At 43.0% G+C, this 274,232-nt stretch overlaps 1 protein-coding gene and 1 pseudogene across 3 annotated transcripts; one reads left to right on the plus strand and one right to left on the minus strand.

Annotated features, from left to right (window-relative positions):
- Positions 1-413: 413 nt before the first annotated feature.
- On the minus strand, positions 414-154,027 carry cnksr3 (cnksr family member 3). Of its 3 annotated transcripts, none has more exons than XM_080200342.1 (14): positions 153,836-154,027; positions 107,531-107,694; positions 61,897-62,099; positions 60,494-60,581; positions 48,407-48,448; positions 46,913-47,032; positions 34,912-34,971; positions 19,580-19,648; positions 16,265-16,411; positions 15,384-15,508; positions 10,700-10,905; positions 6,975-7,064; positions 4,056-4,291; positions 414-1,148 (listed from the first exon to the last, which is right to left on the minus strand). In XM_080200342.1, the coding sequence occupies exons 1-14, from the start codon at positions 153,885-153,887 to the stop codon at positions 1,083-1,085; spliced, it is 1,668 nt and encodes a 555-aa protein (XP_080056468.1). In that variant the 5' UTR covers positions 153,888-154,027; the 3' UTR covers positions 414-1,082. The 3 variants fall into 3 exon arrangements, with proteins under 3 accessions (XP_080056468.1, XP_080056470.1, XP_080056469.1); XM_080200343.1 differs by lacking the exon at positions 414-1,148 and adding an exon at positions 1,261-2,376 and having other exon boundaries at positions 153,836-154,025; XM_080200344.1 differs by lacking the exons at positions 107,531-107,694; positions 153,836-154,027 and adding an exon at positions 85,737-85,845.
- A 6,248-nt stretch (positions 154,028-160,275) lies between these two features.
- Positions 160,276-160,440, plus strand: LOC145350577 (COP9 signalosome complex subunit 9 pseudogene; annotated as a pseudogene).
- Positions 160,441-274,232: the final 113,792 nt, after the last annotated feature.

The following is a 274,232-nucleotide window of genomic DNA, read 5'->3' on the forward strand; positions in this document are numbered from 1 at the left end:
TTACCCGCCAAGGACTTCTCATGACCCCTTCTGGCTCTCCTAATTTCCCTTTTAAGTTCCCTCCTACAGTCCTTATACTCCTCAAGATCTTTAACATCTCCTAATTCCCTGAACCTCTTGTACACCTTCCTTTTCTTCCTGACTAGGTTCAACACATCCTTTGTGCACCACGGTTCCCTCGACCCACCAAAACCCCCTCGTCTCATCGGAACGTTGTCATTCAGAGCTCCAGACACACATTCCTTGAATATCTGCCACCTTCCTTTGGTACTTTTCCCTAAGAACGCCTCCTTCCAGTTTATTTGTCCAAGTAACTTCCTGACTTCTTCGTATCTCCCCTTACCCCAGACAAACACCTTCCTAGCCTGCCTGATCCTATCTCGTTCCAACGCAATTGTGAAGGAGATAGAATGAAAGGTAAATAAACATGTAAAATATATATTTTATAAAAGTTTAGGTTTTATTTATTCTAATTATCAAAGTGATCAATTATGAATGAAAAATTGTGTTGTGACTGTGAATTCTTATGGTTCATTTTTAATTATGGTGATCCATTATACTTTTTGGATTCCACATGGCCCAAATCAAGCTCATGTCATATCCTTGAAAACATTACCCGTGTGAATGCCATGACCTGTGACCCAAAAATATGACTTTTACACAAGTATACATATTACATTTTAAAATATTTCAGCATTTGCAGCTTTTCCCCCATTTAATCTAATCTCCATGATTGTATGCATTATATAGATTAGATTAGGCGCAGTGACCATGTTAAATGCTCCCTCAGTGTCCCTGAATGGGCGCAAATGTAGCGACTAAGGGATTTTCACTGTAACTTCATTGCAGTGTTAATGTAAACCTACTTGTGATTAATAAATAAACTAACTTTATATAGAACAAACCATTTAGTACTGAAACCTGTTTTTTAAAAAAATACATTAGGCTAATTTTTGAAGTACATGAACTGTTGGCAGCATGAATTACAAACTCATGGGCAGTTCACATTCTTTTTGCTGTTAATTGGCAAGGTTTTGCACCAACAAGGCCATTTAGAAAGTGACTTGTCACCCATCCGGTTCTCATTCAATCTGCCTCCACTCATCATTGTTTGCAGTTATTTCAGTCATGCAGTGGAATACCTGAACCTATAATAAAAATAAATTTGATTAGGTATCACAAATCTAACCTAGGGATTTTACAATACTGAAACAACTCTTCACAGGTTAGAACATCCTCACAACTTTAGCATGCAATAAATGAAGAATTACACGGTTTTTGAAAAAAACTGCACCTTTAATCGGTAATTCTGTAAGTTTTAACAATCAGTTTTAAACAAAAGCAGTCATGTTACAGTTATTTACATTTTGAAGTATGATAATCTTTCAAAACGATATTTTAAACACTGAAGTACATTTCAACTCAGTAAATATTTCAGTATTTTAAACGCAGAAATGCAAATAGACAGTGGCTCCCTGAAACAGCTACAATAAACATGTCCCCTCCCCTAGAAATCTTAAAACTGAATTTGTTGGGGAGAAGTGGAAAAAATTATAGACTGTCAGAAACTCTGCGTATAAATACTGGTATGCCTTTCTTGTGCAAATGGTGCCAATTTAAGCAATTGGAGATGTCATTGTACTCAGTGTTTCTATCAATACAGAATAGTTTATACACTGATAGCCATGGTAGATCTTTTGAATATTTGTACATTAATAAAAGTTAAAACAAAACTGTAAAGCATATTTTTATAATATATATATAAATACTCTATTAACATCCAAATAGTTGTAAATCTACATAATCCAGTCTCCAGATGCACAATTGTCTATTTGGCAAGTAAATTGCATATGCAGGTTTATGTCTCATTTCTTAGCCGCACTTCCAGACTTTAAGCTTGTAACTCTTATAGTCACCATTATATAGGCCCACATCATCTTTACTAACCAGAATTATACAGTGGCTTTGTTTCATTATGATATATTTTTCCATTCACATCATTGGAGATGCCTGTACAAAGCTAAGCGAGTGCTCGATATGGAGAGGAACTCATTGGCTTAATAAGTCAAGCGAGAGGCCGCTAAACTTTGGTTGTGATCATTCTGTTTTATAAAATTTCTCCACACATTTGAACAGTCCAATTACTTCACTGCTGAAGTGGCTGTATGTTAAGTAATGGAAAGGAATGAGAGTTTTTTTAAAAGAAAATTATGTCATGGAGTGCATCATACTCTTCCAGAGCAACTTTTTGATTGTGGTCTTTTAGAGCTGAGAATGAGCAGACATTAGTCACAACTTAGGATAATCAATGACCTTCTGAGGAACTGAAATTTGAATATCGAATTTCCATGATCACAGTTCTTCAGGTACCTTTGGCTAAAGAAAACAAAAACACATGGTCCATCAAATAACTTCAATGCCTTTGATTCATAGATCCAGAAACATCAGCCCCTTATAAAACCATGACGGCTGACTTGGACTTGAGTCAACTACAGGTGAAATGGTGAAGTTGCTCCATTATGGCCCAAACATGCAAAATGGAGATAACCACAACCATGAATTCCACTTGTAAATGATTGCTTTTCCAAATAAAGATAATTCTAATTCACGTTATTTGAAGAATGGTTTCAGCGAGGCTGTGCCAAATATACCACGAAGGAGAAATCCAAGGGCAAGTAATACCCATCTATCAGAATTAGCCTCAGATTACAAACTTCAATGAAGCAGTTGAGGGGGCAACATATTGCAATAAAAAGTAAGGGAACTTGGAACATGCAGAGCGATAGAATGAAAGTTGCTCTGTCAGCAGGACCTCTGAAAGGCTGCTTCTTGAGTGGTTCAGAACTAGGCGCCGTGCTTTTTATGGTATATATCAATGATTTGCAAAGTATGAGAGGTATAATTAAGATGTTTACAGACATAGATTTGGAATCAAGAGGTAGGACATTGCAAGGAATTTGAGGGGAAATACTTCCACCCAGAAGTTGGTGGAAATCTGGAATTCATTGACTGAAAGGATGGCAAGAGCCAGAAACCCTCAAAATATTTAAAAAGTACTTGGATATGCACTTGATGTGCTGTAACCTATAACAGTGGGTCTAGAGCTAGAAAGCAGGATTAGGCCAGATGGTTACATAATCAGCAAGCATGAACTCCATGGGCCAAGTAGCCACTTTCTGTACTGTAAAGTTCTACAATTTCTTTCTCAAGGGATAACATAGATGTCAATGATTACTTGTTAAGTGAAGAAACACTACAAATGCATGGATCTTAATACCCAATCCAGACTTGCTTTGTGGTACCAGTTAGTTAAACCCTTAAGTGTCGAAAACACATTTCATTAAAGGTTTGGCTAAATTTTGCAACTATTCAGCAATACATGGGATCAGATATTGTAAAAGATTCTACAGATTCCAAATCATAGGTGCATGGATGAGACATCTTGTCCCAAGTACAATGAGCTTCTTGGTGAATTAAGCATTACTGCAACATTTTCTATATACATTTCCACATATCAAAAGAATAGTATTTGTAACACAATGTACACTGTTGCCCTGTTTTCAGTAACTTTAGTGATATGAACAACATATGCATTCACTATTCAAGGAGGATGTGCACCTATTAACTTAGCCTGGAGCTCAATTTAGAAAGATGAGCAGACTCCTTTTATATTGTTCAGCTCATACACTTAATATTCTGAGTAACTTAAAGTCTTTGCTCAGGATCTCCAGAGAAACAAAGTGTTTGCACAACGACACTACACATATTAAAAGGTAATCATAAAGTCAAATCAAATGGAGAAAATTACATTGCATTTGCAACCATTTTAGTCACAGCGTAAGGCACCATTTAACAGGAATCTCCTGGGACATAGATTTAAATTTGACTTGGGTAAAAACACACAAGTCACGCGACCTGTATTTTTCTCAGTTGTAGCATCACAAGATGATAAAACATGTAGCTTAGTGCACTGATCTTGGACATAAGTATGAAATGATTGGCAAAAAATATAAAATTCAGTGAGTTAATAGCTTAAATCTTGTAATCCAACTAACCGGTGATGAATGTGCCAGTGAGTTTTTTTCTGGTGAATTTGAACTTTTTTTGGGTCCATCTTGATGACTGGGGAATGTCATTCTGTTGTGTAGTTCAGGGCTGACAGAATATCTCCCAGTTACAGCCCTGCCAGAGTGTCTACCAACTGCTGGTCTAGAAATGTGTGTTGCAACACAATCTTCGTTGATTGGTGGAATTCTTTCATTGCTGAAGTACCGATAGAGGTAGTCCTCTCCTGAAAGAGATGGTTTTGACTCTTTTAGAACTGAGAAGTTAAGGAATCTGAATAACCTGAATAAACAGGTTACTGAATAGTCATTTGGGACTACAGAACCTGAGTATTGCTGAAAGCTACTTATATTAGTACCCAGGGCCTTGTTCTTTGCAGACAGAGAATATGTACACATATTGTTCCTTTTTCAGCTTAAAAAAGTGATAGCCATTCACTGGTTCATTCCTCAGGGCAATGCCTTGACCAGAATTAAGCTGTCTAGGTTAATTTTCAAACAATGTTTAGCAGTTAACAGTTAATCACCACTAACTGATGCATTTTCCTCGGCAACATCTCTGCCTTTTCCACTTGCCAACTAATCAGCACTCTCTGCTCAAACAGTAAAGTCCTGGTTTCCCTTGACATTGGTATTCGTGCGATTGTCCTGATGAGTGCAAGATGAAAAGCTTGAACAAAATGTCTTTTTCCAGCAATACTCAAGTTACACAATATAAAAGTCTTGGATTCATACATGTTCCTTTAGATCATTTGTATTCCTCTGACAGTTCATGTTGCATGCTTTTAAAATCAACATTTGGGTAGGTTGGAAGGATCCTTGCATATGCTGTGACCCAAGCACAGAGTTCCTGACTTTAAGTCTGTCAGTTTAATGATGACAGCAACCAACTGTGAACCACTCCCCCCTCCCTGTCAAACATCCCCTTACCACAACATCCGAGCCCTCATTCACCTGTGGCTTAAGAACCAACAACGATTCTAGATCTTATAGGTGTCACCATGGCAGCAGCCACCACCTCCCTGTGGACGCTGCTGTCGAATAGAGTTGTTCGGCCAGCAGCTTTCAGAGGGGAGGACTTCTGCCCTACAGTCCTTGCTCCGAGGAAGCCCGAGTACCATTTGATGTGGTGGGCCATTCCCTGGAAAGAGGCGATGCATGGTTTTCACCAGCCCTCTAGTCAGAGGCCGAGATCCCTACCATTTCCATAAGATTCTGGCTTAGGGCTAACTTATAGGCATAGCATGCACATCAAATGTGATTGGGGAACTGTGAGATGTTTGCAGAAAGGCCCCTTTTAAGTTATTTACTGTCTCCAAAAGGTTGACTAGATACTACTTCTATTGAAAAACAAGGCAACTTCATGAAATGTTCCTTTATACAGGTTGAAAGTTGCCATGGAATTAATGGCCAGGGAAATATCATTCCCCCTTATTTACATGGAAGTCAGACAGCATTAGGAAGTTGCTATCCCAGATGCCAAGAAAGTTAGCATTGAAATACATGGAACAGCATAAAATTATTGTACTTGCCTGAAATGTATGAACTAAACTTCTCAAAGAATTATAGCCCTCCCTTTCTTGTTGGCACTGAAAATTAAACTTTTTTTTACAAGTGTAGAGTTTCATTTCTTCAGGTGTGAATTACTGCTGAAGACTGCTGTTTTTAAAAAATCAACATTTATCTTTTATCTCTACTCTTTTTCTCCCTCCCCATTTTACTTTATCTGCTCGATTTGACATTGAACATAAAATTCTGACTGAAGTCACACAGCAAGTCTGGAACCAAGTATGGAGAAAGACACAGAGTTAACATTTCAGATCTATGGCATGCTGAGAATTCCCAGAATTTTCGATTTTGGTTTCAGATTATTAGCATCCACAGTATTTTAGGTTTGTTATAGATGAAATTTCCTGGTTCACATACTGTGCTGCTCTTCAACCTGATTGGTTAAGGAGATGCATAGTTGCTTGCCCTGTTCACATCGGTCTCAGATTTTGTATAGAGGCTTTTTTGATGGTTGGCTCACAAAACTTGAGTTCAAAAGCTCAGGCTCTATGGGCAAATGCAAACATACTGAATGTTGCTTCACCATGGACAGACAAATACATTCCTAATATTGACTGAATTGCTCAGATGAGAGATGCAGGAAATATATCCATTTCCTAAGGCCCACCATCATACCAAAATAAATACTGGGAAGCAAATATTAAATGAAAAGTTCTACACAGTGTGTAGTTTGTCCCTGTGGTGAGCTAAACAAAAACAATTTGAAATAGAGTCAGAGGTTTACAGCATGGAATCAGGTCCTTTGGCACAACTTGTTCATACCACCCAGTTTTTAACCCCAAGCTCGTCCCAATTTCCCGTGTTTGGCCCATATCCCTCTATACCCATCTTGCTTATGTAACTGTCCAAGTGCTTTTTAAAAGACAAAATTGTACCCACCTCGACTACTGCCTCTGGTAGCTCGCTACAGACATTCACTACCCTCAGTGAAAAAAATTGTCCTCCTGGATCCTTTTGTACCTCTCTCCCCCTCACCTTAAGCCTTCGCCCTCAAGATTTAGACTCCTTTATCTTTGGGAAAAGTTGTTGTCTACCTACTTTATCTATGTCCCCTATTATTTTACACACAAGATCCCCCCCCAAGCCTCCTACGCTCCATGGAAAAAAGCCCCAGTCTATCCAGCCTCTCCTTATAACTAAAACCATCAAGTCCCAATAGCATTCGTGTAAATCTTTTCTGCACCCTTTCTAGTTTAACAACTTCCTTTCGATAAAGGATGACCAGAACTGTACACAGTTGACTAGAACTATACACAAAATCATGATAATACCTGAATACTCCTTAAACATCATAAGCAAATTAAGTAAACAGATCAAAGATAACCATAGTTTTTGACAAACCTTTCCTGCCTTCCATTCTGGGCCTTGAACAAGCTTCAACTGCACCCATCCAGCTGCCACTCACTGGCATTGACAGAGGTCGTGGTCTTCCTATTAATAACATAACATGTTACATTTTTGAGTATACTACTTCCTGAAAGAGTCAAACATTCTCAAGTTCAAGATGAGGTTTGAAGTCCAGTTTCAAAAATTCAGCTAGTAAATTTTAGACTTTTAAGAAATAAATCTGCAATAAAATTATATGAAATAATCTCAGGAGTAACTTAAAAAGCTCGCCTTGGGAGTACGTTTTGGATAACATAAGCCAAGTGTAAGGTCCAAGTTCAAGCTGCCTGATAAAAATCTTTAGATTTCAGTGTAACCTTGAAACTGACTCCCAAACATGGCACACAGTTTTGTTACAGTTTCTACATTCCATTTTGGCAAATGTCCAGTTGCTGATGTAGACCAAATATTGTTAGATTCAAAGTTTAGAAAATGCAATTTTAAAGAAAGCCTTAAATTAATACAACACCTTTCACAACTTCAGGAGGTTCCAAAGTGCTTTATAGCCAACGTTTGGAATGCAGGCAGTATAATGCAGCAGTCAATACAGCACTGCAAAGACCTGCAGATACTAACTGGACAATACCAAAGGTAATCTATTTTAGTGATGTTCGTCAAGGTTTTGAGGGATAAATCTTGGCTACAACTTTGGGAGAGCTCTGCTACACCAAAATGGTGCTGTGATTTAATTTATCTCCATCTGAAAGGATAGGTGGGTCCTTTCTTTAATTTCTTACAAGTAAACTTGCATTTATATAATGTGTTCATGACCATGGTGTCTCAAAGTGCTTTACAGCTAGTTAAGCACTTTTGATGTGTAGTTGACGTTGTAATGTAGGAAACACAGCAGCCAATTTACACACGGCAAGTTCCCATAACAGCAATATGTTTATGATCAGATAATGCTAGTTTAGTGATGCTAATTTTGGGGGGGGGGCGGGGGGGTGGATGGAAATCAGTACTTGCGAGGATAACGCTGCACTATTTTGAAGAGCAGCAGCAATGGCATCTTGCACATTGACCAGAAACATCCTTGGTTTAACACCTCAGTCAAAAGATGAGACTTAGATCAATGCAACATTTTAGTGTCATATCGGAGTGCCAGTTTAGATATTGTGGTCAGGGTCTATGGTGAGATTTGAACCCATAACCATCTGACTCAAAGGTGTGAACATCATGAACTGACTTATGACTGATGCGATCAAAAGATAAAATGATGAATCAAGAGATTATGAGCTCTTGTTGCAGCCATAAGTTTGTGTGGCAACAGGGTGGCACGGTAGCACAGTGGTTAGCACTGCTGCTTCACAGCTCCAGGGACCTAGGTTCGATTCCTGGCTTGGGTCACTGTCTGTGTGGAGTTTGCACATTCTCCTCGTGTCTGCGTGGGTTTCCTCCAGGTACTCTGGTTTCCTTCCACAGTCCAAAGATGTGTGGGTTAGGTTGATGGGCCATGCTAAGAAATTGCCCCTTAGTGTCCAGGGATGCATAGGTTAGAGGGATTAGTGGTATAATATGTAGGGATATGGGGGTAGGGCCTGGATGGAATTATGTTCGGTGCAGACTTGATGAGCCAAAGGGCCTCGTTCTGCACTGTAGGGATCTACGATCTATGAACATCTTGCAAGGCTGGTACACAATTATAGCATGAGTCATCTCCCAAAATAAAATGTTGAACAATGTACTCATTGGAAAATTGATCTTTCCTCAAATTTTTTCTTACTTGCATGAGTGCAAGATTATTTGATTGGCAATATGGTTGGCGTATGCCAGTCATATTGTTAATAGGAGCAAAAAAAACCCAGAGAATCTGTCCTATTGCATGTCCAATTTAAGCTGAAATTCCAAGTGCTCCAAATTTGGAAAATTTGGCTTGATCATCATGGTAGAGTGAGGGGTATGCCGGGCCATGAGGTTACAAATTGTAGTTAAATTCTGCTGCTCAGTTTTGAACTGTAGGGTCTTTCTCAATGTATCCCAGTTAGCACAGTGGCAGTGCCACATATCACATTAGATGTTATATGTTCAGTGTTTAGATGCAACTTAGTCTTCATGAGGACTGTGAGATGGTCACTCCTATCAAGATGGTCATTGACAGATGCATTTGTAATAGGTAGATTATTGAGAATAAGGTCTACTTGGTTTCTTGCTCTGATTTACATAATTGTGCTTCATAAATCGGATCCCTCATCATTTTGGTTGCTTTTTTCTATGTTGTTTCAATAGCTACTATATCTTTTTTGTACTGCAGTAACTGAAATAGGGCAGTTATAGAATCCCCAAGCAGACTTTTTTTATGGGGAACTGTTTCAGGATAAGCACTGTCAGGGTTGTCAGTAGAAGTGGTACAAGGTCATCTTTTAAAAAAAAGAGTCCTACAAACTTCTGCATTGCCGACTACCTTCCCTGGAAAACATGCAACCAACTGACCCACGTGGCAGTAAGCACTGAAATTTGCTCAGCATGTTTTAAATAGCATCTACACCAATTTTGCAATGTCCAATGTGTCAGTAAGGCAGCCAGAAGTGGAGCAGCTGCAGAGTTTTCCCCAAGTACCAACATCATGAACTGCCAGTTCTACGGTCGATCCTGTATCAGAAAAGGACCCACAGAGATGAAGAATTTAATTACTGCTGGGACATATCTCAACAATGAGCAGACTCCAACAAGTTGCAGGTTACTTTGTAAACAAAGTATGGTTGAACCTGTGATTTACAAAGTGGCACAATTCCTTCAGTATTTTGGCTCAATTTTGATCTTTTCATACATTGTTTAAACATTTTTTTAAACTCATTACCACCAAGGATTGTTGCAACAACTTCAATGTATTGTTAATCAGCACCACACAGATCTCTTCTTTGTATGCAAATTAGTTTTGCCCAATCAATCAAGTCTCTTGGATTTTCTGTCTGCATGTGACTTGCTTTCTATTTCTCTACACAATTTCATCTGCTACCCGTCTAATTGCCAAACAGATTGAAGTTTTCCTGTTCTATCCAGCTTTGGTGTCATCAATCTTTATTTGCTTTGTAATATGCAGATCAAGACATTCTGCTCGAGATTCAGAGTTCCAGTTTAGTTGCAAAAATTTTAAACAAAAGAAGTCCCAAAACAAAGATCCTAATGGTAACATTCTTCCAACTCAGGAACAATCCCAATGCTACAACTCTTCATTAGTCAATATACATTTCAAAATATTTCCACAAATACTTGCTTCATTTTTCAGATCAGTCTTTCTAGAGAAAGAATATCAAAGACCTTCAGGAAATCCAAGTACAATACCACTGCCATACCTCCAAGCTTCTTCGTCACATCCAGTCTTTAAGACTTGCTGTTTTTAAACTTAAGGGCTAGAATTTTACCAACCTGCCCACCACAGGAATCTATGTAGGCAAGGGGCAGACCGTGGAAAGGTCCGTTGACCTCAGGCAGAATTTTATGGTTTCAGGATGAGCGAGGCCATAGAATCTTGCCCAAGGTATTACCTAAATCTTACGTTCAAGATTCTGTTGGATACAATCTGTGCAGACCTCAACCTTTAGTAACACTGCTGAACACTCCAATGACTTGGCAGTATCTAATTCCAACATGTTGGAATTTGGGAAACTCTAACAAGAGGGCGGAGAAGAAAACAAAAAAGTTAACCACTTAAATTTCAGAAAGCACAATAGTGAACACACCATATAACTGTGTCTTGTCCCTCATTCTGGTGGGTTTAGGCACCTCAAATGCATATGGGGGCAACTGATCATATTCTGCAATAGTAAACCGCCGTCTCTGATATTCTTGATCAAGGAAAGAATTGGGCGACTCCGAACCCTTTGGTACAGGCCTGAGTGGTCCTTGCTTGCTCACCGCCTCATAATCCAGGTCACCTTGGTCATTCCTGAGTGTTAAGAGAAAGCATTATTGGATTGATGGCCCAGAAACAAATGCTTAAAAAAAAAGCTTCAATTATTGAAATACCATGAGTTACACTGAGCAATAAAATCAAGTGAAAAGAAAGAATTTGCATTTCTAACTGTACTGTATTGTATCTCAGAAATCATAAGTGTTTTATACACAAGTAATTACACTTTGTAATTACCTGGGTGCAGGTAAATACAGCAGCCATTGTGGTTGAACCCACAAAGTTCTGACTAGAATTCAAGTATAACAGCCAAGCTTAACAATCAAGACACAAGTTAGTTTTCTGGTTCTGCCCTCCAGAGGGATTGTCACAGGCGGGACGGAAAATTTGATGGACCATTTAAAGGTCTTTTGACTTCAGGCAGGAATTTCTAGTCTCAGGGCAGCAGCAACCATGAAACCCCACCCATTGGTTTATAAACTGTGCAAGATCACCAAATGTCTGCTTGCTGAGAACTAGTATGATTTGGCACAAACACTGTCCCAAGAACATCATATTCTTGAATAACAATTGGCCAAATGCCATTTTAGAAATCTATACTACAGTAGTATAGTTTTCCTGCCATTTTTGAGAAGTTATGGCAGGGGAATCCCCAGACTGTGTCAATAGTTGTAGGAAGTTATTTGCACAGCGAAGTTTGAAAACCATTGAAACTAAGCTAATGGGAAAGTCCCTGTACTCAAAAGACATGAAAATCTGTGTAGTGACAGATACACTGACAGTTTCAAATGGATTGAGTTTAATTACTTATGTTGGGGGTTTTGGGATGAGGGGTGGAGAGGAGGTGGAAAGCAGGATTAGATCAACATGCCACATTGAATTTATAAGATTAAAATGAAAGGTTACCTGCCAAGCAACAATTATGACTTTTTATAAACCTGTACAGCTGGTATATATTTTACTAAAGCAAGGTCTTTGCTAGTCAAAATTAGAAGCATAGAAATTACAGAAGAGGTACAAATTACAATTTACAATGCTGAGTGTTTAAACTTCCAATTTTGCACTGACTAGAACAGATTTGTTCAACATTATTTCAAGAAAATAGCTATTACCCTGAAAGCAGAGATGATGATCTTGGAATTAGTTAGAGAAAACTTACTATACAGAAAGAAATATCCAACTTTACTGTTCTAGTTGTTACATTTTTGTTGGATAATATTCCTACAGCAATATAATTGGACGTTCCTATTAAAAAGGATAACTACCTGGCTTTTAGCAGCACAAGTGCCGAAAGATCACATGATTTTATTTTTTGTTCCAACCTATTGAACTGGAATCTGTCTCATTCTTGGTTTACACCTCTAGAAAACAAATCTATATCCACAAAACCAGACAGAAATCTCATCTTGGGGAGTCAGATAACTGAAGGTTGACACAGGTAAATGCACAGAGTATCACCTTGCTCGCTGGCCTTAGGCTTTATTATAAGATATGTAACTCAATACATCTTTCCCATAGTAACTTGCCTATGGAAGGAATTGACAAACTATATTCTCTGCTGGAGACACAAGAGTGAATCTGGCATGTTAGTACCAGAGCTGCCCTAAAGTTAAATTGTTTCAGACAGAAAATTCACCTGTTAGAATCAGAATGCTGTGAATTTCAAATTCATCCCAAATTAATAATTCTCTGGGGGTCCTCTTGAGAAGAGCCTGCACAGATAGAAAATTGGCTCCCAAAAATTGAACATGTGCTTTTAGACTGGCAAATATATTGTTTCATATATCAACAATTTCCACCCTGTCCATCCAACTCCCACTACCACCCAACAGGAACAGCTATGGCAAATCGCTTTTTCCCCCACCCTGCTGCTGTCCCCACACAATGGTTTTTTCAATATGCTTGGCAAGGTTTGAAACAATGGTGTAGGGTTTCATAGCCATGTTTACCTAGTTTTCATTTCACAACTTCAGCAAAGGCCATTGGTGGGGGGAGGTGGAGGAAAAGAAAAAAACTAGCCTTTGGGAAGGTTTTGTTCATACTTCTGACAGAGGTTGCCAATACCAACATTGCACTTCATTGCCAGAAAAGGTGAAGACAGCATAGGCAAAAAGTAAACAGAAGTGTGACTTTTTCTGTTCATCTAACTTGGCTCACACATCATACAGCAATTTCCAGTTCGCAATGATACTTAGTGTTACAAGCACGGGCCACAGAGGCCATCATGCCTCTGCCAGTTCTTGGATAAAATAATCCAATTATTACCAGCTTCCAACTCATTCCCCAAAAGAATTTATACAATCCTTCTCGTTTTTGAATTTCATTTTTGTTCTTCTGTCCAAGACATTTGTATGCATTGGAAAGAACAGTGGTTCCAATGCTGACCCCTGGGAACATGGCTTTACACTTCCTTCCAGTTAATAAACAATCATTTAACATTGCCTTTTCCTTTGTCACTTAACTACTGTCTCTTAGCTCTCGTGAGCTTTAATTTTACTAGCAAGTCTCATGTGGAATTTTGTTGAAGTATATTTTGAAGCCCAACATCAACTCTTGATTACTTCAAAGAACTCGATCAAGTCAGTCCAGCATAGAACCCTACAGTACAGAAAGAGGCCCTTCAGCCCATCGAGTCTGCACCGAACACAATCCCACCCAGGTCCTAGTCCATATCCCTACATATTATACCCACTAATCCCTCTAACCTACACATCTCTGGACACTAAGGGGCAATTTCTTAGCACGGCTAATCAACCTAACCCGCACATTTTTGGACTGTGGGAGGAAACCAGAGTACCCGGAGGAGACCCAAGCAGACACGAGGAGAACTTGATTGAGACTATCACAACTTTGTGCAGATTTTCATTTATTAGCCATTATTTTTCCAAGTGCCAATCAATATTGTTTGCCTCTCTAAATATTTCTCTGGTTAACTGGCCTGTAACTGAGTTTTATCGCCTTCTTTTTTTGTGAAATCCACCTGGGCGAGATCCCTTTTCAAGTCTCTGAAATTAATCCCCTTCCATATAAGTATTTTTATGTCTGATTCTTGTTCCTTTCTATAATTATTCTAAACCTGATATTAGGATCACTGCTCACTGACTGCTCCCCCTATGAAGCATGCTCCAATTCATCTTCCAAGATTGGATTCATAACAGACTCCTTCTACATCAGCCGGAAACAGTGATAAAGAAAGTCCTCTTATATAAATTTGCTCCTCTATCTTCTTTCCACTATTTGATGAACTATAGTATATACCCAATTGTGTAACAACCCTATCTTTAACTAAATAGGCTGTCTATGGTCCTTCAAATACACCATTATTCTTACATGTTGAACTCCCAGCACAACGAGCTCCCCTTCTTTCGTGAATACCTTGGGGCTCAGAACATTAAGTTCAGAAATCTCCCCTTGAGTCATTTCTCTTATGAGCACCATATCATAATCTCACATTGTGACCTCTGCCTGCAGTCATCAGCCTTATTTTTATGCAATAATGCAAAGGAACATCAAACCCATCTTAGGATGCCTCTTATTTACCTTCCTTACCCCATCTGTTCTCCCACTCCTCCAGTCCTCTATTCTAGTGCAATTTACCTCACTCAGTCCACCTGCAGCTTGCTTGGCCTCTCCAATGTTTCGTTCCGGCTCCTCACCCCCTGCCAAACTACTTTAAACAACCCTCAACAGCATAATTGGCCCACGAAGCCAATGGTTTCAGCTTATTCATTCTGAGCAGGTCTCTATGTCAGCTCAAAGCAAATTACCACAGCTAATGGTCAAACTCTAACAGGGCCCAAGCTGCACATTGGACATTAGAGTGCAAACCTGGTTTTCTGTAGATGGCGTCCCAAAGAATGACGTTTAGAGGAGTAACAAGAAATTGACACTATTCACTATAGCTATTCCCAGGTTATAATTTTTGGGTTAAAAAATGAATGGACGAGCTACAGAGTTACAAAGTTAATCTTAAAGAAGCCAGATCACGTTATGGAGTTAAAAAAAAAAACAATGAGTTCCATCAATGAAATATGCACATGAATTAGTTATCACATTGTGTAACCTTTGCCCACAATACTTGTCCTTTTTTAAATTATCTAGCATCTCTTTCACACAGTGTGAAGGGGACCATTTCCAAATCGTGGCATTGTGTTCTATCACTGCACCATCAGGCCAGGATTACAGAACAAATTTTGTCTAGTTTTTCATTCTTGTTTACAGGCTGCAGCAAATGGAAAGGATCAAATTCAAATCCAGATCAAGCTCTCTCTCTGATCAAGTCAGCACCATCTTTTAACCATGATAAAGTAAAAGGCTAAATATCCAAATGGTTAATTGGTAGCAGCTGATTTTCACATTGTAGTTAGCAAATTTTCTCATGGCTATTCGAAATTCATCACTAACGCTCAGCTTCTAATGTGAAATATATATTGTGTATGGATCCATTACAGTTGTGTGTCAGCTTTAATGACACAAAAAGCCTTTTGTTCTGAGATTTCATGGGTTTTTCATACCGCGGAGTATATGGAACAGCTGGTGGTGGTGGGATGTACAAATCCTTAATAGCAGGTTTTTCTTTCTTTTGCGTCATCTCCATCGTGCTGGCTGTTGATGGAGTTGCAGTTTGTGGAGGGCTGGTCTGGATAGAAAAACAAAGCAGTGAGAAACTCTTTAAAGGCAAGACCTTGTTTTATGTGCAACAAGGAGGAGAAAGTGGGATGTATGGGAGTTTGGTTAAAGGAGATCAATAGCATGGGTTTGTTCTATGTCAGTTCCTGATTGGATGCCAGCCAAGAACAGGAAGCATTTCACAACTTTCTCTACATCTGTGGGACAGCTTTTAACATTCTCTTTCTCTTCAGAATAATACAAACTTTCTAAAAGTTGCTTTTGTTGATTATAATTTGACATTCAATTAATTTTAACCATAAAATGTTTCTCTATACTGCACCCTTGGTTCTTTGTGAAGCAAAAACTTTTGATACACTGAGCCTGGGGAAGATGCTCTTTCGGAGAGTCAGTGCAGATTTGATAGGCCGAATGGCCCCTTCTGCAATACTGGACTAAAAATGAATCTGCAATTCCCTATAAGATCAGTTAATTAGAAATAAACCATTTGAAGCTCAAGTAAAGAGCAAACTTGAATTTATGCAGTGTTTTTCATGACTTTATGATATCCTGAAGCACTCCGCTGCCAATGAACTGATTTGAAACACAATCACCGTGGTAATATAGGAAATGCAGCAACTGATTTGGACATAGCATATCCCACAAACAGTGCTATAATATAGATGACTAGACTAGCATTTAGCACAATATTAAGCCCAAACATTGGCACTTGCAAATACTACCATTCAGAATGGATCTGTAAACACTCTAGTCAAATATTTATTACCTGCACAGCTGCTGGTTTCCAGCGCATGTTCTTCAGAGGAGCAGGGGTAAAATTGCATGTGTTCGCTGGCCGTTTTTTCAACAAAAGCACCACACCTGCAGGATCTTCACGAAGTTTTGCAACAAGATTTTTCAGCTGCCACCCGACCTTGTAACACAGAAGATGTAGCTTACTATACAATGTAAGTTACTTTAAATTGATTCAATATCCATAATGTTTTCATAAGAAACATTAAACATTTCATTCTCTTCTACAAAATCAAAGATGTTACTCTCTGGATGGAACAGTTTTTCCAAAATTGATGTGAGAATTACTCAAAATTTATTAGCCTTCTTTACTCTTTCAATACATTTCTTGTATTATTTCATGTGACAAATTCATGTTAGGTTCAGTTGTCATCATGCAAGCTCAGACTGCTGCCACCCAAGGCTACAGATACCAGTGCTCAAATGGGGCCTGCCACTCTTGACAGTGCCCCTGTTGCTGCTAGTCGGCCGGACCAACCAGGCCTTCTAGGGTGCCAGGCATAAAACAATTACTTGTATAGCATTCTGTAGTAGCACCAGGACACAGTTAAAAAGCTCAAAAAATGCACAAAGCTGATTAAAGACAAGATCATTGTTGCACATGAGCTGGATGCGGAGGGAGTGAACCCCTTTTGATTTCAGTGCATCTCAAGAGTTAACATGTGACACCAGCGAAGTGATGTGTATGTAAATTAAGGCCATTCACCACCATGGAAAACTGGAATTCTCAGGAAGATACATTCTCACTCTGCATACTTCTCTTGCAAGATAGCAATGAAACATTCTGCTTTCTTGGAACACAGACCCTCAGTAACCTCCTTTCTGCAACGATGGATAGCAAACTATGAGATGTTACAAATAATTGCCAGCTTCCACCTGGAAGGAGGCAAAAGCATAAGAGGTCAGGAATATATCACTGGCAATGCTATCCCAACCATGGTCTGAGCTTTCCATCATGGCTGTATCAGGCAGCAGACTTCAGTAAGGGGGTAAGATATTCTTTTGGAGAGTCAATGCAGATTCAATGGGCCGATTGGCCTCCTTCCCCTTGCAGGGATTCTTCAATAGATCAAACAGGTTACTTTGTCCTGGATATCATCAAGCTTCCTGAATGTTGTTGGAGCTGCACTCATTATGCAGGGCATTCTATTATATCTGACTTACGCCTTGCAGATGGTGGACAGACCTTAGGGACTCAAAGGTGAGTTAGCTAACGCAGAATTCCCTGTCTCTGACCTGCTCTTGTAGCCAGAGTATTTAGTTCAGTTTCTGGTCAATGAATCTCCAGGATGTTGACAGTGGGGAATTCAGTGATGACAATATTATTCAATGTTAAGAGGAGATGGTTAGATTCTCTCTTCTTGGTGATGGTCACTTACCAGTCCAAGCCTAAATGTTGTTCTGGTCTTGCTCCATATGGACAGTTACTACTCAAATGGTACTAAATGCAATGCAGTCATCAGCAAACATTCTCCACTTCTGATCTTATGACAGAAGGAAGACCACCGATGAAGCAGCTAAAGAGGATTGAACCAAGGACTACCCCGAGGAACACCTGTACCAGAGCCTAGGGACTGAGATGATTGGCCTTCAACTACCATAATTATTGTCTTTTGTACTTGGTACGATTCAGTGGAGTATAAAAAGCAGAGAAGGATATCCCCAATTCCCTCTGACTTCAAACTTTGTATGGTTCAGTGTGCCACACTTGGCCAAATGTTGTCTTGATTTCAAGGGCAGTTACTCCCACCATATCTTTGTCACTGAGGTTCAAGTAGAAAATTGTTCCCTGAGCATTCTGGGCAAACGTGGATTTCTACCAAGAGCCCATCTTTCCCTCATGCACACATCCTCTTTGATCTTCAAGCAACCCGATCTGCTTTTTCTCCTCTGTGCATTCTCTGTCATGCTGCAGTCTGAAGGGCTTCATATTACTGCACCCATGTCTGCAAGCAAGTGGTCATGTAGAATCCTTGCAGTCAGGCTAAAACCATTCAGCACATGCCATACCCCACCTTATAGACTTCAGCAACTAAAAACAATTCCAAAAACCATCAAACAGCCAACGGAAAACAATCAGGGACAAGGTGATTTCTCACATTGCAATGTTGGCGTGGTGGGACTGGTCTTAGCTATTGCACGCAGTGGGCTGAATTGCTTCCTTCTGCGCTGTAGGAATTCTATGGGGAGTCTGTGTACACACAGTAGAGTGTCTGAGACAAAAATGTTTCTCAGTGCTGAAAAACCAAGTACAGCAGAACCAAACTTTCTGGCTTACAAATTCATGTCGCAACACCATGTTCATATGTAACTCTCCCAAGTCAAACTTCACTTGCACCGCACAAGTCATTTGGGTGGTTCACTTTGCAAAAGGAACAGCATAAACCCAAAGGAAAACACTAACTTCTGCAGTGGATTAGGACAGCCAAGCAAACATTATAAAGCTCAGCTCAGAATGAAGGTTAAACTAAGTTGTGTGCATGAGTTCCAGGTGTCCGCTTCCCACTTTGCTATGTGAGTGAGAGAGCACTACAGGTAACAGAGGTTAATGCAGAGGGCACTCTACCTTTATGCTACTTAAATTTCTTACAAATCATTATCCTTAAACAAAACAATAAAGATCGCTTACAAGCAAGTCAGAAGGAAAATTCAAGGCTCTCAACTTTCCTTCACCTCTTTCCTCAGCCCCAACCCTTTCTCTCAGTGAAGGGATGGTTAGCTGTAGCAGCTGAATTGTTGCCTGACGATCAGTTATTTCAGTTCAGGTCAGGAACCCAACCGTGAACTATCCTGGTCTGAGGCTAAACAAAACACTGAGCAACCAAATGTCTCAGTGTGGGATAGGCAGGTCATCAGCAGCCTGGTCTCAACCTGTATTTGTTGTGCCTCCCTCTGCAACTTGGCAAAAAGTGTTTTCAGTTGTTCTGGTCTTGCTCCATGCTGTGCTTGTGTTTTCTGTAAAACCTGTAGAACAGAAACAAACCTGTAGGATGGCATAGGGTTTATTAATAGGTTACATGAGGTCGCCCGTCGTACAAAAGATATGGTGACAGTGGAATTTCTGAAATCAAAAGGAGACCTGTGCTTCAGACTTTATCCACTGTACCTTCATGCCATCAAGATAGAAACACTGAAACCTTTAGAAGAATGAATTATTCAGGCACCACGGCACCCTTCAGATCAAATGATAAACTATAGATGCAAGAATAAGCTTAAATGTGGAGCCATTCATTCGTTATCTGTTACAGTGGATCTAAATAAAGTGTTTCATTTACCTATTTGTACTTACCACAGTCTGCTGATTGACCTGAATAACCTCATCACCGGCGTGAATCTTGTGTGATTGATCTGCAGGTGACTGAAAAGCAGAGAAGGAAAAACATTAGAAATAATCCCCCACAGTGACTGACAACTTGATGCAGCCACAAAAATTACAAATACTGTTGACATGCCAGAATTCTCAAGTCCCATTTCTATGCTTAACTTGACTGGTTTTCAGTTCATTTTTTCCACAACGATGAGCTTTGAAAACAATTGGCTGCTAACCAGATCACAGCAATTCAGACTTTATCCTATTAACGTCAATTTGTCAAACTGCTGGTTTCCTTCCAGACACTGGCGGCTCAACTTCAACCTGGAGAGAAAAGTTTAAGTCGTGTTTTTCTGGAGTTGTGGATAACCAAATAATCTTTACAAAAATTTCAGATTTGAAAACATGCTATTCCTCCAATATTGGAATAAAATGCAAGAATTCAAAGGTGCCAAATAAGCTTGAATTCCTCCAGCGAGCTTCATTGATATTTTGATGTCAAAGTCAGCTGATTGCTTAAAAGCTGCTGTTTAATTGCAATAGTAAAAATTGACAGATTAACCAATAGCTGCATTTTATTTTTAAAAAGTGTTACTTTTTGTGATAGGTTGAGAGCAGTGTCTGCATCCCTCACACTACCTCACTTAGCAAAAGGGTTTAAACTATCTGCATGGAAAAAAGGAACAAAAGATAAAGGCAGCTTACATTAAGGCCTAACACCTACATGCATGGAAAAGTGGATCTGAAATACATTGACTAAATGTTCAATCCTGTTTCAATCAGTAGGGGTGCTACAATTGGACCAAGTGCCCAATGCTATGAGGGATTGTGTTGGGATTTTGTGCTCATGATCACAATTTAAGCCCCCTGCATTGGAAATACACTTCTAGATATTATCCTCAGGGTTGGAAAGAAAAAGGGAAATACCCCAAAACTGAACTAGAAGAACTCTTCTCCATTTTGTAGGAAACAAAGACATTCTCAAATCATTTCCTTTTCAGCCAGAAACCCGAAAAGCTCAGACAAAACAAATATTAAAAAAATTAATAGTCTTTGTTAACAAAAACTTTATTTAAAAATAAAAAGTGGAAAACAAAAGAGGACTGGTGCTATATATCCACAGAATCAGAAAACCTGGAGATCGCCAAGTACATTCAACTCAGAAAAGGTATTGTTTTCAACAAATTGCAGTCACGGCTACAATGTGAAGCTTTAAAAGAAGTTAGTTTTTGCGTCAATGTTACTGGATTACAGTCTTCCTCCTGGCCAAGAAACAACTAAGGGGATCAATTACAACAAAACCTGCACAGCGTTTCAGATTCCGCAGTTTAAGAGCAGAAAAGAATTCCTGGCTCAGCAAGAACATCTGGGTCAGGATCATGAGCACAAAAGATGCAAGTTGTAGAAATAACAGACAAAGACAGAAGTACCGCCGTATGTTTGTAAAAGCTCCTCCAGCCACAAGAATATGCTTCACCAGCACTTATAATAATTCAACATGGTTTCAGCTGGGGAACCCACCCTAAAGAAATACCTTCATGTCAACCAGGCAGATTAAATGCTATTGGACCAAGTAGAATACCTAATTTTGGAATAATTGGTGCTGATATTGGGCACCCAAAAAAGAGTCATAACCACACCAATTGCACTTGAACAGCAAACAAACCATTCTTCTTTGCTAACTTAAAGCAAAGACTGCATTTAAAGACTACAGAGATGTAGTGTCAGTACGTGTGAATGCTGAAAATGAAGGATACTTCTAAATTCAATTCTGCTTTCTGTTGCTGAAGCATGCATTTCTCTAAGTTACTGTCTTATAACTTTCCCCTTTATAATTATGATAAGCCTCACTGTGATAATTATGATAAGCCATGGGCAGCATGGTAGCAGCGGTTAGCACTGCTGCTTCACAGCTCCAGGGGCCTGGGTTCGATTCCCGGTTTGGGTCACCCTCTGTATGAAGTTTGCATGTTCTCCTCGTGTCTGCGTGGGTTTCCTCCAGGTACTCCAGTTTCCTCCCACAGTCCAAAGATGTGCAGGTTAGGTTGAATTTTAGCCAAGCTAAAATTGCCCCTTAATGTCCTGAGATGCGTAGGTTAGAGGGATTAATGGGTAAAATATGTAGGCATATGGGGGTAGAGCCTGGGTGGGATTGTGGTTGGTGCAGACTCGATAGGCTGAATGGCCTCTTTCTGCACTGTAGGGTTCTATGATTCTATGATGATTGGTTTATTAAAGGAGAGGAAATTCCATCGTGACTGTGATTCTCCCATCCCATTGCACTGATATTTTAGTGCAGTGGGCCGGGAGATTCTCGTATCAGCTGATTCACGGGGTTCACGCAAGCATTTGTGCCCTGTTTGCATCTCCTAGTGCCAGATTTCTCTGCCAGTCCGCTCTGCACTGGAAATCAGTGGGAAGAGGCAATCACTATTTACATAGTCATTGTAATATAATTCAAATATGGTTAGTGGACCCTGGACTTGCTAGCATCTTCCCCACCCCGCCAGAATATTTCACTCTAGCGGGGATTACAGTAGCTCCCCATTTTCAGGAGCTAATGGCCCGACTCCACTGGAGTGGAAGGGGTGGGAGGGGAGAGATAATTGGGGTGCCCCAGTGGGTTGTGTAATGGTAAGGGGTACCCCCTGGGCATTGCCAGCCTGTGCCCATAACAATTCCCAGGGGGCACATTGGCATTGCCCACTGGACATAGTGCTGCCCTTTTGGCACTGCCCTTCGGGGCAATTGTTGGGGGTGGGGTTCCTGCTGCCACTCTGCAGAGATCAGTGGGGGGAAGGAAGGAGGCCAGCGATCAGGGCAGTCAGCCCGCTTGGAGGAGGAGGGGAGGTCCGCAGATAGTGGCAGGCCATGAGGAGGGAGAGCTGCCGTTACAGGGGTCACGGGGGCTGGCCAGCAAACAGGAGGCCATCAGTGCAGGGCCACTGTGCATGCGCTGGACTCAGCACTGACAGATCGATGCATTCTCAGTGGCCCACTCAGCATGCTGATTTCAGCCTTTCCAGCAGCGATAGACCGCTCTCCCTGAAACTTAATCATATTCATGCTGGTGGCCTCTATCGTGCACAGAGTGTGGGAGATTCTTCTCTGAACTCCCACTGAGAAAAACCAGAAGAAACTCCTCCTTAACTCAGTTGTAAATCTGTTTCCTCTTATTTTGAGCTATGGCCTCTAGTTCTAGTTTCGTCCGCCAGTGGAAACAACTTCCCTGCTTCTATCTTATCTATTCCCTTCATAATCTTATATGTTTCTACAAGATCTCCCTTCATTCTTCTGAATTCCAACGAGTATAGTCCCAGTGTACTCAGTCTCTCCTCATAAGCCAACCTTCTCAACTCCGGAATCAACCTAGTGAATCTCCTCTGCACCCCCTCCAGTGCCAGTACATCATTTCTCAAGTCAGGAGACCAAAATTATACATTGTACTCCAGGTGTGGCCTCACCAGCACCTTATGCAGGTGCAACATAATCTTGCTGTTTTTAAACTCCATCCCTTTAGTAATGAAGGTCAAAATTCCACTTCCCTTCTTAATTAGGTGCTGCACCTGCAAACCAACTTTTTGTGATTCATATACAAGGACACCCAGTCTCTCTGCACAGCAGCATGCTGTAATTTCTTACCATTTAAATAATAGTCCATTTTGCTGTTATTCCTACCAAAATGGATGACTTCACATTTACCAACATTGTTCTCCATCTGCCAGACTCTTGCTCACTCACTTAGACTATCTATATCCCTTTGCAGACTTTCAGCATCTTCTGTACACTTTGCTCTACCACTCATTTTAATGTCATCTATGAATTTTGACATACTATACTTGGTCCCCAACACCAAAGCATATATGTAAATTGTGAACAATTGCAGGTGCCAACGCCGATACTCGAGGCACACCACTAATCACGAAGTGCCAACCAGAAAAACACCCATTTACCCCCACTCATTGCTTTCTGTTAGTTAACCAATCCTCTATCCATGCTAATACATTCCCCGTAACACCTTGCACCTTTATCTTCTACAGCAGCCTTTGAAGCGGCACCTGGTCAAATGCCTTCTGGAAATCCAGATACAACACATCTACTCATTCCCCATTGTCCACTGCACACAACGTTCTCAAAAAATTCCACCAAATTAGTCAAACATGACTTGCCCTTTATGAACCCATGCTGTGTCTTCCCAATGGGACAATTTATATCCAGATGTTTCATCTTCTCTTCCTTGATGATAGATTGAAGCATTTTACTTATTACAGAAGTTAAGCTAACCAGCCTATCTTTTGTCCAACCTTTTTTTAAAGCCATGGCATCACATTTGCTGTTTTCCAATCTCCGGGGACCACCCCAGAGCCCAGCAAATTTTGGTAAATTACCACAAGTGCATTTGCTATTTCACCCACCATCTCTTTTTGTACCCTGGGATGCATTCCCTCAGGGCCATGAGACTTGTCTAGCTTTAGCCCCATTAGCTTGCCTAACATGACCTCTTTTGTGATAATGATAGTTTCTAGATCCCCACCTGCCATAGCCTTGTCATCAACTTTCATCTGGCCACCATTCTACCAACTTGTCTATGTCCTTTTGGCACTGTCGAGTACCTTTTGGAAGTCCCATTCAACAGTATTGCCCATATTCATGTTACCTCAGCAAAAAACACAAGCAAAGTTTAACACACAATTTGGCCTTTTGCTGGCTACCTTTATTTAACCGAAAGGTGCCTAAGTGATCTTAATTCTGTCCCGAATTAACATTTATGCTTCCCCATAATCAAGATCAAGTTGACTGGTCAATAGTTGCTGGGCTTATCTTTACATCCTTTCTTAAACAGGGGCGTAACATCAACAATTCTCCACTCCTCTAGGACATCCAAGCCTAAGGAGGATTGGAAAATTATGATTAGTACCTTCACAGTTTCTCCATGGACATTTTGGTCAATATCATGGGCTGCATCTCATCTGGTCCTTGTACCTTATCAACTGTTAACTATAGTCAGCCTATCCAATATCTTTTTATCAATTTCAAACCTGTCAAGTGTCTGAACTACTTCACTTTCACTATGATCTGGGCAGCATCTTCCTTACTAAAGGCAGATATAGAGTATCCATTTTGTATATCAGCTTTGCTCCCCCAAGTTCCATGTGTAAATCCCCTTTGAGTCCCAAAATGGCCCTCCTACACCTTTCAGAAGTAGAAAAACTACAGCACAAACAAGCCCTTCGGCTCCCAAGTTGTGCCAAATGTGTCCCTACCTACTCAGCTTACCTATAACCCTCTATTTTACTAAGTTCCATGAACTTATCCAAAAGTCTCTTAGAAGAGCTATCAAGTGTTTAGGAAGGATAGGCAGGAGGAAAGAGGGGGTGGCGTAGCTCTGCTGATTAAGGATAGTATCAAGGTGGTAGCAAGGGATGATATCGGAGCCAAAGAGCAGAACGTGGAATCGTTGTGGGTGGAGATTAGGAACAGCAAAGGGAGGAAGATGCTGGTGGGTGTCGTCTATAGGCCCCCGAATAATGATCTGGAGGTGGGGCGGGCTGTTAACACGCAAATAAGTGCGGCGTGCAGGAATGGGACGGCAGTAGTTATGGGAGATTTCAATCTGCATATTGATTGGTCGACCCATGTTGGACGAGGTGGGCTCGAGGAGGAGTTCTTGGAATGCTGCCGGGATAATTTCCTTGAACAGTGTGTGTTGGAGCCGACGAGGGAGCGAGCTATCTTGGATCTGGTGCTATGTAATGAGGCGGGTAGAATTAGGGACCTTGCGGTGAAGGATCCTCTTGGAGAGAGTGATCATTGTATGGTGGAGTTTCTGGTGCAGATGGAGGAGGAGAAAGTGGGTTCCCGGACACGCGTCCTTTGTTTGAATAGAGGGGAGTATGGTAGGATGAGAGAAGAATTGGCGAATGTGGACTGGGGGAGTGCGTTGGAAGGTAGGTCTGCTGAGGAGCAGTGGAGGATCTTTAAGGAGATCTTTCTTGGTGCTCAGCAGAAATTTATTCCGATGGTTAAAAAGGACAGTAGGAAGAGAGGTAATAAGCCGTGGATAACGAAGGAGGTGAAGGAAAGTGTTAAATTAAAAGCGGAGGAATTTAGAGTAGCTAAGAGTAGTGGGCGAGAAGAGGATTGGGAAAGGTTTAAATGTCAACAAAGATTGACAAAGAAGTTGATAAAGGAGGGTAGGAGAAGCTATGAGGCTGGGCTAGCACTTAATATAAAAAAGGATAGCAAGAGTTTTTATAAATATATAAAAAGGAAGAGGCTGGCTAGGGTGAACGTTGGTCCTTTAGAGGATGAGAAAGGGGAGCTAGTGGTAGGGGATGGGGATATGGCTAAGGTCTTGAATAACTTTTTTGTTTCTGTCTTCACGGAGGAGGACGTGAATAATTTGCCGGGTGTTAGCGATGGAAAGGTGGTAGGAATGGAGGGTCTTAATGACATTACTGTTACTAGAGAGGTGGTGCTCGACAGACTGGAGGGGCTGATTGTGGACAAGTCCCCAGGACCGGATGGAATGCATCCGAGGGTTCTGAAAGAAATGGCGGAGGTGATAGTGGATGCCTTGGTGGTTATTTTCCAGACGTCGCTGGATTCCGGGGAAGTGCCGGAAGATTGGAAAACGGCTAATGTTACGCCGTTGTTTAAGAAGGGTGCCAGGCAAAAGGCGGGGAATTATAGGCCGGTTAGTTTAACGTCTGTGGTAGGTAAAATGTTAGAATCCGTCATTAAGGAGGAAATTGCGAGGCATCTTGAAGGGAATTGCTTGATAGGGCGGACGCAACACGGTTTCATTAAAGGGAAGTCGTGTCTGACAAATTTACTGGAGTTCTATGAGGATGTGTCTAGGGCAGTGGATAGAGGAGAGCCGGTGGATGTGGTCTTTCTGGATTTTCAGAAGGCGTTTGACAAGGTACCTCACAAGAGGTTATTGCAGAAGGTCAGGGGACATGGAGTTGGGGGTAGGGTGTTAGCGTGGATAGAGGATTGGTTGTCAAATAGGAGGCAGAGAATGGGGGTCAATGGGTGCTATTCGGATTGGCGGTTGGTGACTAGTGGGGTGCCCCAGGGGTCGGTGCTGGGGCCTCAGCTATTTACCATTTATATAGATGATCTGGAGGAGGGAACCGAGTGCAGGGTGTCGAAATTTGCTGATGACACCAAGATTGGGGGAAAGGCAAATTGTGCGGAGGGTGTGGAGAGTCTGCAGAAGGATCTAGATAGGCTGGGCGAATGGGCCAGGAAATGGCAAATGGAATTTAATGTTGGCAAGTGTGAGGTGGTCCACTTTGGTAGGAAGAATGGTAGGAAGGACTATTACTTACGTGGCGAAAAACTGCAGCAGGCGACGGTGCAGAGGGACCTCGGGGTCCTTGTGCATGAGTCGCAAAAACCCAGCTTGCAGGTGCAGCAGGTGGTCAGGAAGGCGAATGGGATGCTGGCCTTCATAGCGAGGGGGATTGAATATAAAAGTAGGGAGGTCTTGCTGCAGCTGTATAGGGCATTGGTGAGGCCGCAGCTGGAGTACTGTGTGCAGTTTTGGGCGCCGCACCTGCGCAAGGATATTTTGGCCCTGGAGGGAGTGCAGAGGAGGTTTACTAGGCTGATACCGGAGTTGAGGGGATTGAGCTATGAGGAGAAGCTGAATAAACTAGGCTTGTACTCGTTAGAGTTTAGAAGAATGAGGGGAGATCTCATTGAGACGTATAAGATGATGAATGGGATGGATAGGATAGAGGTGGAGAGACTCTTCCCGCTCAAAAAAGACAGTAGGACTAGGGGGCACAGCCTCAAGATAAAGGGGAGGCGGTTTAGAACGGAGTTGAGGAGGAACTTCTTCACTCAAAGGGTGGTGAATCTCTGGAATTCTCTGCCCGTTGAAGTGGTGGAGGCTGCCTCGCTAAATATTTTTAAGAAGCGGGTTGATGGGTTCTTGATAAGAGAGGGGATTAAGGGTTATGGGGAGAGGGCGGGAAAGTGGAACTGAGCCACAACAGATCAGCCATGATCTTATTGAATGGCGGGGCAGGCTCGAAGGGCTAGATGGCCTACTCCTGCTCCTATTTCTTATGTTCTTATGTTCTTAAGACCCTATTGAATCCGCCTCCACCACCACTACCGGCAGCCGAATCCACGCACCCATCACCCTCTGAGTGAAAAACTTACCCCGACATCTCCTCTGTACCTACTCCCAAGCACCCTAAACTGTGTCCTCTTGTGGCAACCATTTCAGCCGTGGGAAAAAGCCTCTGAGAATCCACTCGATCAATACCTCTCAACATTTTATACACCTCTATCAGGTCACCTCTCATCCTTCATCTCTCCAAGGAGAAAAGACCGAGCTCTCTCAACCTATCCTCATAAGGCATGCCACCCAATCCAGGCAACATTCTTGTAAATCTCCTCTGCACCCTATGGCTTCCACATTTTTTCTGTAATGAGGTGACCAGAACTGAGCGCAGTACTCCAAGTGGGGTCTGACCAGGGTCTTATACAGTTGCAGCACTATCTCCCGACTCCTAAACTCAATTCCTCGATTGATGAAGGCCAGAACACCATATGCTTTAACCACAGCCTCAACCTGCGAAGCTGCTTTGAGCGTCCTATGAACCCGGACCCCAAGATCCTTCTGATCTTCCACACTGCCAAGTGTCTTACCCTTAATATTATATTCTGTCATCCTATTTGACCTGCCAAAATGAATCACCACATACTTATCTGGGTTGAAGTCCACCTGCCACTTCTCCGCCCAGTCTTGCATTCTATCTATATCTCGTTGAAATTTCTGACACCCCTCCACACTACCCACAACACCTCCAACCTTTGTGTCATCAGCAAACTTACCAAACCATCCCTCCACTTCCTCATCCAGGTCATTTATAAAAATCACAGAGCAAGGGTCCCAGAACAGATCCCAGGGGCACTCCACTGGTGACCAACCTCCGTGCAGAAAATGACCCATCCACAACCACTGACTTCTGTGGGCAACACCAGGTTTTAGTCCAACCTATTTAAATAGGTTGGACTAAAACCTGGTGTTGTCAGACTTTTTACTGTGTTTACGCCAGTCCAACGCCGGCATACCCACATCATTCTGTGGGCAAGCCAGTTCTGAATCCATAAAGCAGTGTCCCCTTGGATCCCATGCTCCCTCACTTTCTCAATAAGCCTTGCATGGGGCACCTTATCAAAATGTCTTGCTGAAGTCCATATAAACTACATCTACTGCTCTTCATTCGTCAATGTGTTTAGTCACATTCTCAAAAATGTCTAAGCTTATAGAAAATTTTTGGATTCCCTTAGCTGCCAGTATTGTCACATACACTCACTTTGCTTATTCAATTTCCCTCCAAACCCTTTATATTCAGCCTGATTCTCAACTGAATAGGCGTACTTTCTGGCTTATCATCTTAATCTCACATCTTTCCCCTCCTCATGCAGGGAACCTGTTTGTAGGAATCTAACTTGACTATGTCAGAGGTCTTCTTCAGTTACTTTTGCCTAATTTTTGTTTCCAGTTGATCTGGGCAAGATCCATTCTTATCTCAAAGGTAGATTGCTTGACATCCCCCTCCCCTACCCCAGATTGCTCCTGGTCCTTTTCTATAGCCAATATAAACTTTCATGATACAATGGTCACTATTTCCTCTATGTTCCCTTACTGATACTTAATCTACTTGGCCCACCTCATTCCCAAGTGCCTCCTTCCCCAATGGACTGGAAACATATCGTACAAAAATTTCCTCAGCACATTCTAGGAACTCTTTCTCTCTGCTCCTTACACTACTAATATCCAGTTTATACCTAGATAATTAAAGTTCCCCATTATGACTATTCTATAATTCTTGCTTTTCTCTGTAACTTCCTTGCAAAGTTCCTCTATATCCTTCCCTCCATATGGTGACTTATAGACTATCAAGTTTTTTTGTTTCTCAACTCTAGCCAAATAGATTCTGTCTTTGACCCTGTCTAGGACACCCTCCTCTTCAGCAATGTAATGTTTCCTCAAATAAATCCTGCCATCCCTCTCTCTTTCCTGCCTTCTCTATCCTTCCTGAATATCTGTATGCAGAAACATTTAATACCCAGTCCCATCCTCCTTTAAACCATATTTCTATTATAGTCACATCATATTTTCACATGGTTATCTGTTCTTACTGTTCACCAATCATACTTACCACACCCCACCCGTTCACATTCATGCATGGTAATCTTAATTTTGACTTTATTATATCCCCTCTTATTCTAACCTCCCGTAATAGCTCACTCTTTTTTTAAACTCCAGTATTCTCATTATTCGGCACACTGTGGCATTTCTCTGTAGTATTAACTCCTGGTTTCCATCAAGTTAGTTTAAACCCTCCCCAGTAACCAGTAAATTGTAAAAGCTTTAGATTAGATTGCTGCATGCTGTTCTCCATTTCTAACCTAGGACTAACAGATTGGAAGAGAACAAACTTCAATTCGATGAGAAGGGATCTAGCCAGAGTGAAAGGAAAGTAAACACTAACAGGAAGAACTATAACAAAATAATGGTTGATCTTTAAGGAAGAAATGCTTCAAGTACAGGCTAGAAATATTCCCCACAAAGAGAAGGTAGAAGAACCAAAATCCAGGTTCCTTGGAAGACAAGTAATCGAATGGGAAACAAATAAAAGAGAATATAAAATGCATGATTCCTTTGACCCAGAATCAAACCAAATACATTAACAGAGCAAGTGAAAAGGAAAATAAAACTGGCAAAGAGGAATACTGAGAGAGTAGGAGGGACCCCAAACGGGGAGTTAGGAGAGCAAAGAGGGGGCATGAGATGGCTTTGGCAGGTAGGGTTAAGGAGAATCCAAAGGCGTTTTACTCCTATCTTAAGAACAAAAGGGTGGCTAGGGGTAAAATCGGTCCTCTCAGGGACAGACGTGGGGAATTGTGCTTAGAGGCAGAGGGAATGGGGGAGATCCTGAATGAATACTTTGCGTCGGTATTCACGAAGCAGAGGGGCTTGATGTCTAGTACGGTCACTGAGGGAGCGGTAGACCAATTGAAAGATCTATCGATTACGAGGGAAGAAGTGTTAGGGCTTTTAGATGGCATTAAAACCGATAAATCTCCGGGGCCCGATTGCATTTATCCTAGGCTGCTTAGAGAGGTGAGGGATGAGATTGCTGGGCCTCTGACGCGAATCTTTGTTTCTTCTTTGGACACAGGTGAGGTCCCAGAGGACTGGAGGATAGCAAACGTGGTACTGTTGTTTAAAAAGGGTAGAAGGGATAGCCCGGGTAACTATAGGCCGGTGAGCTTAACGTCAGTGGGAGGTAAGTTGATGGAGAGGATTCTTAGGGATAGGATGTATGCGCACTTAGAGCGTTGCAATCTGATTAAGGATACGCAGCATGGCTTTGTCAAGGGGAAGTCTTGCCTTACAAATCTGGTAGAATTCTTTGAGGAGGTGACAAAAACGGTCGAAGGACGAGCCGTTGATGTCATCTATATGGATTTCAGTAAGGCGTTTGACAAAGTCCCTCATGGTAGGTTGGTACAGAAGATTAAAGCTCATGGGATATGTGGTCAGGTATCTAGATGGGTAGAGAACTGGCTTGCAAAGAGGAGTCAGAGTAGCAGTGGAGGGGTCTTTTTCTAGCTGGAGGTCTGTCACTAGTGGGGTGCCGCAGGGCTCAGTACTGGGACCTCTTCTCTTTGTAGTGTATATAAATGATTTGGATGAGGGAGTAGGTGGTGTGATCAGCAAATTTGCTGATGACACCAAGATGGCTGGATTGGCAGGCAGCGAGGAGCAGTGTCTGGCAATACAGCGGGATATTGATAGGCTGGTTGATTGGGCAGATACATGGCAAATGGAGTTTAATCCGGATAAATGTGAGGTGATGCATTTTGGCCGGAATAATGTAGGGGGGAGTTATATGGTAAAGGGTAAGCCCGTAAGGAGTATAGAATCGCAGCGAGACCTGGGGGTGCAAGTGCACAAGTCTTTGAAGGTGGCAGTGCAAGTGGAGAGTGTGGTGAAGAAAGCCTATGGTATGTTAGCCTTTAGAGGAAGGGGTACAGAATATAAGAGCTGGAGTCTAATGTTGCAGTTGTACAGAACGTTGGTTCGGCCGCATTTGGAGTACTGCGTCCAGTTCTGGTCGCCTTACTACTGGAAGGACGTGGAGACTCTGGAGAGAGTGCAGAGGAGGTTTACCAGGATGTTGCCTGATATGGAAGGACTGGGGTATGATGAAAGATTGAAGAAATTGGGGCTCTTTTCCCTTGAAAGACACCGACTGAGGGGGGATCTAATAGAGGTATATAAGATTATGAAGGGTATAGATAGAGTAAACAGAGGTAAGCTATTTCCTATGATAGAGACACGTAGGACAAGGGGCCATGGACTTAAGGTGAGGGGGGAGAGGTACAACACAAATATTAGAGGGAGGTTTTTCACACAGAGGGTAGTGGGGGTATGGAACGCTCTGCCAAGTAAGGTGGTGGAGGCAAACACGCTAGAGTCATTTAAGAATAACTTAGACAGGCACATGACTGGGTTGGAGATGGGTGGATATAGGAGATTGTTTTAAATATGGTTCGTTAGCATTGGGACGTCCCTGGTAATGTAAATGGGTATGGTATGATAATAATGTTTTTCTCTTTTCATTCACAGGTTTTAAGTCGGTCCACCTCGTGTCCAACGAGGAAAATACACTCGATGGGTCGTACTGGGGCCGCTCTTGGTTGTTCAGGATTGGCCTAGTGCTTCATGTCGTTAGTGTGTGCCTAAACTGGACCAGATGCTGGGCAAGACGACAGCTCAGTGACTATCGCTGATTGCTGTGCAGACACATGGATTTGGGCCGGTGTCTGTGGGAGTTTGCGCATTCTCCCCGTGCTTGCGTGGGTTTTCTCTGGATGCTCCAGTTTCCTCCCACACCCCAAAGATGTGCTGTTAGGCTGATTGGCAGGAATAAATTGTCCCTAAATCAGTTTCCCTCAATCTGGATGGCCATAAAACATTAGACAGAGGTCGTGGGAGGAGAGGGGGACTGGTGGTGTTGAGATGGCGGCGCGGGCTCGTTGGGCCGAAGGGCCTGTTTCCCAGGCTGATTTTGTTCTTTATATGAAGTTCTTTATATGAAAATAAAGTGGCTGTTAATACAAAGGAACACAAAATCCATCAAATTCCAAGTGGGTAGTAGAGGTGGGCTGGGGCCTATTAAGACAAAGAAAGTGACGCATGCTTTCAGGTGCAAGATAAAGCTAGAATATTTAATGAGTACCTTCTTGCTTTTTGGCCATCTGCCATTGTACATCTTTAATCTGCTTGGTGTCATATTTTGCTGTATAATGCCCCTGCAAAGCGCCTTGTTAGAGCACTACATAAATATACAGTGAGGTAGATCCATCATTGCTGTGGTAATACTGACAATCGGATAATACACAGCTCACAAATTTCCCAACTACACAGATCTCAGCTTAATGCAGATGAATTTATCTTCATGTGTGTATAGTGCACATTTTTACATTTACACAATTGCTTCAATGACCTTTACTACCAGACCAAAATATCAGTGTTCTGGTGAGTGTGGATGTGCACAAGATGACTTCAGTATCAATGGCATTCAAATTTTCAAAAGGAGGAAGAAAGCATTAATCGGAGTAATTAAAGCTTAACATCTCTAGTAGGGAAATTTCAGAATCTCCAATTAAGGGTGAAGTTATTATGTACAGAAACATACAAAATGTACGCACAGAAAGATGTTATTGAGTCACTTTGATGTTTAAATATATCCATAATTTTTGAGTTTAATCTCAATGACCGCCTATGGCTGGATCTCACCACCTCCCCTCCCAACCAGGACTAGTGCCCCACACAACTCTCATTAGTCTCTTGTGCACATCTCTTTCCACTCTTTCCCTGTTTTCAGCACCCAAATTAAGTCTATAAATGACTGCAGCCCCCCCCACCACGCCACCGCCAACCCCCCTCTTCTCCTTAAAGGGCCCATCTTCAGCCAACCTCTGATCAGGTTTTGGGTATTATTCCTTGTCCTGTGTACTTTGGTTCAGTTCTCAATTTTCGTCACACTTCATCATTTTCTATGTAGAAAGTTTCGTGTAATACAAGTTAATCTCAGCACTTGCTTGAATAATGTTTATTTCATTTTTGTTATAAGGTAATGTTTAGCCATAAGGCAAGATGACACAGTGTAGGCAAGCTTGCATCTACACTAAGTTAATTTACGGGATTTTTTGCAAGTAGAAGTATTCAGTAAACAAATTTACATATGTGGCTACAAAGTAATATTGTCCTGAAAGTACTAACTTTCTGAAATATGCAAGCTGGATTTTTATTTATGCATGCACAGTTCAAAGGATTATTAGTGCTTTTGCTTTTACCCCAGACACAGTCAAACTATTACAAAAGCTAAAATGCCTAATCACTAGGCACATTAGAATCATCACAGAATCCCTACAGTGCAGAAGAGGCATTTAGTCCATCAAATCTGCATCTACTCTGACAGAGGATCTTACCCACGCTCTCTCCCCTGCCCTATCCCTGTAATCCCACACATTTACCACGGCTAGAGGAGATTTACAAGGATGTTGCCTGAATTGGGAGGCATGCCTTATGAAGATAGGTTGAGGGAGCGAGGTCTCTTCTCCCTGGAGAGATGAAGGTTGAGAGGCGACCTGATAGAGGTTTATAAAATGTTGAGAGGTATAGATAGGGTGGATTCTCGGAGGCTATTTCCCAGGGCTGAAACAGTCGCTACGAGAGGATACAGGTTTAAGGTACTGGGGAGCAGATACAGAGGGGATGTTAGGTGTAAGTTTTTCACTCAGAGGGTGGTGAGTGAGTGGAATTGGCTGCCGACGGTGGAGGAGGAGACAGACTCGCTGGGGTCTTTTAAGAGACTTCTGGATGAGTATATGGGATTTAATGGGGTTGGGAGTTACAGATAGTTCTATGGCCTGGTAGGTATGGATATGATTGACGCAAATTGTGGGCCGAAAGGCCTGTTTGTGCTGTAGTGTTCTGTGTTATCTCGGGACACTAAGGGGCAATTTATCATGACCAATCCACCTAACCTGCATGTCTTTGGAAATCGGAGCACCCGGAAACCCATGCAAACACGTGGAGAATGTGCAACTCCATACATACAATCACCCAAGGCTCAGGTCCCTGGAGTTGAGTGACAGCATTGCCAACCGTTGTGCCACCCTAATGCATGCAGGTTCCTGGTTGAATACCCAGAATCACAGATTTACCATTTAAAGCTCAAATTATAAACAAATTTCTTACTCACATTTTCTGTTGTACCAGTCACAACATGTAATCCATCATAGGTTGATTTAATATACATGCCCTAGAAAACAAAAACTATAATCCATTAGAAAGGATTATAAAAAACAGTAATGCCATTCAAATACAATTACCCCCCCTTTACTGACTCAGTGATGCAGTTCCAAAATATTGTTTCCACTTTCAGAATGTGTTCAGGCTTTGAAGGGGGAGATGGTTCAGTCCAATTCAGTTTCTCATCAATGGTAACCCCCCAGGATGTTGATAGCAGAGAATTCAGTGATGGTAATTCCAATGAATGTCTTCTCTTTTGTTTGACCCCCTCTTCTCCCCTTTCAACAAAAGAAAACCCTACACATTTCTACCCTCTTCAGTTCAAAAGAGTCATATTGGACTTGAGATGTTAACTTCCTTTCTCGCTGTACAGATTATGCCAGATCTACTGAGTTTATCCAGCATTTTCTGTTCTATTCAAGAACAATAGCACCACCACATAATAGAAAATTACCTCTTAAAATAAACAGGATATGGCAAAAATTCATTCGCAGAATTCCACTGCTTTAAAAAAGCTAAATTTAAGGTTCAATTGAGTGTCTTCCAATTAAATTGCTACATTTATTATTTTACATGAATTTAGCAGCAAAAAAAATCATTTTTGTTGCTGTGACAACATGGAGTTGTTGAATGTTCTGTTGGTGATGACACCAGCAAAAAATTTCTCCTGTTAAATTGGAACAAGCAGACCAGAGAATGATTTGCGACCTGCAAGCATAACTAAGCATTACACTCAAACTTGAATTTTGCTTATCTTTATACCATTCTCATGGAGAAGATTGTAAAGTTGTGGAAAGATTGACAGAGTGATTAAAAGCCCAAATGCTCCTTCCAATGCTATCATCATTTTTAATACTAAACTATGGGCTGGTTAATCCCTTCCAGCTGGATGATTTTTTGCAAGTCTCACAACTCACATTCATGACACCATCTTCCAATAGCTGCATCTATCCCAATGAAAGTCAATGCAGAATTCAGAGCCAGAGCTTTAGTTTCCAACACTGGAACTGTGTGGAGTGGGTTTTAAATCTCTGAAGGTGAGAATGTTAGCAGCAAAGAGATCAAAAGGGAGCATGGGCTGCTTTGTGATTTCACCATGAAGGTGGAGTTCTAATTTTGACATTATGCACCCCTCCCCCAACTCCAGTTCTGGACTTCCCCCACCAGACGAAATGGATCCTCCCTTTTCACTGCATCAATCCACATCTGAACGTCTTATTTAGATCAACCTGTTTGTCTTCCATGCCCAAGATAACACAAGCTTAAGTTTATGCAATCTCGGCCCCAAGCATTTTAGCTGTCTTATGTGGCATCTCATACATGCAGGCATACTGGAACATCTCCTTCGTGGTCCAATCTTCCACCCATATATGTTTACTTTCCCAAACAGCTTATCCTTATCTAAATTAGCCCAATGTTCAGATAATAACCTGAACATTAATGCCTCACGGTCCTGGTTTATAAATTTAGTACCTAGGTTCCCTACCTGCATCATTTGATGTGTTGTGGCTGGAGTAAACAACAATCTCTCTCTTCATTTTCTTACATGTCAGAACGTCAGCAATTAACACTCCAGCTCAATAACAGAGCTAGAAATGATTCAGAACACATGTCCCATGGGTGCCATCATCTGGAACGGGCAGTGTCCACAAATTCTTAAATTCTGCACTGCTGCCGTCATCTTCTTTGCATTTAATTATTTTACAACAGCTATTTATTGATTTTTGATGCTGACACTATTTGCCTTTGATACTAAACCACGATCAAATGGATTTCATTTGGTTTTCACCTGTCCCTGCTATTCTTCAGTTTATACATCTAACTTCTGACATTTATTTACTCGTTCATTTTTTTGCCTTGGTCTTTTATGTAATAATTGTTCCACAGTTTAGTAGTTCCTTAAATATATCAGAAAACATTCAAGCATGAATACATAATTGAACGTTTAGCATTGGAACCTAGGAATAAATGCTTATTCACTTGTGTTAGCTTGGACACGAGATTCCGTTTTTTTCGGCCACATTACCGTTCTGATTAGCCCACACACAAAATCCTTTGACCCAATTTTTCCCAGTCTGTCCCTCACTCCATGCAGGTGTTCCAATCCCTGCTTAACTAATGTATTTTGAAATTTATGACAGCTATATAGCCTCAGGCCCAGCAAGGATACATCACGCTGAAGTTGCAATTTACTGAAAACAGTTGCACTGAATTTCCTCATACTTTGTATTCAATTGTTCACAACTGAGCTCTTGTTTGCAAAAAAATCATTTATCTAGCACTTTTCAACACATTAAAACATCCTAACACTTCACAACTGCTTTTTCTATATCCAGGTCTGGATGAGCAGAAATTTCCTCCAATTAAATATTGGAAAGACTGCAGCCATAGTCTTGGTTTCTACTACAAATTCTGTTCCCTCAAGTTGTTCCATGTGACACGGTGGCACAGTGGTTAGTACTGCTGCCTCACAGTACCAGAGACCCGGGTTCAATTCTGTCTTGGGTAATTGCGGAGTCTACACATTCTTTCTCTGTCTACGTGGGTTTCCTCTGGGTGCTCTGGTTTGTTCCCACAGTCTGAAAGAAGTGCTGGTTAGGTGCATTGGCCAAGCTAAATTTTCCCTCAGGTGTATCCAAACAAGTGCCAGAGTGCGGCAGCTAGGGGATTTTCACAGAAGTTTCAATGCAGTGTTGATGTAAGGCTACTTGTGACAGAAATAAAAGAGATAAATCATTTTGGAAAAATTGATGGGATCGAAGGTGGATAAAACTCCATGTCCTGATATTCTTCATCCCAGAATAGTTAAGGAAGTGGACCTGGAAATAGTAGATCCAATGATGGTTTTTCTTCCAAAATTCTTTGGACTGGTTCCTACAGATTGGAGGGTAGCCAATCTAAGCCCGCTTTCAAAAAGAGAGGTAGAGAGAAAACAGGGAACCGTAGACCAGAGAACTGAACATCAGTACTGGGGAAGTTGCTGGAGTCTATTATCAAGGATTTCATAATTCAGCATTTGGGAGGCAGTGGTATAAATCAGACAAAGTCAGCATGGATTTACAAAAGGGAAATCATGCTGGATGAAGCTATTGAAATTCTGTGAGGATTTAACCAGTAGAGTTGACCAAAGAGCACCAGTGGACGTGGTTTATTTAGCCTTTCAGAAGCCTTATGACAAGGTCTCACATAATAGACTACTACGTAAAGTTAAAGCACATGGGATCCCAGGTAATGTCTTGAGAGGGATAGAAAGCTGGTCAGCAGATAGGAAACAAAGTTGGCATAAGTGGGTCTTTTCATTATTGGCTGTCAGTGATTAGTAGGGTTCCAAAGGGATCTGTGCTAGGACCCCAGCTGTTCACATTATGTATTAATGATTTAGAAGAGGGAATGTATTATCTCAAATTTGCACATGATACAAAGTTAGGTGGGAGGGTGAGCTGTGAGGAGGATGCAGAGATGCTTCACCATGATTTGGACAGGCTGAGTGAGTGGGCATGGCAGATACAATATAATGTGGATAAATGTGAGGTTATCCACTTTGGTAGCAATAATAGAGGACAGATTATTACTTGAATGGGTGTAAATTCAAAGGAGTGGATATTCAGTAAGATCTTGGTGTCCTCATGCAGAGATAAGAAAGCACACAGGTACTGCAAGCAGTAAAGGCAGCAAATAGTATGTTGGCCTTCATAGTGAAATGACTTGTGTTTAGGGGTGGGGATGTTTGGCAGCAATTGTATACATTGTTGGAGAGGCCACATCTGGAGTATTGAGTTTTGGTGTCCTTCCTTATCTGAAGGAGGATATCCTTGCAATAGAGGGAGTACAGAGAAGGTTTACCAGGCTGTTTCCTGGGATGGCAGGTCTGTCATATGAGGAGAGACTAAGTCAGTTAGGATTATATTCACTGAAGGTCTGGCAGCAGTCAGGAGAGAAAAGAGCTGATGTTGAATCCAAATGATCCTTTGTCAAAGCTCAACCAGGGCTCTGACAAAGGGTCATCTGGACTTGAAACATCAGTTCTCTTCTCTCCTTACTGATGCTGCCAGACCTGTTGAGATTTTCCAGCATTTTCTCTTTTGGTTTTATATTCACTGAAGTTCAGGAGGGAGAGGGGGGATCTCAGAACAGGGGAGATTCAGAAAGAACGTTCCTAATGGTGCGCGAGTCTCGAACTCCGGGTCATAGTTTGAGGATAGTGGGTAAAGCTTTTTGAACTGAGGTGAGGAGAAATTTCTTTATCCAGAGGGTGGTGATTATGTGGAATTCACTACTCCAGAAAGTATTTGAGGCCAAAATGTTGTCTGATTTCAAGAAAAAAAACTAGATATAGCTCTTGAGGCTAAAGGGATCAAGAGATATGGCGGTGACAGGGATCAGGATATTGGAATTCAATGATGAGCCATGATCAAAATGAATGGCAGAGTACACTTTAAGAGCTGAAAGGCCTACTCCTGCTTCTAGTTTCTGACTACAATTAGATAAATATGGAATAAATAAGGATGGAACCCAGCTGTCTCACTTTGGTGGGCAATGATGCAGAGTAGTCATGAGAAACATTTTGAGAAGGAAGAGCAGGGATAGTGTACCTTTGTTACAGTCACATCAGAACTAATTTATGACTCAGAAGAGCCGTTTTGATACTGTGGCAGGGACGATATCCAATTCCAGCACAGAGATCGAGGCAGTGTGGGTATGGATTTGGGAGGTAGTGATGATCAAGATTTTGGAGAAGCAAAAGAGGCTCGAAATGGGACATGAGTTTGCAAGGTACAGTGGATTTTTTTTTGAGGAATGGCAAAGAGAACAGATTTGAAGGGAAGAGAGAGAAGACAGGGCAGCCAACAACATTACACAACATGGCAGCTGGAGAGGAAAATTGGGCGTCAGTAGTTTTGTGGGAATATGGCCAAGACAGCAAGAAGTGAGTACTAGCAAAGACAACGAGAGAGGATAGGAGAAAAATATGAGAAGGAAAGAAGTTCAGGGAATTGGTCTGAAGGGCCATGGAAAGACAGGCAATTCATCAGATAATATCAGTCTTGCTGACAAAAGAATTTCATGAGCTCTCACACTGGTTTTTAAGGAGTGCCTTTGTGTTTAGGTTAAGGTGGAGAAGACAAAGTAGATGGGTTTAAGAATATGCTTTCAATTAAGAAGTCAGGGGATTTGCTTTGAATTCCAGGGTAATCCTGGAATAGTGAGCACTTTTCACAGATGAGAAAGGGATCTTTTTGTGTTTAAATGGTCTGGCCAGATCTGGCAGTGGACAGCTAAACCAGTTGGCCCACCACTTCAGTTATTGCTCTTGGACTTAAGGGAGTTAAGGTGAGAGCCATGCTGGTGTAACGACCATGGTGAGAGAGTAATGGTTTTAATCAGGACTTAGGCATCAAAAATGGAGTTGAAGATGTAGATGATGGGTTGATAGCTACAGAAGTGTGATATAATGAAGGCCAAAGGCTGAACAATTGGGAATAAAAGTTCAGATTCAAGTAATTTCTAAGCAAACATTTACAAGTTACTCCTCAAATACAAGATAAACTACTTCCATGAATTCTTTCCCTCTATAATTGGCAAGTCTAGACAGATTCTTCATAATAAACATGCATGCCTGGGGATTAAGTATTAATCTACCTTATTTCAGGTTATTGGCACTCTTTAATTCCCATGGCTACAGTCTACAAGAAGATCAATGTGTCCAATGATTATTCCAGCTGTTTTAAAAGTTGAGTTCCAGAAATCAGGCCAAGAACATTAGCCTTCTGTTCCACTAGATTTTCTATTTGAACTTGAGGCACACAGCGCTGAACCAATATCAAGCTTGTTAACCCCTAATAGTGGGTGTCAACTCTTTACAGCCCAAAATTGATCTGTACAACTTTCAAAACATACATGAGCAGAGCTTAAATTTGATACTCAACTTGACACATGCTCGGCTAAAGATGATCGATCTCCTCTCCCTGAGGAAACATATCTTCATCAGATAGATGAAAGGCTTTGTGTGCTATTAAAGAAAATTGGCAGCACCCATGGAGAGAAATTGAGTTAAAGCTGCAGGTCTCTGACTATTCATCAGAACTGTGAAACATTCTAAAAGTAATAGGTTCTGAGCATGTGAAAGTGGGGTGGGGGTGGGGGTAAGAATAACAAATGGGAAACCAGTGACTGTGTGTCGGGCAGGAGGGATTAAATGACAAGGTTTCCTGGTGCAGAGTTAACTGTAATGGTAATAGGACAAGAAGAGGTTTGTTATGAAATCCATTCATTGTGTACGTCATATAAACTTGTCTGTAGGGACTGTAACACTAAGATACAGGATGTATAAGATACAGACTCATTTGTCACTGCCAAGTAAGAAGGGTGGGACCTCTTGGAGTGCTTTGATAGGTCACCAGGTCAGTTCAAGAGTCAGTTTGAGTCTGTGAACCAACAAGTGCAGCACGATGGCCCAGTGGTTAGCACAGGTTCCTCATAGCTCCAGGGACATCAGTTCAATTCCAGCTTTGGGTGGCTGTCTGTGCGGAGTTTGCACATTCTCCCTGTGTCTGCATGGGTTTCCTCCCACACTCCAAAGATATGCAGCTTAGGTGGATCGGCAATGCTAAATTGCCACTTACTGTCCCAAGATGTGTAGGTTAGATGGATTAGCTATAGAACGGGGGAGGGGACCTGGGTAAGATACTCTATCAGAGAGCTGGTGCAAACTCAATAGACCGAATTGCCTCTTCTGCATTGTAGGGATTCTACGATTCTAAGTGTCCCAGGTGAGGACCAAAGACAAGGGACAGTAAGAGGTCCCAATGTAAAAAAAGAATCACAGAAACAGGCTCCAACATAAGAACACAGTTGTGAAGAGCAGACTTTAAGAGGCTATTGGACATAGGTATCCCTTTGGAGCAACAGTGCTCTGTTTGGCATGGATGAAGATTTGAAATTATGCTCGAGTTGATTCTTGAGTGCACTCAAACCCTGGAGAACAACCTTTATAGGCGAGATTGAAACCCTGTAAAATGGACCATTGCTGAAGATATCCAAGTTACAGCAACCTTTGAAGAGAATTCCAAGACAATATCTTTGAAGATGAAGATTAGAAAGCCTCACGAGAGAGAATGAGACTAGTTGACTCAACGTAAGTAAACTCCAGGTAAGCTGTTGAGAAATCCATGAGATCTGCTTTGGTTGCATGTGGCATTTATTCTACTGTGTGGTGTGTTTATGTATCTGATGGGTTCAAGTATTAGATATTTTAAGTATTTTATTTTTCTGCACTTGAATACTAAAGTTTTACCTTTGCTTTTTAAAAACTCCAGGAATCTTGTGCCTTAAATCTCAAAATTGGTCTATTTTAAAAAACATTATTAGTCCTTCACCAGACCTCCCCCACAACATGGGATCTGGTCAAGGAACGGAACTGTTCAAGAACAGGGTAAAGATACTAACAAAGAAACAAGAGAAAGAAAAATCAACCAACAAGGAAAACAAAATGGGGGCAGAGGTTATGATTTAAAATCAGTGAGCTCAATGTTGAGCCCAGAAGGCTGTAAACTGTCAAACCAAAAAATAAGGCAGCGTATTGGGTTTCAATAGAACACTAAGGCAGGCCATGGATAGAAAGATCAGGGTGGAAGCAAAGTGGAGAATTAAAATGACAGGTAACTGGTAGCTCAGGGTCATACTTGCAGACTGAAGGGAGGTGTTCTGTAAAGCAGTTAACTGGACTGCCTTTGGTCTCTCCAACGTAGAGCAGACCATAACTGGAATTCTACCACCCTGCCCACCACAGAATCGGAGCAGGTGAGGGGTGGACAACAGCAGAGTCCATTGACCTCGGATGGGAATTTCTGGTTTCACTCAAGTGAGACTGTAAAATCCTGTTCCATATGTTGAACAGCGAATAAATAATCTAAATTGAAAGTACAGTCATTCACTGTTGCCAAAGAACCGTTTCTTGCTCCATAAATCCTGCTATAGACCTGAGTATTTCTAAATTTTTCAGTTTTATTTCTGATTTCTAGCATCCACAGTATTTGACTCATTTCAATCTGTTCGGTCTTACTAAATTCAATGAGCACACTGTTTTAGACCGAGTAAACACCTGAAGACATTTTCTCAAGGACGAGGTCTTTAAATGAACAATCCCTTTTTGGATATTTGCTGACATTGTTGCCACAACACAGTCAAGGTGGGAGTTGCCTGTTTTTGAGCCAGCAACAATAAAAGGATCAATCATATATTTCCAAGTTATAATGGTGAGATACTGGACACAATTCCAATTCACAAGACAGTAGTCAGTGGGAGATTGAGAAATGTTGTTGAAAACGAGTGGGAATTGATTATAATCTCTGTCTCATTAGAGATTATTGCTTAACACAAGGTACAAATGTTGTGACCCCCGAATGTGATTTGTCACTTATCAGCCCATCCTTGGATGCCGCAGGTCTTTGTGCATTCAAGCACAGATTGCTTAAATACTGGCACAAATGCAAGAGGCTAATCACTACAATAATCAGTCAACAGCCCCACATCTGACTTGGAGCAGCTGAAGGTAGTTTATTACATTATCCAACAACTGCACTTAACTCCCTTCATTCTACTTCATAACACTGCCGACAACTGTGGACAGAACACACCTGGACAATTTTGCATTTTGTTGATTAAAGCCCACAGTTGCATTTGTATTCAAACAATTTCATTAAAGGGCATAAGAACATAAGAAATAGGAGCAGGAGTAGGCCATCTAGCCCTTCGAGCCTGCCCCGCCATTCAATAAGATCATGGCTGATCTGTCGTGGCTCAGTTCCACATTCCCGCCCTCTCCCCATAACCCTTAATCCCCTCTCTTATCAAAAACCCATCAACCCGCGTCTTAAAAATATTTAGCGAGGTAGCCTCCACCACTTCAACGGGCAGAGAATTCCAGAGATTCACCACCCTTTGAGTGAAGAAGTTCACTCATAATATTTCACGCATAATATTTAAGTTCTAGAGCATAGATCTTGAGCACTACAACTTGGATATTTCTTAGTTTTTTGAATCTGGGCACTCAATAGTTTCCCAATGTGCTGTGCAGCAACTCTAACTGGGTGAAAATACTGATATTTGTTACATGTACCAGGGACCTCAGTGAGGCTAAACAAGGTCACCAATTCAATTATGACTTCAATGGGACGCTCATGGAATTTCCACCACCCATTTATTGCTTAATTGCTTAGATGTGATAAGACTGGAGATGTTTTAATTGATTCATTGGCTCTGGGACACTTTAGCCATTTATAATATTATTCTTTAGCAGTTTACTGTGCATGTAATCCTGTGTTATAGTTTTTCCAGGTTGGTGTCCCATTTTTAAGTACTCTGGTGATGCTCCTGGCACCTTGTTTCACACTCTTCATTGAGCAAGGCTGGTCATCTGGCTTGACCAAAGAGAAGGATATAGTAGGCCGTAAGTTTACATATTTTCATGATGTACTAAGCTGCAGCATAAAAATCCATAGTACCTCAAAAGGTAGCCAACTATTCTGTCTAGTATAATCCATCCAATTTAGCATGGCAATATTATTAAACCATGTCCAAACCAAGACAGTGTGTCATGTTCAGAGGCGAGGGGGGAGGAAGGAATGGGGTGCCAGGAGTTGGATGGAACAGATAGGTCATTGACTAGATGGCTAGGGTGTATCAGATTAATGCCAACAGTGTGCATCAACCCCTGTTCTGGCTGAGATGCATTCAGGGACTATCTCCTCACCCTACCCCTAATGGTGTAGCTATTCATCATAGTGATTCTATCACCACTTGGTGCCAACCCAGTTTGGCAGCAGGGTCATTCAGAACTCTACCAGCTAGGTCAGCGGTGGTATTAGTGACCCACTCTTGTTGATAGGCTGCAGAACGCCCACCAAATGCCAGTCCTCTTTTACTTTGAGTTTATAACAGGAGTACCCGCTTTACCTTTGCTCTGTTTCTCTTTCAGCTGTGCTATCTGTTCAATCGTGAAATCACATACAGCTAACACTTGTGTGTAGTGAAGCTCAGCATGGAATTCAGTTTGTCAATTTAAACTGCTGACTTGGACCAAAACACAGGAAAATTCCTCCCAACTTTCCAGACTTCTCTCACTTTAATGAGTGCTCTCAAAATAAAAACTGTGGTCATATTACTAAAATCCTTTCCCAGCAAAACTCACTAACCGAATTCCCATCAAAAATAATGGAAACAGCACTGTATAGATTCCTGAAATTCTTTAAGTCTACAATGCTGTAATCCCAGATGGATATGATTTGGATCTTTACCAAATACTTCCACACTGAGTGTATCTTGACTGTAAGTACAGCTGTTAACTTCTCTCACACTGAGTCCACCAGGCAAAAGCAGAAGATCAGTACTTGACGCACAAACAAATAATCGAAGTCACACTTGCAATTCTGCAAATCAGAATTTTCAACTCAATGTGCAAACATTGCAAAAAAATTGATTATTATACAGGGAGAGGATAGTCTCTTATTTAGAAATCCCAAGTTTCATCCAGTTCAATTTCTACTGTCCTGTCAGTTTCATGATGCAATTACAGAGCTAATTGTAACAATTCATCGTTGTTAATCAGTCTGCAACGTTCCTAGAAAAAAACACAAGGAAATCTCCACTGGTAGATAGCTTTAGAAATGGTAGGTCCCTAGCCACCTTTTTACTGCCAACTATTCTGTGTGTATCCTTAAGTGTTCTGTTATATATTTTTCCACAATATGTCTGGTCCTTTCATTAAATTTGTAAACAAAATGTAAATAGCTTTAAGAAATCTTTCCACCAATAACTCAAACACTATGTGATCTTTCTCCTCTGCTGTCATATGCACCTGATCACAAGTTATAAACTATAAGCAAAATTTAAAGTGGTTTCAGAATTGACAACAGCCTGTATCTTTCTGGCTCCCGAGGATCGGATTTGGGGACACCCCAGATGTGTTGGGAAATCCCTCTCGGATGTTCCAAGGTTAGGGTTTACCCAGCAATTGTCCAAAGTGCTAACTTCCCCTGGGTAACTGCACTGGGAATTGTGATTGGAACCATCAATAAAGCAACTTAAATCACTAACTTTTAATGGTTCTGCTGGCACTAATAGTTACTCTGCAAAGGTTAGAAGAAATAAGGGCACCTCTAACCCAAGCATTGAAGATTCCTCACCTTGTGACTCGACCTGGATGCATCACCTTTTATCTCAATCCTTACGGAGCTGAACACCACCCTGACACTTGGATCTAACTTGAGCAAACCCACCACACCCCCCCCAAATATCCAACCCTCCCATTACTCCCAAACCCAACCTGAGCCCTGGTCCTGACCCAGAATGTTGTCCAATTCCCCCCCCAGAAGTGGGTATGCTAATGGCCACTCTTACTAAGTTATGGCCTGAAAATTCATTTTACTTTAAATAAGCAGCTCCCACTTAAGAATTGATGCAGAAAGCAAACTATCTGGAGTGTCTATTTAGTGGAGCCAAGGGAGTGTCTTAATGGAGGCCACTTCTGAGGTTTGGCAAAGATAGATGTTGCATTGCAGTTTGGTAGTGTGCAGGAGCGATGAAAAATAGGCACTGTTTAAATGAAACACACAACTGAAGCATGGGATGAAGTAAACTCCTTAAAAATGTAGAGGCTTGAGCAAGTTAAGGCAACTATAGTAGCATGCTACAAATGGAATTGCTTTGGAGTTCTCTCCACGCCTCAAGACCCAACATTGAAAAGCTCTTGTTTTGAGACCAGATAGAAGGATTACAGCAGCTAATAACTCAACTTTTTATTCTGCAATGCAACTGAACAGATATTTTGCAGAATGTGATTGAGAAAAATTTTATGGAACATGAAATATAAATTATCAGTTAGAAAGAAATAAAATGCCACAGTCATGACATGAATGACAAGAAAGAAAAATTTTTAAAAAGTAACATCTTACCAATCCTTCACCTGGCTTGATGTTTATTAGCTGAACTTCTTCTAGACAAGCACTCTGGCTTAACAAAGGATCAGAAGCAGACCTAATCGTCTGGTCGCAGATACCATTAAGAACTTTACACTGGGGAGGGGAAAAGAAAAGATATAAATTAAACAATGGGGCGTAAACACTACAAGAACAGGCATCATTTATATATCTTTACTGAAAAATACTCCAATGACACTTCAGATCATGATAGATGTTTTTAATAAACCTTTGCATGTCATATTTGCATTACATTTTTCACCAAAGTATAAATGCATGCATCATCTTTTATGAATTTCTAACTTCTACTTATTTGCAGATCCAATATATTAAAAAACATTTTTTAAAATTAATGAAGTGTAAGACAAAGAAGTTAAATCAAATCTCAACTGTTGCAATTGGTAGAACGATCTGGGTCAGTGCAGCCAAGTTGCCATTCTCTCAGCCTTATGCTACAAAAAGATCTCCAAACTGCTGAAGTTTTAATTCCACTTTAAATGGTTAATAAGTAAAGCAAGTAGACAAATATGACTGTGGCATAAGTACAGATTTTACATTTAAAAATGCTTTACTTTTTAAAAAGTACTTTTCTGTGAGAAGTGCTGAAACTGAGTTGAGAAAGGTACAAATTTATAGTTTAGTATCCAATTATATATTACATAATGCCCATTATTAAAAGGAACAGTTCCAGATAATCCCTCATTATGTAATTTCATTGACTGACTAAACCATTGGTACTTCAAAATGCTAGTTCACGGGAATGTGAATTACACAAGTACAAAAACATCAGAACATATTTAAGATCTCCTTAAATCCTCAGAGTCTGATTCAGTTTTAGGGCATTGGCTCAAAGAAACGAGACAGATTTTCTCATGCTTCATTTTAGCTCAGATATCATTTGCAGAGGTTCTGTCCATTGGTATTGTGAATGAATAGACTTCAGTGAAGTGTTACACTAAGTTGTGAAAGTCACAAGATTGACGCGCCAATCCATGTTGTATTAATTCATTCTATATGGAGATGTGTTAGAAATGTAATGGACTTCGATGAATCTGTGCTCGGGGTGAGGAAGAATAAACTTGAGTTATCCTACCAAAATTTTAGTGTGTGGACAAATGCCACTCAATTGGAATACCCTGCCCCCTCCAGCCAAAGTTGAAGACCTACCCACATATATTTAAAATTCAGATAAGGCCACACAATTTATTTTGTATGTTTTAAATTCTAAACTGGTAATTTGTATATTTTTTATATTAGGCAACATTAGTTTTAACTTATGAAGGGTGAGGGTGGAGAGGAGAAAATGAGAAAGATAATTGGCAGTTAGCATGTTTATACTTCCCCTACCAATAATTAGATCACATGTTGAGATGCACCACTTCCCTTTCTGTCTCTATTGCTTCAACATGCAGGCTTGGGTTATGTGAGGATTTGACTTATTGAAAATATGAAAGTAAGGTTGGCACTTACAACATTAATAACACCATCTTCCATTTCAAACACAGTGGAGTCCTGTCAATAAAGACCAAAGCAAAACAAAAATCAGTGTGAGAATTCTGAATTATAACAAGTCACATTTCAGACTGCCAATAATTGGAAAGAGGAAATGTAACAATGACCAACTTCACCACAGGTATGAAAGAAACCATAACAGTGCTTTGCTGTAAGCTATAACTAGAGGTATACATCTTTTTTCACTGATTTGCTTATTCCATTTAGTTCTTAACGCATTTCTTTTTCCTTGAATCAATATTGCTCTTCTGATATCTTTCATTCTCTCCCACCCTCAACCTCATCCCAAACCTTCTCCTATGTTCTTTCTCATCTTCCTGCCTTTCAACAGTAAGCACATCACATTTCTACCTTCCTTCAGTTCTGAACAGTTTCTTCAGATCCTGCCAAACCCCAGTAGTCTGTTTCTCCAGTCTAATTCTGCTTCGTACTCTCATCATGATCATTCTCAGAATTTGCTTTGTGACTCATGAGGTTTATTCTCTGAAGTTCACATTCAGTTGTACTGGTCTTTTAGGCAGTTCTATCAACACTGACTTACAAAAGATCTTCTGGAATTAAATCAGGGTTGCACACTTTGTTGCAGAATGATGTCATCGTAGATCGTGATAGAATCCCTACAGTGCAGAAGGTGGCCATCAAGCCTGCACCAACCACAATCTCATCCAAGCCTACTCCCACGGCCCCACATATTTACTCTGCCAATCCGCCTGACACTAGGGTCAATTTAGCATGGCCAATCACTCTAACCTGCACATCTGAACTGTGGAAGGAAATCGGAATACTTGGAGGAAACCCATGCAGACACGGGGAGAATATGCAAACTCTGACCTGAGGCTGGAATTGAACCTGGGTTCCTGCTGCTGTGAGGCAGCAGTACTAACCACTGTACCATCTCATCTCATATCTAAATTCTTTTAATGCCAATTTCCTAACATATGTTACCTGGTGCCATATGTTACTCTGTTTGCTTGATGGCTTGCATTGTATCTTGCCCATCTGCATAGATGACATTTTTCTTCAGTATTATTGCGCCAATTCTTGCTTCAATGCAGTTACTTCTACTACAGTAACTTTGCATTGACAGCCTCTTTAACATTGTTGTATGTCTTGAATCCCTCTTTCTTCTAGCACTTCCCAATTTTATTATTGCTCATTTTTCTCATTTATCTTTTGCTACATCACATGCTTTTGCATCTGTTTCATCAAGATCATATTTTTTGCTACCTTTATTCTTGTATCACCTGCATTCCACAATCACATGGTATACATCTTTTTGGACTAAAGGTATTTTATAGATTATACCAAAGCATTTAATAGATTGAGGCATAAGGCAGGGTGGGGGAGAGAAGATTTATGCAGTATTTGAAACAACAATATCCAAGTTAAGACTGCTTCAGAACTTATACTGGAACCATACAGCAGCCGCCAGACTAGACAGAATGAATACATTGAATGGATAACTATAAGAGGATTGAGACAAGGTTACATTCTGTCTCTCGATCTTTACAGAGTGGTTTAAGACATCTAGCAGAAATTTCAGCAGATGGACAGGATGTAAATGATCTGAGATATATGGATGACATTAATTATGGGAGATAGAGGAAAATCTGCAAAGACTTGGTCACAATTTAACACCAAGAGATATGGACTGTTGTTAAACTGCAGCAGAACAATGTGCATTGTAATATCAAAGAAAACGATTACACCTAGGTGCAACATAACAATGGAACTGAAAGAGTCAAGTAGAATTAGATAGCCTAATGACATCTGATGCAAAAAGTGATCAAGTTTATCAAGGAAGCACATAACACTTGCAAAGCAAACCTTCACCAAAAACACCAGACCTCTTTAGAAATAGAAGCACCTCTATGGAAAGCAGAATGAGATTTCTAAAATGCTACATCTCGTTAACATTTCTATGTGAAAGTTGGAATACAAGAAAGATAAAATATATGGTTTTCAGAGGCATATGAGAATTAGTTGGACAACAAGACTAATGGGGACATTTTGAGGAAAGCAGGCACAAAAGAACCCAGATCACCAAGAGGTGACGACAACTCTTTGGGTATATATGAAACAGGGACAAACTGGAATATCTGGTACTGATTGATAATATTGAGAGTATCAGAGACAAGGTGGAGACAAGAAATATTGACTGCTTGAGAAACAGGACAGTTACAAGACTTGAGAACAATGCTAAGGTTTTAGCTGCTATCATGGACTGTGAAAGTTGGAGAGTCAAGATTGCCAATAGAAAACATGACAACAAAAGATGACCATTATGCCCATCTGACACTGGAGCAGTTATTTTCCAACAAAACAAAAATGAAACAAACATTTAACAGATTCATGCTATCAGACGGATAGAAAGTTTGTACTTTTGTATACATCACTCAGTACAAGTGACAGGGTTAAATTGTCATTTCTTTGTTTGTGGGATGTAGATTCACTGGCTGTGCCTGCATTTAATGCCAATCGCTAATTGCCCTTGAACTGAGTGGCTTGCTAGACTATTGAGGGCAGTTAAGAGTCAACCACATTACTGTAGATCTGGAGGTCAGATCAGTTAAGGACAACAGATGTCCTTTCCTAAAGGACGTTAGTGAACTAGATGGGCATTTATGACATCATAATGGTTTCATAGTCATCATTAGACTTTTAATTCCTGATTTTTATTGAATTCACATTTAACATCTGCCACTGTGGGATTTGAATACTGGTCTCTGGATTACTAATCCAGTGACTATACTACCACACCATTGTCTCCCCATCTAGTCAAACCAGCTGTGTTGATGTTTATCCTCCATATCAGGAGTATCATAATACAATATTTTGACTTTGTACCCTTTTCCTTCAATCATTTATTTAACGTAGAGAGTGATTTCCACCACAGTGGAGATATGATGACTGTAACAAACATGAAGATTGCATTGCAGTTAATAAATCCATCATTTAAGAAACAAACTATTACCACTGTTCTGAATTGTGGGAGAGGACTGATTTGGTAATTTTTTGATGGAGGGGTGGTGGTGGTGCAGTTATGGGGCAAAAGGGAAAAATGAAAGTTATTCCCTTTGGAAGTTTTGCAACCTCTTCTGCCACTAGCTAAATTCTTGTTCAAATTATTGGAAGCTACAATATATCATATCTATAAATAATACAGATCAGAAGGTATGTTTTATACCAGCATTACTCCAGATACATAGCAAAAACCCTCTTAGTTCAAAGGCCAAATCTTGATGAATGGAGATTACTAGGCAACAGGTGGTTAAAAGGTTGTGCCAATTGTGAGTAGTATCACTCATTTCATGCGCTGTTCAGCCCTTGTGCTTCCATTTCTGGACAGGGGTCCAGACCTAAACAAACTAAACTGCCAGCTTAAATCATTTGGTCTGTCTGAAAGTGACTTCAATTCTTAGCATTAAGCAAATTAAAAATTTGCTAAAAACATGGAAATACATTAGCTTTCTTCATCTGTCAATTCTTTGTTTAACTGATTATACAATGTAATGGGTCATGAGTTACCACTGCATTTTTGTTGTTAATACATGATATTTTATAATAGTTAGCGATCAATGAAAAAAAAAACAGTAGCAGGGCAGAAAGTTCAACTAAAATTTATTGAAAAGACATGCACACATATATTCAAGGTGACTGGTACGACATTTTGTGCTCAAGGAACCACATCCAAGACCACCATTCATGGCCTTCTTAATTTGGGGCTTAAAGAAAATTAAGGTACACTGGCTTGGTGACTGAGTTATTCCTCTTTACACATTGGTTCTGCTTGTTCCCCATGAATGCTGGAACTAACTCTGGAGTCATTATTTATTGGATGCTTTTAATATCCACTTCACATGTACTTTAAAGGGAAAGCTGCAAGTTAGAAACTTCTAACTGGATTGAACTGAAGGTGCTCCAATAAAAAAATTAGTCGGATTAATTTCCAAAGACATAATTAATACAAATCAATGGCAACACTAATACAGGTGCTTGCCAACGAAAGGAATATCTATAGGCTAATTCTTCACTTCTCTCTCACCCCCTCACTTGCAAATCATCGCTGTAGGAAGTACACATTAACAGGGGTGGCACGGTGGCAGAGTGTTTAGCGCTGCTACCTCACAGCTCCAGGGACCTGTATTCGATTCCCAACTTGGGTCAGTGTCTGAGGAGTTTACATGTTCTCCCCATGTTTGCATGAGTTTCTTCTGAGTGCTCCGGTTTCCTCCCGCAGTCCAAAGATGTGTGGGTTAGGTGCATTAGCCGTGCTAAATTGCCCCTTAATGTCCCGGGATGCATAGGTTAGAGGGATTAGCAGGGAAAATATGTGGAGTTATGGGGATAGGACCTGCGTGGGATTGTTGTCTGCACAGTTTCAATGGGCTGAATGATCTCCTTCTGCACTGCAGGGATTCTATAACTCTAATATTGTAAGAGCAAATTAAAATAGCTACAGGCAACTTCATCTTCCAAACAAGAAACTCATCTATTAGCAAAAAGTTCTCATTAATCATCAAGGAGTTCAAGCTACCAGGGTGTATATCATTTAGGAATCAGTGGTCTTTTTATGGACTGTTTATTTACAGCACTTCAAACAGACTTCAGATCAGTTTCTCAGTTTAGTAACCCCTGTAGTTCTGTTGCTTACAGCTCAAGACAGCTAATAAATCGAGTAACACACTAAATTACCTTCTTCTTCAAACAACTTCAAAGGGATTTTCAAGTCTACTTTTAGGGAAAGGGTCACCTCATTATTTCTGCTCAATGAAGTTTGGCTGATTATTACTAGTTCAACTACATCCACAGAAATCTCCATGCAAAACAGCTTGTGAACACGAGACAGTACTCTCATTATGTGGGGCATAAGTCTTCCTAAAAAGATCCCATGGATCAAATGTCAGTTGCTTCTGTGAACAGACCTCTCTTAGTTGTAGTGAGCTAAAATATCAATAACAACTGTGGCACACATCATTAACATGCAACAGGATTCGTACAACTTAATTGCCATCTTTCAATTTGTCTCTCCAGCTGCTTTAATGACCTTACCTCCAACACAAAGTCAGAAGTGGGGCTGTCTGCTGATGGTGGCAATGTTTGAAGAGTTAGCACCATTTTAAGGCAAAAAAAGGTTGATCTGGCACACTCTTTTTCCCTAATTTTATTTAATATAGGACATGAAGTAAAAGATACCCTCTTCCCACACAAATTTTCCACATAGTTCAAGAAACAGAGTCAGAGGTTTACAGCATGGAAACAGGCCCTTCAGCCCAACTTGTCCATGCCGCCCATATTTACCCCTAAGCTAATCCTAATTGCCCACATTTGGCCCATATCCCTCCATACCCATCATACCCATGTAACTATCCAAATGCTTTTTAAAAGATGAAATTGTATCTGTCTCTACTACTACCTCTGGCAGACTGTTCCAGACACTCACCACCCTCTGTGAAAAAATTGCCCCTCTGGACACTTTTGTATCTCTCCCCTCTCACCTTAAACTGCCCTCTAGTTTTAGACTCCCCTACCTTTGAGAAAAGATATTGACTATCTACCTAGTCTATGACCCTCATTATTTTATAGACCTCTATAAGGTCACCCCTTAGCCTCCTACGCTTCAGAGAAAAAAGTCCCAGTCTATTCAGCGTCTCCTTATAACTCAATCCATCAAGTCCCGGTAGCATCCTAGTAAATCTTTTCTGCACTCTTGCGAGTTTAATAATATCCTTTCTACAACAGGGTGACAAGAATTGAACACAGTACTCCAAGTGTGGCCTTACCAATGTCTTCAACAAAACATCCCAACTCCTATACTCAATGTTCTGACCGATGAAACCAAGCATGCCGAATGTCTTCTTTGCCACTCTGTCCACCTGTGACTCCACTTTCAAGGAGCTATGAACACGTACCCCTAGATCTCTTTGTGCTTATCTCTTCCCAACACCTTACCATTAACTGAGTAAGTCCTGCCCTGGTTCAATCTACCAAAATGCATTACTTCACATTTATCTAAATTAAACTCCATCTGCCATTCGTCAGCCCACTGGCCCAAACTGATCAAGATCCCGTTGCAATTGGAGATAATCTTCCTCACTGTCCACCATGCCACCAATCCTGGTGTCATCTGCAATCTTACGAACCATGCCCCCTATATTCTCATCCAAATCATTACCATAAATGACAAATAACAGTGGGCCCAGCACTGATCCCTGAGGCACACCATTGGTCACAGACATCCAGTTTGAAAAACAACTCTCTACAACCATCTGTTAAGAAGCCAATTTTGTATCCATTTAGATAACTCACCCTGGATTCGGTGAGATTTAACTTTATGCAACAACCTACCATGAGGTACCTCGTCAAAGGCCTTGCTAAAGTTCATGTAAACATCAACTGCACTGCCCTCACCTACTTCTTTGTTACCCCTTTAAAAAAACTCAAATTTGAGAGACATGATTTTCCACTCACAAAGCCATGCTGACTGTCCCTGATCAGTCCTTGCATCTCTAAATGCCTGTAGATCCTGTCTCTCAAAATACCTTCCAACAATTTACCCACCACAGACGTGAGGCTAACTGGCCTCTAATTCCCAGGCTTTTCCCTGCAGTCCTTTTTAAACAAAGGCACAACATTTGACACTTTCCAATCTTTTTTTGGGGGGGGCACCTCACCTGTGACTATCAAATATCTCGGCTCGGGCACCCGCAATTTCCTCCCAAGCCTCCCATAACTTCCTGGGATAAACCTCATGAGATCCCGCAGATTTATCTACCTTGATGTGCTTCAAGACTTCCAGCACCTCATTCTCTGGAATATGTACACTCCTCAAGACATCACTATTTAATTCCCCAAGTTGCCTAGCATCCATGCTTTTCTCAACAGATACGGAAATAATTTTGATTTATTTATGCAACCTAGATTCAGACTTCGACATTCACTTTAATTTCACCCATGAATTGAACTTGGGACATTGTAAATCTGATTTGAATACTTTTTTTGGATACACATAATTTGGCCATTTGGCCCCTCTATTCTACTCTGTTATTCACCATGATGATGGCTGATCCTCAACCTCAATGCCCTACACCTGCTCTCTCCTCATACCCATTGATGTTTTTAGAGTCTAGAAATCTATTTCCTTGTTAAATATATTCAGTGACTTTGTCTCCACAGCCTTCTGTGGTACAGAATACCACAACTTTCCAAGTGAAGAAATTTTTCCTCATCTCAGTCCTAAAATGACATACCCCATACCTGAGATCGTGTTGAATCCATGCCACTGCTGATCCCAAAAAAGCCTGATCTTAAAGTGAAATCCTGGAGCAATCATTGCTTTGTGAACTTTTAGATTCTGTTAAAATTATACATTTGACTGTTTAAGTTTGGAAATGTCTGATCAGCGTGAATTGCCTCATTGATTTACTTGATACTGCAGCTTTTGGCAGACCATTAGATCATGAATTTGCTATATGATATTCAGAAATTATATTTTACTTGCAGTCTAACCTTTGAGATCAATGTTATACCCATCCCTACAATCATCCCATCTTCGTCCCTTCAATGAAAGCACATCAACATCAAGTGCACAAGGCAGAGCTTGTCCCAAATGATGGATTGTGACCCCCAATTGGATCATGGGATGACAGTTGCAACATACGAAACCATAATGGCAGCCATGAAGAGAGGACGCACCAACCTGGACCAACTGATTCTCAAGTCCCATGATGCACTTTTCCCTGCCTCACAGCCACTATAGGAATCCTGATTGGAGGTAATTGGACAGTTGTGCCAGCATGTAGCCTCTCTGCGTCCACACCTTTCTAACTCCTCACTGGCTTAGTGGTCAGAGCTTCTAATCTGTAGCTGAACAGTTTGAGAGCAATATGATACAAGCAAGTCCCAGTTTTCAGTTGCTTCATTCAGTACTGTTTCACTTCAGCATGTGGATAGAGGGTTAGGAGAGGAACTAGTCTTTGGGCATTCGGGTTCCTCTCCTTTCAGCAACATTTTGCACTGGGACATATGGGACCCAATTCATGTCATTTTGGAGCTACTTCTCCAGCTCCCAAACATTCTCTCCTGTTCTTCACTTCCCTGCTTGACCATTCTATTGCACATCGTGACACAGTGCTGAAGATGATAATGTTGCTGTTTTGTGGTCTTCTGACATGCAATGGTTAAGGCTATGTGGTTTTGTTTTATTTTGATACTGATACAACATTGTAGGCTTTATATTCTGCTGCCGTGCTTTATTTTGACACTATAACAATACAATAATGATGGGTAGTTTCCAGCTGTTTTCTCTTATTTTGACATTGTCACTCTATCCCCTCCATTCAAACCGAATCCCCAATTCAACAACTCTGGGCTAACACCAAGTCTGCGACAATAAAATGGAGTCACGCTGGGAAGTAGTTTGGGAAGCACTGGCTTAAGGCTTCACAAATCCTTGCATGTTTTAAATATCTGATCCCATTACTCTATACAGCAGTTTGTCTTGATCGCCATTTTTAACTGTGGTTTAGGAATACAACATTTGTCATGCAGATCACCAACTGACAGTCTTTGAAGCTGGAACTGGAGAGTCAGAATGGGCTTGGAGTGAAGGCAAGCCAGTTATCTAGAGATAAAAATCACCTTATCCATTCCCTGTCTCAGTCAAAATATATCCACAAGAAGCCAAAGCAAATAGTGTGTTGTCATCTACTTCCGCTGGGAGCCTGGGTCTCTTGCCTCTCCCTTGAATATTTTCCTTTATTTAATGCAATTTTCAAATGAATATCAGAGGGCCCATAAGATCATCTCAAAACATTCTTAGGGATTTATTGCTCTGCTTACAGCAACATCAACATTGTTTAATCCAAATGTCCCCACTTCTCATACTCTTCACCAAATGCTTGTGTTGGGAACACAATGCACTGCCCAAAAGAGACAATGGCAATGCTAAGAGGGGACTGCCAGCAGTCTCCCATACTGCTGCCCTCAAAATGCAGGTCAAATGATATCCTGGGGAGAAGCAGGACAAAATAGTGGATAATCCAATAAAATGTGGGACAATACTATAAAACATAAAATTCTACTTGGTGATGGCTGTTAGGTGGTGGAATTCAATTCTATGTAAAAAAAAATCTGGAATTATGGGTTTTGAGCTAACAACCAATCATATACTAAGAAGAATGTAAGTTTGATGTCAACAGGGAAGAAAGCAGGAGATTTGGTGGCATGTATTTTTTTGCTAAATGAGATATACTCAGACAGATCTAGCAATTCAAGACTGGGTATCCATGAGGCATTGAGGGCCGTAAGCAGCAGAATTATACTCATCCACAATGTGTAACCTCATGGCCCAGCATATTCCCCACTCTACCACCAAGCCAGGACATCACCCTAGGTTCAATGAAGAATCCAGAAGGACATGCCTGGAGCAGCACCAGCCATGACTAAAAAATGAGGTCAATTTGAAGTTACAACACAGGACTGCTTGCTTGCCAAGCACTAGAAGCAACAAGTGATAGTCAGGGCTTAGGTGATCCATAACCAACAGGTCAGATCAAAGCTCTGCAGTCCTGCCATATCCACTTGTGAATGGCGATGGACTATTAAACAACTCACTGGAGGAGGCAGCTCCACAAACATGCCCCTCCTCAGTGATGGGGGAAGCCCAGCAAATCAGTGCAAAAAACCCGAACACTTCCAACAACATTCAACCAAAAGTACCCAGTGTTTGATCTATTTTAACCGCCTCCTGAAGTCCCCAACATTACAGATATCAGTCTTCAACCAAACTGATTCACTCCACGTAATAAAGAAATGGCTGAAAGCATTGGATGTTGCCAAGAACATGGGCTCTGCAATGTTCTGACAGTAGTAAAAAAGGATTTGTGATCCAGAACCGTTACATCCTGAGCCAAGATGCTCCAGTCCAGCAACACTGGCATCTTCCCAGCATTGTGGAAAATTGCTCAGCTATGTCCTGTTCACAAAAGCAGGATAAATCCAAACTGGCCAATTACTACCCATCTACTCTCGAACACCCGTATAGCAATGGAAGGGGTCATTAACAGCACTATCAAGTGGCACTTATTCAGCAGCAACCTGCTCAAAGGCTCAGTTAGGGATCTACCAGGGTCACTCATTCAGCCCTTGAGCTCATTACAGCCTTAGTCCAAAAGTGAACAAAAGAGCTGAATTCCAGAGGTGGAGTGAGAGTGACTGTCCTGGACATCAAGGCAGCATTTCAGCAGATATCAAGCAGCCCTAGGAAAACCCTTCACCCATTGGATGGTGACAACGATGGTTGGAGGTCAATCATCTCAGCTCCAGGATATTGCTTCAGCAATGGACCTTTTTTTCCAGCATAAGGTCAGAAGTGGGGATGTTTGCCTATGTTTATGTAATGTTCAGCACCAACGTGACCCCACAGATACTGAAGCAGTCTGTGTCCATATTCAACAATATTCAAGCTTGAGTTAAGTGGCAATATAACATTCATGCCACACAAATGCAGCAAATACCTTTTGGGGAGCCATATGCACCAAATCCACAGCATTGCCTTTACACATGATCTTTACCGACCTCACACACGCCTATGATTCAAAGACTTATGGAATAAGTCAAATTTCCCCGTTTGTCACTACAGTCCACCTACTCCAAGATGACATACAAGCCATGATCCTCACCCATGGTGCCACCACAGATCCAGTCTCAGTGAAGACAGGAGCAAACAAGGTTCTGTCACTGCACAACCCTCTTCATTTTTTTTGTTACAATACTGTACCACAACTCCAACAAATGACCCACTGGCATGGAGATAATCTACAGAACAGATGAGAAATACTGCTTCAGTTCAAAACCAAATTCATCCCAACAACAGTCTCAGCTTCAGTACGCAGGTCACATTACGTATGCACTCACTCAAACTGAGCTCCAAGCCACTGCTGACTCCTTCTCCAAATCATGAGAAAACGGACTTTTCACTAAACACCCAGAAACTAAGGTACTCTGAACCAGCTCCCATAGCTCAACACCTTTCCACGTCAGCAAAGATCAATGTAAAGACCCTGGAAAACACAGACCATTTTCAGTTTCTTGGAAACTCCCTCTTGATTAATTCTTCATCCCTTCCAATGTGCCAGTACAGTCTTTAGTTGACTGGGGAGAAGAGTATTTAAGGACCAGGTTCTCAAACTCAAGACTAAGGTCGTGGTTTACGAGGCTGCAGCAGCCTCCATGCTTTGGGGACTTTTACGAATTACAACTGTGCTGACATAGTTATATGATTTGAACCTTGGCTGTTACAAAGCTTAATCTTACAGAGGAAGATCAATATTACCTGCTGATTTACAAAAAAAGACATTCTTGGAAGGTTATGGTAATAACACAGATAAGGAAACAAAGTTCCCTTCACTTTCAGCCAATTTGAAATCATGTAAAAAAATTAGAAATTGATCCTGTAACATAAAGAATTGCTTGAAGAAATCATCAAAATATTTTTTAAAAGATCACCAACATTCTTATTCATCAACCTTGGGCAAAACAGGTACAAGGTGATATAAAGATACTAAGATGCTACAATAGACGATGCTCAACAATGCATTCAAAAATCACATTCAACCAATGATGTATCAGGAGCCAAATGCAATCGAGAAATAGTTTGTGACAGAAACATCTTTATTTCCTGTTTCTTATAGTTTATTTATTAGTCACAAGTAAGACTTTCATTAATGCTGCAGTGAAGTTACTGTGAAATTCTCCTTGTTGCCATACTCTGTCGCCTGTTTGGGTCAATGCACGTAACCAGCACGCCTTTCAGACTACGGAAGGAAACTGGAGCATCCAGAGGAAACCTACGCAGACATGGGGAAAACGTGCAAACTCCACACAGACAGGTGACCCATGCGGGGAACTGAATCCGGGTCCCTGGTGTTATGAGGCAGCAGTCCTAACCACTGTGCCACCAAGTTTCTTCCATTGCTCACCTGAAGTATCACAGGCCCCCAGGAGAATTGAAATTAAAAACTATTAAAACATTTACAAACAGACCTGTTGCACAGTTGTTGTCAAATTCAAGCACAGCTGTATAATCTTGTTTTTCATCACTGAATAATCACTGATCCCTGTAAATGGTGACCTGTAATAAAATAAATATTTCACAATAGTACGTATACAGATTTTAAATGTGCAACTACTTGGAGCACACACACACACAATTATAATTACTTAGCAAGCACACACGCCAGTCCAAAAGAAAGAATCCAGTGCAGTATTTAACATGTCAAATAAATTAATCTATGTCCAATGTTGTACATTCACTGAGTTTCTAAATAGGAGCACCATAAACTTTACAAGGCAAGTTCAGAAAATCCTTCACTCAGTCCTTCATGATTCAACACGACCCAGAACACTGAAAATGTGCTTTCCATTTCTGGGGCAGAATTTGCCAACCCCGACTCAGCAGTCTCAGGCAAGTTCTTAGCAGTCACAATAACTCTAAATTGGAGCGTAGTTGATATAATAAATGAAAAATACACAGTAATGTGGTAGCTGCTCTTCTGAAAGAAGTGACCAATCAGCATGGAAGAAGCCTATTAAATTTCACTAGAAGAGCTCAACATGTGCAATATCAACAATGAAAGCATGCAGTTTATTTACTTTAGTTCATCATACAGGTATACAAGCAAATAAAAAGTGGGCAACCAACAGTTCATGAGGACTTGAGGAAAATCAGATCACACTGACTTCCAATCCAAATTGCCTTGCATTGTTCTGTACCTTCAGTTCTGATTTCCAATTAAAATACAAAGGCACAGAAATTAAATTTGATTCTTGTACAAAGTGCAATTTCTTCAGCACATTATTCTCAAACTATTTCTTCAGTATTTCTTTTCCTCACATCCTCATGCTTCCCCCTTTCTAATGGCATTTACTCACTGAGGCAAATGCACTCTACTAAAATTAGACAACTTAATGTAAGAAGTAGGCTAGATAAAGGGAAAGCCCCAGTAGTTGTATGGCTAGCCGCACAGTGTTGTTACTACAAATAAACAGTGATACAGAAAACACATGGATTTTATTGATCACAGAAACAAACATCATATAGAATCTGACATTCATAGCAAGTGCATGCATGAGAAATTTACCCAAGAACCCACCCAATTGAAAGGAACAGCAATAAACATTTGGAGCCAGCATTAATTTGTATGCTCAAATATCACTGTTTTTTTTAATAAATGCAATATTGGTCTTTCCTACCTACAGGTTCATTTTGCCTGCCCCCAGCCCACCTCAGAGCTCATTTCGTTTGGGAAAATAGCAAGAACGTTTTACTTGTCACAATTTTCTTTGCAATGAAAAGCACCCAGCCACAGGGCCAGCTATTAAAACAGATAAAACATTACTGACTCGGCACAATGAAAATTTATGATTACTTTACATTGATTCTTTACCTGTCCAGCCATGCCAACAAGGCTTTAGCTGCTGCAATGAGGTCCACAACTGAGGTAAGGAAATCATTTGGAGGTTTGCGAGAAGTTCTGCCATCGTAAGCAGGGCCTTTTCGTCGAGTGCTGATAAAATTTTGGAGGCTATCGGTGGAAGACCGTAGTTTAAGAGCCAACTTCTTCATGCTTTCTGTTTCCAATCCATAATTCTGCAATTAAAAGTAAATCATCAGAATTGAACTCAAAAGACTGATCTTGGATATCTCAGGCATGAGTGTAGTACCGGAAATTCATAAATGTTGGACTGCCTGTTTCAAAATGGAGAATAATCTTGATAGCAACAGTGCAACATCAACGGTGAATGGGGAACCTTTTAGAGAAAATAATCCAATGAATTACAGTGAATAATGGAGGGGCATGTGATGTGTGGTTTCTGTATGATGTGGGAACTGGCGGACCCCAGGGTCCTTCCCAGTGACCATGTCTGCAGTAAGTGCAGGTTGCTGGAGGAGCTCCAGCTCAAGGTGGATGAGCTGGCCTCTGAGCTACAGACACTGAGGCTCATCAGGGGGAGAGAGGGTGCCCCTAGACTGGCTAAATCTAAGGGTCAGGGACAAAAGGGGGCTGCTGGGAGGAGGAAGGGGGGTGAGGAGCGGAGGCCTCAGCCTCTTAATCTGCATAACAGGTTTGAGGTTCTTGCTTCCAGTCTGGAAGAGGACGAGGCAGGTGAGGTTGGTGAGCAAACTGCACACGGTACAGTGATGCAGCAGGACATAGGCAAAGAGAAGGGGAAAAGGAACGTAGTAGTGATTGGAGATAGTGGGGTGAAGAGTATTGACACTGTCCTTTGTCACAATGACAAAGTGCACAGAAGGGTGTGTTGTCTGCCTGGTGCTCGGGTACAGGATGTCACAGCTGGGCTGCAGAGGAACCTGGAGTGGGAGGGTGAGAACCCGGTCGTTGTAGTACATGTGGGTGCCGGCGATGTAGGCAAAGTGCGGACTGAGGATCTGGGGAGGGAGTATGAGAAGCTGGGAATGGAATTAAAAAGTAGAACCGACAAGGTGGTCTTCTCTGGGCTACTGCCTGAACTGAGTGCAGACGGGCGTAGGGTTGACAGGATAAAGGAAGTGAATGGGTGGCTCAGGGATTGGTGTGGGAGGAATGGGTTCGAATTTATGGGGCATTGGCACCAGTATTGGGGTAGGTGGGACTTGTTCGGGCGGGATGGGGTTGGTCTGAATCGTGCTGGGACCAGAGTGTTGGCGAATCGAGTAAAGAGGACTGTAGACAGGGCTTTAAACTAATTAGGGGGGTGGGGGGGTGCGAGGGTAGGTGACGCTACGAGGTCTAAAGTTAAGGATAGGGTACAGGTAAGGGAAGAGGCCAAGGATGTCCCAATTGGTGGCGTTACGGCAAATAGGGTCCAGGTGAAGGCTGGGATGAAAGCGCTTTATCTGAATGCACAAAGCATTCGGAATAAAGTGGATGAGCTGGTGGCGCAGATCGACACAAATGGATACGATCTGGTGGCCATTACAGAGACGTGGCTGCAAGGTGACAGGGACTGGGAGATGAATGTACAGGGCTATCAAGTGTTTAGGAAGGATAGGCAGGAGGAAAGAGGGGGTGGCGTAGCTCTGCTGATTAAGGATAGTATCAAGGTGGTAGCAAGGGATGATATCGGAGCCAAAGAGCAGAACGTGGAATCGTTGTGGGTGGAGATTAGGAACAGCAAAGGGAGGAACACGCTGGTGGGTGTCGTCTATAGGCCCCCGAATAATGATCTGGAGGTGGGGCGGGCTGTTAACACGCAAATAAGTGCGGCGTGCAGGAATGGGACGGCAGTAGTTATGGGAGATTTCAATCTGCATATTGATTGGTCAACCCATGTTGGACGAGGTGGGCTCGAGGAGGAGTTCTTGGAATGCTGCCGGGATAATTTCCTTGAAGAGTGTGTGTTAGAGCCGACGAGGGAGCGAGCTATCTTGGATCTGGTGCTATGTAATGAGGCGGGTAGAATTAGGGACCTTGCGGTGAAGGATCCTCTTGGAGAGAGTGATCATTGTATGGTGGAGTTTCTGGTGCAGATGGAGGAGGAGAAAGTGGGTTCCCGGACACGCGTCCTCTGTTTGAATAGAGGGGAGTATGGTAGGATGAGAGAAGAATTGGCGAATGTGGACTGGGGGAGTGCGTTGGAAGGTAGGTCTGCTGAGGAGCAGTGGAGGATCTTTAAGGAGATCTTTCTTGGTGCTCAGCAGAAATTTATTCCGATGGTTAAAAAGGACAGTAGGAAGAGAGGTAATAAGCCGTGGATAACGAAGGAGGTGAAGGAAAGTGTTAAATTAAAAGCGGAGGAATTTAGAGTAGCTAAGAGTAGTGGGCGAGAAGAGGATTGGGAAAGGTTTAAATGTCAACAAAGATTGACAAAGAAGTTGATAAAGGAGGGTAGGAGAAGCTATGAGGCTGGGCTAGCACTTAATATAAAAAAGGATAGCAAGAGTTTTTATAAATATATAAAAAGGAAGAGGCTGGCTAGGGTGAACGTTGGTCCTTTAGAGGATGAGAAAGGGGAGCTAGTGGTAGGGGATGGGGATATGGCGAAGGTCTTGAATAACTTTTTTGTTTCTGTCTTCACGGAGGAGGACGTGAATAATTTGCCGGGTGTTAGCGATGGAAAGGTGGTAGGAATGGAGGGTCTTAATGACATTACTGTTACTAGAGAGGTGGTGCTCGACAGACTGGAGGGGCTGATTGTGGACAAGTCCCCAGGACCGGATGGAATGCATCCGAGGGTTCTGAAAGAAATGGCGGAGGTGATAGTGGATGCCTTGGTGGTTATTTTCCAGACGTCGCTGGATTCCGGGGAAGTGCCGGAAGATTGGAAAACGGCTAATGTTACGCCGTTGTTTAAGAAGGGTGCCAGGCAAAAGGCGGGGAATTATAGGCCGGTTAGTTTAACGTCTGTGGTAGGTAAAATGTTAGAATCCGTCATTAAGGAGGAAATTGCGAGGCATCTTGAAGGGAATTGCTTGATAGGGCGGACGCAACACGGTTTCATTAAAGGGAAGTCGTGTCTGACAAATTTACTGGAGTTCTATGAGGATGTGTCTAGGGCAGTGGATAGAGGGGAGCCGGTGGATGTGGTCTTTCTGGATTTTCAGAAGGCGTTTGACAAGGTACCTCACAAGAGGTTATTGCAGAAGGTCAGGGGACATGGAGTTGGGGGTAGGGTGTTAGCATGGATAGGGGATTGGTTGTCAAATAGGAGGCAGAGAGTGGGGGTCAATGGGTGCTATTCGGATTGGCGGTTGGTGACTAGTGGGGTGCCCCAGGGGTCGGTGCTGGGGCCTCAGCTATTTACCATTTATATAGATGATCTGGAGGAGGGAACCGAGTGTAGGGTGTCGAAATTTGCTGATGACACCAAGACTGGGGGAAAGGCAAATTGTGCGGAGGGTGTGGAGAGTCTGCAGAAGGATCTAGATAGGCTGGGCGAATGGGCCAGGAAATGGCAAATGGAATTTAATGTTGGCAAGTGTGAGGTGGTCCACTTTGGTAGGAAGAATGGTAGGAAGGACTATTACTTACGTGGCGAAAAACTGCAGCAGGCGACGGTGCAGAGGGACCTCGGGGTCCTTGTGCATGAGTCGCAAAAACCCAGCTTGCAGGTGCAGCAGGTGGTCAGGAAGGCGAATGGGATGCTGGCCTTCATAGCGAGGGGGATTGAATATAAAAGTAGGGAGGTCTTGCTGCAGCTGTATAGGGCATTGGTGAGGCCGCAGCTGGAGTACTGTGTGCAGTTTTGGGCGCCGTACCTGCGCAAGGATATTTTGGCCCTGGAGGGAGTGCAGAGGAGGTTTACTAGGCTGATACCGGAGTTGAGGGGGTTGAGCTATGAGGAGAGGCTGAATAAACTAGGCTTGTACTCGCTAGAGTTTAGAAGAATGAGGGGAGATCTCATTGAGACGTATAAGATGATGAATGGGATGGATAGGATAGGGGTGGACTCTTCCCGCTCAAAAAAGACAGTAGGACTAGGGGGCACAGCCTCAAGATAAAGGGGAGGCGGTTTAGAACGGAGTTGAGGAGGAACTTCTTCACTCAAAGGGTGGTGAATCTCTGGAATTCTCTGCCCGTTGAAGTGGTGGAGGCTGCCTCGCTAAATATTTTTAAGAAGCGGGTTGATGGGTTTTTGATAAGAGAGGGGATTAAGGGTTATGGGGAGAGGGCGGGAAAGTGGAACTGAGCCACAACAGATCAGCCATGATCTTTTTGAATGGCGGGGCAGGCTCGAAGGGCTAGATGGCCTACTCCTGCTCCTATTTCTTATGTTCTTATGAATTAACTGGAACTTGGAAATACCAGGTAATAAATGGAAATTAACATGGATTTGTTAAAGATAAACTGTGTTTGATTAACTTGAGTTCTTAAATCAAATAATGGAGAAGATTAATGAAAGGTGTGCAGTATTGCGCAATTTGACTTCCAAAAGGTGTTGAGGACCATTTGTTAGCAAAATCTAATCCCATTAGAATTTCAGGTCATGAATCCCAGAAATATCATAAACAAAGAAGAGAATAGAATATAAGAAGTAGGAGCTGTGGTAGGTCATTTCTTGCTTTGTCATTCAACAAGGCCATTGCTGATCCTTTCCCACAACCCCACCTTCCGCAGTGTCTGCATATCTTTAGAAACCAATAATTATCAACCTCTGTTTTAAATATACTGAACAACTGAGCATTCACCACACTCCGCAGTAGATAATTTCATGTTTTACAACCTTTTGAGTGAACACATTTCTCATCTCAACCCTAATGAGCTGACCATTTATTTTGACACAATGGGCCAGATTTTGTTTGGTGACGAGCTGTTGATACAGGGAGGGTCTTTTACATTTTGGTACAAATTTCAGTCTTGCAGTGCCTTCGCACACTATTTGTGTGTGGCCTTTTTCACAGGTCAGGAAGGCCTCAATTGTGATCTCACATTCACTTCTTATGACAGGTTGCCATTTGTAAGTACTCAAGGAAATTTGAATTTCTTTCCCTCTAGTATTTTCATGTGCTGGTGCAGGTTTTGGAAGCTCTGAAAAAAAAAACCCATCTTGTTGGGGAGTTCATGACCACTGTTGAGGAGTCAGGAACATTCTGAAAATGCTAAATGTTTTTACAATTTCAAGCATCATTATTAAGTGCTGTATTATAATGTAGAGGTGTTTAAACTAAGTGATTCATCATAGGACTATCTTGAAAGGTGAGCTGATCGTTATATTGACTAGCATAAGTATTGAAATGCATCAGAGCACTTTTCCCATTGTGAAAGGCACTCTCATGCTTGCAAAACTCAAGAAAACCGATGTAATGATCTTAATTTAAATGTTCAGAGCCATTTAAAACTCAAAAATCTTGAACAGTTTTCACTTAGATAGAAAAGCAACCTACTCCTAGATTGCTTTGATTGGCAGGATATCTATTGTAGCTTTAAAAATGGCCATCTGTTTGTTTTAATCTTAACCAGGCTCAGTAGTTTACTTTTCCAAGATATTATTACAGTTGAGTCAATTGAGAGTTCCTGGCTGAGTTTCAAATGCTTATCAACTATTTCTCTGGAGAGATGTGTTCGCTTTTTGATTTCATATTTTAGGTGGTTATTGAAGGGTTATCTGACTGTCATCTGTAAAATGTCTGCTGGTTTTTGCAACACATTGATCAGTTTATTTGAATGGCTTTCTAAATGAGTCTTTTTTTCCAGTATTGTGTGTTTGAATATGAGTGCAATTGGATTGTTAGAGTTGTTTGAAAAAAAAGTCCACGTCAAAGGCATTTTCAAATCTGTCCAAGATGAACAACTATGGAAAGGGCATGAGGGTGCTATGAGGCAGCATGATGGAGGAGTGCAGGTGGCAAGTTTTAGGGATCATAAGAATGATATTGAGAGCTGGATTGCCGTCTGAGAATTAAGGTGGTCATTCTAACCAGCTCACCTCTGTAACCACACTTCTCTCACACTGCATCATGGTTCACAAAACCCAACCACCTCTCAAAAAGATAAAAATATATGGCAGGAATAGACTGGAGGAAGACTCATGTTTCAGATGGAATGAGAAGAGAATGGCTTGCATTTCCTGAATCCAAGCTGAAATTCCCGGGATATAACAATGTCTAAGACAATCCAGATAGGGTAGGGAAAACCTTTCTTCAGCATGTACCCTGAGAATTTCATATGTTTCAAACAGATCACACCTTATCTTTCTAAACTCTAGTCAATCTCTCCTCCTAGAGCAATCCCCTCATTCCAGTTTAACAAATCTTTGTTGCAGTAACTCGAGCACAGATTCTTCAAGGCAAACATTTCTCAGATTTTCACTCGAGCTTTTTTGAATGAAATTTTTTTTCTCTACCAAGTAGATATCATGATATTTTGCCCCACTGTATTTCTTGGAGACTTCAGGGGTACACATGGCAGATTAAATTTAACAAGGAAGAAAGAATGAGGCGCAATTTGGAGAAAAGACACCATTTTAAACAAAGTGCACACCCCGCACACCACACATACAATCCTTGCCTTTATTAATACAGTACAAAAGCACAAACCTGGTGTTCAATTATCTGGGAGAATGAAGTACAAGGCAGCTCATATCCACATATGAAGAGTGGCACTTAAACATGGTGTGCAGGGGGGCGTGGCAACACCAAATATAACCTCAATAATCCAAGTACAAAACCCCAATCCCTCTTGCTGGAATACACTTCTCTTCACCATCTTGCCCAAGTGCATGTTATTTCTTTTAACCCTTGAAAGGTAGTACCAGCTAGCAATTGAACTGATGAGAACACTATTCACAACTAACATTCACTGATATCACAGTTTCACAATAGTTACAGTGCAGGAGGCGGCCACTTGGCCCATCATGATTGCACCAGCTCTCCAAATGAGCATCATAACTTCATGCTATTCCTCTGCCTTTTCTTGGCTTCCTGCACATCATTTGAATAGAAATAATCAATTCCTTCTTGAATGCCTCGATTGAGCCTGCCTTCACCACACTTCCAGGCAGTGGGAAAAGCACAGTTGCTCAAAACCTTTGTCATAATAGCGACCTGCTTCTTCCATCCCAATATGGATCTCTTCTCAGTAAATTATGAGTTGTAAGACATCCAAAGTCCCTCAACATTAAGTTGTAAGATTCAAACAGTATGCTCCATTGCCAAAAAGAGGGCTGTTCATAGGGTGAGACTGGAAATTTTTGGAGGCTAAGATTGCACAAGGAGCTCTTTCGGAATCCTTGAATTTTTTTCTTGGAAATTCTGTCTGTTGATAGGGATTAATACTTTGCATTGGGGCACCTGGGTATCTGTGGCAGCATAATGTGAATTTCGATCCATTGTACGCCACCCACCCATCCAGCAACTCTCTTTTGGGGAATGTAACTAACATTGTTCCTGCAGCTGATGAAAGGGTTAGTCTTACTCAGTGCAGTACACAATAAAAGGTGATAGAAAATCAAATGGAATTTCCTTTCACTTTTCACTTAAAGATATTAAAAGCTCAAGAACATTGCATCATACTTTTTGAACACCTAGAGGTTTGAGGAACTTTAAGCAGTTTGAAAATTTGCTCATAGTGTGTGCACATCATGTTTGGGTACACAGCGAATCAGCAAAAATGGCACTTTAAGGCATATTTGTAGACAATGGGACATTTCAAGATAAACTAAATGTTTTCCTCACCATCACAGGGCAGATGTTTTTGTGGTGGATTCTAACCAATGTTGTCTGCTAGACACGAGTGATTTTAAAAGATTCTGGGCTCTTATGACCCAATTGAAAGATACACTGCAGCCACTTACCAAAGCTCCTTCAACAGCACCTTCCAAAGCCAAAACCTCTACCACATGACAAGATAAAGGCAGAAGATGCAAGGGACCATTACCATCATCTGCAAATTCCCCTCCTTCATCCTGCCTTGGAACCATACCACTGTCACTGGGAGAAACTCTTTCTGAAAAGCAGCTAATAGGACTGAACGTATGGCTACACTAACGGTCTGCCTTGGTTCAAGAGTATGGCTCACCATCTCAAGAACAATTAGTGATGGGCAATGAATTCTGACCAAGCCAATGATGCCCATGTCCCATGAAAGAATAAAGCAAAGGACCTGTCTATCTTCTCAGGATGGACTATTTTCAAATACCTGTCCAATGCTTATTCATCAACCAACATCAACTACAGATAATTGGGTCATTGTCACTTCATTGCTTCCAAAACTTATAAGCTGGTTTATTTTTTACATTACAATCGTGAGCCCAGACCAAACATACTTCATTGGCTGTAAAGTGCTTCAGGATGTCCTGAAGTCATAAAGTGCCATTTAAAGTCTCATCTTTCGTTGTTAATATAAACAAGGCAGTGAACTGGAGGACCAAGATAAATCATTCTCATATCCATTCAACTTAGATATTATTTCAAGTTGGTCTCAGCTTGAGATTTACCTGGACATGAACTCACTTATAAAAAGAACCCAATAAATCATTTGCACCCTAACTGGAGTATAGATTTTAGTGCAATGCAAAATATACAAAACACAAATATCCACTTTGTGGCTAGTACAAAATATGTTACTAACTTTCAATCTGCACAAGGTACCCCAGAGTGTAATGTATTACAGTTTAAAGCCTACAAATTAATCAGTTGCTGCATGCAGAGTTCAGTCTGTTGCTGTAAGATACTGTAAGTAGAATTTCCTGGCAGCAAAATCCAGATTCCTTAATCTTCTCATTGGCCTTCAGCTGTCTGTCACATTGAAGGGGGTGAGATGGTTCAATGTCACAGAGATCATGACAATGTAGCTGCTAGGAGACAATCTCCCAGCAGCAGGGGAGAGGGGGGCAGGGGGTGGGGGTGGTGGCGTGTGGATGGATTTGGGAGATGGTGCAACAGAAAGGTTTAGTGGCCTGCCATACCTGCCTGGCTTCAGCAGCAGCTGTGGGACATCCTGTGGGGACAGACTCCACCCTTGTATTGGCAATCACGTTGAATCTATATTTTACTTGAACTGTCCAAAAAAAATTGGATAGAGCATACCTCTGTTTTGGTGGGTTCTTCCTCTCCCCTTGTCACGGCATCCTGTTGTTGCTTCCAAATTAGAGGGTCCCTGATTTGCTTTTCAATTTTGAGAGCTCACCACCATGCTTGGATGTTGAGCCCACAAGTCGATGGCTTTCCTCCACTGTGAAGTTAAGGAACCGGCAGGAAAATCCCTGCCCGTGGTATTGACATTTATTTGTATCTACATTGTTTACCTAAAAGTGTACTTGTGTCTTGGAACACATTAACGTTTATATCTTGTCCACCACCTGTTTGACTCCAATTATTGGTGTACTGGGCAATTTCTAGAATTTGAAGGCAGACAAATGAGATAGAAAACAAATTACTTATTTATTTTGGTTTTCTAGTTCTCTTTCATGTTCACCTGAACGAAAAAATGTTTACATTGAGAGAAAGGATAAGCTATCTGAAGTATTGCTGCAGTTAATGAGTGTATGTTTATTGCAAGGCAAGGAGGAAAAGTAAACTATAAATAGGCCATTAACCTGTTCAATTCTGATCTTTAAAAGCTGAGTAATCTTGATCCAAGTATAATCCAAAGAGTGTTTATACTTGTGAAACATGTGCTATTGAATGCGTGAACTTGTAAGTTACAAGACTGTTCATTGAAAAAAGCTAAAACCTTGAAGTCCCAAAACAACTAATTTATATTAAATTGGCTTTGAGGTAGCATTTATTGAATCTCAGCAATTATTTCCTGTCCAGATAGATGCAGCATAAACTTAAAAATGAATAATGTGTTTGTATAATCCTTTATGTTAGTGATCCCAATATTTTTGTACCGTGTCAATTTTTAACATTTGCTGATGCATAAACTTCAGGTTGAAAAATGTGACTTCAGAATCCCCAAGTGTAAATGTTCTTTGAACGTCCAAAGCTCAGTATCTGAATTTGGATAAATTCTTATTTCACAAATAAAAAAATTGATTGATTTAGTTGAAATTTATGAAGTGACTTGGCTTCCTGCGCTGAGACCTTAGAGTGGAATAATCCTGTATTGAATTGCATTGTAAGAAGTTTCACAACACCAGGTTAAAGTCTAACAGGTTTATTTGATAGTAAACACCACTAGCTTTCAGAGCGCTGTTCCTTCACCAGGTGAATGGAGAGTTCTGCTCACAAACAGGGCATATAAAGGCGCACACAGTTTACAGAATACTGATTAGAATGCGAGTCTCTACAGCTAATCTGCAATTCAAGTCTTAAAGGTGCAGACAATGTGAGTGGAGATAGCATTAGGCATCGGTTAAAGAGATGTGTATTGTCTCCAGACAGGACAGCAGTGAGATGTTGCAAGTTCAGGCAAGTCATGGGGGTTACAGATAGTGTGACATGAAACCAAGATCCCAGTTGAGGCTGTCCTCATGTGTGCGGAAGTTGGCTATCAGTTTCTGCTCAGCAACTCTGCGCTGTCGTATGTCGTGAAGGCCGCCTTGGAGAATGTTTACCCAAAGATCAGAGGCTGAATGCCCGTGACTGCTGAAGTGCTCACCAACAGGAAGGGAACAATCTTGGCTGGTAATTGTCGAGCGGTGTTCATTCATCTGTTATTGTAGCGTCTGCATGGTGTCCCCAACGTACCATGCCTCAGGACGTCTTTTCCTGCAGCGTATCAGGTAGACAACTGATCTTCGGGTAAACGTTCTCCAAGGCAGCCTTCACGATATAACGACAACGCAGAGTTGCTGAGCAGAAATGATAGCCAAGTTCTGCACATGAAGATGGCCTCAACCAGGATCTTGGGTTCATGTCACACTATCTATAACCCCTATGACTTGCCTGAACTTGCAACATCTTTCTTACTGTCCTATCTGAAGACAATACACTCTCTTTAACCTATGCTTAATGCTATCTCCACTCTCATTGTCTGCACCTTTAAGACCTGAATAGCAGATTAGCTGCAAAGATTCTAATCAATATTCTGTAAACTGTGTGTGCCTTTATACGTCCTGTTTGCGATCAGAACTCTCCATTCACCTGACGAAGGAACAGCGTTCCTAAAGCTAGTGTGGCATTTACTACCAAATAAGCCTATTGGACTTTAACCTGGTGTTGTGGCACTTCTTACTGTGTTTACCCCAGTCCAACGCCAGCATCTTGAATTGCATATGCAGAGGTCTTCATCTGGTGGAGTTTAATCAAACTGTTTTGATTCCGCAGTGATAAAAGCTCAGAATTTGATCTGAGAATTTTTTACTTTGTTCACATATTACCATGTTAACAAATTTCCAGGTTGTGTTTTGTTCTAAAGTGCCTTTCACAGAGCCCAGTGATGCTCTGCAATGACCACTTTTATTTTGAAAGAAAGACTTGCACTTACCTAGTGGTTTTCACCGTTCTGGAACATCTCAAATTGTTTTACAGCCAATTTTGAAGAGCAGTTACTGTTGCAATGCAGAAACCAATTTGAATTTACTTCTTTCCAGCTACATTTTCCAATTTTCTTACTAAATTGTCAACAGATTCATCTCATTCTTGGCTCGGGCTTTGAAATTCATATTGGGAATTTGTTGGTTTGAATTTGGCTGAAGATGCATGCGGAATCTTTCGAATTATTTATTTGGGTTTCTGCTATTGCCTTTACTCAAAGCTAGTAAACAAACTTAACCATTTCTCTCCTACCCACAGAAGAGTGTAGTTGACACTTCCTCTTAAATAGTGCCTTTTAGAAAGCTACTGAATATCAATCTACAACTTTGCAAAAATTCATATTTCCTAGGATGTTATCAGCCTCCCATTTCATCATGTCTAAGAGTTGTGTTTTGATTGCTGCATGACAATTTCTTTTTCATGCAATTTACTGTTTCTCTACATGGCACTATCTTGGGTTGGATTTTTAATCTGATTCAGAATTAAAATGTTCCGGTTCTGCTCACAGACAACCCGCTGCCATCATGTAATGTTCTTTGATTCCCACTAGTTGGAAATAATCACACTTGTTATACTCAAAATGCTGAAGCTTCCATCAAGCGTATTTCTTGCTGCCCTCCATGTGGCTGCCAGACTGATAGAATGATAATTTGTTGATTGGCAAATGACCTGGGTTTGACTCTGGTCTTGATTATCTGTGTGGATTTTGTATGTTCTCCCCATGTCTGTGTGCATTTCCTCCCACAGCTGAATGATGTGCAGATTAGATGTATTGGCCATGCTAAATTACTGCTCAGTATCCCAAGGTGTGTAAGTTAGGTGGAATGGCCATAGTAAATGTGTGTGGATAGGACAGGGATTGGGGATTGCCAATGTGTTTCTGCTATTAAAGAAGAATTGTACAGACAAGCCAAGGAACAAGTGAGTCTCACGTCAGTGGTAGGAAAACTATTGAAGAAAATTCTGAAAGAGAGATTCTATCTCCACTTGGAGAGGCAAGGTTTGATCGGGGACAGTCACCATGGCTTTGTCAGATGATGGTCATACCCAAAATTGATCCAATATTTTGAGGCATTGACCAGGTTTGTAGATGAGGGTAATTAGTTGATGTAGTCTACATGGTTTCAGTAAAGTCTTTGACAAATTCCAACATGGGAGACTTATAAAGAAAACAAATGCACATGGGATACAGGTAGATTCAAAATTGGTTCAGTTGAAAATATCTAAATACCTAAAGATATCAAAATATATTGATGATTCTGTTGAGGGGTGGGGGCAGGTGATGGTAGGATTAGTATGTTTGTGGATGACACAGATTGGTAGGGTGGTTAACAGTGAGACCGAGTGTCTTGGGCTACAAGAAAACAGGTTGGTCAAATGGGCAGATAAGTGGCAGATGGAATTTAACCCTGAACAGTGTGAGGTGATGTGGGGTTATAGGGTCAGATCTGGATTGCGTCTGGGCCTGGGTGGGATTGTGGCCAGTGCAGGCTTGAAGAACCGAATGGAGTAATAATCCAAAAGGGGTAATTTGAGAGAGAACTACGTACTTTGGAAGGAGTAATTTGGCAAGAAGCTATTCAAAGAATGGTACGACACTAGGAACTTCTGAGGAACAACGGGACCTTGATGTGTTTGTCCACTGATCACTGAAGACAGAAGGGCATCTTAGTAGGGTGGTGAAAATATGGGACATTTCCTTTTATCGATCAGGACATAGATTACAAAAGCAGGGAGGTCATGTTGGATTATATAGAACTTTGATGAGGCCACAGTTAAAGTACTATGTGCAGTTCTGAATGCCACATTTGTAGGATGTGATTCCACTGGTAGACATGCAGAGATGCACCAGGATGTTACCTGGGATGGAACATTTATGAAGAACAGTTGGCGAAACCTGGATTGTACTCACTTGAACAGAGAAGACTGAGGGCCAACTTGATTGAAGTGTACAAGATGATGAGGGGCGTGGACAGGGTGTATCGAGAGAAACTGCCCACCCACCCCTGTAGTTGAAGTGTCAGTCACAAGGGGACTTGAGCTCAAAGTGAGGAAAAGGAGGACGTGAGGAACATCAATTTTACCCAAAGCATGTAATGTGCTATCTCAGAGGGTGGTGGAGGCACATGTTGGTCACCCTGTTATAGTAAAGACATTGATAAACTGGAAAGAGTGCCAAGATGATTTACGAGGATGTTGTCAGTACTAATGGGCCTGAGTTTATAGGCAGCAGTTGGCCAGGTCATGACTTCATTCCTTGAAACAGAGAATGAGATGACCTTACTGAGGTGTATAAAATCATGAGGGGCATTGATGAAACAGTCTTTTTTTCAGCATTGGTGATTTGAAAACTAGAGGGTAGAGGTTTAAGTTGAGAAGGGAAAGATTAAAAAAAAAGGGACCTGAGGGGCAACTTCTTCAGGCAGAGGATGGTGCATATATGGAATGAGCAGCCACAAAAAATGGTTGAGGCAGATTCAATAGCAACATTTAAAAAACATTTGGATAAGTACATGGATGGGAAACAATTAAAGGAGTATGACCAAATGCAGGCAACTGGGAGTGGCTGGGAGGACATGATGGTCAGCAAAAATCAGTTGGGCTGAAGGGCCTGTATCCATGCTGCATTGCTCTATGACTCTATCCTTTAAAACGTATCTGGATGAATACTTCGACACATTATAACATTTAAGGCCAAGTGCTGGTGAATGGGATTAGGTGGGAGGGCAAGTATTTCTTATTTGTCTCGATGGGCTGAAGGGCCTCTTCTGCACTGTGAGATTCTGTGATGCCTCAGAACTGACTCCAGTGCAACTGCAACATGTGGCCTCTTGGGATATGTTCACATAAGTAAGTTCCTAGCTCCTTACGAATCATGCAATATAACACAGCGCTTTCTCTATTCTCCTTTTCCTCTCCAAAGCAGGTCAATTCAAAGGTAGTAATTTGTCTTCTAACATATGTGACTACCTTCAAATTCTAGAAATTGCCCAGTACGCCAATAATTGAAGCCAAAACAGGTGGTAGACAATGTAGGTGCTAATGTGTTCCAAGACAGAAATACACTTTTAGATAAGCAATGTAGATGCAAATAAATACCATCACTATGTTTGTGAACACCAATGTGTAGAAAAGCCATCGACCTGTGGGTCAATTAGAACATAAGAACATAAGAAATAGGAGCAGGAGTAGGCCATCTAGCCCTTCGAGCCTGCCCCGCCATTCAATAAGATCATGGCTGATCTGTTGTGGCTCAGTTCCACTTTCCCGCCCTCTCCCCATAACCCTTAATCCCCTCTCTTATCAAGAACCCATCAACCCGCTTCTTAAAAATATTTAGCGAGGCAGCCTCCACCACTTCAACGGGCAGAGAATTCCAGAGATTCACCACCCTTTGAGTGAAGAAGTTCCTCCTCAACTCCGTTCTAAACCGCCTCCCCTTTATCTTGAGGCTGTGCCCCCTAGTCCTACTGTCTTTTTTGAGCGGGAAGAGTCTCTCCATCTCTATCCTATCCATCCCATTCATCATCTTATACGTCTCAATGAGATCTCCCCTCATTCTTCTAAACTCTAACGAGTACAAGCCTAGTTTATTCAGCCTCTCCTCATAGCTCAATCCCCTCAACTCCGGTATCAGCCTAGTAAACCTCCTCTGCACTCCCTCCAGGGCCAAAATATCTTTGCGCAGGTGCGGCGCCCAAAACTGCACACAGTACTCCAGCTGCGGCCTCACCAATGCCCTATACAGCTGCAGCAAGACCTCCCTACTTTTATATTCAAATGTCCAGAGAATGGGCTCAATGTCCAAATATGGCAATGAATGCAAAGCTGAAAAGCAAATCAGGGGCTCTCTAGTTTGAGAGCAGTAGCAGGATGCCATGGTAAGGAAAGGGAGAAGAGAGGAAAAACCTGCAAAATGGAGGCATGCTCTATCCAATTTTTTTTTGGGACAGTTCAATAAAATAGATTCAACGTGATTACCAAGGCAAGGGTGAAGTCTTTCCCCACAGGATGTCTTACAGCTATGACTGAAGTCGGGCAGATATAGCAGGTCACTAGGAGCACCACCTCCCAAACCCATCTTCCCCCTTGCCACTACGAGGCCGACTCCCAGCAGCTACATTGTCACGGTTGCTGTGGTACTGAAAAGGGTGAGATGGTTCAAGTCCAATGTGACAGGTAGCTGAAGGCCAGTGGGAAAATTCCAGCTGGCCTACATTAAACTCTGTCCTTGTCAGTTGGATTATTCTCAAGAAGTATTCTTAATTGACTACTTGCTGCTTGCAGGTGCGTAGCTCTGCCACTCCCCAGTCCTGTCAAAAGAAAAGTTTGCGAGCAGGATGGAGCTGCTTGCTGCTAGGCCACGACTATAAATCATAAGAACATAAGAAATAGGAGCAGGAGTAGGCCATCTAGCCCTTTGAGCCTGCCCCGCCATTCAATAAGATCATGGCTGATCTGTCGTGGCTCAGTTCCACATTCCCGCCCTCTCCCCATAACCCTTAATTCCCTCTCTAATCAAAAACCCATCAACCCGCGTCTTAAAAATATTTAGCGAGGTAGCCTCCACCACTTCAACGGGCAGAGAGTTCCAGAGATTCACCACCCTTTGAGTGAAGAAGTTCTTCCTCAACTCCGTTCTAAACCGCCCCCCCTTTATCTTGAGGCTGTGCCCCCTAGTCCTACTGTCCTTTCTGAGCGGGAAGAGTCTCTCCACCTCTATCCTATCCATCCTATTCATCATCTTATACGTCTCAATGAGATCTCCCCTCATTCTTCTAAACTCTAACGAGTACAAGCCTAGTTTATTCAGCCTCTCCTCATAGCTCAAGCCCCTCAACTCCAGCATCAGCCTAGTAAACCTCCTCTGCACTCCCTCCAAGGCCAAAATATCCTTGCGTAAGTACGGCGCCCAAAGCTGCACACAGTACTCCCGTCCCATATTTATAATGCAGCAAAACTGTTGGAACTAACGGCACCATGAAAAGTACTTCAATAGGGCAGATTTATCACACTGATGGGTACCAAGAGAAACACTGAGTGCTGCACACACTACTTTTGTCACCACTATCCACCTACACAGATCAATTCACAAACCTATCTCAACAACATCCGGAAAGCAAAAGGCACTGGAATGGCTCTAAATTCTATTCTGCAGACACTGCTAATGTACCTTATACCACACAATTCTTACCTTGGAAACTTCTGTACCTGCAGAAAAATAAAGGCTGCAAAATATACTCTTGATTCAAATATCACTGATAACCAATTTAGTACTTTTTCCTCACTGGAGATTTCTTTTTAACTGTGTCAGAGGTTGCACAATTAGGTAACAGTAAAAAAATGCACTTTATGCTGAGTGGCAATTGGTTTAAGAAGCAACACTGAAATTTTCTTCTGTTATCTACAAAAGAACATGTGGTAAATTAATCCATGATACACTGCATTGAGACAAACTGGCAAAGGGGGAAACACTTTGCCTTAAAAAGCCATTAGAGGCTTGCTGTCGTGCACTATGAAGACCCACTAAAATACACATACAACAAGGAGGTGCACATTACACATACGTCTTTTATAAGGAACTGTGTCTGTAGGTCAGGATTGATACAACTTACATTTGTTTAAAAAAGTGGTGAATCACTGTTCGAGCATTCCTTCAGAATTTTCTTTCAAAAACAAGAGATTAATCCCAGGCTTTTGTACAAGCTGTTTGGCAGATTAGTGAGTTTTAAGCAATTCTCACCAAAGTTACCAATTGAGATGCATATTAAAACATGCCTTACAAAAGGTAATGACAGATGAAAGTGAGCCAATTTCTTGAGGCTATAAAACTAGTATGCAACTCCAGCATGTCAGAGCATAATTCTTTCATCATTACAGGTTCAAGTCTCGAGGTAGCAAACATTATCTCAACATTAATTAGGTTAACAGTAACTTATTAGATTTGCTGTAGGTAGTCGTACAGAAAAACACAAAGAACAAAGTGCAAATTCTTCACCAGATCAACAGATTAAATACGGAATTCCTGAGAAGTCATGTGTTTTTTATAAGGGTGCCGAGCTCATCTCGCATGTCCATTCAAACAATGGTTAAGTACTGAAGTAGAATACTAAATATACAGCCTGATATTGTTGTAAGCTACATCAATTAGGGACTGCTACTTTGCATATCTCAATTGGCAGAGGTAAGCTTTTAACCAAGTCAAAAGGAGCTGGCTTAAATCACACTCCAGAGAGCATGCACATACGAGTGACACTTCAGTGCAGATTTTAACCAGAGGCAATCTACCCTTTCAGGTGAAAAACAAAACATGCCTGTGTAACTATTTGAATAGTAGGGGAGTTTGCAGAAGTATCCTGGTCAACTCTTATTTATCAAACAATGCCATTAAAACAGAATAGTCTGGTAACAGAAATCCCTCATTCAGCATTCTTAATCTACTCCCGAAAACAGTGCGCTAAACAAAAATTACTTTTCCATAACAAAGAATGGGTGGCGAACGGTTGCAGACTAGTACTTTTTTTAAAAAAATGAAACCTACTGTTTGCCTCAAATGTAACTAGCTTAGAACACCTCTTATTAACTTACAGCACTGACAGTAGTACAGTATTAAGACTTGTCTCCTGAATTTTTAGTTGTACCATCTCTCTCTCTCTCTCTCTGAAGCTGCTGTTTTCCCGAGTGCTGCATTTATCTAATTGTGGAATTTTGCTGCACACAAATAAGGTCTTGTATTTCCTTATATTACACTAGTGACTGACAAAGATGATTTTAATCAAGTATTTTAAAAAAGGAAAAGAGCAACTGAAATAAGCACTTCTCCCTTAAAGGGCGAGACTGAGGAATTAATAAATGGGCAACAATGAAGCGACAGAAGCAGAGAGCAGGGTCTTTAGCATGCTTTCACTGCAGGAGAAAAATATCCCAATAATTCCTGAAAACAAAAAAAGGTGAAAGGAAGGGTGTGGTATTTTTAAAGGATAGGCTTGCAGACTACAAAAGTGCCAACAAACAAGAGTTTAATTGGAAAACTGTTTACTGTACAAGCTGTTAGGATTGACTGCCTGTTTGCCTGCACAAATGGATGATGACATCATCAATACAGCATACAATCAATACATGATTGGACCCTTAAAGTGACCTTGTTCCAACTAGGAACAAACATGAATACATAACAAGAGTGAGGAACTTAAAACAAACATTAGGGAAAAATTACTGGGAAAACTATTAGAACAACTAAAGGCTGATAAAACCCACGGACCTGTTGGCTGCATCCTTGGGTCTTAATAGAAGTGGCTGCACATACAGTACTTGGCTATGACCTTCTTAAAATTCCCTGGATTCTGCAAAGATCCTGGCATGTGTAACACCTCTATTCAAGCAGAGGCCAGGCAGACATTGGGAAACTATAGGCCAATTAACCTAACATCTGTCACTGGGAAGATGCTGTAAACCACCAAGGAGGTTATAGTCGGACGTTTAAAATTTTCACTGCAATCAGGCAGGCTTGGCATGGTTTTGTAAAAGGGAAATAATGTTTATCTAATTTGTAAGAGTTCTTTGAGAAAGTGCCGAGCAAGGTGGGTAAAGGGGAACCTGCAGATATGACATATTCAGATTTCCAAAAAGCATAAGGTGCCACATCAAAGATGACTATACATGATAATTCAGGGGTAATGTTTATCACACAGAGAGCTGATTGGCTAAAAAGAAGCAGAGTAAAATTAATAAGTCATTTGCAGGATGGCAAAGTGCCACAGGGATCAGTGCTGGGGCCTTAACTATTTACATTTTCTATTAATGAGTTGTATGAAGGGACCAAATGTACAGTATCCAAATTTGTTGAAGACAGAAAGTAGGAAAGTAAGTTGTGGATAGAGGCTACAAACAGATTTAAGTAGGTTTAGTGAGTGGGCAGAATTGTGCAGATGGTGTACAATGTGGAAAAGTATGAATGAGAGGCGACCTTCGTGAATCATCCAATTCAGTGGAGATTTAACTGGGTGGATGCTGAGAGTGAGTCAAGAGTTTAAAGTTAAGAATCTTGTATTTAAGACTGAGATAAAGTGCTTACTTTTCTCTCAGTTGTTCGTTATGAATTTGCTTACCTCGAAGGCAGTTGAGCCAGAGTGATTAAAGATAGTCAAGGCTAAATTAGATAGATTTTTGGATTAATAAAGGGAATTAAGGGTTATGGGAGGAAGGTAGGAAAGCGGAGTTGAGGCCACAATCAGATTAGCAATGATCTTCAAATGGCAAACTATACTCTAGGGCCAAATGGCCTACTCCTGCTCATCTTTCTTGTACTTGTACTCTAGGGAGCAGGAGCAGGAGCATGGGGGGGTGGGAGGGGAGCCCTCTGCCAAGGGGGGAGGCAGAGCACACTCAGAGGAGGGCAGTGGGACTGTATCTTACTCCGTGTCACTCCACAACACATATTACAGACCTGCTCAGTGGGTGAGGATGAGCACTGAGGCCGAGTATAAGCTGGACACACACTGACCCTCTCACCTAGTCATTTTTATTGAGGATTCCTTTTTAAAAATGATCAAAACAATGTTCTGATTTTGCTTTACAATTGCTCAGAAAATTGTTACGTTTAATATTTCACTTTTTTTAAAGATATCTAATTTACTGCGCCAAATGTTAGCTTTCCAAATTTCTCACAACCCCTTCAAGGGGCAAGTCCCCAGCTGAGTGGGTGGGAGAGTGACCAAGCGAGCGAATGCAAATCTGCCTTGTGCCCAGTCTCAGCTTTCTCTCTCAATCTCAGTCACACACTCTGACTGTCCAACATTCTTCTAAGTTTATTACTTATTCTTTTCTAACTCAACAATTTAATCACTGCAACATTTCTTACATTTGTTTAGCGATTGTTTCATTCACTCAAACGTCAGCTTTTTCTCAAATTCAGTTTATTGTTTTCATAGAATCTCCACAGTGCAGAAGGAAGCTATTTGGCCCATTGAGTCTACATGGACTCTCTGGCAGAGAATTTTATCCATCTCTCCACCCCATGCTTGTAACACCACATTTATCCCACTAATCCCCCAATCTACACATCTTTGGACACTAAGGGGTTATTTATCATGACCAATTCACCTAACGCGCACATCTTTGGATGGTGGGAGGAAACCAGGGCACTAGAGTAAACTCTCACAAACATGGCAGGAATGTGCAAACTCTACACAGACAGACGAGCAGCAAAAGGCTGGAATCAAAGCCGGGTTTCTGGTTCTGTGGGGAAACAGTGCTAATTGCTGTGCAGCCCATTTGCCAGGTCTTTCCTAAGTTTGCTTGTCAGCCCTCAAGAAAGAAAAATATGCAAACATGGCCATTACAGCAGAAGGAGTAGGTGAGCCCGACTTAAAAGGTCTCATTCAAACTTCCACCAGCGCAACACCCCTTGACGCCACACTCCTTTGGCACCACACTGAGTGTCAGCCTCATTTCTGTGCTCCAGTCCTGGAATGAAACACGAAGAACTTGGAACTGTGACACCATTCATTCACTATCACTAGGCCAGGGTCCCAGAACTCCTTTCGGCTCAGCAGAGTCCTAGCAACTGAGCCAAGGCTGACACACAAAGCTAATCTTTCTGACTTGAAGCCCAGATTATTCTTGTAATATGTACACATCATTATCAGGAGGTATTTAAATCTCAGCCATGTCCAACATGCATCTGTCACACAGCACAAGCAGTTCATTTGATATAAAACAAAAGTAAATCAATGACCTCCTGCCCACAGTTTGCAACAATTTCAAGTACCAAAACCAGATGAGGATTTCCTCCTGTTCAAGCACTTCATATGAACTGTACTTCAGTGCTTTAAAAAAGGTCTAGGGCAGACTAACAGCTGATGACATTGTTATTTAGACATTAGTGTATGATACCTCCAAATATTCACGTGGAACAGACAAATATTTAGAATCTTTGCAGCATTCAGGATGCTTAAAAAGCTTTCATTGCTTAAACTTTGGATGTATGGCACTAAGACAAAAAGGGACATTATTGCAGCACAATAAAGCTTTAGGCAAAAGACCCAGTTTCTTTATGTGGTGCATGATAATGACAAATGCAATCAGATGCATGCCACACAAATGCCAGGCCATGATTAGTTCCAATGGGTATCTAACCATTCCCCTTTGATATTCAATAGCACGACTGTCACTGTATCTCCCACCAATACCCTGTGGTTACCATTGACTAGAACTTAACAGCACCAGCCAAATTAGGAGGAGACGACCATTCAGCCCCCAAGACTCATTTGTCAATCAATTAAATCACAGCTGATCTGATTGTGGCTTCAATTTCACTTTCCCTTCTGCCTCTTATACACTGACTCCTTCGTTAATCAAGGAACTGTTTAACTCGGGCATTAAAATATATTCAACGATACCACTTACACAGCTACAGACTCAACTCTCTGGAAAAGAAGAGTCGTCTCATCTCCGTCATAGGACAACCCTGTTAACCCAGGAATGAATTAAAATGAACCTTCTCTGAACTGTTCCTAATGCAATCATGTCATTCCTCAAATAAGGAGACCAAAATAGCACACAGTACTCTAAATGTTGTCTCATCAGCCGCAGCAAAGCATCACTATTTGCACTCCAATAAATGACAACATCTCATTTGCTTTCCTAATTACTTGCTGCATCTGCAAACCAACTTTTTGTGATTATGTACCAGGACACTCAGATCCCTCTGTATCTCATGTTTTAAGATCTCTCCCCATTTAAGTAATATGCTGTTTTATTCTTCCTTCCAAAAGGGGACAAGTTCATGTTTTCCCACATTTGGTTCAGTCATCCAAGATTGTAAATAGTTGAGGCTCCAGTACTGATCCATGTGGCATCCACTAGTTACATCTTGCCAATCTGAAAATGACCCACTTATCTCTTCTCCGTTTCACATTCCCTTTCACAAAACCATGCTGACCCTGCCTGATTGCATTGAGATTTTCTAAGTGCCCTGCCACAACCTCCTCAAATAATAGGTTCGAGCATTTTCCTCAAGACTGATACTAAGCTATCTTCAGTCTCTCCTTTCTTCAATAGAGGATTCAAATTCACTATTTTTCAATCAGAACCTTTCAGAATCTGGGGGATTTCAGAAAATTAAACCAATGTGTTGTAATTTCTCTCACTACTTTCTTAATCACTCTCTTTTTTAATGTTGTCTCGAGTATTCTAACATGCCACTAATCTTGGGAGATTTTTGTACTTGTTCAATTTGATGATACCTTTAACTCCCATTGTTAACCAATGATGGTACATCCTTTCCTTAGTTTTTATTTCTCATTGTAGCTCTCTGCAAAGAGACCAAAATATCTCCTTAAATGTCTGCCACTGCATCCCTGCTGACTTATCATTTAACCTAATTCCCCAGTTTACTTAGGATAGCTTGATCTTCATACTTCAATTAGCCTCAAACTCAAAGCACTTACCTCTGACTCACTTCACTGTTTCAAACTAAATGCAAAATTCAATCACATTCTGATTACTACGACCTCAAGGTACCTTTACGAGATCATTAATTAATCCTGTCTCAGTGCACATTTACCAGATCATGCAGCTCTAAGTAACTGCTCTAAAAACACGATGAACTCCTCTCCCAACCTACCTTTGTCAATCTGCATCACTCAAGATATATACAGATTAAAATCACCCATGACTATTGCTGCATCTTTCTCACAGACCCCCATTACTTCTTCCTGTGCCCTTCACCCTATAGTGTGCTTACTGTTAGGGGGCCTTTAAACTATGCCCACAAGTCACTTCCTACCTTTACTATTTGACATCTTGATCTTAAGAACGAATAGTTACAATACCAGGTCAAAGGCTGGGAATTCTATGGAGATTAACTCACCTGCTGACTCCCCAAAGCCTTTCCACCATCTACATGACACATCAGGGTTGTGTTGGGACTTCTGCCATGTGCCTGGATGAACGCAGCCTCAACAATGTTCAAGAAGCTCGACACCACCTAAGGCAAACCAGCCTGCTTTTTTATCACAATTTCCATGGCCTTAAATATTCATCCCTTCCACCACAAGTGCACAATGGTAATAATGTGTACCACTTACAAGTGGCACTTGAGGCAAATCAAGCTCTTTGGACAGGATCTACCAAACTTGCAGCCTTCACCATTCCAAACAAACAAGGGCTGAAGGTATATGGGAACATCACCTCTTGTAAGCTTCCCTCCAAGTCACACACAATCCTAACTTTGAAATACACCACCACTCCATCACTGTTCCTGGGTCAAAATCATGAAATTTTCTTTCAAATAATACTATGACCAAGAATCTCCCCCAAAAAAATTCGAAGTGCTGAATTTGCGTAAAAACTGGAGTAACTTACGCTGGTTTCTCAAAACGAATTTCCCCATTCTGCGCGCTGCAGAATGCCTCGAAGATTCTTGCTGAAAGTTTGGAGAGTGGGGCCTATTCCTGCTGGAGAGGCTGGCAGCAGAGCACTGAGCGAGCCACTGTGCATGTGTCAGTCTGTCAGAGTGGAAATCGGTGCATGAGCAGTAGTCCCAAACTGCTGGTCAGACCAGTGACCCCACATCACTGGCCATATAACCCTCCCAAACACTGCACCCCTCCCTCCAAAAATTGCTGGCTCCCCCAAGGCAGCCCCGATGCCCCTCCCCCACATAATCCCAACTGCCTCGCTTCCCCTGACCCCCAGCAATGGGGAGCTGTTGTAAACCCCGCCGGAATAAACCATTCCTGGCCCCCAGGGAGGGGTAGGTCACCCAGAGGAAAACCATGCAGACACAGGGAAAATGTGCAAACTCCACACAGACAGTGACTCAAGCCAGAAGTCAAACCTGCGTCACTGAAGCTGAGAGGCAACAGTGCTATCCACCTGTGCCACCATAAGAACATAAATAGGAGCAGGAGTAGGCCATCTAGCCCTTCGAGCCTGCCCCGCCGTTCAATAAGATCGTGGCTGATCTGTCATGCCTCAGTTCCACATTCCCGCCCTCTCCCCATAACCCTTAATCCCTTTGCCTATCAAAAACCTATCAACCCGCGTCTTAAACCATGCTATTGCAAATAAAAGGTATAATTTATAATTCACATGATGGGCTCAAGAAGAACAGTTGCCAAGGGCCAAAGAAAGGAATCTTTTTCCACTCTTGAATTCTAGTCAAGATGGGTTCAAATAACTCAAGTCAAACCTCCAGACTGTTGCAGAATTCCCTTGAAGGTACAAGTGTTTAATGGGTCACGAAGCTGTGGTTTTCATATCAGGATGTCAAATTTCTTTACAGATAGATAATTTTGCAATCAGGTGGGGAGAGACTTTTAAGATGTATAACCTCCATGTTTTAACAGCAAGGATGATGCAGCTGGTTACTGCTACCGTTGTCTCTTTTGGTGTTTTTTTTAAACTGCCCAGGTCTTTCTGGGTCTTCATATCAAAATTCATCATCTGGTTTCAGTCACAAGACCAATACTTGTATTATCCACCCTTCGCCAAAAACCTGTCGTTATACAGCAAAGATCACAGAAGAATTTGTGACACTCAGGATGGATTGTTTTTGAGCCTCTGGCCAGTTTTCATTGTTGGAGTTGCAATTCGGAGACAAACAGAAACAAGTGAATTCCCAAACAATAGCAAGTGTAAATTCCACAGATGGAATTAATTCCGAAAGGATACAAGGTGATCCAACTCGAAACTTTCTGGAAGCTTCAAATAGCCTGTGTTGAGGTTGCACAGGTTCTGACCCTGGGTGGCCAACTTAAAAAAGTGCCCATTTTAGTAAAAGACAATTCCAGAAATTTCTTTACAAACACGAGTTGATGTTTAAAGTTATAAATATGACACCTTCACTGGGCATAATAACACCTACACCAAGGCAGTCCATCACCCCCTTCTCAAGGGCAATGAATAAAGAAATACTGCACCAATATCCACTGATGGTTTTCACTAAATTTTCACAATAAAAAGTTTGGCAAGTTTAACAGTTTATACTGCATTCATTTTTTGATTAAGAAAATTCAAATCATGCCAATCATGGTGGGGGGAGAGGGGTTGGTGCTGCAGAAGAGAAGGAAAATGAGGGCGAGAATGTGGATGATACTGTAATGGGAATAGCAGGTTTCAAATGGACAGCTCACTTTCTATTGTGACTGATCCAGGGGCTATTTTTAGAACGACTGTTTTTGTTTTAGCTCAAAGCCATATGAGTAGAAAGAAATGCCTTGATTTACAACCCAAACTTCAGCTCTCCTGCATGAAAAAATTACTAAAATCATTCCAGCCAGAGCAATCCATTTGATACAACAGGCACTATGTGGCAGAACACTGGTTACAGAGACAGCAGCACCTTCTCCCATAATGGGCATTCATTCTATCATCAGTAACTCAATGAAATACAAAACGCTGTTCCTTACAGATCAAACTTTGACCTATATGAACTACAATGACAGTAACTTTATAGAATTTGAAAAGTCAATTAAAGCCAATTTTATGCTGACTGATTTCTAATCAAGTTTTAAGGATGTTGGAAAATCCCATCCAAACTTATTCCTTTTTACACATCTTTTACTTTGGATGTGCTGAAATATAAAAATTAAGGTATTCTACAATATGCATTCCACAATCCAGTCAGTAATAATCACTGAAGGATACACAAATGAAAATCAGAACTAATATTCCCAGGCAAATTCTGAGTGACAACTCGTCATGTAACGGTATTGTCCACTGGATAGTTAAGTGAGAAATTTGGGTTCGAATCCCACCTTGGTAGATTATGCAATATGACTTCAATAAAAATCATGCAGTTTCCACTCAAATGAAGTCAAATTGGGTCAAAAATCTTTTCTGGAATATTAAATATTACTATATTTTGGAAACTGTTTCTTTAATAATTTAAAATTAAACATTTGAAAATTGTTACTTATTGGTAAAGCATAAAAATCACCCCCAGTTAGTAATTCAATGCACAACAGAGCATGCAATTTCCAATGTGAAAATTGGATTTTGTTCAAAGTCTGAGCTGATTGTAAAATGAAGCATCAACCAAATTTCCTTTTGTTAACACAGGAAGCTGGAAGCAACTTCTCTCCACAAAAGCACCAAGTAATCGAGGTCACAAAATGAAAGTTAAGATTCCTAACATGTTGAATCACCTAATTTTAGCTGGGATGCTACAATAGCTAGGGAACTCCTACTCTTCATCAAGGTAGTGTACATTACTTCAAAATGCATGGATTAGAGTCAACAAAAACAGCATATAGCTACAATCTGATACCTAGCAACATGAACAGCCAAATGCTCGACTTATCTGTGGGCAAACATAATGTTTTGAATCATACCTTGACTCTAAAAAGAGGCTGTCTGTAATGTAAAGATCAGATTATGATTTCAAATCTTAAAAAAACTTTTGATGACCTTTGACCCACAGCTGTAAAAAGGAAAATGTTTGACAAGACTAGAGCTTGCCTCAGTTTTACAGGGATTAACAAGTCACTAGATAGTAAGAAACACTAGTCCACATGGTCTTGCGACCCTTGACCTGGAAGCAGTACCAATTGGAAGGAAGGATGTTAAGACAGAAACCATGTTGCCGGACATAAAGCAGGGAGACAACAAAGTTGTTTGTTTAAAAAAATGCTACAGCAAATGGGAGAACAGAGAAGGCACATTTAAAATAAACTTTTGATATAATATAGTTAAAGAGGATCAAAAACTGAAGACTGGGTCAGAGTGGAGATTGCAAGTTGGACAACTCTAAACCTGTGCTTCAGCTTTGTCAAAGTAACTGAAGCTACAGAATATCGCACAGCTACATGATGGATGTGCTCTCCAAAATGGGCTTTGGGGAGGGAATACGCAATTGGATCCGGCTGCTCTACACAGACATCAGTAGCGTAGTCTCAGTCAACGGGTGGGAAACAGATAGCTTCCAAATCAGGTCTGGAGTCAGACAGGGCTGCCCTCTCTCCTCCGTCCTTTTTGTGTGTTGCATTGAACCCCTTGCCGAGGCCCTCAGAAGCGACCCAGGCATCAAAGGGGTGACAATCCCAGGCAGCGGAGGCACGCAGGTCAAAGCCTCCCTGTACATGGATGACGTGGCTGTCTTCTGCTCGGACCCCTCGTCTGTTCGCAGGCTCCTCCAGGTCTGCGAGCAGTTCGAGCTGGCCTCGGGAGCCAAAGTCAACCAGGGAAAGAGCGAGGCCATGTTCTTTGGGAACTGGGCCGACAAATCCTTTGTCCCCTTCACCGTCAGGGCAGAGTACCTGAAGGTGCTGGGGATATGGTTCGGAGCGGAAGGGGCATGCATCAAAAACTGGGAGGAGCGCATCGTGAAAGCCAGGCAGAAACTCGGCTTGTGGGAGCAACGCTCGCTCTCCATGACGGGGAAAAACCTGGTGATCCGGTGCGAGTTGCTGTCTGTGTTGTTATACGTGGCGCAGGTGTGGCCTATCCCCAAATCCTGCGCTGCAGCAGTGACGCAGGCCATCTTCAAGTTTATCTGGAGATCAAAGATGGATCGCGTCCGGAGGGAGGCGATGCACAAATCTCCAGAGAACGGAGGGAAAGACGTTCCCAACGCCGCCCTCATCCTGATGGCCACCTTTGTGAGCGGCTGCATCAAGCTGTGCGTAGATCCTCGGTACACCAACAGCAAGTGCCACTACTTTTTGAGGTTCTACCTGTCCCGAGTGTTGCGAAGGATGGGTCTGGCCACACTGCCGCGGAACGCTCCGAGTAGTTGGACCGTACCGCAGCACCTGTCCTTCGTGGAGAAATTTTTCCGCAAACACACCTTTGACCACATGGCGATTAAGCAGTGGTCAGCGCGTAACGTCCTTGGGGCCCTGAGAGAAAAGGAGATGGCAGATCCTGTCGGATGGTTCCCTGAGCAGACTGTCAGTGTCATCTGGCAGAATGCCTCATCACCAGAACTGACAAACAAGCACCAAGACCTGGCTTGGCTGGTGGTGAGAAGGGCACTCCCCGTCAGATCCTTTATGCACGCTCGAGGTCTCAACATCACCGCACGCTGCCCTCGAAGCGGCTGCGGGGCTGACGAGACGGTCGCACACCTCCTTGTGGAATGTGCCTTTGCAAAGAAGGTCTGGAGCGAGATGCAGTGGTATTTGTCAAGGTTCGTCCCGAGCAGCTCGGTGACGCAGGACTCTGTGCTCTACGGGCTGTTTCCAGGGACGCACACCGAGACAATTATCAACTGCTGCTGGAAGGTCATCAACTCGGTGAAGGGCGCACTTTGGTCCGCCCGAAACTTGCTGATCTTCCAGCTGAAAGAACTGTCCTCGACCAAGTGTTGCAGACTGGCACATTCCAAGGTCCAGGACTACGTGCTAAGGGATGGGCTGAAGCTTGGGGCAGCCGCCGCAAAGGCACAATGGGGAAAGGCCACACTGTAAGGCCTTTTAACAGAGGCAGACCGAGGGCCCAGGAACTGCAGAATACCCTCGACCTGCGTAACTGTGTGCCAATCTGAGCACTAACGGCACACAGTAATTTATTGAGGCATGTATACAGTTTTAAGTATTGAAATGTAATCATTGTAATTAGTACAAGTCTGTAAATATTGAGACATGGATATAGTTTTTTAAGTATTGAAATGTAGACACTTTAATTTGGACAGATCTGTAAAAATGTTTTGATTCCACATTGTTTTGCTATTCGAAGCCCTGTACATTTGTAATAGATTACTTGAGATTTTTATGAATAAAGTATATTTTTGAAAAAAAAACTGAAGCTAAGGAGGTTTAGTAACTGAATCAGATAAAGAACTCTCTTGTTAATCTATGCATAGCAAAGGAGGTTTTGCAAGCATATTCTGTTTGGGTGAGGATTGTCTCCATGAATCTCAGGTGGAATATGGCTTCCTGTCAACATGACCTTAGGGCTAAAGCCATTGAGTGGGTAAATGAGAAATCCTATGTAGCAGAGGCCAAATTAGGAAACCTTAGAAATGCATGTATTGCCACATCTGTAGGGAGTGATGTGGCTGCTTGTTGTTTGTAAGTCTCTATGTTGTATTCCCTATTTAGTGAAATTGACCTTTTTATTTGAAGCATCATTTGTCTGGTAATGGTTTAATTCATCTTGGTTCTGATAACTGCTTAAATTACAAAAAAATTAAATTTTGTTGTTAATTTCTTAATTTGGGGGTCATTTTGTAAATCTATTTATTTTGTTATCATCTTCTCCCAGGGGGATTATAACCATTTATATTGTCAATGTTCTATCAACCATCACACAGTCATTCACGTTTTTTCAAATTAAAATTATGATTTAACAATTGACCATTAGATAGCTCAACTAAATTAGGGACTGTTTAGGAAGCAACTTAAAATAAATTTCTACTGCGTTTAAATTTTATTTTTAAGTGAGCCTCTACCTCACCACAACAATGCATAATTATTTCCCCTTCCTGCACAAATATGTGATCTTAAATCTGTCATACATATTAGCTGCCCTTAAAAGTTATCCTTTCTGTACAGTGCAGGTTCTAATTGGACCTTCAAGGATTTGATACAAGTATTGTACATGTTCCAAGAGTCAGCAGTCAGCTTTGTACCAACCAAATAACTGTTTAATAGATATGAAAGATGTTTGCATGTTTAGCAAAACCACATTTGCCCTTTTTTCTCCCTTCCTGAAGTCTTGACCCTGCACATTAGCCCAAACTGATTTAGACCAGCATAATTTATTTGTATTAAATTAGATTGATTTAGCTACATAAAGAGTAATGCTTTGTAAACAAAATCTTGTCTAATTGAACTGTTTTTATTAATGGCCTACGGTCTGCCTTTGGTATGCAATTTCATGATATTGAGTGAGTGACCAGACTTTCTGATAACGTTAGAGGGGCAATGCAAATTTTAAATTCCAGCTCTAAGCTGCAGCTTGAATAAGTTTTAGGTAACAGAATAACCTCCATGCATTCCGCATTAGCGTTATGTTGCTGCAAATCATCAGTTCCCAATGCTGCCTTTTACAGTAGAACATTATATTCCCAGCAGTATTCCTCCTCCAACTTGCAGGACATGTTCTTTGTCAGAGACTCATGTATATAGTTACTAAGAGTTACTTAAGGGAGTACATTTCTTCTTTGAATCCCTCCAACGTAATTGGGAAAAAACAAAAAGCATTTACAAGTCTGAATGGGCAGTTAGACTTTGTGATGATGGGATATTGTACATGTGCTGTGTCGGAAACTTAAAATGTAGAACCTTGTGGCAGAGGACACCTCTGGACTTGAAAATAAACAGCCTGGTGTCCTTACTAAAGGATATTAGTAAACAAGGTGGGTTTTTTAACCACAATTGATGGTGGTTGCATTGTCAGCATTACTGAGACTAACTTTTAATTCCAGATTTATTAATGGAATTCAAATTCTACCAGCGATGGTAACGGAACCTGTGACTCCAGAGCATGAGCTGGGATTACTAGTCCAGTGACATTCCCACAATGGCATCATCTTGTCCTGATATTATGGATACAATATAACAAATATGACATAGATTAGATTGTAACAAACAGTTTCAGAGGCTTACCAATGATTTAAGTTGCCAAAGTGTTAACAGTTTACTGCTGATCAAAGGCATTTGTGTCAGAAAATTTAAATGATCCAATTATTTGAAGTAAACCATTTTGAATTTGCATCTTCTGTAATTCGTTTTCATGGAAAACACATTGCAAAAATCACAAAGTTTGATATCAGATCTTATATTTGCAAGCTTTCTTTTTGTTTGTAGAATATGCTAAGCCAGCCAAGGCCAATTCAATTTCCAAGTTAATAAATCAATTTATTATACACATAATTGAGATTCAATTGTGAAATGAATTTTGAACAAGCATCAAATTAAAATGCAGCAGATTGGATTTTCAAATGCAAATACGACTTCCCATTAACTGAAATAATAAGCACCAGTCTGATTTCCTCTTTTGGCACAATAAAAACACACAATCAATCCCATTGACAGTATTTACCACACCCATTAAAAGAAAAATATGGGAGAAAACCACTGAGCTACAAAAGTATATGCAGACACTGAAGTTCTAAAAAGACTAAAAACACATACTTGTTTCTGCACACTAAAGGAGATCCATTTCGTGAGGCTATCCACAGACATCAGCATACAGGTGCCCAGTTTTTCAGACCGTTTTAGGCTGATGACAGATCTACAGAATCATTTGCTGACTTTTCCTCAAAGACACGTGGAGATGCTGGCGTTGGACTGGGGTAAACACAGTAAGAAGTCTTACAGCACCAGGTTAAAGTCCAACTGGTTTATTTGATAGTAAACCCACAAGCTTTTGGAAATGCTGTTCCTTCCTTCCACACACCTGATGAAGGAACAGCGTTTCCGAAAGCTTGCGGGTTTACTATCAAATAAACTGGTTGGACTTGAACCTGGTGTTGTGAGACTTCTGTGTTTTCCTCTACAGACAGATGCAAAGTAACAGATCTCCATGAGGTTCAAAAATGATCAAATTGGAGATTTCCACTGAATCTGCACTGACTCCAATCTAAGCTCTGTTGGAGAAGGAGACCAAATTTGTGGTAACTTAAAACAAGACTGGAAAATGTTCCTAGCTTTAAGTGGAGGGGGAGAGGGTGCCAATTGATGATGCAGGTGGCACCTTGGTTTAATGTCTCATTCAAAAGATGGCAGCTCAGACAATGCAGCTCTCCTTCAGCAAGGCAATGAACTTGTTGGAAATTCACGAAATGGCTGAACAGAAGAGCTCAGGCACAATGACTAAACTGCAGACTTCAGTGTTCTTGAACTAAATTAGTGGCAGTTTCAAACTTTTGGGCAATCCCTGGTTAAAGGTTGCATACACCAATATAAAGTCAATCATTTGAATCTCTCAAATATCATGTCTGCACTTACTCATGCAGAGGGGACAGCGACTTACAATGATCTAAAGTCAATAATTTAACCACTTGAACTCAGAACTATAATTAACTTGGTCCAAAATAACTGGTTTACAAGGGTGTATGTCATTTTGTTAAATGAAAGCACACACAATACCATTACAGTTCAGCTTGACAAAAGGAAAATGGTTGAGTACAAAAGACAAGTGGGATATTTTTAAATAAGAGATGGGAACAGTACAAAATATATGACTACAAAGCAAAAAGGATTGCATCACTGAACAGATAAATAAGAACAAGCAATAATGAGAAACTTCTATGAAATATTGGTTAAGCAATAGTTTAAAAAATAGACGCTGAGGGGAGGACAAGCAAGGCGTGGTCTTGCCCTGCTGCAGCAGTAGAGGGCAAAAAGAAAAAGAATTGTTTGGTAAGTAGAAAGATCAGGTAAGTATGTAATAACTTTATCACTTGTAGCCTCAGCAGTAATTTCTGTGGCTTATAGTTTTTACAAATTATATTTTGTGGTAACACAGAGCAGGAAAGAAGAGCCTCAGAGAATTGGATATAATCCTTCAAAAGTTTAATTTAAAGGAGCAAAACATGACAGGAGAGTTCCAAGCCATGGTCTGCTCCTCGTACTCCATGTGGGAGGCCAGGAACGTTTCCAGTGCCCAGGGCCAGCAAGTGTGCAGGAAGTGTCTCCAGCTATAGCTCCTGGAACCCCATGTTTCAGAGCTGGAGGCTGAGGACATTGTGAGCATCCACAAAGTGGAGAGAATATTGTGGATAGCACATAGAGGGGTGGTTGCACCACAGGCTCATATTTCACAGGCAGATAGGGAATGGGTGACCACCATGCAGAGCAAGACAGCTAGGCAGACAGTGCAGGAAGCTCCTGTGGCTATTCCCTTGCCAAACAGATATACCATTTTGGATACTGTTGAAGAAAATGGCCTTTCAGGGGAAAACAGCAACAGCCAAATCCATTGCACCACAGTTGGTTCTGCTGCAGATGGGAGCAATAAAAAAAATGTGGGAATGCAATCGTTATAGGGATTCAGTTGTAGGGGGAATAGATGCACGTTTCTGTGGCCACAAATGAGACTCCAGGATAATATGTTGCCTCTCTGGTGCTGACATCAAGGATGTCTAGGAGCAGCTGCAGGATATTCTGAAGGGGGAGGGTGAACAACCAGTGATCATAGTACATTTGTACAAACAACATAGGTTAAAAAAAGGATGAGGTCCTGAAAGCAGAATACAGAGAGCTAGGAAGTAAGCTGAAAAGTAGGACCTCACAGGGTAGTGAGTGATCTCAGGATTACTACCCATGTCACATGCTAGTCAGAGTAGAAGGAGGACAAAGGATTAATACGTGGGCGAAAAGACAGTTTCGGGGAGCGGGTTTCAGGTTCCAAGGGCACTGGGATAGGTTTGGGGGGGGGGGGGGGGGGGTGGAAATCAATACAACTTGGACAGGTTACACCTGGGCAGAAATGGGACTGATGTCCTTGGGAGGTACTTGTTACAATGGTTGGAGGGTTTAAAATAATATGGTAGGGGATGGGAAACTTTGCAAGGATTCACAGCAGGGGGAAAGACAGGATGTAGAATAAGAAGTGAAGGACAGAGAAATTAATGAGTCAGAGTAAGATAAGGACTGAGTTTAAAAAATAGCAAAAAGGGGAAAGAAAGTTAAAAATGCACACCTTAAGATTTTGTACCTGAATGCTCAGAGCATTCAAAACAAAATGGGTGAATTAGTTGCACAGATAGATGTAAAACAGTATGATATATTAGGCATTATGGAGATGTGGCTCCAAGATGACCAAGGATGGGAACTAAACATCGAGGGCTATTCAAGGATTAGAAGGACAGATGGAAAGGAAAAGGTGGTGGGGTAGCATTGTTGAAGAATGATGATATTGATATGATATGAGGAAAGACATTAGCATAGATGATGCGGCCTCAGTACGGGTCAAGTTAAGCAGCAACAAGGGGTAAAAAAAACATTGGTGGGGGTGGTACACAGACCAAACTAGTGGTAATGTTAGGAATGGCATCAGACAGAAAATCAGAGATGCAGGTGTTAAAGGTACATCTGTGATTATGGGTGACTTTAATCTGCATATAGATCAGGAGAGTCAAATTAGTCATAGTACAATAGAAGAGGAATTCCTGGAGTGCATATGGGATGGTTTTCTGGAGCAATATGTTGAGGAACCAACAAGAGAGCAGGCCATCTTGGACTGGGTGCTGTGCAATGAGAAGGGATTAGTTGGCAATCTAGTTGTGACAGAACCTTGGGATGAATGACCATAATAATGGTAGAATTCTTTATCAAGGTGGATAGTGATGTAGTTGATTCTGAGACCAGGGTCCTGAATCTCAATAAAGGTAACTATGATGGCATGAGGCATGAATTGGCCATGATGGACTGGGAAACATTACTGAAAAGAAAGACAATGGATAGTCAACGGCAGACATTTAAAGAACGAATAGGTGAACTTCCTGTTTAGCACAAGAGTGGTAAGGGAATTGTGGCCAAACCATGGTTTACAAAAGGAAATTAGAGATAGAATCAGATTCAAGGAAGTAAAAGCACACAAACTGGCAAGAAAAAACAAATTGGCCTGAGAATTGGGAGCACTTTAAAATTCAGCAAAGGAGGACAAAGAGATTGATGAAGAAGGGAACAATAAAGTAAGCTAGCAGGGAACATAAAAACTGATTCTAAAAGTTTCTATAGATACGTAAAGAGAAAAAGATTGACAGAACTGAATGTAGACCTTTACAGTCAGAAATGTGAGAATTCACAATGGGGAACAAAGAAATGGCTGGGGAATTAAATTTGTATTTGCTTTAGTCTTCCCCAAGGAAGACATGAACAATGTACCAGAAGTGCTGAGAGAAACATGTTTCAATGAGGAGCTGAAGGAAGCATTAGTAGAGAAATGGTTTTGGGGAAATTGATGAGATTGAAGGTGGATAAATCTCCAGGTTCTGATAACCTTCATCCCAGGGTATTTAAGGTAGTGGCTCTGGAAATAGTAGATCCATTGGTCGTTATTTTCCAAAATTCTTTGGACACTGGGTTGGTTCCTACAGATTGGAGGGTAGCTAAAGTCCGTTATTCAAAAAAGGAGGTAGAGAGAAAATAGAGAACTATAGACCAGTCAGCCTGACGTCAGTCCATTATCAAGGATTTCATAACTTGGCATTTGGAAGGCAGTGGTATAATCAGAAAGTCAGCATGGATTTACAGAAGGAAAATCATGCTTGACGAGTTTATTGGAATTTGTTTTGAGGATGTAACTAGTAGAGTTGACCGAGGAGAACCATTGGCTGTGGTTTCTTGAGACTTCCAGAGGCTTTTGACAAAATCTCACCTCACATTATGTAAAGTTAAAGCACATGGGATTGCAGGTAATGTCTTGAGATGGAGAAAGCTGGTTAGCAGACAGGAAGCTAAGAGTTGGCGTAAATAGCCTTTCTCTTTGATTGGGAGTCAGTGACTAGTGGGGTTCCAAAGGGATCTATGCTAGGATTCCAACTGTTCACATTATTCATTGATGATTTAGAAGAGGAAATGAATGTATTATCTCCAAATATACAGATGATACAAAGTTGAGTGGGATGGTGAGCTGTGAGGATGCAGAGATGCTTCGGTGTGATTTGGACAGGCTGAGTGTGTGGCCACCTGCATGATAGTATAATGCAGTATAAATTGGATAAATAAGGTTATCCAATTTGTTGGCAATAATAGGAAGGTAGATGATTACTTGAATGAGTGTAAATTGAGAGAGGTGGACACTCAGTGAGAGTTTGGTCTACTTGTGCATCAAATTGCTGAAAGTGCACAGATACAGGAGGTGATAAAGGCGGCAAATGATATGTTAGCCTTCATTGTGAGAGAATCTGAATATAGGAATAGGGATGTTTTGCTGCAATCATATAGGGTGTTCGTGAGATGACATCTGAAGTCAGAGGTTTACAGCATGGAAACAAGCCCTTCAGCCTAAAACGTCCATGCTGCCCCTTTTTTTTAAAACCTGAAACTAATCCCAATTGCCCACATTTGGCCCATATCCCTCTATACCCATCATACCCATGTAACTATTTAAATGCTTAAGAAATATAATTGTGCCTGCCTCTCCTACTACCTTTGGCAGCTTGTTCCAGACACTCACCATCCTCTGTGTGAAAAAATTGCCCTTTTGTATCTCTCCCCTCTCACCTTAAACCTATGCCCTCTAGTTTTAGACTCCCCTACCTTTGGGAAAAGATATTGACTATTACCTTGTCCACACCCCTCATTATTTTATAGGCCTCTAAGATCACCCCTCAGCCTCCAATGCGCTAGAGAAAAAAGTTGCAGTCTATTCAATCCATCAAGTCCCAGTAGCATCCTGGTAAGCCTTTTCTGCACTCTTCCCAGTTTAATAATATCCTTTCTATAATAGGGTGACAAGAATTGCACGCAGTATTCCAAGTGTGGCCTTAGCAATGTCTTGTACAACTTCAACAAGACGTCCCAACTCCTGTGTTCAATGTTCTGACCCATGAAACCAAGCATGCCCACTGCCTTCTTCACCACTGTCCACCTGTGACTTCACTTTCAAGGAGCTATGAACATGCACCCTTAGATCTCTTTGTTCTGTAACTCTCCCCAACGCCCTACTATTAACTGAGTAAGTCCTGCCCTGGTTCAATCTACCAAAATGCATTACCTCGCATTTATCTAAATTAAACTCCATCTGCCATTCGTCAGCCCACTGACCCAATTGATCAAGATCCCATTGCAATTGGAAATAACCTTCCTTACTGTCCACCATGCCATCAATCTTGATGTCATCTGCAAACTTACTAACCATGCCCACTATATTCTCATCCAAATCATATCTGGAATATTGTGTGTAGTTTTGGTATCCTTATCTGAGGGAGCACAGTGAAGGTTTACCAAGCTGATTCCTGGGACGGCAGGTCTGTCAGATGAGGAGACACTAAGTCGGTTACGATTACATTCACTGGTGTTTAGAAGAGCGAGAGAGGATCTCAAAGCTTATAAAGTTCTAACAGGGTTAGATAGGGTTGATTTAGAAAGAATGTTCCCAATGGTGGGGAAGTCCAGAACTAGGAGTTATAGTTTGAAGGTAAGGGGTAAACTTTTTAGAACTGAGGTGAGGAGAAATTTCTTCACCCAGAAGATGGTGAATGTGTGGAATTCACTACCACAGGATGTAGTTGAGGCCAAAACTTTGTGTGAGTTCAAGAAAAAAATTAGGTATAGCTCAAGGTGCTAAGGGGGAGAGTGGGAAAAAAAAAATCAGGAAATTGAATTTGATGATCAGCCATGATCAAAATGAATGGCAGAAAGGCTTGAATGACCAATGGCCTACTCCTTCTTCTAGATTCTATGTACGGTGTGCAATTCTGAGAAAGAACTTGAAAGCCAACAAGGATGACACCTAGGTAGGGTAACCCAAGTTTGAGCAGACTCGAGATGCGGGGAGTCACTCCATTGGAGTTAGGAAGAGATTCAAGAGCTATTATTTGAAAAAAAAAAGTGTCCTACATGTCACGGACGTGTGTGAGAGAAGGATTATTTCTTCAGACTGGGGATTCAGTGCTGACTGACTGATAATTGAAAAATTAGAAATAGAGATGTCAGGAGAACTTTTTTTTTTAAATAGCTGGAGCGCATGATAGTGCCACACAGCATCATTCGGGCAGACATAACTATATCTTTCAAAGGCAAAGCTGGATAAACAGGGTAAGATACAAGTTTAAGGGGAGCACAGAAAATAGTGGGGTTAGTTTTAGACAAGCTTTGCTGTGAGATGTCACATGCATAATAGACAGAATGACCTATGTTATAAACTTCTACAGTTCCACATGCAACCAAAAAGTTTCACTTTGGATGCAAGGAGCTCATTCACCTAAAAAATAATGCCTGGGAAGATCCTGAAACCAGCAAGAAACCATGGGATTTGGCAGGGAAACGAATAAAGGCAATTAAAAAAGCAATTAAGAGCTTCTTTAATCCAACATTCTGGCTTTCCCAGTGAGTGCATGGCTTCCCTGCTATTTATGCATCTTGACAAGCAGAAGCCAGTGCTCAGTACAAAGTCATTGCTTGATTGAAACTGACCTGAACAGTATAGAAGTCGAAATTGACAACCATTATGAAAGGCTAACACAGACTCACATCATTCTTTCAACCTAAATGAATTGATTTCTTTGGGCAGCTTTTCCTGTACGAGAAAGTGTCTTGGAATCCACTCATCCCAATTTCAACTTCATGCCTGATCAGCCATACATCTTTCTTAACTCATGAAATCATAGAATCCCTACAGTGCAGAAGGAGACCATTCAGCCTATTGAACCTGTACTGACAACAATCCCACCTTGCTCCTATCCTTGTAACACCACCCCCTCTAATCCCCCTGATATGAAGGATCAATTTTGCACGGTCAATCAACAAAATCCCTACATCTTTGGACTGTGGGAGGAAACCAGAGCACCCGGAGGAAACCCATGCAGATACAGGGCAAACTCCACAGACAGTCACCTGGTGCCAGAATCGAACTCAGGTCCCTGGCACTGAGGTAGCAGTGCTAACCACTGTGCCATCACGCCGCCCAAAGGCTTCCACTTTTCTTGGGTAGTCCATGACCATTACAAGATCATACATGTGTTTACAACAAGTAACCAGGGAGCTAATGTGACTGTTGTGTCCTTCAGCAGTCACTATACGTGCTTTTTCCACCACTTATTCATTGGTTCCTGGGTGACAAAGGGTAGCCAGTAAGAACTAGGCTCCTCGCCCCAATGAGGAATCCTTGAACATAAGTTCAGAAGGAGGTACAAAAGAGTCGTCACCCAAACATGAACTACAGATCATGCCACTGGCCAGCTCAAGCTGAGGTGCCACAGTCTTGACAGATGTGGAGATACCTTTCCACATGCCCCAGGAAGGGTCTCTAATGCCCCATCACAATATGACAATGCAGAGAGGATTGGTGCAAAAGGAAGATGAAGGGTACCTACATCCTCTATCCAGGAGGAGCAGCCCAATGAGCCATCAGTCCTGCAGCCACAGATCTGGCTGCCAGAGAAGCCTGCGACAGACACTTCCAAGCCACACTTCATTTGAAGTTTGCTTGCAGTAATGCAAGCTTTCTACGAAGATTCCAGTGTACCCCTCACAGCCCAAATAAACCTCCTTTCCACAGGCACCCAAGCACTGACCAGTTGCATCCTTTTCTCAAGAAAGCTGATCATTCTATTCACCAGAATGAAACTGAACAGGTTGAATGGGGGAATGACTTTCATTCAAACAAAGAGCATTAATGAAACAGTAACACACCAGGTAAATTCTTCTGCGCAACTGTCACTTTCCTGAAGGACTTCCCCAATTCACCAGAAAAATCTCAAGGTTATAGTCCCTTCGCCCTTCCTCTTCCTGTCCCCCAAAGTCCATCACAAATGCTGATGTTTTAACACAAGTGAAACGAGAATTGCTTATAATTCTGAGCTTGGGCATGTTCTGAGGTTCACAAGTGTAGGATATTACAGCACCAAACTTGGTCATTCATCAGCAAAAATAGTCTTGATGCTTCACACGTCCTTCCTTCCACATTACTTATCTCACCCTAACTTAATTTCCTATTATTTTTTCCCCTCATCTAGTCTATAGCAAAATCCATAGAATCCCTACAATGCAGGATGAAGCCATCTGGTCCATGGAATCTTCCTGACTCTCTGAAAGGGCCACCACCTAGACCATCCCCTCTGTCCTATCCCTGTAGCCCTGCACATTTACCATAGCTAATCCATCTAACCTACACATCTTTAGACTGTGGGAGGAAACTTGGGCACCCAGAGGAAACCCACACAGACACTAGGAGAATGCGCAAACTCCACACAGACAATCACCCAAAGCTAGAATTGAAACCAAATCCCCAGTGCTGTAAGACAGCAGTCCTAACCACTGTGCCAACATGCTGCCCATTCGGGCAAATGTTATTCATCTCAACTGCTCCCTATGGCAGCAAATTCCACATTCTCACTACTCTTTCTCCTGAATTCCTTCTTTAGATGTCTAAATGCCTATTTTATAGTCACTGCTGCTAGTTTTAGGACCCCTGGAAGCTTACTTACATTAAAAATTGAATTCAAGGAACTGAAATGGCTATGCTGTATACTCCAATGTCAGCATTTCCCCAAAAAAATGAACAAATTTCAAAACTCCAAAGAAATTTGTGGTCTAATTAGGACTTCTTGAACCAGCTTGTGAATTTTATGGGTAGAAGATGGAAGGTTGTTAAAATTCACCAGGAGAAATTTGTCACTCAAATTGAACGTTGCTCAATTGTTCATTGTTTTAGAATTGTTTCAGTAGCTCTCTAAACTGCTTCAAAATTTAAAGACTTCTCTCAGGTTTCGCCACAGCCCTTTCTTATGTAAAGGACACTTTTTGTCCAGTCTTTCCAGCATGCAACAGTTCCTCTGGAGAAGTTATTACAGCAAAGTTTTCCCAGCCTGATCATCCAACATGGGTCTAATAAGAACATAAGAAATAGGAGCAGGAGTAGGCCATCCAGCCCTTCGAGCCTGCCCCGCCATTCAATAAGATCATGGCTGATCTGTCGCTGCTCAGTTCCACTTTCCCGCCCTCTCCCCATAACCCTTAATCCCCTCTCCTATCAAAAAACCATCAACCCGCGTCTTAAAAATATTTAGCGAGGCAGCCTCCACCACTTCAACGGGCAGAGAATTCCAGAGATTCACTACCCTTTGAGTGAAGAAGTTCCTCCTCAACTCCGTTCTAAACCGCCCCCCTTTTATCTTCAGGCTGTGCCCCCTAGTCCTATTGTCTTTTTTGAGCGGGAAGAGTCTTTCCACCTCTATCCTATCCATCCCATTTATCATCTTATACGTCTCAATGAGATCTCCTCTCATTCTTCTAAACTCTAACGAGTATAAGCCTAGTTTATTCAGCCTCTCCTCATAGCTCAATCCCCTCAACTCCGGTATCAGCCTAGTAAACCTCCTCTGCACTCCCTCCAAGGCCAAAATATCTTTGCGCAGGTGCGGCGCCCAAAAATGCACACAGTACTCCAGTTGCGGCCTCACCAATGCCCTATACAGCTGCAGCAAGACCTCCCTACTTTTATATTCAATCCCCTTCCCTATGAAGGCCAGCATCCCATTCGCCTTCCTGACCACCTGCTGCACCTGCAAGCTGGGTTTTTGCTACTCATGCACAAGGACCCCAAGGTCCCTCTGCACCGTCGCCTGCTGCAGTTTCTCGCCCCGTAAGTAATAGTCCTTCCTACCATTCTTCCTACCAAAGTGGACCACCTCACACTTGCCATCATTAAATTCCATTTGCCAGTTCCTGGCCCATTCGCCCAGCCTATCTAGATCCTTCTGCAGACTCTCCACACCCTCCGCACAATTTGCCGTTCCCCCAATCTTGGTGTCATCAGCAAATTTCGACACTCTACACTCGGTTCCCTCCTCCAGATCATCTATATAAATGGTAAAAAGCTGAGGCCCCAGCACCGACCCCTGGGGCACTCCACTAGTCACCATCCGCCAATCCGAATAGCACCCGTTGACCCCCACTCTCTGCCTCCTATTTGACAACCAATCCTCTATCCACGCTAATACCCTACCCCCAAACTCCATGACACTCGACCTTCTGCAATAACCTCTTGTGAGGCACTTTGTCAAACGCCTTCTGAAAATCTAGAAAGACCACATCCACCGGCTCTCCTCTATCCACCGCCCTAGACACATCCTCATAGAACTCCAGTAAATTTGTCAGACATGACTTCCCTTTAATGAAACCGTGCTGCGTCTGCTCTATCAAGCAATTCCCTTCAAGATGCCTCGCAATTTCCTCCTTAATGACAGATTCTAACATTTTACCTACCACAGACATTAAACTAACCGGCCTATAATTCCCCGCCTTTTGCCTGGCACCCTTCTTAAACAACGGCGTAACATTAGCCGTTTTCCAATCATCTGGCACTTCCCCAGAATCCAGCGACGTTTGGAAAATAACCACCAAGGCATCCACTATCACCTCCGCCATTTCTTTCAGAACCCTCGGATGCATTCCATCCGGTCCTGGGGACTTGTCCACAATCAGCCCCTCCAGTCTGTCGAGCACCGCCTTTCTAGTAATAGTAATGTCATTAAGACCCTCCAGTCCTACCACCTTTCTATCGCTAACACCCGGCAAATTATTCACGTCCTCCTCCGTGAAGACAGAAACAAAAAAAAGTTATTCAATATCTTAGCCATATCCCCATCCCCTACCACTAGGTCCCCTTTCTCATCCTCTAAAGGACCAACATTCACCCTAGCCAGCCTCTTCCTTTTTATATATTTATAAAAACTCTTGCTATCCTTTTTTATATTAAGCGCTAGCCCAGCTTTAGTTTCTCCTACCCTTCCTTATCAACTTCTTTGTCAATCTTTGTTGACATTTAAACCTCTCCCAATCCTCTTCTCGCCCACTACTCTTAGCTACTTTAAATTCCTCCACTTTTAATTTAACACTTTCCTTCACCTCCTTCGTTATCCACGGCTTATTACCTCTCCTCCCACTATCCTTTTTGACCATCGGAATAAATTTCTGTTGAGCACCAAGAAAGATCTCCTTAAAGATCCTCCACTGCTCCTCAACAGATCCTCCCTTCAACGCGCTCTCCCAGTCCACATTCGCCAATTCTTCTCTCATCCTACCATATTCCCCTCTATTCAAACAAAGGACGCGTGTCCAGGAACCCACTTTCTCCTCCTCCATCTGCACCAGAAACTCCACCATACAATGATCACTCTCCCCAATAGGATCCTTCACCACAAGGTCCCTAATTCTACCCGCTTCATTACATAGTACCAGATCCAAGATAGCTCGCTCCCTCGTCAGCTCCAACACACACTGTTCGAGGAAACTATCCCGGCAGCATTCCAAGAACTCTTCCTCGAGCCCCCCACATCCAACATGGGTCGACCAATCAATATGCAGATTGAAATCCCCCATAACTACGGCCGTCCCATTCCTGCACGCCGCACTTATTTGCGCGTTAACAGCCCACCCCATCTCCAGATCATTATTCGGGGGCCTATAGACGACACCCACCAGCGTCTTCCTCCCTTTGCTGTTCCTAATCTCCACCCACAACGATTCCACCCTCTGCTCCTTGGCTCCAATATCATCCCTTGCTACCACCGTGATGCTATCCTTACTCAGCAGAGCTACGCCCCCCCCTTTTCCCTCCTGCCTATCCTTCCTAAACACTTGATAGCCCTGTACATTCAGCTCCCAGTCCCTGTCATCCCGCAGCCACGTCTCTGTAATGGCCACCAGATCGTATCCATTTGTGTTGATCTGCGCCATCAGCTCATCCACTTTATTCCGAATGCTTCGTGCATTCAGATAAAGTGCTTTCATCCCAGCCTTCACCTGGATCCTATTTGCCGCAACGCCACCAACTATACTCACGCCCCCTACTCCCTCTATTATTGGGACATCCTCGACCTCTTCCCTTACATGTACACTCTCCTTAACTTTAGACCTCGTAAGGTCACCTACCCTCGCACCCTCCCCCCCGCTAATTAGTTTAAAGCCCTGTCTACAGTCCTCTTTACTTGATTCGCCAGCACTCTGGTCCCAGCACGGTTCAGACCAACCCCATCCCGCCCGAACAGGTCCCACCTACCCCAATACTGGTGCCAATGCCCCATAAATTCAAACCCATTCCTCCCACACCAATCCCTGAGCCACCCATTCACTTCCTTAATCCTGTCAACCCTACGCCCATCTGCACACGGTTCAGGCAGTAGCCCAGAGATAACCACCTTGTCGGTTCTACTTTTTAATTCCATTCCCAGCTTTTCATACTCCCTCCCCAGATCCTCAGTTCGCATTTTGCCTACGTCGTTGGCACCCACATGTACCACAACGATCGGATTCTCACCCTCCCACTCCAGGTTCCTCTGCAGCCCAGATGCGACATCCTGGACCCGAGTACCAGGCAGACAACACACCCTTCTGTGCACTTTGTCATTGTGACAAAGGACAGTGTCAATACCCTTCACCCCACTATCCCCAATCACTACTACGTTCCTTTTCCCTTTCTCTGTGCCTATGTCCTGCTGCAGCACTGTACCGTCTCCACAAACAGAAGAAAAAACCAACAACCTTACATCATTGAAGTCATGGATTTTTAATCAAATATATGGAAAAACCAATAAGACTAAAAAGATGACACGGTTCATTTCAAGAGCAAAATAGATCATTTTTTAAACAAAGCAGTTAACTCATTTAACTGCCTTCGGTTCACATTACAAGATGAATATTTTTGTAGTCTCTCTTTAATGACTGATAAACAATGCAGGAGGAATGGTGACAGAGTGAAGTACAGTGGTAACAATTGAGATTGGAAATAAATATCCTTTCCTTCTGCCACGTTCTCTTCAATCTACAAGGGCAGACTCCAAACAAAGAAAGTTTAGGAATAGCAGTAAACGTTTCAAAATGATATTAAAGAATAACTGGGACTTTCTTCAGGATCATGCTGCTCCAGTCTGGAAATTGAAATGAGAAATTTATTTTATGTTCACTTAGCCAAATCTTTATTGGACAGACTTCAATATTTTTCATTCAGATCTCTGAACCCCTACATTGCAGAAGGAGGCTATTCGGCCCATCAAATCTGCACGACTCTCCTGCAGAACATTTTATCCAGGTCTACTCCATTCCCATAACCCCGCGTATTTATCCCACTAATTCCCCAAACTATCTTTGGACACTTGGGCACAATTCAGCATCGCCAATTCACCTAACTTGTACAGCTTTTGACTGTGGGACGAAACCGGAGCACCCAAAAGGAAACCCACACAGACACAGGGACAACATGCAAACTGCACACAGTCATCCAGGGTCAGAATTAAACCCATGACCCTGGTACTATGAGGCAGCAGTGCTAACCACAATGCCACCCAAATCTACTGAAACAATTTTTAAAACAATGAACAATTGAGCAACGTTCAATTTGAGTGACAAGTTTTTCCTGGTAAATTTTAACTTGCCGTCTTCTACCTATAAAATTCACAAGAAGTCCTAACTAGGCCACAAATTCCTTTGGAGTTTTGAATTTTGTTCATTTTTTGGGAAATGTTAACATTGGAACATACAGCATAGCCATTTTAGTTCCTTGAATTCAATTTTCTTAATTGTTTAAAAAAAACTTACCAAAGCACAAAGCAGATCTACAGCCTCGAGGATTAGCTCTTGGTGACCAATACGATTTACTCCTAATTCTTCAAGATCCTGATGTGTAATCTGTAGAAGCTGCTCACCATTTATCTTCTCTCGCTCAAAGTTGTGAACATAGCATTGCAAGCAATCATCCAGCCCTACACAAAAAAGACAGGATATTAAAAAATTACATTCATAAAATTCATTTATATGATTTGGAAACTAAGCACTAGATCCAGCATAGGCCATGTAATCTCTATGACTTGGTTTCCAAATAGTAGTTAAATAACATGGGCAGGAAGAAACAAACTAGGAATAAGCAACAACTTTAATTGAATTAGCAACCTTAACGTAGTGATACACCCCAAGTTGTTACAAAAAGGAGCAAACAACATTTGACACTAAACCATACAGCAAAATATTTTAATTTGATTTACTGCCACATGTATTTAGTATAGAGTGAAAATAATGTATTTTTTTGTGTGCTATGCAGACAAAGCTTACCACCCAGAAGGAAAGAGAAGTGCAAAATGTAGTGTTACAGTCATAGCTAGGGTGAAGAAAAATTAACAATGCAAGGCATGTCCATTCAAGAGTCTGATAGCAGCAGAGAAGCTTTTCTTGAGTCTGCTGGCACATGTCCTCAGACTTTGCTATCTTTTTCCTGATAGAAGGAGGTGGAAGAGAGAATGTCCGGGGTGCATGGGGTCCTCAATTATGCTGGCTGCTTTTCAGGGGCAGCAGAAAATGTCGACAGAGTCAGTGGATGGGAGGCTGGTTTGAGTGATGGACTCTGTTTCATTCACAACCTTTTGTAGTTTCTTGCAGTCTTGGGCACAGCAGGAGATCCAAGCTCTGACACAACCAGAAAGAATGCTTTCTATGGTGCATCTGTAAAAGTCGCAGAATGTCAAATTTCCTTAGCCTCCTGAGAAAGTTCTTAGCCTCTGATCGGTGCAACTAGTGGGCCGAAGGGCCTATTTGTGCTGTAGTGTTCTATGTTCTAAAGTCAGAGCTTTTAACTAGTGTCGGCATGTGGGCAGCAGGGGGAAGGAGAGCGTGGTTTGGTGACGTGGACACCTAAAATTTTGAAGCTCTTGAGCATTTCTACTCATCCCTATTGGTCTACACAGAAGCATGTCCTCCAATACGCTTCTTGAAGTCGATAACTATCTTCTTCATTTTGTTGACAGTGAGGGAGAGATTATTGCTGCCACACCAGTTAACCAGATTCTCTCTCATTCCTGTACTCCATCTCATCATTGTTTGAGATCTGACCCACAATGGAGGTGTCATCAGCAAACATGAAAATCAAATTGGAGGGGAGTTTAGCCACACACAGTCATAGGTGTATAAGGGATGTAGTAGGGGCCTCAGGACACAACTTTGTGGGACACCAATGTTGAGGATGATCAGGGAGATGGTGCTGTTGTCTACCCTTACCAATGATAAGTAGTGTTGCTGCAATAGTAATCCTGTTCAGTATGAGAGCAACCGCAGGTTCAGACATTTGGCGCATATGCTTGGCTGAGAGCCAATAGTGCAAAGCTACCATCTGTGGGATGTTGACTGAATGCCTAAGTGGATTCAGAAGTTCAGGACCCAGTCTCAGAAGGAGCAGAGCCCCAGGCCATGGACTTGAGATGGGTTTCGTAGCAATAACAGTTTTAAAGGCAGAGCTGTAAATCAACAAATAGGAATCTGTCATAGGTTCTCTGTTATCTAGCTGTTCCAGGGTTGAGTGCAATGCCAGGGAGATGGCATCTACTGTGGATGTTTTGCAGCAGTAGGCAATCTGATTCGTGCCATGACTAACCTTGCAAAGCACTTCATAAGAGCATAAGAACTAGGAGCAGGAGTAGGCCATCTTGCCCCTGAGCCTGCTCCGCCATTCAATAAGATCATGGCTGATCTTTGTGGACTCAGCTCCACTTACCCACCTGCTCACAATAACCCTTAATTCCTTTACTGTTCAAAAATTCATCTATCCTTGCCTTAAAAACATTCAATGAAGTAGCCTCAACTGCTTCACTGGGCAGGAAATTACACAGATTCACAACCCTTTTGAGGAAGAATTTCTTCCTCAACTCAGTCCCAAATCTCCTTCCCGTCATTTTGAGGCCATACTCTCTAGTTATAGTTTCACCTCCTTGCTTCTATCTTATCTATTCCCTTCATGGTATGTTTCTATAAGATCTCCCCTCATTCTTCTGAATTCCAATGAGCATAGCCCCAGTTTACTCAGTCTCTCCTCATAAGCCAACCCTCTCAACTCCGGAATCAACCTAGGTGAATCTCCTCTGCACCCCCTCCAGTGCCAGTACATAAGAACATAAGAAATAGGAGCAGGAGTAGGCCATCCAGCCCTTCAAGCCTGCCCCGCCATTCAATAAGATCATGGAGGATCTGTCGTGGCTCAGTTCCACATTCCCGCCCTCTCCCCATAACCCTTAATCCCCTCTCTTATCAAAAACCCATCAACCCGCGTCTTAAAAATATTTAGCGAGGCAGCCTCCACCACTTCAACGGGCAGAGAATTCCAGAGATTCACCACCCTTTGAGTGAAGAAGTTCCTCCTCAACTCCGTTCTAAACCGCCCCCCCTTTATCTTGAGGCTGTGCCCCCTAGTCCTACTATCCTTTGAGCGGGAAGAGTCTCTCCACCTCTATCCTATCCATCCCATTCATCATCTTATACGTCTCAATGCATCCTTTCTCAAGTAAGGAGACCAAAACTGTACACTACCCCAGGTGTGGCCTCACCAGCACCTCATACAGCTACAGCATTATCTCGCTGTTTTTAAATTCCATCCCTCCAGCAACAAAGGACAAAATTCCACTTGCCTTCTCAATTACCTGCTGCATCTGCAAACCAACTCCTTAAGATTCCTGCACAAGGACATCTAAGCCCCTCTACACAGCAGCATGCTGCAATTTTTTACCATTTAAATCATAGTTCATTTTGCTGTTATTTCTATCAAAATGGATGACCTCACATTTACCAACATTGTACTCCATCTGCCAGACCCTCACCCGCTCATTTAGATTATCTATATCCCTTTACAGACTTTCAGCATCCTCTGTACATTTTGCTGTTCTACCCATCTTAGTGACATCTGCGAATTTTGACATACTACACTTGGTCCCCAACTCCAAAGCATGTATGCAAATTGTGAACAATTGCGGTCCCAACACTGATTCCTGAGGCACACTACTAGTCACTGATCACCAACCATTTATCCCCACTCTGTTAGTTCACCAATTCTCCATCCATGCTAATAGATTACCCGTAATACTGACATAATGATGGATGTCAGAGCCACCAGATGAGTCATGAAGACATGCTGCCTCGCTTTTGTTTGGTACTGGGTTGATGGTAGTCTTCTTGAAGCAGGTAGATCTCAGATTGTTGTAAAGCGACGTTGAAGATGTTTGCAAATATCCCCACCAGCTGGTCCGTGCAGGATCCGACTGCATAACTGGGTACCCATCCGGGCCAGTCGCTTTCCATTGGTTGACCTTCGAGAAGGCTGCCCTGACGTCTGGAGTGGTGACCTCGAACGCAAGTTCGTCTGAGGCTACTGGGGTGGAGGGTGTGCTCTTGTTGACCTCTTGCTCAAAATGGGCATAGAATGCTTTGAGCTCATCGGGGAGGGGTGAAGTGCTGCCAGCAAATTACCTGCCTTCATCTTGTAGCCTGTTATGCCTTGCAGGCCTTGCCATAGTCAGCAGGGATGGTGTGGCTAACCTGGGAATCTCGCTTGGTCCGGTACTGACTTTCAACATCTTTGATGGATCTCTTTAGATAAGATGACTTTCTTGTACAGATCAGGGTCGCTTGACTTGAATGGGCTGGACCTGGGCTTCAGCAAACAGTGGATACCCTTGTTCATCCATGGTTTCTGGTTGTGAAACATGCACATTTGCTTCTTTAGCAGTCTTTTACACACTTACAAATGAAGTCAGTTACTATAGTGGTGTACTCGTTCAGGCCAGTCACAGAGTTTTTAAATACTGACCAGGCTACTGACTCTAAGCAGTCCCGTAAGAGATCATCTGATTCCTCAGACCAACATTACATGACTCTTTGACAGATTTTCCTCGTTTCAGCTTTTGCTTGCAAGCTGGGAGCAACAGCACAAACTTGTGGTTTGATTTGCCAAAGTGTGGATGGGTGATAGAACGTTCAGCATGTTTGATATTTGTATAACACTGGTCTAGGATGTTTGGGCCTCTGGTCGAACAGGAGACATGTTGGTGGTATTTTGGTAAGACGCTCTTCAGCCATTAAGACAAATAATCAAAAGTTATACAAACAGGTAGATTTTGTGGTCTTAGACGATGAGAAAGATCCAGTGTTTGGGGTCTGAGCAGTTTAAGACATAGCCAGCAAATCTAGAGTTGAAGGAGTTTAGAGATCCTAAGTTTAGCGGAACCAAGGGAAACTAGAGAGACAGGAAGGGGCAAGGCCTTGGAGTGAATTAAGAACAAGGATAAGAGTCTTAAATCTGAGACATTGCCAGGCCAAGAACCAATGGATGTCAATGACCACAGGGCAATGGGTGAACTGAACATGGAACAAATTAAATATGGCAGCAGCATTTTGGATGAGTTCAAGTTTATGTAGAGTCGGAATCAGGAGATCTGCCAGGTGAGCATCAGAGTAATTAAGCCAAGAGACAAAGGCAAGGGGAGAACATCAGCAACAAACAACCTGAGGAAAGGTAAAAGATGGGCAACTTACAGGTAGCAATATGCAAATCATTCGTCACGGAGCAGATGCAACAATAAATTAAACCTGGGAGTCAAATACAGCATAAAAAGGTTGCAATTGATCTGCTTCAGTTGCCAGAGATAAACGGAGTTGGTGCCTACAGAACACAGCAATGGAATTTTTGCTCTCACGTTGGGAGAATTCCTAGCTCTGCAAACTTGATCCCCTGACTCCAATGTTAGCCCAGTTGTTCTGGGGTGGGGGGCGATTCATGTCATTGAATCATAATCATTGATGTTTACAGCACGAAAACAGGCCTTTCAGCCCAATTTGTCCACACAGCCCTTATTTTTTTTTTTTAAAAGCCCCTAAACTAATCCCAATTGCCCACATTTGGCCCATATCCCTCTATACCCATCATACCCATGTAACAAACTATCTAAATGCTTTTTAAAAGATAAAATTGTACCCGCCTCTACTACTACCTCTGGCAGCTTGTTCCAGACACTCACCATCCTCTGTGAAAAAAATAATATCCTTTCTATAATAGGGTGACCAGAATTGCACACAGTATTCCAAGTACAGCCTTAGCAATATCATGTACAACTTCAACAAGACGTCCCAACTCCTGTATGCAACGTTCTGACCGATGAAACCAAGCATGCTGAATGCGTTCTTTGTTACTCTGTCTACCTACGATACCTACCTACCTATTATGTCTACTATTTCCTTACCTTGGTCAAATCACTTATCAGTTTTCAAGGAGTGATGCTGCTCCTGACTGCACTCCTTCTGCATTTGTAGAGCTTTTGATTTGATCCTGATATTCCTTGCTTTATAGCTCTCCTTTACCTATTTATCACTTTGTGCTGTTCTTTGTATCTCATGATTGGTTTGTTGCATTATTTGTCCGTAGCTGTTGTTTTTAGCTAATATAGAGCACTTATCCCTTGAGATAAATTGGATCTGTATCTGTCAGTTACCCCCAAACAAATTTGTCCAGTTTACTGCAAGCAATATCTGTTTCATCCCATTGAAGATAATCTGAAGAATCTTGCAGATGTTGTGCTTCTGCCTTTCAGACAGTATACTAAACATAATCAGACTATGACGCCTATCAGATAAATGTTCATGTACCATCAGGCTAACTAAATCTGACTTATTATAATGTATCTAATATGGCATGCTCCCTTGTTGGCTCCAGGACATATTGCTACAGAAAACTCTCCCAGACACATTCGAGAAATTCACCACCTTTCTAACACGTCAGGTTGTTTATCCCATTCCAGATGAGTGTTAAAATCCCTCATTAAAACCACATTGAAGTTGTGTATAGGCCTCCTGGCATGTAACAAAGGCAACTACAGTCATAAATACTATTCAAGTCAAAGGCTGGGATTTTCTGTTCTCCTTTACATTGGGCAGGTTTGGCGATGGGGTGTGAAAACACCAGGACAACAGGAGTCACGTTTTGCATCGGTGCAAAAGCATGATGCAATTTTTCCCTCTCCTGGTCAGTGACGGGCTGCATTTTCCAACATTCAGCAACCTCATTTGAATACATTTACATGTCATTATCAGGCCCATACTCCAGAATTACCACCTCAAAAATTCCAAGCATGATGGCATGACAGCCGAATGATAGGAAGCCAGACTAGTCTCTACCTGGCGAGTAGACTCCCTGGAGAGCTCATGTAAGCACAGCACTCAGAGGGGAAAGCAGATCTTGCCCTGGCAATGCCAGGGGGACATCTGAGTGAACTGGTTTGCTTGCTGAGCACTGGGAAGACCTTTTAAAAAAAAATGGTGCCCCTGATCCTCAAATTTCTAAGTTGCTGGCAGGGCGAGCAAATCAGAGGCTGCTCCACCAGCTATACATTGTGGGACCTGTCACTTAATATTTTTTCTAAGACCCAGACTACAAGGCAGAAAAAAAATTGCTATTGATGTTGGCAGCTTCAATGCCATCTTTCTTGCCTGATATCAGCCATTGTGATATCTGGTAAAGTCCTGGCCAAATTCTCCAGCACCTGCTCACCCTTTATTATATCCTCTCTTTTCAATAAAGTGATTTCATTCCTAATCATTAAGGCTACTTCTTTCCTTCCACTACATCCTAACCTTTCCTGTAGACCTATAACCTGGTATTTTAGTTCAGTCCTGACCATTTTGCAGCCATTTCTTGAGAATGGCTACCATGTCATACCGTCACGTTGAACTTCATTGAACCCATACTGAACAAGAGGCCATTCGGTCCATCAGATCTGCACCATCTCTTTGACAGAGCATCGTACACAGGCGCACCACCTGCCCTTTCTCCATAACCTCTCACATTTACGCCATTAATCCCCCTAACCTACGCAGCATGGGATGCTAAGGGGCAACTTGGTACTGCCAATCCACCTAACCTGCACATCTTTGGATCATGGGAGGACACCACAGCGCCCACAGGAAACCCATGGGGAGAACGTGCAAACTCCACAGTGACTGTCACCCAAGGCTGGGATCAAACCCAGGTTCCCTGGAGTTGAGGGGCAACAGTGTTAACCACTTGGAATTCATTGAATTTGTTCCTGATAGTCAGTGGTGTAAAGGACGTTTTTTGGGCAACTTACCGAATGGTTTACTCACGTTTATTTCTCTCTCCTGACTTAATTACTTTCCACCTGTTAGTATTCCTATCACCAATTTTACCTTAAGCACAATTTCTGACGATTATTTCACTCTCTTCTCTTTTGTTTACGAACTGTTAGCCAGGCTACTTTTTCCACCCAAGTACTCTTCTCCACCATTTATCCTACATGGACCCTGGTGGAACTCCTGTCCCTAATCTGGTATCTGCGTCCTAGAGGAAACAACTCTCCCTACACCATTCCCTTCACCTCACTCATCTGCTGATCCCCATGCTAATCTGCTCATAGCTCAGGTAATAATCCAGAGGTCACATCCCCAAGGCCTCGTTCTTCAATTTAACTCTGAACTGCTGATATTACTTCCTTTTGCGAGGCAGCTCTTCCCTACCCTTCTTTACGTTGCTGGTTTAACAGATGTGTTGCCCCAACATTTTTTAAATAGTTTCACGTTGTCCATCATCCTGGCACCAGGAAGACAACACATTCTTTAAATTCTCAATTTTACTTGGTCAGGAGAACTAAGAATTGCAATTTTAATTTACAACTATTAAGGGTGGCCACTGTTTGGAATGTCAAGTTGCAATCTGGATAGACTACTGCGGAGAACAATTTACACAACTCTACACAAGTAATCCTTTCAGAGCTGGAGTTTGCTCAGTTAATTCATCAAATACTTACTGAGCAAAGTCAATCAAGGTTCTAATAATCAATATTGTCCATTTTTCAGAAAAACATCTTGTTCACTCATGTCCTTTAGGGAAGAAAATCTGCCATCCTCACCTACGTGCGATTCCAGAACCACAGCAATGTGGTTGACTCTCAACTGCCCGCCAAGGACAAATCAGAGATGGGCAATAAATGCTGGCCAGCCAGCAACGCCCATGTCCCACAAATGAATAAAAAATTATCCTGGATTCAACTGTCAGCTTAGGCTGAGTTAACAGGTCTCACCTAAACTGTGCCAGAAATGATGTAACTGACTTCAGTTCTTGGATTGGAGAGATGAGATTGATGAAGAGTAACTGTGAATATACAGTTGATTTTGAATCCATTCCACCATGTGGCAGAATGCAATAAAGTCAGCATCAATGGATGGAGTTCCAAAATAGTGAAGAACAGGATGTAGCTGTGTAGCTAGTGCATGGTTATCATACAAAGAATGAAAGTACTTTCGCTCTGAAAACTATTCATGCTTCGACACAATCTGCCAGATACTTGCATGTTATAGGTAGATATATAAATTATTTACAGAATGAGCATTGTTCCTTGCTCAAACCTTACATACAATACTGCCTGCTGCCCAGTTAGTATCCAACCCAAGAGGGGCAAGAACACTGCAACGTAATCTGTACCCAACCATCCATTTGGTTATTTGTTGCTTGGTCATTTAAATGTTTGTCTACATATAAAAGATGTTACACAAATGCAAGTAGGTAGTTTGCTTTAGATTTTAGTATCCAAAGAAGAGCTGTTGAAGTTTCCTATATCACCTGGCTGTAGATACATAACATGGATTATGACATGACATGATTATTCAGGACGACATTAACAAATTTATATTTGCCCACGTTAAGGGAAATCATGTTTAACTGACATGCCAGAAGTTTTTTGATGAGACAACAGAACAAAACGCTTTTGATGTTGTGTACGTGGACTTCTAAAATGCATATGATAAAGGGTCACTCAAACAGACTTGTGAGCAAAGTTGGCTTGAGGGTTAGGAAACGAGGAGGGAGTGGCTAATGGATGTTTTGCAAGCTATAGGAAGGTTTGCAATGGAGTTCCTCAGGAGTTGGTTTTAGGAGCCTTGCTCTTCCCGATATACGTTAACGCATGGAGCTGTGCGTAGGGCACAATTTCAAAATAACAGCAATACAAAACTTGGAAGCTTAACTGTATGGATAGTGTAGCATACTTAAATAAAATCTAAATATATACAATTAAAACTTAGACTTCCTAAATGAAGGATCAAAGAAATAGCTGTGATGACTTGTCAACATGAGAAATTAGAAACACTGAACTAAATAATTGATCAAAGTCTAACTGAAAATAAAACATTTCTTAACCAAAATTAGGGCATTAAGTAGTTGAAAACCCCCTATCACATGGGCAGTAGGAAATCCAAATAAGCTGAAATTCACAATAATTTATCCAAGTATGCAGGTGGATTAACAGGTTGTCAGTACTTAGAACACTTGCCAATGAAGCATATCATTAAATGTGGACTCAGTTGTGCTTTTGTATTGGTAGGAGTCAAGTTGCTACAATAAATCCATGTAAATACCCATTTCAAATTCCAAATCAGGGAAGAGACTTGCATGGTTAATGTTTCAAGTTGCTATCTTGAAATAACAATCTACAAGCTGTCATTTAATGATCTACCTCATTGCTGCACAAAATCAACTATTACCCTCATGGAATTTTACATTCCTAGCATTATAGTAAAGTTAAAAATCTACAGAGCAATGAAATATGAGGTTAGAAAAGGAGCAAAGTAAGCTCAGTTCAACATCACTAGTGAGCAGCAGTAGAGAAAGACTTGCATTTTTGAGTTGGGTTTCACAACCACCAGACACCCAAAAGCACATTACAACCAACCAATGAAGGACTTCTGAAGCATCAGTACTGTTGTTTTGTCAGAGAGCAACAGTCAATTTGTGCTCACACAAACTAGAATGCAATAATGACCAGAAAATCGGTTGTGTGTGATGCTGATTGGGGCGCAAATATCAGCCAGGACACCAAGGAAAACAGCCCTGAGCTTCTGACATTGACACTGGGATCTCTCAATATTGTACAAATGTCGGTGTGGAGTTTCGTGCTCAAGTCCTGGAGCAAGACATGAATCCTTTTTTGACTCAAACGAGAATACCGCCAACCAAGCCGAGGCTGACACCCAGTTAAGAGATTTACAGGAAGATCCAAGGGTTCAACATTGCCTCCTTCAGAATGCTGACAAACAGCACCTTTTCTCAAAAACTTGAAACGTGAGCTGCTCAGCTAACCGACTGGCTGAGATTTTCCAGCAATGGTTTTTACTTCAATCTCCACCATCTGTAGTTTTTGCTGTTTGGCACTGCTGTTAATAGCTCCCATTCACAGTGTCTATAGTTCTTGGAATCATTTAGGCCCTGGTCTTCAGGTAGCAAATGACCACAGGTGGTGTAATAAAGAGCTATGTCAGATCTGATCTGTCCCAGTGTTTAACAAAGTTGCTGGGAAGGTCATTGCCTGCTGCTAACTGCTGTCCAATCTGAATAATTCATCTCCCTATCCAGTCACTGTTGACTAAATTGATGAAAGCTAGGACAGACTTTACAAACATTTGAACTCTGATCAAGGATCTTTTCACATTACACAGTACTGGTATGTGAATTTAGAGATGAACCATCTTCAAATAAACTCAGTTTGTTTACTCTATATAGAAATGATAGCACAGAAGCAAATGTGTTACATTACTGAAGAAAAAATTATGCATGCTTTCTTTTTCAAATGTGCATATAGAATTTTAATATAGAACAACTGATTGCCTAAGGAGCGAATTAAATAATCTGCTCTCCATTAGAAATGTGGCTTTATGATAAAAGTTTGGACAATTTAAAAATGCATATTTTCATCTAAAATGGAGAAACTTTCATAGCATATTCTGTTAACAGATTGCAGGTCTTTAGTTTAGACTAAATAATTTGCACCAAATGCACTCAAAACTTGCAGATAAAGTTCAGTGGTGTACAAAGTTAGTGTTCCGTATAATAGCAATTTACATTTTGATTGAGATGCAGTAAACAAGCAACCTACAATCCACAAGTGCTGGTCACTGCTCAATAATAGCACTTGAATTCTCAAATGTGATCCAAACTCAAGAGACTTGAGCACCAAATGTGGATAATTACTCCAGTCCAACACAAAGCATGCCTTATTTCAGATATTTGCACTCTCAGGTAGATGCAAGGCACTACTTTGAGCAGCAGCGGGTTTCAATCAATATTTATCCCTCAACCAAATTAAACAGGTTTCCCGGGGTTGCAGCAGCTTGCTGTGCACAAACGGATTTGCTGCATTTGTTACAAGCCAACATTGGCTGTCGAGAGTTTTGAAAATGTGCTGAGGCAGTGAAAGGTCTTATATGCTCCAAACTATTTGCAATGTCTCCGAAGTATTTCCAAGGAAGGTCCTCCAATTCGGCATTTACAGTGGAGGTTTAAGCAGTTCCTTCGGCTACAAGCAAATTTTTGAACATTGCGCGAGCATTAAGACTTGTTCTCTGCAGGTTTGGGGGTGTGGTAAACGCTTGAGTGTTTTTAGGCTTTTCCTTCAAAAGGAAAAATAGCAGACATTTTGCCATTTTCAAACTGAGATGAGCTTCATGTTTGAAAAGTGGCCCCATTGATAGGCACAATATTTAACTTGTGTTGTGCTTATGCAGCTGAAAACTGTGTACATTGCAACTCAAGTGCAAAACTAGTCCAACCTGTTGTTTTAGTGCGACTTTCCCATTACAGCTGCTAACATAAATGAATGTGCTGAAAAACAAAATCTGAAAATGACATGAGGACAATAGAATGATTTACTGCAAACTGCAGCTGTACACCCACCCATTAATTTTCCAAACAAGACAACTAAAAACAGGTTCAATCTCATAATCCAACCAGGTTAAAATGTACTTTTCCAGTTTAATCCAAAGAAAGTTACCCCATGCAGTGAAGAAGAAGTTACATGAAGAGGAATTAACTGAGTTTAGAAAGAAGTGCAAGGGGAGGGGTAGCCTGCAATTATCTTCAGATAGTACCAGCTTTAACCTAAATCATGCAGCAATAATTGCTGGGAAATATCAAGAAAGTCAAGCCTGGAACAATCATATTCCTACTAGTAAGCAAGTGATCTCTCCCCAAAAATTGGCAAGGTACAATATATTTTTAAAAATCTATTTGGGGCAATCTGGTGACAATTAATGTCATCAAGTAAAACCACTCCTTTATTTCTATTTCCTTTCTATGCCACAACAAAAAGGGAAAAATGCATGTGATTCCACATTTGCCCCTACTCAGAAATAGAAGCAGGCACATGCATGTACGTACACAACAAATGCTCAGGGCTCTCACCTACTTTGTCTGGGCCCTCTTCTTGGCCAGCTAAGCAAACCATTGATGAACCCCCTCCGCCGCTCCAACTCCCACCCATGTGAATATGACAACTGCATCTTTAGTAAGTGTGTGTTGATTTCAGCATCATCTAAGATTGTAAAACTCAGGTATATGAAGGTACGAACAATCTCCAGTGTTGCACTGCCAATGCTGAAAGATAGCAGCATGGCAACAGCTTGGATCACAATCATTTGTCTTCCAGATGCAGATGGTAAAATGAAACTGTGTCCTCAATTTGCTGTGAAAGGATTCTTCAGTGTGGAGTGGCTTGATGGCGAGAACCTGGCTCACTTGCTTTGGATCTCAGACGGTGAAGGTTGAACAGTGTGCCATTAGTTTGGGGTGCAAGCACACAATGTCAGGAGATGAACTGAAGGTGTACGATAGCAGCAAAGAAGATGCATCTGCTGATGTCACACTGTTGCAGCTGACCTTACCAATTACACTGAGCAGCTTCAGTGGGTAGGTCAGAACCTGAGAATTCAGTGGCAAATGGCTGACATGATTGCGGCAGACATGGCTAAACTATCAGCTCAGTTGCCTTCAATTCACATAATGGCATGTATACCATTTGTTCCTTATTGCTGGGATAAAATCCAGGAATTCCCTGCTTAACAGGGTCTTTGTTACATAGTGCAGTAGTTCAGGAAGAAACTCACCAACACCTTCTTGAGAGCAATCAGGGATGGTGAATCATTGCTGACCTTGCTACCAAATGAATGATGAAGTACACAATTACTCATTTAAAAAGCACCACTGGAGATCTGAAAGAAGCACTGTTACCCATGTTTCTGTGCTAGCAGATTGTACGTGAGCAGAAAAAAGGAACAGGCTTTGGAGTATCTTCAAGTGATCAGTGTGCATGTGTGTTAATGGCAGAGGTCCAAGATAAAGAACTGATCAATTTTACAAGGAAAAAAGTACTAGAAAGGCAAACTTAGTTACTAAGAGAATGTATTGTGTCCGTGCCCACTTTGTCAAACTTGTATACATAACATTTATAAAAGATAAACCATGCAACTCAACGTAGATTCAAATAGCTACCAAATATTCTGCTGAGGTTTGTGCAATTCATATAAAATAGATAGGCAGATAGTATCATGTTTCCCACAATACTTATTTCAAACCATTGCAATATATCTGTTTAGCCCCTGGAAAAAGTCTTAAATTGTTGCAAGTATTAAATCATTCATTCCTAAAAGCAACAGTAACTAAGAATCATACATACTTTGAATATCAGGGATTTGTTTAAACACAAATACCATTGACATGATGACAGTACAGATATACAAGTGTCCAGATGACCTCTTATCTATTATAATGTCCTTTAGTCATGTGCACCAATAGTCCTGGACATTAGTATTTGATTGAGTAAATTATTATGCTTAATCTCTCTCCAAAAGTTGGAATATCGCAACAGCCATGTTATGCCACACTCAACAAAAACCAGCTGCAACCTGCTTTTACCCAAGAACACTAAAGGAGGGGGATAGGTAAGCCTTAAATGAAAAATGGCCTTTTTAAAAAAAAATTAATTGCACTGTGAAGTAGAGCAGGGAGTTTTCATGAGTGCATTGATCAACATTCCTTCCTCAGATTGGCCACATCACTGTGGCTTGGTCAATCTTGCTGCAGAATTGATGCCATGTTTGCCAATATGACAGTAACTACATTTCAAAATGAAGGAGAGACAAAGAGCCAAAAAAAATTGAAGGGGAGAGGAAAGCATTTACATATACAGTACAGTGTTGCAAAACATGTCCATGCAGTACTTTGGATCTTGGTTGGTTTTTGTAGAGAAAAAACAAAACTTCATTCCTATGAATAGGTTGGGGCAGAAAGTTCAAGTTGGTTCAGGCCAATAGGTCACGTGGGCCACTTGGAGTGCAAAAGATTGGCACACAAAAGGTAATAAATAGCCAACATGCTACCATGTCAATGCAGCACCCAGCCAAACAAGCTACTAAGTTATTTTACTCATCTAATAAGACGAACAGCTTAAAAATGTCCTGTTTCCAGACATTGCCAGTTTTCTGATAGCCAATGTATCTGTGACGCTTTTCATAATCTCAGAACATCTCTAAGCACTTTACAACAGTGACTGCACTTCAAAAATATGTCATTGCATGCAATGTAAAGAAACAAGGGTGCCCCTAAGTTAATGAGTTAGTTTATTTGTTTGATATAAAAGAGGAGAAACGAGGCTGCCATTTTGCACATGGTGCGGTTCCTGAAACCATGATCAAATAATCTGCTTCACTGATGTTTAGAGGAACAAATATTTTACAGGTGCCCAAAGAACAGGATGGCGCCTCATCTTAATGTCTCACCCAAAAATAGTATGTTAGACAGTGCAGCATTCTTTCAATACTGCACTGAATACCATCCTAGATTGTGTGCTCATGTTGCTGGAGTTTAGTAGTCCCTTGTTACTAAGTGTGCTACCACTGAGCCTATGCCAAAACTAGTGATTATAAAGTTCGTTTTGTAATATCTCAAGACATCAAAGTCCTCTTCACATAAAAATTCCCTCCTCGAATAGGTACCCAAGACCATCAATAACTAGAACTCCATAATTAGTAAAATGTCATGAAAAGTGCCATGAGAATCACAAGGGATTTGGGGTGGGCTGGCTCGGTGGATACAGAACTGGCATGGTTATAGAGGACAGAGTGTAGCAACGGAAGGGTATTTTGCAGAATGGAGATCTGTAGCTGGTGTGTCCTGTAGGGGTCAATGCTGGGACCTCTTGTTTGTGGTATATGTAAATATTTTGGAGGAAAATGTTGCGGTGGGTGGGGGGGGGGGGGGGGGGTGTTCTGATTCGTAAGTTTGCTGATGACACAAAGGTGAGTGGAGATGCAGATGGTGCTGGGGATTGTCAGAAGATGCGACAGGACATAGACAGGATGGAGACTTGGGCTCAGAAATGACAGATGGAGTCGAATCTGGACAAATGCAAGGCGACGCATTTGAGGATCAAGTTTAGATGTGAACTATACTGTAAATGGTAGAACCCTTAGGAATATTAATAGAGGGATCTAGGTAAGTAGATCCACAGTTCCCTCATAGTGGCAACACAGGTGGCCAGGGTGATTAAGAAAACATGTGGCATGCTTGCCTTCATCAGCTGGGACATTGAGTACAAAAGTTGGGAAATTATGTTGCAGCTATATAAAACCTTGATTAGGGTGCCATTTGGAATATTGCGTGCTGTTCTGGTCACCTAATTATCAGAAGGATGTGGAAACTTGAGAGGGACTATGATGTTGTGGCCATTCCGGAGACATGGTTAGAACAGGGACAGAAATGGTTGTTGGCAGTTCCAGGGCATTGAGGGCGATCTGCCTACTGAGGTAATATGGGCTGAAGTTAGAAATAGGAAAGGATCGGTCACATTGTTAGGAGTTTTCTACTGGCCCCCAAATAGTAATAGAGATGTGGAGGAGGAAACGGCAAAGCAGATTATGGATAGGTGTGGAGGTCACAAGGTAGTTATCAGGGGTGACTTTAACTTTCCAAATATTGATTGGCATCTTTATAGGTTGAATAGTTCAGATGGGACACTTTTTGTACAGTGTGTGCAGGAGGGTTTCCTATCACAATACGTGGATAAGCCAACAAGAGCTGGGGCCACATTGGACTTGGTGCTGGGTAACGAACCGGGCCAAGTGTTAGATTTGTTTGTGGGAGAGCACTTGAGATAGTGACCACAATTCGGTGTCCTTCATTATTGCAACGGAGGGGGATAGGGTCACATGGCAGATCAAGGTCTATAATTGGGGCAGGGGTAATTATGATGCAATTAGGCAAGAATTTGGGAGCATAAAATGGGAACAGAAGTTGTCAGGTATGGGCACAAACGAAAAGTGGAGCTTTTTCAAGGAATAAATACTACGTGTCCTTGATAGGTACGCAGGGAGGAAATGGCCAAGTGAGGGAAAAAGAGGTTGAATGTGTTGTTAAGAGGAAAAAGGAAGCATATGCAAGGATAAAAAAAAAGGTTCAGTTGGGTTGCTTAAAGGGTTACAAGGTAGCTAGGAGTGAATTTTTTAAAAAAAAGGGCTTGGGAGAGCTAGGAGGGGGCATGAGAAGTCCTTGGCGGGTCAAATAAAGGAAAAACCAAGGCTTTTTACTCTTATGCGAGAAATATAAGAATGACCAGATTGGGGTTAGGGCCAGTCAAGGATAGTAAATGGGAACTTGTGCATGGAATCAGAAGAGAGGTGAGGCGTTGAATGAATACTTTCCTTCAGTGTTCACTAAGGAGAGGGGCAATGTTTTTGAGGATGAGTGCGAGATACAGACTGATCAGATGGAGGAGGTAGATGTTCTGAGAAAAGACGTATTAGCAATTTTGAAAAACCTGAGGGTGGATAAGTCCCCTGGGCCAGATGGGATACATCCTAGGATACTTTGGGAGGCAAGGGATGAAATTGTGGAGCTCTTGGCTTTAATCTTTGGGTCCTCACTGTCTACAGGGATTGTGCCAGAGGACTGGAGAGCGGCGAATGTTGTTCCCCTCTTCAAGAAAGGAAATAGGAATGACCCTGGTAATTACAGGCCAGTTAGTCTTATTTCAGTAGTCGATAAGTTAATGGAAAGGGTCCCGAGAGATCGGATTTATGAGCATTTGGAAAGATGCAGCTTAAATTGGAGATAGCAGAGTTTCGTGAGAGGCAAGTCCTGCTTCACAAATTTGATTGTATTCTTTGAGGTGGCAACTAGGTGTCTAGATGACAGTAGAGCAGTTGATGTCATTACACATGGATTTTAGTAAGGCGTTTGATAAGGCTCCCCATGGTAGGTTCATGAAGGTAAGGAGGTGTGGGATAGAAGGAAATTGGCTGATTGGATAATTAACTGTCTCATAGAAGAGAGAGGGTGATAGTGGAAGGAAAATTTTCAGACTGGAGGCTAGTTACCAGTGGTGTACCACAGGGATCATTGCTGGGTCCTTTGCTATTTGTGATTTTTATCAATCACTTGGAAGAAGGGGCTGAAGGGTGGGTTAGTAAATTTGCTGATGACACCAAGATTGGTGGAATAGTAGATGAGGTGGAGGGCTCTTGCAGGCTGCAAAGAGACTTTGATAGGATGCAAAGCTGGGCAGAAAAGTGGCAGATGGAATTTAACCCTGATAAGTGCGAGGTGATTTATTTTGGTAGACAAACTTGAATGCGGAATACAGGGTCAACGGCAGGGTTCTGAGGAATGTGGAGAAACTGAGAGATCTTGGGGTTCATATCCACAGATCTCTGAAGGTTGCCACTCAAGTGGATAGAGCCGTGAAGAAGGCTTACAGTGTGTCAGCGTTTATTAACAGGGGATTTGAGTTTAAGAGCCGTGGGGTTATGCTGCAACTATACAGGACTTGGTGAGACCACATTTGGAATATTGCGTGCAGTTCTGATCACCTCACCATAAGGAGGATGTGGAAACATTGGAGGGAGTGCAGAGGAAATTTACCAGGATGTTGCCTAGTTTGGAGAGTCCGGCTCGAAGGGCCAGATGGCCTACTCCTGCTCCTATTTCTTATGTTCTTATGTCTTATGAGGAAAGGTTGAGGGAGCTGGGGCCTTTCTCTTTCAAGCAGAGGAGGATGAGAGGTGACTTAAGAGGTTTATAAGATGAAGGGGATAGATAGAGTGGATGTGCAGAGACTATTTCCTCAGGTGGATGTAGCTGTTACCAGAGGGCATAACTATAAAGGTTCATGGTGGGAGATATAGGAGGTTGATGTCTGAGGTAGATTCTTCACTCAGTGGTTGGGGTGTGAAATACACTGCCTGCTGTGATAGTGGAGTTGGACACTTTAGGAACTTTCAAGCAGTTATTAGATAGGCACATGGAGCACACTAGAATGATAGGGAGTGGGAGAGCTTGATCTTGGGTTTGGACATAGCTCGGCACAACACTGAGGGCCGAAGGGCCTGTACTGTGCTGTACTGTTCTATGTTTCTGATGCTCACCAGAATGTTGCCTGGTCTTGAGGGCATTGGCTATGAGGAAAGTTTGAATAAATATTGTTTTCACTGGAAAAACAAAGGCTGAAGGGAGACCTGATAGAGGTCTAGAAAATTATGAGATGAGATGAGTTGCTGGCATTGGACTGGCATAGGCACAGTAAGTAGTCTCACAACACCAGGTTAAAGTCCAACAGGTTTATTTGATAGCACAAGCTTCTGGAGTGCTGCTCCTTCATCAGGTGATTGCAGGATTTGTTTCACAAGTAGGGCATATATAGACACAAACTCAATTACAAGATAATGGTTGGAATGAGGGAACAGGTAATCAAGCCTTACAAGGTACAGACAATGGGAACGGAGAGAAGATTAAGCACAGGTTAAAGAGGTGTGAATTATTTCCATGCAGGGCAGTTAGTGAGATTTTTATCCCCCAGGCAAGTTGTGGGGGTTACAAATAGTGTGACATGAACCCAAGATCCTGGTTCAGGTCATCTTCATGTACACGGAACTTGGCTATCAGCTTCTGCTCGACGTGGTCATGGATCTTGAAGGCTGCCTTGGAGAACGCTTACCCAAAGATCAAAGGTTAAATGCCCTTGACTGCTGAAGTGTTCCCCGATAGGAAGGGAACACTCCCGTCTGGTGACTGTCGCGCAGTGTCGATTCATCCGTTGTCGTAGCATCTGCATGGCCTTGCCAATGTACCATACCTCAGGACATCCTTTAAAATTATGAGAGGGATAGACAGGGTGAATAGTCAGAGGTTTTTTCCAAAAGACGGAAGTGTCAATTGCCAGAGGGCGCAGGTTTAAGGTGAGGGGGGCCAAGTTTAAGGAAGATGTGCAAGGTTTTTCATGCAGAGAGTGGTGGGTGCCTGAATGGTACTGCACAGTAGAAGTGGGCATATTAGCAACATTTAAGAGGCATCTGGATAGGTACATGAATAGAGAGGGAAGAGAGGGATACAAAGTGAATAAGGGTATACTTTTTTTAAAGTTAAGACATCATGATCAGCACAGGCTTGGCAAGCTGTGCTGTACTTTGCTTTTTAAGGATGGGATCATGTAGCTGATAACTGAATGGGAAGCAGCCATTTCTTGCTGAAGGTGCCATGGCAACATCCTAACTCAAGTCTATCCACCAGGGGGTTTTCACCTTGAAAAAAAAAAGCTTAAAATACATGATTTATCAAAATCTTTTTCAACCATCTGTGGTGCTGACACTTCACTAAACATTCACACGTCTTTTTACAACACTCCCCCACCCTTTGGAAATGTTTAATTACACAAAATTTTAAAAAGAAAGTTAGAGGGGAAATTGGCCCTTGGATTAAATAAAACGAAGATTTACTTTGTAAAACAAAGTCTCATTTTATGGTCTTTTGATTATTGAAATCAACACAGGAAACTGATACAATATAACTGATAAAACTCTTGTATGGTACATGGCAGGAAGTTCAGTGATAATGGAAAATCCTAGTGTATGGTGTCGAAATTTGCTGATGACACCAAAATTGGTGGAAAGATAAATTGTGCGGAGGGTGGGGAGTGTCTACAGAAGGATCTAGATAGGCTGGGCGAATGGGCCAGGAAATGGCAAATGGAATTTAATGTTGCCAAGTGCGAGGTGGTCCACTTTGGTAGGAATAATGGTAGGAAGGATTATTACTTATGTGGAGAAAAACTGCAGCAGGCGACGGTGCAGAGGGACCTCGGGGTCCTTGTGCATGAGTCACAAAAACCCAGCTTGCAGGTGCAGCAGGTGGTCAGGAAGGCGAATGGGATGCTGGCCTTCATAGCGAGGGGGATTGAATATAAAAGTAGGGAGGTCTTGCTGCGGCTGTATAGGGCGTTGGTGAGGCCGCAGCTGGAGTACTATGTGCAGTTTTGGGCGCCGTACTTACGCAAGGATATTTTGGCCTTGGAGGGAGTGCAGATGAGGTTTACTAGGCTGATGCCGGAGTTGAGGGGGTTGAGCTATGAGGAGAGGCTGAATAAATTAGGCTTGTACTCGTTAGACTTTAGAAGAATGAGGGGAGACCTCATTGAGACGTATAAGATGATGAATGGGATGGATAGGATAGAGGTGGAGAGACTCTTCCCACTCAGAAAGGATAGTAGGACTAGGGGGCACAGCCTCAAGATAAAAGGGGGGGGCAGTTTAGAACAGAGTTGAGGAGGAACTTCTTCACTCAAAGGGTGGTGAATCTCTGGAATTCTCTGCCCGTTGAAGTGGTGGAGGCTACCTCGCTAAATATTTTTAAGACGCGGGTTGATGGGTTTTTGATAAGAGAGGGGATTAAGGGTTATGGGGAGAGGGCGGGAATGTGGAACTGAGCCATGACAGATCAGCCATGATCTTACTGAATGGCGGGGCAGGCTCGAAGGGCTAGTTGGCCTACTCCTGCTCCTATTTCTTATGTTCTTATGTTCATTGTTAGTTACTATACATCTTCTGTTAACCATTAGAACACTTCCATCTAAATTGAGGCCTCTATACTCACAGACCCGTGAGCTACTAGGATCATTACATCAATTTCACCACAATTCCACATAGTTGAAGTTAGACACCCAAACAAACTCACTCAAAATTTCACCACACAAGAGGCTACTGTCAAGGAAACATGGAATGTTCAGATATAATTAAAGTTGGTGGACCAGCTTATTCTTTAGCTCAACTTAAAATCAAAATCACTCAAAACAACAATTTTATCAAAGCAAACACCTCCTCAGCAAAATTTGGAATAACTGGATGGATGATGTTATGTGAACTATGACAGCTTTCAGACCCCAATGACAGAATGATATCACTCTGCTATTAATGTTGCAAGTCAAACTTCAGTGGGCTGCAAATTACTCTTGGACTTGGAAGTAAACATGCACAAATGTTATCTCAGCCAGTGGGCAGGATTGTTTTTGGGGCTCATCTTTGTGCTCAGAAAGGGCGGTGGTTATCACGTTGCAGTGCTGGGAAATACAGGCAAAGCAGAAAGGATTCTAAGTGTCGACTGAACAATGTGCAATTCCCTGTCTGACAAGCAAAGTTTTGTTCAGCACAGAGGGATCAACTTTTGTAAAAAAAACAGCTCTTAGTTTTGTTTTTAATGGAATAAGAATCATGTATAAAAAAAATACACTTTTTAAATATATGGTACATCGAAAGGATCTTTTTAACCTTCATGAGCAGGAGCCTTTGAAGATTTTTGCAATGCATCATTCACAAAGGCTTCAACTTCTACTACCTAAAAATGCTTGGATGGCAGCACATGGAATCACCACTACTAACAGCTTCTCCTCCAAGTCATACATTGACCTGATTTGGAAATATATTTCTACTCCTTCATTGTTTCTGGATCAAAATCTTGCAACTCCCTCCCCAAACAATACTCAAGAAATACATTCATTGGCTGTAATGGAGCAAGAAAATTTTTGACCACCCCACGAAACTGACTGGGGATGAACAATAAATGCTAGCGTCAATGATGCCTACACCTTATGAATGAATGAATGAATGAATGAATGAATGAATGAATTTTTTTAAAAATGCCCACCTTCCCTCAAGTGAACTCAGCATTATTTCGAAGTCGAGCAGGGCATTCCAGGCTAATATTTATTCCTCAAACCACATCAAAAGGTCTGGTTATTAGCAACAACTTTAATGCAGTGCCCTTAATATCCTTAGGGATTTCACTTGTACCATTACCAAGCAAAATTTGACACTGTGCTACATTAGTTATGCAGATTGGAGACCATCACCTTCAACATCCACTCCCTCCACCACCAAAACACAATGGTAGCAGCATGTGCCACCTACAAGTTGCACTGCAGCAACTCACCCACAGCTCCTTCAAGAGCACCCTCCAAACCCATAATCTATACCAGCAGAAGGACAAGGGCAGTTGTTGAATGGGAACACCACCTGCAAGATTATATCTAAGCCATAAACTGCCCTGACTTGGAAATATATCTAGGATATATTCCATCTCTCCTTTCCGCTCCTCTGCCCTTGATTGCCACATGCATTCAAGCTTCCACACAATCTCTTAGGCACCCAGCCACACCAATGGAACACTACTGCTTTACAAGCTGTACGTAGGGGTCACCAACCTTAGAATTACTTCAGATGTCTGGCTTGTCGCTAGCTAACTTTACCAGGTTTACACTGTCAGCTTTGTTAATTGGGAGCCTCTTTCTGCCCCTTTCTTTAACTCAATGAATAGCACTGTGTTCAATGTTCAATTCCTGTTGTCCTTTTGACTTCAATCTTCCTGGAACTATTTATTCTTCAGCTTCTGGGACATAAATTCTCTACCTTACTCCACTGTTTGGACTCTCTGCTTGTGGCAGTTAGAGAGCTGCTTCATCTACCAAGCTCCATCGATCACTGGGGCCAGCTCGAACTAAATTCAAAAAATTATTTCTAACCTAAAGTCACTTTGGCTGTGGATCAAGAGACCTTTCATTAACACCTGTTTGTTTTCATGTTGTGAACCCTTTTATCACAGTGCTGGCACAGTTGAATGGAGATACGAATGAGATGTATAAAATTATGAGGGGAGTAGATAGCAAAGATAGGATGGAAGAAACTTTTCCCCTTGGCAGAGGGATCAACACAGTAAGAAGTCTCACAACACCAGGTTAAAGTCCAACAGATTTATTTGGTAGCAAACACCACGAGTTTTCGGAGTGCTGCTCCTTTGTCAGGCGAGTGGGAGTTCTGTTCACAAACAGGGCATATAAAGGCACAAATTAATTTACAAAATAATGATTGGAATGCCAGTCTTCACAGGTAATCAAGTCTTAAAAAAAAAGGTACAGATAATGGTGAATGGAGAGAGCATTAAGCACAGGTTAAAGAGGTGTGTATTGTCTTCAGACAGGGCAGTTAGAGAGATTTTGCAAGTCCAGGCAAGTCGTGGGTTACAGATAGTATGACATGAACCCAAGATCCCGGGTGAGGCCATCCTCATGTGTGCAGAACTTGGCTATCAGTCTCTGCTTAGCGACACTGCGCTGTGTCTCAACACCCAGGGGACGTAAGTTTAATTGGCTGGAGGTTTAAAGAAGATGTAGGGAAAAACATTTCCACCCAGAAGGTGGTGGGAGTCTGAAAAATCGCTGCTTGAAAAAGGGTGGTAAAAGCCGTGACCCTCATAATATTCATTTAGGATGTGCACTTGAGATGCCAAGGCAATGAACATGTGCTGGAAAATGGGATTGGAATGGTTCGCTGATTCATAAGAACTAGGAGGAATAGGGCATCCACCATTCAACTGGCTGATCTTTTCTTGGACTCGGCTCCACTTACCCACCTGCTCACCATAACCCTTGATTCTCCTACTGTTCAAAAATTTATCTATCCTTACCTTAGAAACATTTAATGAGGCAGCCTCACTCCTTCACTGGGCAGGGAATTCCACAGATTCACAATCTTTTATGTGAAGAAGTTCTTCCTCAACTCAGTCCTAAATCTGCTCTTATTTCGAGGCAATGCCACCTAGTTCTAGCTTCAACTGCCACTGGAACCAACCTCCCTGCTTCCATCTTACCTATTCCCTTCATAACTCTGTACATTTCTAGAAGATCTCCTCTCTTTCATCTTTGACTGGCACAGACTTGACGTATGAAAGAGTCTTCTGCTGTGTGACTTCATGACCCACAGACATGCAAGCACCATTGTTTAACATGAATCAAACCCTTTCGATACAGAAATACAAAATTTAACTCAAATATGGGTTACTTAGAACTTCCTCAGTTTCCTGACAAAATCCACTGTGACTCTTTTTAAAATCACATTTTAATCTTGATCACAAATTCTCATCCATTTGATATTTCTACTTAGTGATTCTAGCTGGGAAAAATTCCATAACTGCTGATGGACTAAATTTGCTCTTGAGCCAAACACACACTGCAGACTACAAGAACCAGAATTGGAAGTCAGTCAATTAGATATTCTGACTGTGTAAGCACTTAGCTACTTCAATACTTTTCCTCAGGCAAGTCATTGCTATGAGTATAGTGCGTATGGTATGAGTAGGGTCTAATGCACAGGGACCAATAAATAGGTACAATCTGGTCAAAGAGGAATGAAACGGAAGGTATATGTCAGTATAGTAGAACATTTATCTACTTAAAATTTATTCTTAGAATCTTATGGTCTACTAATTATCTCCCGCAAGAGTGGCAGCTCACATACAGCAATAGCTCCACTACAGCCCTCCAGTGGAAAATATACAAGTATTCTAAATATCATTGTCAAAAACAAATTTCATCATAAAACCAGGCAAGAATATGACTGGAAAATACCAATCATTCAAGTCTCCACAATCAAGTTAGCAGACATAGTAAATCTGAAATACAGCAGCGAAATACAAACAGCTGAAATGTTAGATCCTTACCAAAATGACTTGCATTTATTCTAAAAAGGAAAGGTGTAAACACAAGGAAATCATAAGTGAAAAATGGCAGCCTGTAAAAGTATGCAAGTATGAAACTCCCAGCTTTAAGAGAGTAAAAGTCAAAGAAGAACATCAGAACTCCTTTATTCAGTTGTTTCAGCCAGTGCATAAGAACACGCCAGAGGTTTTAAGTTCTACAATGACTTCTCCAATAAGCTCTCAGCTTTTGTGTTTCAAAAGGTATTGTTCCAGTTTTGCAACATTTTGAATACAATGTGTAAAGTGACACTACCATTGCAGGCAACCACTATCTGATGTGCACCGACATCTTTCAGATTTTGTTTAATTTAACCATCAGTTTAATATACTCCAAACCTTAGTTCATTGATTTTTCTCAAACAATAAACAGCTGTTACTTGCATCTGTTTGTTTAAAGTGTCAAAACAAAGTGTACCATTACATTTTCCTGAAACAAATTGCTTGACAATGCATTTGTGTCCAGGAAACCACAAAGAAAACTTAAAAAGCTATAAAAATATTGTGATAGCACCAAAAAGACACCATTAAAAGAAAGCATCTATCAGCTTTCGTGTTTTACGAGCCTCACCCACCTGTGAATAAGTAGCCTAATATTTCTAAGGCAGCCTAGAAAACCTATACAATACCAGTCATTTGTTTAAAATAGCAGTACTCACCCTCCCTCAGATTTTTAAGTTCAGGTTTCAAATAGCTTAAAAGAATTTAAGAAATGGAGTTGGAACTTATTTTTAAGATCATTTTTGCATTATTCCAGAGTTGGTCCGTTTGAGAAAAAAATGACTACTCCACTTAACTAAATTGAATTAATTAATATTAAGAGTATTCCAGAATAACCATGGGTCTATTCTCAACCATACTTGGTATCTAAAGTAGTAATGGGTGCAGAGATGGAAATAACATGTGCAATTGTTTGTTAAGGCAACCCTGCCAGTAAACACACCAATCTTTCAATTTTGGTCACCTGTAAGTTTTGTTTTCAAACAAACAAGTATTGATAATTTAAAAGAATAATCCATCAAAACTACTGACCCTTTTCAACTTGCTTCTCTCCTTCATATCTGTTGTCAACATGTCCAACACAATCTAAGGTTTCAGACATTTTGGCGATTTATAACACTAACAGAAATATTGAAATATATCTATAGTTCATTCGGAACCTTTGAATCTATTGCCCTGTACAACCTACAAGTTAATTCCCTTTGGTCTTAATGATTGAAATACATGAGCCACTTTCAGTAGTAGACAGAAAACCAAAAATACAGAATTGCATTCATCTAGCATCTTCTGTGATCACAGAATGCCCCAAAGCACTTTACTGTCAAGAGTCAATGAAGCATATTCATTGCTGTCATATAAGAAATGTAGCAGCCAATTTGTGTACACCAGATGTCTACAAACAGCAACATGATAGTGAGCAGATAATCTGCTTATGATGTTGACGGAGGGGTAATTAATGGCCAGTGCACAAAGAATTCTCTTCTCTTTTCCAAGAGGGGGACATGGGATGTTTTCTGCCCATCTGAGATAGCACACAAGACACGTCTGATCTGAAAGATGGTTCCTTCAACAGTGCAGTGATCCTGCAATACTTAACTGGAACATCAGCCTTGTTTTTTGGGCTCAAGTCCTGGTATGATGCATGAACTCAACTTTAAGTGTTGTTTTTCTGCCTCTTTTCCAACTTCTTTTCCTCCCAAATAAGAATCTGAATCTCAGTACCAGGATTAGTGTTTAGACAGTTACGTGGGTAAGATGGGTATAGAGGGATATGGGCCAAATGCCAGCAAATGGGACTAGCACAGAGTTTAAAAGAAAAGTGCAGAATGGATAAGTTAGGCCAAAGAGCCTGTTTCCATGCTATAAACCTTTATAACTCTTAAGTTAAGCTGGGCTAAGTTATGATTAAGTTAAGTGACGGAGGTTGAGGGAAGACCTGATAGAAGTCTACAAGATTATGAGGGGCATGAACAGAGTGGATAGTCAGAAGCTTTTTCCCAGGGTGGAAGAGTCAATTACTAGGGGGCATTGGTTTAAGGTGCGAGGGGCAAGTTTTAAAAGAGATGTACGAGGCAGACTTTTTTTTAAAAGCACAGAGTGGTGGGTGCCTGAAACTCATTGCCAGGGGAGGTAGTGGAAGCAGATACTGTAGTGTCTTAAGGGGCGTCTTGACAAGTACATGAATGAGATGGGAACAGAGTGGTATAGTTCCTGGAAGCGTAGGAGTTTAGTTTAGTCAGGCAGCATGGTTGGTGCAGGCTTGGAGGGCCAAAGGGCCTGTTCCTGTGCTGTAATTTTCTTTGTTCTTTAGTGACAAAGAAGCGAATTTGCCTGCTCATATACAAATGTATGCAAATCTTCAAAAATTCAAGGCTTTTGTCAGTTATGCTAAGCAGAAGTCCTAAACACAAATTGCTCAATATTAAACCAGACTTCCCCAACTTCTAATTACACTCTTTGAAAATTAGAAGTTTTATCAGTTAAAACTATTACAATAACTAAGTGCATGACAAAAATATAAATATGAACAGGAGAAGACCAGGTAAAGTAGCAAGTTACAACAAATTAAGGCAAAATAAAAACACAACATGCGGAGTCAAACGACATGTGGATTAAGTATTTTAATTATATCCATTACCACCACTAACTGAAGAAATATTAGTTTGGAGTGAAAAGCAACATGCTATTTTACTCATTAAAATCTTCATAAAGTTTAGATCCAGTTTGCTAGTAACATAGCCAAAATTAATAGTCCTGCAACCCAGAATTTGTAGAAGTTGTGTATTATTGGAATCTACTAAAAGTATTCTTTTCGACCATGCAAAGATTACAGAAAATTGAAGACCCATCAAAATATTAATCCCTTGTTATTTTCGCTTGTGAAATTGCATTTCATTTACAACCAAGGGTAGCAGACGACAAACCATTCAATTATCTTAGCTCATGCTCAAGAATGACAAATGGAGCAGGGGAAAAGAAAGCGGAACTTAACTAAGTCTTCGCCAGACTATTGTACATCTGAGTTCCAGCAAGGAAACTGACCAGTCGCCCATGATGGTGATATGTAGTGCTTCCCTTTGTTACCATTAGAATCGCAAATACTCTTCCCTTTCTAAGATTTACTGATCAAAGTCTACGAGGCAAACAATTTCAATTTATATCTGTAATATTCCAAAAATGATGCTCACTGTTTAGATATCCAATAATATTGTAGAACCACTATGGCCAAACTCAATGTTGAAATGCCAAGCTTTCCTCTTCATTAACTGCATAGGAATCCATCCCCAGTAATGATACTTGTGTCAACTGACTAATTATACGTATAAATTTATAACTTCTGGATCAGGTTTGGAAATAAATATTTGAAATGGATGCCAATAAACAGCTGGATTCTTACATATAAACATGATACATATTCCTAAAAGTTACTTGCTTTCCCCTCAATCACCAACGATCAAGTTTAAAAACACCTTTACAATTGTTATCCACTTATGGCTACTTATTAATCCTCTTATCATTAAACCATTCACTTCAAAATTCTTAAGAGTATTTTAGCACTGAAAATAGTCATTTAAAGACATGTCAAACTGTTACCAAGAAGAATTCAGGTGAAGATGAAAAATTAGTTTATATCTAGAAGCTCACAGCTGATGGATTACATCTTCAAAGAATTTAAGCTACTGTTCAAAATATAGAAGTTCATTAACAAAAAGAACAAAATGCTTAAAACAAATTACACAAAATCCAATCAGCGTCAGTGGGTTAGGTCACCATTTAATGGCATAACTATAAATGGTGCCCAGTTTTAATTTTTGTTATGCCAAGCTAGTTAATCTCTGCTCAGACAGAATTTGGGTCTCACAGGCAGTCAGTCTCAGCAACCCTGAATTCAGAAAACTGATGCTGCCATTTCTGATCACTGCCCAGTCATTCTTGGTGAAAGGGACAGATGTGAGGACAGAATAGATGCCAAGTGTGATAGCTGCTTTAATTCAATAACTTTCACCCGCTAGACTGACATGAAATATGAGCATTGGCATAAGGGACTTGCACAAATATCTGCAAAATAATGCATGGTACAAGTGAAATGAATAGGCACAATGACTAAGATAATACCTTAGTGACTGAATTACAAAAGGTAAATACATGAAATGCAGCACATGCGATGTTCCCAAATATTACAACAAATAAACCTCCAAATACACAAGAATGATCAGTTTACTAAAACAGTCCCAGTACAAAGATTTATTTTAAGTTAGCACAGTACCTGACATGGATAAAAACAAAACCTCCAATCTAAGTTATAGGTTAAAACTGCATATTTAATGTTTCACTGCCCATTATAGTCTCCAGGCTATACCTCTTCCAGCTTCCAAAACTCAAGAGTTTAGATTAAGATTGCCAAAATCTTGGTAACGCACAGGAATAGGAATACTTCTGGAGCGTAACTCAATGGAACTGATGAGCTCGTTATCTGTTAACACTGTCTTACATGGATAGAATTAAAATGTACCAACATTCATCAAAATGGCTAACAAGTATATTTCTCTGCCTTACTAAATTCCAATACTAGATGGTATTGAGTCAGATCATTTTTTTCTCATACTTGCTATGACTGACCATCTACTGACAGGAGGGGTGGATTCTATGCCCACAACGGAGAACGCCTGATTTCCCCCCTCTTCCCTACCTTCACAGAATCCTTTATAGTCAACTAAAGGAAGAAATTTTGTCCCACTGGATTTAATACTTTAAATAGTTAAATTCTTTAGAATGCACTAGATTTCCTAAATATCTTGACAACTTCAGAAAAATAAACCTAAGGCTTTGTAATTAACTATCACTAAATAGTACCTCAAATTCTTCAACATTCACGTGGGCCTTGCCCTCAAAAAAGTGTCCAGGTCCTCTGCCAATATTTACTACCAACAAAAGCAAAATACAGCTGAACAAGGACCTCTTCTTCCTTTGTTCTCCAAAGAGAGCATCTTCAAGTTAGCATTCCCTTCCCTTACCCTACCCATGAAGAACACAGTAACCACAGGCTGGTGTTCAAAGTTTACGTACAGAATGTACAATTTTTACTGCAGCCAAGTGTGGAATTCAGAGCCAGCAAAGATTAAATTAATCTCACGAAAGCATGCTTTGAACAATCCACAAAACTGGAATTTTAATCAGTCTGCAGCCACCAAGATTAAAAACACAGCTAACTTCTTAGGCAAATCCCCCTTGAGCTACTAGCATTATGGAAAGTGTGGAAATATTTTTCTGTTCCATTTTACACTCTCACTCTTTCTCCTTCCTCCCATAACCATGATGTGGAGATGCCGGCGTTGGACCAGGATAGGCACAGCAAGTATTCTCACAACACCAATTTAAAGTCCAACAGGTTTATTTGGTAGCACAAGCTTTTAGAGTGCTGCTTCTTCATCGGGCAAGCACAGGACTTGTTTAACAAACAGGGCATATGCATAAACACAAACTTACTTACAAGTGAATGGTTGCAACGTGGGTCTTTACAGGTGCAGACAATGAGAATGGAGATACGATTAAGAGCAGGTTAAAGAGGTGTGAATTGTCTCCAACCAGGACAGTTAGTGAGATTTTGCAAGTCATCAGAGTTACAGATAGCATAACATGAACCCAAGGTCACGGTTGAGTCCATCCCGTGTGCGCGGAACTTGGCCATCTGTTTCTGCATTGTCATGTGTCAGGAAGGTCACCTTGGAGAACACTTACCCAAAGATCAGAGGCTGAATGTCCTTGACTGAAGTGCTCCCTGACAGGAAGGGAACCGGGATCTTGGGTTCATGTCACACTATCTGTAACCTCCACGACTTGTCTGGACTTGCAAAAATCTTACTAATTGTCCTGGGTGGAGACAATACACATTTCTTTAACCTCTCTCCACTCACATTGTCTGTACCTTTAAGGCTTGATTACCTGTTAAGACTCGCATTCCAACCATCATCTTGTAATTGAGTTTGTGTCTATATATATCCTATTTGTGAAACAAATCATGCATTCACCTGAAGGAGCGGTGCTCTGAATGGTTGTGCTATCAAATAAACCTGTTGTTGAGATTCTTACTGTCCCAAAACCATGATTAAGTTCCCATTATCCCAGTCTTATACTCTCCCCAATCTTGAATTATTTTCTGCCACATCCAACATGAGGCCACCAAACACACTTGGTCTCCCTTATAACATTCTGAAGGGACCATGCCTTTGCAACACAGTGCTCCACTTCAGTCATGTTCAAAGCCCCTCCTTTGTCTACAACACCACTCCATGCAACATAAAATAAGTGACAACTGCCTCTTGTCTTTTCTCATTTTCCCAGGCCTCAAACATTCCTCAAGTGAAGCAGTGAGTTACTTGTAAACCATCTCCTGTTGTTTTGTGTTTAGAAGGCAGTTATCCTTTCAAAGGCCTTCCCTTTTGTTCTTCACCCCACCCTCTGAAACTTTACAAACTGTGCCCAGTTATAACATTTCACATCTGTGAGCATTTAACTCTGCTTCTCTCTCCACAGATGCTGGCTGACCTAAGTATTTCCTGCATTTTCTGATTTCCATCCACACTTTCTCTTGTGTAAGCATTTCCAGTTCCTCAGACATTCTCCACTTAACATGAAAATACGGAATAAAACAAAGTGCTCCACCAGTTACAAGTAATCAGTTGCAATGAATTTGTTCTCATGCTTAGTTTAAAAAAGGGTGCCCCAAGATTCTTTTTCTATTGGAATCTTGGGTAAAGTTTGATGTACAAAACAAAGTCGTGTCTTTACTTGTTTGCCTTGCAGTTCATAGCCTATTTGTATAATGTTAATCTTATACAAATGTTAATGTTAAGTACAAACATTGGTGTTTCAATATGCAGTTAGTAGAATGACAGTACAAATTCTTAATTTGCTACAAGCAAAGTTTTGATCATAGCCAAGTTATCAGTGGAAAGACTGCAAGGAGGGAGTGGCATCTACACATATGGCAGACCTTAGTTATCTTATTGGCACCCAGACATTAGCTGTTTTGAATCAGTTCTCAGCCAAGGAATGGTGACAGAACACAAATAAAACTTAGGGAAAAATAAACAATTAAAAAATAGCTTCTTCCCTGCTGCCAGACATTGGAATGGACCTACCGTATATTAAGCTATTCTTTCTCTACATCCTATCTGTAACTGCAACACAGATTTACACTGGAACCATCCTTATATGAACTTCACCACTGGATGCATGCTTTTTTGTTACTAGAGAGGTGGTGCTCGACAGACTGGAGGGGCTGATTGTGGACAAGTCCCCAGGACCGGATGGAATGCATCCGAGGGTCCTGAAAGAAATGGCGGAGGTGATAGTGGATGCCTTGGTGGTTATTTTCCAAACGTCGCTGGATTCCGGGGAAGTGCCGGAAGATTGGAAAACGGCTAATGTTACGTCGTTGTTTAAGAAGGGTGCCAGGCAAAAGGCGGGGAATTATAGGCCTGTTAGTTTAACGTCTGTTGTAGGTAAAATGTTAGAATCCGTCATCAAGGAGGAAATAGCAAGGCACCTTGAGGGGAACTGCTTGATAGAGCAGACGCAGCACGGTTTCCTTCAAGGGAAGTCGTGTCTGACAAATTTATTGGAGTTCTATGAGGATGTGTCTAGGGCGGTGGATAGAGGAGAGCCGGTGGATGTGGTCTTTCTGGATTTTCAGAAGGCGTTTGACAAGGTACCTCACAAGAGGTTATTACAGAAGGTCAGGGGTAGGGTGTTAGCGTGGATAGAGGACTGGTTGTCAAACAGGAGGCAGAGAGTGGGGGTCAACGGGTGCTATTCGGATTGGCGGATGGTGACTAGTGGAGTGCCCCAGGGGTCGGTGCTGGGGCCTCAGCTATTTACCATTTATATAGATGATCTGGAGGAGGGAACCGAGTGCAGGGTGTCAAAATTTGCTGATGACGCCAAAATTGGTGGAAAGGCAAATTGTGCGGAGGGTGGGGAGAGTCTACAGAAGGATCTAGATAGGCTGGGCGAATGGGCCAGGAAGTGGCAAATGGAATTTAACGTTGGCAAGTGCGAGGTGGTCCACTTTGGTAGGAATAATGGTAGGAAGGATTATTACTTACGTGGAGAAAAACTGCAGCAGGCGACGGTGCAGAGGGACCTCGGGGTCCTTGTGCAGGAGTCGCAAAAACCCAGCTTGCAGGTGCAGCAGGTGGTCAGGAAGGCGAATGGGATGCTGGCCTTCATCGCGAGGGGGATTGAATATAAAAGTAGGGAGGTCTTGCTGCGGCTGTATAGGGCATTGGTGAGGCCGCAGCTGGAGTACTGTGTGCAGTTTTGGTCGCCGTACTTACGCAAGGATATTTTAGCCTTGGAGGGAGTGCAGAGGAGGTTTACTAGGCTGATGCCGGAGTTGAGGGGGTTGAGCTATGAGGAGAGGCTGAATAGATTAGGCTTGCACTCGTTAGAGTTTAGAAGAATGAGGGAAGATCTCATTGAGACGTATAAGATGATGAATGGGATGGATAGGATAGAGGTGGAGAGACTCTTCCCGCTCAGAAAGGATAGTAGGACTAGGGGGCACAGCCTCAAGATAAAGGGGGGGCAGTTTAGAACAGAGTTGAGGAGGAACTTCTTCACTCAAAGGGTGGTGAATTTCTGGAATTCTCTGCCCGTTGAAGTGGTGGAGGCTGCCTCGCTAAATATTTTTAAGATGCGGGTTGATGGGTTTTTGATGAGAGAGAGGATTAAGGGTTATGGGGAGAGGGCGGGAAAGTTGAACTGAGCCACGACAGATCAGCCATGATCTTATTGAATGGCGGGGCAGGCTCGAAGGGCTAGTTGGCCTACTCCTGCTCCTATTTCTTATGTTCTTATTGTGGGGAAGAAAAATATTTTTAAAAAACATTAAAATTGAAGTCAAAATCCACCCCAGTGCTCAGCTGGTACCAACCATGAATACTTGATACACACCAGGAAAGTCCTTGCTTTGATCTGATGATTTAACTAACCTGAGATTCTAGTCTGAGTTCCTCTGGATTGGAAAGTTTATAAATTCAAGCTAGACAGCCATTAATCAACGTCTGATGGAAATGATGGATTTCATTGCCAGAAACTTGAATACAAGGACTGCCTCCGTTAGCACTCACGATGTTTACGCAAGTGTGAAATGGTATGGAAGCAAAATCATCTCTCGTTCCTCAATTGTGTTTTGGACTATTAGCTCGAGTTACTCAGAATAGTGAACACACGTATAACTTGCACTTATAAATCAGCTCCAGTGACTAAAGGATATATAAAATCTGCAATGTGAATCAGAAATGTTTTAAATCAAATGGTAGGTGAGAGACTTCTCTCGTCAGTGAGATTCTTCATTAGCTTCAATTAGTATAGAATCAGCAGTAGGAGTTCAATGCCAAGTCTCCATGGTTCTACACATGATGGGACATATTCTAAGCTGAAAAATATAGTAGTGGACCTGATCTGGAGATGGTAGCCTGCTTCATGATCCCATCCTTTAACTAAGTATCCTGCAGGGAGGACGCTGAGTTTTTGCATTCCAATCAATACAATCCATCAATATGTTGCAGGGGAGAAATATAGAAAGTAGATTTGTGTAAACAATGTAGTGATTCCTATTGTAGTAATACAAAAATGGGATAACTTTAATGAATAGAGTCTTCCTTTAATGTTTATATACACAAACAAGCTTCAAAACTGGAGCTTGTTCTTCACATCTGAATGTGCAAGTGAACTAAATTATCAGTGCCAATTTAACAACATACCCTAGAACTCTCAAAAGTTAGCATTGGAAATAAGAGGTCAGCTCATCGATAGCTGTGAATAGTGTCACCTGTTAGACAACTACATTGTTATGATAACCCTTTTTGCAGTCTTCAATGCATTATTGCTTCAATTGACTATAACCTGTAAATAAGATTTGTTTTCAAAACAGGAAAAAGCATCCTAAGTGAGGAGGCACCACAAAGATTCAAGAATAGGGTGCAACCTTACAAGAAGAGGTGCATTTTTGATTACTCTTGTTGCAATAAATTAATGTTTATGCACAGGGCAGAATCTAAATCTAATTCCCAATTGACTTCTGTAACAATATTGAAAAACTGCTATATTGCCCAAGAATTTAAAATAACTTGTTAAACTAAACTAACCTAATTGAAGAAGTCTCATCACACTCACCCCTTCTACGTCACCTCCAGTGGCTTTGCTCATTTGCCTGCTCTCACTTTCCAAACTAAGTTCATCACTAAATTCAAATGAAAACAGAGCACAATGGAACTGTGGTTGAACATTCAACCAAAGGATAAGGTGCTATACAGAGTAATGACTGAACATGGCTTTGAAGCTGAGCATTCCAACATCTGTTTTGCTGGAAGAGAATCAACATCGTCTGCACCCTGTAGCTTAGGCTGCATAACTTGGCAAAGGACTAAGGGAGATGGCCTGGTTGACTTTGTCAGCTGATGAGATTCATTCTTACACAGTTAAATAGGTCTGTTTGAACAAACAAGGAGAGACGAAGCCATCAGTATACAATTAAAATGTATTAATCTCAGCATTTATTCTGAAGTATAAGGACAGAGTGGAAGGTGTCAGAGAGAAAAGACCAAATAAACTACTGCACCTGGTACGAATATAAACTGCCCCAAGATTGGATCCTGGAAGAGTTGTCTGTGCTGAGAAAGAGGGAAGAAAAGAAACGGAGAAGTAGTTCTGACTCCTACTGAAAGCTCTCATGTCTATAAATAGACATTGGATTCTCATCACAATCTGAAATAAGTTTAAAAAAGTGGTTTGATTTCACAATACACTATCCTCCTCACTCACAGATCACTATTAATTTACCAAGATTTTCACTCTGAAATGCAATTCTCCCATTTTAAAAGAGTGGGTCGCAAAGAATTAATGATGTGGAAACCATTTTTAAAGCCAATTAGGAAAGGATAGAAGCATTACTGTCATCAGGGTCAGAGAAAAAAGAAGTTACAAGCTGTTCCAACAGGAATAGACTCGAAGAGAGAGCCCCTGTCTAATTCAAAAACAGAGTGCTGGAGAAACTCAGCAGCTCTGACAGCATGTGGAGAGAGAATGGAGAATAAGCATTTCAGATCAGGATAAACTTCATTACTTATGGTTCCATGCCACAAACACAGACAAGCATTGGATAGGGCGAAGAGCGTTCTTTTTCCTTCAGATACACAAAAACTTTGCTTAACAGACAATTAGCCCAAACAAACAACATCTGCCTCCAGGAACATATCCCTTTGACTCTTGTATCCAATGATTCATTCATTTTCCCAAAATCATGTGCCAAAAGTCACCAATTTTTAGATGAATAAATTGCATCTCTTCACTTCAAACCAACATCTTAATTTGAAAAACTTGCACCTAGGATGTTGGAATTGTTACACTGTACTGACTTAGATTTATGATGGTCACAAAAGGTTATCGATAGATCTCCCTGTGGGCTTCGTGAAGTATGGGCTTCCTAACTGATTGAGCAGAGGTTCATCCAATAAAAAGCAGTTAGCGAGTTTTAAAATCTGTTGCTCAAGTGTCTCGGGGGAGGGGTGCGGCGGCAGCACAAGGTGCAAGTCCATCTCGCCAGGGGCTGCAGCCCTTCTTTTTGGTGCATAATAAAGGGTGTTTACTGACAGGAAATTGGTGTATGACTGAACTACTGCACTTAGTAAATTCCCTTCGAAACCATCTGCTCCTTTAATACTGTTACAGTAGGACAGTGTTTAATTTACTGGGCCAGGATTCCAGTGGAACAAGCTTAAATTCCAACACAACAGCTCGTGAATTTAAATTTAGGTTTTAAAGAATATTCTAGATAAACCTGAAATAAAAAGCTGCTATCAGTAAATTGACCATGAAGCTACCAAACCATCATGAAGACTCAGATTTATCAATTCTTTAGGGATGGAAAACATGAAGCACTTAAATTAGCTCCACAATGGAAATCACGCCATTGTATCAAACTGCTACATAATGAGAAATAAATACAATATAGACTGTAGCAGCTCTTGAAGACCTTCTGAAAGACAACTAGAGATGCGCAACATATGCTGGCCTTGCCATGACATCCATGTCCACAGAATTAATTTAAAAATGGCATTAGATACATTTGTGGTACCCACTCCCCTGCTTTGAACTTCACAACAGCTGGTCTTGGCAAATCTGGTAAATTTACTGTAGGGATGCTGTCAGCTGCATGATGACAGTTCCATGCATTGAGAGCCATCTGCTCCAGCATTCCTGTGAGACCAATATGAAAACAACATTAAACTTCAGTTAAGTCAGCTCAAAGTCTCCTGTTTTCCAATGAACAAGGAACCCAATGTTCAATTAATCCTCCCACATAACCTAGCTTCATACAGTTTCCATGCAGTCAGTTCTGATCTCAGTATTTATAGTCTGCTGATTGAATTGTTTCAAGACTTTGATCTTCAATAAACTTAAAAGTTGTATTTTTCAAGTTCTAGGTAGGTTAGATAAAATGGAATTTCTTCTCCGATTGCAAAACTTATGTTTGTTAAGAGTTTAAATTGGTGCCTCCCAAATTCCACCACCACCCCTCCCCCCTCACTCTTCTTTCTACATGCCAATTTCAAGCAGTTACTTCTACATCACAAAGCAACGAAAAGGCAGTGTGGTGTTTAATTTGTGCCATTCTAAGCAAATGTGAACACCACCTCGTTTGTATTTAACTGGATCCAAAAGGAAGTTGATCACCAACTTACAGTAAAATATCTGCTGGCACATGGCATTAACAATTTGTGATTATACAAACTCTCTGGAAGATGCAGGCATAGGAAGAGAAAGCCATTTTGCCCAGAGTCTGTTCAGCCATTCAACATGTTTTTTGACTGATCTGTACCTCAATTCCACATCCCCCAACTTTCTTTACCTCAAAACACTGTCAATGTCAGACTTGAAATTTTCAGTTGGTACAGTATCTCCAGGTAAAGTATTGAAGGCAATTTATAAATTGCACTATGCATTCAGGCAAAATAATGGTTATATTGCAGGCTGGAAATTAATCCGTTAAAATTCACAACACAAAATTAGGTGTTACGCGTTAACTCAAGAATTGAGAGCTTTGCCCTTTCCAGGCAAGTAGTTCCCAGATTATTTGTTCTGTTCCTTCGAGAAGTGAAATGTCATAGAAAATCAATCATGTGACTTGGAAAATAAGCAGCATGGTGACAATTGATAGTTGCACAGTTGGAACTTCAGACAGTTCTCAGCAAGAGATCACTTATCAAATTTGATTTTAAAAACAAAATGCAGCTGCCCTGATAATTTGTGGTCAGAAGGCACACAGAACATTCAAAATGGAAAAGTTAGAAATGAAAAGCTGAACTTATTCATTTAAAAAAAATCACATGCATATTGCAATTATAGTGACAAAATATCTGTCCTTGCATTGAAAACTAAACCACCAGCCTCACCTGGAGATGTTGGTCTCCACCAGACACTACCCTAGTTCAATGAAGTTTAGCAGACAGTTAGTTGTCTGCACTTATGTTTCCCTTACCTCCTAAAGCCAACTGCAAACATTCCTTCATAGACACAAGCATCACTGGCTGTGAACATCGCAAGGTTAACATTTGTTGTCCATTTCATTGTCCTTGAACTGAGTGCGCTTACTAGGAGGGCCATTTCAGAGGGCAATTAAGAGTCAACCACATTGCTGTAGGCCAGAATGGCAGATTCCCTTCCCTGAAGGACATTATAGAACCAATGATAGTAATAGTGACTGTAAAAACTGAGACTTTATTAAATCAAATTAAATTCCACTAGCTGCTGTGCTGGGATATGAACCTTCATCCCATAGAATTTGCTGGATCTCTAGATTACTATTCTAGTAATACCACTATCGCACCATCAGTACGTCAAAAAGCTGGGGGAGTAACACACAGATATTAGGCACATATGAATCAAAGTTGGTTTACTTTGGAAAGGAGGGCCTTATTGATGATCAAGTTCTTCTATGTTTTATTAACCCCAACTAGCTAATATCTGTAAAAAGCAAGGATAATCCGAGTTTGTGGAAGGAGTATAACAGTACATAAATACCACTGACATTGGGTTCCACTAGAGTTACTCAGCTCCTGACCTCATTACAGCCATGGTACAAACATAGGCCAAAAAGCCAAACTCCAGAGGTAAGAGCGACTGCCCAGGCATCAAGGCAGCATTTGACCCAGTGTGGCATCAAGGAGCTTTAGTAAAATTGGAATCAATGGGAATCAAGGGGAAAACTACCCACTGATTGGGGACATACTTAGCACAGAGGAAGGTGACTGTGGTTATTGGGACATCAATCAACTCAGGCCCAGAACATCACTGCTGGACTTTCTCAGGGACATAGATTTGGAAGCTGAACCTAAGATGCCTTCCTTTAAGGGATGTTGGTCAGGACCTTTTGGGACACTCAGATACCGAAGCAGTCCAAATGCATGAAGACCTCGACAATATCCAGGCTTGGGCTTACAAGTGGCAAGTAACATTTGCACCACACAAGTACCAGGCATGACCATCTCCAATGACAGCAAATCTAACTATCACTTCATGAACATTCAATGGCATTACCATCACTAAAGGCACAAGTCAGGAGTGTGATGGAATGCTCTCCCATTGCCTGAATGAGTGCAGCTCTGACCACACTGACCAGGACAAACAAAACAGCTTGCGCAATCCATCCATAAGCACTCACTCCCTCCACTACCAATGTACAGTCACAGCTGTGTGTACCATCTATAAGATGCATTGCAGGAACCCACCAAGGTTCCTTAGGCAGCATCTTCCAAACCTGCAATCACCATCTCTAGAAAGACAAGAGCAGCGGATACCTCAGAACACCACCAGCTGGAAATCCCCTCCAAGCCACTCACCATCCTGACTTGGCAGAATATCACTGTTCCTTCCCTGTTGCTGGGTCAAAATCTTGGAATTCCCTAACACTGTGGGTGTGTCTACACCACATAGACTGCAATGGTTCAAGACAGCAACTCACTACCATCTTCTGAAGGGCAATTAGGTATGGGCAATAAATACTTGCCGACATCCCTTGAACAAATAACAAACTTCTTCCAGAATAAATGCAGGAAGTCAGATTGCCAGCTTGCATAGGCAAGGCTGCCCACGGTAAAAAAAAAGATTGGATTAATCACCATTGTATATTGTCAGATGATATATGCACTATTACAAGTGCATGCCAGTTTCTCAAATGACTAAGCATTTGAAGCTCAATTTCAAATTTCAGAGTTTACCCATTGGTGGCACGGGGGCTGACACTGCTGCCTCACAGTACCAGGGATCCAGGTTCAATCCCAGCCTCAGGTGACTACCTGTGCGAAGCTTGCATGTTTTCCCGGTGCCTGCATGGATTTCCTCCCACAGTCCAAAGATGTGCAGGTTAGGTGGATTGGCCGTGCTAAATTGCTCCTTAGCGTCAGGGGGATTTGCAGGGTAGATACTTGAGGTTATAGGGAGAGAGAGTGGAATTGTTGTCAGTGCAGCTTCAATGGCCTGAATAACCTTCTGCATTGTAGGAATTCTTTGAATGTTATACAGTTAGGTAGCAAAGACTTCAAAAGCTAGTAAGTGGAAAGTGGACTGAGATAGGACTTTGATAATGAAGGGTTTTTCATTCAAATCCTGACAGAAATGTGTGCACGCTTGCTATTAGGCATAGTTTCAGCACAATAACCCTAATTTAAGAACATAAGAACATAAGAAATAGGAGCAGGAGTAGGCCATCCAGCCCTTCGAGCCTGCCCCGCCATTCAATAAGATCATGGCTGATCTGTCGCTGCTCAGTTCCACTTTCCCGCCCTCTCCCCATAACCCTCAATCCCCTCTCCTATCAAAAAACCATCAACCCGCATCTTAAAAATATTTAGCGAGGCAGCCTCCACCACTTCAACGGGCAGAGAATTCCAGAGATTCACCACCCTTTGAGTGAAGAAGTTCCTCCTCAACTCCGTTCTAAACCACCCCCCTTTTATCTTGAGGCTGTGCCCCCTAGTCCTATTGTCTTTTTTGAGCGGGAAGAGTCTTTCCACCTCTATCCTATCCATCCCATTCATCATCTTATACGTCTCAATGAGATCTCCTCTCATTCTTCTAAACTCTAACGAGTACGAGCCCAGTTTATTCAGCCTCTCCTCATAGCTCAACCCCCTCAACTCCGGTATCAGCCTAGTAAACCTCCTCTGCACTCCCTCCAAGGCCAAAATATCTTTGCGCAGGTGCGGCGCCCAAAAATGCACACAGTACTCCAGTTGCGGCCTCACCAATGCCCTATACAGCTGCAGCAAGACCTCCCTACTTTTATATTCAATCCCCTTCGCTATGAAGGCCAGCATCCCATTCGCCTTCCTGACCACCTGCTGCACCTGCAAGCTGGGTTTTTGCGACTCATGCACAAGGACCCCGAGGTCCCTCTGCACCGTCGCCTGCTGCAGTTTTTCGCCTCGTAAGTAATAGTCCTTCCTACCAAAGTGGACCACCTCACACTTGCCAACATTAAATTCCATTTGCCATTTCCTGGCCCATTCGCCCAGCCTATCTAGATTCTTCTGCAGACTCTCCACACCCTCCGCACAATTTGCCGTTCCACCAATCTTGGTGTCATCAGCAAATTTCGACACTCTACACTCGGTTCCCTCCTCCAGATCATCTATATAAATGGTAAAAAGCTGAGGCCCCAGCACCGACCCCTGGGGCACTCCACTAGTCACCATCCGCCAATCCGAATAGCACCCGTTGACCCCCACTCTCTGCCTCCTATTTGACAACCAATCCTCTATCCACGCTAACACCCTACCCCCAACTCCATGTCCCTCGACCTTCTGCAATAACCTCTTGTGAGGTACTTTGTCAAACGCTTTCTGAAAATCTAGAAAGACCACATCCACCTGCTCTCCTCTATCCACCGCCCTAGACACATCCTCATAGAACTCCAGTAAATTTGTCAGACACGACTTCCCTTTAATGAAACCGTGCTGCGTCTGCTCTATCAAGCAATTCCCTTCAAGATGCCTCGCAATTTCCTCCTTAATGACAGATTCTAACATTTTACCTACCACAGATGTTAAACTAACCGGCCTATAATTCCCCGCCTTTTGCCTGGCACCCTTCTTAAACAACGGCATAACATTAGCCGTTTTCCAATCATCCGGCACTTCCCCGGAATCCAGCGACGTTTGGAAAATAACCACCAAGGCATCCACTATCACCTCCGCCATTTCTTTCAGAACCCTCGGATGCATTCCATCCGGTCCTGGGGACTTGTCCACAATCAGCCCCTCCAGTCTGTCGAGCACCGCCTTTCTAGTAACAGTAATGTCATTAAGACCCTCCAGTCCTACCACCTTTCTATCGCTAACACCCGGCAAATTATTCACGTCCTCCTCCGTGAAGACAGAAACAAAAAAGTTATTCAATACCTTAGCCAAGTAGATTTAAATAAGTAATTTATTTATGCTGGAACATCAACGTACCCTTTGCCAAAATCCAAGCTGTTTATACACTTTACATTAGCAGAACTTAACTATAAACAAAATAAACAAGATTACAAATGACATACAGCACAGTAACAGGCTATATAACCCTTCCATATTGACTTCTATGTTCCACTCATGCAGATTATACCCATTTAAATCTACTTATTTGAATAATTAAATTAATAATTAATAATTTAAATAAGACTAATTTGGCAAGAGGTTGATAATTTCACTCTGGGGAGATTCAGGAGGTATTAAACTTGCTAATGTGGCAAGTAGAAATGATCATTTCTTGATCACTAGTGGTGCATCCTGAGGCATGAGTCTGAAAAATCTCCCATGACAAACAAATAGGCTGCAGGTAGACACTGACATTGAGTGATTAAACCAGAAGTAGCAGCCCACTGACCAGCACTGAGACCTTGCATCAGGAGTGAACATTCACCCTAAAATTAACAAGAAGGTACAAATAGGTCTACATCTATGACTGATTTGAACAATTTCGATTTCGGGTCAACAACTTGTTCTTTTTGTATTCCAAGTCCCTGAATGTTGGCCCAATCCAGTTTCACGGAAAATTGTGGAGATTGCCACCACAATGGAAATGATTGGACACTGTCTTTTCTTAATTAGATAAAATTAAGAACTGCTGAAATTTAAGATTAGCAACGTTTCCAAATTGAGGGGGGGGGGGGGGTTCAATCGGGAAACCTATGGGCAGCAAACACCCTCCAATTTAACTCTCAACTGTGGTCATTTTAACTGAATCACTTCTTGACCTTTTGGCTAAGATCAAGTGTCAGATCAAGCCCAAGACAGAGTTCAATAGCTTATTTTGTCAACCTTGTGGGGACCACGAATCGGAATTTGAATTTGGCTTTAGGAGCAAGCAAGGAGATGAGTTTGGGTCTGCCCGGTCCATTCTGAGCATTGGCTTTGTAACTTTAAGAATAGAGTAAAGAAATTAACAAAAAAAACTTGCGCCAGGAAAATAATTATGACTGGGGCTTGCCCATGAGAATACTCTTCTTCTCTTCACACCCCTTCAGCAATATCACAAAGCATGCCACATTATTTAACATGTCAGACTTTGCCACTAGTTAATTAGGTCACCAAGATTTACACAAATGGTTTCCATGTAGTCTTTGTGATCTTTCAATGGTGCATAATCAGTGGTAGAGTGTAGACTCCTAAAGACTTACACAAACATTATCCTTTTGGCTGCTGGAACATCAACGTACCCTTTGCCAAAATCCAAGCTGTTTATACACTTTACATTAGCAGAACTTAACTATAAACAAAATAAACAAGATTACAAATGACATACAGCACAGTAACAGGCTATATAACCCTTCCATATTGACTTTTATGTTCCACTCATGCAGATTATACCCATTTAAATCTACTATTACCTTCTATTCCCTTTTCTCTCAAGTGCTTACCAAATAAATTACTGCAGATACTGAAAATCTGAAACAGAAAATGTCAGAAATGTCAGATTGGGCAGTAGAATCTCAGAGAAAAACAATGTTAATGTTTCAAGCTGATGACCCTTCAAATGAGTAGTCATCAAGCTGGATTATTATCCGTTTTATTATCACACGTAGGCTTATAGTAATACTGCAATGAAGTGTTTTTCTCCACATTTGTTGCCTGTTGAGTATTCCCAACACACGATTTTTATTCCTTCATTTACTTGTGTAGCTTCCCTTTAAAATGTTCTTCACCATGGTAGCAAATACCACATTCTTATCACTCTTTAGGAATGAAGTTTCTTCTGAATCCCCTATTGGATTTCTTGGTGACTATCTAATATTAATAGTCTCTGAAAGTTTTCCCCTACAAACAAACATTCTCTCCATAGTCACCTTACATCATTTTAAAAACCTTGATTCAATCATCCTTCAATTTTCTTTTTTCCAAGAGAAAGGTGAGCCAGCATGAAAATCTACAAACACATTTCTGGTATCATTGCCTCCTTTTTTTTGTAATATGGTGACCATATGTAATATTCAAAAGTGCGGCTTAAATAAGATTCAATGCAGGACTAACAACTTGCCTATTTTTCAATTCTATCCCTCAAAATTAAAAACTTAGTACTTGGTTTGCTTTATGGCCTTGTTAACACGTGGCACAACTTTTAGTGACTGGTGCATTTGCACTCAGATCACTTTGTTCCTTCACCCCATCTAGACTCGCACCTTTCAAGAAAGAAATCGCCTCCCTATTTTTCCCTACTAAAATCACTCTCTCATATTTATCCATTTGGATCTTCGTTTACCAATTATTGGCCTATTCTATAATTAGCTGCAATCCTCAATATTCATTTTCTTCCTAAACTAGACAATTGATGGAAGAGGAAATTAATTAAAACACTGAGAACAAACAGATAGGATGTGCAGGCACAGTGAGTTAACCAAATAGGCCAAGGTTCCAAATGACAAGTGATGTACAAACTTGTATTTTCAGTGGGAACAGTCTAATTAGTTTAAGGGATTCTGTTACAAAGATTAGTGCTCAATGGCACATTTTCGCAACTGGATATCAAAGCAAGGAGGCATAAGGCAACAAAATTATTTAATTCACAAAATATTTACATTTTTTTGATCAGCAAAGCAAATGCAAGACGGATGCTGGAAGTTTGCAACATGTTTTCAAATGCCTTGATGGCAGAGATGAGAACACACAGACATTTCGCCTGAGCCCACTTTTCAGACTATCATCCTGCACTCCAGTTGTTAGCCAGTAGACAGGAAGAGAAGTTTCTTCCCTCACCCGAAACTAGAATTAAGCTGTTGACTAATAGTTCAGTATAGTCCCACAGAATCTTCACCTCACTCAAACAGCTGCTGATCACATGCAAGGTGAGGCACCAAACGTCAGTGAATTATTCAGCAGCAGGGGGAGGCAATGGGCACAGTGGTGTCACAGTACCAGAGACCCACGGTAATGATCTGGGGACCTGGGCTAGGATCTCACGCCTACCACAGCAGTCAGACCATTTTGACAAGCTTGATCCTATCCTCCCAGCAGAGCTAGGGCTCACTCCAATACAGTAAACAGTGGAAACCATGGCTGATTCCCCGCCCCCCAGCCCTGGGTCAGGGAGGCTCATAGACCTGACCCCTTCCTTGCCAACCCAAGATTAGCTGACTCATATACAGGGATTAAAGTACCTGTTTGTATCATTCAATATGTTTTAAAAAAAAGACCAGTGTATGTTCATTTCTGATCCGAAGCTTAATTGGAAAATGCTGAAGTTTTTGTGACATCTGTTAAACTTTTTTTTAAAAAAATGCAGTGCAAGTTCGATCCTTTCAACCCCAGTTAGTTGGAGTAATTAGATCCTCTTGTTTGACAGGGGGATGGTTTGCGCTTCAGAACAAAACACCGGGAGGCCGCCTGCTGAAGCAGAGGCCGCCAACACTGCGAAGTGAAGAGAAGTTAGCAGCAAAGTCAGCGTAGAGGCAGCAAACGGGAATCCCAAGTGAGTCATCGGTCAAAACAGCCGCCAGATGGAGAGAAAAATAAACAGAAACACAGAGAGAGAGAGAGGGGCTGTGCGCCCATCCCCCAGTTACTGAGTTAACGCGGGACACTGAACTTAGGGGGAGGGGGGGGGGGGGGCTGTGGAGAAAACATTGAGAATACGTTCAGGTTTGTGACAAAAATAGTAACGAAAATCAAAACACTAATAGGAAACCAGGGACGCAAAAGTTAAACGAAAAATCTAAACGAAACCAAGATATATGAACCAGTCAGTTTAAACGCAGCAGCAAAGAATCCACTCAGCTGTTGAAAATATAACATTGTTCTTTTGAAGGATAAAAACAATGTTGCTTCCGATTGTCTAACCCGGTTACAGACAGCTCCAAAAGTTCTTACCTTGGACCCACTCCACCACTTGTTTGGGCGACCACTTGGTGATGGGTTCCATTGGTTTGAGCGGTTGAGGAATGATAGTGTGTGTCAGTGTATGAGGGTGAGCTTGCCCGCTGTCCTCATGCCGGTGCTCTCACATGCTGCTGCGCTGGACTCCCGGCCGCCTCTCTGCCGCTGCACACTCAGCTCCAGCCCACCAGCTCGCATTCGCCAGCACTTCCGCCCAAACTCCTTAAAGGGGAGGCTCCGCTCCACCCAGCGGCCCCTGCTGATTACCGGGACTATTATTTGTATCTACCGACTGAAAAGAAACGCCGAAAATGAAAACGCATTCCTATTGAGCTCTTCCCCCTTGTGCGTTGATAATTATAGGAGGAAAGGAAACCTCGCCTTGGTATTCCCACTTTACACAAAGTCTGGATCTAAAGGCAGAGCCGGTGATAGGATCAGAGAATCTCTATCGTGTAGAAGTCTGACAGAGCATCTTACCCAGGCCCTCTCCCCCTACTCCCACACATTTCCCATGGCTAATTCAGCTAACCTACACATCTTTAGACTGTGGGAGGAAACCGGAGCACCCGGAGGAAACCCACGCAGATACAGGGAGAACACACAAACTCCGCACAGTCAGTGACCCAAGTCAGGAATTGAACCCAGCTCCCTGGCACTGTGAAGCAGCAGTGCTAACCATTGTTTCATCCTTTCATACTCTTTTCATATTTAAAGGGGTGCTGGAGTGTCTGTCATCTGGATTGGAAAGCTTATTACTTGTGTTCACAGTGAGTATATATTCACAACGCTGACAGAACTTCACTCTGACACCCTGCAGGACATTTTAAGTCATCAGAAAATAAATCATTCTTAATACAACTTCCAGCTCAAAGTTATACAAACCTATAGTGCTCCTCGTTCCAAGGTTACCTCAAAGCAAAACAGGAAATAGCATATGGCTGATGGTGGATTATGTCTTATACACGCTTAAAATAATTCTTCAATGTGTGTAATAACTGGCTTGTGTATATATAGTGTACCACTGACATGTGAACATTAATGGAAAGGAAAAGATTCGTTGATCCTTTTATCCAAAGCCACCCTGGGATTTTTTTTTAAACAATGCCCATTGGTGCATGGGGATGTGGCGGGGGGGGCTTTATAAAATTTCATCTAACTGGCTTAATAATCAAAACAGGACCAGAAGTTAACACAGCTACAGTTTGTGTGGGTTGATAGACACCCTCCCCCTCAAGTAAGGGACCAGTAAATCGGGGTTGATCACACCAACTGGCAGCCTGTTGCACAGGTCCAATAATCCTTTGGTAAAAGAACCATCTCCCAAAGTCAAAACTAGTTCTGGAACACAGAAATTGAATTGTGCCTCCTGGTTGTCCTTAACTATTTAGTTGGAACAAACTGTCTGCACAACCACAATCTATTCCTTTCATCATCTGATAATCTTTGATCAGATCACTCCTAAGTCTTTGCTTTTTTGAATTGTGGAGCTCTTTGACCTCATCCAGCAATAACTAAAATGCTTCTGTCTGGGAGTTAACCTGCAGCCCTTTATATTTTAAGATGTTCCAAAGAGTTTCCTAACTTTTTTTGAAATGTAACTACTATTATAAGATAGACCTACAGAACAGTAAACCTACATACAGCAAGGTATTGCAAACAAAGGAAAAGAAAGAGGCCATTTAGCCCCTCAGGCACAATGACTGCCCCACTGCATTTTTGATGTGGGTATGCCGGCGTTGGACTGGCGTAAACACAGTAAAAAGTCTGACAACACCAGGTTTTAGTCCAACCTATTTATTTGATAATATTCTCACAAGCTTTCGAGGGGTTACCCTCTTCGTCAGGCTCCATTCACCTGACGAACACTGCATTTTCACCAGAAGACCTTGGCAATTTCCAGGTTAGTGTCTGCCTTGCCAGTTGGAGGTCAGTAAAGTTGTCACCTTTGCATGCCAATTTCATAAACATTACTAGCAGCCAGAAAATCATCCCACCTCCCAACCAAAGATGAATGGGGAAATCTGGAAATCCTTCCAAAGGTGAGAAAAGGAGGGAACAACACTGAACAGTAGCTGAGGGAGAACACCAGCTTCTATTTACAGTGACAACTGCCACTGCAATACCACAGTAAGCCTGCATCTTTGACCATGTCATTGGTCACCTACATGTGCCACTTCCTATCACTGTTTGGCATCTTGTTTAACGTTGAGATGTTTATTATGTTAAAGGTATCAGATCAATACAAATGGTTGGTGTGGCAATGAAAAAGAGACTGGAGCTTTGAAACAATGAGAAATAAGTGACTTTTTCAAAAAACTAATTTAAGGTCTTCGTGTAACAGCGTATAAGTATACTGTGAGTTATTTTAAAAGTTATGAGCTACTCACATGCATTTACAGCATCGAGAAATCTGAGGGTTAGTGCAGATATCACCAAGGGACAACAGTGCCAGTTACTATTTTAGAACAATGGATGTGATACCAGTCTAATGTTGCATCCAAGCACAATGATATCACACACTTATTTGAGTCCAGGATTAAGGCTTTCATTATTTTTGTCAAATTTCAGTGGCTCCAAGAGTGGGACTGGGAAACATGTTTCTTAACAGCAAATGCCATAAAAAGATTTGTAATCTAACAACCAGATGAAAGGCCACGTTGAATGTTAAAACCAAACAAGAAAGAATTCAGTGATATTTTCTAAGTTGCAATAATTCTTCAAGAAGATCATTTGGCCTGCCTGGTGTGAGAGGTGTTTATGCCTCACATGAATCCCCTCCCACCCTACTTCATTTAATCTCATCGGCATTTCCTTCTGTTGCTTTCTCTTTCATGTACTTATCCAGCTTCTTTACAAATGTCAATCCTATTTATCTCAATTATGCCATGTGGCTGTGAGCTCCACATTCTAACCATTCTCCAGAAAAAACTCAATCAGGTGGACAGAGAAAATGTTTTCAATTGTAGGAAAATCCAAAAATAAGGTCATAAGTATAAGGTAATAACAAATAAATTGAATTAGGAATTTTGGATAATTTTCTTGATGCAGATAATGATTATAATGCGAACTTACTGTCACAAGGAACGGTTGAGACAAATAGCATAGGTGCACCAAAGGGAAGGTAGAGAAGTACAAAAGGGCAATGTGCTGATTGGGTTAAATCAAGCAGGTGGGACCAGCGCAGACTAGTTGGGTCATGTTGCCCGATTATGTGCCGTAAATTCTAGGTAATTCTATGATCGCTGTGTGCTAATCACGCTGTGCTGGAAGGTTCATAAATGCTGATGTCAGCTGAGAATTATACAAGAATTACAACATGGAAACAAGCTGTTTAGCTCAACTAACTTGATGTTTGTGTTTATCATCCACATGACTAGCAGGGCCAATCCCTTGAGCCCACTCTGTTCCCATACCTCTTTATTCCTGTTTCCTTCTGCCACCTATCTCACCCATAAATGTAATACAGTGTAATACAGGACCTCACATCCACTGTGCAAAAATATTTCTTCTGCTTCTTGAACTCATTAGAAAGGAAAATCAAGTTGGATGTGTAATGAGCAGCTACTTTTCTACCTCCCATTTTACCCTTCCACCAAAGTCAGCCAGCCTCTCCATTTTCCCCATTCCTTCATAATTTCACACACCACTATTAATTAACTCCCAAATTGCCTCAGACCTAATGAAAGCTCCAATTCTTTTCAATAATTTCATCATATCTGTATCTTATAGCTGGGAACAACTGAATAAATCTGTATCATTCCTTTTCTATTGCATCAATACCTTTCCTATGGTTTTGTGTCCACGCCTACAAACAGTACTCCAACTATGGCCTCACTAAGGTTTTATAAAGATCCACATTACGCATCAACTTTTAAGTTCCATGCATCTGGCAATAAAATTCAGTACCCCATTCACAATTTATAAAGTCCATTGAGTCAATGCTTAGGATCATAAGAATCATTAGAACACAGATGAAGGCCATTCAGCCCATTGAATCCTGACCAATTCTCTGCAGATCCATCCAATCAGGCCAGATTTTCCCATTGTATTTTCATGGCCCTGCACATTTATTTACATTAAGGACCTATCCAATTTCTTCTTGAAATCATTGATTGTCTCTCCTTCCACCACCTCACAGTCAATTTCTTCCTCAAAACTCCACTATATCTCTAACCTAAAATCTGTGTCCCCTCATCCTTGTACCATCAGTTTAATAGGAACATTTTTTCTTTGTCCACCTTCTAAAATCTAACATCTACCATCCACAATCTATGAGGCACAAGCCAGGAGTGTGATGGAATACTTTTCCCTTGCCTGGATGAGTATAGTTCCAACACTCAATGGTAAGTTAACCAGCCTGTAGTTACTAGAACTGCCCATAGACCCTTTCTTGAATAAATTGTCACCTTTTCCATTCTTCTGGCACCTCTCCTACATGGGGAGATGATTAGAAGATTATGATATTCCCCTGTGCTATCTCCATATGCAGTTCCCTTAGCAAACTGGGATTCAAGCCATCCAGAGCACAAGACTTATCCTATCCTCTCTTAGCATAGTCAGTCTTTCCAGTATATCTAGCCCATCAATTTTCCTATCTTGTCTTTTCTGAACACTTTTTATCAAAGAATATTAAGCGTTCAACCTTAACTATTTTTTATGGAATGCTTTCATTATTGCCACCACATCATATTTCCACATGACTATTTTCCATAGAATCCCTACAGTGCAACAATCTTTGTGTATTTAAATACATGAATTCTAAACCAAGGAATACATGTATTCCTTATATGTCTTCTTTGTCTACAATTATCTAATACTATTCCCTTCTCTCACACTAACCAACATTTTCACTTCTTTTTGCAACTTATTTCTCTTTTCTATTTCTACATGTGCCCCCTGCCAATTCCGTTTTAAACATCCCCTGTTCCACAAGTGTACTTTCCCATCAGGACATTGGACCAAATCCTACTGAGGCACAGTTGTCCCTTTTCAATAGGTGAACTTGCCCAAGAAATGATTCCAGTGCTCCAAGACTCTAAAGCCATCCTCTTGCACCATGTCTCTATCTTACAAGTTCTCCACTTGCTAGTGCGTGACACTTGAAGTTATCCAGAGATTATTCTCTTTGATATCCTACTTTGTAACTACCTCCCTGACTCCTGAAAGTCTGACCAGAGCCCTTCAATACCTGCTTTGCTTGTGTCATTGGTATTGATAAGTACCACAATTTCAAGCTCACTTCCTTCCCCTTACAGAGTACTTGCATCCTCTCTGTGCTGTCCTTTTCTTTGGCACTGTGGAGCAACACATCATGTGAGATTCAAGGCAATGTTTACAGAAATCGCTGTCTGATTCTCTAACTGTGCAATTTCCAATCACAGTTGCATTTCCACACTTTGCTGTTCCCACTGTAAAGTTCCTTCCCCCATTGATGCCATGACCTGGACATACACTTGTTTAAGACATAACAGTCACCAATGCTGAGTACCAGTTTGAGACTGGCAGACACCCCGAAGACTCGTACACTTCCTGCCTCTTCTTACTCTTCTCAATGGCCACCCATCTTGTATTCTGAACACTTTCTGCCTCCAGAGCGGACAGTTCCTAGAACTTCCAATCCAGGAAACTCTCTACCTTCCTGATGTTCCACAATGACTCCAGCTGCCTTTCAGCATCAGAAGCTCTGAGCTCAAAATCAAGCAGCTGGAGACACTTTATATACCCAATGTCCTGAAGTTCCCACAGAATTGCAAACAACAGGTCTTTCTGGTGATCTAAAAACCATCTCTATTCCATCTTTTAAAATCTAGCTAATACCTTCTTTAAGCTATTAATTTTAATTAATGCCTCGAGATCTCAGTTCATGTAACCTCCAGTATTCACAGTAGCAAAAATTCCAAGACCTAAGTCAGGTCCTGCTGACAGCAATTACCCGTTCTACCTATCCATTTAATTAAGTAACTGCCATTAGCAGGCAGATTGTTTCCCATTGACCAAGAGAGTACAAGTTACAAATTGTTAAATGCAAAATGCAAAACCTATCTAAGGAATGCTGAGAATTACGTCAAACTCTGAAGGATGATTCAATTAAAAACTGAGAGCAAAATATTCCGAATGCTAGAAATCTGAAATAAAAGCAAGAAATGCTGGAAATACGCAGGAGGCTCAGCTGGGTGCCTCTATGGAGAGAAACAGAGTAAAAGATTTCAAGTCGATGACCTTTCATCAGAGCTAAAGAAAAATAACAGTATGAGAGTTTCAAAGCCAGCTAAAGTGGGGAGTGGAGAACAGGAAGAACAAAAGGGAAGGTCTCTGATAGAATGGAGGGCAGGAGAGATTAAAAGACAAAAGAATTCATGATGCAAAGGTCTGTCTGTTTTTGAGTCAGGGATTCAGAGACAGGAGGGCAGAAAATTCCTGTCACAGTGAAGCTGACAGTGGATGAGATGTTCCCGGAGGATGCGGGGCCCTACGTGGATCTGGATGAGGCAGGAGGAAGTTCAGGACTTCTAATGGATCATGCAGCCCATGAAAAAGCACTTCATGTAGGTTTCTTTCATAATTTTGAAGACCTGTTTGATGATGACGACATTTAGTGATTCCTTCTTCATGCTTCACCATCTGAACCACTGTACATTTTCAGATAAGGAGAAGGGAAAAGAATAGTCAACACCTTGCAGTGACTGCTGCTAATGTTGTATGGATAAATGCACAAAGCAGGATGTTTTCTTGGGAAAGAGTCCACATTTTACAAATGTGTACAGACACTATGTTAACACTTTTTGTCTTTTTGAAATTATAAATTTATTTTATTACAAAAATGAGTATGGTAATGGATAAAATAAAGAAACAAATATATCCATAGTGGTGTGAATGGTTATATAATAACCATCTGAATACAATATGAGGAATAAAAAGGAAACAAGTGAACAAAAAAACAAACAGAATAAAACTGATTTAAAGTTGATAGTGAGTCCAGAAGGCAACAGAGGGCCAAGAAGAATGATGAGCTTGACAGAATGAGTGTTGAGCTTGACAGGATCACTATAGCAGGCAGGGGAGAGAAGAGTCAGAGTGGGAGCAAGGTGAAGAATTAAAATAATAAGTGACAGGAAACTCAGAATCATGCTTGCGGACGGAATAATGGCGATCACTTAGTCTACGATTGTTCTCCCCATTGGTATGGAGAACACGTCCTGAACATAATATACTAAATTGAGAGAAGTACAAATAAATTGCTGTTTCACTTAAGGAAAGTTTGGAGTCTTAGATAGTGAGAAGGAAGAAAGTGAAAGGACAGGTATTGCCTCTCATGTCCTTGCATGGAAAGGTGCCACAGGGAAAGGATGATTGAGGAATGGACCAGGATGTCACAGAAGGAACAGTCCCTTCAGAATGTTGAAAGGGGAGGGGAGGGGCAGATGTGTTTGGTGGTGGCATCATGCTGAAGCTAGTGGAAATGATGAAGGATGATCTATTGATTACAGAGGCTGGTGGAGTAGATGGTGAAGGTGAGGGGGACCCCAGCATGATTCAGGGATGCAGCACTGATGAGAAATGACATCATGTTTCCTGACAACTGGAAAAGGTAACCACACAGAAAATGCATTTGGAAATGTTGTAAGGCTTCAGCAGCAGAAGAACCAGCCATACACCTAATCCCCCTAACCTACATATCTTTGGACACTCTGGAGAATTTAGCGTGGCCAATTGACCCAAAGTGCACATCTTTGGACTGTGGGAGGAAATTGGAGCATCCAAAGGAAAACCACACAGACATAGGGAGAAACGTGCAAACTCCACACAGACAGGCTCCACGCTGTGAGGCAGCAGTGCTAACCACCATACCACCCTTATTTTGTACATGTTTTTAAGAATGTTTGAAAATGATTTTTAACAGTGTGCATCAATTGTAATTTTACTGGATAATAAAACATTATTCTCACTGTGACCTGGGAAGTTAACTTTCTGGAGTTTGTATGTTGCTGATTAAATCACACATGGAAAAGAGAGGGAAATAAAACAAAGGAAATTACCAATGAGTCACCTCAATTCCACGACTCAGAAACCTTGCGCTTACAACCAACATGCATCTTACATCACAGCAGCCAATGCAAACATTTGTTGGCTGGTGCTTCAGGCATTTGGGATGACATCTTCCATTGAGAGAGTGGGCTTTCCTGTGGAACCTGAATCTCATTGCATTAGTCAGCGCTGGCATCTCCAGATAGTGATCTTGCAAATTATAAAAGCTAACATGCCTACAGCCTTACAGGAGATGGCAGACATTTTGGATGTGGACAATTGCGACCTCGCGAATTGCCACAATGAGATAGGGGTAATGCAACATCAGCGTAGGATGGAGAAGACAAAAATGCAAAACCTCCTCAAACCGTTTTTCCACTTCAACCAGCACAGACATGCTGCCTCTTCTCCTGTTGGCAGAGTCTGCCCACGTACACGTATATGTGGAGCAGTCTTAGGGGACCCTCCTGGGTTGTTATTGGCCACAAGCACTGCCAAAGTCAAACCCAGGATCAGAGCTATCTGCCTCAACCTCTGCTAAAACAACTTTGAAAAATTGATTAAATAATTAATTTATTAAGTCACAATATATGTGTTACTTTGTATCACCTTCCTGTGTCCCCCTTCTTGAATGGTGAATGTCAACTACGCTATTCATTTGATTGTGAAGCCATGAATTGGCAGCAATTATTTGACTTGCAATGATGGACAGATAGACAGATGGATGGATGGATGGACAGGCGGGCAAGTGATAGGGGGTGAGCTGCTTGAGGGACAGATGGGCAAGTAAAGTATAGAGGGATAGAGTTACTTTGGTGCAATATGATTGACTAACTGAACCTTCTGACCATTAGGACAACACTGGCACCTCAAGCAGGAATATGATTGGATCAAGTGGCATTGGGTAGCCCACCTTCATCTCTGTCTTTCTCACTGGAATTCTCAATAGACGAGGAATGCTGAGTGGCTTGTTCCTCTTGGATCTCTCGCCTTAGCTATTGTGCTATGGCGTGCAGAATGTAACAAGCAACCATTATCCTGAGCACTCTTGCTGCTGAGTAGTGACGGGCACCTCCAGTCCCACCCAGAAACCTGGAGTGCAACTTGACCATGTCAATGGCTCTCTTGATGAGATGTCTAATATTTGTGTGCGGTTGATAGCACTGCATGCTTGTTGGAAAGTGGCCAGAGAAGTGCCTGGTAATACTAGCCATTGTCATCACAGGAGAAAGTTACGTATCTCCTAACCCTGACAAACAACCCATATATAATTTTGGGAAATGACAACACCTGGTTATGTTAACCCAGTAACCCAGTGGCCTGGATAAATGATCCAGAAATGTGAATTCCAATCCTATCCTGCTAGCTGGAGAATTTAAATCAATCTGATTTAAATGTGATTTCATATCATATTAAATAAACATGGAATTAAAAACCCTAGGCTCAGTAATGGTGACAGTGAAAACCCATTTGACTCCCAGTTTCCTTCACTGAAGAAAATATGCTGTTCTTACCCAATCTGGCCCAGACCCACAACATTGTGGTTGACACTGAAATGGCCTAGAAAAGGCATTCAGTTGTGCCTGCCTTTTACGCCTTTAAGTGCAGTTGACTGCGACACCATATGATGACTTCAGCCAGGCTAATGAGGTTCACTTGCTAGAGTATAAACGACTAATTGATGGTTCCTGGCTGTCTTCTCCTCTACCGTGGCTACGTTCGTGGCCAGGTGTCCCTGGGGAGGGAGCATGCGGTGTCCACGGGTGCAGTTGACGCCTTCCCGCTGGGCACCGCAGGGGCGGGGGTGTATTATCAACCCTGACGAGAGAGAGAGATCAAGCACCAACAGAAGAAGACATACCATCGAAGGGCTGAGCAACTGTGCCTAAAAGGAAGGGGAAGAATACAAGGAGATCGTTCTCCATCTACAGGAGTGAGGGGTGGGGGGTGTGAAGGCGTTCCGGACTTTTTCATTGCTGACCCACAGGGCTGAAGATTAGAAGTCCCCCCACCCGCTGGTGCTGCCCCCAACGCCAGCACCTCCCTCCTGACAGGGGCACTGGCCCACCTCAGTGCTCCTGTCCTCCCTCCTGCCCCTCCGTCCCCCTCTCTCCCTCTAACTTCTGAGGAGAGAGTACCCGGATTCCCACCCACCCCACCCTCTCTCATTCCCTCCCTGTCCCCCAATTCTTGGGCTAGACCCCTCCCCCCACACCACACGAGTCCTCCCTTCCCTCTTTACCGCCCCCCCCCTCTCCGTGCATCACATAAAGGCCAGAGAGGCCCCTGACCCAACCCTCCCTGCAACCCCCCCCATCCCATGGATAAATTGCAACAAAATACGCCCTGCCACACATCTGGGCAATCTCGGGGTGGGCATGGCACCTACCACTACCATCATGGCGACAGTGACACCATTGCCGGAGGCAGCGCCGTCTCGGTCCACCTATGCGGGTGTGACTGCAGCCAAAGCCCCTGCCATTCCCAAGGCCCTGCCACCTTTTCGGCTAATCACGAAACAACTCGGGGTGAAGTGCTACGCCGACCCCGACATAACCATCGAGGTGTGCATTCAGGCAATGGCTGGGATTGCCGGCCCCTCAGCTAATATAGCAGCCTCTAAGATGTAGGGCAAGGCCGTATTCTTTTTGGAGGCCGGGCGGGTGGTCCACCTGACCCTGGAAAGGTGTCTTATGGTGGGCGAGATGTTCTTGGTAGTGGACTCCCTTGGGGTCACCACCATCGATTAGTCGTCTCAAACGTCCTGCCCTTCATCCCCATGGAGCTCCTCCTCCCCCCATCTCCATCTCCTGGGGGAGATCAGGTCCGAGGTGGCGCCGATCCCGCTCGGCCTTTGTAACCCAGCCCTCAGGCATGTGCAATCCTTCCAGCGCCAGGTAGATGTCCGCCTGGCCCAGGAGGAGTGCCTGGAAGGAGGCTTTAATGTCCCCTTTGAGGGGACTACCTACCGGGTCTTCTGGTCCGCGGACGGTGTGCGGTGCCATGCCTGTAAGGAGGCGGGGCAAATTGAAAAGAACTGCCCCGCCTCCAAGGCCGCTGACCCCAACCCAAGGCAGCCGCAGCTGGCACTGCAGCCCCCTCTCCTAACCAAGTACCACCTGGCCCCCTGTGAGGGGAGGCCACACCGGCAGCAGCTGCCACCTTGGCTGCTGGCGGTGGGGGCAGTGGAGCCTCCGCGAGGCCAGAAGACCCCGGCAAAAGAAAAGGGCAAAAAGAAGGGGGGGAGCAGAACCCCGACCCCCCACCATCCTCGTCACCCCAGCTGCTGGCCGGGGGAAAAAGAACGCCTCCAGTCCACCTCCGAAACCATTTACTGGGCCCATGGGTGCCTCAGAGCCAAGTGCTGGGCCCAGCGTCGCGGGTGCGTGTGCTCCCGGGTCTGGGCGTGGGGCGAGTACACGATCCTGAGCCGGCAGATACAACACCTCCCGGGGAGGGAGAAGGGAAGGCCAAGGGGCAGGGCAAGAAGGAGAGGGGCAGACTGCGAGGGGCATCTCCTGCCAAGGGGTTGCCCCTCACAAAGAGGAGCCATACCTCAGGGGAGCGGGAAATTGAGATCAGTGAGACTCCCCACACCCCCTCCCCTTGCTCAGAGGTTGTGGCGCCTATGCCCCTCCCCCAATTTGTACCGTTCCCTGCTCTGCCCCCACTTGTCTTCATGCCTTGCCCCCAAATTGGGGGCAAGAAGAAAGATAAAAAGAGGAGCACGCTGCTGCAGTCCTCCAAGTGGAGCTCCCCCTGGGCTGGGTGGGAGCGGGGCCCCCATGGTCTTGTTCCACCCGGTGAATTTCAGCACCGCCAAGGAATTTTTCCTTGAACTGCTGGGGGACTGCAGTGGCACCCCGTTGTTTGGGTCCCTGGGCGACAGTGGGGAGGAAGGCCCCCCCTCTCTGTCCCGACCTCTGATGCTGGGGATCCCCGACAGACCGGGGGGACTCTCCGGACCTGGCGTCTGGGGCAGAGTGGGGGGTTGAGCCACCGGTCCACAAACGCAGGGTAAAGAGCCCGGGGGAAACCCCTACTCCGCCGATACGGGGGGTGGGATTGGGGAGGAGCCAGGGCTAGTTGGCGGCTCCGTGTCACCCGCCGTACGCCCTGCGGCGGGGGACTCGGAGTTGAAGGGCGACGGCCCCGAGGAGGTAAGGTGGTGGGCACGGGGACTATTTCAGGGTCCACCTTGAGCAAGATGGGGTACTCCCTCGTGCCGCTCACTGACCTGCCCTTCATCCCCTCTGGGGAACTCAGGGCCTTCATCAAAAACCATTCTGGCTGCCCTGACAGCATCCGACTAGCCCTCGACTGTTGGTGGGACTTGTCGCTGCTCGTCCGGTCCACACAGACCTGCTCCTAGGCCGCCTCGGGCCTGACTAAAAGAGGGCGGTGTCGGGTACAGGAGTTCCTCGACGGGCTCACCGGGGAGTGGACTGGCGCAACTTACCCCAGTGGTCCCCCATGTAATTAGATAAGTGGTGACGGCGGCACGCTGCTACCGACATGAAGTCTCAAGTCCAGCCTCAACGTCAACGGCAGCAGTGAACCACCCTGCAGGTTCCAGAACTTCTCGGTCCCCCGTGACGGGAAGTATGCGGTGTGTTTCCTGCAGGAAGCTCGTACCATTCCGGGAGATGAAGCCCGACGGCTCCTGGAGTGGTGAGGAGGGGGTCGACATGAGCCACCTCACGCTTGCTTCCAGCGGGGTGGCTATCATGTTGGCCACGCATTTTCAGCCAGATATCTTGGGGGTCAAGGAGTTGGTGCCAGGCCGGTTGGTGCACTTGACGGTCCGGGAGGAGGGTGTGGTCATTCACTTGCTGAACATCTACGCCCCGACCGCTGGACTGCAACAAACGACTTTCTACCAGAAAGCGTCCGCTCATCTCGACACCATCGCAGGGGGGCGAATGCATCGTCCTCGGGGGGGGGGGGGGGGGGCGTATTTTAACTGCATCCTGGAGGCACAGGACCGCGTCGGCCCCTGGTGGCGTACCCCGGCGATGCTGACGTTGCGGGACCTGCTCGGGACCCACGACTTGGTGGACGTCTGGAGACATCTCCATCCCGGCTCCGGAGCTTTCACTCACGTGAGGCCTGGAGGCGGAGTGTCCAGAATGGACCGCCTTTACCTCTCGAGGGCCTACGTGTCTGGCATGCCGTTGGCCTCCATGCGGCAGCTGCCAAGCACGGACCACCACCTGGTGTGGGCGGAGTTTGTTCCGTCTCGTGCTGGGGGGGGGGGGTCGCGTATTTAACAACTCGCTGCTGGAGGACGAGCGCCTCCTGGACTCGTTCTGTCGATTCTGGGCCGGCTGGGGAAGGAAGTGGCTCCCCCTCCTGGAGGCTATGGTGGGATGTGGGCGAGCCTCACGTCCGTACCTTCTGTCAGGAGTACGCGAGGGGGTCGACGAGGAGGCAGAAATCCAGGCTCGGGGAGTTAGAGAAGGAGCTGTTCGACCTGGAGGTACATCTCGGTCGGCCCGATGCGGACCCGGCCCTGTGTCTGGAGTACAGGGAGAAGAAGGACGCGCTGCGGGACCTGCAACTGGTCGGGTCCCGTGGCGCGTACGTGAGGTCGCGGCTCCAGTTCCGAGTGGACCTGGACCGCGGCTCTCCCTTCTTCTACTCGCTGGAAAAAGGGCGGGCTAACCGTCAGCAGCTCCCTACGCTGCTGGCTGACGACGGTGCCCCCGTCTCGGATCCGGAGGGCGTCTGGGCCATCGCCCGGGATTATTACACCTCCTTCTTCTCTCCGGATCCGTCCAGCAAGGATGCCCGCAGAGTTCTGTGGGAGGACCTTCCGCAAATCGGCCCGGAGGGCGTCGGCAGGCTCGAGGCCCCCATCACCGTGGTCAAGCTGACCTGCGCCCTCGACAGCCTCCAACGGGGAAAGGCCCCGGGGCTGGACAGGCTGACCATAGAGTTCTTCAGGGCGCTCTGGACGTCCTGGGGAACGACTACGCAGGGGTCCTGGGGGAGAGCATTGCTACCGGGGAGATGCCCCTTTCGTGGCGCAGAGCAGTCATAGCTCTGCTGCTGAAGAAGGGGGATCTCCGGCAACTTAAAAACTGGCGCCCGGTCTCCCTCCTCAGCACGGATTATAAAATCTTTGCCAGGGCATTGGCTTCACGCCTTGGACCCGTACTGGACCACATGATCCACCCTGACCAGTCCTACACAGTCCCGGGCCAACCTATCCATGACAATATCCATTTGGTCCGGGACCTAATCCACCACCACCAGAGGGCTGGACAAGAGGAGAGCCTTCTTGTCCTTAGATCAGGAGAAGGCGTTTGACAGGGTGGAGCACGAGTATTTACTCGGGACCCTGCGGGCATTTGGGTTCGGGATGCATTTTGTCGCCCGGATCTGATTACTGTACTCTGCCGCAGAGTGTCTGATTAAGGTTAACGGGTCGCTGACGGCACCCCTTCACTTTGGGAGGGGAGTACAGCAGGGCTGCCCCTTGTCCGGCCAACTCTATTCCATATGCGTGGAGCCCTTCCTGCGCCTCTTGCGGGGGAGGTTGCCGGGTCTGACTCTGCGTGGCCTGGATGTAGAGGTGGTCCTGTTCCGATGACGTGCTCCTCGTGTTCACGGACCCAGCTGACCTGCAGAGGATGCGAGAATGCTGCCCCGTCCTCCGCCAGGATCAACTGGGCCAAGTGTTCCAGACACCTGGTTGGTCCGTGGGAGATGAACCCCCTTCCGGAGGATAAGAACATAAGAACATAAGAAATAGGAGCAGGAGTAGGCCATCTAGCCCTTCGAGCCTGCCCCGCCATTCAATAAGATCATGGCTGATCTGTTGTGGCTCAGTTCCACTTTCCCGCCCTCTCCCCATAACCCTTAATCCCCTCTCTTATCAAGAACCCATCAACCCGCTTCTTAAAAATATTTAGCGAGGCAGCCTCCACCACTTCAACGGGCAGAGAATTCCAGAGATTCACCACCCTTTGAGTGAAGAAGTTCCTCCTCAACTCCGTTCTAAACCGCCTCCCCTTTATCCTGAGGCTGTGCCCCCTAGTCCTACTGTCTTTTTTGAGCGGGAAGAGTCTCTCCACCTCTATCCTATCCATCCCATTCATCATCTTATACGTCTCAATGAGATCTCCCCTCATTCTTCTAAACTCTAACGAGTACAAGCCTAGTTTATTCAGCCTGTCCTCATAGCTCAATCCCCTCAACTCCGGTATCAGCCTAGTAAACCTCCTCTGCACTCCCTCCAGGGCCAAAATATCCTTGCGCAGGTGCGGCGCCCAAAACTGCACACAGTACTCCAGCTGCGGCCTCACCAATGCCCTATACAGCTGCAGCAAGACCTCCCTACTTTTATATTCAATCCCCCTCGCTATGAAGGCCAGCATCCCATTTGCCTTCCTGACCACCTGCTGCACCTGCAAGCTGGGTTTTTGCGACTCATGCACAAGGACCCCGAGGTCCCTCTGCACCGTCGCCTGCTGCAGTTTTTCGCCACGTAAGTAATAGTCCTTCCTACCATTCTTCCTACCAAAGTGGACCACCTCACACTTGCCAACATTAAATTCCATTTGCCATTCCCTGGCCCATTCGCCCAGCCTATCTAGATCCTTCTGCAGACTCTCCACACCCTCCGCACAATTTGCCTTTCCCCCAATCTTGGTGTCATCAGCAAATTTCGACACCCTGCACTCGGTTCCCTCCTCCAGATCATCTATATAAATGGTAAATAGCTGAGGCCCCAGCACCGACCCCTGGGGCACCCCACTAGTCACCAACCGCCAATCCGAATAGCACCCATTGACCCCCACTCTCTGCCTCCTATTTGACAACCAATCCTCTATCCACGCTAACACCCTACCCCCAACTCCATGTCCCCTGACCTTCTGCAATAACCTCTTGTGAGGTACCTTGTCAAACGCCTTCTGAAAATCCAGAAAGACCACATCCACCGGCTCTCCTCTATCCACTGCCCTAGACACATCCTCATAGAACTCCAGTAAATTTGTCAGACACGACTTCCCTTTAATGAAACCGTGTTGCGTCCGCCCTATCAAGCAATTCCCTTCAAGATGCCTCGCAATTTCCTCCTTAATGACGGATTCTAACATTTTACCTACCACAGACGTTAAACTAACCGGCCTATAATTCCCCGCCTTTTGCCTGGCACCCTTCTTAAACAACGGCGTAACATTAGCCGTTTTCCAATCTTCCGGCACTTCCCCGGAATCCAGCGACGTCTGGAAAATAACCACCAAGGCATCCACTATCACCTCCGCCATTTCTTTCAGAACCCTCGGATGCATTCCATCCGGTCCTGGGGACTTGTCCACAATCAGCCCCTCCAGTCTGTCGAGCACCACCTCTCTAGTAACAGTAATGTCATTAAGACCCTCCATTCCTACCACCTTTCCATCGCTAACACCCGGCAAATTATTCACGTCCTCCTCCGTGAAGACAGAAACAAAAAAGTTATTCAAGACCTTAGCCATATCCCCATCCCCTACCACTAGCTCCCCTTTCTCATCCTCTAAAGGACCAATGTTCACCCTAGCCAGCCTCTTCTTAGGCCTTTCACCTGGAGTGGGACCAACCTCCTCCACCTGGGGGTCCATCTCTGCCCAGCCAAGGAACCCTGACCAGAGAACTGGAGGCCAAAGTCTCTGCCCGCCTGCCAGTCCAGTGACAGGACTGCTCCGAGTGCTGTCCTACAGGGCAAGAGTTCTCATCACAAACCCTCTGGTCACCTCCATGCTGTGGTCCCGGCTGGTCACTTTGACCCATCCCCCTAGTTTTGTCACAAACATGCAGAAAACCCTTGTGCGCTTCTTTTGGGACAATCGACTGCATTGGGCCTCTGCCACATTCTGCATCTCCCGCTTGAGGACAGTGGCCAAGGTCTGGTGTGCTTCCTCACGCAGGTAGCACCTTCCGCCTCCAACCCTGCAGAGATACCTTTACATCGACCCTCCTCCACAATGACGTGCCCTGGCAACGTATTTCTTCCGCCAGTTGCATGGCCTCAACTACAACGTCCAACTCCTGCATATCGATCAGGGGTGTATTCCGGCCTCGTTGCGGGAGTTGCCCGCCTTTTACCAAGCCCTCCTCACGGTCTGGAACGCGGACGCCTTGCGGCGCAGCTCTCCCCCGTCAGGAGTAGCGGCTCTCGTGCGAGAGTTGCTGCTCAGGAATCCGCACCTCCAGCCTTACAACTTCAGGTGGCTGGCAGAGAGGAGGGCCGTGGGCGCCGGGGTGACCAGGATCGGGGACGTGCTGGATGGCGGAGGAGCGGGCTGGATAAGCTTCCATGTGCTGGCTCAGTGTGCGGGGGTGGCCATCCAAGACCTTAGGATGGTCATGCTTGGCCCTGAGTGCGCACGCGGTCTCAAGGCGGTGGAGGCATGCGGTGTACCTGCTCGGATAGAACCTGCTCGGATGGAATTTCACATTGGCCCAAAGCCTAGACCCTCCCCCCCAGGGTCAGGTGCCCCACTGCATGTGCCACCTCGTGGAAATGTCCTCTGTGCCCTTTTCCACTGAGCGGAGGCGTATCCTGTACGGGATGCTGTTGCACACCTTTCACGACCGCATCCTCCCGTGTCGCCCGGACACACCTTGGCGGGCCTTGTTGCCGCCGGCAGCAGAGGTCCCCAGTGGAGGTCCCTGTATGGAGGGATCTCCCCTAATTATCTTTAGGTGGAGGGTGCTGCATGCAGCAGTGCTGTACAACCGTAGGTTTTTCCGATCCACAGGCTCCCAAGACTGAACCTTCTGTGGCCTTGTAGAGTCCATGGACCATGTCTACGTTTTGTGTTATAGACTGCACACCCGTTTTGATTTTCTCAAACATCTTTTACTGATGTTTTGTTTGCATTTTAGTCCCATGCTCCTAATCTATGGGCACCTGGTACTGGGGGGGGGGGGGGGGGGGGGGGGGTCGGGATGGCAACCTCCTTGTGAGCCTGCTCCTGGGCCTGACGAGAAGGGCCATCAATAGGTTCAGGCAGCGGGCAATCGACTGGGTCGTCCATCCCGTCTGCCCCTCTACTGCGGCTTCATTTGTGGCCAGGTGTCCCTGGAGAGGGAGCATACAGTGTCCACAGGTGCAGTTGATGCCTTCCGCGCCCGCTGGGCACCGCAGGGGCTGGGGTGTATTATAGACCCCGACAATCACCTTTTGATTTAATGTTTTAAGTTTCCTTTCGACTTTGTTTTTTGTTTGGGCTGTCTCCCCTTCCTTTTTGGGGAGCTGCCACTTTTAATTTGTCCCGAAGTTAATTTGAGTTTGTTTATTTGGTTGGTGTCAAAAGAGATACTAATTGATGGTTAGATCAGGGAGCCTTATGCTCCTTATTTAAAGCTGGTGTGTCAGGTTCCCAGCCTGCCTTCAGCAGGGAGCAACTGGAGAGCTGGCTATATACAAATACATGCTGTAAATAAAGTAACTTTGTGATGGGATTTTTGCCTCTGTGGAGTTATTACATCAGCATTTTTTTATGTATTCATTCATGGGACATGGTTGTCACTGGCTGGCTAGCATTTATTGCCCATTTATGTCTCTGGTAGCAATATGGAAAGAACAGGAGGCAAAGAAATTGTGATTGGTGGTGATTCTTCTGGCCACTAGAAATAGCAAACAGCACACTTTCTTGCCAGATGACCGTAATCTCAACTTTCAGATGTATTTTTCTTCCCAGAGGTCAGGAAAGCTTCGTCTCTGTACGTAGATTCTGTTGACTGTTCAGCTGATGCTTTTTCTTCTGGCCATCTGCAATTTAAGTCTCCAAGTGACTATCTTGTACTAGATACTTTCACTTGATCAGGTGCTGGGGGAAATGAGGAAACAGTTCTGAGCACTGAATGTTTATTCAGATTGGGCTTCCTGAACTTTAGCCACCCTAATAAACTGCTGCTCAATCTGACCTCAATTTCCTGACTGGATTTCCTAATTACCATCCCAATGGGAAAATTCCCGTCCTTTTTTCACTCTTGGATTTTCATTTTCAACATTGTTAAAAATGACACCTCAGTAGATGGAAACCATTGCATACTTTCATAGTACATCATGAAAATGTCTAATAGTCTTGTTGGCTCATTTTCAGGACATCATGGAAAGGGTTTTGTATTGGATGGAAATTATTTCTGTTAAATGACTGCATTGTGTACGTTAAAAAGGAAGAGACTTGCATTTATATAGTAATTTTTTCAGACTGTCACATGTCTCAAAGTGCTTTTCAGAGTATTTTTGGAGTATTTTTTAAAAATGTAGTCACCATTGTAATGTGGGAAATGTACAGCCAAATTGTATACACTCATTCATGAATGTTTTAAGGCTTTGGATGGGGTGCTAATCAAGCATGTGGCTTTTTCCTTGATGGTTTTGAGTTTTTTGAGTTCAGTTAGAGCTGTATTCATCCAGACAAGAGGAGTGTACTTCATCTGTGACTTGGGCCTTGTGGGTAGTGGACAGGCTTTGAGGAGTCAGGAAATGCATTACTCACTACAGAATTCCCAGCCTCTGATCTGCTCCTGTAGGTACAGTATTTAATTGCTAGTCTGTTCAATTTCTGGTCAATGGTAACCACCAGGATATCGATATTGGGGAATTCAGCAATGGTCATGCTATTGATTGTAAATGGGAGATGGTTGGATTCTCTCTTGCTGTAGCTGGTCATTGCCTGGCATATGTGTGGCATGAGTGTTAGTTCTTCTAAATTGTACCAAAGGATTTTTTTGACTTCGCCTGAGCAGGCCGACAGGGCTTCAGTTTAACATTTAATGTGAAAAAGAGAGCGCCGATGAAAGAACAGCACATCTTCATTACTGCACTGGAGTGCCAAACTATAGTTCTGTGCTCAAGCCCTAGTCTGGAACGTAACCCTAGAATGTTGCGAGTCAGATTTCTATTTGGGAAATTCCCTGACTTGGCTGACTCATTTCAGTTTAAAGGGCCCCATTACATCCAGTGTTTGTTCTGGAGAAGTGTGGGCAAAATAGTTGGGCTCATCAACACTGCAAATGAATCTTAGGCTGCCATAGGCTAGGGTGAGTGCCATGCCAGTCTGGTTAAAAGATTCACCTCGGTTCTCTGCAATTTCACATCAGTTGTTTTGAAATTGATTACTCCCTTTTGCCCTCACATGCCCTCATCCACTCTCTTTGCCCTCTAAATGCCAATTCATGCCCCACCCACCCCCAGGCTTCCTACATGGCAATGAATGCCACTTCCTTTGCTACTCATCCAGTATCTACTGTGGGCAGACTGCAGCAGCTGAAAAAATACTTGAACAGCCAGTCAACTAATAGAATTTCCACTCATTCTCACTTGATACCAATGCTAAATATATGTTTCCCACCTGTGTTATTCATGTTCTGTTCTATCTTCCTGTTGACTAAAATGGAATCTGGACTTTGGTCACATCCACCATGTTAAAGGTCTCCAGAGTCAGCTGTCTCTATAAAAGTATGGCCCTGTAATTCAGGGGCAAGCATGCTGCTAATGGAGCCCTAACTCACAAACACATTTTAACCACTCTCAAAGCAGGATACTTATACCACCATGTCCATCACAGTAAAAAAGCCAATGGGTATGTATGTAGTGAATTAGGATCATGCCTTGCGAATTTGAACATTCAACTCACTTGTCCTTCTCCCGCCTGTTGTGCGGAATTAATATCAATGCTTCACATCATATTTTGAAGAAGGACAGGAAGTTCTTCTGGTGTTACAACTAAAATGTGTCCTTGAGGGCAGGTCTGAGCTTGGGTTTTTCTCGTTCCACTGTCAATCTACACAGACACAGGGAGAATGTGCAAACTCCACACAGATGTGACCCAAGCTGGGAATCGAACCCGGGTCCCTGAAGCTGTGAGGCAGCAGTGCTAACCACTGCACTCCAAAGTATCATTTTATGGGTGAGACACTAAGCCTATTTTTTTTCAGGTGGTTGCAAAGTTCTGGTGGCACTATTCAGAGAAGAAAATGAGAACTATTCCCAGTGTCCTGGCCAGCATTTATCCCCCAACTGACATGGCTGAAACAATAGATTATTCGGTCATCATTTCACTGCTGCATGTGGGACAAGTTAGCTGCCACGTTTCCTCCATTGCATCAGCACTTCCTTGGATTCAAAATGCCGTAGAACATCCTGGAGTCAGGCAATGTATGAGCAATGCAGTTACTTATTTTCTTTCTTTTGCTTCAGGCTTCATGAAATGTGGGAACAATGATGGGAAATTCAGAACAAGTGAAATCAAATAAAAACAAAAACTACAAAACTGTTCTGTTGATTTGTGAAGTGATTAATTGATCACTTACAGTTCTTAACTTCTATGAGGAGAAAGAGTGTCCCCGTACAGATAGTGAAGGGGGGCAGCTGACAAAAGTGAGAATCCTCAAGACACAAAGTCATTCACCAAGTCACAAGTGAGTCATCAATGTCCCTTCATTTATCCCATGTTTTGCACTATTACCACTTCCCTTCTCGTGGGTCTGAGCAGCCCAGACCATTCTCACTGCTCCTGGACCCTCCGAACATGAGCAGCTCGAGAGGAAATTTCTCAGACACCACTAGCCCAAAGGCATGCGGGTTAGGTTGATTGGCCATGCTAAATTGCTCCTTAGATTCCCGGGATGCATAGGTGAGAGGGATCACTGGGATAGATATGTGGGCTTACAGGGATAGGGCCTGGGTGGGATTGTTGTCAGTGCAGATGCGATGGACCAAATAGCCTCCTTCTGGAAGAGTCTTTATGGCTGTCACCCACACCTGCTACCAGTGCAGACATTCGCACCTTGTTGAGTTCACTAAATAAGCAGGCTTCTGGGTCACTCACTGGTGAGCACCTTACACCTGAAGATCCACAGCAGGTGGAGGCAGGGTCGTCCCGGAGGGATGCCAGAGCCTCGGACTCTGCTGGGCTCCTTACTGATGGTGTGCTCCTGGGTCTGGTCATCCCTGGTTGATGGAATTGCAAAGACATGAATACCAGGAAGGAATGGCAATATCCGTCCTTGGACTGCAAGGCCAACTAGGGGAGTCCAATGAGATTGGTGCCGACAGCCTCGCAATATTGCGAGGTTGGAGTCCTCATTGGAGACCTTGGCGCAGGACATACACTTCATGATGGGAGATGCTCATAGTTCAGCTCATGACCTCCATGTCTGAGGGCATGAACTCCATGGTGTCGGGTTTCAGTTGCATAGTGCAGAAACGAGTGCGAATCCACAAGTGTCGGTGCCAGAGGATGGTGGGGCTTCTGGATCTCCAGCTGCCCATCTATCCCACGGAAGACCACCGGGCCCATCAGGCACTCAAAGGGATGAGGATAATCTGGTTCAGATCAGCCCCACACATCGATAAGGGCAGCATTGCAATGTCTGTGCTGCCTGAAAGCAGGCCATGAACCTGAAGGTACAGATCCCCCAGGGGTCACCTGCCAAGGTCATCTCAGGCAACAGGGTATGGGAGTCAACAGGCTTCGTCAAGGTCAGCTGCAGATCCTGGGGAGTGTAGTGGGAGGGTCAGGAGGATTAAGAGGTGGTAAGCACCTAGTTGGCATGGGTGAAAGTAGGCACTGGTGTAGAGAGTACTACTGATCACAGAACAAAGTATTTCAGGTTATACCATCTAATAATTCTCTTCATTAGTGGAACTGCCATTCTTTGAAGTTACAGTTGATGTGATGATGGCAGTTGTTCCTACCACAGTCCTAACTGTGTATAGTTACAAATAATCCATCACTCCGTTCACTCACAGAGCTTCCACCCTATCACTTCATGCTGCCATGCTCAATGGACCCACACACACACCCAGCGCTTCATTCAATGGAGTATGAGAATGAAGAATGGCTGTGTTATGTCTCTCCCACACTGAGGATAAAGTAAAAAGCCCTGTTGCAGGCAACCCCACACCCCCCTGCCACATCCTGATCAGCTTTCCTGAGACCCCAATTATGGAAGGAGCAGCACTCTCCCCACCCCCACCCATCCATCCATACTAGATGGGTACAGTTAATCAAGTCTTAATGTTTCAGACAGTGTGAGTGGAGAGAGCATGAAGCACAAGTTAAAGAGGTGTCTATTGTCTCCAGACAGGACAGTTAGTGAAATTTTGCAAGTCCAGGCAAGTCATGGGGGTTACAGATAGTGCGACATGAACCCAAGATCCCTGTTGAGGCCGTCCTCGTGTGCGGAACTTGGCTATCAGTCTCTGCTCAGCGACTCTGCGCTGTCGTGTGTCATGAAGGCCGCCTTGGAGAACGCTTACCCAAAGATCAGAGGCTGAATGCCTGTGACCGCTGAAGTGTTCGCCAACAGGAAGGGAACAGTCTTGCCTGGTGATTGTCGAGCGGAGATCATGCATCTGTTGTCGTAGCATCTGCATTGTCTCCCCAACGTACCATGCTTCGGGACATCCTTTCCTGCAGCGTATCAGGGAGACAACGTTGGCCGAGTTGCAAGAGTATGTACCGAGTACCTGGTGGATGATGTTCTCACATGAGATGATGGCATCCGTGTTGATGATCCGCTTGTCTTGCAGAGGTTGCTGTGGCAGGGTTGTATGGTGTTGTGGTCACTGATCTCCTGAAGGCTGGGTAGTTTGCTGCAGACAATGGTCTGTTTAAAGTTATGCAGTTGTTTGAAGGCAAGAAGTGGGGGTGTGGGGATGGCCTTGGTGAGATATTTGTTTTCATTGATGACATATTGAAGGCTGCAGAGAAGATGTTGTAGCTCCTCTGCTCTGGGAAAGTACTGAATGACGAAGATGTCTGCCATATCCTGTGTTTGTCTTCTGAGAAGGTCGATGCGGTTTTTCGCTGTGGTGAGTTGGAACTGTCGATCAATGAACTTATTGTTCTCTTCCTGTTGGGGAACACTTCAGCGGAAAGTGGGCTTTCGTCCTCTGATCTTCAGGTAAGTGTTTTCCAAGGTGGAGGGAGTGCAGAGGAGGTTTACTAGGCTGATACCGGCGTTGAGGGGGTTGAGCTATGAGGAGAGGCTGAATAAACTGGGCTTGTACTCGTTAGAGTTTAGAAGAATGAGGGGAGATCTCATTGAGACGTATAAGATGATGAATGGGATGGATAGGATAGAGGTGGAGAGACTCTTCCCGCTCAAAAAAGACAGTAGGACTAGGGGGCACAGCCTCAAGATAAAGGGGAGGCGGTTTAGAACGGAGTTGAGGAGGAACTTCTTCACTCAAAGGGTGGTGAATCTCTGGAATTCTCTGCCCGTTGAAGTGGTGGAGGCTACCTCGCTAAATATTTTTAAGAAGCGGGTTGATGGGTTCTTGATAAGAGAGGGGATTAAGGGTTATGGGGAGAGGGCGGGAAAGTGGAACTGAGCCACGACAGATCAGCCATGATCTTATTGAATGGCGGGGCAGGCTCGAAGGGCTAGATGGCCTACTCCTGCTCCTATTTCTTATGTTCTTATGTTCTTAAGGTGGCCTTCACGACAATGCAGACTGGCTGAGCAGAGACTGATAGCCAAGTTCCGCACACATGAGGATGGCCTCAACCGGATCTTGGGTTCATGCACGACTTGTTGCTGCATTGGCAACTGATGAAAAAGGCCAAACCAGGTTAGAGGCCTCAACAAGACACGGGACCGTCGAATGAAGTCAGAACCTGGCTGCCCATTGGCCTGAGGGGGTGGAGGGGTGGGGCCAGAGGATGTCGGAGATGGAGACCCAGGCTCTAGAGGACCCACATGTCCTTTGCTGAGATACTGGATACCAAGTGTTCCTACAGACTGCATCTCAGCAGGGAGACAGTGCCACGTCCTAGCAGACCTGGCATCTCATGGGGCAAGAAGGTACCCGTTCCTGGTGGCCAAGAAGGTCATAGCAGTCCTAAACATTTATGCATCTTGGCCTTTCCATGTCTCAAGTCGTGAGGTGTCGGATGCCCTCTTCACCTGGGCATGCCACTACATACACATTGACCTGGGCCAGTCCCAACATGGCGCCCGGGCATGGCTATACACCCTTGGAATGTCCTGAAAAGGTCCTAGCCTGACTCCTGTTGGGGATGGTGCACCTCGGGGAAGGCGCACCTTCCACTCTATTTTGATGCTGGCCACCTGGGATTGTGCTCATGGAGTGCATGGACAAGCAAATCTGGCAAATCCTGCTGGGTCAAGGTCACCATGGTGATCATCAATCTACCCATGGTGAGCTTGAGGTAGTCACATGTTGGAGCCGCTGCATCAGACAGGAGGTGGGCGGACTGCTCCATTGTTCTCTCCAGTCTGCTGAGTGACTGTCTGGTGTTCCAGACTGTCATTGCATATCCAGCACCTAGCTGACAACCACTACCAGAGACTCATCCTTTGACTTGATGAGTGTTCTCCAGCAACCATCCAAGTGCTTCCGACTGTTGCAAGGATGTGTCAGTGGACATGACACATGAGCCCATGCGTAATGTAGTGCTGTGCCTCTGAGCTCGAGAGGGTGCGGGAGGACACTATAACAGTTCTTCTCGAGCTTCCTCCTCGGACCTGGTCTGAGGGCTCAGCCTGCTGCTCAGCTGCCTTCTGGACCTTGATATGGTCATGTTTAGAAAATAGAGAATAGTATTTCAGTTGATGAGCATGAGCCATGTAAGACTGTGCTGTGATTGTTGGGATTTGATGAAGTGATGGAGCTGTGATGCAAAATAGATTGCAGGGAGAGGTCATTTTCCCCTTCCCTGTCCTCCCCAGCCGGCTCAGCTGCAAACCCCTCAAACTCACTGAGGGCAATGATGACGGCCATCCCTCCCCAGTGTGTGCAACCTTTTATGCCTGTTGTTTTCTGGTTTGGCCTGGATGAAGATGAAAGAAAGGTATGTGATGAGATGGGATGAAGCATATGTTGGATGAGATGCATATCCTCTGTGTGTGGTGTGTCTTCCCAAAAGGAGCAGAGGATGGCATATGACCACTACATAGATCAGATGGTGTGATGTGAAACTCTCAGTGAGAATGAGTTTTGATCTGTCTTTCCTGGGCCCATCCCTGGGATACAGGACATGCCTGTACAGTTGCATTCCTCTGCTCAAAGCCTTGAGGGCCTGGTGGATGAAATGGGTTGCTGCCTTCACCTTGAGGCTGCAGACATTGTTCTCCTGGTTCCCAGACATTTGTGAGGACATCTCCTGAAGACAGCTGGACTGGCAATAGTGAATGCATGTGTTTGACTGCTGGTTAAATAATGCCTCCTTGCCCTTGACTCAGTCAGCTGACAACAGACAAATAGGTTCCCGACCCAGCAGATGATTTGACCCAATGCTCGACTGCGCATAATGAACGAGTTTCCAAGTGTGGAATCAGGTGTGGTTTTCCACCATCCTGGCCAGTGGGATAGACACTGCTGAGACTGCCAACCACTGCGCATAGTCTCATAAATGGAAAATTCCACACAATGGGCGGGACTTAACGGCTTCGCTTGGGCGAGACTGGAAATTCCCACCCGAAGTCAACAGAGAATTCCTTTGTCGGACCCTCACCCGCGCCGATTCCATAGTGGGCGAGATGTAGAGTTCCGGCCATAGTAAATATTGGCCAGATAAACAGAAATATAAATAGCCTTTGTACAATTCCCTAATGACAAGGGTCATTAGGATCTCTTTAAAGATAATGAGGTGCCAGCTTCTCAGGATGCCAGGAAGCTCCATTTGTTTGGGTCAGAGCCAGCCATGGCTTCAAAAACTTTGTCCAGACTTTAAAAAATATATACAAATATAGAATATCGTCTTAGCCTCCAGCACACTTTTCTTATCAGTCCAATTTTTTTTTATTACTCTTTTATGGAAGGAGGACATTGTGAGCTAGAGCAGCATTTGTTGTCCATCTTTAATTGCCCTTAAGAGGATGATAGTAAACCTGTTTCTTGAATGCTACAGTCTATCTGGTGTAGGTATACCCACGGTGCTGTTAAGAAGGAGTCCCAGGATTTTGACTCAGCTCTAATAAAAGAATAGTGACATACTTCCAAGTAAGGTTAAGCTGGAACTCTACCACATCACCCGTCACGGAATTGGCGCAGGCGAGGGTCTGACGATGGAAATCTCTGTTGGCCTTGGGAATTTCCAGCCTCATCTAAGCGAGGCTGTAAAATTCCACCCTTAGTATGTGCCTTGAAGGGAAACTTGCACATGTGACGTTCTCATGCATCTGTCGGCCATGTCCTTCTAAGTGGTTGAGGTTGCAGGTTTGAAAGATGCCAGAGTTGCTGCAGTGCATCTTGTGGATGGTATGCCCTGCTACCAGTGTGCATTGTAATGGATGGAGTGAATGTTTAAGATGGTGAATATACTATTAATTAAGCAGGCTGCTTTGTCTTGGATGATGTCAAGATTTTTGCAGGTTGTTAGAGATACATTCATCCAGGCAAGGGGAGAGTATTCCATTACACTCCTGACTTGCACCATGTAGATGGTGGACAGGCATTGTAAAAATCAGCATGTGAGTTACCTGCCTCAGAAGTTTAAATTTATTTATTGGTGTCACAAGCAGACACTGATACTGCATTGAAGTTATTGTGAAATTCCCCTAGTTGCCACACTCCAGCATCTGTTCAGGTACGCTGAGTGAGAATTTAGCATGGCCAATGCACCTAACCTGCATGTCTTTCAGACTGTGGGAAGAAACCGGAGCACCCGGAGGAAACCCGTGCATATCTCGCACAGACATTGACCCAAGCAGGAAATTGAACCTGGGTCCCTGGTGCTGTGAGGCAGCAAACTTCTAACCTCCGACTTGCTCTTGTGGCCACAGTAACTATATTAGTGGTTCAGTGAAGGTTCTGGCCAATGGTCATGCCCAGGAAATTGACAGTGGAGATTCAGCAGTAGCGATGGGATTGGATGTCAAGGGGAGAAGGTTGGATTCTCTCTTGTTGGAGATGGCCACTGTCAGGCACTGATGGAAATGTTATTTGCCACTTATCAGCCCAAGCCTGAATATTGCTCATGTCTTGCTGCATTTGGACATGGACTGCTTCAGTATCTGAGGAGCTGCAAATAGTGCTGACCATTGAGCAATCATCAGTGAATATCCTCTCTTCTGACCTTATGGTGGAGGGAAGGTAATTGATGAAGCAGTTAAAAATGGCTGGACCTAGGACACTACGCTGAGGAATTCCCACACTGTGTTCTGGGATTGAGATGGTTAAACTCCAACAACCACCTTCCTTTGTGCCAGATATGACTCTAACCAATTTTCTCCCTGATTCCCATTGACTTCAGTTTTGCTCAGGTGCCTTTATTCCATATTTGGTCAAACACTGGCCCTGTAAGGAGCATTCACTCTCAACTCTTCTCTGGAGTCCAGCTGTTTGCCCATGTCTGAACCAAGGTTGTAATGAGGTCAGAATCTCAGTAGTCCTCAGTGGAACATAAACTAAGCATCAATGAGCAGGTTATTAATGTGTAGGTGTCACCTGACAGCACTGTTGATGACACCTTCCATAACACGTTTTGATGGATAACATATATCTGGAAAATATTCCAGATTGTCTAGCAGATGTCATTGTTGTTGTTCTAGATGAACAGTTTGACTACAGGCGCTACTAATTTTGGAGCAGAAGTTCTCAATGCTATTGCCAGGATGTTGCCTGCCCTATAGCCTTGACAGCAACCAGTGCCTTCAACTGTTCCTTGATATCCTGTGGAGTGAATGGAGTTTCTGAAGATTGCAATTCTGGCCTTTTCAGCTTCCTCAGTTTTCACTGGTGGCTGTGCCTTCAGTTGCAAAGGTCCTGAGCTCTGGAATTCATTCCAGAAACCTCTCTGTCTTGCTACCTCTCTTTCCCCTGTCAAGACACTTGTACATCCTCGACCGCACTTATTAAATGTAAGATGTTGTTTCACATTCTCTGATGACTTTGAAACTATATACTCTGCATACTAAATTAATGTGATTAATACATACCAAAAAGCCTAAGAGTCACCACTGCGGAAAACCATTGTACTCTTCCGTCCAGTCTGAAAATCTACACTAACCTCTCTTTACTGTCCTTTAGCACACCGCCACTTCCCCTTTAAATCAGCAAACTTCAAATCTGCGACAGATTAATTGTGTGCTACTTTATCAATCACCGTATGAATGTCCAGATACAAAACATCAAACACCCTCATCAATCTCACCCTATTACGACATCAAAGAACTCAATTACGTTTTTCAAACAAGATTTGCTTTTAACAAAACCATGCTGGTTGTCACTCATTAACCAATATTGTTCCAAGTGCCAATTTATTTTGTCCCAGATTATTGTCTCTGGTTAATTGCCACATTAGTAAACAATGTGGAAAGTCGCTGCTGCAAGTTTCAACTTTCACCCTCGGAAAGAATGTCAAAGACGAATTTTGACTCCTATTGTTCAGTATTTAGCATTCCTCTCTCTTTCCTTGCAGGTATTTGAGTTGAAACTGGGCGGTAACATAGAACCGAACCAATGTCGAATATTTCTAATACTTCAGTATACGAGATCAAACATAAACTAGCTAATGTTACAGAAGAATGTAAAAACATTGAGGATTGCATCATGTCCTGAAAATGTCAATAGAAAGTAGGGGGGAGAGGGAGATAATTCTTTGTTCCAAGTCAATCATCTTTTGGCTACTGTGCAGAATTGATGTTTGATGTTAGAGAACACTTGGAGAGGTAGTTCCCTCCTTTTGTATTTTGACGAAATAAATAAGTTTCAAGCTGGGTTTTATTCAACTGCTGAAGGTTGAATAAATGCTCAAAGTTTAATTCAAGTCAGTGGCAATGATACAACCACTGACAGAGAGGTGCCTGGGATAAGATTTTACTCTGCACAATTGCTCCAGAAGCCCCACTCCCATCATTCCAGTGCCATCTTAACCACTCTCACCCAGTGGTGGATTAACCATTAGGCTGAGTAGGCTTAAGCCTAGGGGCCCAGAAGGGAGGTGGGGCCTGAAAACCTTGATAGGTTTTTGATAGGCAAGGGGATTAAGGGTTATGGGGAGAGGGCGAGAATGTGGAACTGAGCCACGACAGATCAGCCATGGTCTTATTGAATGGCGGGGCAGGCTTGAGGGGCTAGATGGCCTACTCCTGCTCTTATTTCTTATGTTCTTACGAGAGCAAAAAAAATTGGTTTAACCCTTTTAAGGGTGAATAAACTTTCATAATTATACCCTGTGGATAAATTAATGTAACAAATATCTATAAATAGAGGAGCTTCACCACTGGGCTTGTACTACATGCAAATAAATACAAAATAAATGCAACAAAGAGTTTATTGTCATGCTATAACATGTGTGCAAACCTATTTTAGTGCATACTTAGTTACATACAGTACTTTTTTCAACATTCACCCTTACATAGTATTAGTCCCATACCACAGCATGATGACTGTCATCACTGCCTCCTGTGCTATCAATGTATCGTCAAATTCACAATCATCATCTGATAATTTACCAATATCAAAATCAAAATACTCGGCATCTAAATCACTCGCACTATCATCACTGCATAACCCAACATCAAAACTGTTGTTCAGTGCATTTACCGCCTGTGAAAACGTCAAGACAGCCTTTCATTTGTGCGCCGCCATTGTTGTTTACAACGCGACAAATGACTCGCTGTCACCACTGACCAGCCAAAGGGTTCAAATTCATTATCATAATGCATTCATAACACGTGTATGACATCATAACAAAGCTGAAGAAAGAAGGCATCTGATTGGAGAAATAGCGGTTGGTAAACCTTGTTTGACCAATCACTGCAGAGATGACCAAGTAAGCCTAGTGAGAAATGATGACTTTGACTTGGCCTTTGTGGAGGAGCTCATCCACTTCCAGAAATACATCCAAGGACAATCCGATGATAATGTCACTGTCACTGGGATGTATCGAGCTCTGGCACGAGGTGTATCCAAATACATACAGTTGCTTTAGAATTTATCTGTCCTTAATGATGACTAACTGTTCAGGTGAGCATTCATTTTCGGCACTGAAGAAGATCAAAATCTACTTGAGCTCAACAATGAGTGATGAGAAACTTAGTCATCTGGCACTCATGCACATTGAATCAGACATGCTTCAATCTATTGATTTACGTGCTGTTATTGACACTTTTGTAAACCAAAAGACATGGAAGCTTTTTCAAGTACAAATGTAAAGAAAATGAAAAATAAATGAATAAAAGGGCTTTAATTGATTCAAATAACTTTATGATATTATACAAGTACATAGGCATTATACATAGTACAATGATATAAGTTATCTAACATCACTTAACGTCACTTTATTCTATTCAACAAAGGGTGGGGCAGAAGGCAGGGGGCTTTACTAAAGCTCAGCTTAGGGATCAACTACCACCGCTCTCTCTGGTGGCTCATGTAGTCACATTTCCAGAGACTTCTTCTGTCCTCCTCATTGGAACACAGAGATGTCAAAGCATCCCTCAAAGCTCTTACGCTCTGGATCGTATTATGCCATGAGATGTTTCCAACATTTCTTATGTAATGAATATTGCTGAGACCGGTTTAAAAGCAGCAGGATTTGTATTGTCAGTGAATCTGCACATGCACCAAAAGAAATGAATTGCGGTAATTTGGTGTTATAAAACAAAACAAATTCAGTAAATGGCAACTGACAAGCACTCAGTGCTGAGGCTTAAGAATATTGTTGTGAGTAAGCCATGTGATTTATAAAAACTCCACAGATTCCTCAGGTTGTCACTCAAGATCACCCCAGGGGCTCTGTTTAATTCTAAGTGAGTTTGGGGCTGGTGGGTGTAAATTGAAATCTCACCCTCTGCTCCAGAAATTAGTTGTGGTCTGTTTTAACTGAAATGTTTCATTAGAAGTTATTCCTGCTCCTCTTGGCTTCACGAGGGAAGTACAAATAAATGAAGCCATCTTATGTTCCCAAACCTCTTTCCTGCTGTTTTTGACTTGTAGGACCGTCCAGTTAAAATTCCAGTTGGATCCTGATGATGTTATCGAGATCTGATGTGCTTGTGCAGGAAAGGATATTATTGACTTTGGATAGATTAAAACCGGGATTGGCGCTCAGCAATTCTTAACAGTTCTCAGCAGCTATGTGTGCTGGATGATGTTAACCTGCTCATCCACATGGTTTTTGTCAGTCAGATAGAATTAAAATCACTTCCTGGGCTCTTAACCCACATAAATGCAGCAATTGAAACAGATAAACTGTCCTGGCTCCTATTATGGGTACTGTAAAATTGTGAAAAGAGCACCATAAGTAGCTAGGTCCTTCAGTAAGGCTACATTTAGGATTTCAGATTTAAATCTAACTTTCATGATAGGATGTGATTCATAACATTTCCATGGCATAAGTACAAATGTTCCCAGATGCAATGCAATGAAAATAAGGCTAAGAATTGTTTGATGGTGGTCTTGTTTGCGCTGGAGTGAATGAATACAGCACCTTGCTGCACCGGGGGGGCAGAGTTCCAAATTTTGCAGTGGCACATGAGTCCAAAAGCGTAGCATAGATAATATAAATACACCATCAGTGTAATGTCTGAGGTACATTGCAAGCTGGGACTGTGAAAGGGCTCAGAGTGAGTTATATGTGTGGGCAGATTGTTGAAACTGCTCCAGCCAAACTGGGTGTTCTTCAGCTGGGAACAGTGACACTGAACTCTTTGTGTGTTGTGGTCTTTTAATCCTTTTGCCCACAAGCAGAAATGCTTACTCTGGGTAGCAACTTGGTAAACCATTTAACTTTCTTCATTTATAGAAAACACTAGTGTTTATCTCTCCCAGTGTAATAGAGTGTGGTAACATGTGACCACCTCTGACCTAGAAGCAGTACAGTAAGAAAAAAATTGTAATTTCCTCAAAATGCCTGTGAAATCTGTAATTGCTTTGAATAATGTTTGAAAAGAACCTTTAAGAGTTTGCATTCATTATAAAGGGATCAATTATACTTTCTTCGGATAATAAGAAAAACCGGTCCAAGTGGCCAGCCTACCTTTGACCTGGAAGCAGTACCAATAGGAAGGACATAAAGACCCAAAACTGTGTGGCTGACGGACACAAGGGAGAGCTGCAAACATAAAAGAGAGCTACAAACAGTGGAGCTGGACAGTGACGGCAATCAGCACATAGATGCAGACACAAAAAGAAAGCAGAGAGAGACAGAAAGACGAACACAGAGAATTGCTGTCAGGGAAGGAGCAAGTCACTCTCAGTAAGACATCAGGTTTTCTGTTTGGTGGAAAATGAGACAGGAACTCTTGGCGGCACAGTGTGAGCTGGGTAATACCTGCAAAACTGTGTGAATAACTTGGGAGATGCTTAAGAGTTGGGTGTTCTCCCAGAAGTGGCCATACCATGAATTTGGAGTGTTATTAGTTGGTCGGTTGGAAAGGAATTTGGGAAAAGCTGCATCACCTGGACTGTCCTGATCCAAGGGAGAGAGGGTTTGTAGAAGTGGGCTTTGCCGATGACAGTCATACTTGTAAAACTTAGAGGAGAAAGCTACTGCTAACCTACCTCGTAAGAATAAAGAACTGTGTGGCTAGGTTGTGCTACAATTGTGTGCGGAGTGATATGGATGCTTGTGTAAGATGTATCTTTGTTGTATTGACTATTTAAAGAGTAATTGACCTCGTTATTTATAATTCCTCTGTTAATTCATGTTTAATTTACATTGCTTCTGACTTGTGTTAAAGTAGAAATGCATAAAATGAAAACTTGTTGATAAATTATTTCCTGGGGAGGTGTCATTTGGTAAATTTGGTTATTTTGGTTATGGCTCCCCCATTGGAACTATAAGAAAATGAGACTTATAAATCAGGACGATTCCAGACAGTGCTGTTTTAACAGGTCTCTGCTGAAGTGCATGAGTTCTGAAAGTGGGCAGGAAGGGAGAGGGGTAAGATTGGCCCATACGCAGTGCTTAGAGGCATTTACCATTTCAACAAAGCAGTCCTCACCTGCTTTAGTTTCCAGTTGGTTTGGAGCATGGCCAGTCAGCTAGGGTTCAGTCTGGAAGAGAAGTTAAGCATGAAGCATGCAACCTCACTGGAATATTTAAATATTCAACCCCAACTCCTGGGAGCAATTTGTGTGCCTGTCCCTCTCTCAATTCCATTAAAAGTTGCATGGGTTGGAAGTGGATTTAGGAGTTCAAGATTTAAAACATTTAAAAATCTCAACTGTCCTTATTTTGAAGATAAAATGACCCTGTCCGGTGTCTGTAGTACAAAGTGTAGATAAAAGAAAGGGGATGCACTGAGTAAAATAGAGATATAAGTAGGAGAAATTTTGCTCAGATTCGCTGTGAACTTAGAATGTATCTCTCAAAATGGAGAGCAAAGAAGCAACAGGTCCATCGGCAAACAAAACTGGTCCATTAAAAGCAAAGGCCATGAGGTCATCATTGACTGCAGTAAAGGTGTGGGTGGAACACTGCTTTGAGTTGTACTCTGTTACCAAGGAAGCTCGAGACACCATAGAAAACCTGTCTGTTGTGGTAGAGATGGATATTGAACACACAGTGGAGGAGTTTAACAAATCTCTCTGCTCACTTGCCATGGGCAAAGCTCCAGCTGATGCTATCCAGCGTGAACTTATCAGAACGGGAAAGCAGCACTCCTGCAGTACCTGCATGGAGGGAGGGAACAGTGCCCCAGGAAATTCATAAACAAACATTGTGATCCTGCACTGGAAAAGGTTGACTGCTGTGATTGCAATAACTATTGAAATATCTCCCATGTTGCCCTTGCCAGACAACAGATCTTGGCTGAATGAATCACCCTTGAATCCCAGTGTGGTTTCAGAACTGGAAGATTGACAATTGTCACGAGGCAGAATCCTGTTGAGGGATCAGATATCTGACCTGGTGGCTAGAGAACTGGCGGGAGGCCAGCACTACTGCTGTTTGGGAAAGCTCATTGAATCACAAGCCAGTCAGTGATGAGGCTGCTGGGCCTTTCCCTGTGTGGTAATTTGGCCCCACCAGTTATAACGATCAAAGAACATTTATAAACAGTAACAACTATATACAGAGCAATGCAGATTCAATGTTTACACTCATATCTCCAGAATCTAACTGCTGGGACAAGCCCAGACAAGTTGGAGAGAAATCCCAGCCATGTTCCTGATTGGGCAGCCTGGATCATGTGACCCTTTCAGAAGCTCACTTCTTAAAAGGGTAAGACACCACGCCCTGAAATCAAATCCCCAGGGGTTGAACACTTGGCTAGTGAGAGCTGTTGGGCAATCAAAGGCTGGCAATTCTCAACAAGCGCAACAGAGGAGGTGGTAGCTCCAGCAGAAAAAACACCCCGGGAGTCCCAGGGTTGCTGTCGTGCATGCTGTCTGGTGATAGACCCACATACAGCCCAGTTAACCCGTAAACGGTCATTAATTAGCTACTCAGGGGCCTCAATAGGCAGCCGAACAGAATTGTCGGCCATGAACCTTCCCACCCAGAAATTAACTCTGGTGGGAGTGGGAAAGTGACGAGACTCCTGTAGGCCACCATCCCACATAATTACATATCCTTCCCACCTTCAAGCTTGCCACCAGCAAGAGCAGAAGATTCCACCCATGATCTTCTTGGTAAGGCAAGACCAATGTCATGAACATGAGAGCCTACGATATCCATGTGCCTTTATCCATCTCAACATCTCCAAGTAAATAGAGGCAGTCTACTTAAGTTACTGGAGAAAATTGGCTAACTGCCCAAGCAGCTCAATGTGATCTCCTCTCCCATCAAAACCTGATGGATAGGTATATGTAGCTATGGTGGTTTAACATTGGAACGCTTTGATTTCTGCAAATGGGTCAAACAGGCTTGTGTTCTGGTATTGACATTCTTAGGCATACTATTCTCTCTGTTGCTGCCATTTGCCTTCAGGTAATTTATTGAATGTGTCTGCATACATACCAGGACAAACAGAAAACTGTTCAGCTTCACTTGCCTGAGGTGCAAGGCAAAGGTGCAGCAAGTCCTCATCAGAGAGTTGCAGTATGCTGATGCGGTCACATTAATGTCCCAGCATAAGAAACATCAGCAGAGATAATGGATACACTCTCTTCTTCCCTTGCAGAGTTTGACCATCAGCATTGGGAAGGCAAGAACCATGGTCCAACATGTTGCCATAATGTAATCCATCAGCACTGATAATATGATGCTGGAGGTTGTTGACTGGTTTGCATATCTCAGCTCCACAATCACCAACAATCTGTCACTTGATGCTGTGATCACCACAGGCTTCACAACAGCTATAACTTATGTCCAAGCTAAATAAGAAAATGTGGAACGACAGCAACTTGACTTTTGTTTTCTATTCATTCATGGGATGTGAGCATCACTGGATGGGCTTTGAGAACACCTAACTGCAAGTGCACTAAGCCTGAGTCCTCATCCCATTCCTTTGCAGTGGTGAGACCTGGATTACATCTGATTGGCAGGAGAAAAGGCTGAACAGTTTCCACCTTTCCTGTTTCAGAATATATCCTTGGCAGCCCAAACAGACTCATGCTGTGTTGGAGTAAATGGCCGACCAGGTCAACAGTATTGATGGTGAGAGGTGGGGCTTATTTCCAGTGCCACAAATTACCTCATGGGGTTAGCAAGGGTGAGTATGGCATCAATTTGTGGAATATTGGTCCATTATTATATAGGTCTTGCAAGCAAGTGCTGTAAGTATTTGGAATTAGCTGTTCATCAAAAATTGCATAGTTCCACAAGGACGTACTTGTCCTAAGCCATGCCATTGTGCATTTCAAGCAATTTTCGAGTGAAACAGCATGTGATTGGCAGAATTGTTATGACACCAGAGCATAGACTTCAATCAGGCACAGGCTGATCTGATAATGGGCTTGAGTCGTGACATGTTTGAAATTGTTGATGAAATCTGTGTGTTTTTTCAGGACAAGAGAGTCCACAATGCCTGAGAGGGAACCTGCGGGGTATACCCAACATGAAAGTCCTGATTCCTTCTAAGGAGCGCGTGCTGGCGCTGCCTGGGCCCGATTATATCCAGGAGTGTAGGCAGTGGTGAAATTAGTGGGAGGCTTGCTTGCAGTGAGATGGCAAAAGAATCAGACTAGTTGATAAAAGAAAGTGGCTGGTGTTGGTTTAATGGAGGTTAGGAAATATGCAATGTGTTTGGTGGATAGATTTCAAACATTGGAACTTCAATGAACTTCATACTCAGAAGGTTCCCATCATTCCATAAGCTTTCATATTGCCTGCCAAGTTCATTAATGCATGTCAGGCTGTGAGGTTGATGTGAATAAGATGATGGGGTGAAGCTTCAGGTCACCAGATACACCGATTATTCCTTGACTGATTTCTCTCAATTACAGAAGAAGCCTCTTTTGCACAGACGGCAGCAGAAGCCATACAGCAACCTTCCTTCTCTGAGGAGGATGAGGAACCACTGGAGGATGCAACATCACATCCTCTGAACTCAACACCATTGCAGATGCTGGCACTTTGGGATGGTCAGCACAGCAGCCAGGATTCTTGCACACACAGGTGAGGGCACTTCACATTGACCTTCCCGCTTGCGGCTGCTGGCGTGTGGTGGAGCAGGCCTTGGGCAGTTATAGAGTCATACAGTCATAACGGTTTATAGCATGAAAATAGGCCCTTTGGCCCAACTCACCCATGGCACCCTTTTTTTATAACTCCTAAGCTAATCCCAATTGCCCGCATTTGGCCCATATCCCTCCATACCCATCTTATCCATGTAAGTATCTAAATGCTTTTTAAAAGACAAAATTGTATCCACCGCTACTAGTACCTCTGACAGCTTGTTCCAGACACTCCCCACCCTCTGTGTGAAAAAGTTGCCTCTCTGGACACTTTTGTATCTCTCCCCTCTCACCTTAAACCTATGCCTCTAGTTTTAGACTCCCCTACCTTTGGGAAAAGATATCGACTATCTACCTTATCTCTGCTCCTCATTATTTTATTGACCTCTATAAGGTCACCCCTCGGCCTCCTATGCAAAGAAGAAAGTCCCAGTCTATCCAGCCTCTCCTTATAACTCAAACCATCAAGTCCCGGAGCATCCAAGTACATCTTTCCTGCACTCTTTCTAGTTTAATAATATCCTTTCTATAATAGGGTGACCAGTATTGCACACGGTATTCCAAGTGTGGCCTTACAAATGTTTTGTACAACTTCAACAAGATGTCCCAACTCCGGTATTCAATGTTCTGACCGATGAAACCAAGCATGCCGAATGCCTTCTTCACCACTCTGTCCACCTGTGACTCCACTTTCAAAAAGCTATGAACATGTATCCCTAGGTCTCTTTGTTCTGTAATTCTCCCCAGTGCTCCAAAATGCATCACTTCACATTTGTTTAAATTAAACTCCATCTGCCATTCGTCACCCCACTGGCCCAATTGATCAAGATCTTGTTGCAATCGGAGATAACTTTCTTCACTGTCCACTATGCCACCAGTCTTGGTGTCATCTGCAAACTTCCTAACCATGCCTCCTATATTCTTATCCAAATCATTAATATAAATGACAAATAACAGTGGGCCCAGCACTGATCCCTGAGGCAGACTGCTGGTCACAGGCCTCCAGTTTGAAAAACAACTCTCTACAACCACCCTCTGTTTTCTGTCAAGAAGTCAATTTTGTATCCATTTAGATACCTCACCCTGGATCCCGTGAGATTTGATCTTAGGCAACAACCTATCATGTGGATCCTTGTCAAAGGCTTTGCTAAAGTCCATGTACAATATTAACTGCACTGCCCTCATCTACCTTCTTGGTTAGCCCTTCAAAAAACTAAATCAAATTTGTGAGGCATGATTTTCCACTCACAAAGCTGTGGAGGAATGTCTGTCATGATCCAAAGGCTGATTATGAGTTGGATGATGAGCCTCTGGATTTGTCCATAAGGTGCAGGTTCTGGATGTTCAGCATGAGGTTTGATGGGTATACCATTCGGATTGTGTGCTCTGCCCCAGACAGTGGAGGTGTCCATCCAGGCCAAGATTTGATTTGATTTATTATTGTCACACATATTAACATACAATGAGAAGTATTGTTTCTTGTGTTCTATACAGACAAAACATACCATTCATAGAGAAGGAAACGAGACAGTGCAGAATATAGTGTTATAGTCATAGCTAGGGTGTAGAGAAAGATTAACTTAATGCAGGGTAAGTCCATTCAAAAGTCTGACAGCAGCAGGGAAGAAGCTGTTCTTGAATCGGTTGGTATGTGACCTCAGACTTTTATATCTTGTTCCCGAAGGAAGTAGGCGGAAGAGAGAATGTCCGGGGTGCGTGGGGTTCTTAATTATGCTGGCTGCTTTGCTGAGGCGGCGGGATGTGTAGACAGAGTCAATGGGTGGGAGACCATTTTGCATGATGGATTGGGCTACATTCACGACCTTTTGTAGTTCCTTGCAATCTTGGGCCGAGCAGGAACCATACCAAGCTGTGTTACAACCAGAAAGAATGCTTTCTATGGTGCATCTGTAAAAGTTGGTGAGAGTCATAGCTGACATGCCCAAATTTCCTTAGTGTACTGAGAAAGTAGAGGCGTTGCTGGGCTTTCTTAACTATAGTTTCAGCCATGGGGGAACCAGAACAAGTTGTTGGTGATCTGGACACCTAATACCCTTTCTACTTTGTCCCTATTGATGGAGACAGGGGCATGTTCTCCTTTGCACTTCCTGAAATCAATGACAATTTCCCTTGTTTTGTTGATATTGAGTGAGAGATTATTGTTGCCACACCAGTTCACTAGATTCTCTACCTCATTCTATACTCTGTCTTGTCATTGTCTGAGGTCGAACCCACTACAGTGGTGTCGCCAGCAAACTTGAAAATTGAATTGGAGGGGAATTTGGCTGCACAGTCATAGGTGTATGAGGAGTATAGAAGGGGCTGAGAACATAGCTTTGTGGGGCACCAGCGTTGCGGATGATCATGGAGGAGTGTTGTTGCCTATCTTTACTGGTTGCGGTCTGTGAGTTACAAAGTTCAAGATCCAGTCACACAAGGAGGTGCCGAGATCCAGGCCACGGAGTTTGGAGATGAGTTTCATGGGAATAACAGTGTTGAAGGCTGAGCTATAGTCAATAAATAGGAGTCTAACATAGGTGTCCTTGTTATCTAGGTATTCCAGGGCAGGGTCGGGGAGATGGCGTGTGCTATGGACCTGTTGCGGTGGTAGACAAACTGTTGTGGATCCAGGTAGGCTGGGAAGCTGGAATTGATTCGTGCCAATGCTAACCTTTCAAAGCAATATGATCACCACTCTACAGGAGCCAAGCTTCCTTCCCAGCCTGGCAACCGTCTTGGAGAGGAAAACCAAATCATTGGAATGTGCTCCAAACCGCAGACCATTGGCCTGGCTCTGAATTCTGGGCCACAAACCCAAGGCGACGTTGGAACTGGGAGTTTGGTTGCCCACCCAGCTCATGGGACCTCACTGGTTGGCAGGGAGGACCAACCGCTCCTACTGGTGAGGCTTAGGCAGCAGCTGTCTCCATCTGGAAGTTCCTGTCATGGCATCCTGCTGGGAATAGCATCTTGTCTGTTCATTGGCCATTGACAGTGGCCTTGATCATTGTGTGGTGACTCAGGACTCAGATACATCTCAGCAAGAGTCTTCTGGAATGGCTGCCCTGCTGTTCAAGACCACAACCACCCAGGGGACACTTGGCAAAATCATCCACAGCAAAGGAGCTGGCAGATCAAAAACCTGTCTGCAGTGCAGCTGAAAATGAGGAGGGAACACTGGGCTGGAGCTCTCAGCAACATGTTTGTAAATATCCACATTAGTCGTGAATAGAGTTAGACGGCAGCCATTTTATATAAATGATGTTGGAATGAACACAAAACCCATATTCCTTCATTATGCTCTTAATAATAATTGTCGCTGTTTAACTCGTGCCTGAAGGTGGGAGTCGGAAATTGAAGGTTGAGGGAGAGCAGGCGGAATCATGTAAACATATGGGTTGATGGAGAAAGTTTGAATGTAAAGGTTACAGTGCTCTCCCATTGCAGCAGGGAATATACTTCACTAAACCCACTATCATCTGACTCAGTTACAGGTATCACTGTCTGTATACCCTTGGGGCAACATAAAGTCATCTATGCCTCTGATGAGGGTTTCTTGTCTCCTGCAGGACATTGGGGAATGGCACGCCACTGTCCCCTCTTTGAAGACCCATAGCATCCTCTGGTAATATAATCAGGGTCTAGTTTTAAGGCCAATTAAATTGGATATCTTAAATTAAAGAAACTTCGGGTAGGCTAGGCTTGACGAAGGTCAAATATATAAATACACAAAAACGTGTCTGGGCCTGGCCCACCAATCACTCATCAAAGATCACTGCACTCTACTGAGACCCAGCAGGAGATCCTTACACTCCATTGAAATGTACCGGCCTATTGTCAGAAGCCCAGACCAGGACAGACTTTCTGTCACCTGGAGTTTCTGCAGTTATCTTACATGGTAACAGGTTACACGTAAGCAACACCATGGAGATGGACACCCGGGAGCAGGCGCCAGTGTCCTGTCAGGCAGACATCAAGAAACCAACTGGGTATTGGGACCCCCTCCTGGGATTTCATTGGCTGGAAGCTGGAGAAGTTTCTGGAAAGGCAGGGGGATAAAGATACACATCTCAGGCACATCAGCAGTGAAAACTCGGCAAGGGAGGTGACCTTGACCATCCGGAAGACTGACCAGAGATGGAAGGAAGGAAGAAGCTGCCATCAAGACTCACCTTCGTGATGACAGACCAGAGGGACTCAGAGAATTGAGCCTGCAGTTTAACCAAACCATCTTTGCGGGTAGTATACTTGAATCTGGGGTATCTTCTTGTTCTATGTGGGTAATTTAAGGGTTAATAGTGTTATTATTAATAAACTTTTTGGACCTTTATCCTTCGCCCATCTTGCAAATAAGAGTAAGTAAACTATGAGTAAGTAAACTGGCAGAAAGAATCTGAGAATTAGAGGTACAATAATCCTGCGCCTCCCTGTGATCCCTTATTCCTCTCATCCTTCTTCTCCTTCTCATTGTCTTCTTCACTGGATGTTGTGTCTCCAACAGAAGCCACAATCCCCCTCTGTATCTGAGAGTTTTCACCTCATACCCCTGTGTTACAAACCGGAGAATATTCAATGAACAAACAAATAAGCTCTTGGAATGAGAGGAGATGCCTTTGAATGAGAAAATATCCATAGTATAACCCTGCTCACTGCGATGAGTGATCTCTGCAGTCAGTAGAGTTTGAACTGGAAAGCTGAGATTCTGCTCTCAGCTGGAGTTTAAAAACTTGCCCTGACAAGCTTCTCTTTAAAAGATCCCCACCTATTGTAAATCTCATCTTAAAGGCTCCTTCTTGTCATATTATCCCAGTGAGATCAGTAGTTATTTGCTTCAATTGGGTTTTAAATTGCCATTTAAATATGAGCAGGTTCCCGACTTTCTGATCCACCCACATATGGTATTATTGTAAATCAGTGCATTGATGTAACGAATGGCACCCATCATCAGGCTCCAGAATACATTCTGTGAAGTGTTAATACTCCTGGTTGTTGAGCGTGAAATTCAAGCCAGTATTCCAGCTAAAACCCATGTGAGGCAGTATGATTAGGGCAATAATGTTCAAGAAACTGATGCCGCTAAAGAAGAAAGATCTGGCCCTAAAAGGACTGCGCCAAAAATTCTCTGTCCTTCCTCCTTTGAGCTTGAATTAATCTTCAGCCAAGGGTTCTCTAGAAACTTTCACAACCTCAACCTCATTGGTATTGATGCAGGAACACAGAATGGGATTGCTGACAAACTGGCACTTCAGTGGTAATCTCATTGACAGAAGGACACAAGTCAGGTTTTTGCAGTAAATAAACAAGTTATGCTTTAATATAATGTTTTTTGTCATGTCCCAAAGCACTTCAGTGGCTGGATTCCTTCTGAAGGATGATCTCTGTGGCAATGTAAAGAGACGGAAACCAGTTTGTGCACAATGAAAATTCCACCATCAGTAACGAGATCATCTGTTTTTTGTGGCATGACATAGAAACATAGAAAATAGGAGCCGGAGTAGGCCATTTGGCCCTTCAAACCTGTTCTATCATTCAATAGGATCATGGCTGATCTTCTATCTCAACACCACACTCACACCTGTGCTCTCCGCATGAGCTTTCATACCTTTAAAGTCTGGAAATGTATCTAATTTCCTTCTTAAATATATTCAGTGACTTAACCTCCACAGCCTTTTAGAGTAGAGAATTCCACATGTTCACCACCTTCTGAGTGAAGATGTCATGTCTCATCTCAGTCCGAAATGGCCTACCACAGTATTGTTAGACTGTGAACCCTTGTTCTATACCTCTCAACCAGAGGAAACAAAATCCTTGCATTCAGTCTATTCAGCCCTGTCAGAATTTTAAACATTTCAATGAGATCCCATCTCATTCTTCTAAATTCCAGCAAATATTTCATTTTGATTTGATTTCTTATTGCCACATGTCTCAACATACAAGGAAAGGTATTGTTTCTTGCACGCTATACAGAAAAAGCATACCATTCATAGAGAAGGAGATGAGAGAGTGCAGAATGTAGTGTTACAGTCATAGCCAGGGTGTAGACAAAGATCAAAGATCAATGTAATGCAAGGTAGGTCCATTCAAAAGTCTGACAGCAGCAGGGAAGAAACTGTTCTTGAGTCAGTTGGTATGTGACCTCAGACATTTGTATCTTTGTCCCGACAGAAGAAAGTCAAAAAGAGAATGTCCAGGGTGTGAGGGGTCCTTAATTATGCTGGCTGCTTTGCTGAGGCAGCGGGAAGTGTAGACAAAGTCAATGGATGGGAAACTTTTTTACGTGATGGATTGGACTACAGTCACAACATTTTGTAGTTCCTTACGGTCTTGGGCAGGGCAGGAGCCATACGAAGCATACAACCAGAAAGAATGCTTTCTATGATACATCTATAAAGCTTGGTTAGAGCCGTAGTTGACATGCCAAATTTTCTTAATCTTCTGAGAAAGTAGAGGTGTTGGTGGGCTTTCTTTACTATAGTGTCAGGCATGGGGGGGACCAAGATGGGTTGTTGGTATCTGGACACCTAAAAACTGAAGCTCTTGACCCTTTCTACTTCATTCCTGTTGACTTAGACAGGATGTGGAGATGCCGGCGTTGGACTGGGGTAAACACTGTAAGAAGGAGGGGAACCTCGAAAGCTTGTGAGTTTACTATCAAATAAATTGGTTGGACTTAAACCTGGTGTTGTCAGATTTCTTACTGTGACATAGACAGGGCCATGTTCTCCTTCAAGCTTCCTGAACTCAATGACAATCTCCTTCGTTTTGTTGCCATTGAGGAAGAGATTATTGTCGCCGCACCAGTTCACCAGATTCTCTATCTCATTCCTGTACTCTGTCTTGTCATTGTTTGTAATCTAACCCACCATGATGGTGTTGCCAGCAAACTTGAAAATCGAATTGGAGGGGAATTTGGCCACAGTCATAGGTGTACAAGGAGTATAGTAGGGGGCTGAGAACACAGCCTTGAGGGGCACCAGTGTTGAGGATGATCACGGAGGAGGTGTTGTTGCCTATCCTTATTGATTGTGGTCTGTGAGTTAGGAAGTTCAGGATCCAGTCACACACGGAGGTGTTGAAGCCCAGGCCATAGAGTTTGGAGATGAGTTTTGTGGGAATAATAGTGTTAAAGGCTGAGCTATAGTCAATAAATAGGAGTCTAACATAGATGTCCTTGTTATCTAAGTGTTCCAGGGTTGAGTGCAGGGCCAGGGAGATGGCGGTTGCTGTGCACATTGTTGCGGTGGTAGACAAACTGTCGTGGATCCAGGTGGTCCAGGAGGCTGGAATTGATTCGTGCCATGACCAGCCTTTCAAAGCAAAATAATGATGGATGTCAGAGCCACCAGCCGATAGTCATTAAGGCACGTTGCTTGGTTTTTCTTAGGTACCGGGATGATGGTCATCTTCTTGAAGCAGATAGGGACCTCCGATTGTTGAAGATGTTTGCGAATACCCCCACCAGCTGATCCACACAAGATCTGAGTGCTCGGCCTGGTATCCCATCCGGGCCAGTCACTTTTTGTGGATTAACTTCGAGAAAGCTGCTCTGACATCGGCAATGGTGACCCCAGAATCAGGTTCATCCAGGGTTTCCAGGGTGGAGGGCGTGCTCTCGCTGACCTCTTGCTCAAAATGGGTGTAGAATGCATTGAGCTCATCAGGGAGGGGTGCATTGGAGTTGGCGATTTTACATGCCTTCATCTTGTAGCCTGTTATGTCTTGCAGACCTTGCCAGAGTCGGCGGGGGTCGGTGTGGCTAGCCTGGGACTCTAGCTTGGTTTGGTACTGTCTTTTGGCATCTTTGATAGATTTCCATTGATCATATCTGGCTTTCTTGTATCGGTCACTGTTGCCTGACTTGAACGCCTCAGACCTGGACTTCAACAAGCAATGGATACTCCTGTTCATCCATGGTTTCTGGTTGGGGATCATACGGATTTGCTTCTTTGGCACACAGTCTTCTACACATTTACTAATGAAGTCAGTTATTGTAGTGGCGTACTTGTTCACGGTGGCTGCTGAGATTTTAAATACTGACCAGTCCACTGACTCCAAGCAGTCCATAGGACATCATCTGATTCCTCAGACCAACATTGCATGACTTTCTTTGATGGATTCTCCTGCTTCAGTTTTTGCTTGTAAGCCGGTAACAGGAGTGCAGCCTTGTGGCCTGATTTGCCAAAGTGTGGGCAGGCTATAGAGTGGTCAGCATGTTTGATATTTGTGTAGCTGTGGTCTAGGATATTTGTACCTCTGGTGGAACAGGAGGCGTGTTGGTGGTAAATTGGTAGTGTGCTCTTGAGCTTGGAATGATTGAAGTCCCCAGCCACAGTGAACAAGGCCTCAGGATGTTTCATCTCAAGGCCTTGTCAATCTAATCTCTCCTTATATAACAATCTGCCACTCCAGGAATTAATCTGATGCACCTTTGCTGCACTCCCTCTATGCCTTTCTTAGATAAGGACTTCAAAATGGCACATAGTACTTCAGGTGTAGTCTCACCAAGACACTGAAAAGCTGCAGTGAGACATTCTTGCTCCTGCACTCAGGTTCTCTTTCAATAAAGGCCAACATATCATTTATATTCCCAACTGCTTACATGCTTGCTTTCGGTGACAGGTGTACAAGACACTCAAGTTGCTTTGTACATTAAAATTTTCCAAACTGTCACCATTTAAGTAATGCTTTGCTATTCTCTTTCTCCATCCAAAGTAGATAACCTCACATTTATCCACATTATACTTCTTCTGTATTGTATTTGCCCACTCACTCAACTTGTCTCAAGCCTCTTAACATCTTCCTCACCACTCACATTCCCATCAAGTTTTGTGTCATCAGCAAAACTGGGAAATATGACTTTTGGTTCCCTTATTCAAGTTATTGATATATATTTAATGAAGTTCCCCAATCTATTTTAGCCAACCCACACCACAAACCTCTGTGGTTTCCTTTGTTTAGATTTCAGAGCCAAATTTCAGATCAGGCCCTATCATCCTAATGAAGAATTCTATGATGTTCTACTCACTGTTTCTAAAGGATGCCACACAGATGTCAGTGAGGACTCATGGTATAGGAACTGTTCACCTCAAAGACAACAACAGTACATGTAATTGGTTTCTCCAAGATGTGGTTCAGGTGCCTGCACAGATCTGGAAACTCTCTTCAATATGTCTCAGAACAGATCTGCAGGATCGTTGCGATCAACTGTGACCTTCATGATGCTGTGGAGATGAGTGAAGCTGGAACAAGAGGAAGGTGGAGCGTGCCCAATACCCCGCCTGAGGGCAAGAAGCTGAAGCCTTCTATGCCACAATGCCTGTGGTTGCACACTTGGTTGCTAGAGAAACTTGCAACTGAACTATCCAGGAATGCTCCACTTAAAAATGTGTGCCTGCAACCATCTGAGAGTTCCATCAGAAAACTTGTGGCACCATGCCTCCACAACAACTCTTCAACACATTTCATTCCATCAGACAACCAACAATCAAATTTACACCCTGTTATCCCCATCAATGCTGACACAGCATTTATCCAAAGGATACTGTCCAGGATGAATGGGGAATGAAAAATGCAGAAGACATGAGGAGTTGACGCATACATTTATTAAGAGAACGATCATTATTAATACATTAACACAGTTAAAAGCACTCAGGTAAATCCCCTTCTGCAACTGGAAGATACTTTCCACACACTTGGTCACACCAGCCAAATCCACAAGGTTGGACTGTTGTTGAGAGCGAGAATTTGGACAGCAGGAGGGCACTGCTGGGATCCCAGAGGAATTGTTCTGGCAGTCAGGCAAATTCTGGAGGTGGGCCCACAAGGAAAACTCAGAATGTTCCTGGCACTGGTTTCAGCTGCTGACAGGTTTGGTCTGATGAGGAATCTGTCAGATAGCCTGGCTCAATTCTCTGATTGAAATCGCAGTTGGAACAAATCTTGAAGCCATTAAATAATACTATGAAGCAGAAGCCAAAAATCCTGCGCTCCCATTTTGGCAACTGTTCATTCTCCTGCTGAACACATTTATTTCATGGTATAGTTCCATCTTTACCTCTGTCTCACAAAGTACTGTTACAGATCATTTTCACCCTAGTCACTAAAGTGAGGCCATTGAGGCCTCCTGCAGTCAACTTAAACCCTGTTAATCTTGAAAATCTTGCATAATGTTACATCAACCTCTCCAGAAGTATTCTGACATCCTCTTGACATTGTTGACTCGCCTTATTGTGCAATAGTGTAGTAATTTTACTGATTTCTTTGGTGTTCAACAAGGTGAAAAATATTTGTAGTAGTGAGCCCTTTTAGGGGGCTGAGGTTTCAGATGGTCATGTGACCTGTTCAGCCAATTAGGCTGAAGCATGTGACTCCTGGAGTTGCAGGTGGGTCTTCCCAGTTAGCCTAAAAGGTAGCAATATATCAAGTGAAGATATTACAAGATTAACACTGAGAACACTTATCTGAAGGGTAGAACGATTAGAGTTGGATATGCTTTAAAGTGCCATTTTGGGGTGTATTAGCATATTTTCCCTGGGAACAAAAAGTTTTAGTGCGTTTTGGGGATAAAAGGAGGAAGGAACAAGTTCAAGCTTGTTTCGCCATTCAGTTAGATCGTAACTATCTGTATCTAACTCTATCCACTCTCCTTGGTTCCATCATTCTTTGAGCAAAATCTTAACAAAAATGGCAGCATGTTGGTTCCAGCGCAAGAAATGGAGTGTTTCCTGCCGATGGTGCTCATTAGTACTCCTTTCTATTCCCAAGAGATTCGCGCCATTCGTGTCTTCCCTCTGATTCCCGTGGTGGGCAACAACTTAACTACTGCACGCACTGGGGAGCTCCATATACATGGCTCCAGACCCAGCACTTATTCCCCAACAACTTGTGGTTGAGTTTGGAAAACCATTGGTGTCCTCTGGAGAGGTTGATATAACATTATGCAAGATTTCCAAAATTAGCAGGCTTTAAGTTGACTGCAGGAGGCCTCAATTCAATGACTAGCAGTTAGCACTGCCGTCTGACAGTGCCAGGGACCCGGCTTAGGCACTGTCTGTGTGGAGCTTGCACGTTTCCCCATGTCTGCATGGGTTTCCTCCGAGTGCTCCGGTTTCGTCCCACGGTCCAAAAGATGTGCGTGTTAGGTGGTTTGGCCATGCTAAATTGTCCCTTAGTGTCAGGGGGACTAGCTAGGGTATATGCATGGGTGTATGGGGATAGGGCCTGGGTAGAATTGTGGTTGGTGCAAGCTCAATGGGCTGAATGGCCTCCTTTTGTGTTGTAGGGGATGGCAGTCAAGAAGCCACATCGCACTTTTCAGAGGGGACCCTCACCAGGATGCTGGATAGATGGAACAGATTTGGGACAGACCCTATTCTCACTTCGGGAGATGGCTTTCCAGAAGTGTCACCACCCCCATCTGTGATGCAGCGGCAGCCCTGACCAGTGCAAGCACATTGCAGAAGAGGATGGGTGGCAGTGTCAGAAGAAGATGAACGATCTTCACTCAGCCAGGGTAAGTGAATCATCCCCCGTCTCCCACTGGACCCCCTCGGGCAGCCCTTGCACCCCCAGTCCTTTCTCTCACTCTGCCACCTTGGCCTCCGCCAACACCAAGTACCAGGGCTCCCCTGCCTCCCACAATCACCATAGCATATTAGCTGCTATGCTCCTTACACTCCAGCTCCCAACCAAGCCTCACGCTGGCCACACCTCGTCACCATCTTGATGGTCAACACTTCCACCTACCCGCTCCCTATCTGTGTCTTTGCAGGACAAACTCAACTACAGTGTGAGCAGGCACAGCCGGTTGGAGTAATGCTGGAGCTCCAACACCTCACACACTTGAGCGAGCCCTCAAGCTGACCCGAGAGGAGGAAGACTTTGTCTGCACTGTTAGTGAAGTAGGGCAGCAGGGAAATGTGAGAATCCTCAACGCATACACTGTAACTCCTCAAGTCTCAACTGAGTAATCAATGTTCTTTCCATAAATCCTGAAATGCATTGATATCAGGTCTGTTCCCTTGCAGGCCAGCCAGCAGAACAGCCTGAAGCATCCTTACACCCATTGGATCCACCAGACTCCTACAGGTTAGAGGGGGATCTCTCCAACTCCACCATTGAAGAGGCGTCACAGCTGTCACCAACACCAGTACAGATACTCACTCCATGGTGGGATCACTAAGTAGGCAGGCTTCTGGATGACTAACTGGGGAGCACCTCACAGCTGCAGATCCACAGCAGGCGCAGGCAAGGACGTCCCAGGGAACAGGTATTTGGAGGGATGCTGGAGCCCAGGACACTGTTGAGTCCTTTGCCAATGATGTGCCCCTGACTTGGTCTTCTCATAGCTGCTGAAGCTGCTAAGACAGCGTGGTAATTATCAGGAAGGAATGACAGCATCCCTCCTTGGAGAGCAAGGCTGATTGGCAGACTCCCATTGCCTTCTATCTAAGGAGATAGTGCCGTCACTGCAGCGCACCAAAACTATAAGAGTGGCATCCGCAGGGGAGATCTTGGTGGAAGGCGTGCACTCCTGGCAGGAGATAACCACACTATAGTACAAGTCTTTGACTGCATGGTGCAGACACTGGTGGGAATCCACGATTGTCAGTGGCAGAGGACAGTGGGGCTTCTGGATCTCACTCCAGCTGCCACTCCATCTCATGGAGGAGCACAGGAACCCCTGGGAACCTGAAGGGAAGAGAATTGGCAGGAGTACAGCCCGGGTCTCTCCAGCCAGGGGATCCTGGGTATCTCCAGCCCATTTGACACCCCTCCACCTGGTAGCAACACACCTCTAGCCCCTGACATTGAGGAGGGAAGCAGTCAAATAACCGTGCTGCCCCAAAGCAGGCCTAGATCCTCAATCCCCTTGTTGTAATGACCTCAACAAGGGCCATGACATTGGCCTCTTGGATCATGAGCTCCCTGATTGAGGGAATAATTGTCTGCTCAATCAGTGAGTCTTAGCTGTGTGATGCTGACTTTGTATCTGGAACACTCTTAGCAGTAGAGGTAAGTTTATAAAATAAAGAGACAGCAGGTCCTGAGGAGTTATTTCACTGGCCCTCTAGGGGACATCTGCCAAGGTTATTTCAGGCAAAATGGTGTGGAAGTCAGCCTCCAATTCAGCTGTGGATCCTGAGATCCTAGATGTAGTAGGAGGGTCAGGGATATTAAGAAACTGTAGACAGTTAATGGGCATGGGTGAATATAGACACTAGCGTAGATAGATCACCATTTTGTTTGGAACATTTGGCAATAAATTTCACTTTGTTCACTCACAGAGCCCTCACCCTATCAGTTCACTTCTCAGTACTTCGTGTCCTTCAGTGTTGCTAGCATGGAAGTAATGTATGCACCTGCTGTGTCATATCCTGTCTTCCCCACTGGTGTCTTGGAGCTCAAGCTTCCTGAGAAGAGGCCTAATCTCTTTCACCTCCCAAAGCAGATTCTTGACTTACTGAGGTTGCCTGGAAAGAACGATGGAGGAAACAAAATCTCCTTGTCGCTCATTCAGCCAAGTTTCCCGACACCAACACCCTTTAGTTTGCATCAAAAAAAGAGCCACACCTGCGGCTTACAGTCAGGCCGTCTTCACCTCGGGACTGACAGCAACAATCCAGGTAGGGTGACAGGTTTAAAAAGCCCGGCTGCCTGCTTCCCACAGGGCGAGACTCCACTCCCTCAGTAAGGCAGCTTGTTCTCCATGACACCCATGGGTAGGTCTATTAATGATTCCCCTGTGGTCTTTGCGGCCAACATAACAGTCAGTTTGCACATACAAAGTCAACATGCTGGTGTACCACAATCTGATAGTCAAGCAGCTTGCCCACTATTGTTAAACACTTCATTAACAAGCTAATTGACTATAGTAATATTTTGGCCATGTGCTGGGGGCATGGGCAACACAGTTATTGGCAATTATGAGCCATATCTTCCAACAAGCATCAGAAAGCAATGGTGTGCTAGAATTATAACAATTTAAAGAACACTTACCTGCTCTTGAAAAGTGTGCTGTAATCTCCTGGTGTCTCTGTCTGAGCACAGTGTAACTCATTGACTATGGAAATAACAGCTGGGAGTTCTTAGTCATCTCCCCATCAGGAGCCGTGTTGGGGATGATTGAATGAATGCCCTCTAATGGAGCTTTTCTAAAATCCAGCAGCTCCAGGTAGGGATCTCTGCTTTTTTGCTTCTTCAACAGGTTGTTTAATATCTGAACGAGGTGCTCCATCATCCCACTGGATTGTGGACATTTGGGACTTGACATAGTGTGACAAAACTCCCGTGCAAACTTGCAAAGCTCAGTGCCTGAGAATTGTGGAGTACTGTCTGAGGCGAGCACTTCAGACAGTGAGCTAAAACCGATTCGAAATGATTTATTCCGGTGATGCTCTTGCATAGACTCAAAAACTTTGTGTAATAATTTACTGCTAATAGATACTCAGTGTTGTAAAATGTGAACAGGCCCACTCTAATTTCTTGCCAGGACCTCTTGGGAATATTGTGTAGCTGAAGTGGTTCTTTTTGTTGTGATTTGTTGTAGTCCTAGCACACTGCACGTACATTCACCATTTCCCTGATTTGTGCTCCCATTCCAGACCAATAGGTTATGGGGGCGATTCTCCCAAAAAAGTTCTATGTGTTGAATTTGCGTAAAAACTGGAGTAAATCGCACTTTTTTTGTTAGCGGGAGTTTCAAAATGAATCTTCCACACTCTGTGCACTGCAGTACACACTAGTATTAACAACTCTCAAAATCAGTGGTTGGGGCCTATTCCCGCTGGAGAGGCCTGGGGCACAGCGCTGAGCAGGCCTCTGCGCACGTGCCGATGTGTCAATGTGAGATCACTGCATGCACAGTAGCCCGTATTGCCGATCTCCCGATCACTGGCCAGCCCAGTGAAACCCCCATCACTGGCTGTGTGAGCTCCTGTGGCCTAATCGCTTGTCCCCTGTACATTCCTGGCATGTCTGGGTCAGCCTTGAACCCCACCCTCTCCTGCACAGGCCCGCCTGGATCTCTTCCTGTCTCTGCAGCCCCAATCTCCTGATTCCCCAACCCCCACCCCAGATCCCTACCTTCCCCCCCCCCACCCCAGATCCCTACCTTTCCCTCCCCCCCACCAGCAGCTCCCTCCCCCTGTAGTGCCCCCCTGCATTCCTGACCCCTCCCAACAGGCTAACCCCCCCCCCCCCCCACCCCCACTCCCCCACCCCTCCCCTGCCACTCCGCATCCCGATGGCTAACCCCGAATTGCTGGCTTCCATCCCTCTGTCACTCAACCTAAATGCAGAGTGGCAGCAGTTCCCCTCCACCCCCAACCAGTTCCCCTCCAGAGGTCCAGCCCCTCATGGGGCCCTGCCCCCCCATTAGGCCCAACCTTGTTGGCACTGCCCGATGCTCGATGGGCCGTGCTGAGATGCCCCTGGGCATTTGTGCTTTGCCCCTTGGGCAGTGCCAGTGGGTCCAGGCTGGCACTGCCAAGGCAGCAGTGCCCAGGGGGTAACCGCGGTGCCCAACCCTCTGGGGCCCATGATAGCTCTCCCTTCACTCCAGCGGGGTTGGACACTAGCTCCCCACAAGTGGAAGTGAAACAGTTCCTGGCAGGGTGGTGGGGGGAGGGGAGACTCTAGCAGGCCTGGTGATTTCAGTCTTGGGTCTGCTCATGGGATTTAGAATATATGGAGATATGCATTCACATAATTTATTCAAGTCCGCACCAGAAATCAGCACGGAGCTGACAGCGCTGGAATTCCGACTGCTGGAGAAGTGCGGAGACTGTGGTGTCCCGTGGGGAGCCTGAGAAATGGCCTCTGCTCGAATCTCCCGGCTGCTGCGCTACAGAAGCAGCGCAGAATCGCCCTATACATCTCTTGCACGTTTCTATGCTGAGGTGACTTTCATGTGTGCATTTTTTTTTAAGATCCCAGTTGACGTTACTACTGGAAGGAAGCTTCTGGAAGGGAATGTTGGCTCAAATGATTGTAACTTTTCCCTTTTTCTTCAAAAACACGGAGGAACAGAATCACAGGCCTGCCAGTTAGTTTTAACCAGTGAAAACATCTACTAAACATGAAAAGTTTGAAACTTTACTGCTACTTATGTGTTGAGACCTCAATTGTTTACGATTAACATAGATGATTTGGAGTTGGGGACCAAGTGTAGTGTGTCAAAATTCACAGATGACACTAAGATGGGTGGAAGAGCAAAGTGTGCAGAGAATGCTGAAAGTCTGCAAAGGGATATAGATAGTCTAAGTGAGTGGATGAGGGTCTAGCAGATGGAGTACAATGTTGGTAAATGTGAGGTCATCCATTTTGGTAGGAATAATTGCAAAAAAAATTATTTAAATAGTAAAAATTGCAGCATGTGGCTGTGCAGAGGGACCTGGGTATCCTTGTGCAGGAATTTCAAGGAGTTGGTTTGTAGGTGCAGCAGGTAATTAAGAAGGCAAATGGAATTTTGTCCTTCATTGCTAGAGGAATGGAGTTTAAAAACAGCAAGATTATGGTGCAGCTGTATAAGGTACTGGTGAGGCCATACCTGTGTACAGTTTTAGTCTCCTTACTTGAGAAAGGATATACTGGCACTGGAGGGGGTGCAGAGGAGATTCACTAGATTGATTCCAGAGTTGACAGGGTTGGCTTATGAAGACAGACTGAGTAAACTGGGGCTATACTCATTGGAATTCAGTAGAATGAGGGGAGATCTTACAGAAACATAAGATTATGAAAGGAATAGATAAGATAGAAGCAGGGAAATTGTTTCCACTGGTGGGTGAAACTAGAACTTGGGGGCATAGCCTCAAAATAAGGGGGAGCAGATTTAGGACTGAGTTGAGGAAGAATTTCTTCACACAAAGGGTTGTGAAGCTATGGATTCTCTGCCTAGTGAAGCAGTTGAGGCTACCAATAGGAGGCAGAGAGTGGGGGTCAACGGGTGCTATTCGGGTTGGCGGATGGTGACTAGTGGAGTGCCCCAGGGGTCGGTGCTGGGGCCTCAGCTTTTTACCATTTATATAGATGATCTGGAGGAGGGAACCGAGTGTATGGTGTCGAAATTTGCTGATGACACCAAGATTGGGGGAACGGCAAATTGTGCGGAGGGTGTGGAGAGTCTGCAGAAGGATCTAGATAGGCTGGGCGAATGGGCCAGGAAATGGCAAATGGAATTTAATGTTGGCAAGTGTGAGGTGGTCCACTTTGGTAGGAAGGACTATTACTTACGTGGCGAAAAACTGCAGCAGGCGACGGTGCAGAGGGACCTCGGGGTCCTTGTGCATGAGTCGCAAAAACCCAGCTTGCGGGTGCAGCAGGTGGTCAGGAAGGCAAATGGGATGCTGGCCTTCATAGCGAGGGGGATTGAATATAAAAGTAGGGAGGTCTTGCTGCGGCTGTATAGGGCATTGGTGAGGCCGCAGCTGGAGTACTGTGTGCAGTTTTGGGCGCCGCACCTGCGCAAGGATATTTTGGCCTTGGAGGGAGTGCAGAGGAGGTTTACTAGGCTGATACCGGAGTTGAGGGGATTGAGCTATGAGGAGAGGCTGAATAAACTAGGCTTGTACTTGTTGGAGTTTAGAAGAATGAGGGGAGATCTCATTGAGACGTATAAGATGATGAATGGGATGGATAGGATAGAGGTGGAGAGACTCTTCCCGCTCAAAAAAGACAGTAGGACTAGGGGGCACAGCCTCAAGATAAAGGGGGGGCGGTTTAGAACGGAGTTGAGGAGGAACTTCTTCACTCAAAGGGTGGTGAATCTCTGGAATTCTCTGCCCGTTGAAGTGGTGGAGGCTGCCTCGCTAAATATTTTTAAGACGCGGGTTGATGGGTTTTTGATAAGAGAGGGGATTAAGGGTTATGGGGAGAGGGTGGGAAGGTGGAACTGAGCCACGACAGATCAGCCATGATCTTATTGAATGGCGGGGCAGGCTCGAAGGGCTAGATGGCCTACTCCTGCTTCTATTTCTTATGTTCTTATGTTCTCATTGAATGTTATTAAGGCAAGGGTAGATAAATTTTTGAACAGTGAAGCAATTAAACGTGATTGGGTGGGTAAGTGGAGCTGAGTCCACAAAAAGATCAGCCATGATCTTATTGAATGGCGGAGTAGGCTCGAGGGGCCAGATGGCCTACTCCTGCTCCTAGTTCTTACATTCTTATGTTTATTATGTTCTTATCTTCACAAATACACTCAGATTTTAAGGTTAACACAGCTTACAAAGTATACCTTAGGCTATAATGGTCGCAGTAGCACACAGTCCCTTTAAACATCCGGGCTGGCTGTGGTCAGACACACTCCTCTCTGAACCTGAGTGAATTTCTGTAGATTGTTTCTCAAAATCACTCCAGAAGATTCTTGCACAGAGATCCATCTTGTCTCACTGAAGTCCGGCTTCAACATGAGTGATTTCAACTTCTGCCTTCAAAAAGACACTTACAAATCTTCTTTTAAACAATGCTTTCCCTCAGCTATTTGCATTAAGAATCCATTGCAGGTTTTCCAGTTTGTATTTAACTCTGACCTGGTACTTCAGCAGATGCAGTGGTAACCTTTGGATTTTTGGTGATGCACAGTTCAGGGGTGTTTGAGATACCAAAGGCTTATGATCAGGTTCTACTCCATAGACAAACTGGTGAGAAGTGTTCTAGGCCAAACATAATTGCTCACATTTCTTTTTCTATTTGGTCATAATGCTGTTGTCTTTCAGTCCATGCCTTTGAAGTGTACACCCTGGTGCTTCATTTTGCAAGAGGACAGCTCCCAGGCCACTCATTGAAGTGTCCACTGCTATCTTGACTGGCTGACTGACTTTGCAATACTTTAACACTAATGTCGGGCTCAGTGTTCTCTTGAGACTGTCAGAGCTTCTTGGTGACTTTGTTCCTGATGCCATTTTGCATCATTTTGTCAAAGTTCTCTGAGAGGTGCTGTCAGGTCTGACATGTGCAGAGTGAATTTCCCAAGGTAGGTCACATACCTAAAACATCTCCAAGTCTTTCTCACATTGTGGGGGTGGCATGCTCACGATTGCTTCAGCTTTACTCTGGTCTGGTTTCAGTCCCTCGCCTGTTGGTACATGTCCCAAGTACTTGATTTCATGAAGACCTATTTAGCACTTTTCCTTCTTCAGCATGAAGTTCTTTTCTCTCGCTCTTGCCAGCACATGCCTCAGTCTATAGTTGTGATCTGCTTGTGTGGTTAGCGAGATGGGCATATCGTTGGTATATGATTCTGTGCTGTCCAACCCTTCAAACAACTGTGCATCACCTCAGGAGCTGAATTAATACTCAAGGTAAATGTAAAAACCTGTGGTGTCCAAATGGTGTGTTGAAGGGACAGAGATAGGAGCTGCATTCATCCTACCTGACCTGCCAGGAGCCTGAACTCACATCCAAGACTGAACTGTATTTGACACCAGCTAGCTGACATATGATCTCTCCTACTGCGAGCAATTGATAATGCTGTCTTTGTAATGCCTGTTTTAGATTCCCGGGATCCAGGCAGACACATAAATTCCCATCTGATTTTTCAACATTTATTGTCCGTCCCTAATTGCCCTTGAACTGCGTGACTTGCTAGGTCACGTCAGACGGCAGTTAAAAGTCAGCCACATTGCTGTGGGTCTAGAGTCATGTGTGTGATGGTAGATATCCTTCCCTAAAGGATAGCCATGAACCAGATAGGTTTTGATGACAGTCAATGCTACTTTCATGGTCACCTTTATTGACACTAGTTTTGTATGATGTGGAGATGCTGGCGTTGGACTGGGGTAAACACAGGAAGAAGTCTTACAACAGCAGGTTGAAGTCCAACAGGTTTATTTGGCAGCAAAATTTTGCTGTCAAATAAAACTGTTGGACTTTAACCTAGCGTTGTGAGACTTTTTACTACTTTTGTATTACGGATTTATTAATTGAATTTAAAGCCCATCAGCTGTTATGGTAAGATTTGAACCCGTGTCCAATGGATTAACCTTGGAAAAACAATGATTTATAAACAAAAATATTTCATGGGAGTTAAATGTTATATCTCAATATTCATTTTTATAAATTTTATTCTTTTCTTAGAGTTACACAGCCAATGTGCAGAGTAGACAGAGCAAATCCGCTTGCTCCAAAAAACCGTTCAAAGTGAATCCAATTCATGGTCCCCACGAAAGACCAAACAAGATCCAAAAGGACAAAAACAGACATTGCCCTGATTGCATGCTTGATCCTGTGCTTACTCTTAGCCAAAAGACCGAAAAGCTTTATTAAATAGCAACTTACTGAAAAGTAATACTGTAAGAGCAAATATTACTATATTGCTGCTGAATATATCATGAACAATCTTGATTTGATTTCTTATTGTCACCTATTATTATACAGTGAAAAATATTGTTTCTTGCGTGCTATGCAGACAAAGCATACCGTTCATAGAGAAGGAAATGAGTGCAGAATGTAATGTAACAGTCATAGCTAGGGTATAGAGAAAGATCAATGTAATGCAAGAGTCTGAAGGCAACAAGGAAGAAGTTGTTCTTGAGTCGGTTGGTATATGACTTCAGTGTTAGTGTCTTTTTCCCAATGTAAGAAGGTGGAAGAGAGTACGTCTGGGGTGCATGAAGTCCTTAGTTATGCTTGCTGCTTTGCCGAGGTGGCGGAAAGTATAGACAGAGTCAATGGATAGGAGATGGTTTACATAATGGATTGGGCAACATTCATGACCTTGCGGTCTTGGGCAGAGCAAGAGCCATACCAAGCTGTGATACAACCAGAAAGAGAGCTTTGTATGGTGCATCTGTAAAAGCTGGTGAGAACTGTAGCAGACATGCCAAATTTCCTCAGCCGCATGAGAAAGTAGAGGAGTTGGTGGGCTTTCTTAACTATAGTTTCAGCATGGGGGAACGAGGATAGGTTATTGGTGATCTGGACATCTGAAAAATTGAAGCTTTCAACCATTTCGTCCCCGTTGATGTAGACAGGGGCATGTCCTCCACTACGCTTCCAAAAGTCAATGGCAATCTCCTTCATTTTGTTGACATCGAGGGAAAGATTATTGTCATTGCACCAGTTCATCAGATTCTCAGTCTCATTCCTGTACTCTGTCTCATCATTGTTTGAGATGTGACCCTCTATGGTGGTATCATCAGCAAACTTGAAAATCGGGATAATTTTTATTTACCTTTCTAATTCTGCAGCATATACACAGCAAAGATGCAATGATCTTTGTTACTGTGAAGAAAGTGCACATTAATGAAACAGGATCATGAAAAAATGTTTCACTTGAATGAACGATAAACAATCAAATTTAAGCAACAATTTGCATATGCTAATCAGGCTCCATTCTCTTGTAATAATTTACGTATCAGTATGCTGACTTTATGTGTTGCTCCCAGCGATGTTACTACACATACTATTTAAATGACTACATTTCTTCAGCACAGGATCTTCAATCATTTGCAACTTGATAAATTGTCACCAAAAGTTGATTTAGGCTTGATTAATGGTTTTATTTGTATATTGTTGAAAAAGCCAGTTGCAGCAGCTTTGATCCGTGCATTAGCTGATCTTAGGCTACTGAGTGAAAGGAAAGCAAGCTAGGATTCTCGTTCTTGATCACGACTTTACGCTGTGCAACTTTGTGGACAATTTAAACCCTCAGCATAGAATAGTCTCACGGTGCTGTGTCTGGATATGAGTGAAGGGACTGTGGCAGGTATGCTGCAGGTAGATAGGCAGGAGTTTTATTCCAGTCCGGTTTGTGGTATCAGAGGAAATATATCTAACTGTATGGATAGAGTTGACTAAGTAATTAGGATCAGTGAATGTTAGTCCGATTAGAGAAGCATCAAAAGATGTACCCCTAGACATTTGTTTTTAATAATATTGATAATTTAGATGGGGGCAAAGCCAGCATTTTATCTCTTTTCTCATCCAGGGAGCTCTGGATTTATTTGTCCTAACTTTCCCCCTTATGGCAATACACCTTGACTGTACCCTTCTTTAAAGGTAGCCCATTGATCAGTTTTGGCTGCCAATCTTTGATTCCAGTTTATCTCTGTCAGATCTGTTCTCACCCCACTGAAATCGACCCTTTCCCAATTAATTGTTCTTGCTCTGGATTGTTCTTTGTCCTCTTCCATAGCCAACCAAAAGTTTATACTATAACGATCACAGTCCTTTGCTCATACTTAATCAACTTCTTTCCAAAGAGTGAGGTCTTGTTGTGCCTCTGCCTGTTGTTGGATTCAAAATATACTGAGGTGGAAAATTTACTTGAACACACATTTGGATTTCTTGCTCGTTTCTGCCATTTAAATAATTATTATCCCTATTACTATATTCAGATTATCGATGTCCTCCATTATAACTACTCTGTAGTCTTGCAGTCCTCTGCAAATTTGTTCCTCTCCCTTTTCCCCACTAGTTGGTGACCAATCGACTACGTCAATCAATGTTTCTTCTTGGCTCCAGCCAAATAGATTTTGTCCTTGATCCCTACAGGATATCCTTCTTCAGCAGCACTGCAATGCTGTCCTTAATCAGGACTGCCACCCTTCCCCTTTTACTTTGTTTCTTATCTTTCTTGAACAACGTGGCCTGAATTTTCACACAGTCAGGGAGGCTCTCTGGCTGAGTGAAAATGGCAACAGAGGCACAAATCCAGAAGCCATACCTGGACCCAACCATTTTCATGTGTGGTGGGGGTGGATGGTGCCTGGTCCTAAATAGCACATCCATGGTTCACAGAGGAAACTACCCATGTTCAAGTGCAGCTGCCCCAGACAGATCGGATTGTCGCGAGTGGGAGGTCTAAAATGCAAATCGGTGGGAGAAAGTCTACACTTAGCAGTGTGCTTTTGGATATAGTCCAGAGATATGTTTGGGAGAGATTAGGCACTCTTTGGGAGAGGTAAGTTGGACCCACTGGCCCTGCTGTCAGTGGGGTTTCCAGTTGTTTACACTCTCTGCCATGTGGGAACATGTGTCATGGAGTCCTGCTAGCAGGAATGGCCGAAAAATCCCATCCCCTATTCGTATAAGCTTGAGGATTGCCATTACGCGACTAGTGCTGCATGACTGAATTCATAGCCTATCATTATCATAGTGGGATGCCTGCCAATTTATGGTTTGATTGACAGCTTCAAGTAGTTATAAATTCTTTGAGGTTGGACAATTAATACAAATAGTGAATTAACAAATAGACACTCAGGAACTTTATTTAATCTCAACGTGAATTCTGAGGTTTACCCATGGTGGATACTGGGTGAAATGGCATGCAAGATGTAAAGCAAAGCATGGTGGGTGCGGTGTATATTGGCATGGAGGATATGAACGTCCATGAAAGCTGGATGGTGAGCATGAAATGGTATTGGTTGGGGAATGGGAAGGATGTGGGAGGATAAAAGGATGTGGCGGGTGAGGGCTGGAGGGCTTTTTTTTTTGCTTTATTCCTTTCCTTCATAGTTTTGACAAAGCACCAAAGCACAGAGATCAGCCTTTCTACCGAATCCACTTCCACAGCTGGCAGCTTTCAGACTATTTCCAGTCGTGGCAGTAGCCATGATTCCCTTTTTCATCTTCTGCCTCCACCCAGCCTGGGAAAAAAAATCAGAGCTTCCAAGGCACTTTTTTCTGGGTCGTGATTGCAGAGCTGGGAATTGTCCCAACTCTGAGCTCTCAACTTCAAAGTGAAAGTTCAGGCCTTTGCATCCTGGAATATTTAGTACCCAGTCCTGTCCTTTAAGTCAGGTGTCCAGTAGAACCACAAATATTTTCACATGGCTATCAGTGTCTACAGTTTGCGTATCTTACTTAGCTTAACCTGTACGGGTTCCATCTCCCACAGAGCTTTCCCCATGTTTCAGGAATCTAAAGCCCTCCCTCCTGCATCATTTCTCCAGCCATGCATTCAGCTGCTTTATCCTCCTACTTTAAACTTGTGCATGGTACTGGGATTCATCTGGCGATTACTACTTGCTACTTTCTGGCCTGACTCCTGATTTTCAGACTGAAGGTTTACATCCCTGTTTCTATCTGTTGTTGGCATTGATGTGGATGATGACTACCAGCTGTTCATCCTTCTCCCTCAGGGCGATCTGCAGCTGCTGAGTGACATCCCTCACCCCAGCACCAGGGAAGGCAGCACACCATCACGTCTACAACTGTAGAAGTGCCTGTGTGTTCCCCTAACTATCAAATCCCCACCACCAATGTTCTTTCAGTCTTTTCTGTTCATGTATGAATAGCAAATTAATAGCAGAACAGGTTTGAAGGGCCTAACGGCCTCCTCCTGCTCCTATTTTCTATCTTTCTATATGTGATTTTGGACTAATTCTATACTACGAAGTGCATCACATCTAAACCTTTTTGCCACCTGACACCTCAACAACCATTGAATCATAGACTCCTACAGTGCAGGAGGCCATTTAGCCCATTGAGTCTGCACTGACACTCCGACAGAATATCTTACCTGGGCCCATACCCCACCATATCCTCTTAATCACATGCACTTACCCCACCAATCCATCTAACCTGCACATCTTTGGACTGTAGAGAACTGGAGCACCCAGAGGAAACCTGTGCAGACATGGGGAGAACATGCAGACTCCGCACAGACAGTCAGTCACCCAAGACTAGAATTGAACTTGAGTCCCTGGCACTGCGAGACAGCAGTGTTAACTACTGTGCCCTATATGTGTATACTTTTCAACACAGGTGACTGAAAGGTCCTCAAGGGCATGACCTTTGCTTAATTGTTTCCCTTTCCCTAGTCCAGGGGTACTGAGGCAAATTGGAACACTGTGTGGAATTTTCGCTAAAGTGGGACGAAGGCAAATTTCTCCTGTGAGGTAGATGGTGGTAATTTACAGCACTCTGCACAGAGGTCGTAATGTCATTGTCACAGTGGTGGAGGGGGGGATGTTGCTTCCACCGTGTCCCAACTGTTGTTTGGCACGGTGAGGTGGTAAGATTGTGTGAGAGGCAAAAAATCGGGTTCGGGCCTGTTTTCTCACCTCACCCAATCTTACCGGCCCTGTTTTGCCAGCGAAATCGGCGGATGCCTAAACGCTTTACATGCCGTGGGTGAGTCCCAGAAGGCATTGTCTGAGCTCACTTACCTTAATCCCCACACTGGCCAAGCTTCACTCCGGCAAGAATCACAGCTGGTCCCCACCACTGGAGACCAGACGGATGGTCTGAGCAGGGCGAAGTCTCATAACACCAAGTTAAAGTCCAACAAGTTTATTTGGTAGCAAAAGCCACTAGCTTTTGGAGCGCTGGCTGCTCCTTTGTCAGGTGAGAAGGAGCAGTGAGCACTCCGAAAGCTAGTGGCTTTTGCTACTAATTCAATGTGTTGGACTTTAACCTGGTGTTGTGAGACTTCTTACTGTGTTTACCCCAGTCCAATGCCAGCATCTCCACTTCATCTCATTAAGGGGAACAGAGGCCATTGATGCATCCAGGTGGTTAGGGACTTGGCTGGACAGTGCCCATGGGGCTGATCCAGCCTGGCAGTGCCAAGGGGGCAGGGCCAGAGCAGGAGGGGCCTGACATGGGTGAGATTAGAGGAGGAATGGCCTGATGGTGGCGGAAATGGTGGGGTCTGATGGGGCGGAGCCTGACGGCAGGAGAGATCCGTAAGAGGAGAGAGAAGGGGATAACTCTGCATTGGAGGTTGATTGGAAAGGTGACGATGGGGAGGGTTTGGGCTGCAATCGGGGGTGGCAGCGATTGGGGGTGGGGGGTGAGTAGTGATTAGGGAGTGGGTGATGTTCATGGTGGAGGGGGGAGGGTGTTGGGAATGGATGGGGAGGGGGAGTGACAGATGTCCCAGCAGGGAGCGTGCTCGGCAGCCAGCTTTCCGGCAAGCTGAGACTACAGCAAACCACCAAACCGTCCCCCCAACTCCCCCGCTCCCCCGCTCCTCCACTCCCCCACTCCCGAGAATGACATTACGACCTCTATGTCACGCAGAGTGCCATAATTACCACCATTTACTTCACTGGAAAAATTTGAATTTCTCTGAGAAAATTTCACCCTGCATATTGAAATCTGCTTGCTGCACTTACTGGAACCAAATTACAGCCATGAGCATTGGGTGGAAACATATCGACCAGGTTTGGCACTGGTGCAGCATGCACTAAACCACTCGTGTGATTTCCTGGCCCGCTCCGCTCTAGCGCATTCTGTGCCAGACATGATGCAGCGGGAAAATCGAGGCCCGTGATCACTGATTTGATGGAGAATCCTAACCAGGAGGTGATCCTGAGCCCTTATGGTCTGAACGACTTAGTCCTACGCCATCAATATCTTCAGTGCCCTCCACCCTGGAAGTCCTGGATGAACCTGTGTCTGGAGGGTCACCATTGCAGATGTCAGAGCAGCTTCCTCGAAGGTCAATCCACAAAAAGTGACCGGCCCGGATGGGGTACCTGGACGATCAGTCAGATCCTGCCCGGATCGGCTGGTGAGGGTATTCACAAACATCTTCAATCTCTCTCTACACAATCAAAGGTCCCTATCTGCTTCAAAAAGATGACCATAATGGTACCTAATGTACCTATGGACGACCATACCCGGTACCTAAGAAAAACCAAGCAGCTTGTCTTAATAACTATTGGCCGGTGGCTCTGATCTCCATCAGTATGAAGTGCTTTGAAAGGTTAGTCATGGCATTGTTGTAAAAATCAGTCTGTTTTAACCCTTATACGGTGGACAAATAACTTTGAGTAGACGTCTTATTAGTACAAACAATATTTATTTAAACCCACACAATCAATAATCACCCACCCGACCAACAATAAGTTATCTTACAGAAAATACTAGAATTCAAGTACAATACAAGACCTTGACTTAACTTTGCGTGACTGACAGGTACCCAAACAGATATTGGCCTTTATCTCTGCGCTGGTCTTGGTAGTTTTCTGTGTAGTTTGGTCCTTTGGTCTGGTCTGGCATTCTGACTATGGTCTTTCTTCCTTCCTTCTCGGGTGTGGTGGCTCTCCTCTTGCTGGCGATGGTCACCATTGTTGTAGCTCGTTCGTGGGGTCAGAGATGGAGATTCCTGGTTGTGCAGCGCTCTTTATACCCCGTTTGGTTTCAAGCCCCTTTTTGGCCATTGCCAATCAATCGATAAGGACTTGATCACCCTGATCGATAAGAGTCCAATCAGGTGCTACAACACTGATCTCTGGGTGTGTCCCCGGCAGCCATGCCTGTAGGTGTTGTAGGCACATAGGTCACATACCTTCCTCCTAAGTAAGGATTCACGGTGCCTTTATGTCTGGCACACAACCCAGTGTGACCAGAAAGCCTCTTTCATCCTGGAGATGGCCCATATCCTGTGTACTCACTCATCAGGGTTGCAGCCTGTTTGTCTGTCTTTAAACTGCAGCCTGTCGGTTTAGTCTCTTGCCCAGTTATCCCAGAGTGCTTTACAAAACGCCATTTTAGATGGCCTGTTTGGCTACAGCATGAATCAATTCCAGCCTCCCAGACTACCTGAATCACGACAGCTTGCCGACCGCTGAAACAGATCCAAAGCAGACACCATCTCCCTGGCCCTTCACTCAATGCTGGATCACCTAGAAAACAAGGACACATACGTCAGACTCCTATTTATTGACTACAGCTCAGCCTTCAACACTATTATTCCCACGAAACTCATCTCCAAACTTCATGGCCTGGGCCTCGGCACCTCCCTCTGCGACTAGATCCTGAACTTCCTAACTCATAGATCACAATCAATAAGGACAGGCAACAACACCTCCTCCACGCTCATCCTCAATACTGGTGTCCCACAAGACTGTTCCAAATAAACTTTCAAGTTTGCTAACAACACCACTGTAGCAGGTCAGATCTCAAACAATGATGAGACAGAGTACAGGAACGAGGTACAGAAACTGGTGTGGCAACAATAATCTCTCCCTCAGTGTCAAAAAAAGAAAGAGATTGTCATTGACTTAGGAAACATAAAGGAGAACATGGCCCTGTCTACATCAACGGGGAAGAAGTAGAAAGGATCAAGAGCTTCAAGTTTTTAAGTGTCCAGATCACCAACAATCTGTCCTCGTCCCCCCATGCCAACACTATAGTTAAGAAAGCCCACCAACACCTCTATTTTCTCAGAGAACTAAGGAAATTTGGCATGTCAGTTACAACTCTCACCAACTTTTTACAGATGCATCATAGAAAGCATTCTTTCTGGTTGTATCACACCTCCTGCTCTGCCCAAGACCGCAAGGAACTACAAAAGATTGTGAATGTAGCCCAATCCATCACACAAACCAGCCTCCCATCCATTGACTCTGTCTACACTTCCCGCTGCCTCGGCAAAACAGCCAGCAAAATTAAGGACCCCATGCATCTCTCTTCCACCTTCTTCCGTCGAGAACAAGATACAAAAGTTTGAGGTCATGTACCAACCGACTCAAGGACAGCTTCTTCCCTGCTGTTGTCAGACTTTTGAATGGGCTTATCTTGCATTAAGTTGATCTTTTTCTACACCCTAGCTATGACTGTAACCCTACATTCTGCACTCTCTCGTTTCCTTCTCTATATATAGTACGTTTTGTATAGCGTGCAAGAAACAATACTTTTCACTGTATGTTAATACATGTGACATAAAAAAATCAAATCAAATCCTTCCACTCAGACATTGGAAGATTTGTAATCCATGAGTTCTGGATTATCTCAAAGTCTAAAGCACCTTGGAGTTTGCCACGGACTTTCAGTGTAAAATTCAGTTTTACTTCCTAAAAGGAACATGACCTGTTCTTTATGTCTTATTACTGAAGAGAAAGGAAAATCAAGTTACACTTCGACCATTTTTGAATCATTGCTTTGTTTTCTCATAAAAGTCTCACTGTTTGTGCTGCTCTGACCTTAATATCACTGTCGATATGGCACTCTTGGGGAATTTGTCATTACCACATCCACTTGCCCTGAATAATGCCACCAGGATAGACCAACCCCGCATTTATAAATTAATGTACCGCATTTTTGAAAATCAAGCCTTTCTGTTTCCGCTTGTTTGCGGCAAAGTGGAACTGAGATAATACTATTAAAAGAAAAATCTTCATTTGCATTATGCTAAACATTAACCTTTACGACAGCAACAACTTGTATGTGGATAGCACCCAAGGCAATTCACAGCAGCTTTATAAAGCAAAATGGTGCACTGAGCCATGTGGGGTAATATGAAGGACAGATGGTTAAATACTTGGTCAGAGATGGGGGATTAAAGAGCATCTTAAAAGAGGAAAGAGGGCCAGAGGTTTGGGGAGGGAATTTCAGACCTGTGGTTGTAGGTAACTGAAGGCACTGTCAGCTATGGTGCAACGATTAAAATTAGGAAAGTTCAAATTAGATGAGTACAGAATCTGGAAGGGTGACAGAGCTGGAGGAGTTTCCAATGAGAGAGGGGAAGGCCTTGGGATGTCCAGTCTTTAGTTGTTAGTTCTGTTTGAGGTCTATCTCATTTAGCACGGTGATAGTGCCATACAAGATGATGGAATGTATCTTCCATGACTGCTTCAGAAGCTACACAGTTGTTTTCACGATGTCTTAAAGACAGTGCCACACTGTTTGGATGGTTACCTGAAGCAATGTGCCATGCTAAAGCCCACAAAGTCCATAGGCAAATGTACATTTTTCAGAGTAAAATCTAGCCCAGTGCTTCTATATAGCAAGAAAACTTTAGAAAGTAAGTACTTGCATGGGAAGAGAAAAGGGATTGTGGGATATGAGTGAACAATCATTAAAAGCAGCATCACAGGTCAGTAAAGCAATTGTGATGTGTACTATAATTTCAAATCTTGAATCTTTTCAGATAGATCCTACGTGAAAAAGGAAATTGAAAAAGGAACCCGACTCTCTTAATTTCAATGGAAACTGAGACTGAAACTGAGATAGGAACCCAAAAACCACAGGGTTGGCTGGAACTGGTGGAAAATATATAAAAGGACACAAAACTTTCAAAGGATGATTCCAGTACAAGCAGGCAGAAAAAGCCGAACACTAGATAAATAAGCTGAGAATAGGTGCACACACAACTGTTTCTATTACTTGTAAATAATATTGGCATAACTGCACCATCCAGGTCATTGTAAATAGAGTTGGGAAAGTTTTGTAGACGTGTATCAGTTTTGGTGACAACTGTGTCTGCAGAACCAGGGTTGGTTGTGTGCCTCTATTGGCTGGTAATCAGGCTAAATCCTTGAGGAAAGGGAGCTGAAGTTTTTAGTGAGGAAGACAGAGTTTTAAAGAACTTTGTGGCTGAGATTATTTATGGGCTGAGCATGCTGCTGAGCCAATTTGTCAGATCTTCCTGCCATTTAATGTGTGTTCAATTCTGGTCACCACAATACCAGAAGGACGTGGAGGCTTTGGAGAGGGTGCAGAAAATATTTACCAGGATGTTGCCTGCTATGGAGTGCATTAGCTATGAGGAGAGTTTGAAGAAACTTGGTTTGTTCTCACTGCAACAATGGAAGTTGAGGGGAGTCTACAAGATTATGAGGGGTATGGACAGCATGGATAGTTAGAAGCTTCTTCCCAGGGTGGAAGAGTCAATTACTAAAGGCTTAAGGTGCAAGGGGCAAGGTTTAAAGGAGATATGCGAGGCAAGTTTTTTTTACATAGAGGGTGGTGATTGCCTAGATTTATAGTGTATAATCAACTGTAATTTGTCCATTAATTCATATTTAATATTCATTCTGGGTTTTAGAGTAAAGGTAGGTCCTGAAGAATATTTACAAAGAACAAAGAAAATTTATAGCACAGGAACAGGCCCTTTGGACCTCCAGCCTTGCACCGACCGTGTTAACCGTCTGAACTGAAACCCCCTATCTTTCCAGGGACCATATCCCTCTATTCCAATCCCATTCATGTATTTGGCCAGATGCCCTTAAAGGTCACTATCATATCTGCTTTCACTCCTCCTCCAGCAGCGAGTTCCAAACAATCACCACCGTCTGTGTAAAAAAAAACTTGTCACGTATATCTCCTTTAAACCTTGCCTCTTGCACCTTAAACCTATACCCATTAGTAATTGACTCTTCCACCCTAGGAAAAACTATCTAACTATCCACGCTGTCCATACCCCTCATATTCTTGTAGATTTCTTTCAGATCTCCCCTCAACCTCCATCTCTCCAATGAGAACAAACCAAGTTTCTCCAAACTCTCCTCATAGCTAATGCCCTCCATACCAGGTAACATCCTGGTAAATATTTTCTGCACCCTCTCCAAATTCTCCACGTCCTTCTGATATTGTGGTGACCAGAATTGAATGCTATATTCCAAGTGTGGCCTAAAGCTGCAACATGACTTGCCAGTTTTTAAACTCAGTGCCCTGGCTGATGAAGGCAAGCATGCTGTCAGCCTTCTTGACTACCTTCTCCACTTGCTTTGCCACTTTCAGTGACCTGTGCACCTGTACACCCAGATCCCTCTACCTATCGATACTGTTAAGGGTTCTGCCATTTACCCATCTGTATTTAGTGTTTGTTTTGTTTGACTCTTATGCAGATGGAATGAAAGTCTCATGTGGAGTAGAAACACAAACATAGATTATATATGCCAAATGGCCTGTTCCTGCGCTGTATTTTCTATGTAGGTTTTTGTAATTTGATTGGAAGACTTCAGTACATTGGAATTTGTGATTCTTCAACAGCATTACCAAGGATTAAGAACTGGATTCTTGAACTTGTCTTAAGAAAAATTGGTATCGGTTTGCAAACTCTTTGAAATGAATGGTGACTTTATTTATTCTAAGAAATCGACAAAAGATAATAAGTAACATAACATATCTTTTCTTAAGAAACTGGCTCATGGTTTAACAGATGTAAAATCCTGCTGAGGACCACTAACATTTAAAGAAGCAATCCAAACACTCAATGATTAATCAACAGAACAATGCTGCGGGATTTTGCATTTGTAAACAAATTATTGTGCATCAAAAATGAATGAAACAAAGTCAGCATTACTAACAATATTATGACTTATAAAGATATATGCCATGAATTCAATTCCACTTTTTGCTTCTTCCAAGAGTTCCTTTACCATACAAAATCTTGAAGGTTTATTCACTTTTCCTGGGATCAATTCATCGACATGCCACAGTCCTTCAGAATTTACTTTAATGCTCTTTAGTATTTCAGCTTTCTCCAAGCTACAAGCTTTATGGGATTCCTTCAATTGCCTTTTGGTTAAATGATCTTTCAATTCCTTCACAAACTTTGGGCAGAATTCTCCCATGCTCCCTCCAGTGGGTTCAATGGGGGCAGGGGGTGGCGGGTATGGGGAGAGAGCTCGGTGAGAGGCAGAGAAATCAGTTATATGCCAGTTTCAGTTTCCAGTGGGATCTTCTGCTGGTTCTTGCCATCACAGATTGGGAATCCTGCTGGAGGCCAGAGTGAAACTGATCTGCATCCCGCCAATGGGATGTAAATGAAGGCCTGGCCCCCGTTCGTCTGATTCTCCTCGATGCCGGTGGAAAAACACAGTGCAAAACATGTCCAAAACATGGTGCGCAGATGCCAGGTCTCACATGAACGATGCGTGGGGCTGCCTTCAGAATTTGGGATAGAGACCAGCAGAAACCCGAGAACATGTGGGTCATGGGGGGGGGTGCATCTTGGATTTTCCAGATTTGACATCTTGGAGGAATTCCATCTTCCAGCCTCAGAACGTTCCTGCAAATCCATCTGCTTTCTCCGGAGGATCACGTTCTTTCCTCAATAATGGGTCAGTGACATTGGGTGTATTTGCAATATGGTGTCCAGCTGGGTACGATTGTGGACCATGCGTTATCAGGTCTGCCCCTCCACGGAACATGCTGCAAAATCCCCCCATCATGTAATTAATGAGGTTGAGGCTGGATGATTTGGCATGTTTTCCCACTGGCCTCCATAGTGGGATGCGTTCTCCAGGGGACTGTCCCAGGATGGGAGAATTCCACCTTTTGTGAATGTGGACCCTCCAGCTCCTTATCTTGGCTTTGGACGTATATAAGGTGGAATTTTAACCTTTTTCACAGTGTGGGAGTGGGCTGGAAAAGCAGTGTTGATTTTGTTGGTACCAACGGTGACTTTCTCCGGCGTATCATCAGCAACATGGCACAAAAAACATGAAAGGCAAGTCCCATGATGTGGGACTCATGATGTGGGCTCAGAAGGTGGCACGGTGGTTAGCACTGTTGCCTCACAATGCCAGGGACTTGGGTTTGATTGCCAGCTTCGTTCACTGTGTGATGTTTGCACATTGTCCCCGTATCTGCATGGGTTTCCTCCCATTGTCCAAAGATGGTTAGGTGGATTGTCCGTGCTAAATTGCTCCTTAGTGTCAGGGAGATTAACAAGGTAAATGGATAAGATTATGGGGATAGAGCCTGGGTGGGATTGTGGTCGGTGCAGACTTGGTGGGCCAAATGGCCTCCTTCGGCACTGCAGGATTCTATGGTTCTATGAGCCTGCCCCACCAGCACTTAATTTGTTTAAAAAGGGGTGTCATTTTTAGAGGCCATTCCAATACACAAATGTTAAAATGGAACCTTCCTAGCTCCCCATCCTCCCCATGCAGCTCCCTATCCCCCCCTCCCTGGCACCACCCCCCTGGCAGGGAAGGGAAGGGTGAGTTGAAAGCAGGACTTGAAGGTGGCAAAGACCAACAGGGAAGGGTAAGATGATGGAGGACTGGGGATAGGGAGGTTGTGGGGTATGGGGGACTTGAAGGGAAGGGTGAGATGCAGACAAGATGGGGGGTGGGGGGTGGGGGGTGGGGGGGGCGGTGGGAAGGACCAGGGGAAGGCTGAGGGACTGTCTGAGGTCCCTGTCTTGGGCTGGTGAAATCCTCTCTGACTCACCTGAAGAAGGAGCAACACTCCGAAAGCTTGTGCTACCAAATAAACCTGTTGGACTTTAACTTTGTGTCGTGAGATTTCTTACTGTGCCCATCCCAGTCCAACACTGGCATCTCCACATCATGAAGTCCTCTCTGGACAGTGACAGTTTTAAAGAAAAGTGTCCAACGGATGTAGAGTGTGGTTTAGTGCATTTGGTCTTGGGGGTTAGAAGGATGGCACTAGAACGCAGAAGATACCGTCCCCTCCAAGGAGGCAGCTAGATTCAGTATGGTGGAAATTCGAGTCTCTTGGGGGCATCATGGATGGTCTGTTGGGAGTGGTCTCTGTGAGTGAAGCCATAGCTGGCTTTGAGAATAGGGTGGGTCAGATTCACATGGGGCATAGAGACATCAACATTGAAGGGATGAAGGGGTAAAACGGTGATATCTATATTAAATAATAAATGCTGCAGGGGTAACGGGGAGGCTGAATGGTCACGAGAGAGAGTGAGGAATTAGGAGGTGGTGACTATGGAGGAAGACAGGAGGAACTTGGAACTCGTTGGGTGAAAGTGGGAGGTTGGAAGGTGCTGACACATTCATGTTCATGAGTATGAACAATTTTCCACTTTCAAAAGTAATGATTCAGTTTGAAAAAGTTTCAGGGAAAAGTGATATGGGAGAGATCTCAAAGCAGGTGTGAAGTCAGTATGTTTAAGGAAGCCCACTAATACCTTTGCTTTCTCAGGAGGCTAAGGAAATTTGGCATATCTGCAACGACTTTCACCAACTTTTACAGATGCAGCATAGAAGGCATTCTTTCTGGTTGTATCACAACTTGGTATGGCTCCTGCTCTGTCCAAGACTGCAAGGAACTACAAAGGGTTATAAACAAAACCCAGTTCATCACACAAGCCAGCCTCCCATCCATTGACACTATCCACACTTCTTGCTGCTTGGAAAAGCAGCCAGCATAATCAAGGACCCCACCGATCCCAGACAAACTCTCTTCCACCTTCTTCTGTTGGGGAAACGATACAGAAGTCTGAGGACACGCACCAACTAACTTAAGAACAGCTGCTTCCCTGCTACTATCAGACTTTTGAATTAACCTACCTCATATTAAGTTGATCTTTCTCAACACCCTAGCTATGATTGTAACACTACTTTCTTCATTCTCTCCCTCCCTTTTCTATGAACACAGTATGTTTTATCTGTTGAGCGCACCAGAAACAATACTTTTCACTGTATACTAATACATATGATAATAATAAATCAAATCAAAAAGTTAATGACTCCTCTATTGAACCAAATGAAGGAGTATCTTATTCACTATTTTCTCAAGCCGTGGGGAACCAAGCTCAGCTGTTCTTGCGGTTCAAGTGTCCATTGAGGGAGCATTGCTCCCTGACTCATGGGTCACATTCCTGTCAGAATCCATTGAGGTTTCAGGCTGGAGTTGAGCAGGTGTGATTGGCTATGTGTGCCTGACAGACACAGGAAAGGGGCACAGCTGCTGAGCACACTCCAAACCTCCGTATTCCCAGCTAAATGATCCTGACAAGGAATAATGTAAAAACGCTTTTTGTTATGCCAAGGTTATGTTTTCTCTATAGAGTGTCTCGGGTATGGAGGCAAACTAACAGTTCCTGACAATGGTTTCTTACACATGGCTGTCATCACCCACATCAATGTGTAGTATCTCCATGCACATGCCTCTTTGACTGTGTGGCCAAATTCCCCTCCTACTCGATCTTCAAGTTTGCGGGTCTCAGACAATAATGAGTCTGAGTACAGGAAAGAGATAGAGAATCTGGTGAAATGGTGTGATGACAATAATCTCTCCCTCAATGTCAACAAAACTAAGGAAATAGAAATCGACTTCAGGAAGCGTGGTGGAGAGCATACCCCTGCCTACATCAATAGGGCGAAGTTGGAAAGGTCGAGAGCTACAATTTTTTCGGTGTCCAGATCATCAACAACCTGTCCTGGTCCCTCGGTGCAGACGCTGTAGTTAAGAAAGCCCACCAACACCTCTACTTTCTCAGGAGACTAAGGAAATTTGGCATGTCTGCTACAACTCTCACCAACTTTTACAGATGTACCATAGAAAGCAGTCTTTCTGGTTGTATCACAGCTTGGTATGGCTCCTGCTTTGTCCAAGACTGCAATAAACTACAAAATGTTGTGAATGAAGCCCAGTCCATCATGCTAACCAAAAGACTTTTGAATAGACCTACCTTGTATTATGTTGATCTTTCTCCATAGCCTAGCTATGACTGTAACACTATATTCTGCGCTCTCTCATTTCCTTCTTTATGTATGGTATGCTTTGTTTGTATAATGTGCAAGAGACAGTACTTTTCACTATACTAATACATATAATGACAATAATAATCAAAAACAATCAAACAGTCACATATGAAGAGGAAGAAAACCCATTTGTTGTCTCCCACAATGTCCTTCAGCTGGAAAAGGTAGGCTGGGGATGCCATGTTCAGACAGAGGCTAGGCCAAGGCTCGGCACTGGCCTGCTAGCTAAGGGATAGATGAAAACCTGTTAAGAATATAATTCATAAATGTATCAAATCAATTCGTTCACAGATTAAAAGAGACATTGAGAATGCAGGCTGCAGGCAACCTTGCCTTAATTCTTACTCTAACACAAGTGAGGAAAGGAAGAGGCCAACATTGATTGATGCAGGTCCAGGAGGAACAGTGGCCTGAACAGCAAGAGGAAGGAGGCCACGAGAAGTTCATGATGCTGAAGAGGGGAAATGCAATGACGACCAATGGTCTGACCATGGATGTATTGCAGACACTACTCATGTGTGGGAATGAGTGAAAGGCTATGCTGCTGACATTTTCACCTGTCTAGGAAAGTTGTAACTTATCTATGCTAGCTTCTCCAGAAAGAATTGCAACTGTGAGGACTTAGAGGGCATCCCATGCCAGTGACATTAAAGGTCACCGTAGTATTATATTTCTGTGCCAGCTCGGGCTCAAAAGGGGACCTTTGCGCAGCTCCCAATTGCCGACACACAAATGAACATGAGAGATCTCAGATACCTTGTTCACCAGAGCTCACCAGCATGTCCAGTTCTGCATGGTCACTAAAAGCCAGGCAAGAGTGGTGGGATTCAGGGTGATATCTTGTTTCTTGCAAGAACAAGATACCATCAGTATGTGGCTTTGAGAACTCCCTGTGAGATTGATCAATCAAAAAGGATTTCACTCTTCAAATGTCCAGCTAATTTTTGATGAAAGAAGAGAAAACCTGCATGTTTGTGCTAGGTACCCAAGGATCTCAGAAAAGCCTTGCATTTTGAGCCACTCACAGATGCTACTGATTTTTGAGGGACCCCAGGTATTAAACGGCTGGCTCCTTGGGGACAAGGGTTAGCTCCTTGGAGACAAGGGTTTGCTCCTTGGGGACAAGGGTTAGCTCCTTGGGGACAAGGCTCATGATGCCAGTTTGCCATTTACAGAGTATTGCTGGAGAAATGCAATGCTGCACATGCCTCTAGCATTCCTTCTTAAAGTTGATGATCAGCTTTCTGAAGATCTGTTTCAGGTGTATAGACTGCTCAGTTGAGCTCTCCAATACTCAGCACAGTGTGTTCAGGATCATCATTGTCTGCTGTGCCCGACCCGACCCAACCTAGTGCTGCAGGGCCTGGGGGCGGGGTGCGTGTGAGGTGAGAGTGACTGGCCTTGACATCAAGGCTGGGCCTTGACCGAGTATGGCATCAAGGAGCCCTGGTGAAACTGAAGTCAATGAGAATTCGGGAGAAATCTGTCCACTGGAGTCACACCTGGCACAGAGGATGGTGGTTGTGTGATTGGGGGTCAAAAAGCTCAGCTCCAGGACATCATTGCAGGAGTTCCCCAGGGGACTGTCCTCGTCCCAACCACCTTCAGATGCTTCAGCAATGACCTCTTCTTCATAAGGTTGGAAGTGGGGATGTTCACTGATGATTGCACCATTTGTGACTCCTCAGACACTGAAACTGTCCATGCCCACATGCAGCAAAACCTGGATAACATCCACGCTGATAAGTGGCAAGTATCATTTGTGCCACAATAGTGCCAGGCAATGACCATCTCCAACAAGAGAACAACAATCATCTCCCATTGACATTAAATGGCATTAACATGACTGAATCCTTGACTAGGAACATCCTGGAGCTTACAATCGACTATAAACTGAACTGGAATAGCTACAACAACAGATCACAGGCTGGGAGTTCTGCAGTAACTCAACTCCTCACTTCCCATAGCCAGTCCACCATTTGTACGTCACAAATCAGGAGTGTAATGGCATTATGCACTAAGTATTCACAACTCAGGATCCTCAGGTAATCAAAAGCAGGTTGATATTAACCAAGTGTAAGAATGGAAAATGTAACTAGCAATAAAAGAATAAGTCTGAAGCTCCAGAGCACTCCTCATACATCTCAAAATCTTGGATAAGCATCAAAAGTAATCATATATATTCTGTCTAAAAATATGTTGAATTCCACTACAAAAAGGATTGACTGAAAAGTTGGCTATCGCTTAATACTTTTGGGATTCTACTTGTTAAACATTTACTAGTGAAAGCATTCTTCTGTATAAGTGATGCTGTTATAAACTGCAACAAGTGAGCTACAATGAATGCTGTGATAAGACGTGTACCTCAACATGTGTTTTACTCTTCCAATTTTTCCTGCTTTTCTCCTCATCCTGAAGTCTGGAAAATAGATCCAGAAGTGTCAAACCTGTTCTTTATTTCCAATATGGCAATCCTTCATATGTAACAAAGGTTAAAACTGGATTTTGAGCTATGAAGGGGAACATAGTTGAGCTGAATCCTACCTTCATTCAAAACTTATAATGACAACTTGCTTTCGTATAGCACTTTAATTTATGATGCACACATTCTACTGTGCTGCTCTGCATTCATTCCACAACTAAAACACAATTAGCTCAGCATTCATTTCTTTGCTTCTTGTGGTACCTTATTGTCTGCAAATTCTATGTTCCACTTGATGGACTTTCTAGCCTGTATTCACTGACTGCGAAGCAGTTTGGAATTTTTGGGAATGAAAAATCATAAAATAAATGCACTTTGTTTCTTGTGAGATAACTCAGCAAAGATCAGGGATCAAATCAGCACATTTTTGACTGTATGGCTTGATACCGCAATAAATGGCACATTTATGCCCTCAGAGAACTTCAACATTGTCAACATAAATAGCCTAACAACTCTGGCAGAGATCAGCCAACTAACTGGTCTTTAAACCCCAGGTCAGGGAAAGAAATGTCCCACTCTTTATCAATTTCCGGCAATGACTGCTGGATGCGTGCATGTTGGATACTAATTTGGGTGGCACAGTGATTAGCACTATTGCCTTTCAGTGCCAGGAACCCAGGTTCGATTCCCAGCTAGGGTCACTGTCTGTATGGAGTCTGCATATTCTCCCTGTATCTGCATGGGTTTCCTCCCACAATCTGAAAGATGTGCTACTTAGGTGTATTGGCCATGTTAAATTCTCCCTCAATGTACCTGACCAGGTGCCGGAGTGTGGTGACTAGGGGATTTTCACGGTAACTTAATGCAATGTTAATGTAAGCCAACTTGCAACAGTAATAAATAAACTTTAACTTTGGATTTGTTACCCTGCTGTTGCAGAATTACACAACAGTTCTTATGTGTGAAGCTTAACCAACTGGCTAAAGTAACAATGGTATTTATGGAAGATCTTCCTGGAAGGAATCAAAATCTGTTCTTGAGCACAAGAACACAAGAAATAGCAGTAGAAGTAGGCCCTTCAAGCTTGTCCCGCCATTCAATAGGATCATGGCTGATCTATGCTGGCCTGAGCTCCTTTTTTGTGCCATTTCCCCATTGACCTCTATTCCTTAATCTGTCAAATATTAATCCACCTCCATTTCGAATATTAATTGAGTATTAATGGAGGTGAGAAAATTGATGCCAAATAGCAAAAAAGAACAGAAAATTCTTGTTATGAAGGAATTTTATTCCACTGAATGTGCTGCTGTGATGGAATTGTTGCTGCAACAATTTTCTTGCCACATCCTGCAAGTGCAGGACAGATGTTTACAAAGATATATATTTATAATTACAGTTCTTTCTCACGGAGGAAAAACGGCCTCCATCGTATCTGCCATCTTGGCTCAAGCCCAGTGCAAGTGACTGCAGCTGCACACACCTACCCACATGCAACTTGACCCCATTTCCTTAACAATACATTAGAGAGAGTTCGACTCACTTTTGTAATTGCCATTTCACCTCACTCTATTAATGCGGAAGCAAGTGTTTCGACTTATTTGATAGTGCACTGCCCCAGGGACGTTAAATATAACTGTTCTAAAAGTGCAATTCATCAGTAGAAATAAACCCTGCTTTAAAATGTATTTATGATAACATTTACGGAAGTTGCATTCCAGCTTCCACCCATTAAAATGAACTTTCCCATTGCACTGAAAAGTTGCTTGAAGAACTTGCTTCATTACAGTGTATTGAAAAGTACAAATTCTGTTTCTAAAATTAGGAAGAGTCAACATAAATTCTAGGAGCAGACATTTACGTTTCTCTTTCCTATTTAAACAGCCGCACTTGGTGCTGTTTTGAAATCAAATCATTTTGTGTGTGCAACTTTCTCCGGTGCAGTGTGTGTGAACTTCTCCACAACAGTTTGGAGGATTGACTCTCCGGTAAACATTTCTCATCAATGTTGTCATTTAGTCCTTCCATTAGATCTATTTACCTTCATCTGTTGTTGCCTTTGTATTTTAAGGTGGGAAGGTAGCTGAAGAATGGGGACAGCTGGCATGTGTAAACACCTCGTGACGTGCCAATGTTTTCTTTTCCAGAAAGGAATGGGTCAGACTGTGGAAACTTTTTTTTTCCATGCTTCGCCTATAAGCAGTATTTCCAAAGTTATTTCTGAAGGGTTTAATTGTGGAGAATTGTTTTAGCCAGGGGCGTCTCTGGGAGTAGGCAAAAATCACTTTCAATGTGAAAATCCCTCAGAATATTCCTGTGGTTTGCTTTATATAGCTCCTGGTGTAGTTCCAAAAAAATCTCTCAGAAGATCTAGCATGTTAAGGGAAAGGACTTGCATTTATATAGTGCCTTTTGCAATCAAGATACCCTCAGGCACTTTACAGCCAATTAAGTACTTTCGAAGTGTAGTCACGTAATTTAGGGAAATGTATGTCTATGTGTACACAGCAAGATCCCACAATAACAAGGACTAGATTATCTGTTTTAAGTGACATTGATTGAAGGATAAATATTGACTCCTTGCTGAGGTATGCTTCTATGTATTCTAGTTAACCTTTAGCTAATGTGTGAACTTTCACAGTGGGCATTGCTGCAGCAACACAATATTTGATTGTGGGGTGTAGGTCAACCAGAAACATGTGCTCACCTGATGGTCCCACGCTTGCATTTCCAGATAGTGATCAGGTGCAGAGTTGGACAGCTGAATTTGGAATCAGCTGTCCAAATTCTTCCCTCCTAATTCACTAGTATCGGGTTTCACCCAGGTTTTTGGAAATCACTGGGCAGTCATGTTCCCACACCAGAATCAAGACCTTTTTTGCATTAATAGCTATCCCCACTTTGATGTTAAAATTCTCAGCCTTGCCCCCTCCCTCATTCTGTAGTCTCCTCCAGCCCTACAAGCCTTCAGGACATCTACATTCCGTTAGTTCTGGCCTCCTCGCATCCCTGATCTTAATTGATCCACATTTGATGGTGGTGCCTTCAGTTGCCTAGGCCCAAAAATTCTGGAATTTGCCCTCTACCTGTCCATCTGTACATCTTCCTATCCTTTTAGATAATTGTTAAAAATGACTTCTTTATCGAAGCTTTTGGTCCACTGTTGTAATATTTCATATAATTCTGTGTCAAATTTTGCTTGATAATATACCTGAGAATGCCTTTGAATATTTGACCAATCTGTTTGCCACAGATACATTTACCCATGATAGTATTGATAGAAGTGACCACCACCCAGTCCTTGTGAAGATGAGGTCTCATCTTCCTATTGAGGACACTGTCCATCATGTTGCATGGAACTATCACTGGGCTAAACTGGATAGATTCAAAACAGATGCAGCAGCTCAAATATGTGTATCTATGAGGCACTGTGAGCCATCAGCAGCATCAGAACTGTATTCAACCACGAACTGTAACCTCAAGGTCCAGCATATTCCTCAATCCTCCAAGGCAGGGGATCAATCCTGGTTCAATGTGGAATCCAGGAGAGAATGCAAGGAGCAGCACCAGGCACGCCTAAAAATGAAGTGCCAACCTGGTGGAACCACACCATGGGACACCATACATACCAAAATGCTGAAGTGGTGTTCTATAGTCAAAGCTAAATGACTCCACATCCAACAGCTCAGACGAAAGCTCAGGAATCCCGTCACATCCATCCATTGAATGTCGATGGCCAATTAAGCAACTAAGTGGGGGAGGAGTTGTCGCAATGTTCCCATCCTCAGGGAAGATGAATAGATCCCAGCAGATCAGTGCAAAAGATAAACCTGTAGCATTGGAACAATCTTCAGCCAGAAGCAGTGAGCGGATAATGTATATTGGCCTCATCATGAGGTCCCCAGCATCACAGATGCCAATGCTCAGCCAATTTGACTCACTCCACTTGATTTCAAGAAATGGCTGAAGGTACCTGATACAACAAACACTATGGGCCCTGATAACAGCATGTCTGCAGGATTGAAGATTTGTATGCCAGAAATAATTACACCCTAAGCTAAGCTGTTACAATACTACCTACCTTGTCCACAAAAAGCCAGAAAAGTTCAATCCAACCAATTACTGACACACCAGTTGTTGAATTCTAAAGAGGCAGGAGTTGGCAGTATAATTCCTCCTTTAATCATGTCTTAATACATGATGTTAACCATTCCAATTCCTATGCAACTAAAGCGCAGTCTCTGCTGGGCACATTCCACTGTTATCCTTTTGTGACTTTTACTACTTCTTAAGTGGCTCTCATTTGATGTAGTGTGGGTGTGTGAAGTTTCTAGGTCAGTTGGCTAGCAGGACATTTCTGTATTCTGTTTCAAATTTAATACATTAACCATTACATTCCCACACAGTCTATTCTCAATCATTAACAAAGTGGTGGAAGACGTCATCAATAGTGTCCATCCAAGCACCACTTTCTCACCAGTAACCTGCTAATTGATGCTTGGTTTGGGTTCCAGAACTCATTGCCATTGATCCAAACAGGGACAAAAGAGTTACTTTTGACGATATCCCAATACATGTGGCAATAATAAATCAAGTCAAATCGTACCTAGCACAGAGGAAGAAAATGACTCTGGATGTCAAATATCTCAGCTCTGGGACATGGTTGCAGGGTTTCCTCCTGGTAATATCCAAGCCCAACCATTTACTGTTGTTTCTTTACTGACCTTCCCTCCAATAGGCTTGAAGCGAGGACATTTGCTGATGACTGCACAATGTTCAGCACCATTCACAACTCCTCAGATATGGAAGCAGTCCCTGTTCACTTGCAGCAAGACCTGGGCAGAATTCAAGATCGTCCGATAAGAAATAAGTAACATTTTTTCACAGAAGTGCCAGGCAATGACGGCCTCCAACAAGGGTGATATTAACCTAACCATCTCCTGTGAGGTTTACTGGCATTACCATGCATCCCTCACCATCACCAACCTGGGGATTACCATGAACAAGAAACATAACGAGACTAACCATATAAATATTGGGGTTAGAAGAGAGAGGTCAGAGGCTGGGAATTTTGCAATGAGTAACTCAGCTCCTGACTCCCCAAAACCTGTCCATTGCCTACAAGTTAGGACTGTGATGGAATACTGTGCGCTTTCCACGATTTGTATGTCATCCAGAACAAAATAGTCCTTGTGAGCTGCATCCCATCCATCACCTTAAACATTCACTGCCTCCACCATTGATACACTGTGGCAGTAGTGTGTATTATCAAAATGATGCATAGTACCCATAGAATACAGAGCAGAAGGAGGTCATTTGGCCCATGGGTTCTGCAACAACTTTCTGAAAGAGCATCTTACTAGGCTCCGAGCCGCTGCCCTATCCCCATAATCCCGGGCATTTACCATGATTAATCCATCTAACTAACACATCCTGGGACACTAAAGGACAATTTAGCATGGCCAATCCACCTAACCTGCACACCTTTGATTGTGGGAAACCCACACAGACAAAGGAAGAATGTGCAAACTCCACACAGTCACCCAAGGCCAAAATCGAACCTGGGTCCCTGACACTATGAGGCAGCAGTGCTAACCATTGTGCCACCATGCCAACCACAAATAAAATGCTGTTAGAAGAGAATGATGGCTTCACCTTTGGAGAAATTCAGAAATTGATAAACTGAATGGATCGTGAAAGCAGAGGCATCAGAATAAAGAACAACTCCAGTCTAAGCAGAAGATTGGTTGGTCTGGAAGATGGAAGGAGAGACTGGTATGTTAAGGAGATGTGCGAGAACTTACTGAACAGAGCAATATATTCAGACAGAGAGGGAAACTGAGATTACATGCCAGAACAAGATTTCTCCAATGGTTACACTAACAGAAGTGCACAAGAGCAATATGATAACATGATCAATGGAAAACATGCACAACTTGATCTCATGATCTAAGCATCAGAAATTATGTACCATGACCATTTCCTTCACAAGTGACAAACTGATATTGTGCACGAACTGTCAAGATTTAAGATTGTGTTGTACTGTAATGACTGTACCCGCATGCACTGCAGAGTAAGTTGCTTGACGAAGAAAAGAATCAACAGTGGATCGGAGACTGTCCGCAGAATGAAACATGCAGACCATGTACAACATACGACAAAACTTGGAAAGCAGCAAATCTGTATGGAACAATCTCATATAAGACGAAGGGTGGGATTTGCTCGGACTGCTGAGTGTGGCGGGCTAGGACATATCACCAGGGTCTTGTAGCAGGAATCGCGACTGGCATAAGGCCGATTGTGAGTCTCCCAGGACATTTTTTCTGACGTAATCAGAAAATCATTTCCATATGATTAGTGGGCTCAGGATGATAGTCTCCAGGCCCGCTAGTATCTCCCCGCCTCGCTAGAAGACGTTCCCAGCAGCAGGGATTACAGCTGCTTCCCACCAACGGGGACCAGCCGTGTTTACCCTAATAGTGGGGATAGAGGCCTTTGAGGCCCCCCGGGAGGTCGGGGGCAGAGGAGGTGCCCCTTCTGCAGTGCTAGCCTTACAGTGTCAGTCTGGCACCCAAGCACTGCCAACTGAACACCCTGACACTGCCCACTAGGCATCAGGCGATGCCAGGGGAGCACTGGACAGTGCTAAGGGGATAGGGCCAATGGGAGGAAGGCTGCTGCGCATTCTGCAATGGAATGAGTAGAGGATGGAGGGAGGGGATGATCGGGGCTGGCTATGGGGCGAGGTGGGGTCAGGGCTGGCCATGGGTGGAGTGGGGGAAGATCAGTTCTGAGGCAAACTGTCGACATGGAAATGTCTGTTGACCTCCAGTGAGATTTTATGGTTTTGGGACGAGCGTGGTTGTAAAATCCCGCCCATTATGTTAAGTGCAGCATCAAGATTTCTCCATTGAACAATTAAATTGATGTCAACTGTTTGATTTGAGTAAGTTGATTTTGAAGATTGTATAAGTTGAAGGGGAGGGATGTTGTGTATGTGGTGCCTGTCTCTTTAAGACAGTACAGCAGAATTGAGTCACCTGACTTGAGGAACCAATGGAAATTGAGAGTGAGTGATCACACCCCAGAGAGAGGGGGCCATCTTGTAAGCTTTGGCTTTGTGCTGGGGCTTTGATCCAGGGTTGTTTTTGTGTTACACAAACCTCCTGTACCTAAACTTCTCTTTTCAATAAATACCTTTAGTTTCAAACAAAGTCTAAAATCTCTTGGCAATGCTATGATGGCCACAACGTAACAGCTGCTGAGAAGAATAAAGGCTGAGATGGCTGGGAATGCCACTACCCTTTAGGAGCCCTCCAAGTCAAGAACCATTTTAACTGGGAAATATATTGCCATTCTTTCATCGTTGCTGGATCAAAATCCTGAAACTACCTCCCAAAGAGCACTGCCTGTGTATCTACACTATATGGACTGTGGTGGTTCAATAAGATGCTTACCATTCACTTCTCAAAGGGTTGGTCCAATCCCAGGAATGGATGCAAAGAAAAATGACAGTGAATGAAATTTCGTAAGTACTGAGCAAAATTCCGCAAATTCTCCAGACTTTCTAGTTCTCTGAAGGTCTACTGTTGATTTTAGTTCTGTGTATCAGAATCGTTGATAAATTGTCAAAAACTTGGTTTTACTGGAACAAGCAGACATTGGCCAGGTTACAACTCGAGTGAGATGCTGTTCTGAAATTAGTTTTGAAATGATTTTTGTTCCAGTCTTACGACCTCAGCAAGAACATTCCACATAGAATAATCTCAAAGGCTGAGTTGTTTGATGGAAATTCTTTCAGAGCACAATTTGTGACAAGTTCTAGTAACTGACTGGATTTCAGACAAGGAAACTAATACTTGTGCATCTTTCCTTGCAGCAAGATATCTTCATTATGGGCTGATTTTTCCTGGCCCATTGGGCTGGAAAGTGGAAACGGTCAGAATGTTAGAATGGATAGTGTAAGAACAGAAGTTCATGTTATAACAAGATATTCCAAAAGATTGTGTGCTCGCATTTGGCAGGAAGGAATTAAAACCTATCAAATAGGCAATTATTTTCAACTTTACCAAAGTTTTCAGGTCTTTCTAATGGTTCACAGAAACCAAGGGGCCACATTGTTGGCAGATCTTCATACTCTTCTCCCTCGATTAAAGGTGTGAAGTGTTTGAAGCACATTGCTGGCTGATTTGCAACTTGCTTTGAATTGTGCCATTGCTCCTTCTGTGGCTAAAAAGACCTGGGTAGTACTTGAATCTGAGGCCTTCTTGCTCAGAGGCAGGAATACTACGTTGGCACACTTAGGTATATGGTGCCAGTGAGCTAGCGGGAGGACAGTATACAATGCCAGGTCCAGATGAATCCTAGTGCGGCTTGGTAGGGAGGATGGAACAGCATGGGTATCGACATTTTCAGTCAGGGTGAAATTGCCTCAGCTGCAGGGACAAAGCACCAGAGTGTCATATCAGAACAGGCACTTGCATGTGTAAAGAAGGGGTGGGGGCAGACCCTAGTGACTGAGTGCATCTATCTGCTCGGAGCTTTATTCATTCAGACCATTCCTCCAGTGTTCTTCCCTGGCAAGGCTTTCAGGATTCATGGTGGCTGCTGTCTAGAGCTAGGAACGGCTAGCCTAAGTTTCAAAGGCCGACTCTATACCAGCTCCTCTGCAGGACAGCAGTTCTTCCATCCTCAAACAGAATATGAAAGCATGGGGCTTGAACTCATTATCTTCCCACAACAAAGACATGTCAGCCACATTGATAGGTCTGCGGTAACTTTTTGAGCCTATAGTTTCTCAATATGTTATAGTGCCAGGTGGATAGTACCTGGAATATGGTTCCTCACAAAGTGTACGTGTGAAAAAGGATCATCTAGAATTCAAACTCAGCATTGCCAAACATGGAATGGGACCAAATTAGTTGGTTCTCCCATGTGCTGTGCGCCATTTTTTATGACAGCAGAGAAGAAGGGGACTTTGTCAACCTATTCCCGCAGTTCTAATGTTGTTAGAAGTGGTTGTCTGGCAGAATGACAAGTACCAGAGTTCCAATTCTGTTATCCCTGATGTTCGGTCTGTGTACACGGAGCAGATGTACATGTTGCTGGGATATTATTCAGATCGAGGAGGGGAAACACTAGGATATGTTAATCAGCTCCATTTCACAGGACAGCAGATTGTGGAACCATTGATTGTCATAAGGATAAATGTAATTTGGAGATGGGATTTTCATTCAGCTCTGCTAACTCTAGGATACACTGATCCATGCAAAGCTAATATATCTCGCCTCTCCCCAATACACTGGCCTCTCAGCTATGCTGCAAACAGCCTAACTGGCTAAATGCTTTTTGTGCTGATATCTCTAACTGAGAATTGAAATGGTTTCAGGAACAAAAACTGGTCAGCAGGCAGAACCCACCCCCCCCCCCCCCCCCCAACTCCCTTAGTGTCCTTGCTACCGTAGTGGGGCCTTTATATTTAGAATTTTATCATACAAAAGTGAACACATGGGAGAAAACAATCCTCTTTACTATGTCTTGTTGATATATCACAACCTGTAAATCCCGGGAGATGGGAATGGGTATGAGAAGCACATCTGACACAATGTTGTTGGAACACCTTGTCGTAACAGAACGGAATCACAACCTGGAATTCACATCCCCAAAGGCTCCACAGGGGGTTCCCAAATGCGCAGGAAAAGTAATGCCACCTGTTTACTTTACTCCCCCCACCCCCCCCCAAAAACAAACTGCATGTGCCACACCAGTCAGAGAGGTATCTGGACAGTATATGGTGATTGAAAGTTTACAGCTGCATCATGATGTGTGTAACACGAATTATTATAAAACAATGTAAAGAGAGGAAGGATGTACTTAGAGATTGATAGTGATAGCTAGGGATCTTCGGAGCAACTCACCTGGAGACAGAGATGCTGTGTCTTCTAAGTCTTAGTTGCCCTCAGGTGAGGATGGTTAGCAAATGAGTTTCACTCTAGCCCCATCTAACCCGACCAACTAGCCCTCGCACCCTCTATCCCATCCATTGCAGATCCAACATTGGCTACAGATTCTTTCTCCTACTGTCTGGACTTCAGCTTCACCTGAGTTGCTATTTAGTTACATACAGGTAAGCACTCCAGTAAGTTGGGAGGTGGGAGATTGGGCCCCCAACAAAGTCTTCTGTAGTGCAGGTTCTTAACGCGACTTCTCAAAGTCTCCCCTTAATCAGAAAGTAAAAAGCAAATGAATGCATCAATACACTGGAAAATAGAACAGTCAGCAGTTGAAGCTGTAGAGAGCAGGGTATCTGACCTATTTTGCTTTCCGATGCATTGGTCATGTATGTGGGTTTTCTGATAATAAGCTTGTCCATTTGAAGTTGGGATTCATGTTTTAATCACCACTGGGTTGAGGATGTATTTATTTTTAATATAATTTTGAATCTTGGCATGTGGGCAATGTTGACATATCTCGGGTTGGTGCCTGTTTATTACATGCTGAAAAAGCAGAACTTAATGCAATGATACAGATCTTCTTCTAGTTCAACTCTAAAGGAGTGAAGAACTCTTGAGGAGCAGGAGATGTGAACAAAGAATTTCAAAATTAAGAAGGCGCAGGAAAGACAACTATTTGGAATTTGGTCTTGTTTGAAGATTGTACCTCAACTGCAGTCTGCAACTTGTGTACAATTACTGCCCAATGATTCTTTGAAACTTTGCAAATGAGATACTAATTTACTGAGCATGCAATGTATAAGTGCAAAGTGCATTCTCCAAAATCATAGAATCCTACAGTGCAGAAGGAGGCCATTTGGCCCATCAAGTCTGCACTGACTACAATGCCTTATCCCCACAACCCCATGCATTTACCCAAGGTAGTCCCCTTGATACTAAGGGGCAATTTAGTATGGCTAATCCACCTAAGCTGCGCATCTTTGGGCTATTGTTCTATAACTGCTTTTCATTGTGAGAAACGACTTGTTGTGATGCAGGAAGTGGAATTTTCAAAACATGGAGAGGGTGTTCGGTAGAAATAGGACTAAGAACCCTGGATTTAGAGGATTTACTACAGGAAAACCAAGCAGCTAAATAAACTTCATTGTTTTAAAAAAAACCTCCAGTTGCCTGAGACAAATATTTATTACAGGAAACACAGGCAAATAAAACAGTAATTTTGGTTGATTTTTGACAGCCACACTGTTGTGAATGGGTAACTACCACTTGTAGATATTGGTTTAAAAGTTAGAACTATGAAGCTCATTCCTTTGCAAAGACATTTTTTGTTTCAGAGCAGCAATGCGAACCCACAAAATACCAGCTGATGTCAAAGTAGGAGACCGAGCAAGGAGTTTAATTTTTCCAAACCTCCCTGAAATTCCTGAGAGTTTTTCTTGTTCTACAGTATTGTTGATTTTGACATAACTTGGCTTGCAAATACAACTCTCCTACCACAACAAATTGGGGTCATTGATTCTTCCTGCCTTGGTCAACAACATTCCTCTCACAATAGCCTTCCATTCCAAACATTAACAAAGAATAAACTACTTTTAACAGCTATTACCAACTCAGTAACTCCTGAATACAAAATGCATGTAAGGACATGTGAATAGACTGTCAGCTACTTCCCCTTTTCTCTTTAACAGTAACGCCTAACAATAATAAATGCTGAAATACATTGTTCTGTCATCAATTCAAACACATTAAATTGTACTCCATTCTAGGAACAATTAAACATCGGTTTGTTGGCATTCTGTTGAGTCGATTGTAGGACCTTCCATTAACAGGGATTAGGTTAATAATCTTCTAACTATCTGAAGAATAAGAATAGCAGTAACTGAAACAATAGGTTGGATATCACTTTGACACCAAACACATACAGCTCCGGGCTGTTTCTCTACAGCCTTGTTTCTAGTAGAGCTGCAAATTTGCAATTTGTTATGAATTTATAGCTGGTTTGATGTTAAGGTACTAATTAAATGGTGCACCATTATTTACTCTGATCTCTGGATACAGATTTAATTAAAACAGGGAATCGGGGGATTTGCAACAGCCAATGTGTTTACACTTGAGATTATAAACACAACACAAGGTTAATAAAATTGCCCCTTAACCATCTGAACCAATGAATTAGGAGCAGAAGGAATTCATCCAGTCCCTTAAACCTGCTCCGCCATTCAGTGAGATCATGGCTGATCTGATTTTGTCCTCAGTTCCACGTTCTGCTGACGACCTACCACTCCCTTGTTACTCAATCTACCTCTACTTTAAAAATATTATTTGCTTCACTGCTGTCTGGATAGCATAGTGTTTGGCACTGCTGCTTCACTGCACCAGGCGCTGGGTTGGACTCCGATTTTGGGTGTCCGTCCGTGTTCTTGTGTCTGCCTGTGTTACCACTGAGTGCTCCGGTTTCCTCCCACAGTCCAAAGATGTATAGAGTGGGTGGATTACAGCCAGTGCAGACTTGATGGGTCGAATGGCCTTCTTCAGCACTGTAGGGATTCTATGAGTCCTAAGGATAATTGACCCTCCGAGAGAAGGGCTGCAATGTTCCCAAAAAAATGTCATAATGGTGAGAAAACTGGAATGATCCCAGTGTGGTTTGGATCACAATCATCCCATACTTAGGCTGCAATTTTACCGGTTTGCCCTGCCCATCGATGGGGCACCCAGGATTGTGCCCAATTTCTTTTGATCTTACCAACACCGGATTTCCGGTACAATGAGTCTCTTGTCCATTTCCAGGTTGAATATATCATGTAAATTTATTTTAATCCTTTTTAACATGTGTTTAGCAAGAGCGGGACTCAATCGCCTGGGCTCACTCACCTTTGTGGCCCCAGCAAGAGAGATTCTCTTCAGCGAGGAAAACACCTGGTCCTGATCAACGGTAGAATCAGAGGCCATTGAGGCCCCCGTGGGAGATCGAGGGCAAGGGGGATGCCCTTTGGGTAGTGTCAGCTTGGTACTGCCTGCCAGTCACCTTGGCACTGCCCACCAGGTAGTGTCAGGGGGATGAGGCCTGAAGGGACGTAGCCTATGGGGGCATGGTCTGAAGGGGCGGGGCCAAGTCAGGTAACCCAATCACGGACAGGGGGCCCACTGCACACACTGCATGCGATCGGTGCGGGAAGGGAGGGGTCCTCTGTTGTTCAGTAGGTGATTGGTGGGGGGGGGAGTGTAATCGGTGTGAGTGGTGGCAGAGGGGGCACCAGGGGGTGATATTTCTGGAAGGTGTGGAGTTCGCAATCAGCTGCGGGGGTGGGGTGCTGTGTCAGGGCCGGCTGCAGCAGCAGAGGCCTGACAGCTCTTTCTCTCTCTGTGTCAGGCCTCTGCTGTTGCAATCATGCATATGCCACCACAGAGGTCAATACTTATGCAATAGCCCCCTTTGCTGCTAGAGCAAGCTGGCTGCCCTGCCCACTGCCTCTGTAAATGGCCGGCCCATATTTTCATGCACTAAGTACACAACAATGGGAGAAAAGACTCGCCCAAAAACAGACCTGAAACTGTCCCGTTTTCACGTTAGCCGAACATGAAGAATTTTTCTCGTAAAATTTTGTCCTTAGTCGTTTTTTGGAGAGTGGTGAGATTTGTGTTAGTTCTGGGAGGGCGGGGCCTAACCACACTGGTAAGCCCGGCTGCAAAGCCATCAGGCATCGTTTTGAAAGGACGCCCCAATCTCTCAGTACAGTGATCCTCCCTCCCTCCCTCCACAGACAGTGGGACAACCCTCCCTCAGCAGTAGCATGTTTCCCAACCACCTCCCCAATCTGAATTGCTGGCATCGGGGCATTGCTGCCTTCCCGATCAGTCCACCATCATGGCCCCTGACATGCCCACCTGCATGCCCTTCAAGACCCACCCCTCATGCTCCACCCTGTCATGAACCCCCCCATTATAGCCTTTTCTCAGGCTCCATCTCCCCACTCAGGCCCCATGCTGTTGGCACTGCCCAGCATTCTGGCTGTGCTCAACTGGCAGTGCTAGATGGCCACAGCCCAGCCACCTGAGGGCTTTAATGGCTCCTGAACCCTCCCTGGCATGGCCATTATGCTTGGTCTTCTCTGCCAGTGGAGACTAGCAGTGACTTTTGCCAGGTTTCATGAAATGTCCGAGTATTGGAAGATCCCGGAAGCTGGGAGAATCTGCTGTCGACCAAACTAAGCAAATTTAAATGGCTACTTTAAATATGCTAATCAAGGCACAATCCAGTTTGTGCCTGTAGAAAGGTACCAGCATGATCGCAAATTGTTTGGTGCTGGGTGCGAAACCTATTTTTAGGCCCACACCCAAAATCCAGGATTTACATGATCTGAGCCAGGCGCTGTGAGGCTGGAAAATCACACCCAAGATTTTTTTTTCTCATCTCTGTCTTAAATGGGAAATGCCTTATGTTGGAACTGTGTTCCCTGGTTCCCTCCCACAGGGAAAACATCCTTTCAGCTCGCAACCTGTCAATTCCCTCAGGACTATTGTTAGAGTATCCAAGTATAAATGTGCTCTTAAAACTCAGCCCTGGGGTTTGCAAGTCAACAATTACACAGCATCTATAATTGTTTCCCCGAGAGGAGCACGAGCAAAAAAGATAGGGTGGGATTGTCCAGCCTCCCAGCCCTGTGCTTTCAGCCAGCAGGAGGTGCCATGCTGTTTGCTAGCTGTAGGATTCTCCGCTGTCATTGGGAATTCTAATTGATTCACCCATGCCAGCGGGAAACCAGGAGAGTTCTGGCCATGATTTTTGGCAAACTAAAATTTCAAATGATAGTCGTCCAATGATTCCATTTAAGATGTGGAAGCATTGGAGAGGGTGCAGAGGAGGTTTACCAGGATGTTGCCTGGTACGGTGGGAAGGTCTTATGAGGAAAGGCTGAGGGACTTGAGGTTGTTTTCGTAAGAGAGAAGAAGGTTAAGAGGTGACCTAATTGAGGCATACAAGATGATCAGAGGATTAGATAGGATGGACAGTGAGAGCCTTTCTCCTAGGATGGTGATGACTAACACGAGGGGACATAGCTTTAAATTAAGGGGTGGTAATTATAGGACGGATGTCAGGGGTAGGTTCTTTACTCAGAGGGTAGTAAGGTTGTGGAATGCCCTGCCTGCAGCAATTGTGGACTCGCCAACTTTAAGGGCATTCAAATGGTCAGTGGATAGGCATATGGATAACATTGGAATAGTTTAGGTTAGAGGGTCATTAGATTGGTTCCACTGGTCGGCGCAACATCGAGGGCCGAAGGGCCTGTACTGCGCTGTAATGTTCTATGTTCAATCCAAATCAAGAAGACAAGTCATTCCCACCCTTTTATCTCTGGTCACAGAAGATTAGAGTAGATTTGCAGTCATTATTTCACATTTTCTCTCCTATTTTCCTCTGGCAGGTAAGGACCGTGTGACCTGGCGTGTCTTTTTGCCTCCAAGCTGTGCAGTTGAGAAAGAGTTGATGCAGATCACTGATAGTTTGAAATACAATTCCATTAACAGTGGCTAGAGACAGAGTGACCCAGAATATATTCTGTCTCTTTGTCTGTTCCCACAGATCCTCTCTTTCGTTTTATCTTCCAGCTAAGTCCTGCTCCGACCTAATGTGATGAAGCCTCAGTAATAATGTCCCATTGTTTTATACTGTACCTTGCTGAAGCACTAACCCCATCCTCCCAATGATATTCTCCCTTTGGTGTAAAGATGTCATCGTCCCAGATAATCAGGGGAGAGCTGAATGGTGGTGATTTAACCTGAGGATCACCACACCTTAGGCCAGGGGCGAGGTTGAGTAGGCAGGACTTCATGAATAGCCTCAATCGGTACAGGAATTAAACCCCATGCTATCACTCTGCGTCAATAACCAGCTCTCCGCCAACTGATCTAAGCTGAACCCCACATGTACAGGACAGGGAGTAGCAACCCTCTTGTACCTCATTCAAGTGACCTTACATACGATCTGACCATTGACAGTGAAGTCCATTGGTACCCATCACTGGAAGAGTGGATCTCAGAGTTTTATGCTGTGCCAGCATCTTTCAGAAGTATGATGTGCCTATATCTAGCTGCGAACAGAGTGTTAAACTGCTGGGACCCACAAGAGCTGCAAGCTGGAACACTCACCTTTGGCTGGCTTTTCACTGTAAAAGACCTATGCTTCCCATACTGGAGAGGCCTTACACAGAATAAAATCACTGAATAGTCGAGTATCATTTTCTTACCAAGCAGGAACAAATCGGGGATCACAAGAAAATACTTAGGAGCTGGAAAATAGTCTGATTTTCTCCCCCTTGGATCAGGGCACTAAAATTTTTATGCCCTCTCTTTAACCAAAACCAACACACACACAGGCTCAAATCTGGGACCCTTCCTGTCTGCGAAACTCATACTGTACTGGTTCATATGCTGCTACTGTTGTTGAGCTGTAAGATCTGTCCACATTAAGTACAGTGAAGAGTTGGGATGGAGATGTTTGTTATTTTTAACCTGACTGAATAATACCTGAGAAATACACTGCTGGTTCCCGATGATTGACAACTGCCCATGTCAGTTAGACATCCTCTGCTGTCCACAGAGAAAATATTTTGCCCTCGTAGAGAATGGATGATGATCTCAAAGCTGGATGGTAAAACTTAAAGCAGTGTTCAGCAATATCATCACTGGAAAAGATGTAGTGAGGGGATTAAAGTGCTCTCTTTATAGCTCAGCAAGTTTGGCCAGTAAATAGCCAAGTTATGCATTGGAAGAGCATTCCAAATTTCATTCCGAGTTACTGGTAACTTCAGGTAGGGTCAGCTTCAAATTGGCTTCAGCAGCCTTATAACAATTGACCAGGTTTCCAGCTCCTGTTCCCAGGAAAATCCATCAGGGATTGGGAAGTTTGAGGCTATTTTGTGTTGGTTCTGTGGTTGAGTAGCCTGTTACCATTCACATCTGAAGCTTGTACATGAACAGTGGTCACTTGGGTGAGTTATGCTGGGCACTAAGTGGTGTTAAACTGTAGCCCAACAAGCATTAAATGCACACAAGGAGGAAGGGGTGAGGATAAAATGACCAAGACACAACGTCAGAACAAAAATTTGCCCTTGTAGCGATTGCTAGTGATCACATTAGCAAAGACAGACTGCTATTTCTGAGTATAGCAGCATTGTGATGTATACTTAATATTAGAACATAGAATATTACAGAGCAGTAAAGGCCGTTCGGCCCTTGATATTGCCTCGATCTGTGAAACCAATCTAAAGCCCATCTAACCTACACCATTCCGATATTATCCATATGTTTATCCAATGACCATTTAAATGCCCTTAATGTTGGCGAATTCACTAATGTTGCAGGCATGGTATTCCACGCTCTTACTACTCTCTGAGTAAAGAACCTACCTCTGATATCTGTCCTCATCTATCACCCCTCAGTTTAAAGCTACGTCCACTCATGTTAGCCATCTCCACCCGAGGGAAAAGGTTCACACAGTCCACCCTTTCTAATTCTCTGATCACCTTATATGCCTCTATTAAGTCACCTCTTAACATTCTTCTCTGTAATGAAAACAGCCTCAAGTCCCTCAGCCTTTCCTCATAAGACCTTCCCACCATACCAGGCAACATCCTGGTAAATCCCGTCTAATGCTTCCACATCCTTCCTATAATGCAGCAACCAAAACTGTACACGATACTCCAAGTGCGGTCACAGCAGAGTTTTGTACAGCTGCAACATGACCTCACGGCTCCTAAACTCAGTCCCTCTACCAATAAAAGCTAACACACCGTACACCTTCTTAACAACGTTATCAACCTGGGTGCCAACTTTCAGGGACCTATGCACATGGATACCAAGATCTCTCTGCGCAACAACACTACCAAGTAACTTATTATTAGCCCAATACTCTGTATTTCTGTTACTCCTTCCAAAGTGAACCACTTCACACTTTTCCCATTAAACTCCATTTGCCACCTCTTAGCCCAGCTCTTCAGCTTATCTATGTCCCTCTGTAACCTGAAACATAGAATCAGAGTCATAGAACCCTACAGTGCAGAAAGAGGCCCTTTGGCCCATCGAGTCTGCACCGACCACAATCCCACCCAGGCTCTATCCCCATATCCCTACATATTTTACCCACTCATCAATGTGGATGGCCATAAAACATTAGATAAGGGTCATGGGTGGAGGGGAGGACTGGTGGTGTTAAGATGGCGGCGCGGGCTCATTGGGCCGAAGGGCCTGTTTCCCAGGCTGTTTTTGCTCTTTATTCTTTGTTCTAATCCCGCTAATCTACACATCTCAGGACACTAAGGGACAATTTTAGCATCCTTTCATGCTGTTCACAACTCCATCAACTTTAGCGTCATCCACAAATTTACTAATCCATCCTTCTAGGCCTTCATCCAGGTCATTTATAAAAATAACAAACAGCAGTGGCCCCAAAACAGATCCTTGCAGTACACCAGTAGTAACTGAACTCCAGGATGAACATTTTCCATCAACCACTACCCTCTGCCTTCTTGCAGCTAGCCAATTTCTGATCCAAAGTGCTAAATCATCCTCAGTCCCATGCTTCTGTATTTTTTGCAATAGCTTACTGTGGGGAACCTTATCAAACGCTTTACTGAAATCCATGTACACCACATCAACTGTTTTACCCTCATCCACCTCTTTGGTCACCTTTTCAAAGAACTCAATAAGGTTTGTGAGGCATGACCCACCCTTCATAAAACCGTGCTGATTATCCCTAATCAAATTATTCCTTTCTAGGTGATCATAAATCCTCTCTTATAATCGTTTCCAAAACTTTGCCCACAACAGAAGTAAGGCTCACCAGTCTATAATTACCAGGGTAGTCTTTACTCCTCTTCTTGAACAAGGGGACAACATTTGCTTTCCTCCAGTCTTCTGGCAGTGTTCCTGTAAATGTGAACCTTTTTCTTTGGATGGTGATGGCTACCACAAGGGGACATAGTTTTAAATTGAGGGGTGATAGATTAGGTTAATAAAGAAAAGACAATGTGAAACTTGGCTGTCATAAAGAACATGGGATTCCAGATATAATTCCTCATCTGTACTGAGTTTAACCTCAGCTGAAATGCTGTTGGCAGTGTTACAGTCTGCATCAGCACCACTGAATTCGAAACTGCAGTTCCCACATATTGTCTATTCAATGCCACCTACCTGATAATATGTGTCTGTGTGTAGGTAAGTGTTTATGATGATGTGAAGGTTCATATGGGAAGAGAGGAGCAGGGAAATGAAAGGAATACAGTTAGGAAGACAAAGTGCAGGAATTGTGCCTGCAAGGTCACAAAGTAATGAGGCCCAAGTTTTACCCACGATTGTACATCAATGCTGGAGAATCCTAACAGAGGCCTATGGCATTGCTTTGACAGAGAAAATCAGAGAGAGGTTCCTCCCAAACTTCCTGATGCCTGGATTATAGCAGTTTTGTCAAAAACTTGAGAACAATTGTTAGATTGCTCTGATTTTAACCTCCTGATGTGCTCAATGATCAGGGGACATGAGTTATGTCAAAATATAGGTTGCCTGGAACTCTGACCCATTTTGTTAAATGTGCTTTGAGTAGAGTGTGAGGCCTCATGCCAGGCAAGCGAGTGTCTGATTGTTGTCCTCTAAATGTTGAGGACTGGTGGGCATAGATAGAGTCATAGAGGTTTGCAGCATGGAAACAGGCCCTTCGGCCTAACTTGTCCAAACCACCCAGTTTTTGCCGCTAAGCTAGTCCCAATTTCCTGCATTTGGCCCCATGTCCCTCTAAATTAATTTTACCCATGTAACTGTCTAAATGCTTTTTAAAATACAAAATTGTATCTGCCTTTATACTACATCTGGCAACTTGTTCTAGACACTCACCAGCCTCTGTGTGAAAAAATTGCCCCTCTGGACTCTTCTGTATCTCTCCCCTCTCACCTTAAACCTACACTCTCTAGTTTTAGACTCCCCTACCTTTAGGAAAAGATATTGACTATCTACCTTCTCTATGCCCCTCATTATTTTATAAACCTCTATACGATCACCCCAAAGTCTCCTACGCCCTAGGGAAAAAACATTCTGGTCTATCCAGTCTCTCCTTAAAACTCAAACCATCAAGTCCTGCTAACGTTGTAGTAAGTCTTTTTTGCACTCTTTCTAGTTTAATAATATCATTTCTATAAGAGGGTGACCAGAACTGCACACAGTATTTCAAGTGTGGCCTTACTAGTATCTTGAACAACTTCAACAAGGCGTCCCAACTCCTGTGTTCCATGTTTTCACAAGAATGCCTTCTTCACCACCCTGTCCACCTGTGACATGGTGCAAGCTCTGTTATTTGAACCCCAGACTGCACAAATCACAAACTGTGTTTATCCTGCCCAAGAATGCTGCCTTGAGAAGACTTCAGTGCCAGGAAATGCTGAGATAAATAAATAGGAGTTGATTCCCCTTGCAATCCACTTATACCACTCCCAGGGTTATTCTCAGGGGTTTTTTGCTGTGCCTCTTGGTCCTTTGGGTGGGGTGTGGGGTGGTAGGGAACCTGGACTCTGTTCACAAGGAGGTAAAATTCCACTCACTTGGCTCCTGTTCCAAGTTACATTCGGGTATCTACTTTCCAGGCCGTAAGTGATGCGTGACTCAAGGGAGACACTGAAGATAGAAAAGGACATGAGGGGGTGAAGTAGACTTTGAAGAGATCTAAGGGCAAAAATTCTTGCTGTTGATATGAATGAGGGAACATACACAGTCAATTGTTTTATTTAGATTTACTGATCAGTCAAATGAATGATCAAATGTGTTGAGGAACAAAAGATTACAGCTTGGCTGTTTGAAGAAACATTGATTTAAGTTGAAAAGTTTCTGGCAAACCAACTGTGTGCTGATTTTAATTATCAGACAAAGGCGCTCTTGAGAAATTTACAGCTAAGAAAGGAAGAATCCAAACCTCCTTTAGTATTGTGCAGTGTTTTTCAAAATCTGGCATTTTCTGCGTATTTTTTGATAATGTTTTCATATTGGCACTACATCACTGGAAGGAGGATAAGAATACGGAAAACTAATGAGTTTAACATCTTATCAGTGTTTTTGATGCAAGTATTTGAAGGCTAATGAAACAGGATTTCTTATCCAGAATCCAGCTGAACAGAAAACAAGTTAGGAGAGTTGCTGAAAGTTTTCCTGTACCGGATGAGTGCTCTTCTGTGTATTTGTTTAGCTAAAAAGTTTCTGTTTCATTCTTTGTCCTCCCCGAACCTTTTCTGGCCTATCCACCAGCAGGATCTTCCAGTGCCACTGGCAGCCAATGGCAAGCCATCTCCACCGTGGAAAAGGATGCCGTGCAGAAGATTCCTGCCATAAAATTTTATACACAGAATGTGATCATTCAACTTATTGCATATGTCAGTTTACTGAGTGATCTATTTAGCCTGTTCCAGAACAGTATTTCAGCTAACTTCTCTTTTAAACACCATTGTGAACCATATTTTGACCATTGGAAGAGAATTCCATATCCTGATAATAGAGAAATCTATTTTAAACTTCTTCCTGTTCGTCGCCAACTCATAATTTTGAACATCACAGTGAGATTTTTATTTTATTCATTTACAGGTTGTGAGCATCACTGTTGAGGATAGCAAATATTGTCCATCCCTAATTGCCCTTGAGAAGATGGTGGTGAGCTGTCTTCTTGAACTGCTGCAGTGCATGTGATGCAGACTGACAGTATAGTTAAGGACTGAGTTCCTGGATATTGACAGTGAAGGAACAGTGATGTAGTTCCACGTTAGGACGGTGTGTGGAAGGGGAAAGGATATTGGTGGTGTTTCCTTGCACCTGCCGTCCATGTTCTACTTGGTGGTAGAAGTCATGGGTTTTCAAAGTGCTGTTGGAGAAGCCTTGGCACTGGTGCTTGTAAATGGTACATATTGCAGCTGGTGATGGAAGGAGTTAATATTCTATGAGGTGCACAGGATGCCAACCAAGTGGGTTGTTTTGTCTTTGATTTGATTTATTATTGTCGCAAGTGTTAGTCTGCAATGCAAAATATTTTTTCTTGTGTGCTAGACAAATCATACCATACATAGAAGGAAAGGAGAGAGTGCAGAATGTAGTGTTACAGTCACGGCGAGGGTGTTGAGAAAGATCAACTTAATATGAGATAAGTTCATTCAGAAGTCTAATGGCAGCAGGGAAGAAGCTGTTTTTAAGTCAGGCTGGTACATGACCTCAGATTTTTGTATCTTTTTCCTAATGGAAAAAGGTGGAAGAGAGTGTGTCCAGGGTGCATGGGGTCCTTGATTATACTAGCTGCTTTTCTGAGGCAGCAGGAAGTATAGACAGAGTCAATGGATGGGTGGCTGGTTTGAACAAAAAATAAAAATAATTACAGCCCAGGAACAGGCCCTTTGGCTCTCCAAGCCTGCACTGACCATGCTACCTGACTTAACTAAAACCCTCTATGCTTCTGGGGACCATATCCCTCTATTCCCATCCTATTCATGTACTTGCCAGGACGCCCCTTTAAAAGTCATTACCACATTCACTTCTGCTACATCCCCCGCCAACGAGTTCCAGGCACCTACTACTCTGGGTAAAAAAAAAATCTGCTTCGTTTATCTCCTTTAAACCTTGCCCCTTGCACCTTAAACCTATGCCCTTTAGTAATTGACTCTTCCACCCTAGGAAAAAGCTTCTGACTATCCACTCTGTCCATGCCTCTCATAATCTTATAGGTTTCTATCAGGTCTCTCCTCAACTCTGCCTCTCCAGTGAGAACAAACCAAGTTTCTCCAACCTCTCCTCATAGCTAATGCCCTCCATACTAAGCAACATCCTGGTAAATCATTTCTGTACCCTCTCCAAAGCCTCCACATCCTTCTGGTAGTGTGGTGACCAGAATTGAACATTATATTCCAAATGCTGCCTAACTAAGGTCCTATAAAGTTTCTATAAACTGAGGTTTGAATGATGGATCAGGCTTCGTTCACAACCCTTTGTAGTTTGTTGCAGTTTTGGACAGAGCAGGAGCCATACCAAGCTGTGACACAACCTGAAAGAACCTGCATCTTGTAGCTGAGACAATGCTGCCATTGTGTATTGGTCATGGATGGGATGCCAGTCAAATTGGCTGCTTTGTTCCGGATGGTGTTTGAGCTGCATTTATCCAGATAAGTGGAGAGTATTCCATCACATCGGCTTGTGCCTTGTAGATGATGGATAGGCTTTGGGAGTGAGAAGGTGAGTTATTCACTGTAAAAATTCCCAGCCTCTAAGCTGCTAGTATTGTATGGCAGTTCAGTTTCTGGTCAATGAATCCATTGGCGGGGAATCATTATAACAGGATCAGAGTTTGGCATTTCTGGTGTGTTCTCATGTTTAGCCTGCCCCTTGACCAGACCTAATTTAGATGTCTTCTTTAACTGTGCTTCTGGCTAAGGCCCTATAATTGCAGGTCCAGTAGTGAAAGCTGGGCAGAGCAAGAACAGTAGGAACATTGAGACAAGAATAGGCCAGCCATTTAGCCCCCTGATTCTGTTCTACCATTGAGTGAGATCATGGCTGCTCTGCGACCAATTTCTAAATACTCATCTTTGTCCCATATCCCTTAAAATCTTTAACTGACAAAAGTCTCAGTTTTAAAATTAACAATTGAACTAGCATCAGTTGCTGTTTGAAGAAGAGAGTTTCAAACTTTTTTTTTCCTGGACACATCTTTTGTCCCTTTTCTTGTTCCAGTACATTCCCTTTGAACTTGCACCAAGAACCCTTCTTTGTCATTTGGTCTCTCTTGTCTTCCGATCACACCAACATAAATGGTATCCACCATTAACAGGACGCTACCATCAAGATATCCCGCCTATCAGAGAAATGAGTAATGTGGTATATGATGCTAGGTATGTAGGCCGCGTGTCCCTAAGACTGATGAAGGCAGATTATATCAAACTGCATGTCGCAGCTGCTGTTCACAGTGGGTAAGACACAGACCATATCCAACCAGCCCAAACTTGCAAAACTCAAAACACACGCTGTCCAACATGTGATTCCTTCTCACTTGTTCCCTTTCTCGTTTTCTTAAAAGCCATTTCTGAAAGGCACGTACTCGGTTCTAGTGAAAGATCATCAAGCTGAAACATTAATTTTGTCTGATCTGTGCGCAATTCTGCCTGATCTACTGCATTTCTTTATTTTACTTCAGATTTCAAGCATCCAGGACATGCTGCTTTTCCAAACATCCACCACCCTTTATGTGAAACATTGTTTCCTAATGTCAATCCTGACAGTTCTGGCTCTAATTTTTAGACTATGTCCCAAATCACAGACTCCCCAACCAGTGCAAATAGCTTCTCTCAATCTACCCTAGCTGTTCTCCTCAATATCTTGAAAAATTTAATCAAATCCTCTTTTAAGCATCTAAATCCCAGGGAATACTATATTGTCCAATCGTTGAATCACATCTCATGTTGGACAGTGTGTTTTGAGTTTTGCAAGTTTGGGCTGGTTGGATATGGTCTGTGTCTTACCCACTGTGAACAGCAGCTGCGACACGCAGTTTGATATAATCTGCCTTCATCAGTCTTTGGGATGCGCGGCGTACATACCTAGCATCATATATCACATTACTCATTTCTGTGATAGGCGGGATATCTTGATGGTAGCGTCCTGTTAATGGTGGATACCATTTGTGTTGTTACTGTATAGTAGAAGTCTGAAATGACTAGCTTCACCTGTTGCTCAAACATTTGAGATACCTTGTCCTTCCAGGTTAATCTGAGGTCAACTACGCTCATTTCAGGGCCAACACAGATGACCTGAGAACCGTTCATGAGTTTGTGCAATGCAATGCAAAATGATCTGACCAGGACAGCCATTATCCCGCAGGAAGTCTTTGATGCTCCTTATTTCAGCATTAAGCTTGCATGATCAAATGGCTCAGGTCTTATTTATAAAGTTGCCTATCAGACTAATTTTATAGTGTGTGGAACTGTAAGAATCCCAACGCGTTTATTGACCAGTAAAGATAGGCTTGCGGTAGACCATGGTGGACCCCTGGCAGATTTCCCAACTAGTACATCAAGGAAGGGGAGCTAATTTGACTGCTCCATTCCAAATGAGACTTGAGTGCTGGATGCAGCTCACTAAGATATGTAAAGAAGTTCTTACATGTATCTATGGATTAAAATAGAGCAAACATATCATCCACATCTCGGAATTTAGTATGGAGTAGGAGGTTAGGTGTCATTTCATCAAAGGCATGTTTCTCATGGAAGCCAAGAAAGGTGTTTGTGTGAGTTCCCTAGAAGGGATTTCACGGCAGACACCATCTATTTGGGCATATGTGGTGGTGTTAAAGCTGTGCTCAACTGAGTGAGTTGCTGAGATCGTAAGTTCAATTAATACTGTATCATGCTGTGGTGGTAGGTCTAGATCAGCATTCTAAAGTGCTGCAGTACAAATATCTACGACTTCCTTAAGTGAAACATTGGTGAGTAGGCTAACAATGTCAAATGAACACATGGATATAGCATTGCTATAGATATACAAGTTTTGTATATCCTTCACCATATATGTAGAAAACTTGCTCAAAACTGGTGTGCACTTTCATACAAAAGACTAATATACTATATGAATTTCAGTGTCATTGTGATGCAAGGTATGTAGGCAGAATATCCCAAAGATTGACAAGGGCGGATTGTATCAAACAGCATGTCCCAGATGTTGTGTGCAATTGACAAGGTACAGACCATATCCAACCAGCCCATACTTGCAAAACTCAAACACATTAGGTGTGCTTCCACAATTGGACACATTTGCTGAATAACCCTCAGTGTGCTAAAGATTAGACAACCAATTTAAGACTGTCAGTCGGGCTCGCACATTTATGTGTACTGGAAGATGTATCCATGAACACAAAAAATCCTGTTCTTTGCAGACAGAAAGAACATGTACAGACATTGCACCTGTCTCAACTAAACAAAATAAATGACAACTATTCACTGATTCATTCACCAGGAAAATGCCTTGACCATTTAGTGTCAAGCTGCCTGGTTTAAATTAACTTGGCAGTTATCTGTCAGCTACCATCAACTGTTGCATTATCCATGGCAATGCCTCCACCAATCAGAATCCACATGCCAACCAATCAGTGTTCTCTTCTTATACAAGGGGAGAACAACAATTTATACTATATCGGTATTTTTATGAAGTGTCCTAATGAGTTCTAGATAAACAGCTTCAATTATGTCTCTTCTATCAGCATTACTAAATGTACTCTGTCCTCCAGCCAATCTAAAAGGCTAAGTTACTGAATATAATGCTAGTTGAAGCCTAACACATATGCTAATGGGACACCACTAGCCACATCCTGCCAGGCTGCCTATTATCCCCACCCTCTGCTCAGCCAATTTCCTAACCAGCTCAATGATGTGTTTTTAATTTCACGGGTTTAACAAGCCATCTCTTCTGAGAGGTTTTATCAAAAGCTTCTGAAAGTCCATAGTGAAACATACCTGGACATTCCCTTGTCCACTACTTTACTCACTGCTTCCAAAAGCTCAATCAGATTCAATTGCATAACCTACCCTTTATGAATTCACATTGGCTGTCTGCACAGTCAAATATTTCCATGAAGTTTGGTCACCCTTTCCTGAAGTATAAACCCTAGCAATTTCCCAACAACAGATGTTAAATTAATTGGTCTATATTTTCCTTCTCTAACTTTTCTTGAATAGCGGTGTGAAATGCATAGTTTTTTTATTAGTCGCAAGTAGGCTTATATTAGCACAATGAAGTTACTGTGAAAATCCCCCAGTCCTCATACTCTGGCTCCTGTTTGGGTACACTGAGGGAGAATTTAACATGGCCAATGCATCTACCCAGCACATCTTTTGGACTGTGGGTGGAAACCGGAGCACCCAGAGGAAATCCATGCAGACACGAGGAGAACGTGCAACTGCTCACAAACAGTGACCCAAGCCATGAATCGAATCCAGGTCCCTGGTGCTGTGAGGCATCAGTACTAACCTCCGTGCCATTGTGCTGCCATGGTTTCACTCAAAAGGAATACTTCTCAAATTTTGGAAGATTATTAGTGCACCTACACTGCTGTTACCTGATCCTTTGAAAACCCTGGGTTGGAAGCCATTTGGTGCTGGGAATCTGTCACTCATTAGTACCATTCATTTCTCCATTATTGTTATGCTAATTTTGTTGACTGATTCTGTTCCTGATCCAATAATAGCTTCCTTGGGATGTCTGGCTTACTCTTTCTCCATTGTAAGCAATGACACAAAGCAACTTTTCAGCCCATCTTTTCCTATTTTTAATTGACAGTAGCACTGTTATCAGTTTTCAAGAGGTACGCTTTGTTCCTGACCATCCCTTTCTGAAAGTAATTATTAAAGTTTTTTGTGATTCAATTCTTTGTGACTATCCTATATGTCCTTTCCACTGGACCTGGTCCTATCCTGGCTCTAGTAGAGCCCATCCCAGCTCCTTCCTGTCCTGTACAGGTACTGGTATCCGATGAAATGGAATCCACCTTTCCCATACTGCTCCTTTAGACACAGGTTCAGCTCCCTAACCTAGTTCTCTCTGTGCTAATATACACCTGACTCGAGTAATAATTCCAAAATTATAACCCTTGAAGTGTTCCCCAACTTAGCTTGTAACTCTTCATATTCTCTAATAGGAAATCTTGCTTATTCTTTCTGTGTTGTTGGTCCCAACATGGACCACAGTGCCTCAATTCTCTCCCTCCCACTCTAATGTACTGTGCCAATTAGACAACAAGCTATGCTGGATTCTCCAGTTTTCTTCCAGATGAAGACAAAGCAATCTTTTTTCTTGATGATTGATGAGCTTACAATTATGGCATTTAGCTATCCTTTCTGTTCCTTGACCAAATCCCAACATTAGTACTTTGTTAATACTGCAAACTTTTTACAACCACTCACTGCTGGCTGCAGTATGCCAAGGTCAATGATTGTTTGAATGTTTCTTGCTGGAAATACTCTGCATTAGGAAGCATGCTCATGTCCAGGAAGCATCTGTGGAGACAGTTGTGGAAATTTTCGATACAGATTAAGCGCAGTCACGCCCTGTTCAAATCCAATTTCTTTGATCTTCTGTGCTCTTTAAAAACCGTGTTAGAATGCAATTAGAAACACAAAATTGGTCGCACCTTCTTGTCTTATTGTGACTTTTTTTATATAATTGCCTTCATTTGTTGGGTCTTCAGGCCTTTAAGGTGCAAGGACATGATGGATCATATTATAAATGCAATTCAATATATAATTTACTAAGAAATTGACTACTGTGCACCAATGTAAATAGCTGTAAGAGCTATATTCAGTTGTTTAAAATTGAATTACTGATGTTGGACAAAGCAATTATTAAAATGCTTATCTTGTTGGATAAATCTTCAGTTATATTAAGAAAGCTGCACAGGTTACCACTCATAAATATATCAAGGAATATTTTAATGCATTCTTGATGCTCTAAAACGCACAATCGTGCTGATTCATGGAAATTTTTACATTGAATATGCAGATAACTTTGAGTGGAAACTTGAAGGAAAAAAAACCTCTCAACGTGTACCACAAATTCTTTATTAGATAATTTTAGTTTAAATTGAAAATTGACTTCCGACAAAACATGTCTGGTTTCCCAATGAAGAATGACACAACAGGTAGTGCAAAGATTGGGAGAGAGATTTAATTTCTTGTCAGTTTTGCAGCAGTTGTTTATGGGGTCACTGGTGTGATATGTTCACCAAATAGATCAGATATGCTTGCCTTCTATATGACTCAACATGAGAAAGTTGTGACTTAATTATCACCACAGTGAAGTAAGTGAGCTCATGTAATATCTTACAAAGACAGGTGACCACAAGGTAGATTAACAAATGAATGGTTTATTAAAATCAATAACCGGGGAGTAACATAAAGGCTACCATAGCCCGCCACTCCAAATTCCTAACTAGCAAGGGAACCTTGCTCAACTCTAGGATTGATATGCTCTGGCTTATTTGAGCAAATGGGTTGCATGACCCTTCAAGAGTTTGCCCGTAAAAGCAGCTTGCTACCACATCCCTCCTCCTCTAAATTCCAGATTAACGCATTTCAATAACAATTAAACAATTTGCATTGTAATACAACAAAGGCATCTCAAACACAATCCTTTTATAAGATAAGTAGGTTCGGGAACTTCCTGTGGGAGCATTGTAATTGGCTAGCAGATGCGCTAGCTGTAGAGGTAACTTCAGCCTGAACCTCAGTGGGCTGACTCTCAACTTGTGATGGTGTGGCAGCGTAGATAACCTCTCCAGTTTCCACTGGAACCTGACTTAATTCTTACTCAGGATAGAGGGATTCCACTAAGAAAAAGGCACAATCCATAGTTAACACAGGAGATCAAGGATACTGTTAAATTGAAAATCAGATATACGAAGCGACAGGGGATAGTGGTAGACCAGAGGACTGGGAAAATTTTAGAATCCAGCAGCAAAAGAATAAAATGTTCAGAAGGGAGAATTTTGAGAGAAAACTTTCATGCAGCATAAAAACACACAGTAAGAATTTCTATGGATACATAAATAGGAAATGGATGGCTAAGGTAAACGTGGGACCTCTACTGAATGAGGAATTGATAACAGCAAAGAAAAGGTAGATACATTGAATTTTTTTTTTGCATCAATTTTCACTGTAGAGGACATTGTAAATATCCCTAAGTTATCAGATGGGGTAACATGGTAGAACTTAGAAAAATCCCAATCACAAGGGGTAGAGTATTAGAGAAGCTCACAGGGCTAAAGGCGGACAAGTAATCAGGACCCAATGAACTGCATACTAGGGTTTTAATGGAAGTGGCTGCAGAGATAGTGGATTCATCGGTTGAAATTTTTCATTACTCGCTAAGTTATGGGAGGGTATCAGAAGATTGGAAAACTTGCCAATGTTCAAAAAGGGAGTAAGGCAGAGGCAAGGAACTATAGGCCAACTAATTTAACATCTGTAATTAGGAAGTTGCTGGAGTCAATAATCAAAGAGGAAATAGCTAATCTTTTAGGAAAGCTAAATATAATCAAACTTAGTCAACATGGTTTCTGAAAGGTAAATCATGTTTGATAAATTTACTCAAAATATTTGAGGAGGTAAAAAAAAAAGAAGAGGGAAAACAGTAGATGTAGTGTATTTAGATTTCCAAAAGGCATTTGACAAGGTGCTGCATAAGAGGCTGCTGCGTAAAATAAAAACCCATGGAATTGGAGGAAGTGGATTGAAAACTGGCTATCAGATAGAAAACCGAGAGTTGGAATAAATGGATCCCTTTCAGAGTGGCAAGATGTAACTAGTGGAGTATTGCAGTGATCAGTTCTTGGTTTGCAATTGTTTACATTAATGACCTGGATGAAGGAACAGAATGTAAGGTTTCCAAATTTGCCAATGATATGAAAATAAGTGGAAGGTTTTGGTGTGATGAGGATATTGTGATTCTGCAACCAGACATAGATAGAATGGGTGACTGTGTGAAAACCTGGCAAATGGAATTCAGTGTGGGGAAGTATGAGGTCATGCACTTTGTTAGGAGGAAATCAAAAGGTAGATAATCTAAATGGAGAGAGACTGCAGGTGAGTGAAGTGCAAAGGGATCTAAATGTTTTAGTTCATGAATCACAAAAAGCTAGCAAGCAGGTCTAGGAAGGCAAGCAACATTTTGGTCTTAATTGCAAAGGAGGTGGAATTACAAAGTAGGGAGTTTTGTTGCAAGTGTACAGGGTGTTGGTGAGGGCTCACCAGGAATACTGTGCACAGTTTTGGTCCCTTTACCTTAAAAAGGACATAGTGATTTTGGAGGTGGTCCAAAGGAGATTCACCAGGCTAATTTCTAGGATGAGAAGATTGTCCTATCAAGAGAGTCTAAATGGTCTGGGTCTGTATTCCTTGGAACTCACCATTCTGTTGACTAATTCCACAAGCTCCTCAAATGTTTTAGAGTTAGTAGCCATCTGGAGAAGTCAAATTCCTTATCAGGCTTTAGTTTGGAGCCCTGCAAGCTATTAGTAGAATTATCTGCTGCTCCTCTGCCCTCCCAGTTTCATTGGTGTTTTAAAAAAAAATGCAGATGCTTGACATATTGTATCCATTGTTCTGTGTTAGGGTTCAGTCGGTCTAGTTCCCAAAAAAGGGCGTTTTGACCCTTGCTGCTGGAGGCCATGTGTTGAAATCTGGATTCGGGGATTGGGGTTAACAATGGACTTTGTTCAAAATGGTTCTTCTGACTGAATTTGTAAATGGGGCTTCTTAGGACTGGTTGCAGCCTAGAAGTTAAAAAGATTTAGTTCACCTTTCAGCCTGTGTCAACTCTGCGATCTGAAACTGGACTTCCATGGAAGATTCTATGAAATCTTTTGCTGCAGTAAAAATTCTAGCCTTTTGCTTCCAGGCTGGAGCGTTTTCCAATTTTTATTATCTCTGTACCCTCAGCTTCATTTGGGAGCTATTTTCAGTTTAGAATCCATTTAAGAATTTCTTCTTATTTTTTCAGCATTTTTGTGAAGTTGAGTTTTCTATGTGTTAACAGCAAGTCTTTATCAACTACTTGTAATGATTTATGTGTACACAGTGAAGTGTACAGGCAAAGAGCTATCTCCATGTCTAGGTCTTAACATGTCTCTGGCCAGCACCATACTGATCCTAACCCTGGGGACATGTGCTGCCTTCGACCACTGTGTGGGTGGTTCTGTATTCAGTCCCACATTCACCCTGTCTATACCAGACCTGTATACTACAGTTTGACTAGCTTAGTTATCAATCCTTCACAGAATTATGATTCGACCAGTGCACAAGTGAGCTGGTGTTTAAATCAGACCTACTTGTTATCTCAAGATGGAAAGTTGTTGCAACTGAGTCCCAACAATAGAAATTAGTCTCAAAATAACTTGCCCAGAATACTAAAAATCAGAGTTTCACTTCTTTCCTGTTTATGGAGCCATTTGATAGGCAGCATTGCTTACGGCTCAATCCATTGTATAAAGTTCAAACTAAAATATAGAATTAACCTTTACTTGCTGATTCAGAGAATAGTATTTCATGGAGGCAACAGGGGTTTCAGCCCCCAGCTGAAGAGCATTTGACTTCAAAACATAATTTTTCAAGTCTTGTGATGTTCCCAGCAACAATAATTACAGATATGTGAAACAAGTTTTCCCAGTGACACCTTTTCTTAAAATACCTAATGCACAAAATGGTTTTCTCTGAGAAGCACAATCGTATTTCCCGACTGCAGAAAGTGACGCGTCCTACAGTGCAGAAGGAGACTGTTTGGCCTAATGAGAATGTACTGATTACAATCCCACTCAGGCTCTGTCCCCATGTATTTATTGTAGCTAGATCCCTGAAACTAAGGGGCAATTTATCATGGCCATTCCATCTATGTAAGAGGCCTGACAACACCAGATTTAAGTCCAACCGATTTATTTGATAATATACTCACAAGCTTACGGGGTTAGTCCCTTCGTCAGGTGAATGGAGAGTTCTGGCCTCAGACAGAGCATATAAAGCACAGACAGTTTACAGATTACTGATTAGAATGCGAGTCTTTACACCTAACCTGCTATTCAAGTCTTAAAGATGCTGACAATGTGAGTAGAAAGAGCATTAGGCAAAGGTTAAAGAGATGTGTATTGTCTCCAGACAGTACAGTAAGCGAGGTTTTGTAAACCCAGGCAAGTCATGGGGGTTACAGATAGTGCGACATGAACCCAAGATCCCTGTTGAGACCGTCCTTATGTGTGCGGAACTTGGCTATCAGTCTCTGCTCAGCGACTCTGCGCTGTCATGAAGGCCACCTTGGAGAACGCTTACCCGAAGGTCACATTGTCAGCATCTTTAATACTTGAATAGCAGGTTAGTTGTAAAGACTCGCATTCTAATCAGTAATCTGATGAAGGGGCAAACCCTGAAAGCTTGTGAGTTTACTATCAAATAAATCGGTTGGACTTAAACCTGGTGTTGTCAGACTTCTTACTGTGTTCACCCCAGTCCAATGCCGGCATCTTCACATCATTCCATTGAAGCCACACGTCTTTGGACTGTGGGAGGAAACCAGAGCACCCAGAGGAAACCCACGCAGACACGTGGAGAATGTGCAGACTCTGCACAGGCAGTGACCCAAGCTGGGAATTGAACCTGGGTCCCTGGTACAGTGAGGCAGCAGTGCTAACCACTGTGCCACCATGACACGTTATTTGTGAGTGGTGGGATTCTCTGGTCCCTCTGCTGTCAATGGGAATTCCTATTGACTTACCCCCACCCGTGGGTTTCCTGCCTGGGGTGATGCTGCTGGTGAGACTGGAGAATTCTGCCAATGTGAACGGCCGGAGAATTCAGCCCAAAATATATAATGAGAAAGATTAACGCATCTTTTTTGAAATCCTGCTTTCTGCCTAAGTAATGAGAGCCTATATATTTCCAAATGTTTTAAAGTTCATTTCATTGTTCAAGTTCCAACAGAGATGATTATGTAATGTTGAAAAGAATCTGAAGGGAAACATGCGTCAAATAGTTGACGGTCTAGTTTATGTGTTGCTATTTCAAGTTTATCTATCTCATCGTTGTGTGGCTTAAATTGCAGCTGATGGATACGATTGTTCTAATGCCAGAAGCAAACAATCCTCTTACTGACATGGTTCAGTCCCTTAACCTGCTTCAAATAGGATTTTATTAATTTACTACATGTAATGTGTGTAGAAAAATACTACAAAGAATAATGCTGAGCCATGGTGCATTAATGATAAACTCTCTGTCACTGTTTATATAGCAACGGGATTTCCATGTTTTATAGGATACCTTTCGAGGCCAAAATACTGTTTGATTTCAAGAAGAAATTAGATATAGCTGTTGAGCCTAAAGGGATCAATAGATCTGGGGGGAAGGCAGGATCAGGATATTGAATTTAAAGATTAGCCACAGTCAAAATGAATGGCCAAATGGCCTACTCCTGCTTCTGGTTTCTATGTTTACACGTACAGAGTGGAAAGTAAAACTGAGGACAGTCGACAATCTACAGAAATGGTTACAACTTCAGAAAAAAAACTACAAATCTGTTACAAATCTGAGAAGAAATGCTAATTTATCAACAATTTTTATTTTATTTCTTCTTGGGAAGCAGGCAACCTTACCCATCAAGAGGTACTGAGTGGGTGGGTGGACTTTGTTCTTAAACTATTATACTCCCTAAGGTTTTGGTGCTTTCACAATGGTGTTAGGAGGAACTTCCAGGCTTTTGACCCAGCGATGATGAAGAAATATTCGTATATATCTAAGTCAGGATGCTGTGTGACTGGGAAGGAACTTGGACGTGATACAGTCCCTCCAGTGTTGCTGTTTTGTCCACTTGGTTGTGGAAGTTGTACACTTACAATAAGCTGCAAGAGTTTCTGCAACACATTGTGTGGATTGACGGTTTTCAACTGCTGTGCCACAGCACACTGCTGTGCCCAGAGAACTGTCCTAATGTGCCACAAAGTTTTGTACAAAGGTAATGAAAAGGTAAAACAAACGTGGATGTGATATACTGTCCTTGTCCTGCTCGTGTTCAGCGAGACGAAGTGATAAGATTGTATGAAAGGCAAAAATTCGGGTTTGTGTCCGTTTTCTCACCTTACAGCCCTGTTGTGCCGGCAAAATTGGCTTCACGCCAAAAAGGGTGCAAAGTTGATTTAAATATTAATGACATGATTAACATGCCATTAGTGAGTCCTGGATGCTATCGATTGGGCTCATTTACACTTACCTCCTTGCTGATCGAGGTTCTGCTCAGTGAGAATCACAGCTGGCCTCCATTGGCACAGACTTGACGGGAAGACCTCACCAGGGGGATTGGAGGCTATTGAAGCACCTGGGTGATCGGGGGCATGGCTGGACAGTGCCTGCCTGGCAATGCCCACACCTGACACTCTGGCACTGACCACTGGGCACCATAAATATAGTAAGAAGTCTCACAACACCAGATCACCATAACTATGCCGTACCTGAGGGGTGGGGTCTAAGTATGGGTGAGGCAATGAGGGGGGAGCTCTGCAGAGTGGGAAGGGAGCTCTGCAAGGGGGCAATACAAGGGAGGAAGTCTGCGGGGAGGGGTAAGGAGGTCAACAGAAGGAGGATGATAGGTGGGGGGAGCTCTGAAAAGGAGGGTGATAGGTAGGGGGAGCTCTGCAGATGGGGTGTTTGGCTGGGGGGACAAGCTCTGTGGATGCGGGGTGTTTAGTGTGGGGGGAGCCCTGCACACAGGGGAGTGATCAGTAGGAGGAGCTCTACAGATGGGGGTGATTGGTGGGGGAGACCTGGTGAATGGTGGAAGTGATCAGCGATGTGGGAATGTTGCAGACAAGGGATGATCAGTAGGGGTGGGAGGGATTGGCACAAGGAGTACTCGGACATGGGTAAGGTGATGGTAATGTGCATGGGCTGGGGTGAATGGGATGGCGTGCTGGAGCAATGGTGGCCCAGGTGTTCTGCAGCCAGCTTCACTGTCAAGCTTAGGCTTGGCCTCCCCCTACTGGCGAGAATTGCACGGGGCTCTTTTGTAGCAAAGAGTGCTGTATGATTGTGACTCATGGCTCATGAAACTCTTGAAAATTAATCACCTTCTTTAAGAGTACTTTAAAGGTGAGGAATCGGTCTTGCCATTCTGAAACATGAACATTCTAAATGCAGGTGGCCAAAAGGGTGAAATTGAGATGACGTGATAGTTTTTACTTATCACCATAAAAATCAAGCAATGGCATTCACATGCTTTTTGCTTGTCTCTGGTTGTCCTTCTGATGCACAAAGTATCTCTGCGTCCATCAGTGTTCTCCTGTATATTATCCACATGGAGATCCTCATCTGTCTGCCCTGTGGCAGAGCTTGTCTGTAACCTCATCCCTCAGTGAACTGGCCCAGGCAGGATCCCATCCCCTGCTCTGGCTACAACACAGTGACTCAGCATGTTACAATCCCAAATCTGTTCTCTGACCTAACATATGTGTGGTACTAATATCTGAGCTTTGGGTCTGTGGGAATAGACTTTCATGGTCATTGACTCTATTCTTTTCAGTTGGTTTGCTTTGAGGTCTCTGGCTCTCAGTGGGAACAACATCGCTCTCCTTTGTACCTCCATTACCAAGACTTCCATTGCTGCATCAGAGAACCTGGGAGTCTCTCTCTTGAGTCACTTTCTTCTTTTCTGCAAAATCTTTCCTGTGACTATTTCAGAAGCTGCTGTAACATGAGTGCACCTCCCCTTTAAGAGGGACAACACTGCCTTGAAGAAATGCAGGCTGGCTGTACACAGTACTAACCACGCTAGGACGCCTGCTGAGTGTGAAGCTAGTCAACAGCAGGTTTTGATCTGGGCTGCACACTGTCAGTGAGCAGGCAGCACAGAGTTTGTCTCTTGCTTGGCTTTACAGGACCAATGTATTGTGATTCTTGCAAATAGACCCCATTGAAAGTTTTCCCCCAAAGCATCGAAGGAGGAACCATTCTTTGTATTGCGGACAAGAGGGAACTCCACTCTGTAGCTGGCACTTTTCACTGCTGAAATGGCCAGCTTGAAGTACACAACTTGCCAGAATATACAGGAAAAGCAGAAACCTTTTCACATACTTTGTAGATATAAATTATTATAAAAGGTTTGGATATATGTTATATGGCCATTATAATTCTTAAGAGTCAAAATGACTTTAAAAATCATTCACTGTTTTGTCTTACGATGCTATTGGAATGCTTTGATTGCATGGTGACATTGCTGCGCCTTTCAAGTCAATAATAATTGATTGACCAGCCTTCCCAGTCACACATCCTGAATTGCAGGTATTTGAACTTCCTTCCCCATTCTCAATCTGACTTTAGCTGATTGTTTCTGTGGAAGTTGAATACAATGGAAATAACTCGGAGCTACAGTTTTTGATACAATGAATGTTCCAGTCCCAAAGAAAAGTGTGGACCCTATTTTGGGGAAGTAAAGCTGAATTATTTTGTTCGGCACAGCACTCAATAGCAAGCTTGACACAACGCGCAGGTGGAATTTATTCTGCTGAATTGGTAAATTAATTTTCCCAGAGATACTTTTCACAAAGCAATTTCTCCACAGTGAGATACATCTACAATCTCTCAGGGACAGGGGCAGTGCTGAATGGCCATCCAGGAAACCAGAACACTTAAATGGAGGGGCTCCTATATCTAATATGGAAGTAGAGTATACAGACGAGAAAAGTTTCAAGTTTGATTTCTGTTGAGTTTGCCAATCTCAGCTGAAACGGTGACAGCTCAGGGTGCTACTGTTCGTCTCCTTGACTGTGACCTGGGGAGGAGGAATTCCAATCAGATTCCCACTCCATGTACAGCAACTTCTACTCCTGTCGCTTGTTCCATAACATCACAAAGTTACAGCTAACTCTTGCTGGGACTTAGTCCAATATTCTCCATTTTATGCCACATCTTCCCAAATCTCTGTTTGAGGCTTCAGCATTCCCTGACATTCTTGGAACCCAACACTTCAGTCTTGTAATCAATCTAAACCTTTCAGTGTTTAGTCTTCCAATGGGAAATATAGCCACTTTTTACTCTCTTAGGTAAATGTTGTTTTTCGTTCTCTTACCAAGTTTTGTTTTCTCTTCTCTCTCCTCCTCCATCAGGAGGCCAGTGGCATTTTCATGGATCTATTGTACCTAGTTCTCCTCTCATTGGTCAGGGTAAGTCACTTTTATTTTGATGTTGGTCTTCTGGACATTGTTGAACAGAAATTGAATGAGTAGATGGTTCAGAATCTCCTGCTTTGGTATCTTCTATCATTTGTGATGATTGTGACCTCTCAAGTCTCTGTTTTTCATTCTGTTTCCCAACTGCAATCAAAGCTCCTCCATTTCTTCTTCCTGTGCCCAGTTCCATATGGACAGTGTCAATCTTGAGTGCAGTGATTTCACCACTATTACTCCTTATGTCGATGGAACTCTGATCTACATTTATTCTCCTGCTTGAAGATAATGTTCTCATTCTGTATGGGAAGGCAGTGGCATAGTGGTATTGTCACTTGACTAGTAATCCAGAGAGCCAGTGTAATGCCCTGGGAACCCAGTTTAAATGCCATGCAAGCCATTAACGACTCCCGGATGTTATCATCCGGGCCCACTTAGATTAATCACCTCACTGGCTGAGTTTCTCCCCCGCAAGCATTACGTATGGCCCATATGGGGACCAGGCGTGATGGTTTCACTGGGGCGAGGCCGCTAAAGTGCCTAGGTGGTGGGACAGAGCTGGGCAGTGCTAGCCTGAGTGATGGGGATTTTTCTCAATTTCTAGGCTGGCGGAAGCAAGCGGGAAGGTGTCACTTAAACTTTTCTCCAGCTTGTACAGGAAGGGCAGAGATGGGCTCCCCCTGAAGGCTCGCTTTGATTTGGGGTGCCCTTCCCCATGGGGATTCCCTCACCCCTACCCTATTCTCCTCTCTCTGATGATATCAATCTTTCCTTGATTTATTTTGAATGATTTCTGATGTGCATCTTCAGCACTATTCATTGTCCTGGTGTAAACACCTGGCCTAGTGGCTTGTTGAGTTCTGTGAAATGTTTTAGAGATGTTGCTACTTGATTTACCATTCTCATCAACCTTTGTAACCCTGTAATCTTCCTTGGAGCTGGAAATTCTTTCATGTCTCTGGTCTTCAGTAGATTGATCCTTATATCTGGGGGCACTCACTATGTGACCAAGAATTTGATTGTTGGGGGTGAAAAGGCATTTACTGTTGAGTTTCAAACCTGCTTCTTGTAATCCCCTCAGTCCTGTTCCCAATTTCATGACATGCTCAATTGGAGTGGACCCATGTATCAGCACATCATCCATTTGGAAAGCAACTCTGTGTAAGCCCTGTAAATGATTTGACATTGTTCTTTGAAAGATCTTTGGTGCTGATGTTATTCCAAACTGGTAACCTATTTAAACAGCATCTTCCAGATAGTGTAATGAATATCTCGAGAAGATAGGTTTTCGTGTAGTATTTGCCAGAATCAACCATCAGCATTAAATTAAGAATGTTGGGCTCTTCCATAAGTTCACTAAACTCTCATTCAACTGATAATATTGGATGGACTTCTCATTCCACAGCTTTATTGAGTTGTGTGAGATTAACATCTATTCTTATATTCTGTTTGGCTTTGAAACTGGTACCAGCTTTGCGCATCAACTTATTTGGTCTTTCATGGGTGAATTGATGCCTTGTCTTACCATTGAGTTGATCACTTTCTTTTCCTGTGGAAGTAATGAGTGTGGAAACTCTCTGGGTGTATATAAGCATCTTGGTTTCACTCCTGGGCTTGAAGTTATATTATACGCTGTTCTCAGATTTCCCAATACTGCCAGCAATTTCAGGAATTCTGCTCTGAAGTTTACCAACTGACCTTCACATTCTTTATTTTCTCTATTCTGTGAATTAGGTTTTTCTACTTCAGAGAAAACAACTTTGATGTTGAGTGACATATAATATTTCAGTAATCGTTTTCTCTGTGTTCTAAAGTAGCCACAAGCTCTCCCAAAACCTTTCAGCTCTCTTTCGCAGGATGGTTGAAAAACATTTTTGTTTACTTATTGTTCATTATCTGAAGGAACCAAAACTGCTGCTCTAGTGTCTTGTGGCCTTCTACCAGGATCTCGTTGCTCCAGTAATTTCCACTTTGTTCTTTAAAGAAGGGTACCTCAATGTCTTGCGAACTTTGTCCTTCAGAAATTCTGTTTCCTTTAAATTTTTCTCTTGAGCGTTCTGCTTTTTTTTGCTGAGATATGTTCTCTCGAAAACCCTCATATTTCGTTCGTGGCATTGAGTCTTTGTGAGACAATTCCCACACCCATGTCTTTCTCTGCCATGTTATCAACAGTTGGTCTGGGCTGCCACCCATTAATTGCTTTTCATGTCACACATCTCTTTCTCTGCATGTTCAATTTTCATGTCTGAGGAATTCAACTGTATCTAGTACTTTGGGATTTGGGCTTAATTAACTTAACTTGATGCTGACGAAGGTGAAGTATCAGTAAATTATCTGATATTACATCAGCCACTATTCCAACAGTTATTCTGTAGCTCCTCTTTCAGTTTACAGTACTCAGTCTTCTAATTAGTGTAAATAATTAGTAAACCCGTTTATGTTTTGGTTGTGTCTCTGTATACATTTATTGGAATTTTTGCATGATAAAATAATGTTGTCGCAGTGACTGAAATATGTTTCCAGTACATGAATAACCTCAGTGTATGTGCTCTATTCTCATCAATCCCAAGGGTAACCTTGATGTCATCTGCACATTGTCTATTGTGGACAGAAGTGTACTGACCTGCTCACAGTCTGTCATATTACAAATCCCAACGCGGAGCTCTTTGGATCTGTCAGTCAAAACAAGGGTGTTTATAAACATATGTCTCCAATTTCCAGTTTAATGCCATCCCCTACCTTGTTAGGCATATAAACAACTTCTACTAATGCCTCCACCCCTTGTTGTTTCCGAGCCCCACCCAGACTGATTCTATGTCTAGGTTTTCTGATCCAATATCCTTTCTCACTATTGCACTGATTTCATCCTTAACTAACAACACCACCTATTTCCTTTCCCGTTTTGTTTGTCCTTCCTAAATATTGAACACGCTTAAATATTCAGTTCCCAGCCATGGTCATCCTACAGCCATATCACCATAATCGCAATCATATTGCATCCGTTCATATCAATTAGTGTTGTTAATTTGTCTACCTTGTTGGGACTAATCTGTGGATTCATATCCAATGGCTTTAGCCTTGTCTTTTTAACATCTTCACACACCTTTCTGTACTATGTACTGCTAGCTCTTGTTTCCTCTGCCTTCCACTTTTGCTTTCTACTTTCCTGACTTTTATTTCCATCTCTGTCTCCCCGCTCAGGTTTACCTCCCACTGCCACTCTAGTATAAGACCCTCACCCACAGTATTAGCAAAAACCCCTGCAAGGATATTAGCCCTGATCCTGCTGGGATGCAACCCATTCAGCTTGTACAGGTCACATCTTCTCCAGAATCAGTCCCAATGCCTCAGGATTCTAAATCCCTCCCTCCTACACCATCTCTCCAGCTACAGATTCATCTAGTTTATCCACCTATTCCTGATCTCTCTCACATGTGACAATGGAAGTAATCCTGAGATTGATACCTTTGAAGTTCTTTTAATTTTATTTCCTAGCTCCCTACATTCTGATTTCAGGACCTCATCTCTCTTCTTACCTATGTCATTAGAACATAGAACATTACAGCGCAGAACAGGCCCTTCGGCCCACGATGTTGCGCCGACCAGTTAAAAAACAATGACCCTCTAACCTAAACCAAACCCTTTCCATCCATAAACCTATCCACGGACCTCTTAAACGCCCCCAAACTAGGCGCATCCACAACTGCAGCAGGCAGGGCATTCCAATCCCTCACCACCCTCTGGGTAAAGAACCTACCCCTGACATCCGTCCTATAACTACCCCCCCTTAATTTAAAGCCATGCCCCCTCGTGCTAGCTTTCTCCATCCGAGGAAAAAGGCTATCACTGTCCACCCTATCCAAACCTCTGATCCTCTTATATGTTTCAATAAGGTCCCCTCGCAGCCGCCTTCTTTCTAATGAGAACAACCTCAAATCCCTCAGTCTCTCCTCATAGGACCTCCCCTCCATACCAGGCAACATCCTGGTAAACCTCCTCTACACCCTCTCCAAAGCCTCCACATCCTTCCTATAATGTGGGGACCAGAACTGCACACAATACTCCAAGTGCGGACGCACCAGAGTTTTGTACAGTTGCAACATTATGCTGCGGCTCTTAAATTCAATCCCCCTACCAATAAACGCCAAGACACCGTATGCCTTCCTAACAACCCTATCTACTTGATTCCCAACTTTCAGGGATCTATGTACACATACACCTAGATCCCTCTGTTCATGCACACTATTCAGAGTCCTACCGTTAGCCCTATACTCTACACAACCATTATTCCTGCCAAAGTGAATTACCTCACACTTTTCCGCATTAAACTCCATCCTCCACCTCGGCCCAGCTCTGCAACTTGACCAAGTCTCCCTGTAGACTAAGACACCCTTCCTCACTATCTACCACACCTCTGACTTTGGTGTCATCAGCAAATTTACTAATCCACCCAGCTATACCCTCATCCAGATCATTTATAAAAATTACAAACAGCAGTGGCCCCAAAACAGATCCCTGAGGCACACCACTTGTAACTGAACTCCATGTCGAATACTTAGCATCAACCACTACCCTCTGTTTCCTATCCGCCAGCCAATTCCTAATCCAATTTCCTAAATCACCCTCAATCCCATACATCTGCAATTTCTGCAGAAGGCTTCCATGGTGAACCTTATCAAACGCCTTACTAAAGTCCAAATACACCACGTCAACTGCCTTACCCCCATCCACCTCTTTGGTCACTTTCTCAAAAAACTCAATAAGGTTAGTAAGGCACGACCTACCCTCCACAAAACCATGCTGACTATCTCTAATCATTTCATTACTCTCCAAATAACTATAAATCCTATCCCTAATAATTTTTTCTAAAACCTTACCCACAACAGAAGTAAGACTCACCGTAACAATTAGTAACAATATGGACCATAATTCCTTCAGAATTTCCTGCAGCTAAAAGATTACTGCATAATTTCTAACTCAATTAGAAGGCAGCAAACCTCCTATCTGAGTTTACTTTGTTCTGGCAACGTGTTGAGCTGTATCTTCTGGACATCAATATTTTTAAACCAGATAACCAAGCCATTAAGATTAAAATTGCTAGTGGTAATAAAGGCTGCCACAGTCTGAACACGTTGGGTCTGTCTGACGAACATCTTGAAAATCCAGATAAAATATGGTCAACTCTCAAAGAACCAGTTGCGATGAAGTTCAGATTCAGAATATGCACTCTGAAATTCATGTCTTTTCGCAACAATTAACGGAGACCATTTCATCAGGCGATGCAGGAACAAGGGGACTGACTGTGACTGCACAGCAGCTGAGGTAGCTGACAGAATCATTGGACTCATGATAGCACCAGTGAGACACAAAGTGAGCAGACATTCAGCACAGTGGGCAACAAGACAGCAGGATGAAGCAGGACAAATGCAGTTAAACCAATTACTACCCTATCAGTCGACTCAGCAGCAAAGTGACGGAGTGTCATCGACAAAGCTATCAAATGACATTTACTCAGCAATAATCTGCTCAGTGATGCTCAGTTTCTGTTCCACCAGAGCCACTCAGCTCCTGGTGGAACTCAGCTCATTACATCCTTGGTCCAAACATTGACGTTGGGGAGCATGATAATACAATGGTTAGCACTGCTGCCTCACAGCACCAGGGGCCTGGCTTCAATTCCAGCCTTCGGTGGCTGTCTGTGTGGAGTCTGCATGTTCACCCCATGTCTGCATGGGTTTCTTCTAATGCCCCAGTTTCATCCCTCGGTCTAAAGATTTGTGAGTTTGGTGGATTGGCTGTGCAAAATGCATGGGAAATTATGAGGATAGGGCAAGGGAGGGCAGTGGTGGGCCTGGGTGAGATGCTGTTTCGAAGAGTTAGCACAGACTGGATGGGCCAAATGGCCTCCTTCCACGTTGTCGGGTTTCTATGATTCTAAGGAATTGAAGAGGTGGGGTAAGAGTGACTGTCCTTGGCAGGAAGGCAGCATTTTATCCATTGTAACATCAATAAGCCTCAGCAAAAGTGACATCAGTGGGAATTGGGGCAAAACTCCCCACTGGCTGGAGTCATACCTGGCACAAAGGAAGATAGTTGTGGTGGTTGGAGGTCAATTATCTCAGCTTCAGGACATCACTGCAGGAGTTCCTCAGGGTAGTGTTTCGTCAACCTTCCATCATAAGGTCAGAAGTGGGGATGTTTGCCAATGATTGCATAATGTTCAGCACGATTCACGGCTCCTCAGATACTGAAACATTTTGTGTGCATATGCAGCAAGATCACGACAATATTCAAGTTGCACTGACAAATGGCAGGTAACATCTGTGTCACACAAGTGCCAGAAAATGACCATCTCCAACAAGAGAGAATCCAATCTTATTCCCTGGAAATTCAGTGGAATCACCATTGCTGAACGCCCCACCGTCAACATCCCAGCTATTACCACTGATCAGAAACTGTACTGGACCGGCTATTTAAATATTGTGGCCACAAGAGCAGATCAAAGGCTGGGAATTCTGAGGAGGGTTATTCACCTCTTGACTGCCCAAA

This window comes from Carcharhinus amblyrhynchos, chromosome 12, assembly GCF_965287045.1.
Source record: "Carcharhinus amblyrhynchos chromosome 12, sCarAmb.v2.hapA, whole genome shotgun sequence".
Taxonomy (NCBI): domain Eukaryota; kingdom Metazoa; phylum Chordata; class Chondrichthyes; order Carcharhiniformes; family Carcharhinidae; genus Carcharhinus; species Carcharhinus amblyrhynchos.

Bases quoted from the DNA above. Each gene is read 5' to 3' on its own strand.
- cnksr3 (XM_080200342.1), bottom strand. From the start codon at position 153,887: ATGGAACCCATCACCAAGTGGTCGCCCAAACAAGTGGTGGAGTGGGTC. The intron at 47,033-48,406 runs GTAAGTGCCAAC...TCCCCTCCCCAG, and splicing joins AAGATGGTGTTATTAATGTT to TGTAAAGTTCTTAATGGTAT. The intron at 16,412-19,579 runs GTAAGTACAAAT...CTGTGTTACAAG, and splicing joins AGGTCAATCAGCAGACTGTG to GTCGGGTGGCAGCTGAAAAA.